The 253,131-nt window shown below is 39.7% G+C and overlaps 1 protein-coding gene across 5 annotated transcripts; it reads right to left on the reverse strand.

Annotated features, from left to right (window-relative positions):
• Positions 1–1,022: 1,022 nt before the first annotated feature.
• LOC126197430 (probable ATP-dependent RNA helicase DHX34) lies at positions 1,023–192,471 on the reverse strand. Of its 5 annotated transcripts, none has more exons than XM_049934633.1 (19): positions 191,967–192,471; positions 183,674–183,911; positions 170,047–170,165; positions 150,581–150,747; positions 124,907–125,110; positions 123,903–124,035; positions 118,483–118,631; positions 116,814–117,018; positions 99,113–99,327; positions 90,813–91,007; positions 77,973–78,161; positions 65,579–65,821; positions 59,842–59,958; positions 50,209–50,375; positions 40,837–40,947; positions 32,553–32,674; positions 32,202–32,439; positions 26,531–26,658; positions 1,024–1,318 (listed from the first exon to the last, which is right to left on the reverse strand). In XM_049934633.1, exons 1-19 carry the CDS (start codon positions 192,232–192,234, stop codon positions 1,191–1,193), a joined length of 3,336 nt encoding a protein of 1,111 aa, XP_049790590.1. In that variant the 5' UTR covers positions 192,235–192,471; the 3' UTR covers positions 1,024–1,190. The 5 variants fall into 5 exon arrangements, with proteins under 5 accessions (XP_049790591.1, XP_049790590.1, XP_049790592.1 ...); XM_049934635.1 differs by having other exon boundaries at positions 1,025–1,318; positions 191,971–192,086; XM_049934634.1 differs by lacking the exon at positions 59,842–59,958 and having other exon boundaries at positions 1,023–1,318.
• Between the last annotated feature and the right edge of the window lie 60,660 nt (positions 192,472–253,131).

Genomic DNA, 253,131 nt, shown 5'->3' on the forward strand with positions numbered 1-253,131 from the left:
AAAGGAGAAAAAGTAAAAGAAATACTGCACTCAACAATTTGGTCAAAACTGTGTAACTGTTCACTGGGCTTTTGCAATATGATATCTTCTTTTCAAATTAAGAGTGGAAATATATTGTGCAAATATGTTTTCTATGTTATGGAGTATTTTGAAATAATGATCTTTTTTCACTTTGTAATCTTTTCATAGCTGAAAATAAATGCACTTAGTAATAGCAGATTATTGTGCAGTTTGGAAACCATTTCTTACCGTTATGTTCTATACCTTAGCAAGTAATTAAACATGCTTCATGGGACACTGTTGCAGCAGATTGCCTAAAATCTTCATTCTGTTCACAGATGCACTAATCAGATATTTCGAAATGGACATGTCACCACTCAGTCTTTTTTTTAAACAAAAGTTACTTATAAGACATAGAAGAAACAACTAGGAAGTTATTGTACATGCAGATTTCATTAGTGATTCCATCTCTGATAATCCTGATTGGGAGAATTTAAACTTACTGATATCCAGTTTTGGTTTGTTCCATGCAGTAACATTTCCAGTCTTGAAATTAAACATATGAAGCACTTGCTGACACAGTTACATATGTTTTGCCTTATATTACTTCATTAGACACTGTTGTATTTGTAACTCGAAAATAATACTGAGAGGAAGATGTTCCTGTGAAGTTCTACAGACTGTTACTGATCTGGTACCTACAGTGCTGTCACTGTGGTGGTAAGTACAGCCATCAGATAGTACTTTTAGCTTAAAAACATTTCCTCTAGGCTACAGTATTTCCCCACGGAAGATAATAAGAATGGCTAATTGTTCTAATGTAGATTACATGAAATAAGAGTTGTTAAAAACTGCAGGAAAAGAGGGAACAGGAAGATTATTTGTCATTCTGTGCAATTAGAATCACAAAAATTGTTCTAGAAAAAAGTGACCACTTTATCCACCACTGGTAATGGTTTTATTTCCAAATGAAATAAACCCTCTTCATAAATGTTAGTATAATGAAACACGGTACTGCTCTGTACACTTTATTTCTAACAGTATCAGTTTCACACGTTAATTGCAAAAATTGTACATGAATACAGTGACTGAAAAAACATTCAATCTGTCATTTATGACATTATTTGCAGTGGGATTATTGTTACCTTTATTAGAATATTTCAAGATTACTGCTTATGACATATAAACTATCAGTCTTTCTTCTGGTGATGCTTTTTGTGTCGCAGAATTTCAGTTGGTGTCAAATTTAAAGTTTTTTGACATATATTACAGTAATACCCTTCAGATCCACTTGGCTGATTAGTATCTTCACTAGTTTCTGCAAAATAGAATTGTATATGTCAATACAAATGCAATTTATGATGTGCTAGTATGTGAATATATCTAAGTTACATGGTTACTGTTGTAAAATAATCAAGTACACAATAAACTCAATGTTTGCATAGCATAGAGGTTTAGTTTGCTGGCTGACTAAGTTGAAAGGAATCAGCACCTGATGGTGTACCAAAAAGCCGGAAAGATGTGTAGATTTGAAACTAATGGGAGCTGACTACTGACGGCAAAAATTTTGTAGCTTCGCAAAGCATGATATTGTGTTTCAATGGAGAAGTCTACTATGATTTGATTGTCTTTCAGAAATATTTATTCAACTGACAAAGTCAGTTATTGCAGTTTATTACAGGTTTCTGGTGTCTCAGCAACTGCCTTTGGATCATAATAATAAAAATGCCATGGTGGTATATTACGAATTTATTGCATGTTCAGATAAATGTAGTGTTCAGTTTTGTAATCACATGTATTTAAACACATAATAATTTGTTAATATACAGCCATGGCAGTAATAATATCCCAAGACGTTTGCCGTGAAAACCATAATCAGTAACACGAGTGTGATAACTAATTTTGTCGGCTGAATAAACCTTTTTAGTATGATCTTACAGCTATTTATTCATTCACTGTGTATATGCCATTCATATATTATATCTTTTTCTCTTCATGGTAACAGTATTACATAAATCTATCATCTCTAAATTCAAAGAGTAGGTTCACTCTATAATCAACTGTCCCTCTATAACATTGTTTTGCAGCTTCATAGTACAAAATTTATACTTTATATTCAGTTCTAACAAATAAACTGCAGGATTTGAATATTCAACTGATATATGATTTCCTTCTTAATGTCTTAAACCTATCTAATGACCAATGGAAATGTTGTCACAACATTACAAAAGAAAAAGTATATCATTCACAAACAGTACCAATCCCAGAATATAATTAATTGAGAACTGAAAATCACTTGGATATCCCTGTTGTTTATCCTGTCTCTGGTGCCCTACAACTGCTGTATTGGTATAAAGGAATGAATCTGCACATGTTGTTTCTATATATAGATGATGTGCAAGAAAATCTTTTGAATATATTACCTTAACAAATACGAAGAAAAGATCTTAATTGTTTTAAACAGAATAGCTTTCATGAGTACTACTCTGATGGTGAAAACTCCCAGCAGTAATATATTTGGATAACTGACCATGTCATGGAAAATTACAAGGATACAGAATGGCTGGCCAGTGTTTACCCTCAGGTAGTGAAATTACAATTCTGCCACAGGCAAATTTAAGAACAGAGGAAACTGTTTCTGGCTTTTGGCACTATTAGTTCCTTTCTCAATGTTGGATGGGAAGAGCCAAATGGTCCATGCAGTGTAGCAGGTACTCAGGTCCTTGTGTCACACTGTAGATCATGCTCACCAGCTGAGCAGCAGGCGCCCCCAAGACAGCTTTGTCCTTCAGTCATTTCTGGACTGATGTTGGTGCAGTGCTTACCAAAGTAGCATCTTTGACCTCCTACTGCTTCTGATACCTCCCCCTTACTCTTCGTCTCCACTTGTCCTCATGACAGGTGGATCGCTCTCAATGGAGGGGGTGGGGGGGGGGGTCTCAATGAGATGCCCCTCCTTCCTAAAATACCCCTCCTTCATAACTGAGAAAGGGACCAACAATTCCAAAACCTAATTTTAAAACTGTCTATTGACAGCACTGGAATTTCAGCATCTGAAGCGAGCCACTGTAATTTAACAGCTGTCTCAAGTAAGTTCTCCTTTTTATACAGTTTTTGTGGAAGACATAGATTCGGTCTTTGAATGTTTTGCTAGAAAAAGTTCTTAAGTTATCAGTAACTTCTGACGTTGCCAGCAAATTTTTCATTTATCTTTTTATATGAAATAATTTCTTCTTCAAAAGTGTAAGCACAACAAAATACAAGCAATGGATGATTACTGATGGATACTACTTCTTGCAGAATTATTAGTTTATCATGAATATAAAAGGTTATGGCAAACAAATAGAAACTGAATTGTCAAACTTAATTCATAGAAATGCATTTTCAGAGCGAAGGAATTAAATGATAATAAGTCGCATCAAAAATATATATATAAATTAAATGATAATGTGATTACAAAACTGGTAGTATTAAAGTTCATTATTTTAATATCAGTTAAAAAAATAAACATATTTAATAACAAATGTTAAAAGAAGATATTTAAACCTAAAACAAGACAAGTTTTTTCCCTTTTGATAACCCTTAAAAATCCTCTTTTTTTTATTAGTCAGCAAATGTTGACAGTTGTAAACTGCTGGTCCACTTTGTTGGAATGTGTAACTTATTGTAATATTCTTGGCCACTATTATTATACTTAAAATCTGAATCACTACACATCGTGAGTGCATGCCACAAATGTTTCACAATTTGATTTCACAGATAACAAGAGACCCCTATAGCAAGACTCTTTGTCCTGAGCACCAGTCCATGTTTTCATTCCATGAGAACTGCGTCCAACATTCCAAAGAAGTGTGGCCACTTAGCATTTCACAGCTGTAACATATACGCGCGATAACCTACGTGCCACAGAGGTAAGACAGATAATGAACCCTACTGTGATCACATGGATATGGTTATAATGAAATTTTAAATAGCTACAGCGTTTTATACTTTCGAGATTCACATCAATTTAGTAATTATATAAAGATTTCATATTACATACACACATGATTTGATATACACATATGCAGTATGTAATTATCCATATATTTCTATTGTAAATAAAATAGAAAGAAACATTCCACACGGGAAAAATATATTAAAAACAAAGATTCCATGACTTACCAAACGGGAAAGCGCTGGTAGATAGACACAATAAAAAACACATAAACACACACACAAAATTTCAAGCTTTTGCAACCAATGGTTGCTTCGTCAGGAAAGAGCGAAGGAGGGGGAAAGACTAAAGGCTGTGGGTTTTAACGGAGAGGGTAAGGAGTCATTCCAATCCAGGGAGCGGAAAGACTTACCTTAGGGGGAAAAAGCACAGGTATACACACGTGCGAACGCACACACATATCCATCCACACATATACAGACACAAGCAGACATATTTAAAGGCAAAGAGTTTGGGCAGAGATGTCAGTCGAGGCGGAAGTGCAGAGGCAAAGATGTTGTTGAATGACAGGTGAGGTATGAGTGGTGGCAACTTGAAATTAGCGGAGATTGAGGCCTGGTGGATAACGGGAAGAGAGGATATATTGAAGGGCAAGTTCCCATCTCCGGAGTTCGGATAGGTTGGTGTTAGTGGAAAGTATCCACATAACCCGGACGGTGTAACACTGTGCCAAGATGTGCTGGCCGTGTACCAAGGCATGTTTAGCCACAGGGTGATCCTCATTACCAACAAACACTGTCTGCCTGTGTCCATTCATGCGAATGGACAGTTTGTTGTAGGCAGGATAAAATGTATGGTAGATTACGGAAAAAAGGGAAGATGAATACAAAGTGAAACTACTTGTACAAACAAAAAGCGAAAGTAAAATGACAGAAAAGATTTCGAAATGCAACAGTGACAATAACAAACGTAATTGTTGGGTTCAAATTAATTATACAAATAAAATAGAAAGAAACATTCCATATGAGAAAAATATATTAAAAACAAAGATTCCATGACTTAAGTCCCTCAAGGCCTCAATCTCTGCTAATTTCAAGCTGCCGCCACTCATACCTCACCTGTCATTCAACAACATCTTTGTTCTGCACTTCCGCCTCGACTGACATCTCTGCCCAAACTCTTTGCCTTTAAATATGTCTGCTTGTGTCTGTATATGTGTGGATGGATATGAGTGTGTGCGCGCGAGTGTATACCTGTCCTTTTTTCCCCCTAAGGTAAGTCTTTCCGCTCCCGGGATTGGAATGACTCCTTACCCTCTCCCTTAAAACCCACATCCTTTAGTCTTTCCCTCTCCTTCGCTCTTTCCTGACGAAGCAACCGTTGGTTGCGAAAGCTTGAAATTTTGTGTGTGTGTTTGTGTGTTTTTTTATTGTGTCTATCTACCAGCGCTGTCCCATTTGGTAAGTCATGGAATCTTTGTTTTTAATATATTTCTATTGTAATATATACAAAAACTGTTATGTTACATACATCAATATGTATACACTTATTTCTTTGTCCTCTGTATCAGATGCCACTGATGATGGGCTACATGCCTGAATACTGATCTGGCAATTAAATACTTATAAAAGTGTGGCTCTTGGTATACAGCACAATGACTTTTATCAAATATAAACAATCTGTAGGGCACCTCACATACAAGATTTTATGTGACACTGTTTCTCGTGTTCCCTATGAGTATATTTTGCCTAGAAATTAAATATTACAACTGATTTCAGACAAAGCATTTTATAGTTCAGATCATAACACTACTGTGAAAAGGCTATAATAAAAGAAAATGAAATGTAATTTACTTTTATTCTCTCAAGCAAGAGAGCAGAATGAAATGAAAGAAAAGAGGGAAGTAACATCTCTGGAAAGTATCCCAGCCAAATTCTACCATCTATTCTCTGCCTTACATTAGCAGCCAGTTAGCTTTGGACTCAAGTCACTATAATTTACTAACCAGGTCCTTTCATGTGGTAAATATGTGACAGTTGTCAAATAGTTGCTGACGATGAGAGATTTACTAAGTACTGAGGGGATCAAATGGGGATACTGTCAATGATAGTGAAAGTGTTGTATTAAAGGGAGGCACGCCAAACAGGTGTCATATTAAACAATGGCACATCAAAATAAGTTGGATTGCTAGCAATAGTTAGGATACAGCATATTAAATTAATTAAACAACAATCTCTCACAACTTCAGGCATCCATCCTCTGCTAGATCCCATTCAATGCCGAATTTACATTGGTGGCAGCGTGCTGTGTATGAGGGTGGTTTGATAATGGAACATCTCTGGTGTGCCTTCATGTTTCGTAAGCTTGACCATTCCAAGGATCGCTTAAAGAATTTCAACAATGTATATCATACAGTTTATTGTTGACAGCCACCTGAATATGTCAATGTGTCGACTGTACTTGAAAGTAGAGAAAAACAAATGTCATGTTCTTACTAAACATTTTTATTTGATGGGTTAGATTGCTGCACAAATTAAAACAGAATTGGATGAAGTTCATCAAGACTCTGCACCATCACTGAAGACCATTTACTTTTGGATTAACAAATTTAAATGTGGTTGGAGAAGCGCTGTAGATGAAGCACTCACACTGGCCATCCAATTAAGATCACCATAAAGGAAGCCATTGATAAAATCCATGACGCGGTAATGCAAGACTGCCAAAGACTTGATGAGGTTGCTGAGACTGTAGGTATCTGAACTGTACAGAGAATTGTCTATGAAGGACCTCTGTGCGAGGTGGGTGATGCAATTGTCCACAGCTGACCAAAAGTGCATCTAGCACAACATTTCAGCACAATGTCTGGCAATGTTTAGTTGCAATCTGCTATGCTTTTGTCCCAATTTGTGACTGTTGTGAAACTCGGATACATCGTTATACACCAGAGTCAAAATGGCACTTGAAACAACGGACAAAGCCTGGTGAAAGTGTGCCAAAGAATGCAAAGACCATTTTGTTTGCTGATAAGGTGATGACAACTGTTTTTTTGGATTCCCAAGGAATAATCCATAAAGATTACTTAGAAAAAGTCGGAAGCATAACTGGAACCTATTCTACTTCATTGTTGGAGCGTTGGAAACTTGCGGTGGCAGAAAAATGGCCAAGGCTGGCGTCAAAAAGTGCTCTTTCACTAGCATAATGCACAACCTTATACATCAGCAATAACAGTGGCAAAAATGCATGCATGGGGCTTTGAACTGTTTCTCATCTATTCTACTCATGAGACTTAACCTTAAGTGACTTACTTGTGTTCCCTAACTTGAAACTTTGCCTTGCTGGGAGGAAATTTTCATCGAATGAGTATTTTCCCCAATGGAATGGAAAAGGTGGAGGATTGCTGGACCAAGTGTTTATCCATCAAAGAAGGCTATGTTGAGAAGTAAAGTGAGTTGTTTATGCAACAAACATTTTTTCTTGCTATTTACCAGACTTATCAAACCACCCTGTTAACTTGAATGAAATGTGATGAATATGATGCGCAGTGCTCCACAGGTCGCTAGGTTCATAATTAACTTTTTTGTTATACTATCTGTCAAAGTTTTTACTTATTTCTAACATAGCAACAAAAATGTGTGCATTTTAATCAGGGTCAGGAAACTTACAGGTTTGACAGCAAGAAGACTACTGATACAAAATACATTACCTCAGTATTGCAGCAATAATGATGTAAATGGTGAGAGAAGTTTCTTTTGTGTGGTAATGACTGAGCTTCTCAGGTGAACTTATTTGGACTCAATTGTTGTAACAGCCTTCTTAGTAACAGTGAAAAATTACGAAAATGTAATTTTGCTATGCAAGTACTTAAACTGTGCAATCCAAACACTCAGCTGAATTGGTATGTACATCTTTCTTGTGGCGGTGAAAGAAAAATTTCCTCTGAAAATTTCCTAAAATAGCATCATACAATTGATTTTTTTTTTCCAAAATGTATTGTATACAATTGAGAGCTATTTTCCAATCTTCAGAGGTGACTTTCCGAACACCTTTGTTGGATAGTGCTTTGACTGCAGACAGAATAATTTTTTGATATTATTTCTAGGAATGTGAACTTAAATTGGGCCCAGATCAATTCTAATGGCTTGCAACAGCAGTGAAAAGGTGGCAGCCTAATAGCAGTATGCTCATTTGTTTTGCCAGTTCATCAGTTTCATATCTTGAGAACAACGGTTTATGGAGAGACATTAGTCCCATAAGCTCCACTTTTTTAAGATTCTCATTTATTTCAATGCTGTGATAGTGCAGTCAATCAATTATTTCATCCTTTTGCTTTGTCATGGTAGGCATCTTGTCAACTAAAGCAGAATCACTATGGGAATTATCAAGAGCAAAACTAATGGTGTTTACATATTTGGTATTGCCAAGATTAAGAACCACTTAATACATCTATCATGATCCATGTCTTCGTGATAATCTTTTGTCTTTATTCAATTAAAAAGCTGAAGACAGTTCAGAAGTAAACCTTGTGAGGTACCTGCATCCAAGAGGATACATCAGCCATCCTTATTGGGAGGCACTGCCATAATTTCTTTAACTGTGTCATCTGTTCAGGCCTGCTTGAAAAAACAGCCACAATTTATCCACATTTCTTCAAGCCAAGCATCTTAACTAATGTCATGCTATGAATTTGTCTTAAAAATTAGCATGTCACCCAGCTATATCTTTTCTGTTCATCCACAGATTAAGGTCACACAAATTTCCATAATAAAGTCTTGGTTGAGCATATTTGTAAACAGCAATGTGGTAATGCCTTAACAAAACCTCCTTTCTTAATGATGGCCTGTAATTTGATGATTTTCTGTGTGCCAGATGTTCCTTTCTGCAATTATAATCATAAACATACAAATGTATCACATGCTTGAGAAATCTATCTTGGTAATCTGCTCACCCATACAATGTTTTCCCCTGATTTTCCATCTTCCTGTCTTTTTTTCCCCCTACACATTTTGTTGATGGTTTTCACAACATTGCTTTTGTTTGCATTCAATGCTGTAGCAGTTATTTTGATCAACTTGGTAATGGAGAGAAGTCGGTCACCGTTAAATTTTCTTTATTGAAGTAGGCATATTGCCACTCGACAGCCTTGTACAGCAATCTTTCACCCAATAGAGTGACATTCAAATTTTGCACTAACAAGCATTTCATGAACTTGCTTCTGACACTGTCTAATATTACACAACAAACAACAGAAGTAAAAGAATTTAAACATCACAACTGTAAGACCTAAAAACAAACAAAATCTGAGAGCACAATGAATGATCACAAAGGCTAGCAAGCTGTCTGAAACTGAAGCATAATGTAAGCGGCAAGGGTTGTAGTGGTGTGGATGAAGGTTTGACAACCATAAGCCGTTGCTGCAGATTCAGGCCTCCTGAGATTGTACAAATGTGTGCAGTACCTCCCACGCGAGTCTTATCCCCACCACTTCCTTTGGAGTTGTCAATCCAAAAATAATTTTGAACAGGGTGCAATAACAGATATTGTCTATCATAGCCAGCAAAGATTGATGTTTCCCTGGACATGAGCTTGAATAGTATATGTAAGAGGAGTCAGGGGAAAGATGGAGTGTACCTTGATTAAAAAAATTATTTTTATAAATATATAAAGCAAGATAAGTGGTTATTTACTTTACAGGATATTCTTGCTGCTGAATATATACTTCTCTCACTAAAAGGTGTACTGCTACCCAAGACAATTCATTAAGAAAACAATATTGTATTGTATTCTCTTGTATGTTAACCGCGGGCCTAGAAACGAGAAACGACGGAGAGGCTCTGTCGCCGCCGCAGTGGTCCACAATCCCACGATGACTACTGCAGTTCACTTCACCCTCTGCTGCCCCACACTGAATCACATCACTCTTTCAGGGTTATTGTGTGGTTCGGCCCCCGGTGGACCCCCCCCCCCCCCCCTCCTCCTCCAGGGAACATTTCACACCAGACAAGTGTAACCCCTACGTCTGCGTTGTAGAATAATGGTGGTGTACGTGTACATGATGGAGAACTTGTTTGTGCAGCAATCGCCGACATAGTGTAGCTGAGGTGGAATAAAGGGAACCAGCCCGCACTAGCCGAGGCAGATGGAAAACCGCCTAAAAACCATCCACAGACTGGCCGGCACACTGGTCCTCAACACAAGTCTGCTGGGTGGATATGTGCTGGGGACCAGGCGCTCCTTCCCAATTCCAGAAAGCCATGCGTTAGACCACACGGCTAACCGGGTGGGCAAGACAACAGTAAGTGAAATATGCAAAATAAACCAACAACCTAGTTTTAGGTCAACACAATGATAAACACTTTAAAAAGCAAAACCTGTTGAACTGAGCTTATTGATTATGAGAGCTAACATCCCAAAGATGTTCAGGCTCAAACTCGTTTAGGGGTTGAACTGCAAGTGTTGCATTACACACCCTAAATTAGACAGTTTTGACCTTTTGGTTAAATTGTCTGGCTGACGGCAAGTTTGCAAAGTTGTATAAACATACGTAGTTAATGTAACATATAACAACAGTAATAAGAATATCGGGAGCTATATTAACGACTTATAAATGACGTAGGCCACACACTTGTGATTTGGTTAGAATAATGTTTATTCAGAAAGCAAACTAATAGCAGAAGTGCTCTTATTTAGAATTACTATTACACTCGAGCTCATATCCATTTGACACAGTTCAATCACCCACACGAATTACAAGTCCAATACTCCACCTCGTTAACTACGCGAAAAGTTAGGGTTCACACCAGGCGTGCGCCTGCTCACTGCTCAGAGAGTAAGTCCCGCGATACCACACAACTTGAAATTTTCGAAGTCATTTCACTTCCTAGCTACCTAAACACTGACTGTCCACTTTCGCGGCTCCACCAGCACTGTCCCTCTGCCCGTCTCCGGCCGCATTTTCCCATGCACCGAACCTCCTCACTCAACTGATTAAGGCAGTTCCTTTTCCTGAAGCCATCCACCTGATTGGCTACAGCTTATTCTACATTATTTTACATTTTAACATATTGACCACTTTCACATTCTAAATAAAGTAACAATAATATCCATTACATAATACATGTTAAACTCTTTTACATAAAAACTAATACAATTTCCTTCTTAACTTTGAATGTCACGGCCAGTAGCCTTGCACCAATGTGCTTTCTGATAAATAAACAAAGAACAAAAGGAACTATTATGCACTAAACTTCACAACAAACATTCTATTACCTAATGATTCAATAAGGTGTCATGCTGTCATTGTTCAATGTGTTTCGTGTGGAGGAAATGATGATCTGATGCTTAACTGAAAATACTGATCATTTAAATTTACTATATCTTTTAAACAAATAAAGTTTCAGAGTTGGTATTTACAACATTTGTCATTTTAATGATGCGCTTCTATATGAAATTTCGATTGTTAAGATCGACCAAAGCATTCAGGTTTTTGTTACAAAAACTTGTTAATTTCACTTTAACAGTAAATCCTAAACTATTACAAATATGATCAATATTCAAGTTTTATTGGGATCACCACGAAAATTTATGAAGAATGGTAAATTAAAATTACTGTGGCTTCATTCCCTGAATCACTACACAGTTAAATAGTTTTCATAAATGTTTCCCTTTATGGCCGATCTTGGGTCCACCATATTTAACACTGCTACTTCTCTCTGGCCACAAACGGCTTCTATGGGGTTTCCCTACGATGTAGGTTCTAGTCCTTCTCACTCTGACACTACAGCACAATAGACGCCTCAGAATTTCCCCATCTCAGGGCGAATCTGCGCTCTTTGTGGCACACGGTCCTGGACGACAGGCTTCATTTCACAATTCCTGAAGGCTGACTCTTTCGGCCAAATACTTAAATGACGTGATGTTTAAAGCTTTCCCGGCGTACTGATTGTTCCATAAAAACACGGGAGAACTGCCGGATATCGGTAACGTTCTGCCACGATATTTCGGCGCAGAGAGGAAGAGGCCTTCAGGTCGACTGTTTATCTACCATTTATTGGGAATATTTCTTCACAGATAGGCAGAATATTGAGAAAGTATGAAGTGAGAGTCATCTTTCGCCCTCCTTCCAAAATTTCATCACTGGTGGGATCCGTTAAAGACGACCTTGGCCTGCGTAAACCAGGTGTTTACAAAATTCTGTGTGAATGCGGCAAATCATATATAGGGCAAACAACACAAACTGTGCAGGAACGCACTGTGGAACACCAACGGCATACTCACCTTCTCCAACCCACCAAGTCCGCAATCGCCGAACATTGTATTTCCACAGACCATTCCATGGATTACAACGACACAAAAATTTTGGCCCATACATCAAACTTTTGGAGCTTGATTATCAATGAATCTGTGGAAATAAGATTGTCTGACAATGAGACTCTCATCAATCGAGATAACGGTTATCAGCTAAACTCTGCTTGGAATCCTGTTATAGAGAAACTTCGTAGTCGACGTAGTTATCTGCATAAAGATGGAAATCGACCTGATACTGATACGCCAGGCTTCCACAGTGGAGGGCGCGAGGTGCAGCGCACGGAGCCATTATGAACACGCATGCTGAGCAGCGCATGTGCAATGTCACCTCAATACGGCTTTAAATAGCGGAGCTCAGCGCGTACTCGCCAGTACTACTACAGTGGCACTCACCTGAAGATGGCCAGAAGACTCTGCGCCAAAATATCGTGGCAGGACGTTACTGATATCCGGCAGTTCTCCCGTGTTTTTACTTAAATGATGCTCACTCACAATTAGTTTAGCTATGTATTAACTCCATTTTAACTTGTTTTCTGTTAGACCACAATTCCTTAACTATGGACACTATAATAATAAGTGTGTGTAAGAGAAACATCCACATTTCGCTACACCTACACGGTGATTAGGATTTGCATTACACAAGGTGTAAGCCTGCAGGCTCTCGTGGCTGCTGTAATTGATTATGAAAGCATCTGTGTTGTTAGCCCATCTCACGTCCTTCCTCAGTCTACTTCACTGCTTGGTGATTCAATTCCTCCACTGGGATCTTGTTCAGCATTCAACAGTGTTTCTGGATATCTGAACACTGTCAAGAGACAGTTTCATGTTCAGTAGAAAAAAATGCAGAATTTGTTGTAGGACCTCCGGTCATTGTGGCCGAGCGGTTCTAGGTGCTTCAGTCTGGAACCGCGCGACCGCTACGGTCGCAGGTTCAAATCCTGCCTTGGGCATGGATGTGTGTGATATTCCTTAGGTTAGTTAGGTTTAAGGAGTTCTGAGTTCTAGGGGACTGATGACCTCAGATGTTAAGGACATCATGGCATATTTCTGCTTCAGCCTCTCTAGTTTCATGAAGCTCCAACAGTTGTCGGTGCTATATATGGCCATCAAAATGGCATCTGTAACAGAGCTGTATTCATAGATGCTTACAGAATATCTACATAGACCTAGCAGTGGACAAAAGCAGGGTGAGTTGTTGGGCAATGCATATGTCATTATCACAACAACATCACACATACCTGTTCGATATCCTGCATGCCAGCAAGCCACCCACAACTGTGTCCTGCAATGCTGAAATGTGTAGACACTCTCATTTGAGATAATTGATGAGTCACAGTCAAACGTCTTGATGCTTAAATGTACATCTCTGTTGGTAGTGCTGACACATTCATCCCCCAGTCATATACTCAAAGGTGTGTGCCTGCTGGTTTCCTCATTGCCTCACGGAAGTCCATAAAGAGCAATGAACCATCTGTGCAGAATTGCTTGAATATTATGAGGCTGATTGTGACACTTTTTTGTCAAACATCATCACAGGCAATGAAACATGAGTTCATCACTTTGAACCAGAAACAAAATGTCAATCCATGCAGTAGCGTCACACCACCTCTCCTCCGAAGAAATATTTAAAAAAAATGGTTCAAATGGCTCTGAGCACTATGGGACTTAACTTCTGAGTTCATCAGTCCCCTAGAACTTAGAACTACTTAAACCTAATTAACCTAAGGACATCACACACATCTATGCCCGAGGCAGGATTTGAACCTGCGACCGTAGCGGTCACGCGGTTCCAGACTGTAACGCTTAGAACAGCTTGGCCACCCCGGCCGGCGAAGAAATATTTCAAAGCTGCATCTTCAGTTGGTAAAGTCATAGTGATACTCTTCTTGGACTCTTAAAAGTGTTATTATGTTTGATGTCCTCCCTCATGATGCAACAATCACCTCTGAAGTGTATTGTGCTATGCTCACGAAACTGAAGAAACGTCTGCAGCGTGTTCGTTGCCACAAAAATGCAAATGAAATATCCTTCTCCATGACAGTGCAAGGATTCACACAAGTGAACGACACAAGAGGAACTCATGAAACTTCTTTGGAATTATGTTCCTGATGCACTCTACAGCCCGATCTTGTACCTTCCAACTTCTATCTGCTTGGCCCAATGAAGGATGAACTCTATGGGAGTAGCACATGGATGATAGGGAGGTTATTGATGCAGCACAACATTGGTGCTAATGTCGTCCAGTAAAGTGGTATCATGCTTAGGCATACAGGCCCTCCCAGTAAGGTGGCAATGAACTAAGATTACATTGAAAACTTGAGTTTTGTGGCTAAAGTAGTGGGGAATAATACGATGTATTGAAATGTCTAAATAAAACCAATCTGCATTCAGAAAAAGTGTTCATTACTTATTGAACATCCCTTGTATAAATGGCTGTTTTTGAGCACTCTTTTGGAGAGTGGAGTTACTGGGTAAAAATTGTTCAGTTGCTATTGAGTAAATGCTGGAGCCAGATACTGACATAGGGAGGAATTCAGAATATTATCATTGTTGTTGTTGTTATACCACCTTGGTTGTTTCCTGATAAGGTTCCTTGTTTGCCATGACCGGGTATTTGATTCTGTGATAACAGGTAGGTAAGAAGACAGAAGCCTGTAGTTTTCATCTCCATTGAAATTATACACGATTCGACATTTCAACTGCTTTACAGACTTTCCTTTTATAAATATTACTTTCTCTGAGAAGCATGTGTATATTCTTAAAATCCATAATCTGGTCACATTCTGCTTGGTGCTATTCTATCACTGATTTTACCTTTTGTCTTAATGCTCTTTAACCCTTTCTTTTGGCCAATATGTACGAGGGCTATCCACAAAGTACATTATGTTTTGGAATTAAAAATAAATAAAGTATTGGAAATTTTTTTTATTATATACAGATGAAAGCCACACTTAAATACTACTTTTCTACATAGTTGCCATTTAAATTAAGGCACTTATCGTAGCGATGGACAAGCTTGGAAATTCCTTCGTCGTAAAATTCGGCCGCCTGCGCCTTCAACCGCGTAATGACTGTCTTTTGGGACAGAAAAGGTGTGATTTTTGTGGATTTGCTGGAAAGAGGCACTACAATAAACTCTCTAAGGTATTGCCAAACTCTGCACAAGCTCAGAAGAGCAATACAAAACAAGCGCAGGGGAAAGTTGGGCTCAAAGATCTTGCTGATTCACGACAACGCCCGAGCCCACACGGCAAATGCCACTCGTGAAGTTCTTGAATCTTTTAAGTGAGAGTTGTTTCCTCATCCGCCGTACAGTCCCGACCTGGCACCGAGTGACTTCCACTTATTCCCAGCAATGAAGAAGTGGTTGGCTATGCAGCGTTTTGATGACGACGCACAGCTTCAAGAAGAGGTAACCAAGTGGTTGAAGGCGCAGGTGGCTGAATTTTACGACGAAGGAATTTCCAAGCTCGTCCATCGCTACAATAAGTGCCTTAATTTAAATGGCAACTATGTAGAAAAGTAGCATTTAAGTGTGGCTTTCATCTGTATATAATAAAAAAATTCCAATACTTTATTTATTTTTAATTCCAAAACGTAATGTACTTTGTGGATAGCCCTCATACTTTGGCACAACAACATGTCACCTCATATACTCCCGCAGTTTGGTTGTGGTAAGATACATCAATTGTAGTATAATCATTTTGTGGTCAAAACTCTTTCCTTGTCTACATTGCTTCATAACATGTAATAAGGAAATGTGGTTCTGTCTTCAGCAAATACAGTTTTTGTTGTTTTACTACTGATACATGTTTCAGAGAAGTTTCTCCAGCTGCAAAACAACATGCTAAGCACAAACCAGAAGTAAGTTGGCTGAAACAGGAAATTAAATAAATGGACTCCAGGAAGTACATGCTCACCCTTGAACTACATACCATCATAATGCGATGAAAGGAAAAATTCAGTAGTATCATATTAGGCCTAAGACTTGAGAAATTATAGGAAAACACTGATATATGCTTTTCAACTGCAGAGGACATACTGGAAGGCAAAATTATACCTGTGCTGCAAATACCAATCAGACTTGTGAACACCAAAATGTAATAATAAGGTATATACTTATTCTTCATGCTGATATTTCTAGCTATACTTATGGTAATGTAAACAATATAATCTCAAAAATTGGTAAATATCATAATGCATAAATTCTTTGTAGATTGTTCAACAGATAATAAATAAAATCCACTGAACATGAAGAAACTTCTCTGAAACATGTATGTGTACTAAAACAAGAAAAAATATGTTTGCTCAAGGCAAAACCAAATTTTCTTATTATGTGTTGTGTTGATTGAAAAATTTTTTCCTTAAGTCATTCTTCTGAAGGACTCTGTCTCTGTGTTCGATTGCTGTAGACACAAACAGTAACCTTGCAGAATGTGCAGGAGGTTCCTCATTCTTCTTGTTTACATTACTACTACTACTACTACTATTATTATTATTATTATTATTATTACCACCACTTCAATGCATTTCCCTCTTTATGGAGAGGTCATCATAGCCATCAGTTGTCAATGTTTCCCTAAGGAAATCTAGCTCTGATCACAAACTCTTACAGTCACTGGTCAGGAATGCACACGAAGATGGTGTGTTCAGAGCAGCTAGCTTCTGGGTTGGGTAGTGGCGTGAAGCAATGTCTAGATACTAGTCTGTGTTCGTAGATTTCCTATAGAAACTGTGCCTTAGAGTATTATTATGTCTTCTGTAGATTAACATATCTAAAAAAGGAGACCTATCTCATTCTCTGTCTGCACAGTGAAGCTGATTTTCAGATTAGCATTGTTCAAGAAATTGTAGAATTTATGTAGCTCTTCTTTGTTTGGTGGCTATATGAGAAACGTGACACCCACATATTGGAGCCAACAAGATGGTTTCAGTTCTGCATTATGTAATGCTTTTCATTTGAAATTCATACTATTATAAAAGTATACGATAGGGAGTCGAAAAGTTTCTAGCCTAACAAATAAAGAATGGCAGATATTTCATAATAACAATTTATTGTTCAATATAATAACCGTGTACACTAATACACTTGCATGCATGCTCAGATAACTTCTGCAAACCATTCAAATAAAAGGTCTTTGATTTCAAGTCCAACTAACCATTCACAGCATCAATCATTGCATCATCATTGTCAAATCGTCATCATTTGACATCTTTTTTTAAGCTCGGAACAAGAAAGAAGCCTGATGGAGCCAAATCTGGAGAATATGGTGGATGACGTAACAATCTGAAACCGCAGTCATGCATGGTTTCCAGTGTTACAAGGGCTTTGTGTGCTGGTGCGTTGTCCTGATGCAAAAGAACTCTGTGCGCCAATTCCACGCCTTTTTTTCTTTATCTCTTCTCTCAAACGGCGCAGGAAGATGCAATAGTATAATGCATTGATAGTTACACCCTTTTGCAAGTAATCCACCATAATTACCCCTTATGCATCCCAGAAGACTGATGCCATCACCTTACCGTTGATTTTTACACCCGGAATTTTTTTGGGGTAGGGGATGAAGGATGTTTCCATTGTTGTGACTGTTGTTTTGTCTCAGGATCCAGTGGTGAACCCACATTTCATGCATGGTCATGTACCTTGCAAGAACACCACCTTCAGCCACTTCAAATTGGCAGACGATTTCTTCACAACACTGCGCATGGTCCCGTCTCTGATCTGCATTCAAATCTTTTGGGAGCCACCGAGATGAAACTTTCCATATGCCCAAAATATTCACAACAATATCATGAGCATGCCCATGGGAAATTCCAAATGTGGTTTCAATTTGCTGCAATGTTTTTTGATGATACTGCAAAATCATACCGTGAATTGGAGTCACTGTTTCATCAGTGGCAACAGTGACAGACCTTCTGCTCCTTGGCACACTTTCCACACTCACTCTTCTGCGTTAGAAGTTGGACACCCAGTTTTTCACTGTTAGATAAGGTGGAGCACTGTCCTTAAGTGTATTTCGCATGTTCTCCACAATTTCCTTGGGCGTCATTCCCTTCAAATGAAGATATTCAATCACATCACTGTTCTTGATTCTCTCGTTATTCGTCATTTTCCTTACACTATGGTATATGATGCATCCTAGCAGCAAAATCAACAAAGCTGGAGCCGCAAAATTTGACTTGCATACCCACAAAGGGTCACTATAAAAGTAGGTGATGTTGTTTGTGCGAGATATTATGGTAACTATCTCAGACTAGAAGCTTAGAAACTTTTAGACTGCCTCTCATATGCCATCTCCTCCTAAACCACTGGATCAATTTCAACCAAACTTGGTACATACATACATACATACTGTTTGGAAAGAATCACTGTAGGTGTAAGAACCATCTACCTCTCAGAGGGGTGGGGTGAAAAAGTAGTGTAGCTCACAGTGCACAAATACGTGGGCTATATTCATCCAGTATTTGAGAGTGAGAGCACTTAGTGACTGGCAACCAACTTTACACATAATTTCAAATCTTTATGAGATTTTTCCTTGCTGACACCTGCCTCAAAACGATGATGAAATTAAAAGAGTTTATCACTTACAATACTTTCACTGTCATGCAGTAAAACTGCCACATCAGGCTAGACCTTTTAATTTATTCCTTCTTTATTTCTAACTCTATTTGCACACATTTCACAGACAGTAGCCACATATACCACTGAATGTACTCACAAAATTATATCATTGTACAACACATAATTCAGAAGATATGATGTCATTAACACTGAGCCGCATGAAGACAAAACAGCAGTGCAAATTTCGGTAAAGATACAATTGAAATACGTGTACAAATATGTGTGAAATATGATAAAACATATGTGACATGTGCATATACAGGCATAACTGCAACCGAAAAGCTTCTCTTAAACTCCTGGATTAATTTAAAACTAAATTGGTACACATATTACTTACCATTTGGAAAGAAATACTGTGTGATAAGAATCAGCAACCTACTGAGACACACACACACACACACACACACACACACACACACACACACACACACAGAGAGAGAGAGAGAGAGAGAGAGAGAGAGAGAGAGAGAGAGAGAGGGGGGGGGGGGAGGGGATGGGCAATGGACAGAGAGAGGGGGGAGGAAGCAGTAGACATAAAGACAGGGGGAAAGAGCAGATGGACAGAGAAAGGAAAAAGGAGGAGATGGACAGGCAAAGGAGGACAGGGGAGTGGGAGAGCTAGTGCTTCATAACAAATTCAGCTGCTACAGGTGAGAAAAGTGAGCTCATTGTAACCCATCACACTGTTAATAAAATTGACCCTTATATTTAAAATAACTCAATCCCAAGCATAATTTGACCATGTTACATGTATTCCAACCTATGATGCATGTGTCTGACTGTCTCCAAACTGTGGGAGTGTATGAAGTGACATGTGGTTGTGGCAAACTATATATTGGCAAAACTAGAAGAAAAGTAAAATGGTGCATTGGGAACTTAAGCACCACACACATTTAGGACAAAAATTAATCAGCAGTAATGGAGCACTAAAAACATGACCAGGTTTTTGATTTTTTGAAATAACTCAATGCCATCCAGAGAAAGTTATACTTATAGAAAGAAATCCTGTGAAACAGCTGAAATATCAAAGAATGCGTGCAATTTCAGTAGAGATGGCAGCTACAGGTTACTTGTTGTCATGGAAAGAAACATCCACACACAGAGTCTGAAGCCAGGTTGTCTACCAAAGTTTCATAAAGAATGATGTTTACTGAGACCTATACTGAATGGGATTAATTCTTCAACTTATTTTTTTTTAGGTTTTTTTTAGAAAATAAAACATGTTCATGAAAAAATGAACTCCTTTCTGAAGGATTCAAAACCTTTTTGGAAATTTACTTAGAGTATAAGTACCCACAACTGGCATAATGGTGAGCTCCAAGGTCAAATCTCTATTTACTAACACCCTAGTAACAGGTACCACGGACATCATTGGGGATAAATCTGCTCCAGAAATTTTTTACCTGATTGAGTTATGCTTGCAGTTGAGTTATTTTAAATATAAGGGGGAGTTTTAGCTATGGGCTCAGCTCTGTCGGCTGTAAAGCTGACTTTTTTTTGGAGGATTTTGAAGAAATGTGGAACTAAAACCATCTTGCCCGGTCTGCTATGTGGATGACATGTTTCTTGTATAGCCATGTGGCAGAAAAGAGCTAGAAAAATGCTACAATTTTTTGAACAACAATCATCCAACTATCAGATTCACGATGGAGATGAAGAGCGAGATAGCCCCCTGTTTTGAGATGTGGTGGCCAACAGAAGGCCTGACAATACTCTAGCCCACAGATTTTATAGAAAACTTACCAACGCAAACAAATATCTAGATGCTGTATCACACCACTACCCAGCCCAGACGCAAGCTGCTCTGAACACTGATATTCCAGGAATTCTGAACCAGTGACAGAGCTTGCGATCAAAGCTAGATATCCTTAGGGAAAGAGTGATGGCCAGTGGCCATGATAACCTCTCCATAAATAGGGCCTTCAATGAAGTGGTAATGATAATAATAATAATAATAATAATAATAATAATAATAATGCAAATAAGAAGAACAAGTAACCTCCTGCACATTCTGTAAAATTACTGTTTTTGTCTAGAGTAACTGAATTCATATACAGATCCTCCAGAAGAATGGTTTAATGACTTCATTTTTTAGTCAACACAAGATAAAAGACTTCTTCTGACCCACAACAGATGTGCCTCACCACTACCACAATGCGGGAATATTTGAAGATATATGTGGTTATGGCACAGTACATTTTGATGGAACTGGAAGGACAGTAAAAGAAAGTGTTAAAGAGCAAGAACACTATATGTTTAGGACAGAAGTTAAGATCAGCAATGACAGAGCAGTAAGAACAATCCAATCAGGTTATGGATTTTAAGAATATACGCATGCTAGACAGGTAAAGCACAAGAAAAGTCCTTGAAACAGTCGAAATACCAAAGAATGAGGGAGGGAAGAAGGGGGGAGTGATGAATTTAGTACAGTTTGGACTGTATTATATGTAAGATAATAATACACAATCAGTTTCTTCTGAAGTAACATCTCAAAATCGTATAAATATCACTCATAAGAAGTTTCAATCTGCTAAGCTTATTAGAACAAAAATTCTCAGACCACAGAGTTCTTATATATCAGGTATGCAAAAAAGTTTTGACAAACAGCAGCACATGATGTCTATTCAAAAAATTACAGTATATCTGTAATTTCGCCCCAATGGTATGTTGGAGTGGAATGTGGTTGGCATCCCTGCACACACCTATGTTAATGTATAACTTGCGGAAGTTTCATTGTCGTATGTCTGTTAGTTATTGTTCAGTGCTGTAGTGAGTAGAATGTTGTGTCGCACAGTTTGCAAATTTTGAGATGGCAGAGTTAGGGAAGTGACATGTCTGCATCAAATTTTGCATGAACCTCATGGAAACCTTTACAGCCGCACACCAAATGATGCAGAAAGCCTATGGTGATGAGTGCTTAGACCGTGCCAGGTGTTACGAATGGTTCACATGGTTTTAAAATGGCCGGATGGAAGTTAAAGATGACCCTTGTTCAGGAAATTGAAGACAGACTGTCCAAGAGATAGCAGAAGAATGTAACATTTCAGTTGAATCATGTCATGAAATCCTGACACAGCATCTTGGAATCCATCATGTTGCCACAAAGTTTGTCTCATGGCTCATGCTTCAAGGCCAGAAAGACATTCACTTCACAATCTGTGAAGGGTTTTTGGATCTTGCAAATTAGAATGAATGTTCCTTAAGAGAATCATAAATGGTCATGAGATGTGGGTCCACAGTTATGACATTGAGACCAGTGTTCAACCTTCACAATGGGTTGGGAAAGGTTCTCCAAGACCAAAAACAGCTCATCAGGTTAGGTCAAATGTCAATGCCATGCTGATAGTTTTCTTTGGCTCTTTGAAGGATAAGTTCATCATGAATTCATGTCACTGGGACAAACTATTAATCAATGGTACTATCAGGATGTGTTGCAACACCTGCGAGAAAATGTGAGAAGGAAACAGGCCTGAAATGTGGCGAGACAATACCTGACTTCTGCAGCACAATAACGCACCTGCACATTCATCCCTGTTGCATGACTATTGCACAAAAAATGAAATCACTGTTGAGCCGTGGCGGCTTGGTTTGCTGGCCTAACTACCTCTGGCACCGGTATCGACAGTCACCTGCCTTGTGCCTGGCAGGGGGGTTTTGGTTGGGCCGATTTGGGTTTGACAATACATGTACCCCAGCCTGATCGCTGAGCGACTTGTCAAATGTTGGACAGCCACTAAAGAAGGTGATGAAGGTCGTGCTCTGGAGCTCTGCTGACAGGGGCTTCCTTCTGTTATTTGAAAAGGAGTTAAAAGGATAATTGACAGTGGGGAGAGTGCACCATAACATACTGACTATTGATATTCTAGCCCTGTGGTTTTATTGTTTAAAGGAAAATTGGCACAATATTATTGTGTCTTGTTCAGTAAATAATACATATTTGTTTGTTCTGCAGTGTGCCTTTGCCTGAGAGTGGCCAATGGTTGCTAGTGCGTCTTCTTTGAAGCCACATGATTCTGTTAATTGCTTGTGAGCACCCGCTTGGAGTGCAATGTAATGAATTGAAGTGGTAACACCGGTGTCATGGTACTGTATCAGGTATTTGGTATTACTTTGAAATCTAATTGTGATTTAGTAAAGTGCATTTATTCTAACTTAAGTTGATGTGTTTTAGTCCTAATTGAATTATGTAGGGCCACTACTGATTGAAATTTTCTGCTTTGCTTAAGCTCACCTTAACTAGTGTTTCTTAAGGCAATTTAGCAGTACTCACTCATGCCTCAGGGGTGGTTTAACTGCAACTGCTCTGTTTGTACCTGCATTTTGTCAGTTACATGTACTCGCTTTTTCATCTTACCTAGACGGAGACGTATGTACTTATTGTATATGACAAAATCCATTCTAATTGTCTCTGTCAATCTTAATGAGTTTCCCCTGATCTGATTAAAATCCTTGTGAAGGTGTATATATCTTTAACTACTTGTTTTATCTAAGGTTACGAGTTGTATTTATCTCGTTAAAGTGAGTCTCATCATTTGTGAGTGTATATTCTGTTATTGTTTATGGGCACTGCCTCGCGTGTGATTTATACTCACAATTGATTGCAAAGCATGCGAGTCTGACTTGGTGCTTGCAGCCGTGACTTCTGGGCCGCTACCTTGGCGCCATCCTGCCCAACACCTGAGGTCTAAGTTATTGCCATGGGAGTGCTCTGCTGTGTCTTCTGTCATACTTAGCAAAAGTTGAGTAGTTGTCTTGTTCCTTGGAGCTATACCTGGGTTGGGTGACTGCTGCCAGGGCTGTAGACTGTGGAGAATTAACTCACAAACTTTTGTAAATTACTGAACGATTCAAATTTCATTGTTACTGTTCATAAACTCAGATGCCTTATGTTTATTGACTACTGTTTCCTTTTGCTTATATTGGTAAATTTCAGTAGTTTGTCATTGTAAATGTTGCTATAATTCTGACGGTTTTCATGTTGTTATTAATCTAGAATTTAATTGATAAGTATGTTCTTAAAGAGAAGTTAATTTGGTGAAAACAATGAACTATCTGATGGGTCTCCCTTCCACGTGTTGATGTTTGATCCGTTCCTATCCTGAACCTGTTACCTGGGTTTCAATTGGTAGCAGAACAATCTGCTAGCTTAAAAGGGGGGGGGGGGGGGGGATGGTTCATATTTTCCCTCCTGGCTTGTTTGTAGTTTCAACTAATGTAGTTCACCTTATGTAGTTGTTAGAATATGGTATTCGTACCAGTGCACTAATTTTTCTTTGGTTTCAGAAGGTTTGCCTGCACAATGAGCTTGTCCCCGGATTTCCCACCCTGAACATGAACATCTTCTCTACGAAATGCGAATTCATGGGATTCCCGTGGATGGAAGTGTACCCAAGTTAGCGACCCGGCTGCGTGCAGTGGTTGGTTGCTCCCTTTCACCCTCAGCAGACACCTTTGGTGGGGTAGGTGACTTTCTCTCCAGTATTTCCACTGTGTTGGAGGAATTGTGTCATAACATTTCATTTCTTGAGGCGAGTCAGCCCACTCAAAACAAGTGTGTCATCTGCAGGCACATTTAGCTCACCTAGGTAACTAACTGATCTTGGATTTATAGATCTTAAAGATTCCAATAGACAGCTTTGGTAGCAGTTTGCTGATAGAGTCAGTGAGTTCCAGTTCAGGGTAGTGCCACTGAGCTTAGAGCGCGGTGGTTCGGGTTCTGAGCAGTAGTTTCTTGGGTCATTTTGGTAAAATACCAAACCCCATCAGGGGTCTTCTTAGTGGGATTTTGGAACTGGCAGTTGAGAGTTTACTTCAGGTCCAGCAAATTTTTTTTTTAAGTACTGTAGTCTGTGAAGCCTCGTGGGTTGGGTTGTTTGGGGAGGAGACCAGACAGCAAGGTCATCGGTCTCATCGGATTAGGGAAGGATGGGGAAAGAAGTCGGCCATGCCCTTTCAATGGAACCATCCTGGCATTTGCCTGGAGCAATTTAGGGAAATCACAGATAACCTAAATCAAGATCGGCAGATGCGGGATTGAAGTGTCGAGCTAGAGTGTGAGTTTTACTGGAGGGTGCAAGAGACTTCAGAAACAGTAAGTCAGTACTTTGAACATGTGTATACGGCAGTGTCAGCTCCCAATTTGTGTGTGACTGGTTCGGAGAGCATTTCTAATGTGTTAGATGGGATGTGACCTCAGGATCACTCTCGCTTGAACTTTTCCCCTCAGCCTAGTACTTTTAATCAGTTTTGAGAGCTGATTAACTCTATACAGGCACTTTTGCTTTTAGATGAACAACGCGAGAGGGAGGGTAGAATGTGGATGTTGCCCTTGAGTAATCAACCTCCAGTAGCGCGAGTGGTAAATCGGGTTTCTGATTACAGACGGTGTTATCGATGTAAAGAGCCAGATCATTTAGTGCACGGGTGTCCTGTGTGTGCGCTCCTTGGTTCGTGCAGTTCGGTGTCATTGTTAGACTACCAGAGGTATCTGGAATTCCGCCATTTGTGTAAATTCTCTTCCCTGCATCCTATCACTCAGAGATGTCATGTAGACGATGGGTGGGAGTTACCCTTAGTGGGCAAGGCGTGGGGCAGCTTGTCTGACGGGAATTTTTCTCGGCTGGTTGATCTGGTTTTGGTAAAGGATCTTAAATTACCTTTACTAATGGGTTGTGATTTCAAACAGTGCTTCTGGTCTGGTCCTTGATTATGAGAGTGGTGCTGTTTTCTTTAAATTTTCCCCAGTTCAAAAGATTTCCCTTTGTTCTCGCCATCACCCTACGTGGGTTAATTTAGTTAGTAGCGACGGTACTGGGTTTGAGTTGAGTCATTTACCACTTGATCAGGCAAGGCAGGTATTTGAGCAGTTAGGACAACATTCTGATGTGTTGTGCGATAAGTTGGGTGTTACCAATCTGGCTGAATAACCATCCGCGTAGTCAACGATGTACCGGTCCGTCAGTCTCCTTACAGACTGTGCTGTCCCATCCTCTGTCCTCTCCAGACCTGGACCCTGTGGACTTTTCTTTTTATTTTCAAAGTTCAAAATTCTGTTGAAAGGACGAAGATTTGCAATGATAGATGAGATAAAAGAAAATTCGCAGACGGAGCTTCACAAGATCCAGCAAGAGGCATAGCAAGATTGCTTCCGGAAGTGAAAATGACATTGGGAGCGATGTATCAACTGTGGAGGAAAATATTTTGAAGCAGATCATGCACAATAAGTAAAAGGTAAGAAAAGAAAAATTTTGTGGACTAAGTTCTGGAATTTTTTTAACAGACCTCGTAAAACTTTTTAAAACTTAAATTTTAAAAGCTATTAATATTAGCTCCATTTCTATCTGGAGAATGAAGTTCAGATTTCTCTGCAACCTGCAACTTTCCAATATATTACCAAAATGTTGTCACTCAAGTATAATTAGAGTACATAATAATATTTAAAACTAATTCACAGCTCAAAGTCTTGTTTTTAATAAAATCATTCCCTGCGAAAAGTGGTTGAAATTCTGGTGGTGATTTTTCTCTTGAGGGATCTCTCCCTCAAATAGTTCTATATGCATATTATGACTATGAGGAGCAAGGCAGAAAGTGCTCTTCCTTGTGTATGATTTATCTTCACAGTATGAAGTAATATAATGAAAATATCTTAACTATAGCGTTTCTTCTCTTACCTTTTGTCTGACATGTCTCTATATGTTCCAACCTTTCAATAGGTGATAACATTCCCGTGAGCCCACAATTTGGACAGTCAAAATCTTCCTCATCCTCCTCTTTCAGAACCTCATCTCCTTCATAAAGACTGAAATATAAAAGGAAATGTGTTTGTATAGACTTAATACCCCAACACAAAAGTAAGTTAATTTTCATAAATTTTTTTGCAGGTAGGGTAAACAAGAGACACTAGTGGGAATTCTGTAAATAAATTTCAGATCAAGTACATGTCAAAATAGAATTTTGCTTCTTTAACTGAATCACTGTTGCAACACCGTCATCCAACCTGCCTTCTGTCCTCACAATTACTTCATCAAAGTGAAATAATTGATACTTGAGACTACAGAAATTTGTACTGGCTACAACACTGAGAGCTTTACAATAATTAGTCCCACAAATCTTAATGGCACAACAATGACAGCATATGAATATATTTTGTTTTGATCTTATAATTTGAAATATAAAATCCCTGAATTTCATTCTGAAATTTTTGATAATATTAATGACCACATGACAAGAGAGAAAATATTATTCACACTGGTATATGAGTGTAGTTTTTCTTTGGAAATGGCTGTACCACAAAGCAAGATCAGTTTAAGATCGCAGCTCTCTACTTTGACAACTGAGTGTTTAGGCTTTTCTACAAGCTGTTTCATATAGACAAATCAAAAACTCATAGACAACAGTATCAAAAACTTGTTATTTTATTAATGATGTTTTTCAATTTCACACAGGGTTTTCAGTATGGCTCAGTTAATACTAGTGCATCCTTCATGTCCAGTGATCAAACCATTTCTACCAATGAGGTTTCTATTCTTGTCGTATGAAACCAACAAAATGTTCTCCAGGAAGCACCTGACTTTTACCTTATCTATCACATGTGACAAAACTGTGTGCTTAACTGAGATTACTTTGCTCTTCACATGAGAGAACAGAATGTATCATGTGGAATGATACTGGGTTTATGGACAGGAAACTCTATAAACCTTAGTATGTGTTATTAACTGTAGTCTGTGCCCACAAGTAACAAATGTTGTTGTTGTTGTGGTTTTCAGTACTGAGACTGGTTTGATGCAGCTCTCCATGCTACTCTATCCTGTGCAAGCTTCTTCATCTCCCCTACCTACATCCTTCTGAATCTGTTTAGTGCATTCATCTCTGGGTCTCCCTCTACAGTTTTTTCCCTCCGTGCTGCCCTCCAATACTAAATTGGTGATCCCTTGATGCCTCAGAATATGTCCTACCAACCGATCCCTTCTTCTAGTCAAGGTGTGCCACAGATTTCTCTTCTCCCCAATTCTATTCAATACCTCCTCATTTGTTATGTGATCTACCCATCTAATCTTCAGCATTCTTCTGTAGCACCACATTTTGAAAGCTTCTATTCTCTTTTTGTCTAAACTATTTATCGTCCACATTTCGCTTCCATACATGTCTACACTCCATACAAATACTTTCAGAAAAGACTTCCTGACACTTAAATCTATACTCGATGTTAACAAATTTCTCTTCTTCAAAAACGCTTTCCTTCCCATTACCAGGCTACATTTTATAACCTCTCTACTTCGACCATCATTAGTTATTTTGCTCCCCAAATAGCAAAACTCATTTACTACTTTAAGCACCTCATTTCCTAATCTAATATCCTCAGCATCACCCGATATAACTTCTTTTATCTCATCACACATTTCATCAATCTCTTTGTCATCTGTGGAGCTAGTTGGCATACAAAATTGTACTACTGTGTTGGGTGTGGGCTTCGTGTCAACCTTGGCCACAATAATGCGTCCACTATGCTGTTTGTGATAGCTTACTCACACTCCTATTTTTTTTTTTTCATTATTAAACCTGCTCCTGCATTACCCTTATTTGATTTTGTATTTACAGCCCTGTATTCACCTGCCACCGAAGTCTTGTTCCTCCTGCCACCGAACTTCACTAATTCCCAATATATCTAACTTTAACCTATCCATTTCCTTTTTAAATTTTCTAACCTACCTGCCCAATTAAGGGATCTGACATTCCACGCTCCGACCCATAGAACGCCAGTTTTCTTTCTCCTGATAACAATGTCCTCCTGAGTAGTGCCTGCCCGGAGGTCCGAATGGGGGACTATTTTACCTCCAGACTATTTTACCCAAGAGGACACCATCATCATTTAACCACACAATAAAGCTGCATGCCCTCGGGAAAAATTATGGCTGTAGTTTCCCCTTGCTTTCAACCGTTCGCAGTACCAGCACCCCAAGGCCGTTTTGGTTAGTGTTACAAGGCCAGATCAGTCAGTCATCCAGGCTGCTGCCCCTATTCAGCAACCACACATTTGTCTGGCCCCTCAACAGATACCCCTCCGTTGTGGTTGCACCTACGGTACGGCTATCTGTATCGCTGAGGCATGCAAGCCTCCCCACCAACAGCAAGGTGCATGGTTCATGGGGGGGGGGGGGGGTAAGTCACAGATATGAGCACAAATTTAGCGAAGGAAAGTTGCTACTCACCATATAGCGGAGATGCTGAGTCGCAGATACGAACAACAAAAAGATTCTCACAATTATAGCTTTCAGCCATTAAGGCCTTTTTCAACAATTCACACACACACACACACACACACACACACACACACACACACACACACACACACACAGATATGACTCTATTGTTGAAAAAGGCCTTAACGGCCAAAAGCTGTAATTGTGAGAATCTTTTTGTTGTGCCTATCTGCGACTCAGCATCTCTGCTGTATGATGAGTAGCAACTTTCCTTCTCTAATACAGTTACATTACATTCTGGATTTTCCACTGTTTGAAATGTGAGCACAAAATAAGCTGTCATGACATAAACGATAATTTTCGGCTCAAAAATGTAAACCTGTTGGATGTTAGTGCACAAATTATCAATAGAAACAGTCACAAAACTGTGCCAATGTTTTGGAATTTAAATCATTTAAGGGATGGGACCGCTTGTGTGACTGTCATCTGCATTTTCATTAGCATGTATTCCACAACTACACTAACGGTGAATGAAAGCCTCATTTTGTTCACCCTTACAGATTTGTATGAACAGTCACTGGACAAATATTTAAACAGCCTTTTATATGGTAAAACTGTTATTGGCTTTATCAAACAATGGAAAATCCTGGATGGAATATAACAATACCAGAAAAAGAAAGTTGCTACTCATCATATAGCAGAGATGCTGAGTCGTGAAAGGCACAACAAAAAGATTCACACAATTATGGCTTTCGGCTATTAAGGCCTTTGTCAGCAGTAGACACGCACGCACACACACACTCACTCACGCAAACGCAACTTGTACACACGTCTGCAATCTCAGAGAACTGTAGTTTCAGTTCTCTGAGGCTGCAGACGTGTGTGCAAGTTGTGTGTGTGTGTGTGTGTGTGTGTGTGTCTACTGCTGACAAAGGCCTTAATGGCCGAAAGCCATAATTGTGTGAATCTTTTTGTTGTGCCTATCGCGACTCAGCATCTCCGCTATATGGTGAGTAGCAACTTTCCTTCTCTGATATTGTTATTGGCTTTATGAAAGATAAGACTGTATCTCGTGACATTCAAATGTCTTCTGGCCCAAAACACATTCTCTGGGACTTGTGCTATAACTATATGTGGAGTACAGCAAAGACACTGAGCTTCCTGCACAGGAGGTGTTTCTGGTAAACTTTTGAATGAAATCTAACACCATATGGCAAAGTTAATTGCCTTCCAATTTTAAGCTGGGCAATATTGTGACAACTACCCACTGCACAGGGTGAATGTGAATAATCTATATATCTTATCCTGCAACCTACAGTGCTGGTAGGTCCTATCTCAATATGGCTGAACTTTTCACCGACTACTTCCATTCTGCAAATAAGCTGTGGGCCATCACCGGCTGAAGTATTACATCAGCAGATATAACTTATTAGACTATCAATGTTCATTTTATAAAAGATAAGAAAGCATATATCTTTGCAGATTTGAAACAGTTCTCCTCCAGCTCTAATTAAGTTTGTTACCTCTATAAATTCCTGGAATACATTCAAGCTGTTTCGTCCATGTTTGGAGTGTGGATTGGGAGGACAAAGGATACTTCTGTCTTCTCAAATAATAGTATGGTTTTGAAGAAACCAAAGCATATTACAAAAGCTGCCTTTCCAGTCAACTATGTGTCAAACTAGGCACTATTTTTATCAGTAATACATGCTATAATAATGTCAAAGGTATAAAGGAGGTCACTTCTATGTATTGTGTTCTATTGTTCAGCATGTCTAAGTGAATTTGTGCCACTTAGTACATCTGAAATAGCTGGGATGGTGTATCTTTCAATGCATGAACATTGGCAGTTCACTGGGAGGTCAAACAATAAATTGTGAGCCTGCTACAAAAGAAATCACAGATCATGACTGGTTATCATGATATACCTGAATGGCTAGGTACTTTGGTGGAGTCCGAGCAAGTTTACACAAATATCCCTTAATGTGACATAACTGTTACTTATTAACTTGAATAACATGTCTGATGTGTAACAGTACTACATATTGTTGCAATCACCCACCCCCAATCCCTTTCTCTGCCTCCCACTTCTCTCTCCCTCTACCCATCCCATTCAACGCAATCCCCACCACAACATAATCCACCTGTCGAAATGCAGCATCGTGCATCCACACGGTGCCATGTGGGGGAATAGGAGTGTGCAAGCATGCGTGTGTATATGTGTGTGAGTGTGTTTTCTGTGTGAATTTGTATTCTACCTCGGAAAAGGATTACTCTGAAAGATAGCAAGTTTCTTTTATTTCTGTGTCTGCCAATAGAGAACTCAATGTGTCTGCTTTTCAGTGAGTGGTCCCCATTAATCCAAAAGTATTTACATTCATTTTAATGGTATTCATGTTGATCCGAGATTTATTATAAACAGCAAACATATGCAACTGCAAGAGATGTTAAAGTCGGCTGTGCAATATACTGTTACTGTGAGCAGCCTCATTCTATTTTTAAGCTTGCTATTATACGATGCTTCCAGCTGGACAGTAGTAGTTTAAAACTGTGCCACAGCTAAAAGATATAACTGTTTATGATCAGTGCAAAAAATACACCGAGAAATTACCATATGGTCACTGCTCAGTGTAACGAAGAACCGAAGTCCACCACACTGCCAGCTCCCTGGTGGCATCAGGGTGCGCTAGTCAATGGCAGTGTATTAGCTGAGAGTGGCCTGCCTGTTAAATTTCTACCTCCCTTGGCCTTTTGCATAACTCCAGCAATGTAGACCAGTTCTTAGGACCATTGCCAGTAAAAGGCAAGGTTCTGTGTTTGAATCTTGGTCCGACACACAGTTTTAATCTACCAGGAATTTTTTACCGTGTTTCTGGCAGCACATTTCTGGATACTGAACTCAATCTTGTTCTACTGATAAGAAATCTGTATTTTAATAAATTATTTTTCTCGTATTTGCTTTCCATCTGTAGTCTGTATGCCTAAGTGACATTTTGGTTTATAATTTGAATGAAATATTGCTGTTCATTTCAAAAATATGTCTTTAGTTTTATCAGATTAAAACACTGGTATTTGTCATTTGTAATGGGTATTCCATGAATTAAAATTTATGTGTTAGACCAGAGAGGTTTACACAAATTACCAGTTATAGGTGATGTTGGTTGTCATACGGATACCACCCTTCTCCTCGTGAGGACAAGGTTGCCATTCATGGTCAAATGGGTTTCTGCCCATAAGTAATTCAGAGTTACAGTCTGGCCCGATGTACAGGACCTTCTGGTCAGCTGCCAGTAACCTCTTTACAGAGTATGCTAGCTCTGCACGCATGAATGCAGGTAAAGCATGTGACAGCTCTGTCTCCAAGTCTGCGGATCCTGTACCTGTCAATGAGAACCATAAACTGTGATCTACTGAAAATGCTTAGATCCTCAAATAAACTTACCACATAATATGGATTAAAAAAAAAAAACAGTCAAGATGAAAGACAACATACCTTGGAGCCTCAATTCCAAAAGTTGGTCCCACTTTTTGCGTAACTGAGCTGCCCGTACCAGCAACCGCCCAGCACCTCCAGCATCAGTAAACTCCAACTGTAGCCAACCATCAAATACTAACCTGTTCAAAGAACAAAATTTGACGAAATCAGTGTCCCAGTTAAAACATAAAAAAAGAATTCTTTAATTTGTTGCTAATACTGGAAAATAAATTGTTTCTCTTCACAAATTTAACATCTACAAGTGTGTAATAAATGCTTTTTTTTATGTGACTGTTTAGGCACAAGGCACATCCTTTTGTTTCTTACTGAAGGGTGCAATACTGCACAAATGGTAGTTTTGCCAATGTGTGTTAAGAAAAAGATCTACAAAATGGTTCTCCAAATTTAATGCAGTAGATGACAACAATAGTGACTAGTGATTTAGGACACTGAACAGCATGGTTATACTAAAATACTGTACAACAATTGCTGAAATTGCTAGTAATCAAACACTGATAAAATGGAATACTGGTTAAAATCGGAGTCACTTTTACCTGGCACACTCTACTCTCTATGTACATTCATACTCAAATGACCATAATTTGAGTCTTTAACTTTTAAAGTTTCATAAACGGAATTACACATATTGTACAAAGGCTACAAAAGCCATAAAATGTAGCTGACTCTGACAATAAATAATGGGTTAGCCAGCTACCTTGGAAATGTATTAAAATATACTTCCTGTTAGTTTAGGAAAACCAGATATTATCAAAAAATTTGAAACAATTATGACATTCATCTCACTTTATGCTACAATACAGAGCAGATTGGGAAGTAAACTGATCACTGCCCTATTGTCAGAATATGAAGTACAGTCAGTTAAAATATAATTCATGGAATAATAAGGTAAATGAATTTTCTGTATTAGTTTGCCATCATTGTATTTTGTGAATAAAACCATCTAGATAACTATTACATTCTTCCATTATTTATTATGCCATTTCAGCTACTGCCATCCCACAGAGATCTGCAATTAAGATTAGAGGAACTTAAAGAGCAACAGGACTTTGTTATAAGAAAAAATATCAAGAAATATTTTTAAAAGTACACTCACCAAGAAGTTTGGAACCTGCAGTACAAGGTTCAGTGTCAGTATTAAAATCTACTCCTAATCAGGGTGTCACCTAACAATTAGCTCAAAAATTTGTACAAACATATAAGTACTAGCCATCAGGTGGCACTAGTGTAGGGGATGTTGCCTTCAAATGTTAATTTCTTATTTATATTTGTGTTTATGCTTATCAAAAGACAGTCTTTCAAATATAAACATTCAAATTCAAATTATAAAATAAAATTTTATAGTTGCATAGTAATCAAATTAGCTTTTCAGATGGCACCAATTAGACATGTAGAGATCATTAAACTCACAAGTATTCATTAAATCTTTGTACAAATTTCTAGCCAACTGCTGACTGACACATCAATTAGACATTAGATCTTAATACTGACACTAAACCTTGTTCTACAGGTTCTAAGCCTTTTGGTGAGTGTATTTTTTAAAACATTTTTTAACCTTTTAATTTTTTATCTTCTGTACCTTGTTGTTGTATAACAAATGCCTGTCACTCCTTATGTTCCTCTAATCTTAACTGCAGATATCATATGATGGCAGTAGCTGACGTAGCATGATACATAATGAAAATTTTAATAGTGATCTAGATGGTTTTATTCATAAAATATAATGTACAGACAGATGCAGATAATGCACTGCAAGCTGCTGGATCTTCCTCCAAGAATAGGAAATCATGTACCACAGAGCAACATCCTACTCAAAGGTGAGCAAGAACCATTCCATTCTATTTTAGCAGCTAGTATACTATGGCAGAGAAGTATAGTCCACTGATTACAGCAAACAGGAAGCTGTCACAGTGAGGATTGGACACAAATTCTTAATAGTTTTGTTCACACCCTCATTTTCATGAATTCACATATTCTCTTGTAGCCAATACAATTGTACTCGCTTCCCCTGCTTATGTAGGTAGGCGAGAAAGTTCTTTATGGTCTGAACTTGCTTATCTGCTGCAAATATGTGCTAGACTGCTTGAATAGCACTCAGGGAGCTACAGCAAAATGTGGGATTTCATGGCAAAGTTGCATCTACTTTGACTATATCACGACTTCTGGAGAAACACTGAAAATTAAGTGCACAGATGACATGCATTCAATAGTAATTTTTACATGAAGTGTTACACTCTTTTTTATGAATAACTTCCTATTACGCATATGGAATGTGTAAACATGGTTGACACAAGGACAGTGTTCTTTTAAGTGGAATGATCATGCATCAATGTCCTTCAAAGTGAACTGTCACTTTAGAATGTCAGAATAGCCCAAAATCATACTTGTGAATACATATATTTTAAGTGGAAAATGATTTCATTTCTTAAGTATAAATCATTGTATGTAGGTAAAACTGCCAAAACTTAAGAAATTGTGTAGAAGTCAGTGTGTTTCCATAGTTTTTTGCTGAGAAAATGTCTTCTTCCAGTGCATCTGTCTCAGATAGGTATCAACTAGATGTCTTCTGAATCTTTCTGGCCAGAGCAACCTCCTTTATTTGCTTGTAAATTCTTCCTCTCTTCATATCTATCAACATTCCAAACCTTCTTCCATTACTCTTTTTCCTTCTCCTTTTCCCTCCATGATTCTCTATATCAGACAATTCCTACATGTGTCCCACCCAAGATGTTTACTTTTTTTTTGTATCAACCTCATGAAGTTCCTCTCCTCTCATACCCTACTCAGCACCTCCTCATTTCTCATTCTGTTGATCCATTTCTCTTTTAAAATGGCTCTGAGTACTATGGGACTTAACATCTCAGGTCATCAGTCCCCTAGAACTTAGAACTACTTAAACCTAACTAACCTAAGGACATCACACACATCCATGCCCGAGGCAGGATTCGAACCTGTGACCGTAGCGGTTGTGCGCTTCCAGACTGTAGCGCCTAGAACCGCACGGCCACCTCGGCTGGCATTTCTCTTTCTCCATTCTTCTCCATAACCAAGTCTCAAGACTTTTGTGTTCTTTCTGTCTGCCTGCTCACATTTCATAATGATAAGACACTACACACCACACAAAATGTTTTGGCAAACCTCTTCTTAAGTGTAATGGAGATGCTTACGGTAGTCAGAAAACCTTTCACTCTCCTGAAACCTCTCTTTTCCATGAAGATTCTGCCTCTTACTTCCTCTGTACAGCTTTGCTGGTAGTTATCAAGCTTCCCAAATACTGGAATGATGGAACCTGTTCTGATACCATTCCATCTAGTGATATATTAACAATGTTGTCTCATCTTCTGGTTCTCATCAGTTTGGTCTTGCCAATGTTCAGTTTCATTCTAAACTATTTACCCACACTTACAATATTCTGCACCATTACCTGGAGCTCTTCCTTTGTTTCTGCTAGATTAGTCATACCATTAGCGTACTTAATGGTTATTATTCTTTGTCCTCCCACTACAAGTTCTTTTGATATTACTGATTAGCTTTCCTGCTGAAAGTGCTGGAGACTACAGCAAGCCGACCGCTGTGGCCGAGCGGTTCTAGGTGCTTCAGCCTGGATCCGCGCGACCGCTACGGTCACAGGTTCGAATCCTGCCTCGGGCATGGATGTGTGTGATGTCCTTAGGTTAGTTAGATATAAGTAGTTTTAGTTATAGGGGACTGATGACCTCAGATGTTAAGTCCCATAGTGCTTAGAGCCATTTGAACCAATTTGACTACAGCAACCCTGTCTCACACCTCTTCCAATACCCACCTCTTCAGTTTCACCTTCTTCTACTCGAACTACCCTTTCTGTCACATTTAGAGTTGCTTTATCAATCTTCTGTCCTTCCAATCTGTACCAGTATCTTTCAGAATCTTCAACAATGTACACCAGTCAATTCTGTCAATGCTTTTTCCCAGTCAACAAAACAAACATACATCTCTCTATTCACTTCTAAAAATTGGATCTCTGGTCGCTCTTCCTTTTCTAGATCAGAACTGATCTTCTCCTATATCCTCCACTATTTTCCTTTCTGTTATTCTCAGAATTATTCTGATCACAGTCTTGGTAACACAGCAAATAAAACTAATTGTCCTATAATCTTTACATTAACTGGCATTTCTTTGGTAAGGGAACCATTATGAACTTAAGGCGGCTAGATACCTGCATCTTATATTTGTATTATTGATCAGATTTGTAATTCTAGCTATAGCTTCATTCCCTAAAGCCTTCGTTGCCTCAGATGGTATTTGATCTCGGCCCATCACTTTCCTTCCCCAAAGATCCTTTCCCCACCTGTCACTTTTCTGTTATTGGTTCCCAGTGATTTTCGTCACATTCTTGTTCATCTTCTAAGACTACTTCTACATCATCAGCCACTGTTCAGTTTTCTATTTTATTTTCTTGCATCTTTTGAAGAGTCACATTTCCATTTTATCAGCTCATTCATTTTACCTAATACATTCTGGGTCATCAATTCCTTTTTATTCCTCCTTTTCTTTGCTTTTACTACTTCTTTCTCTAAATTTTCCAGCATTGCATCTCTGATGTTAGCCCATTCTTCTGCTAACCCAAGCTCAGTCTCACAGTTCCCAAGTTTTCTTCCATACTACTGGTAAAGGGCAACTAGACTATATGTACTATAATTGCAAAAGTGGTGTGTTCCACATCACAGTGAGGGGCCACAATTATTATCCATGGAACATGCAACTAATTAACTAACTATGTTAATTGAAGTTACTTGGCACTGCTGGTTAAAATGTGCTGTTTTCATCTACTTCAGATAAACTTCAACAACTAACAAGAGATCTCAATAAAGTTTGAAAGTAGGCCTAAAGATAAGCTATAGTGAGACAAAAATAATATGTAATGAACACACTGAAAAGAAAATTGTACAAATTAACAATGCAATTATAGAAAGAGCGAATGGATAGCAAAATGACATAACAGAAAAGTAAAAATGGGTGGAGTGTTGGTGAACAAATAGTTTTCAAAATCAAGATTCTGGTGTGTCTGAAATGGAAAGTTTACAATCAGTGCGTATTACCAGCTTTGATTTATGGCAGTGAAACACGGGCTTCTATTGTGAAAATTATTCAAAACTGATGGTTTCTCAGTGAGAAATGGAGAGATGCATTCTGGGTGCAGGGTACAACATGTAGCCAGATGGACATATGAAAGACTGGCCAAGAAAATTCCTTGCTCGGTTTCATGAAACAGGAAAAGACTAAAATGACGACCTAATGCGATTTGGATAGATGACATCAGAAAAAAATCAGAAGCACAGTGAATGTGTACCGCTGAAGACTAATACACTGGATATCATAGAGGATGCCTTTACACTGAATTGGATTCCAAATACATCTATTTCTATGCTCCAGAAGCCACCAGATGATGATGTACTATATACTATAAGGTAATAAATAACATACATTTGACGTGTTGAGCAACTGAGAAGCACACAGATAAGACTGAAATAGTTGCTAAGCTTTTCAGCAATGTTCATCTTCAGATCTAACTGAGTAATAAAACAAACCACACAAATAAATGGCTGCATTTGCCTACCAGCTATATCACTGAGCACTGGATCATGACTAGATTGAGGGCTGTGTCAGGTGAAGTGAGGGAGAAGAAAAAGGAGCGTTAGGGAATAGAGGGTTCAAGAACTGCGAGATTGATGGCTGTAAGGGAGAGGCAGCAAGAGAATGGGATAAAAATATGTGCTATCAGTAACTTGAAGGTCCTACCCCCTCCCCTCTTGCTCAGGCAACAGCTGTGTGTGGCACATGCTGAAGATAACAACTGGATTGGGGGGATGGGGGAAATAGAACGGATGGTGAGAGATGGTACAAGGCGAGAATAGTTTTGGTGAAATGGGAGGCATGGGGACATAGGTGAATATGGGACAGGGATTGGGGCTAGGATGTATGTTGGATGAAGGATTTGTTGTAGGGACAGTTTTCACCTACATAGTTCAGAGAAGCTGGTAACTGAGGGGGTGTACAGTCTCCCTCTTTCTCGGTTCTCTGTCTACATACAACGCCACCACCCACCCTAAATTCCTCCAACTTATGCTTCCAATTCATTGTGTGCCACATGCAAATTCTCCTGCTCGTGCCACTGTGGACAAACCAACTCACATTTGTATGCCATTCTCCTACTGAATCTTTTCCCAGCCATCAGCCTCTCTTGCTGCCATCTCTCTTCAATCCTCTCATCCAGTCCACCAGACAACCCCTTATTCCAGTTTATATACATCCATCTTCTGACAGGTGTTGGGACATTGGTTGCTATGTTTATGTGCAATAATGATGATGCCTTCAGCTGTGTATTTGTTTTTATTTATTTACCACCACTTTTGGTGGTACAATTCACTACCTTCAGGTCACAGGTACAGCAAACATGCTGTTCAACTCTGATGTGGTTGTGTGCAGGTAGACGTGCATTGAGAACACTGCCCACATAAAAAGTCAAGGGTAGTTTTACTACAAGGACTATTCAGAAAGTAGGGAACGTTTCTGTCTGATGCTGCTAGGCGCATGCCGATCGCGTATGTTTTCGTATGTGCTTGCTCGGCAGTTCAGTCGGCATCCATCCATGGCAGCAGGAACATCTCTGCACATCTGGTTTTTTCGATATTTGAATTTGAAATGTGCGCTGCAATCGAAAATCCTGCCAATTGTGAGGTGCGGTCTGTGATACGGTTTTTGTTGGCAAAAAACCTAAAACTTATAGAAATTTATCGTGAACTGTGCGAAGTGTACAGAAACAACGTAATGAGTGAATGTTTCATCTGGAAATGGTGCATTCGGTTTAAAAATGGCTGAATCAGCGTTCATGATGAAGAGAAGAGTGGACACCCGAGCATTGTGACTGATGATCTTATCGCTAAAGTTGCTGAAACGATTCATTAAAACCATCGCTTCACAATAACGGAGCTTTCGCTTTCTTTTCCAACAAATTCTGAGGAAAGCTGATTTCCAAAATTTTGTTTTTGCACGACAATGCCTGACCTCACACGGCAAACTGCACTAAAGAACTCCTTAATTCATTCAAATGGGAAATTTTCCTTCATCCACCTCACAGCCCCGATCTTGCACCAAGCGACTTCCACTTGTTTCCCAATATGAAGAACTGACTTGCAACGCAGCGCTTTGATGACGACACGGAACTCCAGGCGGGTGTGACTCACTGGCTGAATTCTCTGGCGGCAGAATTTTACAACGAAGGTCTTTCAAAGCTTGTCCACTGCTATGATAAGAGCCTCAATGTGTTTGGTGACTGTGTGGAAAAGTAGTATGTCAGTAGCTTTTTCAGATGTATATAATAAAATGTACTTCTTGTACTTAGTTTTTTTTCCCCCCCAAAATGTTCCGTACTTTCTGAGCAGCCCTCGTAGAATATTAAAGAACACGAAATAAAGTTCCTTCATGGTGTATATAATTTACAAGGAAAGCAAATAATGATTCAGTGGCTGAAGGAAAAAGAAAAAAAAGTTACACACTGACTGTAGTTGATGTCTTCACTGTTTTAGTACTGTATTTTTGTATAATAAGTTGAACAACATGTTTGTTGTACCTATGGACATGAAGGTGCTTAACTGTAACACTGAAGTCATTTGTAAATAAATAAAAACTACTACACACAGCTGAAGGCATCATCATTATTGCACCTCATTCCAGTTGTTTCCAATTCAGCTCGCCAGAATAACTCAGCCATGAGCATATTTTTGTTAGCCAATTAACTATGAGGTAGAACAGTGTCAAATGCTTAGCAATGATTCAAATCTTGTTTATCTAACTGCCAATCACTCAATGTCTCAACTATACAGTTTTTTAATTCCAAGCAGGATTTCCCAGTATCATTTCAAGAAGAAGAAATTTTAAGTAGCATGAAAGTTATCAAAGATAGAGCAGAAAACAGGTGTAATGCAACCAGGTAGAAGGCAATGCATTGTCTCATTGCTGACTCTTTTTTAAATTATCAGTCTCTTGATTGGTTTGACCCCTAATTTTTTCATCCCTTGCCTCTGTAATGTTTTGCTGTATATCCATTGTTGTTTGCCATGGTTAGGAAGAGAGTGGGAGCTGCAATAGTATTTTTTACTATCATAAATAGTAAGTTCATCTGAAAATTTAGTTTCTGGAACTCACACTCATATATTTTAGGAGGCAGATGCTGCATGCACAATTTGTTACAATACACAAATTTAAAGAATAATATACAGCACAATAAAATACTCATTTAACATACCTGGAAAATTTGCCAGTTGTGTCAATGGTTTGGGCAAATAAAAGCAATGTTGGGAGTGTAGGCATCCTCATACATGTCACCAAGTAAGGTTTTGTTGTCTCCAACAAAGACCTGCAAATCAGCTTTGAAATTAGTAACTGCTCAATTATTTTTTCTCTCTACATTTAGCTTCTTAGATGCAAGATATATTGAATAACCTTAATTCAATACTGAATACAACATGACAATTGAAAGAAGAAATGCAGTTATCAGTTCTTTGTTCCTTCAAGGTTACTGTTTACTACTTCCTCAGAAGAGATGTGCATGTTGATGGATCTTCAAACAATTATTTGAAATAAACTAAGCACCTCCCACTTACCTACATATTATACAGACACATAAATGTATTATTTGTAATTAGCGATGATCGTGATTTTATTCATGTGACCCTTACATGATTTAACAGGTGAAAGAAAAATTAATGTATTTAGCTCAAGATAGAATCAAAATGTAAGCACACTAAGCTATGAAAATTAGTACAATACTATTTTATAAATTATATCAGAGGTAGTGTTCTCTGGAATGTGGACTAATAGACAGTTCACAGCACTGATGTGAGAGACAGTCACACAGGCTCACTAAGGTCCACATCTGTAGCAGCAAGTTTCCCTGTACCCTTTTTCAAACACTGGCAGAACAGCTGTTCACTGGCAACTATACACTTTCAAAGTAGAATGCTAAGTTGACATGTGTGGTACAACTTTGTGGCATAAAAACTTAAGTCACTAACTTCACATCCACTTGATACTTGCATACTTCTTACGTTCAATCATGAAACTGTAGCTTTAAGCCAGGTGTAGGTGCAGCTCAGCACTAACGATGGGCTCAGGTTTTCCGACACAATAAGAGGCTTACTTTTTGGGACAAAAGACAGCTTCATTAAGCAATTTAAATATTCAGCAGAATAACAGAATTGTTGATTGCAACCTCATCACTAAGATCCACAGAAAACTGCAATGGGTGCAGAAGCAATATAAGTCAGCGGCTCATGTGGCTTCTGGTCCAGCAAGTGAAAGGCATCACAATGCTATGGCACAATATTCAATATTGTAATAGTGTGTTTGGTATTAACATAGGATGTGCTCACTGTCAACTTTCAAAGACTCTGTAGTTTAGTTCAGAATCTGTATTGTGTGGGAATATTTCATAATCAGTTCCAGTGAAATTAGTGTTGAAAATTCACCTCAGAAGAAGTGAAAAATATAAACAAAATATATTTTTGATTAATAGTAAAAAAGTAATGTATGAAAAGTAGCAACAATATGGAAAGTGTAGACTGCTATTCATCACACAAAGGAGGTCCTGAGTCACAGACAGACACATTGCAAAAGAACACTCCTCCTTCAAAGTAGAAAACCCACACACATTCACACCATTACAACTCACAAACACATGGCCACTGTCTTCAGGCACCAAGATCCGACTGCAACTGCCTCCAGGAGACAAAGGCTATGTGCACACAGTTGTGCTTGTGTGAATGTGTATGTGTTTTCTACTTCTACAGGAGGACCTTCTCTGAAAACTAACATATTTCTAGCATTCTTCTTCAATGTACCTGTCTGCAACTCAACACATTTTCTGTATGGTGAGTAGCAATCTGTCCTTTCCATATTGTTGTTATTCAATGGATTTTCCATTGTTTCATTTTGTATGCAAAGTAGCATTTACATCACTGCTGGTGTAACAGAAAACAGGATGTGTCAGTTGACAGACCTGCTGCTGCTGCCACTGCTGGAAGGAGTAGTTCACAGGATAAGTGAGGGAAACAGCCTAAGAAAAATGAAATAAGCCAGAAACCCGCTGTCAGATTCACAGCCAGATTGAAACACTTCCAGATAATCTCAACTGCCACTGTTTCCAGACAAGAAATACATATATTTGAAGAAAAGGCATTCAATTTTTCTTCTCTTGTATTTGGACTCAAATGTGAAAAATGAGTTTTACTTCCATTATTTTAACAAAAATCTTAATTTGAAATTTGGTCAAATCCAAGATGATACCTGCATGAAACATTAGGAACAACTTACAGAATGTGTAGATCTTTCATTGCAACTCTCTCGAAAAAGAGGTAGTTGAACAAGAACTATGTTGTTGTTGTTGTTGTTGTTGTTGTCTTCAGTCCGGAGACTGGTTTGATGCAGCTCTCCATGCTACTCTATCCTGTGCAAGCTTCTTCATCTTCCAGTACTTACTGCAACCTACATCCTTCTGAATCTGCTTAGTGTATTCATCTCACGTACACAAAAAGAGCAGGACACCAAACCAGACACTGAGGCACATAACTGAATTGTGCTGAGATTGTAATGACAGTGTCTGTCTCATGTTTAACTTCTTGCAGAATCTTCCATCACCAAAGATTTCCATATAAGACACTGAAGTATGTCCATTACGGGTCAGTTACTTCTGTGTCAGCAACTTAAAGACAAAAAAATCTGGGTTATTTTTGTATTATGAAGGTGAAGCAAACAAAAGATGCAATAAAGTTTGTAGAACGGTCTTCAAATACAGACATGAATTTTTATCTCTAACCTTTTTTCTGTTGGCTATCCTGTACAACACAACAACAGTACAATGGTTCAAATTTGTTTTGTTCTAACCAGCTGTGGGCACTTCTACAAAATAATGCATTACTTTCTCACTAGAAATTATTCCTTTCTTAGCAATGTCTGAGATTTTGGTACAATAAAGAAAAGAACCCAAGAAATATGACTGCTTGTAAGAAGAGCATGAAGACATATGCAATCATGTTTTAAGTTTCATGTGATAAAATTTGAATTCCCATACATTCTGGATTTTTGTTATTGATGGAAAACCTACAACAAAAACATTCCTTTAGTTGTGGAATCAGTGCGAATGAACATTCCTGACCATCATGATAACGTAAGGAAGTCAAAGCCCACACAGAAAGATTCAGGTACAAATTTTTCCCACTCGTTAATCCAGAGTGGAATGGTAGAAAAAAGTCTGAAAATGGCTTGCAAACCCTCTGCCAAACACTTAAGTGTGAACTGCAGCGTAAACATATAGATATAGTTGGTGCTTGATTCATAGAGTTTCCAGTACTGTGACCTTCTGAAAATGTTATTTTAATACTTTTCTGCACATTTTAAAAGTGTAAATACAACATTTGTACTGGTAAAAAAGTCTCCCCCCCCCCCCCCCTTTCAGAGGAACACGTACGAAGTACTAGTGAATACCATTACAAGTCAAGCACTAGACATAGTTATATGCATAGCAAATACATGGATACGTTTCAGAACACAAGTGCCTAGTAACTGTCAACAAATAGTTCTCTCTGTTATTTTTTTGGGGTTATTCAAGTGAATTTCAAAAAACTGGAAGATATTGAGAACATGGTTGAAGCAACATCGTAGGATTCGAGCAGATCTCTTCTAGTGGCCAAGTATTGACAGAATGACACTGCAAAAATGGTTTTTCTGAATTTCATACTCTCATATAATCATTTTGCAGTATTTTCTTACTGTATAACTCTTCAGTACATTGGTTTGTATGACAGTTATATTACATCTGCAGAATGTCCGGTGTTTTGTAAGATTTCTTTGTTTGTTTCATAAGGAAAATAGAAAATGAATGATATTTTGACTTCCATCCACTTTGATGATGAAATTTTGTCTAACAATAATGACTTTTTTCCCACCCAAATGATAATTATTAGTGCAGAAACTTCATAACTTTTTTCCCAAAGTTTTATCTAGTTTATGGATGTAGCAACTGATCAACACCTGGATTATAAGTAGAGCTGTTATCTTAACTCCTCTGACTATATAACAATTTCATTGATCTCATTAGAAACAGAGGAGAAGTCCCAACTGTGGATTGCCCTCTCATTTGCAAACTAGGTGAACTGTACTGTGTATGGTGTACTGATATTCACACACTACATACACCATGTGCCAATTAGTTCTCTTTTCACAGGAGGAACCAAGTGTCAAAAAGCAGGGGCCAGTTTGGAGGTGGTTTACTAGGACTGCATTCTGCATCAATTGGGTCATATAACTTATCAACTGCTGCTTATTGTCTCTGCCTTCCAGTCACATCTTCATGCCAATGACACATTGATCTGTGTCTCACCAGAAAGGACTATGGATATATGGGGATATTATAATTTGGCATTGGAGAGTCTGCATATACCAACTTGGACTCACATTTTCCAGTTTGATGCTCCAGATTTTCACATTTCCTGATGACCTCAGAACATCAATTTCACTTCATTTTGCAGGTGTAAGAGGGCTTTCTGGATGGCCTGGACAAGTTTCTATTCAGGGCACAAATATTGCATGGGAAATCAGAGCACATAAAGAATTTAGTACTTTGATGCATCTCATCTGCTCCAGCACCCACAAAACTGCATGGTAAAATTGTTTGGTATCAGGATTTTTGGAACACTAATGGGGCAAATGACAGAGTAGCCAAGACAATCCCCATACTTAGAACCCTCAGTGCAAAGTATCAAATAATTGTGGCATTGATCTAAAATATTAGAGATCTTCATTTTAAACATGAATTATGGTTAACTGTTCTTGTTACACTCCAGGAAATATAAAATTACCTAAGTCCTTTTGAGAGTCCATGTGGTATTTAGCTCTACCTCTGGGAAATAACTGGTATCTGATCCACCCCAAGTGCTACTAGATCTGCTTCTGTGCTGTTTGCAAATGGATTTAGTACTTGTGAACTGCAGAAGGTTATAAATAGTTTTCAGTACATGCACATACCATTGTACAAGCCGCCAGCAAGTATTATGCTGTAGTGAAGGTGGCCTCTTTTCATCTCTCGCAGGTGGCCCAACTACACTATAATGGAACCTTTACTGCAAACATTATTTGCCCAATAGCATCAGCTCTCTAGGGTTGGCAGGGTGCTGACACTGACTTAACAAACACAGCAGCAGGTGGCCATTCCCTAGGTTCTGCAACATTATGTCCTCAGTTTGTTATGTAGAAGCCACTCAGAAACGAGGCAAATGAAACAGCTAGCACACTAACATGTTTACAGGCTGACAATTATGGCTGCCATAGAAATGATTATCTGCAGTTGTCACAAAAGAGCAGAGCATCAGACAATACATTTAATGTAACAAGGTAGATATTACTACACCATTCATGCATGCCACATTTGCTGGTGGTAGATGCACTCTCCAGCTTTTTGTATACAGCCACAGTAGAGGGTGTCCCAAAATAATGTGTACACTCTTTGAAACTAATTATCATTTTAATTACAGCAGACAGAAGTGAAAAGTTTTTGAGCCATATATATTAATGTGTAACTTACACAGTATATGCTCAAAATGAATACCTTCCACTGCAACACATTGTCGACAAAGACTTGGACCAGAGTGATGCGCCCCACCTTGCTGAAAATAATAACTGTCATTGTCAAAAATGTTGGCAAGACATGGAGTTGTAATGTCAATCTTTTCTATATAAAAATCACCTGTCAGTTTCAAACAAGTATGGGCAATCAATCTTGTACAAGACAGACCACTCCTGGAAGACTGACATGCCTTTCTTCAGTTACATATGGATTTTCATTAGACCAGGACATGTAATTATGGTGGTTAATTGTTCCATTAAGTTTAAAGGTCACTTCATCTAAACGAAGAATGAGATCTTGGAAATTTTCTTCTTCCTAACACACATTGATGAACCACTCACAAAATTCAATTTGCCTGTCCGGATCACCTTCATTCAGAGCATGGGGAAGTATCGGAACATGCAGCTATCCTGTGTAACTCTGCAAAATTCTATGAAAACTGGTTTTGCTGATCTCAGTCTCATGAGAACATACCCACACACACTTTTTCAGGGTCATGTGAAAGCCTGAATCACTGTGTCAACACTTTCATTTTCTGTTGAATATCTAATTCTTCTGCTTTGTCTTTACTCTCGAATGCTGAACCTAACTCACATTCTCTGTTTTCCAGTAACATTCGAGCACCCACTTCCCTTTTTCAAATAATAATGCCAAATTTATATCCAATCTGCAACAAATAGTAAAATGGCTTGGTTTTTCGCTGAATTCTGACTTATTCTCCACAAAACATTATTTTTATTTAATCTGATTACAGAGGAATTAAGTTTCAAAGGGTGATACATTATTTTGAGACACACTGTACATTCTAAACCACCAAAGTGACCACTGGGTTTCTTATCAAAATTTTAGCCACCGAAGGGTTAGTAAATGCAGGTGAGCAATGGGGAGGCAGAGTAAATGGAATGAAAATAATTGAAGCAGCCATTGATCAAATACAGCTGTGGAAGTTTCAATGGAGGCAGTACTAAATCCCTTAGCAATGGCTGTCCCAACACTGTCTCACACGGCAACAACACTCCAGCACTCCCACACTCCCTCCCACCCCTCATCATGCTTGTGAGCATGTGAGGTAGTACAGGCTACCGGCCAGACAGCCCTCTTGCAAGCATTCTACGCATGTGTGAGCTGCTTGGCCACCCTTTCCTGTGTGGGCTCAGTCAGTGGAGTATAATTGTGTATGCCATGGCACAGCTGAAAGATTTCCCATGCAATAGCCATTTGCCCCATGTCCATGTCTGCTAAGCTGCCCAAGGGTGGGTATGGCAGCCGGAGCAGCCTCATCAATGAATGGAGCATTCTGCTGAGATAAACCATGCAAGACAATGACAAACATTTGTGCACCTCCTACATACACAGCCAGTGCAATCCCAGGGCCACAGAGCTCTCTGGTTCTGATCTGACACTCTGGAGTGGGCATGTATATCTGGGAGATCACCAGGATGAGTCATCAGCAAAGATGGAAGCCACATAGGTATTCAAAGAAGGTGTCTTCAAGTGCCATCAAAATTAGCTACAGTCTTGTTGGTCCCTCCCGCAACTTCTGCCACCAGCCAAGCAGGACCAATATCAGTATCAGCAGACCATCTAATGGATGTCTCAAGAGGGGCAAGGGTTGTTGCCGTCACACATGACACAAACAGGGGGCAAACCATTTCATGACAATTGGGGACAGGACCACTGCAGTAAACACAAAGAGTTCATGTACTATTTTATTTACAATGTAAGGAAAAGATAGATTGCTACTAACTCTAAAAACGACACATTAAGTTGCAGACAAGCACAATTAAAAGACACTTACACATTAGCTTTTGGTCACAGGCCCTATCAGAAAAAGAAAAACAAACACATTCATTCACACAAGCAAGCACACCCGGAAAGGGCAAGGGACAGAGATAGCCATGTATGGGTGGGAAGTGAGAGGAACACTGTCTGGCAGAGTGCCACCACCAGGCACAGCGTCAGGAAGCTGTGGTGCAGGGAGATGGCGAGGGGGGAGGGTGGGGGGGCGGGGGCGAATGGAGCGAAAAAGAAGAGGAGTGGGGAAAGATGGGTGGGTGCATTGGCAGAGGTGGCACACACAAGAGAGTGGGAGATGAGAATAAGGAGAAGGTGGTAGGACAGAGGGGGTGGAAACTGTTGGGTGGAGGTTGTGGGGACAATATGTTACCGTATTGAGGCCAGAATAATTTTAGGAGTGAGGAATGTGTTGTAAGGATATCCTTCAGATTGCTGCTTCCACTCTACATAAAAGCTGCAGTCTGGTCTGGGCTGCTGGAGATGGCAGTCAAGTGTGCATGAGGTGCACTTGCTTGTGTAAATGAATGTGTGTGTTTCTCCTTCTTTTTCTGACCAAGACTGTGGCTGAAAGCTAATGTGTAAGTGTCTTTTAATTGTGCCTGTCTGCAACTTAACATGTTATCTTTACGGTAAGTAGTGATCTATCTTTTCCTTACATTGTTGATATCACAACCTAGAGTTTCCATTGTTCATTTATTTATCTATTAATCCAGAGAGCATCTCAAAGTGATACAGTATTTGTCACTATAATACAATGAAAACAGATAGCTCACATGGACTATATATTTTTATGAGGATAGGACAGATGAGAGAAGTCTTTGAGCAATCCTTACATGATTGTCATGGATGCAATGGTTGTAGCCTTTCACAACCAATATGCTTATCATTTGACTTGTCCATGGATGAATCATACCCTACTTCAGAGACTCCATTTGTGATTTCCTCTCTTCTACTTTCCAACTTCTGAGGCTCACCTGTGTACCTCGGAGAAAGTGTTACTCAAAAAATTGCTAATCCACAGCCTACTGTTTGCTTCCAGTATCTCAAGAGATTAATACCTTATGATGGAATGGGACTCAAACACAGATCCTTGTTTTTCATAGGTAAATACTCTTACTAGCTGAGCTACCCAGCCCAACTCATGCTTTGCCGATTCCTCTACACTAATTCCCCAAACTCCTCCTCGCAGACAGATATTGTGGAGAATAACTTAGCCACAGCCTTGAGTTTGCTTCTTGAGTTAATCTTTATTTTCGCAGTGAAACGTGGGTGTTGACATTGCTCTTAGTTTCTTAACAATGTTTGATCTTGATGACACCTGGTCTTGGACTACCCTCTAAGTCTTAGAGTCTAAGGCACTGAAACACTTTTTCTTAGAAGTCAAGTGATGCACAAAACTAGCAAGTCTGGGAATCTCAATCTCTTGTCTTAAGCATGACATTCATTTGGATGGTCAATATAGTGTAGCAGTATAAACAATTTCATTTTCTGTCCATTGTTCTTGGAAGAGGTTGATGTTTAAGGTCCTAAGAACTGCATTATTTGTCAACTTTGCTGTGATATGCTCTACCATCAAATGATACCCAAGAGAAAAGAGCAATTTTTCATCCAAGATGAGAGTCCAGCAAATACTGTCTGGTATAAAAGCTTCTCTGTAACATGTATGATGAGAACTGAATTTTTACCCATTAACTTTTAACTGTGTGGTCACCCTAATCATTTGAACTGTGTGTTTTCTGGTTGTGGCCTACCTGAAATATTTATTTGGGGGACATTCACAAAGGTATTGTTTTGAAGAGAGATATATAAAAAAAGCATACCCATGACAATGGTTGATGCAATACTTTGCCCTACATTTCCTGCCAGTTCTGGACATTCATTACCATTTTGACTGTATTTTGTATTATTCATATTTATTCTCCTCATGCCATTGGAAATGCTTGGATTGAAGTTAAAAAGCCACTGCAGAAAGAAAATAATGTTGTAGAGGCCATTTCTTTCAAACTATGAGTCACATTATTTTTTGGTTCAACCTACAGCAATAAACAGTAGGGTTTTACCTGAATTAAATAATTCTCGTAACTATTTTCACATCTGAAGTTTTCATGGTTTTTACTTTATACTTGAGATTCTAACAAAAGTCTTGTTTGTTTAAATAAAAATAAATAAATAAAAGATTTTGAAAATGTGATAATAACATACAAGTAACACAGCATCTGATGCTTTGTAGAGAGGGGAGTCCTTGAATCACCACCCATAACATCAGAGTCTTGTAGTTGTAACACATCAGGATGATGACTGAAAAAGCTCAGGGGATGCAGCGCTACAAATGGCTTGCCATATGTGTGAAACAGTTGCTCAGCTGATGACTGCAAAATAATAACAACAATAATGATAATAATTTTTATTATAACAATGGCAATAATCAAATCCAAACTTCAATACACTACAAAGAAATATAATATGTGCTTTAAACCAAAACACCTCATCAATCAGCAACTGAACACTTTCACTATGTACGCATACTCAATTAACTGCACCTTATGTCAGTGCTAATAACTTGAAATGTAGAGCATTTAATCCAAAGAAAATAACTATCCTCCCAAATAAATCACTTTCAAATTCAGTGCAAAAGGAAATAAAGCAATTACTACTGAGCTGCTATGAAAAAACAGCAGAATAAACTGAACAGCATCTACAATCTACAAAAACTGATAAACACAATCCCTGAAAATGCTTTTGTTAGATGTGAGAAAAATAGCAGCAGAGTAGTTGAAGAGGTGGAACAGTGACCTTTTTTTTTCCTTCAAAGTAGCTGCTCTGTTATATAGAGGATGACAATTATTGAAATATATGGAAAACAAAAAATGTAAATTAGTTACAAACTACAGTGTGCACACAGTTTATTATGTAAAGGACACTACAGATATTAGGATTTAGGTTATGACGTGTTTGATATGCCTGCTGTCATTGGTGATGACATGGCGCAGATGAACAGTGAAATTCTGCATGGCCTGCTGAAGTGTCTGAACGTTGATGCTATCAATGGCCTCCTGAGCAGCTGTTTTCTGATCAGCAATGGTTTTGGGGTTATTGATGTACACCTTGTCTTTAATATAGCCCCACATAAAGCAGTTGCATGTGTTCAGATCCGGAGAATATGGAGGCCAATTGATGCCCATGCTAGTGGCCTTTGGGTAGCCCAGGCCCCAGAGCCCAAAGTGCTCCTCCAGGACAACAGACACTCTCCTACTTTGATGTGGTTGAGCTCCATCTTGTGTGAACCACATCTTGTCAAAACCAGGGTCACTTTGGATAACGGGAATGAAATCAACTTCCAAAACCTTCACATAATATTCAGTAGTCACTGTGCCATCAAGGAATATTGCACCAATTATTCTGTGACTGGACATTGCACACCACACAGTCACCCATTGAGGGTGAAGAGACTTCTTGATTGTGAAATGTGGATTCTCAGTTCCCCAAATGTGCCAATTTTGCTTATTGATGAACCCATCCAAATAAAAGCGAGCTTCATCGCTAAACCGAACCATATTCAAATCAAAGTCCTGTTCATCAATTCTACGGACAATAGTGTTGGTGAAATGCAACCACTGTTCCATGGCCCTGGAGCTTAATGGGTGATGGGTTTGAACGTTGTATGGGAAGAGATGCAGTTCTTCAACAACAATTTGTCACAGTGTCTTGTGGTTGATTCCCACCTGTTGTATAGCTCACCTGATCTATTTACTGGGGCTGGTTTGAAACACAGTGCTTATCTTTTCAATGTTTTCAGGCATTTTCACGCTTTTTGGACAACCAACATTGCTAACACTGTATTCATGAACACTATCTGTTCTCTCAGACTTGCAAAACAAATCCTTGATTTTGAGTACACTTGGACCAGTTGTCTTCAGCTTGAATTCAGTCACAGACTTCCTTTGAGCTGCAGTTAGCCTGTTATTGCTCGCATGGTAGGCCTTCACAAGCACTTCTAATGTTCTGACGACTTAAAGTGTGAGTGTGGAACTGGGTTATATCGGCTTGTTCCCCCAAACAACCTTTCACTTCTTTACGAGGTGACTTACTTGAAATTTGCAGCCACTCTTCTTTACTGAATAGCTGGCTGCTGGAAACCCTCTTGACTTCTTCTCCATCAAATAATGCTAGGTATGTCTGCCCTTTATACTTAGTGAATGCCGGGTACACTCCCCTTATCCTTTCTAAGTAGGCCTCGCGGTTCATTACCCTAGTATATATTTCTATGTATACCATAATTAAGTAAATTAAGTATCTTCTGGTATAGATATAAATCTATTTTAAACTTCGCATTCATTCCTTAATATATCATTTACTCCCTAGAGTCCTCCTCTACTTATCAACATCTATATTTTCAATAGATACTATGTCTACATATACTATTTACGTCCCACTATCCTTCAGTTCATCAGAGTACTTGTTATTCTGATGTTTCTTAATGATCAGCATGACTAATTCTACTCCTACTTACGTTTTTTTTCTTTGCTGACACCTCTCTCTTATTTATCCATTCCTCATTACTGCTTTATAGTTGTTATTTATGTATGTGCACCTCTTCTTATGTATATTTGATGTAGTACTGTCATAGCTTCCTATATATGTGCGCATATTTCCATATGTACACACATTTTCCCTACAACACCTGGCGGTTCTCTCATCGTGACTGGCTTCCTCTTCTGTGATTTAATTTTTGTGTAGAAGTGTATATTTGGGTATATGTGGATGTGTGTTTGTGTAGTCTGATTCTTCGGCCTCTTTATCTAAAGATAAGGTTTAGGTTTTTAGTAACCATGGAAATAAGGAAAGTCTTCAGTGATAGAAGTTTGTGAATTTGGAAAGAAGGAAAAAATTGACAGGTCTTCAAATGAGAAGTAAGAAAGGAAAAAAATAGATCTAGATGCTAGGATCGAAGAAGAGAAAGAAGATAGCCCCCCTTCCCTAGGATCCCTACCCCTCAGTTACTTGAGTGAGACACCGGAGGAGGTGTGGTGTTAAATCGTCTCCTACAAAACGGACTTGTCCCACCTTTACCCTTTGAGGTCCCCAAAGGAAATTCTAGGAACCCTATGGAAACAGCAAATGATGAAACATCAGGCACGCTTGTTTGTGAGGGTTGTTTGAAAGGTGTGATGTGTGTTTTGTGTTAATCATGATTTATCTGTTCTTGTAAATCATGCTTTTAGCTATAATACCCACCCCTTTCAAAATGTATAGAAAACCTCCCATCTATATCACATCTCATAAAAGGTATAAAATACTCTACACAAAATAGAAAATCTATACACTACTATATAACAGTTGTTCAGCTAGTTACATCTTATTATATTTTCCACAAATATAATGCTCTATTTAGTTTATTTCGTCTAGATATCGCTTTTTTTCTGTGATTCTCTTAAGTTGTTCCCTATTTCATAGTCACATCCTGTTTTCTAAGCAATAAGATTACAGAATAGTTCTAGATTTTCAAGGTATTCGATGCAGGAAAAAACACCAAAAACAACTCGGAATCCAACGGTTGTTAGTCTGCCCGTTAACTTAGAATTTTAATGTCCCTGGGGGATATACAATTTTACATCCTTTACACTGTATTTCGCATCCCCCCCCCCCCCCCCCCCTTGTTAAATGCCAATCGAAATATTTCCTTATAGTACCCCCAGTATTAATATAATATTTTGGTCCCATAGATCTGATATTAACTTTTCTTGAGCACTGGCAGACCAGTACTTCTCTTTAAATTTCTTTTGAAAGTCTCCCCAAGATAAAAAATTCTCAATATTTACTGTTCCCTATTTTGAAACTTCCCCTAGAAGGTATCCCACAGCAAATTTGATCTTTTTGGAATCTTTCCAATTTTCTGGCAAAGCTTGGTTAAATCTTTTTAAGGAATGGGTCGGATGTACATCTCCGTCCAGCTTAAATTTAGGGAATTGTCTAGATAACCCTGAATTAGCTCACCATTGCAAATCAGACACTGTTTCACTAGTTAACACAACCTTAGGTGAAGTTACCCTTTTTTCTACATTGTCTTGGCTAAGCTTAATTTCTCTCCGCAGGAAAAAGACTATGTATGGGATCCTCTAAATGAAGAAGATGTAGAAGAAGTAATGAAAACACTGAAGAACAAAAAAGCAGCAGGACCTGATAATATATATAATTAACATATATAAGATGTGATAGACACTCTCCAACACGTATGGATCAAACTAGTGAACAAATGCCTGGTACTTGGAAGAACTGCGACCCAATGGAGACACTCAATAATAAAAGTTCTCTACATAGGTAGAGGATAACCAAAGCACACAAACAAGTACAGGGGCATAGCCCTAGAAAATACTCAGTTCAAGATGTTTTCAAAGATAATTACACAAAAAATCAAAGCCTGTATGGACAGTCACCTCCCAAAACCACAAATGGGCTTCAGATCTGGAAGATCAACACTTGCGGCAGTCAGGCTTCTTCTAAACAACATTGATGAAGCACTACAAAAGAAACAAATGTTCTACACAGTGTTCATAGACCAAAGCCTTTGGCTCACTGGAAAGAGATCTTATAGTCTGAAAACTAAAACACAATGGGTGAAGATAGCGTATAGGCAAGTATAATCAAGTCAATCCTCGAATAAAACTTAATCACAATATCAGACAACCTCTCTTTTGTGAACCTCATTTTGCAATCTAACGGAGTCTTACAGGGTGACCCAATGAGCCCTTTGCTGTACATTCTTGCCACTGAAGAAGTACTGCAAATTGGAGAAAACGAAGAAGATGTATACATATATGCATACACAGATGACATAGCTGGAGGATCAACAGAAATACAGAAGCTGCAGAAAATCACTGGGAGGAGGCGAAACACCCAAGAAATCAACATCAGAGGATAAAAAATAAAAATCTCATCAGACTTTAAATACCTAGGGGTGACATTGCAACCAACAGCCAAATGCTTCACAAAACATACAATAGAACATGCAGGCCAAGCAATAAGAGCAATACAGAACATCAAAAACATCTGCCTACTCAGTCTTGAAACGGCCATGAAATTATTCAATGCAAAAATCTTGCCAATCCTGGCCTACGGGATGGAGGTTATACGGGACCACCTGACAGAAAAAAAATCTAGAAACACTAGAAAAGGTAAAATCGACTTATCTAAAAAGAGCACTAAGTCTATCAAAGGCAACAAGATCTAGAATAGTGTATCTGCTAGCAAGAGAGACATTTCTAATCGAAGACATCAAACTTCGATATATGATGCCACACACCAAGGCTTCCAGAAATCAACTGAAGGTCATGGAGGATAAATGAGATAAGTATGGCAGGAGTTCTATGGCACCGAACAATGACGAACTGCTCATGGACAGCACCAAACTTCGAACTGTGACATGCCATAACTAGATTACCTATTCACGGCTTTCAGCATCTAATTTGCAAAAACAAAAATTATCATGACCCAACCACAACATGTGAGTGTGAACTGTGTAACGAAGCCTGTGAACAATATCACATAGAACAGTGCAGTAAAAGAGTGAAATCTATAAATGAATATGCAAAACTGTAAAATGTAAATGTAAAATGTTAACCAAAGTAACTGTATATGGCTATTTGGCTGCAATTTATTAAATAAATAAATAATTTCTTTCCACAGGTGTTCCATACCCTTCCTGGTATCATTAAGTTTGGAAGATGGAATAAGTGAAACGTTCCCAGATGTTATTCTCTTGGTAACCTTCCGATTCATAATTTCTCCAAATTGTTCCTCCAAACTAATTACATTTACATCAGAGTTAGCTATTTTCTCTTTGAAATTCCTTTCTACATTATCTACCCATGTTTTGACACCAGTAATTAGTGATTGAATAATTGGCATTAATTCATTACACTTATCTACACTCTCTTTCAAAGTATTCATTCCCTGTCTTACATCATTATATTTAATACTGTGCACATTTTCAAAAGACCCTAACTATTTGGTAAGTTCTGATTCTACATTACTATATTTGTTCTCAATGTCAAGTTTCAATATTTTCAATAAATCTTGAAAATTGTCATTCTGTTTCTGGCTAAGGTCAGAAAAACATATGATTTATATGAGTGGTCAAAGAATTTGTTAACTCGTTCTTTAAATCTACTTTTAAATTCTCTACTTTATTACTTATGGCGTTGAATTCAGTCTTCAAGGCACCCTTTCCTTCACATGGATTACAAAATTCCTTGCTTTGAGAGTTGACTTTGGCATTTAACAAACCTAAATTTGTCATTTGAGTATTTAATTGAGAATTTAACGAGTTTAACTTAAGACTTTTAGCTTTGATTAAATTCATCACTCAGCCCAGTGAAGCACTTCTTTGCTAATCTTCATGGCCATAGCTGGGTCTTGAGTTTCCCCAACCTGTTGTATATTTTCCATACTTTTATATGCCTTAGCTCTTGTAAGCATTTAAAACTAACTTCAGTTATGATAATTATACAATAACAGTTCACTCAACAGTATCTTGTACCACTTCATACTAAAGTAATCAAGTTTTGTTTCACGCTCACCCAGTGTAGAATTCTCGTTGCATAGGTGAGCGGATGTGGAGGCAGGTCAGTAACGGTGAACAGCAGCTGGTGCCAGAGGCGTCAGATGTATTTTGGTTTCCGTGTCTGTGTCCCCGCGATGTATGTGCGAGCTGTATACTCCCCACACTGGCTCTTCTTAGCTGAAGCATTCTATGCGTAATTCTTCTTAGACAAAAATGTTGAAATCTTCTTTACTATTTTTATTGTTGTGAATTTTTCATTTCTTCAATGCTTTCCATTTAAATTTTGCTCCACTGAATACTTGGACATATTCCAATGTCTCGGAGTAATTCCCTTGTCTTATTATGTTTGGTTGCTATGGCAACATATAACAGCTTCTTCTCTCATTTTTGACTTAAAATTCCTGTTTTCTCGATCCTTTCACACAGGTTGCCACATTCTAATGTTCTGACGACTTAAAGTGTGAGTGCGGATCTGGGTTATATTGGCTTATTCCCTCAAATCACCTTCCACTTCTTTACGAGGTGACTTACTTGGAATTTGCAGCCACTCTTCTTTACTGAATAGCCGGCTGCTGGAAACCCTCTTGACTTCTTCTCCATCAAATAATGCTAGGTACAGGAATTTTTAGACTCTTTCTACTTATGAAATAAGCAGACATACAAACTTTACTTTTCGTCAACTAATGATGTATTTGACCTCCATACACAATAAAAATGTCACTTTCCACATGAATATGTAGCTTCCTGCAAGTCTCTCATACAGTTGGATGTTAGAAACAAATGGAATTACAGTTAAAAGAAAGTTGGCTTGGATACCATGACCTTTCTTGACATGAATCATAAAATGAGCCTTGCCTCTAACAAGGTTGCATTAAGAGTACACAAGAGTACTTTTTCAACTGTTCTTGTTTTAATAACAATAGTCAATGACACAATAAGCATAGAGCTGCATATAAACTCTGTGGTTCTTCCTTACACACTCACTAAAACATATATGGATTGCCCGACAGGTTCTTGTCGCTGGCGTCCGACCGCTGCGTCTACTTTCTTCCCATGACTGATTTTAAACCTGCACACACAAACATGTGACACGCAGTAGGTATGATTCTACCATCCCACACTCATATTCAGAATATCATGTGTTCGAGATGGTAGAAGGATGAGTGGTTCTAGAATTTACACAGAAATTCTCAAATCACAACACACTATACACTCAGGCATGCTGAACCGTGACATTTTCATTTTCATGTGCAAATGGCCAACAACAAGAAGGCACATGTGCATGTGCATACTAATTCTGATGCCCTCCAGCCAACCATGCAGTTTGAATGTGCTAATGCAAAAGTTCACTAGTTATGATGATTTTATTTCATACAGTTCTATAATTGTCACCCTGTACATATAAAAAATTTCACATCCCTCAGGAGAGATCACATTGTCACTGTGAAACACTACCTCTAACCTTGACTATGGCCTCAATTGGATGAGGAAGAGAGAACACAGGTTTCTTCAGGTATGCCATATCCATGTGAATCCACTCATTGGTGATTGAGCCTGTAGGTCCATCAAACTGCAGGGATGTTGACTGCTATGCTTCAGGTATCATTTCAAACAGTCCCAGATATTTTGTATGTGATTAAGATTGAGCATTTAGTGAGCCAGACAGAATGTGAAAGTATACATGGGAATACTTAACACCAGGAACACATGCATGCTGCCCTATTGACACACCTGTTATCATTTTTGGCGACACGAGTGTCTACAGCATGCTCATTATGAAGGTGTAGAAGAAAGGACAATGCTTGGTGATGGAGAGTGTCAAAGTAAACATCCTGATTCACAATTCACTTCACATCTGTGAAGGCTCTCCTTCATGATTATATTTACAGAACACAATGAATGAACGTAAATGACAGGACAGCTCGTCTGAATAGCCCATGTTCAATTTTCTTTTTTTATCCTTATCAAACTGAGATTGAGTTTCACGTCTAACGATCATAATGCTGACAGAATGTTAAGCTCCAGCTTACCTTCCTGCTACACTGTTGGAGGATCCTATATTGCACAATCTTGTTGATAGCTGTGGAATATATGGTCACCACATTTCCCTTGGCCTAAAGTGTCTATAAAAATAATTAACTGGGTTCACAAGTGCTCTCATTTGTCTCAATTACTCCAATAATCTGGAGGAACCATGGTACTAGCTACTTGGTCCTATGCTTATGAACACCATCTGTTTTCAATACCAATATTGTCCAAGTATAAGTAGTTGTTTTCTGTCAAAATGTGGGTAGCAAATTAGATATTCCCCAAGTGGCCACAGAAGAATAAGAAAACACATATAAAAGTTACAGAAATATGCAGCCTTTCAAAGCCAGTGGTTCCTTTTCCTGGCAGAATGGCGGTGTGAAAAGGAAGAGGGATGAAGGAAAAAGACTGGTGATGTTTCAAAAATGAGAAAAGTTACAGAGAAGTCGCCCAGAACAACTGGCTCCGAAAGCTTGCACATTTTCATAAATTTTATATGTGTTTTCTCCTGTCTGTGCTTGGTGAGTTGATTTTTTATCGATTCAATTATATTACATTTTCAAAAACTGACTTAGATATTCCTGATTTTCACTGAATGTATGACTCGATTTTATGAGGTTGAACAAACACTACATACACATCAGTGTAAAAAAGAGCACACTACTTTATATAAAATTCTCATTCTTGTAATCCCACCAGACACCATGAGAGATCAATTGACAAAATTATGCATATGTGAGAGAAGGTCGCAAGGCACAGTATGAAATGTTACATTTATTGGCAACGTGGTTTTCTCTTGAACTGATTTAGACTTTGTTGTTACCTACTGCCAATATTTGACTAGCACATGGTCTTGCCTGTCTCCAAGTGTGGTTACTGTCTTCACTCCAACTAACAGCTGTGTTTACAATGAATGAATCAATGGCATATCGCTGCACCAACATCATGGTTCATATTCAGGTGATTACCACTTGAAGCTATAAACAGTGTTCTCCTGAACAAAATGAGTAAGTTATTCAGGCTTTCAAGAGACTGTACTGGCCAAGAAGTATCCACCTCCAGAAGTCTTCGTAGTATATTTTTGGAAGAACCAGGAACTATTACTTTCTGTAATTTATTTGTAAATAATTTGTGCTTGGTAAAATTTTTGTTGTTGACAAAGCAGGATGCATAAAAATGAGAAAGACTGTTTGGTTAAAAATCAGTGAACCAACTAACTAGAATTGAAAACCTATCTTCATAAATACCTTACAACTGTTAAATTCATCTGGGATGGCCAACTGTGGGTAGAAGCCACCACACAATATGATTTTGAGCATGGTGAGATCCTTGTAACTACAGGCTGTTGCACCAGATAAGAGTTCCTGTTGGAGAGAAAAATGAAAAAAATGGTAACTGTATGTGTGTATAGGTGTACACTATGCACATTTTTGGACAAATCTAAATCGAGGCAAACTGTATAAGCAGTTTATCACTCACAGTCCATACATCAAAAAGAAGGGAAAGCAAAGTAATGAGTGTGTTGTTTCAACATTGGATTTAAAAGCAAAGTAATGAGTGTGTTGTTTCAACATTGGATTTAATGTCTAATAGCGGTTTAGTGAGTGAAGTGGATATTTCTTTAAAAAAAAAAAACTAACTGAAAGTACAATGTACAGTGTGCAGGAATAAGGATGAGAATTATCAGGAATAATATCTCACTTTTTGCACCTTATGAAGTAAGGACTGACAGAAGAAACAGAAAGGCATTGAGCAGTACAAATAAAATAAAATTTACCAGAGTGCTGTAATTCTCCTCAATACATGCGTAAGAAGTTTCCAAGCAACGTGAAGCAACTGGGACTGCCTTTTAAAGCATGAAATGAGATTATGTCAATTCAATCTAAATAACAAAGTCTGAAGGAATAAAAAGCAATACGGATATCTCGCTGAGACACAAATGTGTGTGTTACATGTTCTCCAAATGAGTGCAAATGTAACTGATCTCTGCTTGAGAATGAAGTCTACGATTTTTTAAATGATTGCTGTGGGCCTATGAAGAAAAGAAACAGAAATTTCTATAGATTCAACAAGAATATGTTACCATTTATGGACAGCTGGCTACATTGGCAATATAAACATATACTCTGATATGTCTCTAAACGCTGTGGCCGCCCACTTCACACACGTTGTGCCTACTGCATGGACATCCTGCTTCACAACCAACCAACACAGGATGCTTGCATCACAGGGCATATATTCACCAGGAAAACCTACGTTGTCTGTGTTGTCAATTCACATATTTACCGGCGGGCACAACACAACACCAGGTCTCCACCAATGGCCTCCAGGGACCGCTACCCGTTTGTGGAGCCTGCAGAACAGTTTCCCCAGAGGTCGCAGCTAGCCCAGGGACTACTTTGATAAGCCAGGTATGTGATCACAAATAGTTCTGGCAGATATATCTGCCAACGGGCTTTATAGGGTGGCACGCTGCCGGCAAAAGGCAGTTTGATGCACCACTGGGAAGTATACAGAGCTGCCATCCTGGCAGCCACAGCCAGATGCCTCTTCTAGCAGGCCAATCTGTTGCAGATGGACTTGGTATAGTTGCTGAATTTCTTGACATTGTAGAATTGTTTATTGTGATCGCTCCCTGTGAAGAGTTGGGTCTTTTCCTTTATTATTTGTTATTTTACATTTGCGTTGATCTGCAGTTGGGTTCGAGTCTGCTGTTCTTTTGGAGATTGTATTATTGTTTCATTTAGGTGAGTCCAATAAATTGTTTTCAGACTTGTGTTTTCTGCATTTCTATTCTGCTAGTGCACATACTTCGCTAAATACAGCTTTTTATGGGCAAACAGCCTACTCAAATGTGAATGTAGAAAATAAGAAAAAATAATTTTAAAATGTAAACCAAAATCTACTATTTCTTATCTTTTCTCTCTAAAGTCTTTAACTAAAATAAATTTTCTTGCCTTACATGACTTCAGGGCAAATATGAATACTACAGTAATTTTCCAATTAGAAAATCCTATGCCTATGTCAAGGATGTGGTAGTGAAGGACCTGCAAAGTGAGTACACAGGAGTGATATAATCTATTCATCGGATTCAAACAATTTTCCAGCCAAAACTTACTTAGATGTGGGAATACATGATAGTCAGAGAGCACAAAATATGGTGAATCAGATAGATATTCCAAAGAATCATAGCCTACTTCAAATACCTTAGATTTTACCACTGACAAAGCACCTTTATGAGTAGATGAAATATTTTTTCTGTCTTACAATTCGCACCTCTTTTACAACGAACAATCCAGGCCTCTTTTATGATGAGATTTCGCCCAGCCAACACCCAAGGTTTATAAAGTATTCATCTGGAATTGATTCTCATTGACAAAGCTATTACTAACAAGGACCATTTTGCATTCCAGGAAAACCATAAGTTATAACTTTTCCAGTAGACAAAATTGACTTTTTCTCTTTTGATGCAGGACTATCAGTTATTTTAAGGCTGTGGCAGAATAAGTCTTTCATATTAGTATCCACTTCTCTGTGGTGTACATTACTACAATCTGTAAATGTCTGTAAAACTTTAATACATAAAATAAGGGAAAGGCAGCTACTTACCTATAGAGGTTGTTGTCTGCCAAATGGAAACATGTAACAGAAACAGTTAACACCAGCTTTTGAATCCTTGCTGTTTTGATAGTAAGAGGGCACACATTCACATACACAACCACACAGACACCCAAACATAGATGCTCGCAGTTACAGTGACAGTTGCTCCACAGCATTAGTTTTGTAATCTCTGGATAATGGCCAGTGATCTTCACAACAGAATACAGTGCGTTCTCAGTGTACCATAGAGCACTGACGTGAGTAGAGTCAAAACAACATTAAATAAATGTGTTTTCTGGGACAGTGGGCTGTGAATTTGGGACATAAACTTAAAATTTATATTGCAATAGATTTGAAAACCATTAGAGACTACATACAGTATTTGTTTGTCATTTCCATAAGATGAAAACTAAAGCAAAAATTGTTTCTGAAGAGAGTGAAACAGTTGTGGACATGGTAATTAAAGTTGGATTAAGCAATGAATCTGTAATGCAACATGTTCCAGCATAATGTCAAGCGCCAGCACGCCAGGTGGGAATGGTAGAGCAGAGAGAGCTGTGAAGAAGATGTCAGTCAATAGTAAGCTGACTGACCCCTCTCTAGGATGACAACGAGACAGCAGTGGCCTCTAGGTGAAGAGGACATAAGCGCCGCGCCGCCTGGCCGTCGCCCAGTTGAAGACTAGCCATTCTACGAACTCTACAGCAGCGACTTAGGAACTGTATAATTTCACTTGTATTAGGCAATCTCTATGCTGATGAGATTTCTTATTTTGTCTGTAGCCTATTGCTTGCGACACATCACTGTAAATCCTCAAAGTTAAGTATTGTCACTTATCTTACTGTATTAAAAATTTATTAATGTGATTTTCTTGAATTGTTGTCTAGTGATCCGAGAATGCAGGTTTCCTAGACATGCCATATTTGAGGAGTAGGCAGAACACAACACAACATAACATGATGTTTTGGAAACTTAAAAGAACTGGGAAATCCTATAATGAATTTGACAGTGGAGGTTTCAACTCTGCTGTATAAGCAGCACCCCACAGCAAGTAAGAGGACACTTTATTTCATATTTTGAGAGAAACAAATAAAAAAATGTCTAGAGTAGACTCCATCATATAATCTGTTCAAGTTCTGAAAAATGATCATCCAGAAGATGAAAAGAAACATGGAAAAGTAGATGCAATTGAGAAATTCACTTTTGAGAGTAATCAGAAATTTGAACAAAGTTATCAGGCATTGCAAAAGATGATTATGAGTATGATAACAGAATTAATTAACTTTCGTGACATGAACAGTTTTTTCTAAAGCAGTGATTAAATAATAATAATAATAATAATAATAATAATAACAATGATATGGTGTATTTGAATAAAGAGGCTAAACCAGAGGCATTTCACAACTGCCACAAACAGCAAGAAAACAGTTACATACAATTACGAAAGTACCATGCACCCAATTACAGATTTGTGCGTGTGTGTGTGTGTGTGTGTGTGTGTGTGTGTGTGTGTGTGTGTGTGTGTGTGTGTGTAGACATTTGGGTGTGAGCGCGCACGCCCACCCAGCCACACCCCCCCCCCCCCCCCACACACACACACACACTCTCTCTCTCTCTCTCTCTCTCTCTCTCTCTCTCTATCTCACACACACACACACACACACACACACACACACACACACAAACGCAACTCACCCACAAATGACCACAGCCTCTGGCTGCTGAGGCCACACTGCAACCAGCATTGCATGATGTTAGATGAAACCATGTGGTAGGGGTGAGGAGGGGGCTGGGGCAGGGACGATGAGGGATAACAGGGTAGGGTGCGGAATGATAAAGTGCTGCTTGTGGGAGCATACAGGGATGAGATGGAGAGCGGATAGGGAAGCTAGGTGCAGACAGTAGGTTAGACAGAGGCTGAGGAATATCCCATCAAAGGCAGGGCTACCTGTGAAACCAGTCGTGGTATCTACAAGTGAAAATGCAACCACTGTGTTTCATTCTACATGGGATGACAACCAACAAGCTGTCTGTCCAGTGAATGGCCACCCACAAATAGTGGCCAAGAAATAGCTGGTCCACCACATCACTGAGCAAGCCACCCAAGACAACATTCTTCATTTCAACAAACTGCTTCACAGTCTGTGCTATCTGGATCCTTCCCACCACCACCTTTTCTGAATTGTGTATTTGGGAACTTTCTCTCCAATATATTGTATGTTCCCGAAGCCTCCAGACCTCAACCTTCCTTAGTCTTTGTCCTTACCCTCTAGCCCATTTCATGTTCCCATTCCAGCACCACAGTCCTCTATTCCACCAACGCACCCACAGTGTTTTTACCTCTTTCCCTTTCCACTAACCCTCCCCCACCCTCTGTCCAACCTCCCTACTCCACCTAGCTGCCCTAACCTTTCTCCACCTCGTACCTGTTTGCTCCCACAAGCAGCGCTTCACCGTCCCCCACCCCTACCCTGCGATCCTTCCCCTCCCTGCCCCAGCCCCCTCCTTACTCCGACTGCTTGGTTGCATCTCCCATCATGCACTGCTGCTCGCAGTGTGACCTCAGCAGCCAGAGATTGCGGTCATGTGTGTGTGAGTTGCGTTTATGTGTGTGTGTTTGTATATGTTTTATCAACAAAGGCCTTGTTGGCCGAAACCTCATTTTCTGACAGTCTTTTTGTTGTGCCTCCAGTATGTTCTGCCAGTCGTAAAAGGCGACGAAAGGAACAAACCACTAATAGGGCTAACCCCCCTTTTAGTGTGATTAGTTGGTTCAGGACAGAACTAATGAAGCCTCGGAGAAGCGCTGTCATGGTCGGGGATGATGGCAACAGATCACTAAAAAAAAGCACGGAAAAAGGAGTGATTTTGAGAAGAAGAGTCATGGATGATGCATAATGATGAAATGAAGTTGAATAACACAAAGAGAGAAACATGAAACCAAGAGCTGAAAGCAAGAATTACCAAAGACAAAACTACGGGGATTGTGAGGTTCAAGTTAGTGATGTGAAATCAGTTTTGAATTTTGAAATCTGCTAGCAAGAAAAGGAACCATTTCAAATTACTTGGGTAACAAGCCTAATACTTAGATTTTTGTTGTTAAGTTGCAGGAAGTAGTTAGCAATAGATTACAGCACACTGTAAGTATAAAGTGACATTATGTCACTTCTTTTTGTTACTGAGAGCCTTTATAGTTACATCATGACCTGAATGTTGACTGGAACTTCTTGCTGTATTGACATACACCTCTAGGACCAAAGATAGATCTAACTTTTCTTTGTTGAGGAAGAGGGGTGATTGTAGTTGGGTGGCAGACAGGAGAAAATGGGAAATATAACAAGGAGATGTGAAGAATTACAATGAAATAATGAACCATTTAGTTACCTGTAGCCTTGAGCTGTCATTGCTCAACCTAAAATCAATATCCCTTATGTCAACATCATCTTCCTTCACATCTTCTTCATTTCCCAGTCTCCACACATCAAGTTTTAATTTGCGGGGTTTGTGAATGCTTTTCTCTTTGTAGTTACGTTGCATCTCTTTCAGCAAGCGACGCTCACCATGATGTAAACTGCGTTCTGCACTGCTCAATGATGGCATGTCAGCTTCTTGAAGAAGGCCACATTCCTGTGTACACAATCAAATATGCATAAAACTTTTCTTCTACTATGTATTACAAATCTGTAAATTGATAGCTAAGCATAAGAACATCTATTTTTTTAATATTTTTCAGAAACAAAAAGTATCTAATTAAGATAGCACTGCTGTTCAGAAATATAGAAAATTATGTATCAATGGGTACTCTGTTGAACTGTGGCATAGGCATCTGCTTCAGCTTTCTACTCTTTCATATTTATATACTTATTTTTCCTTTATGTCTCTCTTTACTTTGCAATTTTGATCCTATTCTTTTTCTTACATTGGCTTCTTCTTCTATATTATTTGTTGCTTATTTTTGTGGCTTTTTATCTTTATTTCTGCTATATTACTGGTTTCAATCTTCCCTACTCTTATCTCTGACTTATAGAATACTTTTTTTTATTCTGAAACTCTGAACATCTCAGATTTTCAGATCTTGTCAGTTGCTAACAGTCACGAAGTGAATGTGTATTGCAAGCAAGACAGTACTTTTTCATAATTTTCACTGCCACACGGCAAATAATACTGCAGGTGTATACAATGAACACTCTCAGTACATTATGTTGTTCATGTGGTAAATTTTGATAAACATAATTTTTATCAGTTAAACACCCTAGTTAAGAGGGAGACTTTGAATTTATAGGAATCACTTATGCAACATGTCTCCAAATGAAAGAAAGTAAGTTTATTGAAATGATTTAATCCTGATGCTCTGTTAACTTTTACTTTACAAATGTACTGTTCAGGTCAATATGACCCAACACAATAAAATGCTGTAAAAAACTTCTACTCACATGTATTTTTTGGACAGTTGCAAGCCACTTACTCTGTTTTTATATTACCGTGATCATAGTGATTTAATAATAATAATAATAATAATAATAATAAACCCCGTGGACGCCCGGGAAAAGAATAGGCCTCCGGTATGTTCTGCCAGTCGTAAAAGGCGACGAAAGGAACAAACCACTAATAGGGCTAACCCCCCTTTTAGTGTGATTAGTTGGTTCAGGACAGAACTAATGAAGCCTCGGAGAAGCGCTGTCATGGTCGGGGATGACGCTTGAACCCTATGCCCGTCCACAATGGTAATGACACTGCTAGCCACACAGAAAATGATTTAAATCCAAATAGAGGTGTTTTGCAGGATATGCTTCTTGCAACCACTCTAGAAGGAAAACAAATACAGAGGATGAGATGGTCAGATGAAGTTAACCGACACCTCATGTTCTGTTATTACCAAGCAACAAACTTAGGAACCAACACAACTGGATACAGATCACAAGTATACACAAAATTTATTACCAGACACCCATAATTAAAATTTTTAACAGAACAACGACTAGCTGATCAGATCCATGTAATAATCAAAAATAACAGGACACCCCAGTCAGAATTAGAAAACATCAAACAACAAGTACAACAAATACTGGAAAAAAATAATGTGCAATCAGAAGAAGAAGAAAATACAGTAATGGACTCAAACATCCCAGAGCAAACAAACAAAGAACACCACACATCAATTAAACAATCAGAGGAAAACGAAATCTTAAGATGGCCACCAGAACAAGCACAAATAGAACATGAAGTGACACACACGTTAGTTATAGAAGAAAAATTTCAGCTAACATATATAGAATACAAAGACACAAATACAGACATTAGACCATTCTTGCATAGACAACCAAATAACCCACAAGTCAAAACAACAATAACAACTACCAACACAATCATACACAACAAAACAAATGAAAATAAAGAAACCCACAAAACCAGCATGGCAACACAGGCTACAGATCAGAATAGAAAAACTGAGAAAAGACATCGGACAGCTAACACAATTTATAAGAAATGAAATATCAGACAAAAAACGAAAAAGGTTAGGTAAAATCTCACAACAAGAAGCGATAGAGCAATTAGATGAAAAGAAGCAGAAATTACACGCATTGGCCAAACGACGTAGAAGATACAAAAAAAGTGAAAATAGAAGGAAACAAAACCAAACATTCAACACAAACCAAAAGAAATTTTATCAGACAATAGATAACACACACATTAAAATAGACAACCTATCAAACATAACAGACATGGAACACTTCTGGAGCAACATATGGTCAAACCCGGTACAGCATAACAGGCATGCACGGTGGATACAAGCAGAAACAGACACATACAAGATGATACCACAAATGCCTGAAGTGATAATTTTGCAACATGAAGTCACCCAAGCAATTAATTCTACTCACAATTGGAAAGCCCCTGGAAAAGATAAAATAGCAAATTTCTGGCTAAAGAAGTTCACCTCAACACATTCACATCTAACTAAATTATTTAACAGTTACATTGCAGACCCATACACATTCCCTGATACACTTACACATGGAATAACTTATCTGAAACCTAAAGATCAAGCAGACACAGCAAACCCAGCTAAATATCGCCCCATAACATGCCTACCAACAATATACAAAATATTAACTTCAGTCATTACACAGAAATTAATGATACATACAACACAGAACAAAATTATAAATGAAGAAAAACTAAACAAAGGTCGCTACACAACGCATACATTGATTACCAAAAAGCTTTTGATAGTGTACTCCACTCATGGTTACTACAAATATTGGAAATGTACAAAGTAGATCCTAAATTGATACAGTTCCTAAACATAGTAATGAAAAATTGGAAAATCACACTTAATATCCAAACAGATTCAAATAATATCACATCACAGCCAATACAGATTAAGCGTGGAATATACCAAGGAGACTCATTAAGTCCTTTCTGGTTCTGCCTGGCTCTGAACCCACTATCCAACATCCTAAATAATACAAATTATGGATACAATATTACTGGAACATACCCACACAAAATCACACATGTGCTTTACATGGATGATCTAAAACTACTGGCAGCAACAAATCAACAACTCAACCAGAAGTATTCAGCAATGATATAAATATGGCTTTTGGAACAGACAAATGTAAGAAAAATAGCATTGTCAAGGGAAAACACACTAAACAAGAAGATTACACATTGGATAACCACAGCGACTGCATAGAAGGAATGGAAAAAACAGATGCCAATAAATATCTAGGATACAGACAAAAAATAGGAATAGATAATACAAATATTAAAGAAGAACTAAAAGAAAAATATAGACAAAGACTAACAAAAATACTCAAAGCAGAATTGACAGCAAGAAACAAGACAAAAGCTATAAATACCTATGCTATACCAATATTGACCTACGCATTTGGAGTAGTGAAATGGAGTAACACAGACCTAGAAGCACTCAATACACTTACACGATCACAATGCCACAAATATAGAACACATCACATACATTCAGCAACAAAAAGATTCAAATGAAGCAGAAAGGAAGGAGGATGGGGATTTATCGACATAAAAAATCTACATTATGGACAGGTAGACAATTTAAGAAAATTCTTTATAGAACGAGCAGAAACTAGCAAAATACACAAAGGAATCACTCATATAAATACATCGGCTACACCATTGCAATTTCATAACCACTTCTACAACCCTTTAGATCACATAACTTCAACAGATACAAAGAAAGTTAATTGGAAAAAGAAAACACTACATGGCAAGCACCCGTATCAAAGAAAACACTACATGGCAAGCACCCGTATCATCTAACACAGCCACACATCGATCAAGACGCATCCAACACATGGCTAAGAAAAGGCAATATATACAGTGAGATGGAAGGATTCATGATTGCAATACAGGATCAAACAATAAACACCATATATTACAGCAAGTATATTATTAAAGATCCCAATACCACAACAGATAAATGCAGACTTTGCAAACAACAAATAGAAACAGTAGATCACATCACAAGCGGATGTACAATACTAGCAAATACGGAATACACCAGAAGACATGACAATGTAGCAAAAATAATACATCAACAACTTGCCATACAACACAAACTAATAAAACAACACATTCCCACATACAAGTATGCACCACAAAATGTACTGGAGAACGATGAATACAAATTATACTGGAACAGAACCATTATAACAGATAAAACAACACCACATAACAAACCTGACATCATACTCACCAATAAAAAGAAGAAATTAACACAACTAATCGAAATATCCATACCCAATACAACAAATATACAGAAGAAAATAGGAGAAAAGATTGAAAAATACATCCAACTGGCTGAGGAAGTCAAGGACATGTGGAATCAGGATAAAGTTGACATTGTACCAATTATATTATCAACTACGGGAGTCATACCACACAATATCCACCAGTACATCAACGCAATACAGCTACATCCAAATGTATATATACAACTACAGAAATCTGTAATTATTGATACATGTTCAATTACCCGAAAGTTCCTAAATGCAATGTAACATATACCGTACAGTTAAAAGGAAGTCACACTTGATCAAGGTCCACGTCACTTTCCATTTTTAACCAGACATAACATCTGAGAAAGGAGAGAAATAATAATAATAGTACACAGAACTTCACAAAAGAAAATTTATTATTTTAATGCTCATGCACAGTATATTAGGAAAAACAGACATTTCCACCAAAAACATCATTCTCAACAACCATCTGTCCATCTGCCCATATCACTTTATTTCCTTCTTGCTCGCTGCAGTTTGGACACAAGCAGAAAACATGTGTTTTGCATACATGTTTATTACACTTTCCACACAACATGTTTTTTTTTTAATTGTCACTGCTTGAAGGACAGAACTTATAGTGTGCATGTTTAGTAGAGTTTCTTGTTGTTACTGATTGGCCACACCTGCCACTCCTTCAGGGTCTTGGATACTCCTGCCCATTCTCAAAGAAAGTTCTGTTCTTGGAAAATGCTTTCTTAATGCAGTGTGCTCTGCAACAAGTGACTTTCCAAGTTCCTCCAAAAACATTCTCCTTCTAGTCAATTTTCTTGCATTCCAGTTAGGGTCAATCAATGTCCACAAAGCATAGGCATTGTAAGCAGAAACATTAAGAGTATTGTAGAAAACTATCATGTGCCATCTACTGTTTTTTGTTTGTTTGCGGTATATGTACCAGTTAGCTGATCGAGTGTGTCTAAAGCTCCTTTGGTTGAATTATAAAATAAAATAGTGAACCATGGACCTTGCTGTTGGTGGGGAGGCTTGCGTGCCTAAGCAATACAGATAGCCGTACCGTAGGTGCAACCACAATGGAGTGATATCTATTGAGAGGCCAGACAAACGTGTGGTTTCTAAAGAGGGGGAGCAGCCCTTTCAGTAGTTGCAGGGGCAACAGTCTGGATGGTTGACTGATCTAGCCTTGTAACACTAACCAAAATGGCCTTGCTGTGCTGGTACTGCAAACGGCTCAAAGCAAGGGGAAACTACAGCTGTAATTCTTCCCGGGGGTGTGCAGCTTTATTGTATGGTTAAATGATGATGGCATCCTCTTGGGTAAAATATACCCGAGGTAAAATAGTCCCCCATTTGGATCTCCGGGCGGGGACTACTCAGGAGGCTGTCGTTATCAGGAGAAAGAAAGCTGGCATTCTATGGATCAGAGCATGGAATGTCAGATCCCTTAATCGGGCAGGTAGGTTAGAAAATTTAAAAAGGGAGATGGATAGGTTAAAGTTAGATATAGTGGAAATTAGTGAAGTTTGGTGGCAGGAGGAACAAGACTTCTGGTCAGGTGAATACAGGGTTATAAATACAAAATCAAATAAGGGTAATGCAGGAGTAGGTTTAATAATGAATAAAAAAAAAATAGGAGTGCAGGTAAGCTACTACAAACAGCATAGTGAACGCATTATTGTGGCCAAGGTAGACATGGAGCCCATGCCCACCACTATAGTACAAGTTTATATGCCAACTAGCCCCACAGATGGCGAAGAGATTGATGAAATGTATGATGATATAAAAGAAGTTATTCAGATAGTGAAGGGATATGAAAATTTAATAGTAATGGGTGACTGGAATTCGATAGTAGGAAAAGGAAGAGAAGGAAACATAGTAGGTGAATATGGAATGGGGGTAAGGAATGAAAGAGGAAGCCGCCTGGTAGAATTTTGCACAGAGCATAACTTAATCATAGCAAACACTTGGTTCAAGAATCATGAAAGAAGGTTGTATACATGGAAGAGGCCTGGAGACACTGGAAGGTTTCAGATAGATTATATAATGGTAAGAGAGGGATTTAGGAACCAGGTTTTAAATTGTAAGACATTTCCAGGGGAAATGTGGACTCTGGCCACAATCTATTGGTTATGAACTGTTGATTAAAACTGAAGAAACTGCAAAAAGGTGGGAATTTAAAGAGATGGGACCTGGATAAACTGACAGAACCAGGTTATACAGAGCTTCAGGGAGAACATTAGGAAATGATTGACAAGAATGGGGAAAAAAATACAGCAGATGAAGAATGGTTAGCTTTGAGAGATGAAATAGTGAAGGCAGCAGAGGATCAAGTAGGTAAAAAGACAAGGGCTATTAGAAATCCTTGGGTAACAAAAGAAATATTGAAGTTAATTGATGAAAGGAGAAAATACAAAAATGCAGTAAATGAAGGAGGCAAAAAGCAATACAAACGTCTCAAAAATGAGATCGACAGGAAGTGCAAAATGGCTAAGCAGGGATGGCTAGAGGACAAATGTAAGGACTTAGAGGCATTTATCACTAGGGGTAAGATAGATACTGCCTACAGGAAAATTAAAGAGACCCTTGGAGAAAAGAGAACCTCTTGTATGAATATCAAGAGCTCAGATGGAAAACCAGTTCTAAGCAAAGAAGGGAAAGCAGAAAGATGGAAGGAGCATATAGAGTGTCTATACGAGGGCAATGTACTTGAAGACTATATTATGGAAATGGGAGAGCATGAAGATGAAGATGAAATACGAGATATGATACTGCGTGAAAAGTTTGACAGAGTACTGAAAGTTCTAAGTCGAAACAAGGCCCTGGAAGTAGACAACATTCCATTAGAACTACTGATACCCCTGGGAGAGCCAGCCCTGACAAAACTCTACCATCTGGTGAGCAAGATGTATGAGACAGGTGAAATACCCTCAGACTTCAAGAAGAATATAATAATTCCAATTCCAAAGAAAGCAGATGTTGACAGATGTGAAAATTACCGAACTATCAGTTTAATAAGTCATGGCTGCAAAATACTAACGCAAATTCTTTACAGATGAATGGAAAAACTGGTAGAAGCCGACCTCGGGGAAGATCAGGTTGGATTCCATAGAAATGTTGAAACATATGAGGCAATACTGACCCTAAGACTTATCTTAGAAAAAAGATTAAGGAAAGGCAAACCTACATTTCTAGCATTTGTAGACTTAAAGAAAGCTTTTGACAATGTTGACTGGAATACTCTCTTTCAAATTCTGAAGGTGGCAGGGGTGAAATACAGGGAGTGAAAGGCTATTTACAATTTGTACAGAAACCAGATGGCAGTTATAAGAGTTGAGGGGCATGAAAGGGAAGCAGTGGTTGGGAAGAGAGACAGGCTTGTAGCCTATCCCTGATGTTATTCAATCTGTATATTGAGCAAGCAGTAAAAGAAACAAAAGAAAAATTCAGGGTAGGAATTAAAATCCATGGAGAAGAAATACAAACTTTTGAGGTTCGCTGATGACATCTGTCAGAGACAGCAAAGGACCTGGAAGAGCAGTTGAACGGAACAGACAGTGTCTTGAAAGGTGGATATAAGATGAAAATCAACAAAAGCAAAACGAGGATAACGGAATGTAATTGAATTAAATTGGGTGATGCTGAGGGAATTAGATTACGAAATGAGACACTTAAAGCAGGAAATGAATTTTGCTATTTGGGGAGCAAAATAACTGATGATGGTCAAAGTAGAGAGGATATAAAATTTATTCTGGCAATGGCAAGGAATGCATTTCTGAAGAAGATAAATTTGTTAACATCGAGTATAGATTTAAGTGTCAGGAAGTCGTTTCTGAAAGAATTTGTATGGAGTGTAGCCATGTGTGGAACTGAAACATGGACGATAAATAGTTTAGACAAGAAGAGACTAGAAGCTTTCAAAATATGGTGCTACAGGAGAATGCTGAAGAATAGATGGGTAGACCACATAACTAATGAGGAGGTATTGAATAGAATTGGGGAGAAGAGAAATTTGTGGCACACCTTGACTAGAAGAAGGGATCAGTTGGTAGGACATGTTCTGAGGCATCAAGGGATCACAAATTTAGTATTGGAGGGCAGCGTGGAGGGTAAAAATCATAGAGAGAGACCAAGAGATGAATATATTAAGCAGATCCAGAAGGATGTAGGTTGCAGTAGGTACTGGGAGATGAAGAAGCTTGCACAGGATAGAGTAGCATGGAGAGCTGCATCAAACCAGTCTCTGGACTGAAGACCACAACAACAACATTGAAAGCACTGACGAATCCAGGATATAATGGCACCAGTGCCATCAGATCAAATAGAGTTGATAACACTTCACTGCCTGGTGACTGGTACCAACCAAGGAGTTACTTTGGTAAGATACAATAATCAACAAAGGGAGGAAACACTGAGTACAGCCACAAGTCAGGGCATACAGCTAAAGAGAAATATCTTTTTAAAGGGGCTTGTTTTTTCCACATACCTACTAATGCTATTATAGAAGCGGGAGCAATGATACTCCTATGCGGCACATCCTCACTGGCTTGCCCGGCAGACTTTAGCAGAATAAAATAGTTCTTGTGGACTAAATACACAATCTGCAGTTAAAAACCATAGCCTACTTCAACTAAGGTTAAATATCTTTGAAAGTCCGATATGGAAAGATCTTTTAGCAAAAATATACCACCACCCTGCCCAAAAAGGGAAGTAAAGGCTGTGTCAGATTCAGTGAGTAGTGAACTAGAAGACAGCAATGAACTGGAGTGTTTGCAATCACTCGGATGCACACTAACATACAATAAGAAGATTCAACATAAGCAAATAACCTACGCAACAACACGCGTCAGAAACTCACTACTCAACACTGGAAAAGTCAAGAACTCCACAGATGATTCAGCAATGAAAAATTTTAATTGTGGAGCTTCAAGAAATAAGAAACATGACAGAAGACCTGTTCGAATCATAAGGATACAGAATTTACAATGGGTTACCACAGCAGAGGGTCATGAAGCAATGTTCTAAATTTGCAACAGAATATATAGTAAATATAAAAATAATAAATACAATGATTGATTTTCAAGCAATAATGCCAAAAATTGGAACTCTTAACTTTTAAAACAATGTATAACACTTACACAATAATAAGTGCTCACACTCCTACAAACAAAAAAACAAAAACAAAAAATCTAGAAAAATCAAAAGTTGAGGTAGCTGAATTTTGGTCTCAAACAAATTGTAAGGCTACAATGCCCGGTAAGGAAAAGAAAGGAAATATAAAAATAACTGGGAAATGCAGTCAGTAACTTTACAAACAAGAATGAGCAAAGACTTGTAGAACTTGGCAGAGAATGCAATGTTATATCTAAATCAAGATGTTTCAAGAGGAAACCAAATAACCTTAAAACTTGGAAATGTGCACTGGAGAAAGGGAGAATGGCAGCTAGATCATATCCATACAGCCAAAAATTTTTGTAAGGAAATTTACAGCATTAAAGTATTGAGAGGAGCAGACACCGGCTAAGACCACTACACAATTAAAATTGAACTCCACTACACTCAAAAAAAAAAAAAAAAAAAAAAAAAAGGAAAACCCAATAAAACACACAGGAGCTATGATCAACATCAGCTAATTAAAAATGACAAAAAACAACAAATTAAGACCTAGAGGAAGTGGTGCCAAGTCTCAAAAAACTAGCTGAGAATTTATCTTCCTCAAATCCACAAAGAAAACACTTCGTGGACTCCAGAAGAAAGACACCAAGCACAGTTAAAGTTTCAAACACACAAAACAGAAGATAATGCCACCAACCTCAAAAATGAAAGCAACTAATTCACGCAAAACACTAAAGGGAATCGAGAGAAGGTTTCATAATGACATAATTAACTCTGTACAAGATTAACAATATTATAAAAAGGAAAGTTACTACGCACCATATTGTGGAATGCTGTGACTCAGCTCACAGCAACTCCACTATATGGTATAGAAGGTTATTACCACAAAACCTATCCCAGGAACTACTACAAAATGTTTGGGAAACAATTACAACCAAATGAATCCCCTACGCTAATACTGAAAGATGGAGATGGAAGAATGGCACATAGTAATGAAGAAAATGCTGAAATCATGGCAAAAGCATTCAATAAACTTCTGAACGGAGAAGAACGAAAAAGTCTGACAAATCAATGTACATACCTCAATAAAAATTAAACACAACAAATTAGACCCTCCAATTTCACAAATAGAAAAAGCACTGAAAAGATGAAAAATATAAAGTATATTGAGATAATAAGCTTTGTTGATGGGGAGATATTCCAGTGACACAGTCAAGACCTCTTTACACATGTCTCTAACAAAAATTTCGATAACTGAACAATTCCCTGAACACTGGACCATGGCAATCATTCACCAATAAGACTGCACACACAAGATTTTATCTAAGATCATATGTGGAAGAATCAATGGACAATTAGAATAAGGAGTTAGGGGAATACCAGGCAGATTTCAGATGATGGAGAAGCTGTGCAGAGATCATTAGTTTAAAATTATGGCATACTACAGGAAATGCAACAACCATCTGTCAGTAACACTTGTAGACTTTAAGAAGGCATGTGGTTGTCTCTGTAGAACTTCTTAAATATTCTAAGGAATCTAAGACTTCAGCCAAGACAAATTAAACCAATATAATTTACTCTGACCGCACCAAATCAAAAGTCCAGTTTAGAGGACAAATTTCTGAACCATTCCTCATAGAAACAAGCTAAGAAATGGTGGCTACCTATCACCTTTACTATTCAACTGTGCTCTGGAATATAAATGAGAGGATGGTACAGGGATAAACCAAAGAACATAAGAATTGGAAGAGTGAAAAATGATATGTTTGAACTGCTTGCGATGTACTGATGATCGGGCTCTCCTAACCAACAATGTTCACGAAACCCACAACAATTTAAATCGATATAAGAAATAGCACAGAAAATTGGTCTCAGAATATAGTTTAAAAAACAAAGATTATGTTAACTGATCCATCACTTGCAAACAAAATTACAATAGAAGAACTGGAAATCAAAACTGTTCATAAATATAAATATTTATGTCATATCATAAACGAAATAGGAAAGTGACAAGGCAAAAAAGAATAAAAAAACCTGAACAAAGTAAATTACATAACCAGAAGCACATACAACAAAAGAAAAAGACTATCGACAACTGGAAAATTAAAACATTATAACAGCACAACCAGAGATAACATATGCAACTGAAACTGTCTTCAAAACATCCAATACAGCAGAAACTGATGGCAAGAATAATACTTATGACATGTATAAACAAACAATATCAAGCAAATGGACATTGTGGAATAGCTTCAAATGAAACAGTATACAACAAAATAGAGCCAGTAATGAGCACGATGAGCAAGAGACGGAGGTAATTCTTTAGATAGTTGATGAGAACACCAGAAAATGGAATTAGTAAGAGAATAATATTAAAAAATGTGGAATAGTAAGCACAACATTAAATAGATTACAGATATTAAAAAAGTATAAGAGAACTCCAAGTTACATTAGATAGCCTAAAAATAAACTGACAAAACCAAAATACTGCAAGACACACAAACCAGACTGCAAGCAAAGATCAATGAAATGACTACAGGAAGGGTGATCTCAAATGCGGAAAGAAAAATTATTTCTGAAAGAATGAACAAATAATGAACAGACAGAAGAGGAGAACACCCTTTATACAATTATAAATTATACTAATCATTTTTATAACCACTATATTACTGAACTGTATCACTGAATTATTATTGAACTGAATTGTATAGCTAAATTTGGATATTGAATTATTTTACTGTAGTCTAAAAGAATTATAGTAGAATGTTCTCACCTGAAGCAGCTCTTTAAACTGACAATTGTAATGAGAAAACTGTTTTTACATTAACATACATATCTAAAAAGTGGTGTTACTTTAATATAAGAGAATTATAGCACAATGTTCTCACCTGAAGCAGCTCTTTAAACTGCCTGCGCAGCTTTATCATTTCATAAAAGCGCTGCTCTTCCAATCCTCTACGACGACACCAAGTGCGAGAATTGCTCCCTCTCTCTGCTTTTACCTCCAGCCATCCACGTAATGCATTCAGCAATGTCACAGGGTCTCCATGATCTGACTCTAGTTCTTTTCGCGATGTCTGAAAAAGATTTGATACGAATTAAATAGTTATGTACATCTTAATTTTAATGATACTGAATAAATAATAGCAATACAAAAGAAAATTAAATGACAATTACTGTTAATGTTAGCTATGCCAGGATTTCTTTTATCTGAATACTTAAAGATGTTGTCATACATTTGGCACAGATGGAACTCTCACACAACATGCTAATGAAAATTAAATAAGAATTTAGTGAAAGCAACATATGAACTAATTAACGATGTCAAGAGTGCATCATGTGATCAAATAGTAGATGATGAGAATAGAACCCATTGGATTAATTGGTCACTAAGGACCCATGGTCTTGGGGCAGCATCTTTGATTCATAATCAAAACGTCTTTGGTCCTGGATTCGAATCCTGCTGCTGCTTAAATTTTCATTAATAATCGGCATTGGTAGCCGAAGACTTCCGGCATAAGACGTAACCCTAATTCTGCCAAGGGCCTTGTAAAAAAGGACGGAGGATTGGACCGAGGTTCAGGGCACTCTCTTGTCCTAGGGGTGGGAAACTGCTCCTGAAGCCTGAAGAATCAATTAAGATCAATGGCATGAGGATGCAGAAGACAATAGAAACTACTGCATTAATGACACGTAATGTAATGGCTATAATATTATACAAGTGATTAACATTTTATGAATAATATTGCCACAGAGAGAGGCATGAGGATGCAGAAGGCAATGGAAACCACAGCATTAAAGACACATAAACGTCTATCCATAGGACATGGGCCTGTTACTGAAGAAGTGTCATGATGATCTCTCCTTTAGTAAAAGATTCCGGAATAGTCCCCCATTCGGATCTCTGGGAAAGGGACTGCCAAGGAGGAGGTTACCATGAGAAATAGACTGAATAATCAATGAAATAAAAACATTCTACGAGTCAGGGCATGGAATGTCAGAAGCTTGGATATGGTAGGGAAACTAGAAAATCTGAAGAGGGAAATGAAAAGGCTCAATCTAGATATAGTAGGGGTCAGTGAAGTGAAGTGGAAAGAAAACAAGGATTTCTGGTCAGATGAGTATAGGGTAATTTCAACAGCAGCAGAAAATGGTATAACGGGAGTAGGATTCATTATGAATAGGAAGGTAGGGCAGAGAGTGTGTTACTGTGAACAGTTCAATGATAGGGTTATTCTTATCAGAATCAACAGCAAATCAAAACCGATAGCGATAGTTTAGGTATACATGCAGACATCGCCAGCTGAAGATGAAGAGAGAGAGAAAGTGTATGAGGATATTGAAAGGCTAATACAGTATGTAAAGGGAGATGAAGCTCTAATAGTCATGGGGAACTGGAGTGCAGTTGTAGGGGAAGGACTAGGAAAAAAGGTTACAAGAGAATATGGGCTTGGGGCAAGGAATGAGAGAGGAGAAAGACTAATTGAGTTCTGTAATAAACTTCAGTTAGTAATAGCAAATACTCTGTTTAGGAATCACAAGAGGAGGATATATACTGGGAAAAGGTTGGGTGATAAGGGAAGATTTGAGTTAGATTACATCATGGTCAGACAGAGATTCCCAAATGAGATACTGGATTGTAAGACATACTGAGGAGCAGATATGGACTCAGATCACAACATAGTAGTGATGAAGAGTAGGCTGAAGATTAAGACATTAGTCAGGAGGAATCAATAAGCAAAGAAGTGGGGTACGGAAGTACTAAGGAATGATGAGATACGCTTGAAGTTCTCTAAGGCTATAGATACAACAATAAGGAATAGTTCAGTAGGCAGTACAGTTGAAGAGGAATGGACGTCCCTAAAAAGGTACAAAGAATGTAACTGCGAAGAAACCATGGGTAACAGAAGAAATACTTCAATTGATCGATGAAAGGAGGAATTACAAAAATGTTCCAAGAGACACAGGAATGCAGAAATATGAGTTGCTGAGGAATGAAATAAATAGGAAGTGCAGGGAAGGTAAGACAAAATGGCTGCATGAAAAATGTGAAGAAATCGAAAAAGAAACGATTGTCACTAGGACTGACTCAGCATACAGAAAAGTCAAAACAACCTTCGGTGACATTAAAAGCAAGGGTGATAACATGAAGAGTGCAACGGGACTTCCCCTGTTAAATGCAGATGAGAGAGCAGGTAGGTGGAAAGAATACACTGAAAGCCTCTATGAGGGGGAAGATTTGTGTGATGTGATAGAAGAAGAAACAGGAGTCAATTTAGAAGAGATAAAGGACCCGGTATTAGAATCAGAATTTAAAAGAGCTTTGGAGGACTTAAGATCAAATTAGGCAAAAGGGATAGATAACATTCCATCAGAATTTGTAAAATCGTTTGGAGAAGTGGCAACAAAACGACTATTCCCATTGGTATGTACAATGTATGAATGTGGCGACATATCATCTCTTTTGAAAAAAAAATCATCCACACAATACTGAAGACAGCAAGAGCTGACAAGTGTGAGAATTATCACACAATCAGCTTAACAAGCTCATGCATCCAAGTTGCTGACAAGAATAATTTACAGAAGAATAGAAAAGAAAATCTAGGATGTGCTAGATGACGATCAGTTTGGCTTTAGGAAAGGTACAGGAACGAGAGAGGCAATTCTGATGTAGCGGTTAATAATGGAAGCAAGACTAAAGAAAAATCAAGACATGTTCATAGGATTTGTCGACCTGTAAAAAGCGTTCGACAATGTAAAATGGTGCATGATGTTTGAAATTCTGAGAAAAGTAGGGGTAAGCTATAGGGAGAGACAGATCATAAATAATACATACAACAGCCAAGAGAGAATAATAAGAGTGGATGAACAAGAACAAAGTGCTCGTATTAAAAATGGTGTAAGACAAGGATGTGGTATTTCCCCCCTACTGTTCAATCTGTACATCGAGGAAGCAATGATGGAAATAAAAGAAAGGTTCAGCAATGGAATTAAAATTCAAGGTGAAAGGATATCAATGATACAATTTGCTGATGACATTGCTATCCTGAGTGAAAGTGAAGAAGAATTACATGATCTGCTGAACGGAATGAATAGTCTAATGAGCACAGAGTATGGATTGAGAGTATATCAAAGGTAATGAGAAGTAGTAGAAATGAGAACAGCGAGAAACTTAACATCAGGATTGATGGTCATGAATTAGATGAAGTTACGAAATTCTGGTACCTAGACAGTAAAATAACGAGTGATGGATGGAGCAAAGATGACATCAAAAGCACACTAGCATTGGCAAAAAGGATATTCCTGGCTAAGAGAAGTCTACTAATATCAAATATCGGCCTGAATTTGAGGAAGAAATTTCTGAGAATGTACATCTGGAGTACAGCATTGTATGGTAGTGAAACATGGACTGAGGAAAAAGCGGAACACAAGAGAATTGAAGCATTTGAGATGTGGTGCTACAGACGAATGTTGAAAATTAGGTGAACTGATAAGGTAAGGAATGAGGAGGTTCTGCGCAGAATCGGAGAGGAAAGGAATATGTGGACAACACAATAAGGAGAAGGGACAGGGTGATTGGGCATCTGTTAAGGCATGAGGGAATGACTTCCATGGTATTAGAAGGAGCTGTACGGGGCAGAAACTGTAGGGGAACACAGAGATTGAAATACATCCAGCAGATAATTGAGGATGTAGTTTGCAAGTGCTACTCTGAGATGAAGAGGTTAGCACAGGAGAGGAATTCGTGGCGGGCCGCGTCAAACCAGTCAACAAAAAGGGGAATACTATTACGAGGTTCAACAATAAATGTATGAATACATGTCGAGGAAAATCATGGATGGAAAAGATTTGCTTTAATATCCACACAGATGCTTGTATTACTAAACAGACTACATAAGAGTGATAAAATGATTTTAAAAATAGATTCTGGCTTCTAGAACATTTTTGGGCAATCTGTATTACTTAAATACAGAAAAAAATCAGTCAGAAATATACAGAGAACACATAAATGTTATTTGATGATGCCCTCAACCACAGAGAAACAGGACTCAAAAGCAAACTGGTAATTATTAAATCACAATAATAATGAAAAAGAATATAATGAAACCTCGTCAACAACACAGACACAAAAACTGAAATATATTACTAAAAAAGGAGAAAATGCATGTTTTGTGGGATCCATTTTGCCAAATGGAATTCTTGGGCACGAAACTGTATGTTAATAATGTATGTTTGATATATTCCAATCAACTGCCTTTATTTTTGTTATTTATGTGAACAATATGTTACTGATTTCAGCATTATATAAGACTGTCATTTGCTCACTGTGTCTGTAGTAACCAGGTAACACACAAAACTAATCCAAGTAACACAAATATGACTTTTCTCATAAACCTCTGAACAATAACAGAAATAAGCCTCTCGTGACTCCACACATAACAAGACAAAAGAATCATACAGAAGATGCAACATAATAGATACACAGAACAATTGATGTGAGGAGTAAAAACTAAAAGATCAAAGTGGGAATGATTCAGCACTGCTCGGCATATATATAGGCACCACTCGCTGATATATGGCATGGCAGAGACCGTGCCATGCACCACTTCTTACAGGCAGCCTCTAGTGGCTGTACGATGCTGATACAGTTGGTAGTTGATTTAAGTACACACGCACAGTGATACTACACTTGGCATTCTCACACAAACATCCGATAGTGACCGGATATAGCACACTGCTCCCTCATGCGGAGACGGTGTGCCCATGCGATGGAGGAGATGCCAGCAGCCTGGTAAGAGCCACATCCATTGGATGTGTAGTGGCGGCAGCTGGTGCCAATGGCAGGAAGTGGGACAATGTGCCGGTCGGGCACTGGACTGTAGGGCTGGAACGCACTGAGATGCCCCACCACAGCACTGCAGAGGAGGTGCCATCGCCATCTCTGTGTCACCATCAGCAGGAAGGTCCCAGTGTAGATGAGATGCAGCTGTACCCACCAGCAATGATGGCTGAGACAATGATGGTGAGAGAACTGTTGGAGGCAGCCTGACCCGAACAGCAAGCTGTGGCAATGGAGCCAAGGCCGGAGACAGATTGGCACCTGGTGCCAGGAAGCTGGAACCCCAGGGCTCTACACATAGTGGAGGCAGTCAATGCAGTCAATGCAACAATGGACTTGAGGTGGAGATCAGTAGAGGGCTGTGGCGATGGGAGCAGCACCTGCAAACTGGTAGCTTCTGATGGTGAGCAGGAGTGCAACTAATGAAAGCAATGCATGACCAGTCCTTTGGCCGTATGGACTTCACAAAGTCAGTTTCCCTGGTGGCAGACAACAGTGGCTGGCATGTATCTGGGCTGGTGACCAAAGTCTTGAGCCCACACTGGCGATCCTGATATGGAGTGGCTGGACGAACCCGCCAATGGCAGGTGTGGCACAGGTGGCTTAATGTGGAGGAGCATGCATGGCCGCCGGCCACAAAGCAACTCAGCTGGGCTCTGCTCTCCCATAGACATGAAGCAGTAGGTGCTCATACAATTGAAAGAGCATAGTCTGGCAAACAATTCACAACAAAGTTTTTTATTTGGGACTTGAATGTACGCACCAGTTGTTCTGTCTCAGCATTTGATTGGAGAGTGAAATGGCAGAACCGTAACATGATGAATGCCGTGTTGGGAGCAAAACAATTGAAAGGTGTGAGAAAAACACTGGGGCCTATTATCAGTAACCAAGGTACAAGGAAAACCCTCAACAGAAGAAACCCTCAAAAGTTTATGAACCGTGACCTCAGCCGAAGTTGACATACATCGGAGGATGTAAGGAAACCTAGAAAATGAATCCACAGCCAAGAGCCCATAGGAATTTAAGAAGACACCCACAAAGTCTACATGAATGTTTTACCATGGTTGGCGTGGAGCAGGCCAGTGGAACAGACATGCTCTGAGAGATGCCTGTTGTCAGGCAACTGTCCACAGACCATGGCAGAGTGGCCAATTTTGCCATCAATCCCTGGCCAAAATACATGTCTTCTAGTTAACAGTTTAGTTTGTGAAACTGCTCAATGGTCCTGGTGGAGAAGGAGTAGAACGTCACGCGATAATATGGCAGGAATGACTACTCTGGGAGGGATAACAGCAAAACACCACTGAAAACAAAGAGGTGACACCATAAGGAAAAATTGTTGCGCAGAGAGTCCGAAGCCTGATGTGGCAGTTTATCAGGCCAGCCATGTTGAACAACTGAACCACCTGGCAGAGAACTGGGTTAGTGGAAACGGCAGTTGCCATGCAAGAGCTCCTAACTGGGAAACCCTCAATTGCGGCCTGCATTTCAATATCAAGAAGGAAGCAAAACAATTCTTCGTAATGAAAGGTGGGATCAGGACCCACAGGAAGGCAGGAGAAGACATCAGCATTGGTATGTTTAGATGTAGGTTGAAAGTGGATTTTATAGTTGTAGTACAACAAGAATAGTGCCTATTATTGTAGGTGGTGTGCTGCCTTGTCAAGCAAGCAAATGTGAGGGTTGAACAAGGGAACCAAGGGTTTATGATCAGTAATAAGGTGAATCTTGGGGCCATACAAAAAAATATGAAATTTTTGGAGAGTATAGACTATGGCAAGAGCCTCTTTTTCTATCAGAGTAATACCGCTGGGCTGGAGTGAAGAGATTTAGAGGCAAAAAGAACCTGTTGTTCACAACTGTTGACTTTTCAGTTATTTGGACATTGCTGAGGCCATACTGTGAGGCATCAGTCACCAAAACTATGGGCTGGTCCAGAGAGAACATATCTAAACAAGGCACTGACAGTAATCTGGATTTCAACATTTGAAAGACACGTTCACAATGCAGAGTCTAGCAAAAAGGTACATTCTTGTGTAACAAGAGATGCAACATGTGGGCCGATGTGGCCAACCCCAGCTGGAATTTATGATAGTAGGCTATCTTCCTTAGGAAGGCCTGAAGCTTCTTCATGGATGAGGGGTGAGGCATAAACATAACAGCAGAGATGTGGTCTAGCAGAGCTCGAATCCGATCCCGTGAGACCTCAAACCCAAAATAAACAATAGAAGGCTGAAAAAAACTGAGATTTCATGAGGTTACACTTTGAGCATGTGGACTGTAAGACAGAAAACATAGTGTGTTAATTTTCCAAGTTATTGGCCATGGAGGAGCCTGTGACAACAATATCATTCAGATAATTAATGCAACCTGGGACAGGCATAGTCACTTGCTCTAAAAATTGTTGGAAAATAGCTGCTGCACTAGCCACACCAAAAGGAAGGTGAAAATAGGTGATAGAGACCAAAACGAGCATTCAAAACATGAATGCACCAAACTATTCATCCACAGGAACCTGCAGATACACTTCAGGCAATTCAATTTTAGAAAAGCACTGACCACCCAATATTTTTGTCAACAGTTCCTCCTGGCATGGGAGAGGATTCTCATCCATGATCAACTACACATTGACAGTAGTACTGAAGTACCACAGAGGCGAAGTTTCCCTGGCGGCTTCTGAACTACAACCATCAGAGACAACCATTCACTAGCCATAACAGGTTGCACCACCCCTAGACAGTAAAGTCTGTCCAGTTCTGCTTTCACCTGATCTTTCACAGTGACAAGAATAGGACACGCCCAACAAGAATGAGCCACGGTCTCCAAAGAAATGACAGCAGAAAAATTCATAGCACACCCTATACCTTTCGAAAACAAATCCGAAAACTCCTCACACAGTGTTTCCAATTGAGAATTGAGTACCTAATTGGACATAAGGTGAACTACGTCAGTGATGGAAAATCTAAATGCCTGAAATGCGTTGACCCTGAACAAGTTCTCAACACTGGCATCAGCGACTACCAAAAATGTAATGGAACATACCACTGATTTGTAAGAGGCAGATTCTGTAAATTGTCCCAACAGCACAGTGTTCTGTTTCTTATAAATGACCAGCTTAAGCAGGACTGGTGGCAATGGCTGCTAGCCTAAACCCACATAGGTTTGAGAATTCAATAACGTAAATGCAGCACCTGTGTCAACCTGTATCTGGAAAAAAAAAAAAAAAAAAAAAAAAAAAAAAAAAAAAAAAAAAAAAAACCTCTTAACTCGATAAACAACTTGGGAGAAGTCACAAGCATTACAGTCAAATGTCCATATCCTGAGTAACCTTTGGCGAACGATACAAGGAGGCAATGTGGCCTTTTTCTGCCAAGTGCTTAGGGCACTTTGAATGTTCATGCTGGACAAAATAGAAAGTACAAGATGGAAAGAGAGAATGCTGATGCTGGTGTTGTGGCGGTCGCAGCTGCTCGGGCTGACCTTGGTCTTCTAGGCACTAGGCCCGCATGTTTACTGCCACCACTGCGGCTTACTTTTGCAAGCTACCTGTCATCCTAGTGGGCACATCTTGTGACACTACTGTCAGTTTTGTCACTTGCTGCTTGAGAAACTTCAAAAGATTGTGCTATTTGTAAAACTCCTCCCAACAGTGGGTTTTCAAAGAGTAAAGCCATTTGGCATACTTCCTTCTCTGGAGCTATGCAGATAATTGTGTTGTGCACCACAGAGTCATTATGGACATCAGTAACAAATTGACACATATGGCTCAGGCCGTGAAGTTTGGCTGCCCAGATGCTGTGTGACTGGTTTGGTTTCTTGTGGCATCAGAAGAATTTAACTTGCACTGCTATGACATGCGTTCATTTGCAATGGTAGTTGGACATAAACTGCACATGTGATCAAAAGTAATAGAAGCCAGTTCTTGTAAAGGAGCAAGCTGACACAGGAACTGATACACCCTACGTGGAATCCACAAGAGGAATAAGACTTTGCACAAATTTGAGTCTGTCACTACCAAAGCCAAAAAATGCTGTCTCAGTCTATTTTTGTAAGCTTCCCAATTCTCAGCTGAAACATCATATGGATGAAAAGTGGAATGATACCCTAACTGTTAATGGAGGATGACAAAGTGGCCAATGGTGATGTAAACTGTTCAATCATGGCAGGTAGCACAGCATCCTTGATGGTTAAACATAATTAAACGGCACTTAAAAACTGCACACATGTAAACCATCCTATCTTTGTTGCCAATCGTGTAGTAACCAAGTAATACATGAATCCAAGCCAAATAACAAAAATATGGCTTTATGAATAAACCTCTGACCAATAAAGGAAATAAGCCTTGTGTGACTCCACACGTAAAAAGACAAAAGAATCATACAGAATGTGCAACATAAGCGATATTAAGAACAACTGATGTGAGAGGTACAAACTAAAAGAACATAGTGAGAGTGAGTCAGCACTGCTCTGTGCGTATATACACTATGTGATCAAAAGGATCCGGACACCTGGCTGAAGATGACTTACAAGTTCGATACGACGTCCATCGGTAATGCTGGAATTCAATATCGTGTTAGCCCACCCTTAGCCTTGATGATAGCTTCCAGTCCTGCAGGCATATATTCAATCAGGTGCTAGAAGTTTTCTTGGGGAATGGTAGCTATTTCTTCACAGAGTGCTGCACTGAGGAGAGGTATTGATGTCGGTCAGCAAGACCTGGCATGAAGCCAGCGTTCCAAAACATCCCAAAGGTGTTCTATCGGATTCAGGGGAAGACTCTGTGCAGGCCGGTCCATTATAGGGATGTTAATGTTGTGTAACCCCTCTGCCTCAGGCCGCACATTATCAACAGGTGCTCAATCGTGTTTAAAGATGTAATCGCCATCCCTGTATTGCTCTTCAACAGCGGGAAGCAAGAAGGTGCTTAAAACATCAATGTATGCCTGTGCTGTGATAGTGCCATGCAAAACAAGGGGCGCAAGCCCCCACCATGAAAAACATGGCCACACCATAACACCCATGTCTCCGAATTTTACAGTTGGTACTACACATGCTGGAAGATAACCTTCATTGGGCATAGCCATACCCACACCCTGCCATCAGATCTCCATTCAGTGCACCATGATTCATTACACCACACAACATTTTTCCATTGTTCAATCATACAATGTTTATGCTCCTTACACCAAGCAAGGCGTCATTTGGCATTTACTGGCATCATGTGTGGCTTACGAGCAGCCGCTTGACCATGATATCCAAGTTTTCGCACTTCCCGCCTAACTATATAGTACTTGCAGTGGATCATGATGCAGTTTGGAATTCCTGTGTGATGGTCTGGATAGATGTCTGCCTATTACACATTATAACCCTCTTCAACTGTCGGCAGTCTCTGTCAGTCAACAGATGAGGTCGGCCTGTACGCTTTTGTGCTGTACATGTCTCTTTATGTTTCTACTTCACTATCACATTGGAAACAGTGGACCTAGGGATGTTTAGGAGTGTGGAATTCTCACTTACAGACATATGACACAAGTGTCACCCATCACCTGACCTCGTTCGAAGTCCGTTCTGCTCTCTCACAGTGTCTAATGACTAGTGAGGTTGCTGATATGGAGACCTGGCAGTAGGTGACATCACAATGCACCTAATATGAAAAACGTATGTTTTTGGGGGAGTCCGGATACTTTTAATCACGTAGTGTAGGTGCGAGTCCCTGATAGACGGCCAGGCAGAGAACGTGCCATCTGTATGCTTCCTACGGATGACCTTTAGTGGCCAGCCAGTGCTGATACAGTTGGCAACTGATTTAAGTACACATGCGTGGCGACACTACAATTGGTGTACTCAGAGTCAAATGCTCTATCAGCAGAATACAACAGTCTCCATAATTGACTAATTGGACAGTCATATAGATGTCTGAAGATAAGTGCTACATATTAATTAATTATGACATTTTGCACAAATAAATAACAAAAATAATGACAGCTAATTGTGACATGTCAAGTATATATTACTTTTACTAAAGAGAAAAAGATATGCTATCAGTACAAGCTTAGAAGAGGTGAAACATTGTAAACAGCTACAAACAGGAAAATAAAGAAGTGGAAAAATAAAGAAGTGGAAAAATAGAATAAATATGTTGAACCAGTTTGTTGCTAACACAGTCTGATCAGAGGTTAGACTTCTCATAAATTATTTCCTTTCTAGTAACATTGTTAAATTGTGAAAGAAAAGATCACAGTGGCCCAAGTAAACATAACCACTAAATCTATTTCACTTGTATGCTGGGAAAAAGCCACAATCATGAAGAATGAGAAGGGAGAGTGTGAAACAAGAAGAAGTAGCAAAAGGTTTCAGTTTGAAAAGGTAGAAGTAAGCAAGAAACTTTCAGATTTACATGTCCTTCAGCATCAAGTTCATTAGAAATGAAGCACTAGCTCAGTTGGGGAAGTGGAGAGTCTGTGGTCTTGTCGAAGGAATTTTCCCACAGAATTTTCTCAAATTGAATTACGCAAACTACAGAAAATGTGATAACTAAATCTATTTCACTTGTATCCTGGGAAAAAGAATGAGAAGGGAGAGTGTGAAACAAGAAGAAGTAGCAAAAGGTTTCAGTTTGAAAAGGTAGAAGTAAGCAAGAAACTTTCAGATTTACATGTCCTTCAGAATCAAGTTCATTAGAAATAAAGCGCTAGCTCGGTTGGGGAAGTGGAGAGTCTGTGGACTTGTCGAAGGAATTTTCCCACAGAATTTTCTCAAATTGAATTACAAAAACTACAGAAAATGTGATGAGTGTGACATATGGGAATTAGAATTGTGCTACTTTATATGTAAGTCCAGTGTCAACAGCAGCATCATATTCTCTCTGAAACTATAGAAACGAGGAAACATGTGGTGTAGTTGTATAAGAAACAGAAATTATGAACATAAAGAAATATGAATATAGTTTATAAAATGGTCAAAAGGACAATCATAGGACAAGATTGTGGCCTGACTTCTGACATGGATGAAATATTTTCAGAAAAAACTGATTAACTAAATATTTAATATAAAATTTATGTACCAGTACAAATACTGAACACTCTTGACATAGAGTGTGAGATGAAAGAAGCTTTACATTTCAGAGCAAATTTAACTTACTTCTGTTGAGAAGCCTGTATTGTACTCATGAACCTGCTGCACACTGATGGCTTGTTAGCTTAAACAGTTATGTGAAGTTATATGATGGAGATGCTATTTCAAACAGATGTAAAATAACTGTAAAATTCAACTGCTGTGATAATATACTGTATCTTCAAATTCATTTTTCTAATTGGATGCAATACTGAAAACACATGATGACAATGGAAATGATTTGAGGCGATCAGAAAAATCTGGGTCATAATACTGAAAGCATGTGATAACACCTAGTAACAGATTCAACAAACAGAGGGACAATTGAAGTGCAGGGTTAAAGTTCTAGGAGAAAGTTCACATTTCATTATGTGACTATATAAAATAGTAAGTACTAGTAAGCCTGATGATAAATGATGTGAGACATCAATTGATACGAAGAATCATCTATGATTCTGTGGTATGATATGAAGCATCTCTGTACATTCCTTAAAAAACAGGGTTCAAGAAAATTCAAGATAAACAATCAACATACTTTGACTGTTAAACTAGAAACATAGTGCATTACAACAGAGAATGAGGAAAAAAGTTTGTTAATTTTCATGTTAAAAAGTACTAATCAAATTTCAACAAAATGTAACAATATTTTTATTCTCCATTCTCCTTTATCTATCTCCACTGGAATGTGGGTGGAATTCATCAATGGAACCAAACATCTGGAACATATCAAACATCAACATATAAAGCAAAGAGTTAGTAACATTGTTTTACATACCTCACAATCTGGATCTCGATAGGCCCTGTTTGTAAATGGACTCTGAACACTAAGTGCTGCAGCAAGCGACAGTACTGGTTCAATTTGGTGGAAGAGTGAACCTGCTACTAACATCTTGCCAAGACTGATGTCAACAGGTAGATTGGAGAGCACACGGCCAATGGTTGTCAGTTTTTCTTTATCATCCATCGCACCCTGGATTGGGAAAAAATACACTCCTGACTATCAAAGAATTTCTGAGACAAGCAAAATACAGAACAAGAGAAATTTAGAATGGTAATAAATAGATATGTAGACACACATGTGAATGGTAAAATATGGCATTTTGAGCTACTCTTTCTCGTGGCATTACAACTCTGTGTCGGTATTACCCTCTGCAATAAGTTTCCTCTATTCTGTCCTCTCTAGGGTAGTTCTTCATCATCCTCTACAAGTTTTACGTGCTTTCCCACAATGCCTATCCACTGCTTTTGTGGTCTCCCTGTCTATCATGTTCCTGGTGACCGTTATTCAGGAATTTTCCTTCCAGCATCCATGCTAAGATCATGTCCAAGTCAGCCTATCATCCCACTTTTTAACAATCTTACAATATCAGCTCCTTGTATAAGGTGGTCCAACTCAGCATTTCTGCTAGATCTCCATTTATCATTATTATACTGTACTGGATCACAGGTTTTTAGATATTCTCAGCTGCTGCTCATCAGTCTTTGTTAATGTCAATGTTTCACGTCAGTAGTTTATGACTGGCCTGATCATGAATTTTCATATTTGCAATTTAATCTGTCTGTCTAATATACTACTCTTCATTTGTATAAGATTACTAGCTGTACCCAGCCATGTGTTGTGGTGGCTCGGTCTGGTAAAATGGAAAAGAAAGAAAAGAGAAAGCACAGTTTCTAATATGTATGAGAACTGGATATCCATCCTAATCTTCTTTTATCCCCTCTCTTTGTCCATCTCCTCCTCCTTCCTCCTCGATCTGTCCACCTTCTCCTTCCTCTTTTCTCTCCAACTTCTCTTGGCTCCCATTCCCTCCCCCTGTCCACCGCCTCCTTTCCACACTCTATGTCCATTTCCTTATTCCATTTTGTTATTTCATCTCTCCCCCTCTCACTTTTAGCCTTATTTACTGTTACTGCAAATTTAGATTCTGCAGTAGTATTCTGACCATGAGCTGATAAGCCAGAAATACAACAGTACTATTTAAAATTTGAAGTAAATTGGTCAAGAACTTTTTGAGTATTTTGTGAATAACATTTCATATCACGTATGTTACACACATTTATATATTATGTACATTAAAAATATACATCCTATATTCATTCAAATGTTTGTTAGAGTAACATGTAAAATTATGAAGTAAATTGATCAAGTTCTTTTTGAGATTTTTGGTAACAATGTTTCCCCTTTATATATTGCATATACATTTACATACCATACACAGTACATTAAAATAATGTATAGCCTACTGTCCATCGGAATGTTTGTTAGAATATCATGTACAATTTAAAGTAAATCTGTCGAGAACATTTGAGATTTTTTGATAACAATGTTTCCACTCTCTACATTACATATACCGTGTGTGTGTCTATAAATAGCCAATGTTTGTCCGAATGTTCACTAAGGTATCGTGTGAAAATCTGAAGTAAATCTATCAAGAACTTGTGATGAAGCAAGTTGGGATTTTTTTACTTCCCCTCTTGTTTTGCCATCTGCCTCCTTAAAATTCATTTTTTCATTTTTGACTAATTACTGTTAACATATATGAGTATAATCTGCATTTCAATAAGAGAGACACGTTGGCCCTCAGTCTTAAAGGATATAGTACCAGATCTAGCTTTGTGCTTAATTCTGTGTACGTAATTGATTTTCTACTTTATTTTGGCTATTACTAGTTAATATCTTTTATTATAGGGTGAAATCAGTAATTGTTTCATAACTTAAATTCTATTGTTGACTTATAAACAAATATCAATTCTAATTTGGAGGAACAGCGAACAGCATTCTATAAGTATTTATTTGGCTCTATTCGAAAACATTTTAGCACAGCCAGTCCTTAATTAATTCCAAAATAATTACCAGTTCTGTCCAAAGTATTGTTTGTGTAACTAAATCTGTTAATTTCATCATTTGAACAAATAATTAGGCCTAACTCTTGTAGTAGAAGAAACTGTTAAAAAGATAGAATTTTTCAATGTATTCAGTTAATTTAATGAGTTAAGTCTTAATTTTAATTTCTGTAAATTAATCATCAAAAAATGTGTAGTTTCAGTGCCTATTATTGTGATGATATATAAGGGCCTGATTTTTGGTCCTGAGACAGTCAGTCCATGGACAATTTTCAGACGAGAAACCCATGCCCATTAGGTCAACAACAATGCATCAACTTAATCGTGAAACAGGTGGTACACCGATAGGCCATGTGTTAATACAATGACAGTTTCTGTTCAATTTATCTGAAAGACTGTGAAATGTGTGGTTAGGTTTTTACTGCTCATACATGTTCAACAGTAAACTATTGTAGCAGTATGTTGATGATTGCCTGCAAACTATTAATGAGGCTTATTGAAAGTTAACTGATAGGGAACTGGCCATATTAACTGTGTATATTTGGGGGGAGTGAGGGGAGATTGGGAACAGTGAAAATAAAGAACTATGAAACACAACTGTGCAAACTGTGTGCTACATCATTTATAGTAGTCAGTGTTGAACTTCCACCCCCCCCCCCCCCCCCCAATTTTTCAGACAATATTACAACAAAGTACGTCAACACGAGGACCCCAACGAAGAAATAAAGCAGGCAAATGTCACAAAGTTTTTGAGATGTTTGATAATAAATTTCTGACATCAAAAAGTGTATGATCACTGGCTTTTAGGGCAAAGGTGAAAGCATTTCCAAAATGACTAAATTTGTGGACTGTTCGCATGCTGCCGTGTTAAAGTATACAAAGCATAGCAAAAGGCACCACCTAAAACCAGTGACAAGCAACTGTTGTATACCACGGGCCATAGATGACAGGGCTGAACAACAGCTGTGGAGATGTGTATGGGCAAATAGATAACTGAAGGCCCAGATGAACCAAGGTGCTAGCAACAGAGCCTTCTCAATGTATATTCAGCGAACGTTGCTGCGTATGGGCTTCCGCAGCAATCGCCTGGTTAATGCACCCATGCTGACTGCTGTTTATCAGTGATGAAGGCTGAAATTTGCATGCCAATACCACAACTGGATGTCTATTGAATGGCAACAGGTGGTCTTTCTGAATGAATGATGTTTAATGCTCCATCAAACAGATGGTCACTGGATTATCAGAAGGGTCCAGGTAGTAGGAGGGAGCATTACAATCCAAGGAATTTTTTGTGCCATTCCCTGGGTGACCTTATTTTTCTGGAAGGCACAATGGATTAACAAGTATGCATCTATTCTTGGGGACCTTGTCCATCCCTAAATGCAATTTGTTTTTCCTCGGCACATAGCACTTAACAGCAGTACAATGTAATGTGTCACAGCTCGCGTAGTATACATGCTGGTTTGAAGAGCACCAGGATCAAAACTGGCACTAATATGGCCACCAGACTCCCTGGACTTGAAACCCAAGCACGAATTTGTGGGACCACCTCAATTGAGTGGTTTGCACTATGGATTCTCAACCAAGAAACCCAGCACAGCTGGCCAAGCCACTGGAGATGGCATGGCTCCACATCCCTGACAGTATGTCCAAACATCACTGACTTTCTTCCTTTATGTCTCGCATGGTCCAGACTGCAGAAGGCAGTTATTCAGGCTTTTGAAAGGTTGTTATATTAATGTGACTGGACAGTGTACGTATTCCTAAATACTGGCATAAAAGTACTATTGAAGATGCTGTCATAGACAACAGTTCTTCAGCAGTAAGTAGCTAGGAAGTTCAGAAATCAGATCAAAAGCAAATGAACGGCCTACCCAACTCCTTGTGTTTCATGGTTGTGAAGACAAGTCTGCATTAATTACAATAAAATACAGTACATTTTTCTATGGATTAAATAAACATGCAGTTACGTACGTAGTGTCTGATGTACACTTAGTAGTGACTAGTTTGTATATGTAATGAGAAGCATACACAGTGGAATTTCGATTTTATGTTCTTCGATTTTACATTTTTCGCGATTCTGCACCATAACTTTGTAGTCCACGTGAAGAACGCATAAGATCAATGCTAAAAATTCCCTGATTTTACATTTCTTCCTCACAAGGTTTACCTCAATCTAAGTTCTTACTCAATGTCTCGCTTGACTTCGTCCCATTTTCTTCCTACTGACATATGATGTGACCGAACAACTAAGTGACTCAAAAGACAGATGATTCACACCATGGGTGGTGGTGGAATTAAGGAAATATTTTAGGCTGTTGTGGAGAGGAGAGATGTGAGAGAGGAAATGTGGATGTAATCCACAATTAGTATTGTCAACACAACTTGCAAAATTTAGCTACACCTCCAAATTATGATACAAATACTGCTAGGTTCAAGCAGTAATGAAAAAACAAGACAGTCGACGCGAAGTGTTCCAGACTGAGCCAATATGCGATGAAGGGGCCCAACCACCACCTTTCCTTGTGCCACTTATAACTCAGTCTCATCTTCCTGCATGTATTTCCAGCATACTGTATTCAGTAACAATATCAATAATTCACTTTTTAAATTCAAACGCTGAGTCTTGAAGAATATGCTCAGTCATTATCGAGGAAGTGTTGCCCATTTCCGGCTCGGGAACTCTTATTGGCTGGTGATTTGTTAAGTCACCCAATAGCCACTGCAGCCACCACACCACACTAACACACGTAAAATGAGCTCACCTACTGGATGTGTGGAGAGGGGGAGTGGCCCTTCTCCAATGCGACTGCAGATAGGCATGAAAGCATTTTGTGAACTGCTGAAAATGTACTTTTTGTGCAGAAAATGTGTTATGACAGCGATGTTACACATAAATAGAACAAGGATTTTCTGATAGCACATTTCATGTTCAAATCTGACATGATACAGCTGCAACAACTACATACACTACTCGTGTATATACTTTGCACTACACACACCACTCACTGTAGATCATAAAGATTGGCAGCACTGATAGTGAGTATGAAGCGAAACTGTAGCACCTGAGCTTCCTTTCTACTTTACATTTTTACACAGTGAACAAAATTCACTGAGCTGACTTCTAATAAGCTTGCAACTTCAGTTGGGGAATAAACTTATCTCATTTCTTCACTTCTTTGTTTCTCTCATCCAGCCTAAAATAGCACTTTAACGGTGGTGAGCATATGAAGTGCAGCTAATAAGAAAAGCTTTAAACAATAACATTAATGAAACAAAGTGTGTCATTAAGCAGATGACCGCATTTATTTTTATGGTTTAATCACTATGGTTTAATTCACCCTGTTCATCAATTTTTGCTTTTTTCTGAGTGGGCACAAAGGACAACTTCACAAAATACATCTTTTGAAGGCATAATTTGTAGTCACAGCATGTCAAACAACATGTCAATACCTTCTACCCAGATACCAATTTCAAATTTATTATGAGTTTTTACCTGCTGTTACACATAGGTGATTTTTTAAGGACTGGTGAAATTAATTAGCACAAATTATTGCATAAACATTGTATTGTACATTTAATTTCTTTCACTTAGACAGATTTTATACAAATTATTGGAGAGGATTGTGATTTTTAATCATATATGCAAATTACTTGTGTTTTTGCTCATATTTTGGCGGATTTTTAGCATTTTCCTCAGTTTTGCATTTTTTAAGTCTGGACCGCACAGAAACATAAAACAGAGATTTCACTGTAGTTCTATATCATCTCTCAAATTAAATATTCTACATTCATCATACTAATTCGAGGGGCATTGTAAAAGTCCATGCAAAAATAAAAAATACTTACGTGTTTGGGGTAAACCTTTTTTATTTTTCAACATAGTCTCCTTATAGACTTACACACTTCGTCCAACGCTGTTCTAATTTGATGATCCCTTTCGAATAATAGGAATTATCCAAGTCTGCAAAATAGCTATTAGTTGCTGCAATCACCTCCTTGTTTGAATAAAATCTTTGTCCCGCCAGCCATTTCTTCACATTGTGGAACAAATAGTAGACCGAGGGAGCCAAGTCTGGAGAATAGGGGGGATCTTAAATGAGTTGGAATCCTATTTCCATTAATTTTGCGACCACAACTGCTGAGGTGTGTGCTGGTGCACTGTCATGATGGAAAAAGACTTTTTTGCGGTCCAATTGCCAGCGTTTCTCTTGCAGCTCGGTTTTCAAACTGTCCAATAACGATGAATAATATGCACCTGTAATAGTTTTACCCTTTTCCAGATAGTCAATGAGTATTATCCCTTGTGAATCCCAAAAGACAGTCGCCATAACCTTTCCAGCCGAAGGAATGGCCTTCGCCTTTTTTGGTGCAGATTCTCCCTCAGTAACCCATTGTTTAGATTGTTGTTTGGTCTCAGGAGTATAGTAATGTATCCATATTTCGTCCACAGTGATGAAATGATGCTTAAAGTCCTGCAGATTCTTCCTGAACAGCTGCAAACCATCCTTGCAACACTTCACATGATTCCATTTTTGGTCAAGTGTGAGCAATCGCGGAACCCATCTTGCGGATAGCTTTATCATGTCCAAATGTTTATGCAAAATATTATGTACCCATTCATTTAAGATGCCCACAGCACTAGTAATCTGCACCTTAACTCTTCTGTCATCCATCACCGTATCATGGATTTTATCAGTGATTTCTGGAGTTGTAACCTCCACAGGGCGTCCAGAATGTTCAGCATCACTTGTGCCCATATGGCCACTCCGAAAATTTTCAAACCACTTATAAACTGTTCTAATTTAAGGTGTAGAGTCACTGTAATGTTTATCAAGCTTCTCTTTAGTCTCCTGAGGCGCTTTACCTTTCATAAAGTAATGTTTAATTACCACACGAAATTCTTTTTCGTTCATTTTTTGACAATCACTTGGCTTCTTTGATTCACACGAATGCCAAACACAAATAAATATACCAATAAGGCTGAAACTTGGTGTGCATTCTTTCCAAAGATGCTACTAACTAAACATGACCTTGATACACGCCAGTCGTGCCATCTCTCGGACTTTGCACGGACTTTTGAAATGCCCCTCATACATACAGTCTCACAAGCTGTAAATGCTAGTGTACAAAACAATAATTAAACACCAGCATATATATCTAGCCATTGTCATTTCCACATATTAAAAAGTTCATTACTACATATACTGTCTCTTATTATTTTGTATCTCTTTTTCATTCTATTCTACCTGTCAGATCTCTCTTTCCAACCCTTTCCTCCTTACCTACTCACTAAAACTTTTCCTTCTCTTGGCTTGTATATTTATTTCTTGCCCATTTCTAGATTGGAAGGGAGAAAATAGTACCACATGATTTTTATTCACTGTATTCTACACATATTTTAAACATGGATGTTTTAAATTGGGCTTTACTGTAACCACTACTGATATCAATTGAAACAACAAGTGAGAAATTTGTAGCTTTATCAATTGAAACAACAAGTGAGAAATTTGAGACTTGTAAGAGTAAATTTGTTGTTTCAATCAAGCCTACATATTGCTGAAGTGAATATGCCATGTGTTGTGCAGACCTCTTGAGCCAACATCTTACAGAATACAGAACAATCTTCGTAAGCTCTATACTGTATCCTGCTACTAGTGCGTGTGACTGTGCTGGTGCGATGAGTGTAGCATTGCTGCATGTGTGAACTTAAATTGACCACCAACTGTATCAGTGCAGGCCGGCCACTAGAGACTGCTTGTAGGAAGCATGCACACAGCACGGTCTCCGCTGCACCACCTACCAGTAACCTGTGCCTATATAAGTGCAGAACAGTGCTGACTAACACTCACTATGTTCTTTTAGTTTGCACCGTTCACGTAAGTTGTTTTATGTATTGCTTATGTTGCACCTTAGTATGATTTTTTTGTTTCATTACACATGGGGTCATGAGAGGCTTATCTCTGTCATTGTTCAGAGGTTTATAAATAAAGCCATAATTGTGTTATTTGGATCAGTTTCATGTATTATTTGGTTACTACACTCTATACTACCAGGGCCATAATCTGAAAACTCTGTTTTCTTTTGTTTCAGAGTTTTGGAACGTATAAACACATATCGATCAAGAATCACTAAATTAAGAACTTATTAATCAGTACTAAACATGGATTTGTGGAATATACAAGTTGTACCATCTACAACTTTTAAGAATCAAAAAAGAAATAATCATACATGATGTTTCAGAGAAAGGATGGCATTCTCAAGGCTGTCAGCAGGTGGTGGTTCAATGAATGGAAATTTTCGTGCATCTGGAAGACCCATAGCTACCATCTGCAGCAACAGCGAGTCAAGAGGAACACGTCTTATCTCAGGAGTTGAATATTCCTCCATTTGAGAATACTCTTCTTCAGAATATAGACGATAACAGATGCCTGGTCCTGTGCGACCTAAAAGAAAAATTGGCAATGGTAAGTGATTTTTTTTTTAAATGGATAATTTACAGAAAAAGTTTAAGATATATGGATGTATATATGTTACTGTAGTCATGAATCTCATGAAATATATTTGTAATGTTGTAAATATAAATGAGAAAAAGATTGAATAATCAACAAAAGGATAACGTTCTACGAGTCGGGGCATGGAATGTCAGAAGCTTGAACATGGTAGGGAAACTAGAAAATCTGAAAAGGGAAATGCAAAGGCTCAATCTAGATATAGTAGGGGTCAGTGAAGTGAAGTGGAAGGAAGACAAGGATTTCTGGTCATATGAGTATCGGGTAATATCAACAGCAGCAGAAAATGGTATAACAGGTGTAGTATTCATTATGAATAGGAAGGTAGGGCAGAGGGTGTGTTACTGTGAACAGTTCAGTGACCGGGTTGTTCTAATCAGAACCGACAGCAGACCAACACCGACAACGACAGTTCAGGTATACATGCCGACGTCGCAAGCTGAAGATGAACAGATAGAGAAAGTGTATGAGGATATTGAAAGGGTAATGCAGTATGTAAAGGGGGACGAAAATCTAATAGTCGTGGGCGACTGGAATGCAGTTGTAGGGGAAGGAGTAGAAGAAAAGGTTACAGTAGAATATGGGCTTGGGACAAGGAATGAAAGAGGAGAAAGACTAATTGAGTTCTGTAACAAGTTTCAGCTAGTAATAGCGAATACCCTGTTGAAGAATCATAAGAGGAGGAGGTATACTTGGAAAAGGCCGGGAGATACGGGAAGATTTCAATTAGATTACATCATGGTCAGACAGAGATTCCGAAATCAGATATTGGATTGTAAGGCATACCCAGGAGCAGATATACACTCAGATCACAATATAGTAGTGATGAAGAGTAGGCTGAAGTTCAAGACATTAGTCAGGAAGAATCAATACGCAAAGAAGTGCGATACGGAAGTACTAAGGAATGACGAGATACATTTGAAGTTCTCTAACGTTATAGATACAGCAATAAGGAATAGCACAGTAGGCAGTACAGTTGAAGAGGAATGGACATCTCTAAAAAGGGCCATCACAGAAGTTGGGAAGGAAAACATATGTACAAAGAAGGTAGCTGCGAAGAAACCATGGGTAACAGAAGAAATACTTCAGTTGATTGATGAAAGGAGGAAGTACAAACATGTTCCGGGAAAATCAGGAATACAGAAATACAAGTCGTTGAGGAATGAAATAAATAGGAAGTGCAGGGAAGCTAAGACGAAATGGCTGCAGGAAAAATGTGAAGACATTGAAAAAGATATGATTGTCGGAAGGACAGACTCAGCATATAGGAAAGTCAAAACAACCTTTGGTGACATTAAAAGCAACGGTGGTAACATTAAGAGTGCAACGGGAATTCCAGTGTTAAATGCAGAGGAGAGAGCAGATAGGTGGAAAGAATACATTGAAAGCCTCTATGAGGGTGAAGATTTGTCTGATGTGATAGAAGAAGAAACAGGAGATGATTTAGAAGATATAGGGGATCCAGTATTAGAATCGGAATTTAAAAGAGCTTTGGAGGACTTACGGTCAAATAAGGCAGAAGGGATAGATAACATTCCATCAGAATTTCTAAAATCATTGGGGAAAGTGGCAACAAAACGACTATTCACGTTGGTGTGTAGAATATATGAGTCTGGCGATATACCATCTGACTTTCGGAAAAGCATCATCCACACAAATCCGAAGACGGCAAGAGCTGACAAGTGCGAGAATTATCGCACAATCAGCTTAACAGCTCATGCATCGAAGCTGCTTACAAGAATATATACAGAAGAATGGAAAAGAAAATTGAGAATGCGCTAGGTGACGATCAGTTTGGCTTTAGGAAAAGTAAAGGGATGAGAGAGGCAATTCTGACGTTACGGCTAATAATGGAAGCAAGGCTAAAGAAAAATCAAGACACTTTAATAGGATTTGTCAACCTGGAAAAAGCGTTCGACAATATAAAATGGTGCAAGCTATTCGAGATTCTGAAAAAAATAGGGGTAAGCTATAGGGAGAGACGGATCATATACAATATGTACAACAACCAAGAGGGAAAAATAAGAGTGGATGATCAAGAACGAAGTGCTCGTATTAAGAAGGGTGTAAGACAAGGCTGTAGCCTTTCGCCCCTACTCTTCAATCTGTACATAGAGGAAGCAATGATGAAAATAAAAGAAAGGTTCAGGAGTGGAATTAAAATACAAGGTGAAAGGATATGAATGATACGATTCGCTGATGACATTGCTATCCTGAGTGAAAGTGAAGAAGAATTAAATGATCTGCTGAACGGAATGAACAGTCTAATGAGTACACAGTATGGTTTGAGAGTAAATCGGAGAAAGATGAAGGCAATGAGAAGTAGTAGAAATGAGAACAGCGAGAAACTTAACATCAGGATTGATGGTCACGAAGTCGATGAAGTTAAGGAATTCTGCTACCTAGGCAGTAAAATAACCAATGACGGACGGAGCAAGGAGGATATCAAAAGCAGACTCGCTATGGCAAAAAAGGCATTTCTGGCCAAAAGAAGTCTACTAATATCAAATACCGGCCTTAATGTGAGGAATAAATTTCTGAGGATGTATATCTGGAGTACAGCATTGTATGGTAGTGAAACATGGACTGTGGGAAAACTGGAACAGAAGAGAATCGAAGCATTTGAGATGTGGTGCTATAGACGAATGTTGAAAATTAGGTGGACTGATAAGGTAAGGAATTAAGAGGTTCTACGCAGAATCGGAGAGGAAAGGAATATGTGGAAAACACTGATAAGGAGAAGGGACAGGATGATAGGACATCTGCTAAGACATGAGGGAATGACTTCCATGGTACTAGAGGGAGCTGTAGAGGGCAAAAACTGTAGAGGAAGACAGAGATTGGAATACGTCAAGCAAATAATTGAGGACGTAGGTTGCAGGTGCTACTCTGAGATGAAGAGGTTAGCACAGGAAAGGAATTCGTGGCGGGCCGCATCAAACCAGTCAGTAGACTGACGATTTAAAAAAAAAAAAAAAAAAAAAATATATATATATATATATATATATATATATATATATATATATATATATATATATATATATATATATATATATATATAGAGGGAAGCATTCCACGCAGGAGAAATATATCTAAACACAAAGATGACGTGATTTACCATACAAAAGCACTGGCAGGTCGATAGAGACACAAACAAACACAATCATACTCACAAAATTCAAGCTTTCGCAACAAACGGTTGCTTCATCAGGAAAGAGGGAAGGAGAGGGAAAGACGAATGGATGTGGGTTTTAAGGGAGAGGGTAAGGAGTCATTCCAATCCCGGGAGCGGAAAGACTTACCTTAGGGGGAAAAAGGACAGGTATACACTCGCACACACACCCATATCCAACCACACATACAAAGACACAAGCAGACATTTGTAAAGGCAAAGAGATTCGGCAGAGATGTCGGTCGAGGCAGAAGTACAGAGGCAAAGATGTAGTTGAAAGACAGGTGAGGTATGAGCGGCGGCAACTTGAAATTAGCGGAGGTTGAGGTCTGGCGGATAACGAGAAGAGAGGATATACTGAAGGGCAGGTTCCCATCTCCGGAGTTCTGACAGGTTGGTGATAGTGGGAAGTATCCAGATAACGCGGACGGTGTAACACTGTGCCAAGATGTGCTGGCCGTGCACCAAGGCATGTTTAGCCACAGGGTGATCCTCATTACCAACAAACACTGTCTGCCTGTGTCCATTCATGCGAATGGGCAGTTTGTTGCTGGTCATTCCCACATAAAAAGCTTCAGTGTAGGCAGGTCAGTTTGTAAATCACATGAGTGCTTTCACACGTGGCTCTGCCTTTGATCGTGTACACCTTACGGGTTACAGGACTGGAGTAGGTGGTGATGGGAGGGTGCATGGGACAGGTTTTACACCGGGGGCGGTTACAAGGATAGGAGCCAGAGGGTAGGGAAGGTGGTTTGGGGATTTCATAGGGATGAACTACGAGGTTATGAAGGTTAGGTGGACAGCGGAAAGACACTCTTGGTGGAGTGGGGAGGATTTCATGAAGGATGGATCTCATTTCAGGGCAGGATTTGAGGAAGTCGTATCCCTGCTGGATAGCCACATTCAGAGTCTGATCCAGTCCCGGAAAGTATCCTGTCACAAGTGGGGCACTTTTGTGGTTCTTCTGTGGGAGGTTCTGGGTTTGAGGGGATGAGGAAGTGGCTCTGGTTATTTGCTTCTGTACCAGGTCGGGAGGGTAGTTATGGGATGCGAAAGCTGTTGTCAGGTTGTTGGTGTAATGGTTCAGGGATTCCGGACTGGAGCATATTCGTTTGCCACGAATACCTAGGCTGTAGGGGAGGGACCGTTTGATGTGGAATGGGTGGCAGCTGTCATAATGCAGGTACTGTTGCTTGTTGGTGGGTTTGATGTGGACGGACGTGTGAAGCTGGCCATTGGAAAGATGGAGGTCAACGTCAAGGAAAGTGGCATGGGATTTGGAGTAGGACCAGGTGAATCTGATGGAACCAAAGGAGTTGAGGTTGGAGAGGAAATTCTGGAGTTCTTCTTCACTGTGAGTCCAGATCATGAAGATGTCATCAATAAATCTTTGGGTTGGCAGGCCTGGGTAACCAAGAAGGCTTCCTCTAAGCGACCCATGAATAGGTTGGCGTACGAGGGGGCCATCCTGGTACCCATGGCTGTTCCCTTTAATTGTTGGTATGTCTTTCCTTCAAAGGTGAAGAAGTTGTGGGTCAGGATGAAGCTGGCTAAGGTAATGAGGAAAGAGGTTTTAGGTAGGGTGGCAGGTGATCGGCGTGAAAGGAAGTGCTCCATCGCAGCGAGGCCCTGGACGTGCGGAATATTTGTGTATAAGGAAGTGGCATCAATGGTTACAAGGATGGTTTCTGGGGGTAACAGATTGGGTAAGGATCCAGGCGTTCGAGAAAGTGGTTGGTGTCTTTGATGAAGGATGGGAGACTACATGTAATGGGTTGAAGGTGTTGATCTACGTATGCAGAGATACGTTCTGTGGGGACTTGGGTAAGTAGCTACAATGGGGCGGCCGGGATGATTGGGTTTGTGAATTTTAGGAAGAAGGTAGAAGGTAGGGGTGCGGGGTGTCGGTGGGGTCAGGAGGTTGATGGAGTCAGGTGAAAGGTTTTGTAGGGGGCCTAAGGTTCTGAGGATTCCCTGAAGCTCTGCCTGGACATCAGGAATGGGATTACATTGGCAAACTTTGTATGTGGTGTTGTCTGTAAGCTGACGCAGTCCCTCAGCCACATACTCCCGACGATCAAGTACCACGGTCGTGGAACCCTTGTCCGCCGGAAGAATGACGATGGATCGGTCAGCCTTCAGGTCACGGATAGCTTGTGCTTCAGCAGTGGTGATGTTGGGAGTAGGATTAAGGTTTTTTAAGAAGGATTGAGAAGCAAGGCTGGAAGTCAGAAATTCCTGGAAGGTTTGGAGAGGGTGATTTTGAGGAAGAGGAGGTGGGTCCCGCTGTGACGGAGGACAGAACTGTTCCAGGCAGGGTTCAATTTGGATAGTGTCTTGGGGAGTTGGATCATTAGGAGTAGGATTAGGATCATTTTTCTTCGTGGCAAAGTGATATTTCCAGCAGAGAGTACGAGTAGAACAGTAAATCTTTCCTCTCCCACATCCACACCGGCTGTGCACAGCATCCTCCTACAGGCCAACCGCAAATTAGAACAGCATGCCACCCTCCAACCTCAAAAAACTATCCAATCTCCTGGTTTCCCACCTCCGGAAAGGCAACTCACTCACCCTTCACAACCTTTCCAGCAAACCTCAACCTCCTCTCATTGCACACAAACCCAGTCTCTCCCATCTACTCAATCTCCCACTTCCAGCTCCACTCCCTCCAAAACCTCAAAATTCCAATCAACACAATCTGGAACCACAACACCCCAATTCAGTAGTTAACCTTTCCTCCAAACCTCTCTCCCAATCTGAAAGCTCTGTCCTATCCAAAGGCCTCACCTTCAGCCCCACTCCCAGATACAACCAAACAGCCCTCGTCAAAGATTTACTGTCCTACACTCGTACTCTCTGCTGGAAATATCACTTTGCCACGAAGAAAAATGATCCTAATCCTACTCCTAATGATCCAACTCCCCAAGACACTATCCAAATTGAACCCTGCCTGGAACAGTTCCGTCCTCCGTCACAGCGGGACCCACCTCCTCTTTCTCAAAATCACCCTATCTATGGATTGAGGTGCAAGCCCTCGTAAGGGGCTTGAGGTTTTTAGGAGGGACTACAGGTCAGTTTGAATCACAGGGATAGGATCTTGGTGGTAGATGCTGCATGTAGAGGAGTCAGAAAGCAGGCGTAGACCTTCACTAACATATTCCTGTCAGTCAAGTACCACAGTGGTAGATCCTTTGTCTGCTGGAAGGATAATGATGGAGTCAAAGCTTTTAGGGAACATAGAGCCTGGAGTTCTGCAGAGGACAGGTTAGGATCATGTTGCAGGGACCTCAGGAAGGGTTGTGAAGCAATGCTAGATGTGAAGAATTCTTGGAAGGCTTGTAAGGGATGATTCTGAGGTTGTGGTGATGGATCAAGTTGGGATTGTGGTCGTTTCCTTCTCATGCCATCTGGTAAGTCTTCTCTGACCCGGGGTTCTGGGTGACTTTCCTCAACTGTACCTCTTTCCCTAAACCTCTCCAATCTTTTTTGTTCATCCTTCTTCCTTCCCCTTCACCTCTTCTGCCATAAGAGTTAAACCTTTTTGTGCATGTGTTCTCCTGCCACCACTTAGTGAGTAGATCTTATATCTATCCATTTACATTTACATTCAATTGTCAGTACCTGATTATTTTTGTTGTTATTTTATATGTAATTTTTGTTAAATGTACTGGCTAAAGACTTCTTTGATTTAGTTGAGACATGCACAGAGGTGATACACATTAACATTCTTGAAATGTGGGTTACAAAATTAAAGCAAACAATTATCACAGAGAGTCAGCTCTTCCATAAAGGGCTACAGCAAGATCTGCCTAAACTAATTAAAGTGTACAGTGTGCTGAATATGTAATTCAGTAAAAATAAGTTCAGTTCAACCCTGCCTCTCAAGAAGAAATTATTCATGTTTAATACTGTGTCTGGATGACATGAATCTGCTTCTATGAATGTGAATTTTCTTTGCCCTTCTGAGCCTTGCCACAAGTATTCTGATTCCACAGTAAATGAATTTTGAGGATGTTATGCAACACCAATTTCTGTTAGTTTAAAGGCATTTTCAACTCTGAAAATTTTCACCACAACTGGAAATACTCGAATTTACATCAGCTATAACACATTTACTAATCTTGCATCTGGAATCTATTCAAAATAAATTCAAATGTGGAAAGAGATGATGAGTCCCCAGAATTCCAAACTTTTTTAAGCAGTGGCCTTAACAGAAGCATCATAAGCTGAATTAAAAATTAATTTCAAAATATGGATGAGAAGAATTACAAAGCTGCAAGAAAGGAGTGGGAAGTAGCACTGCAGTTGCAAATTTCAATACCTTTGTATGTGTCTTCTTTTGCCACTGCTTGGAGAGTAGATTTTTTATCTATCTAATTACATTATATTGGATGGAGTAAGTTTTAATGGCATGATTTATGGAAGTTTTTGTATTCTCTGTAAAAGTTCATCATTTATACAATGACAAACAGGAGAAAACATTGCTGCTCCTTGATAATGCACCAACTCATCCAACATGTTATATCTTAAAGAAAAAGGACATGTTCATAAAAGTTGTTCGTGCACCTAATGTAACCTCCTTATTACAGCCTGTGGATCAAGGGGTCAAGGTGTTATTAAGAGTTTCAAACAGTATTGCAGAAAAGAATTGTTGTGTAAGTTAGTGTTAGAAAGAGAGGAGGATGGAGAAGAAAGTCTGTTTTGAAATCATAAGAATATTGATTTGAAAGATCCATCATACACAGTTTAGAGCAGCTGGGGATAATGTATAGGAACATCATTTGAAAAAACCCTGGAATAAAATTTTGAATATGGTGGAAAGTTCTCAAAGTATAATTGTAAATAAAGATCAGAATGATATGCCTGAAGTGCTTGATATGTTAAAAGAACTCAATAGCCATGAATATGATCGGGAAGATGTAAGACATTCAAGGATGGATAAGAGTTTATGATGCAGAGCCAGGGCATCAACACATGGAGGATAGTAAAATTGTAAACCACATCACTGATAAAGTTGACACAGCCAACATCTCATCAACTTGCGGTCCAGAAAGTGAAGATGAAAATATATCAGCTGTTTCTGGAACATTTACATGTTTCAATACTGCCTTGTGACAGTTTGAAGCTCAAGCAAAAGCGATCAACATTAGATATCTGTCCTGAAAAATGTGCGTGACTTAGTTGCTCATAAACAGGTAGGCTTGCTTAGACAAAACAAAATTAAGGACATTTTGTAGCATAGTTCTACACACATGTACTGTACATGTAAATGCATATGTATTACATATTTCCTGTCTACCTGGCTGTACTGCAACATTCCTACTGTATTTGGCTTTGTAATAATAAAACAGATTCATGTTATTATAAATTTATGTAGTCTTTATTAGTTAATACAACTATAGAGCTTGATTATCTGAATAAACTGGTTTTCCGAACACTCATGTCTCCCAATTATTTCAGATAACTGACACTCTCATTTCTATCAATATAATCATTTCACTTCAATGCATTTAATTTATTTCACATCTACATATTACTTTTAACCAATAATGTGGGACAGGTATGAGCAAAAATGTGGGCTTTCTCACAGCATAAACTGAATATAAATTTTTAGTTAACTAGTTTGAACTGAAGTATTTTTTCCTTCTGTATCTACCAAAATGAAGTTGCAGAACTATTTGAAATGTGGATGATGTGTGAAGTCACCAATATGTTATAAGGAACAGGTGGAGTTAGAGAAAGTGTAACAGTAAGAACTTCATGGACAGATTTGATCTGAACCAGTAAAAATGACCCATTGAGTTGCAGACAGGCACAACGAAAAGACTGCTACACATTACAGCTTTCAGCCAAAGGCTTTTTCAGCAAAGAAGGCACACACACACTCACACAAGTGAGCAAACCTCATGCACACATAACTGGTACCACTGGTAGCTCTGACCGGAAACCCAGCTATCCCTCCTCTTCCCCGTCACACTCCAAATTGCTACTCATATGACAGTCACATTCTGGTCAGAGCTGCCGGTGGTAGTGATCATGTGTGTGTGACATGTTACTTGCTTGTGTGTGCTTTCTTTGCTGATGTAGGCTTTGGCCAAAAGTTATAATGTGCAACAGCTATTTCACTGTGCCAGTGTCAAACTCAGTGGCAGTTTATCATTTTCCTAATACTGTTGATGTTCCAAGCTGGTGCTTCCATTGTTTGATCTGAACAAGTTAAGGACATGGATTCTAATCAATAAATTAATGATAAGCAGGAAGATTTCAGTCTTGATAATGGAGTTAACCTCCCCTACAGCTGAAGCTCTACTCTTTTCTTTTTTGGTGTGCAGACAGAGTTTATACAATGGCGAACATACACGTGCCAATCAATCAGACAAATAAGGATGCATTCTGAGAAGAGCTACAAGATATCTTTTCAAAGCTACCTAACAGGATTTCGGTTCCTTGGATGGTATGGAAATAAAACATCACAAGATTATTGGGTACTACCCAGCTCACAGGAGAACCAACTGCAATGGAGAGAGACTAGTGGAGTTATGCAGAGCATTCAATCTGGTCCTCAACTCAACTTCTTTCAAACACCTCCCCAGGAAACAGAAGACCTGGACATCTCCAAACTCCAACCTAAGCGAATTCCAAACTGACCATGTCACCATACCATGGAAAGAAAAATGGGAGATCCAGAACATAAAAGTCACTACCTTCTGAAGATCAGAGTTAGAGTAACTCCAAGAAATACCAAGATGGTTACTCCCACAAAAAATCATAAGTTTAACAGAGAAAGCTAAGAAGCAGCCAAGAATTCATCCACAATTTGCAAACTTTAAATCTGGAGAATTGGGAACATGTACAAGAAGTTACACACAAAGCAGCTAATGATACTGTCCCACTCCCAAAATCAAGAAAGATGGGATGAAGAATGTGATGTAGCAGTACAGCTAAGACAGGCTACAAATGGCAGAAATGGAACTGTCACAAAAATGAACAGGCTCAACTCATTGAACATGAGAAAATCTGCATAAAAAACCACACGCAGGGTGAAGCGTGTGTTTCATAAGAATCAGTTGGTACAAATTGAACAAAACTTCTAAAAAATAACACTAACTTCTTCTACAAAACCTGCATGCACAATCTGAAGATCACATGCGTGGACGCGTGCGTGCACACACACACACACACAGTTCCAAAGAAAAACTAGCAAGTTATTTTGGATGTGTCCTCATCTGTAAGGTTCTACAGACTGCATTTGTTTAAGAAAACAATCCAAACACTCACTCAGATTCGTCTCCACCTATGAAGGAAGAAATCAGGAAGAACATCCAAGCACTGAGTGATGAGAAGGTACCGAGTGAAAACCAGATAATTGCTGAACTGTGGAAGCATGCCGGGGACAAGACAATTGATAAATTTGTTGCAGTTATCCAAAAAATTTGGGGGAGCAAAAAGGTTCCAAGTGAATGGACCGCTGCTGTACGTAATTTATTTACTACATGCAGACACAACAGATGTGAACAACTAATGTGCCACTTATGCCAACAACTTATGAGATCCTCTCAAAAGCTCTACAGAGTAGGGTGGAACAAGAAATCGATCCACAGCTGAGGAAATACCAAGAGGGTTTCAGGAAGGGATGATTATGTATTGAGCAGACTATGAATCTGAAGTCCATGCTTGAAGCATGGAAGCTGAAATTCAGGTTTTAAGTCTTGGATTTTTTGAGATTGCAAGGACAGCACATAATAAAGTTGGTTCACTGATTAAAATGAAAGAACACTTTCACTGGTAACACACAAACAAACAGTTCAAGTTATGACATGAAATAAAAAAATAAGAGCCACTTCTGGTTGAATGACTCAATTCTCACTATAGTCCAAATTGGTGTACTAGTTCGGTGCTGGTCAATGTCCAGATGATGTCATAGACAGTGATCCTGCCAGTGTCTGGTGTGCTCAGGCGGTTGCAGGTTGGTGTGTTGGTTGGAGTCCTGAGCCGTGCTAGATCCACATCCCATCAGAGACTGGGATGGTACTGAAGACTGCTGTTGAAGATCACTACTAATGGATGAGCTGCAAGGAGCAACCAGTGTTGAGCCTGGGGAAGAGCGAGTGCCACTGGCTTATGGTCATGCAAGACGTTAAGTAATCTGACAGAAGGATTTTCTTGAGGGACACTTGAGATGTGGATATGTGTCATGTAGACAAAATGAGCTGGTGGATTTGTAGCGCTGTGGTTCACTGTGCGTACTGCTGGCAAGTGATGCTGGTGCCTCTTGTGGAGTCTGCTGGAGTTTGGTGAGTACAGAGAGAGATGCTTATGTTGCTGTTGCTCTCTGGCTTGCACACAGTGGGATGTGTTGCTGTTGTCATCTGGTGTGTACACGGAGTGGTGTGTATGACCAAAGCTGGGTCTGCCACATATGTCTCACTTTGATGGAGGACACCTAGGGGAATGGCAATCTGCCACCTGCGGATGTGTTCTGTGTCTGATGTTTGGCCAGTATTTGGCCAGGCAAGTGGCCAAATACTACATCAGGAACAGAAAAGTTGTGGTGATCTTCGTTGGTTTCAGGAAGGTGTGTGATTCAATTACTTGAACCACCCTGTTTAAAATACTTGAAGAGTTGACTTGGATAATAAGTCAAAAGTGATTATCTGGAAGACCATAATCAATACCAACTCCAAAGTGAAGTTAAGGGGAAAGATGTCTGATACCTTTGAAATCAGGACAGGAGTGGTATAATGAGATAGACTATAGCGTCTGCCCTTCAACTGTGGTTTAGGAAGGCTAACATGAGAATGACGGAATGGAATGAACAGTTCAGGGGTAGAAAACATGGTAAGGTAGGCTACAAGTACATACATGAGTCTTAAAACCAACTGCCCAACCCTTGCAGACAATCTTGTGATCTTTTAAGACTGCACATATGTCAGCAAAACAACTTAACTGACCAAAGACACAGTCAGCAAAGGCTGCATTTTCAAATCTCCTCTGAGAAGTTGTGCTTTATGACAAACATAAAATCAGGATCAAAATACCTTGAGGACAGACAAAGAAAATTAAGCAGGCAGAAAAGTATAAAATCTAGTTAAATGGATAGAGCCTAACCTATCAGACAAAATAGCCTTTGTACTACACATTAATAAAATGGAAATGGCCTTTTGTGGTGGAATATGCTGTTAATCTAGAAATACATATTTCACCTCTTCCTCACAAGGAATGAAAGATGACCATGTATAAAAAAAGTTATTTACTTACTTATTATGGAGCACTTCGTACTGTGCACACGTTGGGTTGATGGTTGTACAGAGTTGGAGCTTATGCTTTGACATCACGGATTGGCGGTGTTTTGGAGGGCAGAAAACAATAAGCGATGCCTACAATGACAATGTCCAAAAACAGTTGAAAGAAACTGAAGATATATGTCATTACAGTCTCTTCTGTTCTGTTCTGATACTTACTATGGAGATGATGTTCTGATTAATAAGAGATATGTTGTAATTGTTATATACGATCAACAAAATATGAAAGAGTTCTTTAAAAAGCAGTTATGTCACTTCACAGTGTGTTGGCATAGATATGAGCTCTCTTACAATGTTTTACCATTTTTAGATAGAAAAGAAACCATGTGGCACTGCATAGCAAGTCCACAGCCTCTAGAAACTAAGAGAAGGCACTGTAAGAAAATAAAGGTAAAAAGTTATCACAAAAAGCATTAGGGTGACAGATCATTAGTGAAGTTGTTAACTGAATTACAATACATAACTTGAGACTCAATTACAATACATAACTTGAATCATGATACTTCACCTCTCCACTAACTAAAGGTATCTACAATGTGAGACTGGTATCCTTAAATGCCAAAATTAGACAGTACTGCACTGTTGTTACACCAAAGACTCTAAATGTGTCAGAGAAACTTACAATGAACAAGAAATATGTAGTGAAAAGACTTGAGACCAAAGAAAGAAAGACTCTGAGAGAAATCCTAGGTTCCATCAAAGAAAACAGTGCACATACAGATGGCATCTCAACCAAGAACCAAATAAACACATGTAGAAGATATGGGACATGATTTGGAAAAAAAAGCATTGCCTTTTATGGTCTTGTTGTGTGAATGAGCCCAGAAAGGATATCTAAAATGATATTAACCTACTTTGAAGATAAGACAACCAAAGGGGCAAGGTTCACAAAAGTTGAAAAAGATACAAGAAATGGAAATTTCTTCTAAAGATATCTAGGAGTGTGATCCGCTTAAGGAAAAATTAGGAATGCACAAAGGTTTCCTGGAAGAGCCAAAGCTGAAAAGAGGGAAGATGTGGATGTGGACATGTGGACATTCCACAGCGATCCAGGAAATATCTGTCTTGCTATAAATCCAGTCATGACACACAGAAGTTTATTAACCAGGTAATTAATTTCAGTCAATGATGACCATCTTCAGATCTGAACACTCCAGTACATTACATAATTTGTCTCATTGTGTATATAGATGGTGCAGCCACATTAATCAGCCATACAGGCTTTTTCAAGAATTTAAAAAATTTTCTCAGTATCTTGGGCACTATTATGCCAGACATAGCATACTTTCTTAGTCTCAATCTCTTTCTCACACATTGTTGGTTCTGACTGCATTGACCACTCAGTTTCTTGATATGACTACCCATTCCTTCAGAACACTATTCATACATCTTGTAATTCTTTTGCTAGAGTTTCCTTGCCTGACAGCATTCAAGCACCATGCACCTGAGTCTTAAGCACAGAATTTCTTCATGATGGATGGTGATAGCATGGTATGCAGTGATAGAGGGCAGTGTGTGTATTCACTGTTTCCCAGGGATCTGCATATTCTCCTTTTAACCAACGTGTCTAGGAAAGGTAGCTGGCCATGTTTTAAAGTTTCATCATAAACTTCATACTGTGGTGGATCAATTTAAATGTCCTAGGGACTTCAAGCTATTTCATTCCATGTGGCCATGCCATAAAGCATCATCCGTGTATTGATAGAAACACACACAGGTGTAACTAGATGCTACTCCATTTGCTACAAAGTGCTTCTTACATGAGTTTGCCACAACAGGAGATAACGGACCACTCACTGCCATGCCTTTGAGAATGTTCATCATACTTTCCACCAAACAGAAAATTTGTTGACATGAAAACATGCATAGAGTGTTCAGTGAAATAAACGTCAAATTTTTCTGTGTTTAGTTCCAACGATTCAGAAAGTAGACTTCATAAAAAATGCTATTTGTCCACCACAGCTGTAAAATGCTAAGAGAATGCAAATTTCATGGAATAAAAATGTGGACTCTGAAAAACAAAAGAGCATCAAGGGGTGTTGTGAACAACAGAAATCAAACTTGGTAAAAATACAGTAAAAACAACCTTTTTACACTTTTTAGTGTGCTGACCCAAAAAAGTATAAAATGCAGGAAAGTGTAAAATACAGAAAGGCATAGGAAACACAACAAGCCATTGGTTTTGTGCCTATTGTCCTCTGTTTACGAATACTGCCAACTTTAGTGTTTTAACAAGAATTGTATTAAAAGTTTTATTTATCATAATTTTATAACAGTTATCAATAATAAGTCTCACATTAGAACATTAATATCTTCTTAATGTGGTTTCACAAAAGACTTTTGCTTCTGTGTCTTATTTACACAGTTGGATACAATTGAAATGAAGAAGGAAATGCGTGTTTGTGTATGTTAGCACTCAGCAACTGCCTTCTTGATAATCACAGAGCCAGTGGCTGAGTGCTGGTACACACAAATGTATGTGAGTGAGGGTTTCCCTCTTCATTCCAATCATGTCCAATGGTGTAAATAAAATATGGAAGCAAAAGTATTTCATGAAACCCCATGAAAATGATATTCATGTTCTAATGTGAGTCTCATTATTGATAATAACTATAAAATGACATTAAATAAAACTTGTAACACAACACTGGTTAAAACATTAAAGTCTGCTGTCTTTGTAAACTGTGACAAGAGGCACTAAATTTGCAGCTTGTTGTCGATAAGACCACTCGGTTCAGGGATGTTCTGGGTGAGAAAGGGAGTCGAAATTGCCATCATGTTGTGGAGTATTTTGAGAAGGAATGTTTACATCTGACATCAGGTTGTGGCATCTTGAGACAGCGCACCTAGTACTGATTAGTGTATTCCACATGGAAGTAACAACAACTCGTGAAAACCGACTATAGAGACAACCGTCTTCAAAAGCAGTGCTTATTTGTATAAATGACTGTGAAATTAAATTAAAGTTGCTGTAATACAATGCAATGAGTAGAAGGAAGATTGCCAGTTGCATGACTAATGTCAGATTGTGATTATCATTAAAGCAGTGACTCAAGATACTTTCCCATGCTTCCAAACACAGTGAATCTATAATACAGGCGGTAATGACCCAACAAGCCAAGAATGAAAATCTTGCTTACCATACATGGAATTGTTAATGAAGGGAAACCAGTGAATTGAGAGAATATGTCTTCCATTAGGACCAACAAAAAATGAATGTAAAAAGTGCGAAAATATAAAAATGGGGTTTTCCTGTAGTGCTGTGACACTAACAATACTTCACAGTCTGGTTGGAGTCCCGGTAGTTAGTACAAGAAACAACACAGCTTGTTTCACCATAAAAATATGACTGGGTCAGCTGTCAAAATATTGTACAAGGTGTGTAACTTTGCTTCCACCGTCTGCCGATAGGTGGCGACAACGGTAAGCAGCGGTCGAAAGAAACAGATCGCAGACATTAGGCAGTTAGCTTCGACCTCGGTCAACATAACCTCATTCAAACATTAGTCGATGTATGTCTGCATCATAAAGTTGTTCTTGATTGAAAATGTCAGTTTATGAGCCTAATTCTTCTCATTTGCGGGAGGTGTTACTGTTTTGTTTCAATATGAAGAAAACAGCGGCTGAGTCTCATTGAATGCTCTTAAGTACGAGTGGTAAGATGCTATTAGTGGAAGAATGTGTTGTGAGTGGTTTCAATGCTTCAAGAACAGTGATTTTAACATTGTAGACTAGCATAGTGGTGGAAGAGAGAATGTTTTCGAGGATGCAGAATTGGAGACATTGCTGAGTGAAGACTCGGGTCAAACTCAAGAAGAATTGGCACAATTAGTGGGAGTGACACAGCAAGCTATTTCAAAAGAGTCTCAAGGCTAGCTATGGGCATGATTCAGAAAGAAGGAACTTGGGTCCCATGTGAGCTGAAACCAAGAGATGTTGACACTGTTTGTGAACAGTTGCTTCAGAGGCAAAACAGAAGGAATTTCTGCATGGCATTGTGACCGGGGATGAAAAATGGGTTCATTATGATAACCATAAATGCAAAAAATCATGGGGATATCCCGGCCATGCTTCCACGTCGACGACCAAACCGAATATTCACGGCTCCAAGATCATGCTCTGCATTTGGTGGGACCAGCTCGGCACAGTGTACTATGATGTGTTAAAACCAAGTGAAACAATCACAGGTGCTCGTTATCGAACAAAATTAAGGCATTTGAGCAGAGCATTAAAAGATAAACGGCCGCAATACAGCGAGAGGCGCAATAAAGTGAATTTGCAGCATGACAACGCTCGACCCCACATTGCAAAAGAAGTCAAAACGTAATTGGAAATGTTAAAATGGGAAGTCCTACCCCACCTGCTGTATTCTCCAGACATTGCTCCTTCTGACTATCACCTGTTTAGATCAATTGCGCATGGCCTGGATGACCAACACTTCCGATCTCATGAAGAAGTCACAAATTGGATTGATTCGTGAATCGTTTCAAAAGATGAACAATTTTTTCGACACAGGATTCGTACACTGCCCGAAAGATGGGAGAAAGTAGTGGCCAGTGATGGAAAATACTTTGAATGATACATGTGTAACCAATTTGTTTCATTAAAGCTTCAAATGTTGGGGAAAAAACGGTGGAAGCAAAGATGTACATCTTGTACATAAATGGAAAACTCAGCTTTGTACCCAAAAGCACCTTGTTAATTAACAATACTATCAAAATGGACACAAAAATGTTTTCAATGATATTCACAATGATAATAATTTCAATAATAAAAATATGAACAAGAATGAAACCAAATATTAAAGCAATAAAAATAAAACTGACATTAGTGTTTTGATCGCTGGTGTATGGGTGAGCTCTCAATCATGACATTTATGATTTTTAGGAAAACATGTTCATTTTTGAATCTGATCAGGACTAACCAGAAAACTATAATAAACTTACCTGCACGCCCTTTTCTTTGTTCAGCACTTGCACGACTAACCCAAAATTCCTTCAGACGTTGCATTTTGCATATGGGATCATAACTCATCTCCTTCATTTTGCCTGAGTCCACAACAAAACGAATACCATCAATTGTTACAGAAGTCTCAGCAATATTGGTTGAAATGATGCACTTACGTACACCCTCTGGTGCATAATCAAACACCTGGATTCAACACACATATTTATCATAAATTGAGTTGTATAAATCTGGATCCTCTTAGTTTAGACACACAAGAAAGACAAATTAAAAAATGCCATAAGAAAACAAACATGTAGAGAAAACTGTGCAGTTTGATATTATAAACTGGAAATCACAGAAATGTAATCCCAAGTAAACTAGTTGGTGGGTTGTTTAGGGGGAAGAGACCAAACTGTGAGGTCATCGGTCTCAGTAAACTAGTCATAGGATGATCTTGTGATACAGTATTGTTCACAGTTCTGTTCTTCTGATTTGCTTGCTCTGTCTTCTGATTTGGAAGTTTTGAAAATGATATGATCATTATAGTTTTATAAAGTTATCTAGCTACTTATTACCTGTAGCAAAACATCACACCTGTTGATAACTAACTAATGTCACCCGATGGCCATTAATGAATATAACTATGGGGCCTTACACCAACTCTTTTTGACACCATCTCCTCCATCTTTCTCCCTCTGTCCTCACAAATACGTCCCTCTCAACATATGGTTTGAGTATCCTCTTGTCCCCCTGCTCCCCCTCCAACCTATCACAAACAATATACATAAACAATACAAGTTTTGTAAGCTAGGATTAGTATTTTCTACTGTAAACAAACAATGGAAAGTCCAGGATGGAATAACAACAATATGACAAGGACAGATTTCTACTCACCACATAGAGGAGGTGTTAAGTTACAGATGGGCACAATGAAAAAGAGTTCTAAACATTTACGTTTCTTTCTCTGAAAGTTTAAATTTTTAGCAGTCTTTTTCATTGTTCCTGTCTCCAACTTAATGCCTCCTCTATGTGGTGAGTAGCAATCTATCCTTTTTATATTTTTGTTATTTTCTACTTTACGTGTTTCTATTGGAAGAACTACGAAATCTGTCTCTTGAAGATAAGTACTGAGTAGATATTCTGTCTCCTCATTTCAGCTTCATCTACATAAACTATCACGAGGAACGTACATTTTTGCACATACTTTGCTCCGTATTACTCCATAATTCCAACAATCAAAACTCCACGTAGTAATATCAACAATGTAGAAAAAGACAGATTGCTACTTACTGTAAAGATAACCCATTAAGTTGCAGACAGGCACAATTAAAAGACACTTACACATAAGCTTTCAGCCATGGCTTTCATCAAAAAAAGAGAAATACACACCATTCATTCACACAAGCAAGCACACATGACTGGCAGACTCTGGCAGTTTGTCTTTTAATTGTGCCTGTCTACAACTTAGTGCATTATCTTTATGGTAAGTAGCTACCTATCTTTTCCTACATTGTCATTACTCCATAATGCTTTTCATATTCCACATGAAAGCACAAAAGTAGGTACAACAAATAATTATTTATTTTGCATTCAAGACTTCTTTTTATATCATTTCCACAGAATCTATGCATGACAGAAACATTTCTGTCAATTTCGTGAGAGACTTACTTTATCCTGATCTGCAAGTGACAAGGAACTGTGAAGAGTTAACACTATCCATGCCTGTGTTTTATCTGCATATTGCTGGGCTGCTTCAGCAATGGTAGAGATTTCACTCATACCACTCAGGAACATGAGGACATCACCTCTTTCATCTTCTGGGAACAGAATGACACAAAATGTAAAAGATGAACTTTGTTAGATAAGAAACAAAAAAAACTTGCTGTATACAACAATAAGAAATACTTTCTTGGTGAACATGTCTCACATTACTGTAAATACTGTCAGGAAAGAAATTGTGCCTGTAATATATTATGTGAGATTGTGAGTGTAACAACTGAATTTAAATGAGCAAACTGTTTTTTTTTTCCTTTCCATAATATCTTTGACACATAAGTTCTTCAAACTGATTTTTAGCACGCTTATGTTCTCTAATTTGCCTATGAATTTCACCTTTATTTTCATTTGTTCATTTGAAAAATAAAATCCAAGGCTTTATGATCTACTCAAGAGCACACAAGAAAGTTTAAAAGCACAGAAAAGCTGCAACATGACATTTAGTTCATTTACTTATTTGCTGTCATGCAATGCTCCATAACTGAAATGGCATTTAAAAGGAGTCTGTGTTAGTGACAGGGTAACACAGATAAAGTAAAGACTGAATTAATTATTAGGCTCTGTCTACCTTGTTATCAAATAAATAAACTGGCCTGATATCTGTTTGAGGGGCAATGGTATTAAAAAAATTAACCTTTACACTGTCCAATGACCAGGAGCACAATGTCAGCCTGTGGTCCAGTGCAAGAATCACCAATATCTCGAGAGCCTGTTTGTTTGGCATGTGTCTGCTTGTCCCTGTGGTGTAATTATTTTAGGAGTATGCCATGTTCAGTACTCCCTCTACTTCAGAGTTTATGCCACACTTACAGCAGTTTCTTTCTCAATATTTTTTATGTTCTTAGTTTTAACTTGTTTAGTATGGTATATGTAATAAGGGATTTATTTTATGGAAATATAGAGGAGGTAAAATAACCACAGTGAAATGAGTGAAACTCATAGGAAGAAAACCTAAAACTGCTTCATTGAAAGAATAGAATAACACAGTGAGACGAATGATCATTATATGAAAATAAGGTTAAGTAATGTTTCTTTGTGTGTTGATTTGTAAAACAAGGTCAAGGTACCACACAACATGGCATTTTCACACATTGGCTTAATTCTCATATATTGCCTTCGCATACAAGGAAAGAATGAATGGGATGAGCCAGCCCTACCCCCTCTCCTCCTTTCACTTCCCACTTTACCAGCTGATGTAAACTTCAGGTAGTGTCAATCTGAATGCTCAAATATTGTTGGGATATCTTTATGTGTTGGTTTTCTTGTACTCTAACGTGGGCATCTTTGTGAAATCTGTCAAACAGTTATCTGATGACCTCTAAGTGGAATTTCTGGGCAGGAATTTTATTTATGGTGGATTCAATGTACTTACTGTTGGAATTCAATACACACAGATCAACAGTATGAAAAAAATTCTCCTTATGACACCTCACAACAACCACCATAAAACTCGCCCACAGACTAATTGCAATAACTTCACACAAGAAGTACATTCATCATTCCATTCTCTAGTCAGCAACTGCAGGAGAACATATGACATACTGAAACCATCTAAAACACAGGAACCAAGCACATACTGAATGCTAAGTCCACACCTATAAAGTTAATGGTGCTAGAAGCAAGAAGCCATATTGCACGTAGAGCACAGAAACTACAAAAGTCATGTATATTGCACTGCACATTTTGCTCAAGGATAGTTGTATATCTGCTGATAAGTATCATGAATTGTCTTACATGTGACAGAACAAACATGTGACAGAACAATTAAGGATATCTTCATTTTGACAGGCATCAGCTTTTCCCAGTGACATTCTCTCTTCTAAATGAACATTGCTAATTATGGGACTGGAGATGGCATTTCACCTTTGAGGTGCAACTGATCAATGGTACGAACACAGGGCCAGGATGGCTCAATATCTTGAGCTTTTCAGGGGATGCTGAGAGACAGTACCCCTAAGGTTCAGGTTTTGCAAAACCTGTCATCTTACTCTGACACATTAATGATATTTTCACCACATGGATTCATGGTTGACTTGAGAGGTTCAATTTCACAGAACCTCAATTCGCATTTTCCAAGAATAAATTCAGATGGTTTGTTTCTGAACCCACACCACTTTGTTTGCTCTTGCTTGTGAATATTGTGCACTGCACTACAAGTTATTTGACAGAACAATTGAGGATATCTTCATTTTGACAGGCATCAGCTTTTTCCAGTGACATTCTCTCTTCCCAGCTGTTCACCATTCATAGCAAATCTATCTATTCTGAATCAGGTTTTATATACAAGTACACAGCAACTATAGCACTGCTTTTACTTCTCACCATTAGTTAGCACTTCAGCTTGCAAGCAAATTTCCCCAAGTTGAATAATCACCTCATAACCAACAGATAAACAATAACAATGTTACATGTTATCATCTAAATTAAATTACTCCATTCCTTGCCCCCACCCCTCTCCCAAACATCCAGCTGAAACCTTACACTCCTCTTCACCCCAGTTTCATACCATTTAATTCATACTTCTGGATCAACACCAGCTATCATATTCACTCTTGTCACATCCAATGAGCAATCTAGACAATGCTTGATGGAAGATGGAAGACCAGTGAACAATGGTATTAGCAAACTGAATACTTTCTGAATTAGTAACTCAGCCAAGGAAACTTGGACAAGGGAATACAAACAATAACACAAAACTCCAAACAACTACTTCTGAAGTTCACCAATGGAATGTATGGAATAACAAGACCTCATCTTGTACAAAGACAAGACAAAATCCCCCCCCCCCTTTCTTAAAAAAGAGGACAGAGAGAGAGAGAAGAAAGAGAAAAAGAAGCAGTAACTCCTTGCATCAAGACATTTTCTGAAGCAACTGCTTGTCTTTCTGGGAAGAACAAATCCATTTACATGTTTTGGAAGATAAGTAATACTGAAAGAATTTGCTGAAGGTAACTTCCGACAAACCTCTCTCCGTTCTTGACACGCATCATATAAATGGGTCATGTACGATTTCCCCCAACTGTGCCATGACAGGCTCACTGGTGCCATGTTCCTATCCAGTTCTCTTGCTGCCTCTCCCTCGCAACTGCCAGCCACTTTTCCCTCCAGCTCACCTTAGGTAATTATTTACATGTTCCATAGGTCACTTGAGCAACTTTTTTATTGAAATGATGTGGAATGAGGCTCCTCTCACACAACGTTTTGCTCCATTTGGGCTACAGAGCCAGGATCATGTAATTGGCTGAGACAATGTAAATACATGTGTGTATGTCTTTTTGTTACCTAGTTTAGGAAGAACACTGTCAAAAAGATCAGCAACGATTTCAATTTTTTTAAAAATTTCTTTATGAGGCTGTCGACTGCTCAGTGCCTCAACCATATGGTGAATGTTTACACTTTACTTTTTCCTGTATTTACTGATAGATTATGCATTCATACACATGGAGGTTTTTTCCTATTCTATCTCCCTCTTACTTTTAAACTACTCGCTCTTTAATTCCCCGATTTTCGAGTCCTTCTGCTGCTAGAATTTCACTGTTAATTAGTACCATGCTTTGATCAGCTTTGTCTGCCCTATGTCTTGCACTGGGTAAATTTCCTCTCTAATGAGAAGAGGTACCCAGCAGTGCAATTGACCTTTTTGAAACCATCTGCACTGTGATGTAAATTGAAGCCTGAAGTATAATACCCTGCAGCCATTCACCCTATATGGACTCTTGTTAGCAAGTAAATGACAAAAAATTCAAAAAAGATCAGAACTTAGCATGATGCGCTACCATTTTATAAAAGGAGGTTTATACAGACTGGTTGCACAACGAACAGTTAAGGTACAGACCTGACATGTGAGAGCTTGTGGATTTGACTGTAATCAAGTGTTTTGAAATTTTTCACTTTTAAATCTTTATTAAAATGACTTTTGTTGTTATTTGTATACAGTTAATTGGTTTAACTGCAATTTTTTATTTCTCTTCCTTTGTCATGTCATTTTAATTATCATATTAAATTTTCATTTGCTCTCATTTTTCTCCCTATCATTCTTTTTCGACTTGGATTCTTGTTCATGGGATTTTCATTATTTTTATGTATTAATTCCAATTTAATTCCTCTAATGTTCTTTTCTTTCATGTTATTCCTTCCTTATTTCTCTTTTACATTCTGCTTGAATTTTGTTTTATTTGTAATCCCTTCATTCATTTAAATCTTCATCTGCATTACTTTGTCCACAGTGCAATAAGAATTCATTATTTTAAATCTTTGTATGATGATCACTATCCAAAAAATGAAAAATACCTTTCTGACACCATTTCTCTGTCATTATTAATAGATTATCCCATCTTTTGTTTTTAACTGATAAACAGCAGTTACAACTGTCTAAATATTAAGATAGATAACTAAAAATAATTAAATTCACATGTGCAAAGATTCCAAGTGGAAAAGGAATGGTTGATAGAAAAAATGAGAGCAACTGAAAAAGATTATACAGTGATGAAATTGTGTGACTAAGAAATGGAAATAAAAAATTACATTTAATCCAATTAACTGAATAAAAATAACAACCAAAGATATTTTGAAGAACATTTAAAAATAAAAGATTTCAAAGCCCCTGATGAGTTTCAAACCCACAACCTTTAGAGTGTGAGGCCTGTACCTTAAACATTACATGGCACAAAGAGTCAGATATTATACCATTTTTAAACCTATAGGTACAGCATCACATAAAATTCTGATTTTTTTCATCAATTACTTACAAATGAGAGCCTACCTGGGGATTGGCTGTTGGATGTTATACCTGGAAACTTAACCTACATCACCATATAGATGATTTCAAAAAGTCCACCCACCACTAGGGACCTCTCCTTGTAAGCCTGGCACAATGTGACTTCATACAAACCTTCCTTTCTTCTTACTATATTAAAGATGTCACATGCCCTTCAAGGTAATGAATCCTTACAGATTTTGTTCAGGTGAGCCCACTATTTACTGGTAAGCAGGAAACAAAGTACTATCTTCATTTGGTTTAATTACAGCATATGTAATGACAGAGACAGAACAATGAACCTGATACAAAAGCAAAAAACATTTTTATGCACCATAAACTGTTGTACAAATATTAATTACACCAGTCTAAGATCTCTTATGAAGAAAAATGATTACCAAGGTATTAAAATCAATGTAAAAATAATTCCCCTTTGGCAGGCGATGTGAGTGAAAGGGGGAGGGGGGAGGGGGGAGGGGGGAGGGGGGAGGGGGGGAGGGGGGGTTAGGCCACACAAAGTGATTGAAGTATAATTGCAATACAATTCTGGTCTTACTTGGAAACTTTTCATCAATAAGCTGAAGAATCCGGACATAAGGTGCTGGATTAATACGTCCAGATTTTGAAGATTTTTCCTCAACAGAAATAGGTCTGTAATAAAGCTTTATGGGATACAGTCTTCCAGGAACCTGTTGAAATGCAAATGCACTGGTTATACAGATGCTGTCTAATTATTAGGTAAAAATAAATATATGGTAAAATAATATGCAGTGTTCTAGGACAAATAACAGAGGATAGCAGCTTTATTTTAAAAAAAATAAATAAAATAAAATAAATGAAAAATAAAAAAAAAAATAAAAAAATAAAAAAAATCATTAACTCCATCAAAAATTCTTATCAGTTTCAAGTTTTTTTTTTCCTCTCAGAACAAACATTAATCCATAACATTACATAATTTATATCTAAAAGAAAGATGATGAGACTTACCAAACAAAAGCGCTGGCAGGTCGATAGACACATAAACAAACACAAACATACACACAAAATTCTAGCTTTCGCAACAAACGGTTGCTTCGTCAGGAAAGAGGGAAGGAGAGGGAAAGATGAAAGGAAGTGGGTTTTAAGGGAGAGGGTAAGGAGTCATTCCAATCCCGGGAGCGGAAAGACTTACCTTAGGGGGAAAAAAGGACGGGTATGTTTGTGTTTGTTTGTGTGTCTATCGACCTGCCAGCGCTTTTGTTTGGTAAGTCTCATCATCTTTCTTTTAGATATATTTTTTCCACGTGGAATGTTTTCCTCTGTTATATACATTACATAATTTGTTACATAAACCCCTTCTGTTTTACTTCTTGCTGCAAGTGTCTACAATAATTTTATTTTTTAAATTGATGCATCGGCTTTGACCTACTTACATGGTTTCATGTAATTAAACAGGAAGAAGCCAAGCTGATTTGTTTTAAAACACTTTTTCAGTTGGATGGACGTAATTAATCAATAAGTGGAAATTATATTAGGCTGAAACAAAAAGATGCTTGCTTCTAAAATGGACAAATTACTCACCTGAATTACTACTGCATCACCAGCAAAATACTGCACAAATAACTTTATATTGATTGTAGCAGACATCAAAACAACTTTTAAATCTGGTCGTTGGTACAACAGGCAGCGCACGACTCCAAGCAAAAAATCTCCATAGAGATGACGCTCGTGCACTTCATCCAGGACGACTACATCATAGGTTGACAGTGATGGGTCAGTTGACACCTGCAAGGTGATAAAAGGTTCAAAATGAAGCACTGGCATCTAATTAAATATATAATTGTAAACAAGTAAGATCTACACAATGTTTTCATGAATAAAGCTATGAAGATGATGATAACTGTTGGACAGATCACCGAAGTACTGGATCTGTCATGCATTTGTCATATCTGCCCAGAGAAGGAAAAAAAAACGAAGAACTGTAGGCCCAAATTTGTTCCTGAGAAGTTTGGCAAATCAGAATATACCTCACAGTACAGGAAACAACTTCATCAGGCACTGTCTAAGGGATGTTGTCATGATGTAACACAACACTGGGAGAATTTAAAGACTAATATTATGGATGCCTGCAAAGAAACATTAGGATATAAAAGTAGGAAACATAAAAAATGGTAGAAGATTTGAAGCATTGATCTCAGGGAAGAGGAAAGCCTTGCAAGCACAACAAAAGGACTTGAACTTAATCGCTAAAAGAAAAGTCTTTTGTCTTGCTAAAACAAAAGTACAAAGTACTACCCATGCGCCAAGGAATGTGTGCCAGATCCAGAGAGTTAAAATATCTCACACATAAAGATATGTGACAGTTCTTCCACGTCACAACAGTAATTTATAGTCCAAGCACTTGGTCCAGTGAGACAGTGAGAAATGTACTCTTCTAAAACATCAATGCTCCATCATGAATAGGTGGAAAGAACATTTTGAAGACCTTCTGAAATCAGTTACTAATGAACAAGTGCACAACATCAACAATGTATAAAAGACAGATAGCTACTTGCCATAAAGAAGACACGTTAAGTTGCAGACAGGCACAATTAAAAGACACTCACATACAGCTTCTAGCCACATCCTTCATCCGTAAAAAACACACACACACACACACACACACACACACACACACACACACACACAAAAAAGAAGCAAGCATACCTCATGCACACACAACTGCCAACTCTAGCATCTTGGACCAGAGTGCTGGAATGGCATTCTGCCTCAAGATGCTGGAATTGGCAATCGTGCGTGTGTGAGGTGTGCTGGCCTGTGTGTGTGTGTGTATGTGTGTGCATCTTTTACTGGTGAAGGCTGCAGCCGAAATATATATGTGAGTGTCTTTTAATTGTACCTGTCTGCAACTTGACATGTCTTCTTTACAGTTAATAGAAATCTGTTTCCTACATTGTTGATATTCCTGCCTGGAGTTTCCATTGTTTGATTTTTGCCAAATGACTTTCTTCCATCCAACAACACTGTGAAGTTTTCCCATGTTACTCTTCTGTTTAAAAGGCATTCCAGAATGACATGCTCAAGTTGGCAGTCATGTGTTGTTTGTGAGGTGTGCTTGTTTGTGAGTGAGTGAGTGAGTGTGTGTGTGTGTCTGTGTGTGTGTGTGTGTTTAATTGTGCCTGTCTACAACTTGACAGGTCTTCTTTACAGTAAGTAGCAATCTGTCTTTTCCACATTGCTGATATTCCTATCTGGAGTTTCCATTGTTTGACAAGTGCACAACATAATAGAACAAGAACCTACTAAAGAAGAACTTGGCTCCCCACCAACATTTGTTGTTGTTGTGGTTTTCAGTCCTGAGACTGGTTTGATGCAGCTCTCCATGCTACTCTATCCTGTACAAGCTTCTTCATCTCCCAGTACTTACTGCAACCTACATCCTTCTGAATCTGCTTAGTGTATTCATCTCTTGGTCTCCCTCTACGATTTTTACCCTCCACGCTGCCCTCCAATGCTAAATTTGTGATCCCTTGATGCCTCAAAACATGTCCTACCAACCGGTCCCTTCTTCTTGTCAAGTTGTGCCACAAACTCCTCCCCAATTCTATTCAATACCTCCTCATTAGTTATGTGATCTACCCATCTAATCTTCAGCATTCTTCTGTAGCACCACATTTCGAAAGCTTCTATTCTCTCCTTGTCTAAACTATTTATCGCCCATGTTTCAATTCCATACATGGCTACACTCCATACAAATACTCTCAGAAACGACTTCCTGATCTTAAATCTATACTCGATGTTAACAAATTTCTCTTCTTCAGAAACGCTTTCCTTCCCATTACCAGTCTACATTTTATATCCTCTCTACTTCGACCATCATCAGTTATTTTACTCCCTAAATAGCAAAACTCCTTTACTACTTTAAGTGTCTCATTTCCTAATCTAATTCCCTCAGCATCACCCGATTTAATTTGACTACATTCCGTTATCCTCATTTTGCTTTTGTTGATGTTCATCTTATATCCTCCTTTCAAGACACAGTCCATTCCGTTCAACTGCTCTTCCAAGTCCTTTGCTGTCTCTGACAGAATTACAATGTCATCGGCGAACCTTAAAGTTTTTATTTCTTCTCCATGAATTTTAATACCTACTTCGAATTTTTCTTTTGTTTCCTTTACTGCTTGCTCAATATACAGATTGAATAACATCGCAGAGAGGCTACAACCCTGTCTCACTCCCTTCCCAACCACTGCTTCCCTTTCATGCCCCTCGACTCTTATAACCGCCATCTGGTTTCTGTACAAATTGTAAATAGTCTTCCGCTCCCTGTATTTTACCCCTGCCACCTTCAGAATTTGAAAGAGAGTATTCCAGTTAACATTGTCAAAAGCTTTCTCTAAGTCTACAAATGCTAGAAACGTAGGTTTGCCTTTTCTTAATCTTTCTTCTAAGATAAGTCGTAAGGTTAGCATTGCCTCACGTGTTCCAACATTTCTACGGAATCCAAACTGATCTTCCCCGAGGTCAGCTTCTATCAGTTTTTCCATTCGTCTGTAAAGAATTCGCGTTAGTATTTTGCAGCTGTGACTTATTAAACTGATAGTTCGGTAATTTTCACATCTGTCAACATCTGCTTTCCTTGGAATTGGAATTATTATATTCTTCTTGAAGTCTGAGGGTATTTCACCTGTCTCGTACATCTTGCTCACCAGATAGTAGAGTTTTGTCAGGGCTGGCTCTCCCAGGGGTATCAGTAGTTCTAATGGAATGTTGTCTACTTCCAGGGCCTTGTTTCGACTTAGAACTTTCAGTGCTCTGTCAAACTTTTCACGCAGTATCATATCTAGTATTTCATCTTCATCTTCATGCTCTCCCATTTCCATAATATAGTCTTCAAGTACATTGCCCTCGTATAGACACTCTATATGCTCCTTCCATCTTTCTGCTTTCCCTTCTTTGCTTAGAACTGGTTTTCCATCTGAGCTCTTGATATTCATACAAGAGGTTCTCTTTTCTCCAAGGGTCTCTTTAATTTTCCTGTAGGCAGTATCTATCTTACCCCTCATGAGATAAGCCTCTAAATCCTTACATTTCTCTTCTAACCATCCCTGCTTAGCCATTTTGCACTTCCTGTCGATCTCATTTTTGAGACGTTTGTATTCCTTCTTGCCTGCTTCATTTACTGCATTTTTATATTTCCTCCTTTCATCAATTAAATTCAATATTTCTTCTGTTACCCAAGGATTTCTATTAGCCCTCGTCTTTTTACCTACTTGATCGTCTGCTGCCTTCACTACTTCATCCCTCAGAGCTACCCATTCTTCTTCTACTGTATTTATTTCCCCCATTCCTGTCAATTGTTCCCTTATGCTCTCCCTGAAACTCTCTACAACCTCTGGTTTAGTCAGTTTATCCAGGTCCCATCTCCTTAAATTAGCACCTTGTTTTTGTAGTTTCTTCAGTTTTAATGTACAGTTCATAACCAATAGATTGTGGTCAGAGTCCACATCTGCCCCTGGAAATGTCTTACAATTTAAGACCTGGTTCCTAAATCTCTGTCTTACCATTATATAATCTATCTGATACCTTTTAGTATCTCCAGGATTCTTCCACGTATACCACCAACATTAGGTGAAGTAAAGTTTGCTGTCAATCAAGCAATACAATACATGGCCACTGGTCCTGATGGAATACCAGTAGAAGCTTTCAAGAAAGGTGGTGAGGAACTCACAAGACACATATATTAATTTATCATTAAAATCTGGAACACTGAATAAAATGCCTCCTGATTTTATAAATGTTCTTGTGGTTACCATATTTTAGAAAGATCATGATGTACTTTCACTCATGACACACGTGATTTCACAGATCGCGCATCTGTACAGTTCACAGGCCCACTTATGGAGGCCACTTGGGTCGGCTCCCTGGCATGCTCTAGTAGGCTGCCAAGAAAACAGTTTTATTTAAGCAACGGTAAACCTGGGGGAGCCTAAATGAGATGTGAAGATTGCTGTACAATTTGTCATTCTGCACATGTCACCATCATAGGATCCTGTGGCAGTGTGCAGCTCCATTGTGTATTGAGATGAGTAAGAGAGTTGTGTTGTTTGCTCTTGTTTGGGCTGCTTTGCGATGTTTGATGAAAGTTTTGTTTTAAAATGCTTGCCTGTACTGTAACGGGATGCAGGTCATACAGCAGGAAGACAAAAGACTTGGATGGAGTCTATCATTCAATTGCAGAAAGTTTGGATTACGAAGTGCCAACAGTGTGTTCTTTACATTTCATGCCTGATGATTACTTCCATGATTTGTGAGCAGAATTTCTTGATCAACCACTTACAAAAGTGTTTAACCAGATGCAGTATGGAGTGTAAATGTACCAGGAAGTGTTCCTAGTTTAAGTGGTAATGAAAGTGCAGATGATGCAGTTTCTCCAAATAGAGCAGACAGGTTGCAGACAAGGAAAACAATGCAAAGTACTCTTGAGCACCTGGCTAATTTGTCTCCCAAAAAAAGAAAACTGGACCAGACAACAGCTACAGATGAGTGAGAGATTGACAGTAAACAAATCAGTGATCTTTGTAAATGCACAGAAGAATTAGAATATAGGAACAACAAACTGACAGCCCTACATGCAAAACTGAAGTACAGTGAGAAGTGCCTGAAACTAAAAGTGAAAGCCTGTGTTGAGAAAATAAAACATAAGCAGAAGTATCAAAAGCAGCAAGTGCAGGAGAAGGTGACTGAAATATTAGCCAAACTATTCTAAGAACACAGATAAACTGGTTACTGAGTGGAAAGAAACAAGCAAAGTGGCAAAGAGAAGACATTCGAAAAGCAGTTACTCTTTTTGTTGCATCTAGGAAGCGTTATTTGTTTTTAAGGAATCAGGCTGGTTTCCCACTTCCTGGACTACCAAGACAGAAAGATGAAAATCATGCCCTCTCTCATGCTTTCCTAGTGTGTTTACAGATGTTTTACAGCTAATGAAAGCCCAGTCATCTGTATTGTCAAAAGTTGAATGTGTATGTGCGCTGTCATTCAATGAAATGAATGTAGACAGCAGTGCTTTATATGAGTCTGTTGAAGATTGTATTGTAGGGCTGCACTCTAACATGTTGTTTGTTGTGGTATGGTTTTGTTTGCAAGATGGAAGCAATCAATCTACTACAACTTTGGCACACAGATAACAGCCGATCAATTAAACACTATCATCTGCTCCATACAAGATGTTGGCTACAATGTTGTTGCAGTAATGTGTGACCTTGGCACAAAAAATCAATTTGTGTGGACAGGTCTTAATATAGCAGCTGCTTTCCAAATCCCAAATATGAAAATAAATGAATCTGGGTATTTTCAGATGTTCCACGCATATTTAAATTGATGAGGAACCACTTTCTAGGAGGACCACTTGAACACGTCAACAGAGCACATGCGAGGTTCAAGCAACTCTACCCAATGCTCAGCAGGGAAAGTATACTGAATAGGAGGGTGTGAAGGTCCATATACATGACACTGATTAGATCTCTGATGATGTATGCCCTCCCGTATGGGGATACGCACCTCCTACGTGGCTCCACTGCCTGCAGATCATACAGAACAAAGTGATATGCATCATTAGCAACACTCCACACTACACATGCACCATGGATCTTCACAATGAATACTGCCTCGAAACTCTCAAGGAAGTAATCAAAAAACATGCCACACGACTATACAAGAACTCGAGACACTTGAACAATCCTTTCATCTTTAATCTGGAAAATTATGATCACAACCATAGGTGGGAGCATAAGTGGCCAAAACTCTACTAGCTAGGTCATAACCACCTATGACAAGCTAACATACATCCACAAGTGACAACATCGGCAAGCCCCTGGATATCAGCAACGTTGACTGGATATTCCAGCTGCTATTAAAGCTGACACACAGGCTACAACAGTGAAACCGACAAGCTCGCATAATGATGCACAAACAAACCGCCAATATTACCCTACACTATGAATCTGATATATGACTTATCTGACACAAAACAATGATGAACCTAACTGTTACAGGTATGCTGATGCTGACGGAGAAATCAACACCAGCACCCAGTGCCATCCGTTGACTAACACCACCACACAATGACAAAGGTATCGAATTGCATGATACCCACTACTAACGAAGCCCACCCTTGAACGACCTTTCACAAGCAGCAAGAAAACCACTACTGCTCTTACAACCCGACCCAACTAGCACAGAGGTTTTTTCCTTTGGTGCTTGCCTTGGCACTTTTTTCCCTCTGCCCTTCAAAGCACTACCTTTTGTTCACCTTTCGACCCAATCTAGCTCCAGATGAGCGCAAACATCACAGTACCAACATCACATGAGACCTCACTTTAGTGAAAACTAACCCTTATGCAGAGATGGCAGTAGACCTTTTGAGTTGGCCATTATGCCGGTGTGGGCATGGAGGAGCCACATCTATAAAACTTTCTGGATGAGGGAATAAGTCTTCCAAGAAGGAAAACTGTTAATAAATCTTCTGTAGAAAGACTGCTCACATTAGACAGGAGTGAAATGAAGTTGTGTCCTAAACTGTCACAAATTCACTTCATTACCAAGGGCAGAGAATATCAATGGCTCTATTTGGCAAGGCAACTTTTTTCGAGTACAACAACTAAAGCCATACGATATCTGATGTCCGGAGAACCGGAAGCAGCAAATTTTTTTCAGCTTGCGAACTATGCGTTAGTCATCCTGAATACATGAAGATTCAGTGACAAGAATATGTTATCCTGTGGTTTGGGGTTGCACATGGATGTTCAGGAAAGAATATTAAGGGAACTGTACATGTGTGCAGAAAAATGCACATAGGCGGTACAAATCTGTTGATAACTTTTATTATGTCTTGACCACATTTTTATTTTTCCAACAACCTTACATGTTTCGACTTTATGTCAGTTTCAAAGGCTACAAAATACAACACAAAATTGGTATCAGAAGAAAATATGATACATTTCACCATTGATAAGAGACATATTACAATGACAAGAATATGGATTCCTAGGTTACCATTGCTTTGTCATTCATATAAAATTGTTCATTAGATACATTTTACACATCAACATTCTTGATCATGAGACAAGTGCGAACTGCTACCAAGGGAAAATTTTTGGAAGCCAAGTGGCTAACCGCTAAGTGGTGCTGGGTAAGTGGTACACATTGCAATTTGTTTCTGTTTACAACCACAGTTTTCACCATTACATTGTATAAAACAATTTTATCAGTAAACATGGAAACCACATTATAATGTTTTACACAAAAAGATTACTTTATAAAATAATGTGTAACAGATAACTTTTTTAACTAATACATTGGAAGAATGCACTGATTGGTGCTGGGTCCTACTGTCTGCTAACTAACAAGTCTTCTAGCTTACAGCACATAAATTACTATCATGAGTAACAGTCCATAAATATTTAATAAAAGTCAAAATTACAGATATTACTAGAGGGTTGGATGGGTATTGGTTAAGGCTGGCACACTTCGGATAATATACATGATATCTTCTGTGGTTTTATGACCATAAAACTGTTTTCTGAGAGTAACAAACATTACACCATTTATCACCACTACACAGTATTCTTTTTGTGATGAATGACATACCATTCTGTATTTTACCCTCAAGACTGTGCACCTTTGTGTGGCTTCATCCTGTGTTTTGTTTTGTGCACAAGACGAGTAAAAGTTTAATTATTTACTACATATTTAGTGTCATATTCGCAGATTGATCATAGGCCAAGAGTATTCACAAGCGTTCGCTCAGCGCTTGATGCTGCAAGACACAAATTGAAAACTTTGGACAACAGTGCTATTACAGCTCTTTCACAATGCTATCACATTATTTTATTTAAGTTGTCATTTTATAAATATTTGTAGTCACAGTATTACAAACAGCTTTGCAGGATTTTTAATATGTCAAGATTAATGCTGTGTACCCATATCCTACCCCCTTCTTTAACTGCGTCATGGTGATCCACAATGTTTGTTATTCACAGAAAACAGTTTCATGGTCATACAACTGCAAGAAGATCTCATGTATGTTATTTTAAGTGTGTCAACTTCAACCAATTCCCTTCCAATCCTCTAGTAATCCCTATAATTTTAACTTTTATTAAATATTTATGAACTTTTACTGATGACAGTAATTTCTGTACCATAAGTTGTAAAATAAATAAATAAACAAACAAAAGACTTGTTAGTTAACAGACATTTGGCCCCAGCACCAATCAGCACATGCTTCCAATTTATGAATTTAAAAAAATCAGTTACACATTATTTTGTAAAGTAATACCTTTTTGTAAAACATTGTAAAATGGTTTCCACGTTTACTGATGAAATTGTTTTATATGATGTAATGATGGAAATTATGGTTGTAAACAAAAACAAATTACTGCCTGTACCACTTACCCAGTGCCCCTATTGTTTAGTCCACCTGGCTTCCAAAAATTTTCCCTTGGTAGTAGTTTGCACTTGTCTCATGATCGAGAATGTTGATGTGATACAATGTATCTGATGAACAATTTTACATGACTGACAGATCACTGCTATGCTTGGAAGTCATATTGTTGTCATTGTAATATGTCTCTTATTAACAGTGAAATGTATCATATTTTCATATCTTCTGATACCAGTTTCATGTTGTATTTTGTAGCCTTTGAAAATGACGTAAAGTCGAAACGCATTAACGTTGTTGGAAAAATAAAAATGTGGTCAAGATATAAGAAAAGTTATCAGAAGTGCATCCAAATGGCTGCATTGTTTCACAGCATTTTCATACAAACTGCAACAGTACAAATCATTTGCTCACATTCCGGAAAGTCATCATGACAACAGTCCGGTCATTATTTGAACTGTATTCAGACCTTCATCCAGTGCACATGAGATGTATTCTAATTGCATGTTTGAACCACGACACAGTGGAAAATTGTTTCTTGCAGATAAGAGGATTTGGTCATTTACACTTGAACCCTTCTCCAACAGAAGTGAAACATTGATTATTTTGCTCAGCATGAATGAACCACTGGAAACAGGAGATGGTGAAATAAAACTGCAAGATATTAACTTTCTTCTTCTAGCTGCACGGGAAGATTCAGCTGTCAGCAAGGGACCTGACTCCTTTTTTTCTTTTTCCCTCATCAGAATGATTTTGATACCTGGCTGCACACATAGCATATGATGAAAAGAAGTATGACGACACACTGGGAACATTGTCTGGAGATATTTTAAGTTCTCCTGCAACAGATGCGGAATATTTTGGCTGGACTGAAGTCCTATCTCACAGTGGGCTTACAGATCCGACATGCGACCAGCTATATAAAGTGCCACAATTTAAACCTCTTTTTAATTAATTTAATGGTTTAGAAAGTATTTTGAAGGAAAGAAATATAGTAAAAACAACCTGTGCTACAGTGCAAACTAAATATGCTGATTTTTCACCAGAAATCATCAACTATATGTTACAATAAGACTTTTCATTCACATGTGCTTCCTTAATATGTAGCTGAAAGTGCAAAAGGCGGCAGCAGCACAAAAGCGAAAATCCCAGCAGTGGCACTCTTCATCCTCTACTAACATATAAACATAATTTTATGAGGACTTAATGCAGTTATAAATAGTTATTTGTGCTGCTTGCTGCGTCAGCCGGTGCTTTGCTTTGTTCCTATTGTGATGTCAATGTGCCAAATAATCGCAGTCCATTTTGCTTCAGGCCCAAACTTCTTTTTAATAACTTTGTCGCAAATGAGTGCTTGGCTACTTTGTAACCTGTATTACTGTTGTCCATTCAATGTGTTCACCATTGTGCACAATCTGTACTTCATCATATCTTACATTGGCTCTATAAAGTACTATTTTCCATAAATTGTATTTGTTCTAGCTGTAACAAACTGGTGACGAGTAAGGGTTATGTTTTCTCCGCATGTTAGTGACCGTACTAAGTCACCTGACAAACATCTTGATGGAAGAAATACTCGTCACCGGTGGTCTAGGGGTAGCAGCTTTAATTAGTAATTGAATCATTCTCAGTCCCGGGTTTGAAACCTGCAAACCACTTAAATTTTGATTAATAACCAGCATTGGTGACTGAAGACTTCCGGCAGAAGAAGTCACCCTCATTCTTCCAATGGCCTTGTCAAAGAAGGTGGAGGAGTGGACACAAGCTCAGTACACTCTCTTGTACTTGGGGTGGGAAACTGCCCCTAAGGGCAGAAGAATCAGCAGTGATCAATGACATGAGGATGCAGAAGCCAACAGAAATCACTGCATTAAAGAGACATAACAGGTATCGACCAGACATGTGGCCTGTAAGTAAAAAAGTGTCATGGCGATCTCTCCATTGGCAAAAGATTCCGGAATATTCCCCCATTCGGATACCCAGGAAAGGACTGCCAAAGGGGAGGTGACCATGAGAACAAGACTGAATAACCTATGAAAGGATAACATTCTATGAGTCAGGGTGAAGCTTGAACATGGCAGGGAAGCTAGAAAATCTGAAAAGGGAAATGCAATGGCTCAGTCTTGATATAGACACATCAAAAAAAGTTCTGCATCACCTCGGTTCCCAGAACTCCTGAAGATAGACATTGACCATGGATATTGTATCACAGACACAGTCCCTCTGACTCTTCAGAGATATCATTATACCCGCCAAAGATGTAAGCAACCATGCATGGGCAGTGCCTATTAGTTGGAGGGAGTCCGATAGCCAATCAGTTCCAGCCATTCCACCAGGAAGGAGGTACACGGCTCATGTTGTCTGTAGAATGGACTGCTCAGGATTAGCATCATGTTCTCTTCACCAATGAGTGTTGCATATGCCTTCAACCAGACAGTCGTCAGAGACGTGTTTGGAGGTAACCCGGTCAGGCTGAATGCCTCAGACACGCTGTCCAGCGAGTGCAGCAAAGTGGGGGTTCCATGCTGTTTGGAGGTGGCATTATGTGGAGCCGAGGTATGCTGTTGGTGGTCATGGAAGGCACTGTAATGGCTGTACGATGAGTGAATGACATCCTCCGACCGATAGTGCAACCATATAGCCAGCATATTGGCAAAGCATTCATCTTCATGGATGACAATTTGTGCCCCCATCATACACATCTCGTGAATGACTTCCTTCAGGATAATGACATCACTTGACTAGAGTGACCAGCATGTTTTCCAGACATGAACCCTATCGGACATGCCTGGAAAGGATTGAAAATGGCTGTTTATGGAAGACGTGACCTGCCAACCACTCTGAGGGATCTATACTGAATCACTGTTGAGGAGTGGGACAATCTGGACCAACAGTGCCTTGATGAACTTGTGGATAGTATGCCACGACGAATACAGGCATACATCAATGCAAGAGGATGTGCTTCTGGGTATCAGAGATACCAGTGTGTACAGCAATCTGGACCACCCCCTCTTAAGGTGGGATAACATGCAATGTGTGGTTTTCATGAGCAGTAAAAAGGGCGGAAATGATGTTTAAGTTGGTCTCTATTCCAATTTTTTGTACAGGTTCCGGAACTCTCAAAACAGGGGTGATGCAAAACTTTTTTTTATGTGTGTAGTAGGGGGTCAGTGAAGTGAAATGGAAAGAAGACAAGGATTTCTGGTCAGATGAGTATAGGGTAATATCAACAGCAGCAGAAAAAGGTATAATGGGCGTACGATTCGATATGAATAGGAAGGTGGGGCACAGAGTGTATTACTGTGAACAGTTCAGTGATAGGGTTGCTCTTATCAGAATTGACAAGAAACCAACACCAGCAATGATAGTTCAGGTATACATGCCGACGCCGCATGCCAAAGATGAAGAGATAGAGAAAGTATATGAGGATAAACAGGTAAGTCAGTAAGTAAAGGAAGATGAAAATCTAATAGTCATGAGGGACTGGAATGCAGTTGTAGGGGAAGGAGTAGAAGAAAATATTACAGGAGAACATGGGATTGTGACAAGGAATGAGAGAGGAGAAATACTAATTGAGTTCTGTAATAAATTTCAGCTAGTAATAGCAGGTATTCTGGTCCCCAATCGCAAGAGGAGGAGGTTACTTGGAAAAGGCCATGTGATACAAGAAGACTTCAATTACATTACGTCACAGTCGGATAGAGATCTGAAATCAGATACTGGATTTTAATGTGTACCCAGGAGCAGATATAGACTCAGATTACAGTGTAGTAGTGATAAAAAGTAGGTTGAAGTTTAAGAGATTAGTCACAAGTGTGATATGGAAGTACTAAGGAAAGACGAGATCTGTTTGAAGTTCTCTAAGGCTATAGATACAGCAATAAGGAATAGTTCAGTAGGCAGTACTGCTGAAGAGAAATGGACATCTCTAAAAAAAGGCAGTCACAGAAGTTGGAAAGGAAAGCATAGGCACAAAGAAGCTAACTGCGAAGATACCATGGGTAATGAAAGAAATACTTCAGTTGATCAATGAAGGAAGGAAGTACAAAAATGTTCAGGGAAATTCAGGAATAGAGAAATACAAGTCCCTGAGGAATGAAATAAATAGGAAATGTAGGGAAATTAAGATGAAATGGTTGCATGAAAAATGTGAAGAAATTGGAAAAAAAAGCTTGTTGGAAGGACTGACTCTGCATATAGGACAGTCAAAACAACCACCGGAGAAATTAAAAGCAAGGGTGGAAGCATTAAGAGTGTAACAGGAATTCCACTGTTAAATGCAGAGTAGAGAGTAGATAGGTGGAAACAGTACACTGAAGGCTTCTATGAGGAAGAAGATTTGTCTGATGTGGTAGAAGAAAAAACAGGAGTTGATTTGGAAGAGGTAGAATCAGAATTTAAGGGAGCTTTGGAGGACATGAGATCAAATAATGCAAAAGGGATAGATAACATTCCACAGAGTTTCTAAAATAATTGGGGGAAGTGGCAAAACAACTATTCATGGTGGTGTGTAGAATGTATGAGTCTGGCGACATACCATCTGACTTACGGAAAAATATCATCCACACTATACCAAAGACTGCAAGAGCTGACTAGTGCAAGTATTATCACACAATCAGTTTAACAGCTCATGTATCCAAGTTCCTAACAAGAATAACATACAGAAGAAAATCGAGAACAGCAAAATAACCAGTGATGGATGGAGTAAGCAGGACATCAAAAGCAGACCAGCATTGGCAAAAAGGGCACCACACTAGCACACTAGAGATAGCTCTTGAACCTCCAATGTATGTTAGTGTCCTGTTCATAAACCCTGCCCAATCACACAGATCCAAATCTGATGATCATTGAGGCTATGCACTTTGGAACTATCGGTCAATGATTTGGTTTTCTGCAAGTGTGTTATGTAGTAACCAAGTGACCTCACGAGCAATATGAGGTGGAGCTCCATTGTCATCAACATAGTGAATTTTTATGAATCTCTCTCCCACAGAGCAGGGATCGCATGTTGGTGAAGCAGTTCACAGTAATATGTGCCATTGAAGCTGCATATCCTTATCCCTGGGGTCTGAGTTCCTCGAAGAAAAATGGACCAATCATGAATTGTGTCGTGGAGCTGCATCACACAGTGATGCAGCAGTCACTATGCATGGGAACTTCAAGTACATTTGTTGACAGTGACAATCCCCAAATATGACAATTGTGTGTGTTCACTGCCCAGTGAGCATAAAGTGTCATCACTCCACAAATTGTTCCAAGGCCGCATTATCAACATCAACAGCTGCAAAAAATGTACGAGCAAAGTCTACTCTAATGTCTGTGTCACATGGCAAAAGTTGGTGAGTAATGTTAAGTTTGTACAAGTAACATTTCACCATTGTTCACAGCAATTTTTGAATGAATGTTCAGCTGTCATAATACAGCTCGCGCACTGCTTGAAGATCACACATTCCATCCAGCATTCTCAGTCATGGTAACGGCAACTTCTTCAACAATTTGTGGCACATCTAGTATCAAACACAGGCCTTAATTTGAGGAAGAAATTTCTGAGCACAGATTGTATGGTACTGAAACATGGATTGTGGGAAAACTGGAACAGAAGAGAATTGAAGCATTTGATATGTGGTTCTACAGACGAATGTTGAAAATTAGGAGGACTTGTTGGAAGTGTACTCCAGCTCCTCTTTGAAGAACCCATTAGGTGTCTTCTTGTTGTCAATACACCTTTCAGCTTGTACCAATATCACCAGCATGTCTGCAGTTTTACAGCATTTTTTTAGAACAGCTGACAGCCTCTGTGCCTGGATGCATGAATTACCTTGATGATATCACTGTTTTGGGTTTTTCCACCAGAAACCACCTTAACAATCTCCAACCATTGTTCTCTGTTCTGCATTCTGTGAGTCTCAACTACAATCTTTCCAAATCCAAATTTTCTTCAGCCATCAATTGAATAGCTAGGTTTCTTGCACAGGAGGCTGTTGCGTCACCATGTTGACACATTTGCGGTTTTGCCACGGCCGACCTCTGGTAAGGAACTGCAGGCACTTATACATAAAGTTGCATACTACGATAAGTTTTTACTGGACACATCCACAGTTGCTCTGCCCCTGCATCACTGTCAAGGAAATCACTATAATTCTCTTTGTCAGATGATTACAGAAGAACATCAAATCAAAAACACCTTCAGTCATCTATATTTCAGATTTTATTTTATGTATGCGATCATATATATATATATATATATATATATATATATATATATATATATATATATATATATATATATATATATATATAAAAAGAAAGATGATGAGACTTACCAAACAAAAGCGCTGGCAGGTCGATAGACACACAAACAAACACAAATATACACACAAAATTCAAGCTTTCGCAACAAACTGTTGCCTCATCAGGAAAGAGGGAAGGAGAGGGAAAGACGAAAGGATGTGGGTTTTAAGGGGGAGGGTAAGGAGTCATTCCAATCCCGGGAGCGGAAAGACTTACCTTAGGGGGAAAAAAGGACAGGTATACACTCGCACACACACACATATCCATCCACACATACAGACACAAGCAGACATATTTAAAGACAAAGAGTTCGGGCAGAGATGTCAGTCGAGGTGGAAGAGTAGAGGCAAAGAAGTTGTTGAGAGACAGGTGAGGTATGAGTGGCGGCAACTGGAAATTAGCGGAGATTGAGGCCTGGCGGATAACGAGAAGAGAGGATATACTGAAGGGCAAGTTCCCATCTCCGGAGTTCGGATAGGTTGGTGTTGGTGGGAAGTATCCAGATAACCCGGACGGTGTAACACTGTGCCAAGATGTGCTGGCTGTGCACCAAGGCATGTTTAGCCACAGGGTGATCCTCGTTACCAACAAACACTGTCTGCCTGTGTCCATTCATGCGAATGGACAGTTTGTTGCTGGTCATTCCCACATAGAATGCATCACAGTGTAGGCAGGTCAGTTGGTAAATCACGTGGGTGCTTTCACACGTGGCTCTGCCTTTGATCGTGTACACCTTCCGGGTTACAGGACTGGAGTAGGTGGTGGTGGGAGGGTGCATGGGACAGGTTTTGCACCGGGGGCGGTTACAAGGATAGGAGCCAGAGGGTAGGGAAGGTGGTTTGGGGATTTCATAGGGATGAACTAACAGGTTACGAAGGTTAGGTGGACGGCGGAAAGACACTCTTGGCGGAGTGGGGAGGATTTCAACACCAACCTATCCGAACTCCGGAGATGGGAACTTGCCCTTCAGTATATCCTCTCTTCTCGTTATCCGCCAGGCCTCAATCTCCGCTAATTTCCAGTTGCCGCCACTCATACCTCACCTGTCTCTCAACAACTTCTTTGCCTCTACTCTTCCACCTCGACTGACATCTCTGCCCGAACTCTTTGTCTTTAAATATGTCTGCTTGTGTCTGTATGTGTGGATGGATATGTGTGTGTGTGCGAGTGTATACCTGTCCTTTTTTCCCCCTAAGGTAAGTCTTTCCGCTCCCGGGATTGGAATGACTCCTTACCCTCCCCCTTAAAACCCACATCCTTTCGTCTTTCCCTCTCCTTCCCTCTTTCCTGATGAGGCAACAGTTTGTTGCGAAAGCTTGAATTTTGTGTGTATATTTGTGTTTGTTTGTGTGTCTATCGACCTGCCAGCGCTTTTGTTTGGTAAGTCTCATCATCTTTCTTTTTAGATATATTTTTTCCACGTGGAATGTTTCCCTCTGTAATATATATATATATATATATATATATATATATATATATATATATATATATATAGGGAAAAATATATCTAAAAACAAAGATGATGTGACTTACCGAACGAAAGCGCTGGCAGGTCGATAGACACACAAACAAACACAAACACGCACACAAAATTCAAGCTTTCGCAACAAACTGTTGCCTCATGAGGAAAGAGGGGAAGGAGAGGGAAAGACGAAAGGATGTGGGTTTTAAGGGAGAGGGTAAGGAGTCATTCCAATCCCGGGAGCGGAAAGACTTACCTTAGGGGGAAAAAAGGACAGGTATACACTCGTGTGTGTGTGTGTGTGTGTGTGTGTGTCTATATATAGACACACACACACACACACACACACACACACACACACACACACACACACACACACACACACACAAATTGGGAATTGGCACCAGAAGAAACTTGAGCGCATTCTTCTGTAATATCTGTAAGTCCATCTTTAGACTGGATGGTTGAGGGACCTTGGCGGTTCAATATAAAATGTCAAATCAAAAACATTTTCAGTTGTCTGTATTTTAAATTTTATTTTACTTGTGCTACCAGTTTTGGAATTTCACTACAATCTCTTCCTTCATCAATAACAGACTGCTGATGAAGTAAGGGATCACGTTGTTAAAAAAATTGTCTAAGTATACCAGATACTGAATGCTGGTCCTTATTTCAACTGCACATGAAGTTGGATTCTTAGTACACATTGGTTAGGGGGCCCGAGGACGGCACAGTGAAACACTGAAACTGATCGCATACATAAAATAAAATCTGAAATATAGATGACTGAAGGTGTTTTTGATTTGATGTTCTTCTGTAATCATCTGACAAAGAGAATTATAGTGATTTCCTTGACAGTGATGCTGAAGGAGAAACAACTGAGGCTGCAGATCATTCCAGTGAATCTAAACAATTATGCAATGATGGGAACGAAGTACACAAAATACCAACTGATGACTGTAGTTTTTATGCTGGTAAGGACAAGGAAACTTTATGGATAAATAATCCGTTAGTGGTCCCACAGAAAACAAAATATAAGAATATAATTAAGATCTTACCTGGCCCAAAACACAATGCTAGGCAAATTAAAACTGAAAGTTTTCTCAATTGTTTTGATCCTGAGATAACTAATTCCGTCGTTGCAAACACCCAAAAGGTAAATAAATAACAAGATATCATCTGTCAAACAATGGAAAATCCAGGGTGGAATGTAATAATATTATGGAAATGTTGGTTGCTACTCACCACGTAGTGGAGATGCTGATTCACAGATAGGAATAACGAAAAGGCAATTGGGTAGTGGTGGTAAGGAGAAGGCTGGGGTGGGGAGGGGAAGGGATAGCAGGTTAGGGGTTAGGGTTGGTAAAGTGCTGCTTGTGGGTGTATGGGGATGAGGTGGAGAGAGGTGAGGGCAGCTAGAGCAGTCAGGAGCTTATATAGAGGGCTGGGGGGGAGGGAACAGCGGAAAATGAAGGAAGTAAAAAGACTGTGGGTGTACCGTATTTACTCGAATCTAAGCCGCACTCGAATCTAAGCCGCACCTGAAAAATGAGACTTGAAATCGAGGAAAAAAAATTTTCCCAATTTAAGCCGCACCTGAAATTTGAGACTCGAAATTCAAGGGGAGAGAAAAGTTTTAGGCCGCACCTCCAAATCGAAACAAAGTTGGTCCATTGTAATATGAGGCACATTTAGGTCGAATGAATGACAATACAGCTACAGTAGTTTTTTGAGTCGTAAGCTTAACAGTTAAGCTTTACCAGGTAGCCATTGCTATGCATCAGGCGCTCCGTCCGTATTTATACGAGTACCCTTCCTTTTTCACGTGCTTCGTCTGGTTTGAATCGATTGCTTATTTTTCCTTGATTTGATAAGTGCCGTTCTCTGTGTTATAGGTGTTTACATCACTCTATGCTGAAAATGCATTACTGTACTGTGTCATGCATTGTTTGTATCATTCTGATAATGAGTGTTTACGACCTGTCACCGCTCACGGCATGGCTTGCTTTTGTGCGTGCTACGCCAGTTACAATTAAAAAAAAAAAAAAAAAAAAAAAAAGAGAGAGGAATTGTCTCATTAGCGAAACAATGGCAAGAGACTGCTATTTGTTGTTACTTACACTCCTGCTTTCTTTGATAATGAACAACAAGAACCAAATAAGAGACTGCGTATGATAGAAAATGTTCTGAACGAGAATTTAGCGAAAAATTTTCTCTGTCTAAAAATCTTTGCAGCCGCCTCTTTAGTACATTACATTCTGCACAGAAATTAGAGTCATCTTAGATTTAAAAATCTAGTCAATTGCCGTGCTTCATTTCTGACTGTATCACTATTAGGCATAAGAATAATACGAATATAAACATGACATACTCCGCCACACACCGTTGGGTGGCTTGTGGAGTATAAATGTAGATGTAGATGTAGATATGTATATTCTTCCGTGTTTGCTGTAGTCTCACTCTAGTTTCGTAGTTTATTAGGCAGACAGGATTTAAATGAGATAGCAGCAAACACGAAAGAATACATGGCAAAATGTTGATATTCGTATTATTCTTATGGTGAAGAGAATACTGCATGTGATTCACAATTCATAAAATTCCTATTAGCAACGATCTCTTCTCACAGGTGGGAAATAATTCAGAACGTAGAGTTGGCCATATTGATAAACATCCTAAACAGTCTTGCCAGTCGGATTTTCGTAGTACATTGAAATGCTGCTACATTCGAAGATGAACAATACGGAATTTGTATTTACTTCCTTGGATAATGTATGAAAAATGCAGTGGTCGAAACTCGGGGCGGAGAAAAAGCTCTTCTTCCACTTTCTTTTTTTTTTTTTTTTTTTAATTTATTTACTGACGCAGAGGTTTTGGCGCCAGTATTTATCTTTGTGCCTGGAAATCATGCCCATATAGCGCTACATATATTCGACGGCAGAAGTTTGTTGTAGCAGCACCTACCAACATTTTTCAGAACTTCCACTTACTTTGCACTCGATTCTAAGCCGCAGGCGGTTTTTTTTATTACAAAAACCGGAAAAAAAGTGTGGCTTAGATTTGAGTAAATACGGTATTGGTGGAATAGAGGGCTTTGTAGTGCTGGAATGGGAACAGGGAAGGGGATCAAGGCTAAGGGTAGTCACTAACGAAGGTTGAGGATAGGAGGTAATGGGAAGATAGGATATATAGCAGGCAGAGTTCCTACGTGCACAATTCGAAAAACAGGTGTTGGTGGGAAGGATCCACATGACACAGGTTGCGAAGCAGCCATTGAAATGGGGAGCGCCGTGTTTCGGGTGGTCTAGCTGTCTCTTGGACACTATTTGTTGGTGGCCATTCATGTGGACAGACAACTTGTTGGTTGTCATACCCACACAGAATGCAGCACAGTGGTTGCAGCTTAGCTTGTAGATCACATGACTAGTTTCACAGGCAGCCCTGCCTTTGAAGGGATAGGTGATGCTTGTGACAGGACTGGAGTAGGTGGTGGTGGGAGGATGTATGGGACAGGTCTTGCACCAAGGTCTACTATGGAGATGTGAGCCATGGGGGCAACTAACCTAATATCGCAGAAAGAACCACAATCCACCACAATCCCGAACTTATAATCCTACCTGCTGACAAAGTCTCCACCATAGTTGTTTTGAACTGCAAAGATTACCTTGCAGGAGGACTTTGCCAGCTGTCCAATACATCCAACTACAAACCCTGCCACAGTGACTCCATTCCAGAAATCCGGCAGGATCTCCAGTCTATCCTCAAATCCTTAGGCCCATCACAGAACCTCTCCCCAGACTCCATCTCTCTCTCCTCCCTCTACCACCCCCCACACTCCAATCTCCTACTTGCTTCCGTAAGTCCATAAACGAAATCACCCCAGATGCCCTATTGTGGCAGGTTACTGTGTCGTCACTGAGAGATTCTCTGCTCTTGTAGACCAACACCTTCAGCCGATTACGCACGAATCAACCTCCTATATAAAAGATACCAGTTCCTCCACAGTTCCTGTTCCTTTACCACATGGTGCCCTCCTCGTCATACTGGTGCCACCTCCATTTACACTAACATCCCTAATGCCCATCGTCTTACCAATATTGAGCACTACCTTTCCCAATGTCAGTGGATTCCAAACCTACAACTTCCATCCTGGTCCCCCATGAGCAACTATATCCTCACCAACAATTACTTCTCCTTTGAAGGCATTGCCTGCAAACAAACCCAGGGTATAGCTATGGGCATCTGCAGAGCACCATCCTACACCAAATTATTCCTGGGCAATCTAGAGTAATGTTTCCTAAACATCCAGAATCCCAAACCCCTCAAACCTATCAACCACCAGTAATACCTCCACTTGGACAGCTGTGACGCATTCTGCAACAAGAGGTTCATTAGATACAGTGTAACCGCACCTGGCCATTGCATCTGCAGTGACGAGTGGTCCCTCCCGAAATATACTGAAGGTCTTACTGAGGCCTTCACAGATCATAGTTACCCTGCCAACCTTGTACAAAAACAGGTCTCCAATCCCTTATCTTTTCAGTCACCCACCACCTCCCGAAGTCCCACTGTCCGGCCACAGAGGAGCATTCCCTTCGTTCCTCAGTACCACCTAGGACTGGAGCAACTGAATCACACTCTCTGCCAGGGTTTCAACTACTTCTCATTGTGTCCTAAATGAAGCGTGTCCTACCCATTATCCTTCCTAACCCTCCCACAGTGGTATTCCGCCACCCACCAAACCTACACAATATCCTTGTCCATCCCTACACAACATCTACTCCCAACCCCTTGCCTCATGGCTCATATACCTATAATAGTACTAGATGCAAAATCTTTTCCATATATCCTCCCACTACCACCTACTCCAGTCCGGTCACAAGCATCACCTACTCATCAAAGGCAGAACTACCTGTGAAACCAACCACGTGATCTACAAGATAAGCTGCAACCACTGTGCTGCATTCTACGTGGGCACAACAACCAACAAGCTATCTGTCAACATGAATGGTCACTGACAAATTGTGGCCAAGAAACAGCTGGACCGACCTGTTGCTGAGCATACCACCAAACATGATGCACAATTTCAATGACTGCTTCACAGCCTGTGCCATCTGGATCCTTCCCATCAACCCCCAGCCTCCTGCACTTCACCTAAGCTCCCAACTGCACCTAGCTGCCCTCACCTCTCTCCACCTTGTCCCAGTATGCTCCCACAAGCAGCACCTCCCCACCCCAGCCTCCTCCTTACCCACACCACCCGGTTGCATCGTCTGCTGTTGTTCACAGTGTGGCCTCAGCAGCCAGAGATCGTGGTCATGTGTATGTGATTTCTGTGTGTGTGTGTGTGTGTGTGTGTGTGTGTGTGTGTGTGTGTGTTTTGTCTATTTCTGACGAAGGCCTTGTTGGTTGCTCACTTTCTGACAGTCTTTTTGTTATGCCTATCTGTGACTCAGCTTCTCTGCTATATGGTGAGTAGCAATTATCCTTTTCATAATACAAGAGACCACCTGTGAGTTACATGAGGGATAGAGATTGTAGAAATACTTATGCTTCTGAAATAATGGCTCTTTTAGAAGCAGTGTTTCTCACTGCTGTACAAGAAGGAGAACATACAAACATAGTGTAAATGTGGGCATCAAATGGAACAGGAATGATTTTATAAGGGCAGTATTTAGCTACAAGCACTTTCTGTTCTTGCTTTGGTCAATGAGGTTCGATGATATTTCAACTAGAAATGAACAATTTGAAACTGACAAACTTTCAGCCATCTGTGGCCTCCTGTCTGCAGCTTTGAACAACTGCAAAAATAACTACAGCCTTGGGGAATTCACGACAACAGACGAAATGCTTGTCCCATTACACGGGTGTTGTGCTTTTGTGCAGTACATGCCCAGTAAGTTTGCTAAGTGGGACTTGAAGTTGTATGCATTGTGTGACAGCATGACATTTTACACTTGTAATTTTGCAGTATACTATGACAGACAGAATCCTGGACCATATCTTGCTTCTAACCAGCCTATGGATGTTGTGAAGAGATTAGCTCAACCAACCAAGGGCACTCACAGGAGTAACTATAGACAACTATTATAGTAGTTATCCTTTAGCACAGCATGTTCTAGGAAATTTGCTAATCTTCACTGGGACACTGAAAATGTACAGGAAGGAAATTCCTCCAGAACTTATGCCAAACACGTTGTGAGAAATTAGAAATAGTCTTTTTGGATTCAATGCACAAAATCGATGAAACAGACATTACTACACACAAGTCTGCTGTAAATTTGGACTACAACACAACCAAAGATGGAGTAGGTATTATTGATTAGAGGTGTACATCCTACTCCACACAAAGGACGACAAGAAGACAGCTCCTGCCCTTTTTTTTCCTGTTTCCTGGATGATGCTGGTATGAATTCCCAAAGTGTTATTCTTCACAAACAATCAAGAAAAAAAGGTTCATAAAAAAGAATGTACCTAATAAACCTGGTCTTGGTTCTAATGGAGAGCTATTTGAAAGAACTCTCTACTCTACCAAGGAATACCCAAAGATTTCTGTCAGCTTATCGTTCAATCCTCAAAAGTAAGGAAGAGGTCGTTAGGTGAGGGAGGTGACATCATTGTGGTGGTAAGAGAAATAATGGAAGTACTGTGACTGGAAATAGTTACAAAAGATTTGTTTGCAAGTACTGCCACAACACTTACATGCGACGATTGCAGACCTTCTCCAGAGGAAGAAAGTGTGTGATTCTTGAAATGTGTTCATGACTTTTCTTCTTTTTAGAATTGGCTGTCTTGTTCTTCATTATGTATACAGTATTTCCATTTCTGTTGATTATTTTTGTGATAGTTGCTTTAGTAATGGCCTATAAAATTCAAATAGCTCTGAGCACTATGGGACTTAACTTCTGAGGCCATCAGTCCCCTAGAACTTAGAACTACTTAAACCTAACTAACCTAAGGACATCACACACATCCATGCCCGAGGCAGGATTCGAACCTGCGACCGCAGTGGTCGCGCGGTCCCAGACTGTAGCGCCTAGAACCGCTCGGCCACCCTGGCCGGCAGTAGTGGCCTATAATAGCACTGTAATCTATGGTTACATTTATAGTACACTGAGGTGACAAAAGTAATGGAATAGCGACAAGCACATATACCAATGGTAGTAGTGGCGCATATGCAAGGTATGAAAGGGCAGTGTGCTGGTGGAGACGTCATTTGTACTCAGGTGATTCATGTGAAGAGGTTTCCAATGTGATTACTGGCACACAATATGAATTAACAGACTTTAAATGCAGAACAGTACTTGGAGCTAGATGATGGGAAATTCCATTTCAGAATCATTAGGGAATTCGATATTCTGAGATTCCCAGTGTCAAGAGTCCTCGCTTTTAGAATGCTCAGATTAATCCTGTAGCAGGCATGCTGAAGGTAGTTATGTCAGCAACATGTTCAGTGCTACCTAACTTTAAATATCATTAAACAGACAGTTTCTATTTTTTTTCTGGCAGAAGTAATGAATGGGATCGTAAACAATAAATAAGATCATTCTTATTTCCAATACTTAAGAGGGTCTGTATACAATTAAATATGATTCAATAAATCAAAATCTGGATGTACTAATTAAAATTATTACAGAATGTGACCAACAAGTTTCCAGCAAATTTCATCAGCATTACTTTAATAACATACACTGAGGTGAAAAAAGCCATTGGATACCTCCTAATATTGTGTTGGACCCCCTTTTGCCTGGCGTAGTGCAGGAACTCGATGTAGCATGGACTCAACAAGTTGTTGGAAGCCCCCTGCAGAAATATGATGCCATGCTGAATACTTCACTCCTTTTGTGCCATGCAATGGCTTTGTGATGGCGAGTGTAAGACACTTCACTTTTGAGCGTTATATTTATGGGTGTTACTGTAGTTTTCAAACTTTGATTGACTGTTGGCAACAAACTTCATAAGAGGATTAAAAGTATTGTGAGGCTGTTGTCAGTACGAGATGGAACCACAAAGTTTTAACTAACACCTTTTTTTTTTTTTTTTTTAAGATATGTAATTAATTGTTTGTTCAAATTACAGTGGTTTACAAGAAAATGCCTTTTTTCATGATGCATATGATTTTTTTATTTTATTTTACGGTGCAATCCAATGATAAAGTGGAATATTATGCAGCAATTTGTTTTCGGCAGCCATGGAAATGTTGCAGCTGTATCAGGCCAGTTCAGTCAAGTGTTTTAGCCATCTGGAATAGCCTAACACAGGTACTATACTATTTTTCCACTCCTGCCAAAAACATATTACTGCGCAATACTCCATTTTATTTTGGGTTCTCCACCAGTGTGCTACACAACTGTGGCACAGGGATTTCAAGCCCTCTTTGTTGAGAGCCGAGAGTGTGTGAGTGTATCCATTCCACTGCCAATGATAGAAGTTTGTGAGTTGTGAAAAAATGCATTCCCAAGAGTGGATGAATGCCAATTCAGGCAAAGCCTCAGAATATGCCAAGCATCAGCTGGATATGTTCACATGTTCAATACGTAACATTTCAAGGTGTTTAAAATCTGATATATACTAACCCTTCTAGTCTACAAGTTTTAACCTACGAAATGACCTTATGATTCAGAATTATTATGTATTGGGAAGGTGATGATGCATGTAACGGACAGTGATTACTATTATGAAATCAGTTGGTCCAAATATTCCCCAATTTTGAAAATCTCTGTTGTGAAGTGAAAGTAACCAAAACGTTGAACAAAGAAACCAGATTTTGGACAGAAGTGTTGGTAAACAATAAATATTATACAACAAATTTGTTATATTGTGAGTTTCTCAAGTGATTTATGGCTTATGTTTTAATTTTCAAATAAGAATTCACTTAAGGCACCATGGAAAGTTACTACTGAAATACCTCAAAAAACCTACAGAACTGAAAATACTGGGATATAAAAGTGAGTATCATACATAGACAGAAAACAATGTCTCTGTGATAAAATGATATCTATTGCACTGATGATGAAAAAACAATGTCTTTGTGAAAACTGAGTATCTACACTGATGATCATACCTGCCTTAGAAGTAATCCTTCAGTAATAAAAAGTATTTTTGTTGCTTGGTTTTTACTTTTTTCAAAACGGATTTGGTAACCAACATCAGAATTGTTTTCACTCAGAGTTTCAAATGCAACTCGTTTACACAATGATATACAAGCTATTCTTCTTGGTTGTGTACAAGCTGAAATGATAAACAAGTGAATATATGTTTAGAACTCTGAACAATAATTATTTAGTTTCAACAAAAAGCACTATATATCTTTGTGAAAGAATAGGAAAGGTGATACTTTGCAAATGTGTTGAGAAAGAAAAATCTCTGGTACCAATTCAAACAAGATGGTCAGAAACTGATTGTACAACAGAATAAAAAATAAATGTATGTAATATTTTGACGAAAGTTCAGTCTTGATCACACCATTTATATTTCAATGATATAGGTAACCGGTTTCAGTTATTTTTACATAACCATCATCAGACCCATGGCTCCCTTAGGATGGTAGGCGGAGCTCTCCTCAGCTGCTACGAAGTCAACTCTTGACTTCGTAGCAGCTGAGGAGAGCTCCGCCTATCATCCTAAGGAAGCCATGGGTCTGATGATGGTTATGTAAAAATAACTGAAACCGGTTACCAATATCATTGAAATATAAATGGTGTGATCAAGACTGAAGTTTAGTCAAAATATAATAATCTATTGATCACTGTATTCCAAAAATGTTTACCAAAAATGTATGTAGACTGTAGTTACATTAATCCATAAAACCACTCGGTAAAAACTACAATCAAAACAAGTCAAAACAGATACAGATTTATAAGCCAATTCTCTAAACTGTAATTATTTTCCAAATCATATAGTTAATCACAGTACCGCACATACACACACACACACACACACAAAAATAAATAAATAAATAAATAAATAAATAAAAATAAAAAAAAATAAAAAAAAAAAGAGAGAGAGAAGAAACCTTATAATGTTTTCTCCCATTGAATGCCTACCGAACCTGGAGATCTAAAAAGTAGGCATACTTAAAGAGTGTGGCTGAATCTTCAACCTACAGAATTTCTGAAATGCCTTTGGCAAGATGAACAGAAGAAGGAAAGGGCAGATGTACAAGTGCTGAAGGGTGCAAAACCCTCTACAAACGATGTATTAGGAGAGACACAACACATAGGATATGATTTTGAGTGAGATGCAGTTTTAATCTCAGCTGATTGTTCAACGTTATCCCCAAGTCTATCACCTGGGGCAACTCTTTCTTTTATTCAGTTTTTTTTTCGTCATCAGTCTACTGACTGGTTTGATGCGGCCCACCACGAATTCCTTTCCTGTGCTAACCTCTTCATCTCAGAGTAGCACTTGCAACCTACGTCCTCAATTATTTGCTTGACGTATTCCAATCTCTGTCTTCCTCTACAGTTTTTGCCCTCTACAGCTCCCTCTAGTACCATGGAAGTCATTCCCTCATGTCTTAGCAGATGTCCTATCATCCTGTCCCTTCTCCTTATCAGTGTTTTCCACATATTCCTTTCCTCTCCGATTCTGCGTAGAACCTCCTCATTCCTTATCTTATCAGTCCACCTAATTTTCAACATTTGTCTATAGCACCACATCTCAAATGCTTTGATTCTCTTCTGTTCCGGTTTTCCCACAGTCCATGTTTCACTACCATACAATGCTGTACTCCAGACGTACATCCTCAGAAATTTATTCCTCAAATTAAGGCCGGTATTTGATATTAGTAGACTTCTCTTGGCCAGAAATGCCTTTTTTGCCATAGCGAGTCTGCTTTTGATATTCTCCTTGCTCCGTCCGTCATTGGTTATTTTACTGTCTAGGTAGCAGAATTCCTTAACTTCACTGAATTCGTGACCATCAATCCTGATGTTAAAGTTTCTCGCTGTTCTCATTTCTACTACTTCTCATTACCTTCGTCTTTCTCCGATTTACTCTCAAACCATACTTTGTACTCATTAGACTGTTCATTCTGTTCAGCAGATCATTTAATTCTTCTTCACTTTCACTCAGGATACCAATGTCATCAGCGAATCGTGTCATTCATATCCTTTTACCTTGTATTTTAATTCCACTCCTGAACCTTTCTTTTATTTCCATCATTGCTTCCTCGATTTACAGATTGAAGAGTAGGGGCGAAAGGCTACAGCCTTGTCTTACACCCTTCTTAATACGAGCACTTCGTTCTTGATCGTCCACTCTTATTATTCCCTCTTGGTTGTTGTACATATTGTATATGACCCGTCTCTCCCTATAGCTTACCCCTACTTTTTTCAGAATCTCGAACAGCTTGCACCATTTTATATTGTCGAACGCTTTTTCCAGGTCGACAAATCCTATTAAAGTGTCTTGATTTTTCTTTAGCCTTGCTTCCATTATTAGCCGTAACGTCATAATTGCCTCTCTCATCCCTTTACTTTTCCTAAAGCCAAACTGATCGTCACCTAGCGCATTCTCAATTTTCTTTTCCATTCTTCTGTAAATTATTCTTGTAAGCAGCTTCGATGCATGAGCTGTTAAGCTGATTGTGCGATAATTCTCGCACTTGTCAGCTCATGCCGTCTACAGAATTGTGTGGATGATGCTTTTCCGAAAGTCAGATGGTATGTCGCAAGACTCATATATTCTACACACCAACATGAATAGTCGTTTTGTTGCCACTTCCCCCAATGATTTTAGAAATTCTGATGGAATGTTATCTATCCCTTCTGCCTTATTTGACCGTAAGTCCTCCAAAGCTCTTTTAAATTCCGATTCTAATACTGGATCCCCTATATCTTCTAAATCAACTCCTGTTTCTTCTTCTATCACATCAGACAAATCTTCACCCTCATAGAGGCTTTCAATGTATTCTTTCCACCTATCTGCTCTCTCCTCTGCATTTAACACTGGAATTCCCGTTGCACTCTTAATGTTACCACCATTACTTTTAATGTCACCAAAGGTTGTTTTGACTTTCCTGTATGCTGAGTCTGTCCTTCCGACAATCATATCTTTTTCAATGTCTTCACATTTTTCCTGCAGCCATTTCGTCTTAGCTTCCCTGCACTTCCTATTTATTTCATTCCTCAGCGACTTGTATTTCTGTATTCCTGGATTTCCCGGAACATGTTTGTACTTCCTCCTTTCATCAATCAACTGAAGTATTTCTTCTGTTACCCATGGTTTCTTCGCAGCTATCTTCTTTGTACCTATGTTTTCCTTCCCAACTTCTGTGATGGCCCTTTTTAGAGATGTCCATTCCTCTTCAACTGTACTGCCTACTGCGCTATTCCTTATTGCTGTATCTATAGCGTTAGATAACTTCAAACATATCTCGTCACTCCTTAGTACTTCCGTATCCCATTTCTTTGCGTATTGATTCTTCCTGACTAATGTCTTGAACTTCAGCCTACTCTTCATCACTACTATATTGTGATCTGAGTGTATATCTGCTCCTGGGTATGCCTTACAATCCAATATCTGATTTCGGAATCTCTGTCTGACCATGATGTAATCTAATTGAAATCTTCCCGTATCTCCTGGCCTTTTCCAAGTATACCTCCTCCTCTTGTGATTCTTGAACAGGGTATTCGCTATTACTAGCTGAAACTTGTTACAGAACTCAATTAGTCTTTCTCCTCTTTCATTTCTTGTCCAAAGCCCATATTCTCCTGTAACCTTTTCTTCTACTCCTTCCCCTACAACTGCATTCCAGTCGCCCATGACTATTAGATTTTCGTCCCCCTTTACATACTGCATTACCCTTTCAATATCCTCATACACTTTCTCTATCTGTTCATCTTCAGCTTGTGACGTCGGCATGTATACCTGAACTATCGTTGCCGGTGTTGGTCTGCTGTCGATTCTGATTAGAACAACCCGGTCACTGAACTGTTCACAGTAACACACCCTGTGCTCTACCTTCCTATTCATAACGAATCCTGCACCTGTTATACCATTTTCTGCTGCTGTTGATATTATCCGATACTCATCTGACCAGAAATCCTTGTCTTCCTTCCACTTCACTTCACTGACCCCTACTATATCTAGATTGAGCCTTTGCATTTCCCTTTTCAGATTTTCTAGTTTCCCTACCACGTTCAAGCTTCTGACATTCCACGCCCCGACTTGTAGAACATTATCCTTTCGTTGATTATTCAATCTCTTTCTCATGGTAACCTCCCCCTTGGCAGTCCCCTCCCGGAGATCCGAATGGGGGACTATTCCGGAATCTTTTGCCAATGGAGAGATCATCATGACACTTCTTCAATTACAGGCCACATGTCCTGTGGATACACGTTACGTGTCTTTAATGCAGTGGTTTCCATTGCCTTCTGCATCCTCATGTCGTTGATCATTGCTGATTCTTCCGCCTTTAGGGGCAATTTCCCACCCCTAGGACAAGAGAGTGCCCTGAACCTCTATCCGCTCCTCCGCCCTCTTTGACAAGGCCGTTGGCAGAATGAGGCTGACTTCTTATGATGGAAGTTTTCGGCCGCCTATGCTGATTATTTATCAAAATTTAGGCAGTGGCGGGGATCGAACCCGGGACCGAAGACGTTTTTGATTATGAATCAAAGACGCTACCCCTAGACCACGGGTACGCCCTTTTTTATTTTCATTTTTTCTTCTTCTTTTATTTTTTATTCAGTATCCACCAGAAATAAAAGAAGAAAAAAAACTGTAAAGAGAAGGAGCTAATCTTTTTAAGTAGAAGGGAAGGGAAGAAGGAAGATGTGGGTCTACAGAATCATCTTGACAAACTTTGTTAACTGTGTTGATGATTTTCTCATTAAAGATATAGTACAAGCTCGGATTATGGAAGGATTTGGCATTTGCCTCAGGTGATTTAAGGAAATTATTTAAAACCTAAATATGGATGAGTACAAAGAGATTTGAACTTCCATCCTCCCAAATACGAAAATCACTATGCCCTATGCCACTTTGCTTGGTAAGGGGAGGGAGAGAGAGAGAGACTATGTATGTGGAAGAAACACGTAACCCTATTGCTATGGTGGGAATGACAAGAGTTTCTCAGCTAGAATTTAGATATCTAATTTCATCTAAATGACAATGTTTTAATTAATTAATATTACTTAATTAAATCACTGATACAAATGTATGTCGACAGCACTGAAGATATCCTGGCTTGAAAAAGTCTGACTTCCGATTTGTACTCTCCTAATCAAATTCAATCATTTAATGCTTTTGTTTTTGCAAATTTTTAGTCCTTCTATCCTTATGTAGATCTCATTCAGTCAACATATTATAAAGGTCCAAGGTTCAAATTTAGGTCTGGCACACAGTTTTAATCTGCCAGGAAGTTAAAATCAGTGCATCCTCTGCAGCTAAGTGAAAATTCATTCTGGAAACATGCCCCAGGCTAAGGCTAAGCAATATCCTTTCTTTCAGGGATCCTAATCTTGCAAGTTTTGCAAGAGAACGTCTGTGAAATTTGGAAGGTATGAGAAGAGGTACAGGCAGAAGTTATGCTACAAGGGCAGGTTGTGAGTCGTGCTTGGATAGCTCAGTCAGTGGAGTACTTGCTTGCAAAAGGCAAAGGTCTGAGGTTCGAGTCCCAGTGTGGTACACGGCTATAATCTGCCACAAAGTTTCATATTATAAACATGATCAACACGCAGACAGAATTGGCAATCTGTGAGAAACTCCAATTTTTATTTTTATGTACTGAATCTTACCAAAATTGGCTTTCAGCGTAATCTGAATTTTGTTGTTGTGGTTGCTGAAACTACACTTAGCTGATCTGTAGCTCGCACACACACATGCAAGTATTGTTTCAAGAAATCTTCAGAGACAAATCCATGCACAAAACAGAAGCTAACTGGGTTGACAAAATTCAAAAATGTTCAAACGTGTGTGAATTCCTAAGAGACCAAACTGCTGGGGTCATTGGTCCATAGACTTACACACTACTTAAACTAACTTACACTAAGGAAAACATACACACCTATGCCCGAGGGAGGACTCAAACCTCAGGCGGGATGAGTCGTGCAGTTCATGGCATGGCACCTCTAACCTCGCAGCCACTCCATGTGGTCAGGATGCCAAAAGCAGGGAATAAAGGTGATTCACTATCAGAATCAACAGGGAGAATACCAGGCAAGAAATCTGATGTCATCTGGTAGAATAACACTTTTTAAATCCAAGTCTTTAGGGAGGTGTAAGTTGATGTTATGTGGATAGCAGACAATAATTGACATGCAAACAAGCTCTCGAAAACAAGTGATCTGGTGTTAGCAAAGGCACCTGATTGTTGTTATTGGTGAATACTTGGATGTGTGGACTGCTAATTGTGCTGTTTCCTCCATATTCTGGTGTCTGTCAGTGCCATCGCACTGAATTGTTCTCATCAATTATGTAGCTAGGCCACTCATCACTGGGTCCCTCTGATACAGCATTCCTTCCCACCAAATTGGGCATGTTTGGACAAAAGCAGTCCAATTTATGTCTGCTGCTTAGCAGAGGAACTAGTAACAATGGCAGCTTTAGCACTATCTCCAGTGGGTTGACATCATCAAGGGAGTGCTGTATGTGGGTCAGGATTTGGTGGAGATAATGGTGGAGTTAAGTCGCTGTGCCAGACACCACCATCAGAACTGACAGTGAACATGTGATAGCTGAACTAAGTGATGACAGCTTCTGTCCTGGCTGTGCAGTGACCAGATGACTGGGCCGACACTGGAGTCCCTCTCTTGTACTTCCTGTTGTGCTGGGAGGTCCGAGTGTTGGCATCAGTCACATAAGGTGTAACAGGATCCTTAGCTGACATCCGTGGAGTACCTGTGTGGGGTTCTTGGCACCCTGAAGCATGGCCCTGTAAGTACTAAAAAAAATTGGTTAGTACTTCCCTCTGTGGTGGCATACTTGACAGGTTGCTTCATATTCTCCTGATAGACAGTAAATCATTGAGTAAAACAGAAGTGATATCTGGCATTCCGCAGTGTAGTGTCATAGGCCCTCTGCTGTTCCTGATTTACATAAATGATCTAGGTGATAATCTGAGCAGCCCCCTTAGATTGTTTGGAGATGATGCTGTAATTTACCGTCTAGTAAAATCACCAGACGATCAATTCCAATTACAAAATGAACTAGAGAGAATTTCTGTATGGTGCAAAAAGTGGCAATTGGCACTAAACAAAGAAAAGTTTGAGGTCATCCACATGGATACTAAAAGAAATCTGATAAATTTTGGGTACACAATAAATCGCACAAATCTAAGGGCTGTCAATTTGAAGGAATTACATTTATGAGCAACTTAAACTCGAAAGACCACATAGATAACATTATGGGGAAGGCAAAACACAGATTGCGCTTTGTTGGCAGGACACTTAGAAGATGCGACAAACCCACTAAAGAGACAGCCTACATTACGCTTGTCCATCCTCTGCTGGATTATTGCTGCGCGGTGTGGGATCCTTACCGGGCAGGATTGATGGAGGACATCAAAAAAGTGCAAAGAAGGGCAGCTCGTTTCGTGTTATCATGCAATAGGGGTGAGAGATTCACTGATATGATACGTGAGTTGGGGTGGCAGCCACCGAAACTAAGGTGGTTTTCTTTGTGGTGAGATCTGTTTATGAAATTTCAATCACCAACTTTCTCTTCCGAATGCGAAAATATTTTGTTGACACCCACCTACGTAGGGAGAAATGATCGTCATAATAAAATAAGAGAAATCAGAGCTCGAACGGAAAGATTTAGGTGTTCCTTTTTCCCACACACCATTCAAGAGTGGAATGGTAGAGAAGTAATATGAAAATGGTTCGATGAATCCTCTGCCAGGTACTTAAGTGTGAATTGCAGAGTAACCATGTAGATGTAGATGTAAAGATAGGCACCATGCACTTGGCTTCTTCATTTTATTGCAGATGGATTGAAGAAGTTAGAAGGTGCTTAATAACAATTTGCGTATAGAAATACTGCAAGGCTTGTGCTGTAGACTGTGTGACATTGTAAGAACCCATAGCCTGTAGAAGCTCCTCATTAAAAAAATCTTCGATAATCCCACTATCGTGGCTTCAGCTGTGGTCTTATGCATAAGTATCACAATGAGATTTTGAAGACTGTGGTTATCCAGCTTAGCCACATGCAGTTTAAGACATGGCCTGAGAAATGGTGATGCAGTCATTGTCAAGGCTCCATCACTGATGGCCTGATAAAGGGGTGAGAACACTTAATGCAAACTCAATACCTAGCCACAAGGCACGTCAATAGCTTCATGACTCTCCGATGGCCATGGTGGAGTATCTTCAAGACTGATTGATGTAATGGGGGTAGTACCACCACTTGATGGTCATTGCCTTCTGAGCTCAACAATAAAATGCCCTGTGCTATCATGAGGTGATGGTGCACTGAAAAAATGTCCAAAGAACTGGGCCAGCATGTTAGGCATTTCTGTTGCCAACCGTATACAACCCACATTTTCCAAGAATGGGTATCACATTGTCAGTAATGTTATCTGTAAAGCTGTAACAGGGAAATTTTGCACAGTCAGAGCTAATCACCATTTAGTTGGCAACATGAGATCTCTCGGGTGCTGAACTCCAGTTCCAGCCCCACTGGAAGCCAGGATAGTGTGTCAGCATTTGCATCTTTGCTGGAGAGTCAATACAAAATTTAATAGTTACATTTAATTAAAAATGAGGTCCACAGTTGAAGTCTCTGGGATTTTATTTTAGGAAGCTGGACTTACAGCTCCGAAGACTTGTGATTCGTAATAAACTTAACCTATGTAACGGTACAAATAGATGTGGAAATTCTGAAGTGCAAATATAACAGCAAAAGCTTCTTTCTATAACAGCAAGAGGTTCTTTCTCAATCTACAAATAGTTTTTCTGGGCTGTTAAAAGAATCATAGAAGTAAAGGTGATAGGGTGCTCAATTCCTTTATTATCCTTCTGTGAAAACATCACCTCCATGCCAAAGCAAGAGGTGTTCGTTGCAACAATAAGCATTTTTCAAGGAACGTATGTGGCTATCCAAGGGATAGATTTTAAGGCTGACTTCAGCTGCAGAAATACATTGTTTATTAGGGTAACCATAGAAATTTAGCTCCTTTCTTAAAATTTGATTTGAAGGGATTGATATGCCAGCAATTTTTTTGGAATAAATCTCATGTAATGTTTGTCTTTGACTTGACTGTAGATCCTTCAATGGAGACATAGTGGCAACTTATGGATAGCTTTGACATGTTTTTGTGTATAAGCAATGCCTTCTTTACTGAGAACAAAACCTAGTTACTGGAGGCCAGGTTAGAAAAAAATGACATTTGCACAAATCGCACTTCAAGCTTGCCTGCTGCAGAATAATAAATAATGCATGTAGATTCTGCTGGTGCTCTTGGTGTGTAGTTCTATTCATTATGATACCATCAAGATAAGCAGCACAAAAGGGTACTGGCTGAAGCAGTTTTCCTAGAAGCACTGGAATATTACTGGTTCAGAAGTTATGTCAAATGCTAAATGTTTGTATTTATATGGTCCAAACAGTATTTTGACTATTAACATTTTCAGTGATTCTTCTTCAACTGGTACTCTGAGATACGCATATGAAAAATCAATAGTTAAAGGCATTATCCACCTTTTACTTTTGAGAATAGGCCTTTAGGCCACATTAGGAATCCATGAACTGTGGCAGTAGCTTTAAAACTGTTACAAAGTTGAAGCATCGCATCCCACTGTTTTTTTTTTTTTTTTTTTTAAAAATTGCTACCACACACTGGTTGGTACACACTCAATGCTCAATGACCTCCAACTCTCATGACCTATCCAGTTCTTCACAAAGAGGAGGGGGAGGGGGGGGGGACGGGGAGGGAAGGAGAGAGAGAGAGGGGGGGGGGTAATGTCAACAGAAGAAAGGATATGTGCGCTTGGAATGTGCGGGCATTGCCTACCCCTTAGAATGCATCTTCAAGATTCCTGTGTACATGATTTAAGTTCTAAAATGGGATGGCTTCTGATGTCAGACTAATATTATCTAGCAGTGTAAAACTAAAATCTGCAAAGGGATCCAAGCTGAAAATATTCTAAGTGCCTGACACAGGAGCTACAAGAAATATTAAACAATGGGTTATGTTTGCATAAAAGGCCTCTATTGAAAAACTGCCTTTTATGGGCATTTGCTGGCTGCTATATTTTATCAACATGCACAGTGCAGGTGAACACAGTCTAATACATGTGTCCCAATTTACCACAGTTACTGAGTATCCAATATCTACTTGAAAAGTAATGGCTTTGGAATCTATTTGTAAGGCAATTATTAACTTCTGAGGGGAGCGCTCTGTCAGATTTTCAGCCACCTGAATTGAGTGCACTTGAGCCATATTCCTACTCCTTGCAGCTCGCTCGTACAGAGAGCACATATGTTACCTTTTCTGTCAATAATGGCATTCTAGTCTCTTGCAGGGGCAATTCTGCAATGAGTGCCACCTTGAGTGGGAGTGGAAGCATTTGGGCAAGACAGCAACTTGGAGCAAGACAGAATGTAATGCTCAGGTTCTGAAGATGAGATGGACATTGGTGAACAATCACAAATGTGCTGCTGATCCTTGTATTTGGTGATGCAAGAACCTGCTTCACTAAGGGCTCCCACTGTTGTTGCAAGGTAAATGGTTTGTGTTAACTTGCACCAGCTGCGGTGGGTCACAGCCCTGTCTCTTGCAGCTGCTCCAGTGCAGCAACTTGTAAACTATCCAGTAGGTTTTACTCTGCAGCTAGAATTTTGTGTGACTGTGCCAAAGCAAATACACTGTCTAGTAATGAATTATGGATGGGTCTGCCTTTTTTTTTCCAAGTACACAAATTATTGTTTTACTTTAACACCCAAACATATTTCACTATTGTTTTGGTATCCTCTGTGGGTTTTTCCTTTAATTTTCTTTTTTTCTACATTGTTTATTTCCTGTGGTTGCCAAAGAAAAACAGCCACAGATTTAAATTGGTACACCACGTCCTCACTGCAATATTTGGCTACTCTTGGGTTGTGGCTGTTTTGTATTTTTGCGCCAAATGTGCCCCCTTTTTCTTTTTCTTTTTCTTTTTTTTGTCAAACTGGGCTGATGTTTTCTTCTGCTCATTTGTGAGGAAAACATCAGTCCAATTACACAATAACAATAAAAAATTATATGGCACACAAATACAAACCAGTCACAGCTATCAGGACTAGTCAAATACTGCAATGATGACACAGTGTACTAATTTTGATTTGTGACAGTTACCCATTGGCAACTGTTGGATACAAACAACTGCCGTCTGCTTCACGTCTGCTGTGCAGCGAGATACCTTAATTTAAGTATTAACTGTATTTTTCTTACTTGTCACTTCTTCTTCCGTGTGTTTTTGCTTTTAGGAAGCTTTAATTGTCGAGTGCTAGTAATAGTGTTCCATAGATTTCATGTTTGTTTTGAATACAGTCAGAGAGAGTCCCTTTAGTCAACCATAGTGCCAGTAGTGTCAGTGTCGTCGTAACTGCCATCTGCTTCACGTCTGCTGTGCAGCGAGCTACGTTAATTTAAGTATTAACTGTATTTTTCTTACTTGTCATTTCTTCTTCCGTGTGTTTTTGCTTTTAGGAAGCTTTAATTATCGAGTGCTAGTAATAGTGTTCCATAGATTTCGTGTTTGTTTTGAATACAGTCAGAGAGAGTCCCTTTGTCAACCATAGTGCCAGTAGTGCTAGTGTCTGTTTTCAATACAGCCCAGAGACAGGTAGTGCTATTTTTCATTGTTTTCTACTAGAAGTGTCTAGCAACCACAGTTTAGTCAACAATCAGCCGCCTTTAGTGAATTACCAGTCTAGTTAAAAGTTGATTAACTCTCTACAGTAAATTGATTTCTTAGGATGGATAGGATGTGTGACTACTGTGTACAGACGCAGGGGGAGCTGGCCACTGTTCGCGAACAGCTGAACGTGTTGATGGCCACGGTCAGCGTCTTCAGGCTGCTGCCTCGGAGTGTAGCGGCAGTGGGGAGTCTGGTGCGTCGCATGGTACACCCCACGTGTTACATGCTTCACCCACCGTCACTGCTGTCGTGACATCTTCACGGGTACCGGGCGGGGTTGGGCCACCCTCTCCGCAAGGGGAGTGGCGGGTTCAGCGGCATTCGCGGCAGAGGGTAAATGTGGAGGCTGGCCGTGTGGCATCGCCCGCTCTGCCTGTGAGTGGACATGTGATCGCTCCTTCAGCAAGGTCCGAGCAGGCACACGGGGGGAGGGGTTTATTAGTTATTGGGAGCTCCAACATTAGGCGGGTGATGGAGCCCCTTAGGGAAATAGCGGAAAGGTCGGGGAAGAAGGCCAGTGTTCACTCTGTCTTCTTGCTGGGGGGTCTCATCCGAGATGTGGAGGAGGCCCTGCCGGCGGCGATAGAGAGCACTGGGTGCACCTGACTGCAAATTGTTGCTCATGTCAGCACCAATGACTCCTGCCGTCTGGGTTCAGAGGTCATCCTCAGTTCGGACAGGCGGTTGGCGGAATTGGTGAATGCGGAAAGCCTCGCTCGCGGGGTGGAATCAGAGCTAACTATTTGTAGTATCATTCCCAGAACCGATTACGGTCCTCTGGTTTGGAGCCGAGTGGAAGGCTTAAACCAGAGGCTCAGATGATTCTGCGGAGATCTGGGGTGGAAATTTCTCGACCTCCGCTATCGGGTGGAGAAATGTAGGGTCCCCCTGAATAGGTCAGGCGTGCATTACGCGCCGGAAACGGCTACAAGGGTAGTGGAGTACGTGTGGAGTGCACATGGGGGTTTTTAGGTTAGAGAATTCCCTCCCTAGGCCTTACAGGACGCCTCCTGAGACGCGGCAAGGTAGGAGTAGGCAAAATGCAACAGGGAATAACAATATTAATGTGCTAATAGTAAACTGCAGGAGTGTCTATAGAAAGGTCCCAGAACTGCTCTCATTAATAAACGGTCATAATGCCCATATAGTACTAGGGACAGAAAGTTGGCTGAAACCAGATGTAAACAGTAATGAAATCCTAAACTCAGATTGGAATGTATACCGCAGAGACAGGCTGGACAGTGAAGGTGGAGGCGTGTTTATAGCGATAAGAAGTGCAACAGTATTGAAGGAAATCGACTGAGATCCGATATGTGAAATAATTTGGGTGAAGGTCACGGTTAAAGCAGGCACAGACATGGTAATTGGATGTCTCTATAGGCCCCCTAGCTCAGCAGCTGTTGTGGCTGAGCACCTGAAGGATAATTTGGAAAATATTTCGAGTAGATTTCCCCACCATGTTATAGTTATGGGTGGAGATTTTAATTTGCCGGATATAGACTGGGAGACTCAAACGTTCATAACCGGTGGCAGGGACAAAGAATCCAGTGAAATTTTTTTAAGTGCTTTATCTGAAAACTACCTTGAGCAGTTAAACGGAGAACCGACTCGTGGCAATAATATATTAGACCTTCTGGTGACAAACAGACCCGAACTATTTGAAACAGTTAACGCAGAACAGAATCAGCGATCATAAAGCAGTTACTGCATCGATGATTTCAGCCGTAAATAGAAATATTAAAAAGGGTAGGAAGATTTTTCTGTTTAGCAAAAGTTACAATAAGCAGATTACAGAGTACCTGATGGCTCAACACAAAAGTTTTGTATCAAGTACAGATAGTGTTGAGGATCAGTGGACAAAGATCAAAACCATCGTACAATATGCGTTAGATGAGTATGTGCCAAGCAAGATCGTAAGAGATGGAAAAGTGCCACCTTGGTACAACAACCGATTTAGAAAACTGCTGCGGAAGCAAGGGGAACTTCACAGCAAACATAAACATAGCCAAAGCCTTGCAGACAAACAAAAATTATGCGAAGCGAAATGTAGTGTGAGGAGGGCTATGCGAGAGGCGTTCAATGAATTCGAAAGTAAAGTTCTATGTACTGACTTGGCAGAAAATCTTAAGAAATTTTGGTCTTATGTCAAAGTGGTAGGTGGATCAAAACAAAATGTCCAGACACTCTGTGACCAAAATGGTACTGAAACAGAGGATGACAGACTAAAGGCCGAAATACTAAATGTCTTTTTCCAAAGCTGTTTCACAGAGGAAGACTGCACTGTAGTTCCTTCTCTAGATTGTCACGCTATTCGTCCACGAGACTCAGAGGGCCATAGACACGGGTTCACAGGTAGATGCCATGTTTCTTGACTTCCGCAAGGCGTTCGATACAGTTCCCCACAGTTGTTTAATGAACAAAGTAAGAGCATATGGACTATCAGACCAATTGTGTGATTGGATTGAAGAGTTCCTAGATAGGGTTGATAGAAGAGATAGAGAAGATCCAACGGAGAGCAGCACGCTTTGTTACAGGATCATTCAGTAATCGCGAAAGCGTTATGGAGATGATAGATAAACTCCAGTGGAAGACTCTGCAGGAGAGACGTTCAGTAGCTCGGTATGGGCTTTTGTTAAAATGGTAGATATCGAAATAGACGACAGAGGGATAGAGAAACAATTAAAATCTCTCAAAAGAGGAAAGGCCGCTGGACCTGATGGGATACCAGTTCAATTTTACACAGAGCACGCGAAGGAACTTGCCCCCCTTCTTGCAGCAGTGTACCGTAGGTCTCTAGAAGAGCGTAGCGTTCCAAAGGATTGGAAAAGGGCACAGGTCATCCCCGTTTTCAAGAACGGACATCGAACAGATATGCAGAACTATACACCTATATCTCTAACGTCGATCAGTTGTAGAATTTTGGAACACGTATTATGTTCGAGTATAATGACTTTTCTGGAGACTAGAAATCTACTCTGTAGGAATCAGCATGGGTTTTGAAAAAGACGGTCGTGTGAAACCCAGCTCGCGCTATTCGTCCACAAGACTCAGAGGGCCATAGACACGGGTTCACAGGTAGATGCCGTGTTTCTTGACTTCCGCAAGGCATTCGATACAGTTCCCCACAGTTGTTTAATGAACAAAGTAAGAGCATATGGACTATCAGACCAATTGTGTGATTGGATTGAAGAGTTCCTAGATAACAGAACGCAGCATGTCATTCTCAATGGAGAGAAGTCTTCTGAAGTAAGAGTGATTTCAGGTGTGCCGCAGGGGAGGGTCATAGTACCGTTGCTATTCACAATATACATAAATGACCTTGTGGATGACATTGGAAGTTCACTGAGGCTTTTTGCAGATGATGCTGTGGTGTATCGAGAGGTTGTAACAATGGAAAATTGTACTGAAATGCAGGAGGATCTGCAGCGAATTGACGCATGGTGCAGGGAATGGCAATTCAATCTCAATGTAGACAAGTGTAATGTGCTGCGAATACATAGGAAGATGGATCCCTTATCATTTAGCTACAAAATAGCAGGTCAGCAACTGGAAGCAGTTAATTCCATAAATTATCTGGGAGTACGCATTAGGAGTGATTTAAAATGGAATGATCATATAAAGTTGATCGTCGGTAAAGCAGATGCCAGACTGAGATTCATTGGAAGAATCCTAAGGAAATGCAATCCGAAAACAAAGGAAGTAGGTTACAGTATGCTTGTTCGCCCACTGCTTGAATACTGCTCAGCAGTGTGGGATCCGTACCATATAGGGTTGATAGAAGAGATAGAGAAGATCCAACGGAGAGCAGCGCGCTTTGTTACAGGATCATTCAGTAATCGCGAAAGCGTTATGGAGATGATAGATACACTCCAGTGGAAGACTCTGCAGGAGAGACGTTCAGTAGCTCGGTATGGGCTTTTGTTAAAGTTTCGAGAACATACCTTCACTGAAGAGTCAAGCAGTATATTGCTCCCTCCTACATATATCTCGTGAAGAGACCATGAGGATAAAATCAGAGAGATTAGAGCCCACACAGAAGCATACCGACAATCCTTCTTTCCACGAACAATACGAGACTGGAATAGGAGGGAGAACCGATACAGGTACTCAGGGTACCCTCCGCCACACACCGTCAGGTGGCTTGCGGAGTATGGATGTAGATGTAGATGTAGAAAATAAAAGAAAAAAATCCCACTGAGGATGCCACAACTGTGGTGAAAAATGTTTGGGTGTTAAAGCAAACCACTAATGTGTGCACTTGCGAAAAGATGGATCCATGTTTAATCCATTATTATTTACAGCAAGTATGGGAACTAAGCTCAAATTTCCAATATGATGCATTGTGTAATGTTGGATACCTCAATGTCTGGGGCCCACCTAATGACAATGTCACGAATCAGTTAATCAGCATAAGACTGTTTGCACTGCAGATTTGCACATTCAAACTGACATTGGTGACTTCAGTCTTTTAAGTCAGTGACCAAACACTGTATTATTGTGTGGTTTATACTGTTGCAGCAATTCTAGGTGAGCAACAACTATATGCATTTTCTTAACAAAATAAGCTGAAGTTCACAGAGTTCCTAAAATCTAGTTATTCTCCCACAGATGCATCACAACATATCGCAGTCCTGATTTGCATCAGCTGGGAAGATATGGGGAAAAACCCATCTTATCATAGGTTGTGAGCAACATTAACTATTTAATAAGGCAGTGAAGAGCCTCCAGATTTGGACTAGTTATTCTCACACAGATGCATCATATGACACACCATGATTGTGTCAGCTGGGAAACAAAGAGAACCTCACGAGCAATTTTATAAGAGTGAAAGATGTACATTCTCATGTCATGTGAAGACTGAGTTGTAAACAGAAAGAGTGGCTGATGATTCATCTGGTATTGTGTTACTTAGACAAACAAGGAATATGCCAGTACACACTTCTTCTATGAACTTGCATGTAGGAGGAGCAGAATTTGTAAGACAATCATTAAAAAAAAAAAAAAATTCCCAAGTCATTTCCCATTAACAAAAACATTTTTACTCACTGAAAGACTCTTGACAGAATGTGGTTCATTTGTGGCTCTTCTAAGATTTAGTGGCCAGGGCAGAGGACATACTGTGTAGAGGATGGAGAGAATTTAGTGCAAAGTGATGCATAAAACCAAAAAAATAAGCACCAAGTCTCTAAAGACACTAGACTCCACTGGTTGAGTACTGAACAGAAACCATTTCCATTCCTTTCACATGCAGATAGTGCAAGCATTGTTGTTAGGTGACTACCAGAGAGGCTGGACTTAGCAACTTCATTGCAAGCCATCACATGCAAGATCAGCATTATTCAAGAATATTTCATATTTAATGTACCTTTGATGATGAGAACCTTAGAGACTGAACACAAAATAAGGTGGAATAGGAAAGGGTAATGAAACTGGCAGCACCATTTCATAGGGAGCACCCCAGCATACACCATAAGTGATTTTGGAGAATCACAAAAACCTAAATCAGGATGTCTGGATGGGCATTTGAACCACCATTCTCCTGAGTAAGGGTCCAACATCTTACCACTATGTCATATCGCTCAGTATGTTTCAACAGGGCAGTAGAACACGAAAACACACACACACACACACACACACACACACACACACACACACACACACACACACACACAATTACAAGTGTAAAACCAAAAATTTAATGTCATCATCTGGTTTGGTATTATGTCATAGGGCTACATGCGCTCTCACTAAAGCTGATAAGAAAGTAATGTTGTGTGTGATTCATCAGGCTTTCCCAGCAATCTGTTGACATCTTCAGGTATTGAGGAATCAGGTATTCTGCTGGATATCAACATGACTTGTTATCTTCACAGATACTACCTGAGATTGCTCACTGAGTGGAACAGTATTTATATAACAGCCTTCCCCCTCCATGGGTGGCTCTAAGCATTCAGGGCCGAAAACGAAATTGGAATGCCAGTGCTTGGCTTGGTACACCAGACGGAAGATGGAACGCCTACGGGTACTTCACTGGACTGCAGATAGAATGCCTGAAGGAAGAAGGCCGTAGGTATAAATACTGGACTGGCTCCACTTGACGAGCAGTCTCACATAGTATGTGATGAAGATAATGAGTCATGTTTTCAAAATATCGTTGCAAGAATGATGCTGATATCCAGCACAATGCCTGACACCTCGAGATGACATCTTGTGTTTCCTGGATGATTCTTTGTTGGAATTATTAGAAGTTAATTTGGCCAATCATATGAAAAAGTAGTTCCTGCATAATGGAGCTCTGTTTGGGACTCACAACCATATATTGTTGCAGTTGGGAATAATGTATTCACTACAGTTCATTGTGCTTCTAATCACTGAAGAAATTTAGTCTTCACAAAACATCTGAGTTGGAGAGTAATTATAGTATTCACAAATACAGTGCTAGTAGGAATGTTGATCTGCACTGCTCTCTAATGAATCTAACTTTGGCACAGAAAGGGATGAAATACAAAGATGTAAAACTGTTTGACAATCTAATAATAGAAATAAAATGTTTGACAGAGAATAGTAACATTTTTTAATGCAGATTAACTCTCCATTTTTGATTACCTATTCTGCCAGTATACATAGGGGAATTCTCGAATACAAATAATTGCTTGGGTAGATGATAGTATGTTTTAGAATTTTTAGCTAAGATGACAGTTCCATTCTGCTCACACCTGTTTGATGTCTGATCTAGCCCTCTTGTTCAGTTGCCCTGACCAATGATCTCATGCGAGACTGCTGGTTGTGTCTAACAGGAAGCATGTATAAAATATCTGTTCAAAGCACCTGAAGAAACTAAGTAGGACAGCTGCCAAAATATTGGGCCCTCAAGAGAATTTCTGACTTGACTAGAAAATGAAAAACATACAGTTACCTAATCATGCAGAGAAAACCTCACAAATGATAGATGCAGCCATATAAATATATTTTTGGACAGTGGAAAATTTTGGATGAATGACAACAATACGAAAAATATGGATTGCTTATCAATGCACGTAGGAGGTGACGAGTGTCCAACAAACACTTTGCTAGATAACATTAGCTATTGGACTAACTCTTTCATCACATGTAGGCACAACAAAATACATACCAATTCACACATGCATAACTCAAACACAATTGGCAAAAATAAGTAATTTGAACCAATTTAGTTAGAAGATATAAGGAGAGAATTAGAAATTTAAAGAGAAAAATAGTGTGACAGCATAGGGAATGGAGATTGTAGAACCTGCAGGAGAGCTTCTGTGAAGTTTAGAAGGTAGGAGACGAGGTACTGGCAGAACTGAAGCCGTGAGGATGGGTTGTGAGTCGTGCTTGGGTAGCTCAGTTAGCAGAGGTCCTGAGTTCGAGTCTCATCCAGCACACAGTTTTAATCTGCCAGGAAGTTTCATATCTGATAAATGGTCATTTGATCCACATAAATCAACATCTTTAAAAAGCATGGCTGCATTATAATATGTGTGCAGTAGGCTATATTAAGATTTTACAGCTGCAGAAGAGGTGGAACTGTCTTTTATTAGAACACTGTTATCAACTCAGCATTCCAATTTTCTATGAAACATAACTATAAAGTTGTCACATAAACATAATGAAAATGGTGAACTGTTAATATAAGTTACAGAGATTCAAACTCTGGTCTCACCTATTTTTGTGTAGCCAGCTTTCAACAGAAACTGTGGAACCTGTGTTGATTTTCCACATCCTGTGTCACCAGCAACAATAACAACTCTCTCATTCTGCACAGCAGAAACAATTTCTGATCTGTAAGGATTAGAAAATTACTAACAAAAGTATGGATATAGAATTACAAACAAGTGAAGATGACATAGATAATAAAATAGAGTAGGGCACGAGGATAATGCGATTTGTGAACACTGTACTTTGGAGTAACGAAATGGACCAAGTAGGTGATGGATTGTTCAGTTGTTGAAAACATCACTACATATGGAGCAGAAACATGGGTAGCGAACAAGGGTCAAAGAAACAAGTTGCTTGCACTAGAGACGGACTCTTGGCGGTGAAGTTTAAGCATCTCCAATCTGGACTGTGTACCAAATACTGATATATGAGACGCTAAGGGTGTCAATAAATCAATAACAGATACCATAGAGACAAAATGTCTAAAATGGTGTGGACATTTAGAAAGGATGGATGATTGCTGATGGAAAAAGAGACTGTAAACCACAGTAGAAAGAAGAAACTGCAGGCAACCTGGGAGGAGCTGGGGTCAAGATGCCCAGGATGCAATGGATGCCAAAGGACTACAAGAAGGTGACTGAGACAATCAGAGGAAATGGAATATGGGAAGTGGGAGCCACTGCCAGCCACAGAGTACTTGCAATATTGGGATAATGACATGTGAAACACATCAATACATGTTATTATAGGTTAGTCCCATGTATACTCAGGGACAGGGGCCACCATTGCTGTTCATGTGGAAACAAAATAACTATGGATGTTGTTCCACTGTAACGACAAGCACCGGCATTATGATGATGAACAGAAGATTAATTTATTTGCTTGCATTGAAACTGTATATACCGAAGGACATTGATTATTTGCATGTCGCCATTTGCTTGTGACTCACCTTTGCGAAAATGCAGGTTACGCATAGTCAATTTAACTTAATGCAATAAACTCCTTTAATATGATTTGGTTTAATTGTTGTCTAGCAATCCGAGAAACAGCTTCCTAGGCACCCTATAATAGACGAGTGGGCAGGATACTACAGACATTACTATAAAAGAAAGTTCAAAGTGGTTCACAAAATCAGTATGATTGCAGACAATGTCACTGAAGCTGTAATCAAATGAACCCAATAACATATATAACAACTTAACTGCACACCATATTTGTATATAGTTTCACAAAATTCCAAATATATTTTATTTTTTAATATGCCCAACATTTAATTTCTGATGACTAACATCAGTCTCAGGCCATAACAGCATTCAGTTATTTAATATCACACAGTACCTTACCAGTTAAAAAAATAGAGGTGACAACCATGCAAAAACAATCTTAGAAACATTTTTTTTTTTTAATGTACAAGATGACGTAGTCAATATTTTTCCAGGTGGGTTGTAAAGAGGGTTCTGGTATCTCAGTTTCTTAAACTACTTTTATGCAGCAAGTAAATAAAACACCCATTTATATATGCCATTACAAATATTTTATCAATTTACAGCCACAAAAAAGGGACTATAAAAAAATACGAAATGTTTTACTTACCAGGTGGCAGCAGATGTAGGCTACATGTAAATAAAATGAGTCACAAATGAAAGTTTTGTTACGAAGAAGAAAGGCAGAACAGATTAGGAGGAAACAAGGCTATTCTGGGAATACGTGGGGATCAACAATTATACATCTTTAACATATGATACACTGAAGCACCAAAGGAACTGTTATAGGCATGCATATTCAAATACAGAGATATGTAAACAGGCACAATATGGCGGGGCAGTCGGCAACGTCTATATAATATAACAAGTGTTTGGCACAGTTGTTAGATTGGTTACTGCTGCTACAGTGGCAGGTTATCAAGATTTAAGTGAGTTTGAACATGGTGTTATAGTCGGCGCACAAGCGATGGGACACAGCATCTCCGAGGTAGCAATGAAGTGGGGATTTTCCTGTACGACCATTTCACGAGTGTATTGTGAATATCAGGAGTCTGGTACTTCAACATTGCTGCGGCTGGAAAAAGATCCTGCAAGAATGGGACCAATGATGACTGAAGAGAATCATTCAACATGACAGAAGTGCAACCCTTGCACAAATTGCTGCAGATTTAAATGCTGGGCCATCAACAAGTGTCAGTGTGCAAACCATTCAATGAAACATCATCGATATAGGCTTTCAGAGCAGAAGGCCCACTCATGTACCCTTGATGACTGCACAACACAAAGCTGTACACCTCACCTGGGCTTGTCAACACTGACATTGGACAGTTAACGACTGGAAACATGTTGCCTGGTTTGACAAGTCTCGTTTCAAATTGTATTGAGCAGATGGATGTGTATGGGTATGGAGACAACCTCATGAATCCATAGACCCTGAATGTCAGTAGGGGACTATTCAAGCTGGTGGAGGCTCTGTAATGATGTGGGACATGTGTAGATGGTCTGACATGGGACCCCTGATATGCCTAGATACAACTCTGACAGGTGACAAGTATGTAAAATCCTGTCTGATTACCTGCATCCATTAATCTACATTGTGCATTCTGACAGACTTGGGCAATTCCAGCAGGACAATGCAACACCCCACACATCCAGAATTGCTACAGAGTGGCTCCAGGAACACTCTTCTGAGTTTAAACACTTCTGCTGGTCACCAAACTCCCCAGACATAAACATTATTGAGCATATCTGGGATGCCTTGCAATGTGCTGTTCAGAAGAGATCTCCACTCCCTCGTACTCTTACAGATTTATGGATAGTCCTCCACGATTCATGGTGTCAATTCCCTCCAGCACTACTTCAGACATTAGTTGAGCCCATGCCACGTCATGCACTTCTCCATGCTTGCGGGGGACCTACACAATATTAAGCAGGTGTATGTTTCTTGCTCTTCAGTGTATTTGAAATCTTCGCAAGTCAATGAATACAGACAAAAAGTCAGATACAGGGGAACAACACACACAGATGAGACAAAACTGTGCATGTACATGGAAGGGAGGCGGGGGAAGGAGACGATAAGATTAGAGGTGAAGAAGCAGCCAAAGACAGAAAGTACAACATGAGAAGCAACATTGCATGAAAGTAACATGTGGATGAGGATGGGAGGGGAGGGGAAGGGAGGAGAGGGAAACATTTAAATGCAACAACGTGAGTGAAGCACTTGAGCTTTGATACTCAGGGTTTCACAAGGCACACTGCTCACAGTTAGTTCACACTTGCAAAATTGTGAATGAGTGGCTGCATGTGACCTGGAGTTCAAGCGTCTGTTGATATTTTGTTCATTTGAGATAGCACAAAATAATGAGGTACTGGGGCTGAAAGGAATGTCTACATGGTAAAATAGGCACTAAGTTCATGACTACCGTGCTGCTGTGTGTTCATGTTACAAATATAAACTACGTCCATTCATACTCACTAACAATTTAGTGGTCACCAAGTCATCATAATTAACAGTGGTTGCATGTATACTTGTAAACTGGTAACCACAAAAATTACTGTCCAGTTAATCGAATAAGTGTTACCAGTGGTGAGAAAGGAGTAAATAGTGACATCAGAGAGCAAAGGACTAGTTTTGGGCAGGCTCAAGAAAAGGGTGATGAGGGGCATAAGATGTAACAAGAGCAATGTGCAGGTTGGGAGGGTAACAAAAACTACTTTGGAAGAGAATAGCAGGATGGGTAAGAATCATCTTGCGGGGAGACTTCAGAAAATCATAGCCAAAGTGGAGATGCTTTGAAACAATGCAGTGCTGAAAAAGTAAAATTCCAGAAATAGAATCATGAAATAAGTATTTAAGAAACTGAAGTAAATGTAGGACTACATGTCCTCCTTCAAGAATTACAGAGAAGCATGAGAACTGGGAGACTTATGACCACAGATGTTGAGTCCCATAGTGCTCAGAGCCATGAGAACTGGACAATGAATCAGAGGGAAGCAACCAGCACTATTTTTCTGTAACCAAATAAATCATAACATTGAGGCATAAGGACTAATAAATCAAGTGACACCGAAGCTCTTGAGAGTTGATGCCTCTACCTCAGAGATTCCAAAACTTTTTCTCTGACAAAAAGACTTTGATTCTCTCTTGGAAAACCTTGTTTATTTTGAAGGTTAATATATTTTAAAAATGAGAAAAGCTTGTTTTATTCAGTGACTACTTCAATTTTAAATCATAACTAATAACACAGAAATCACATTTTCGCGGAGCACATATTCACTTCCTGCAGAATAACAGTGTTCCATGGAATATAGTTTGGGAAACCTCACTCTACCTAGATTGGAAGTTCTTATCAGACCAGAAAGGATTAGTTAATATATATTGTCAATCAGATTGCTGGTAAATAAAGTTATTCTAATAATGAAACTGACAACAGAAGCAAGATTGTGTGTAGAAAGTCTTTGTAGTTGATTTACCAACTTAAATAACTTCATGTACAAGCACAATAATTGACAACATATTCACAGAACAGGCCAAAATAAGAGATAAATATACACTCCTGGAAATTGAAATAAGAACACCGTGAATTCATTGTCCCAGGAAGGGGAAACTTTATTGACACATTCCTGGGGTCAGATACATCACATGATCACACTGACAGAACCACAGGCACATAGACACAGGCAACAGAGCATGCACAATGTCGGCACTAGTACAGTGTATATCCACCTTTCGCAGCAATGCAGGCTGCTATTCTCCCATGGAGACGATCGTAGAGATGCTGGATGTAGTCCTGTGGAACGGCTTGCCATGCCATTTCCACCTGGCGCCTCAGTTGGACCAGCGTTCGTGCTGGACGTGCAGACTGCGTGAGACGACGCTTCATCCAGTCCCAAACATGCTCAATGGGGGACAGATCCGGAGATCTTGCTGGCCAGGGTAGTTGACTTACACCTTCTAGAGCACGTTGGGTGGCAGGGGATACATGCGGACGTGCATTGTCCTGTTGGAACAGCAAGTTCCCTTGCCGGTCTAGGAATGGTAGAACGATGGGTTCCATGACGGTTTGGATGTACCGTGCACTATTCAGTGTCCCCTCGACGATCACCAGTGGTGTACGGCCAGTGTAGGAGATCGCTCCCCACACCATGATGCCGGGCGTTGGCCCTGTGTGCCTCGGTCGTATGCAGTCCTGATTGTGGCGCTCACCTGCACGGCGCCAAACACGCATACGACCATCATTGGCACCAAGGCAGAAGCGACTCTCATCGCTGAAGACGACACGTCTCCATTCGTCCCTCCATTCACGCCTGTCGCGACACCACTGGAGGCGGGCTGCACGATGTTGGGGCGTGAGCGGAAGACAGCCTAACGGTGTGCGGGACCGTAGCCCAGCTTCATGGAGACGGTTGCGAATGGTCCTCGCCGATACCCCAGGAGCAACAGTGTCCCTAATTTGCTGGGAAGTGGCGGTGCGGTCCCCTACGGCACTGCGTAGGATCCTACGGTCTTGGCGTGCATCCGTGCGTCGCTGCGGTCCGGTCCCAGGTCGACGGGGACTTGCACCTTCCGCTGACCACTGGCGACAACATCGATGTACTGTGGAGACCTCACGCCCCACGTGTTGAGCAATTCGGCAGTACGTCCACCCGGCCTCCCGCATGCCCACTATACGCCCTCGCTCAAAGTCCGTCAACTGCACATACGGTTCACGTCCACGCTGTCGCGGCATGCTATTAGTGTTAAAGACTGCGATGGAGCTCCGTATGCCACGGCAAACTGGCTGACACTGACGGCGGCGGTGCACAAATGCTGCGCAGCTAGCGCCATTCGACGGCCAACACCGCGGTTCCTGGTGTGTCCGCTGTGCCGTGTGTGTGATCATTGCTTGTACAGCCCTCTCGCAGTGTCCGGAGCAAGTATGGTGGGTCTGACACACCGGTGTCAATGTGTTCTTTTTTCCTATTCCAGGAGTGTAGTAGGCAAGTCCTGAATGATCTCTATGAGCATGATGGATAAAGAATGGAAAAAATTGGGCCCCACTACAAAGTACCTAAGACAATTAATGATGAAACTATCCGGACTTTTAAATCATGTGTCCAAGATGTAAATTGGAGGCCTTTGTATAACATACAGAATAGTAAATCCAAGTACAGTTCTTTCAGGAATGAAGTAGCATTAATATTTTAAAGTACCTTCCTAAAATGGATAGGTAAGGCTCAAACTGGAAAATCCAACAAAAAGCAATGGATTACCACTGGTATGAAACATTCCTGGAAAGAAAAAACCGGGATGGAATGTAACAATATAAGGAAAAGGATAGTTGCTACTCACCATATAGCGAAGACGCTGACTTGCAGAAAGGCACAACAAACAATCGGGAAAGATATCTTTTGGCCAACAAGGCGTTTGTCAAAAGTAGACAACATACACACAAGCATACGCTCATGCAAACACAGCTCACACACACGTGACAACTGTCTCTGGCACCTAGAGCATGACGTGCAGTTTGTAAGGCATTGTTGTCCAAGAGATATCTTTCTGACGGTGTTTCTGTTGTGCCTTTCTGCAACTCACCATCTCCACCATATGGTGAGTAGCAACTATCCTTTTCATTATATTGTTACAATACCATCTTGGATTTTCCATTGTTTGATTTTGCCTGACGGATTTTCTTCCATCCCAAGTCAGTGCTGTTTTCCTTTGTTACTGTTTCCTAATGCATTACTATGCCTGGCATCCACCCTTATTTCTCCTCTTTCCTGTGTTTCTCTTGTCACCTTGCAAACTGCATGGAACACTCTAACTCCCAGAAACTGTGGACATGTGTGTGTGAGTTGTGTTTGCGTGAGTGTGTGTATGTTGTCTCCTTTTGACAAGTGTCTTGTTGGCCAAAAGCTAACCTTCCAGCAGCATTTTTGTTGTGCCTTTCTGTAACTCAGCATGTCCGCTACTTGTTGAGTAGCTACCATCCTCTTCATTACATTGTTACATTTTATCCTGGATTACCCATATTTTGATTTTGCCTGGTGGCTTTTCTTCCATCCTAAACCAGTGTTGTTTTTCTCTGTTACTATTTTCTAATGCATCACTGTACTCACTGTCCTTCTTTCTCTTCTTTCCTGTGTTTCCCTTGTCGTCCTACAAAATGCATGGCATGCTCTAGCTGCCAGAGACTGTGATTGTGTGTGTGTGAGTTGTGTGTATTACACTCCATCCTGGATTTTCCATTGTTTGATTTTGCCTGATGGCTTTTCTTCCATCCTAACTCAGTGCTATTTTCCTTTGTTACTAGTTCCTAATGCTTCACTATACTCAGTGTCCATACTTCTTTCTCCTCTTTCCTGTGTTTATCTTGTCACCTTGCAAAATGCTCGGCAAGCTCTAACTGCCAGAGACTGTGGTAACATGTGTGTGAGTTACGTTTGTGTGTGTGTGTGTGTGTGTGTGTGTGTGTGTGCTTTTGACAAAGATCTTGTTGGTTGGAAGCTAACTTTCTAACAGTCTTTTTGTTGTGCCTTTTTGCAACTCAGTATCCCTGCTATATGGTGTGTAGCAGCTACCCCTGACAGTCTTTTTGTTGTGCCTTTCTGCAATTCAGCATGTCTGCTATATGGTGAGTAGCTACTCTTCTTCTCATTACAATGTTACATTCAATCTTAGATTTCCCATAGTTTGATTTTCTTGACGGCTTTTCTTCCATTCTAACTCAAGTGCTGCTTTCGTTTGTTACCATTTTCTAATGCATTACTATACCAAAGTGTTCATCCTTCTCTCTCTTCTTTCCTGCATTTCTCTTGTCACCTTACAAACTGCATGGCATGCTCTAGCTGCCAGAGACTGTGGCCATGTGTGTGTGAGCTGCATTTACGTGAGTTTGTGTGTGTATGTGTGTACATTCTCTACTTTTGACAAAGGCGTTGTTGGCCGCAAGCTAGATTTCCGACAGTCTTTCTGTTGTGTTTTTCTGTGACTCAGCATCTCATCTATATGGTGAGTAGCTACTACCCTTTTCATTATATTGTGTCACGCAAAAGAAAATGAGAGCTGTACACTGCTTCAAAAACCCCACCCAATTAAGTCACTACAAAACATAATGTAAAATTCTAAGTAACTTAAAATGTAAAGTAAAATAATAATTAAAATTTTTCAGGATCTAAAATTTTCTGTTTAAGCTCCAAAATTAATAAACCTAATAACAAAATCAAAACAAGATAGGAGGAGATAAAGAGTGAGACTGGTGCAGAATGTATCAATAGGACCCAAAAAACTGTTCAGCCTATCACTTGACAACTTTGACATAATTAGCAAAAAACCTATTTTGATTCAGAAGAGGTATGTTTACAAACAAACCCATATTTTAATTCACAAATAACGTTTTGGAATTCCTGGACAAGAAGATATTGTCCGATGGCAAGATTGTGACCTGTCTAGAACTTTCAACTGTGTTGATCACAGGATATTTATAAAGAAAGCATGCCTCTAGATGGAATCTGAAGACAAATGGATAACTGGCTAAAATCCTATCTACAGAACAAACAACAGTAAGCAGGGTTATATGGGAACAACATATAGGTAGGAGGGGTAGAGTCCAATTGTGAAATGGTATACTATGTCATATACCATTCAAAATTCTTAGGTGTCCATATAGACAAGAGGCTTGAAAAGGCTTAGTTCAGCAACATTTAGCTTCAGGATAATCTCCAAAATCAGAGATATCAAAGTTCAAAATCTGCCTATTTTGGCTACTTCCATTCACTGATGTGTTATGGAATAATTTTCTTGGACAACATATCACTATCAGAAAAAAGCCTTTACCTTTAAGAAAAACGATGTCTTAGCAATGTGTGGAATGCTTCCAAGGCCCTCACACCATAACCTACTAAGATAATAACCATTACTTCACAATATATCTTTCAGTCATGAAATACATGCTTCACAATCCATCCCAATATTAAATTAATGAGTCATACCACGATAAGGAAATCTGACATTTACAGTGATCTGAAGAATTTATCTTTAGTGCAAAAAGATGCAGCATACTTAAATGTAAACATCACTCATGAATTAGACATTATGCTTCTTCCAAATGGCTGACTGCTACCTGCAAACAAGGCCACATGATAACCAATCTATGATTATGGCAGATGTGATCAGCATGTCATCAATCCCTCCAGCTATTGTTACCAATTGATGAATCTGGATGATACCACTGCTTCTTTATTCAAGCAGCTGCTCGTTTGAGCCCATGAGGATGAATGGAAACTGAGGAGGTACCAGGAATCGAACCCATGTCCTACTGCACTGAATGCAGCAAAGCTAATCATTCAGCTATGGATGTGGTCAAATGCAAAATACACTAGCACAAAAATATGATATTTACACAAATGGAAGCCAACCTTTTTCTGATTTTCCTGGTCCACAAATGTGTGTGGCTTAAATTCAGGGTCAAAGTCCTAGAAAGTTCCAAAAAATGCTGCTAGAAGCCACGGAAGGTGATGTGTTAGTGGTTCAAGTATTGCATGTTAATTATTCTTTATCATGGGGGACATTCTAATTTTAGTATTGCCCATCTTGGTATTTAGCAGTTTTTGAGTTCACAGCAACACCATCATAATAGGTGTTTTTAAGAAACTTGCAGAAGTTAGCAGGCACAGTAAGTACACTTTCACATTTCAACAACTCCAACTCTGTTCGGAAGCTGTTGGCAGACAAGATACATCAAGCCATTTCTCACTGCTGCTGGCTGTTGGTTATCATTGAGTCCATATCAGTCAGTGCATGGACTAAGCTGCTGGTAGTGATTCAAATAAGCAATGGGAGGCTTCATCTTTGTGGCAATTTTAAAGCTACTGTCATGGTTCACGGATTACTACTCCGGCCCAAAGACCTATTCTTGGTATTCAAGTCATATCCAAGTGATATTACTCCAAAGTAATAATCAATTATTTACAAGCAAGTCTAAAGAGTTTTTGCTTGAAAAATGTTTCTTCTCTCTAAATGAATTCCTTAATAAAGACGTACAAGATTATTTCACATATCTTTCTGTATTTTATAACTTGCTGCTATAATTACACACTATAAATCACACTGCTTATAAGAATGACATTTTCACTCTGCAGCAGAATGAGAGCTGATATGAAACTTCCTGGCAAATTAAAACTTTGTGCCAAACTGAGAGTTCAAGTCTCAGTCCAGCATACAGGAAGTTTCATACTGCTTGTGTTCAGTACCCGTTTTTAAACAGCTGTTTACATGGTAGATCAGAGACTTTAATGTGTCAGTAATGACATAATTCTCAGTGCATTGTTCAACATTAGGATATGTCACCTCATCGTGAGAATTGGGACAGCAATTTCAGCGTGCACACTATGTATCACACTGATCCAGTATGCACCAGTTGCCAGCCTAATTACCTCACGGTATCAAGCATCTTTAAATATATCTGCCCTGCAGTTCCATTTGAGGGTAATCCCAAAAGTAAGGTCTCCTATTTTTTTATAAGTACATAAACCTGTTTATTTCTACAATGGCTTACATCAGTTTACAGCTTGAACATTTAGCTATTTTTCGAACATAACCACCATTTCTGTCAATGCATTTTTGTAGACGCTGTGGCAGTTTTTGTATGCCCATGTCACACCATCTCGCCGCCATGCTGTTCAGAATGTTATGAACCTGGGTGGTTCTGTGATGTATGGGGTGTATTTTTGTATAATGAATTGGGCCCAATTTGCGTTACCTTGAACACCAATCAGAATGTTTAAATAAACATTCTTTGTGATCAAATGTTTCCCTTTCATCTACATTTTCATGATAAGATGCTGCAGACATCAAGGCTGTGATCATGGTTTCCTTGTTTGACAAACACTCAGGCACACTGTCCACCTTGACTGGCCTGCTAAATCACCCAGCCTTAATCCTGTAGAAAATGCTTCAGACTATTCAGAGTAGTTGGTGAATTGCAGCAATCAACATCCAAATGATCTCGCAGCTCTATGGGATCTAACGAACTTCAACCTCAAGAAACTTATGGACTTTTTTCTTCACTGAATTGAGGCCATCATCAAGGCTGAAGCCAGTGTTAACCCTAGCATTACCAACGTATTTTTTGTTACATGTAATACCAACGGGGGGGCCTCAAAGGCCCATAAAGAATACCACAATTTATTTTATCATAAATCAAGTTTATTTACTTCTGATACCTCTAATAACAATTCAAAATGCTTAGACATTGTTTTTGTATACTGGATAATAAAAGATGTTATTATAATAGGAATAAAATGAACAAATCACGAGATTCAGTTTATATATTTTTTGGAATAATGTTTCAAAATAGTGTTTTCTTATAAAAACGACTTTTTTAATTCGATACACTACATGAAGCAAACAAAATTTACTGTCTCATTCTGCAACGCATTTTTCACACAACACTGTCTTCCTGCAGTGTTTCCCACAGACGTGTTTGTGGCACTGAGAGCAGGTAACAGTTGACTTTCCCAGCTTGTTGTACTTGATCTTTTTAGATGCAGCTTCTTGGCAGCATAGGTGGCACCGTCCACGTGTTCCTGGTTCTGCTGTTGAGGATGATGGTTCTACAGAGCAGCTGAGCTTCCGTTGTGTGATGCTTTCCATTGCCATTATTACTGGCTTCTGAAGTCCATACAAATTTTTTGCCCGTTTATCTACTTGAGATCTTATTAGTTCGAGACCTAAGTTAGTGATAAAAACTCTTCTGCGGTTTAGCAAATTCTTTTTCCAATTCGGAAAGTTGAGGAGGAAGAGTGAATATGCATTTATTGCAGCTATGTCAATGAGTGTGTAGAAGAGGGACAAAGGCCATCTTCTTGTTCCTCTCTTTGTGCTGTAGTGTCTTGCCATCTGGTCTATGGTGTCCACGCCTCCCTTTGTAGAATTATAAAAAAGATTTATGTTAGTCTTTTTTGAGTCTTCATTCAACACCCCTTCTGAGTGATAAGTTGAAAGCATCAACAGCAGTCGTTTTGGCTTCTCGCGGACTAGCGTTGATGCAAGAGTAACTGGTGGCCTCTGTGTCTGAGGGTCAGTATAAGCAAAGATGGAAGAGTGTAAACTGCGGCCAGTTGTAGTCTTCAGCTCTTCAGGTATGTGTCGTCTGTTAGACTGTAGGGTGCCAACAAGTGTGAGGTGAAAATCATTCCATAGAGTCTCAACAAGCTCCACTGAAGTATAGTACCGATCTGTGGTAACATTACGGCCTGATTTTTCAATAGGTTTTATTAGTCTCTTTACAATTTCCATCGGTCCATTTGAATGCTGTGTATTTCCTGACTTGCCTGTATAGATGTCCATGCTGATCACATATCTAGTCTCAGAATCAGACAGCATTCGAATTAGAATGCCGTATTTTCCAGGTTTTTCTTTTAGAAACACCTTGAATGGACAGCGACCACGGAACAAAGACAACATCTCATCCACTGTTGTATGTAGACCAGGAATGAAATACAATGGAAGTGAAGAATTGAAGCTTTCAAAAATTTCCCTCATTGGAGCAAACTTGTCAGTCTGGCGACGAATTTCTCTTGTGTTCTTATCATCAAACCTCAATATTTTAGTCAATTCGAAAAATCGGGTCCGACTCATTGATCAATAGTACACTTGTCGGCCCTGAAGCAAAGACCATAAATCTTGGACAGGTATCTTATTGTCATGATTTGAACCCATGATTAGCAAGAGTCCTATATAACAAAATAACTCATCTTCATCTGTGTGCTGAATACCTAGTCGAGAAGCCTCTTCATTTGAGTGTAGTTTTATTAGATTCATAATTTGAGGTGTAAAAAAGAGCTCTATAGCCTCTTTCGGAGACGCAATTCTTCCTTGTTGTCCTAGCCCCATTCTTTCTCGCACTATATTTTGTACAGAACGCCGATATTGTCGAGATGGCTTCGTAATATACTCTCGTCCACTTTTTGCAATGAATTTATCACATTCCGTATCATTATCATCTGGTGGATTGGCTTCAACCTCATCTTCATTCTCAGACGATGAATCAGTTCTAATTTCTTCCACATCATCATCCACTTCACTTTCCTCTAAATCTGATTCGTTCAAAACTTCTTCTAGCACTCTTTCAATGGAACTATCACGTAAACGATGTCTACTCATGTTGCTGGTTCAACAGCAGCAGAAACACTGAAAATAACAATGGTCCGCTTCATAATAATATGTCTGAAGGCAACAATGCCAAAATTCGTTTCATGGTAAGAATTTGAAACGAGAGACTCAACCTCATAAATCTTTCCTTGCTATTACCAACGGGTGGGCTTCTAAGGCCCACAGAGAATTAAATCAAGTAAATGAATTTTAATTACATTTTTATTCCGAAATTCTGTAATGACTCAATAGTACATTCAATAACGAACAATTACCTTTGCTTTCAAGTTCATATATCAAAGGGTGTGGATACAACATAGAAAAACTGAGTCAGTGGGCCTACGAGGCCCCCCCGTTGGTAATGCTAGGGTTAATGCAGTATCAAGGTGATGTCTCTAGGTATGATTAATTCTTGGTCCAGTACGCTTATGACTTACACAGATGTGATTTATACCAGAACATGGTAGCCTTTTAAATAAAGAAAGAATAGTGTTTTAAAGGTAACTGTCTACTACCTGTATTGTGCCACAGGCAAATTTTTCTGTGATTGTCGCAACTTGTAAAGTTTTGCAAACGTCTCCTTCTGTTTGAAGTCCAGATACAGCAACAGAATATTCTGAAACTGTACCATATTTTCTTGTGTAAGCTGTTTATCATGTACCATTTCCATCTCCAGAACTTGCTTCCTCAGTTTCGGAGACAGTGAAAGACACACACAGTGGAACTTGTTGAAATCATTCCGATTGCCAGAACCTGTACATACACACAATAAATAAGTTCTCAGTGGGTGAAATAACTTTCCACCAAACACAACTAAAATTGAAAACACATTAGCATGTCAACAGAATAGTAACATACTGACAAGTGACATGAACAAGGTATACTGAACACTGAAATACTGGCACACCTGAAGACCATGATACCAGCCATCGGCTTTGACCTACGACATCATCAAGATGGTGGACTCCCCTATTTCAAGTGTACACAATATGGTGACCATGACATCACTAATTACAAGCTCAAACACACACAGATGATGTGAGAAATATTTAACTACAGAAATAAAACAAAACTAATAAGGCAATTGTAGAAACTAGGGGTTCTTGGGTGGGCACAAACTAAATATATGACAATTATAATAACAAAGATATACAAGAACAAATGCTAACACACAGATCAAGCAAACAAAATACTCATAAATCAACAAAACCACAATTAAGAAGCCTGAGAGAAAAAGAACTGGCATGAGAAACAGTCCTTGGCTTATATAGCTCAAAGGAATTTCATGACATACAAACCCACACATAGTACCAGAACCTGGTACCAGAAATTTTATTTGACCTATTAAGCTCAAGCAAAATCCATGATATCATAAAACCACATAGAATTTGACAAATCCAGTATATAACACTTCACTTGAACCACAGAGCTAAAGTAGAGTCCGCGGTACGGTACCACAAAACTAAAGCTAGCTCAAATAACTAAAATCGAAAACCTAACTTCAACAGTGGACATAAAACAAACTTCACAATGCCTATCAATCACTGTCCAACATAATTACCCACAACTAACAACACAACGCATTATAAAAAATATATAAATAAATAAATAAATAAAAATAATAATAATAAAAAAAAACCAAACGAATTAACAGTAATTTATATATACAGGAAACACACAATTATGCATGTAAACGTGTATACCACACTTAATACAGTTCAAAACAAATCATAAAACCATAATTACCAACCAAAGTGAGTATACACATAAATCTAACAATCTAGCAGTTAGCAATAATAATGTCATCAATACAGTCTCAATACACTGTGCCACCATGAGATTACACAACATAACACAGACGCAGTACAGGTCAAAGCAGATGGATGGTGTTGCTAAATATGGTTGACCCAAAAATGTTATCATTCCTGAGGAATAATCTTTAACTCAACCGAACCTACCAATGCCAGATACAGGCTTCAGCCTACAATATAGAGATGGCATGTGGCATTACATGTGAACAAACAGAAAGAGAACAGAACATTGACAATATTTGTTTTGTGTCAGTATTAATTGGCTGGATGTAGGCTGTGATGGTAGAATGATCTGCAGAACAGCCCAAAGTCGGAAATACGGAATACTGTTTGAAGTCCAGATACAGCAACAGAATATTCTGAAACTGTACCAAATTTTCTTGTGTAAGCTGTTTATCATGTACCATTTCCATCTCCAGAACTTGCTTCCTCAGTTTCGGAGACAGTGAAAGACACACACAGTGGAACTTGTTGAAATCATTCCGATTGCCAGAACCTGTACATACACACAATAAATAAGTTCTCAGTGGGTGAAATAACTTTCCACCAAACACAACTAAAATTGAAAACACATTAGCATGTCAACAGAATAGTAACATACTGACAAGTGACATGAACAAGGTATACTGAACACTGAAATACTGGCACACCTGAAGACCATGATACCAGCCATCGGCTTTGACCCACGACATCATCAAGATGGTGGACTCCCCTATTTCAAGTGTACACAATATGGTGACCATGACATCACTAATTACAAGCTCAAACACACACAGATGATGTGAGAAATATTTAACTACAGAAATAAAACAAAACTAATAAGGCAATTGTAGAAACTAGGGGTTCTTGGGTGGGCACAAACTAAATATATGACAATTATAATAACAAAGATATACAAGAACAAATGCTAACACACAGATCAAGCAAACAAAATACTCATAAATCAACAAAACCACAATTAAGAAGCCTGAGAGAAAAAGAACTGGCATGAGAAACAGTCCTTGGCTTATATAGCTCAAAGGAATTTCATGACATACAAACCCACACATAGTACCAGAACCTGGTACCAGAAATTTTATTTGACCTATTAAGCTCAAGCAAAATCCATGATATCATAAAACCACATAGAATTTGACAAATCCAGTATATAACACTTCACTTGAACCACAGAGCTAAAGTAGAGTCCGCGGTACGGTACCACAAAACTAAAGCTAGCTCAAATAACTAAAATCGAAAACCTAACTTCAACAGTGGACATAAAACAAACTTCACAATGCCTATCAATCACTGTCCAACATAATTACCCACAACTAACAACACAACGCATTATAAAAAATATATAAATAAATAAATAAATAAAAATAATAATAATAAAAAAAACCAAACGAATTAACAGTAATTTATATATACAGGAAACACACAATTATGCATGTAAACGTGTATACCACACTTAATACAGTTCAAAACAAATCATAAAACCATAATTACCAACCAAAGTGAGTATACACATAAATCTAACAATCTAGCAGTTAGCAATAATAATGTCATCAATACAGTCTCAATACACTGTGCCACCATGAGATTACACAACATAACACAGACGCAGTACAGGTCAAAGCAGATGGATGGTGTTGCTAAATATGGTTGACCCAAAAATGTTATCATTCCTGAGGAATAATCTTTAACTCAACCTAACCTACCAATGCCAGATACAGGCTTCAGCCTACAATATAGAGATGGCATGTGGCATTACATGTGAACAAACAGAAAGAGAACAGAACATTGACAATATTTGTTTTGTGTCAGTATTAATTGGCTGGATGTAGGCTGTGATGGTAGAATGATCTGCAGAACAGCCCAAAGTCGGAATTACGGAAGCGTCCGATCCCGCCCGTCTGCTTTGACCCATGACGTCACAAATATGGCGGAAACAAAAACAAACACACACTTTCCACAGGAAGCCTAATGACACTAACGGGACAAGTGCGGGAAATGGGGTGTTTTGGGTAGGGGGCAAACTAAATATAAACAAATTTAGACGCCTTGCGTAGCTACAACGTGTAAGTGAAGACAGCCATGCATGAATACCCACCCACCTCCCCAGGGGTCGTAACCCCTGCAACCCATAGAAGATAAAGATGCTTCAGTAGCTGATTAGTGTTTTTTGTCTTTTTTTTTTAAAAAAAATCTCACTGGATAGAACGAACAGATCAGAAAGATAAATATAATAAACTAAGACAGAAATTGGAGGAAACAGATAATTAAAATAAGTAATAAGTGTTTTTAAATTTAAAAAAAAAAAAATCTCACAAGATAGAACGAACAGATCAGGAAAGTAAATAAAATAAGATAAAACAGAACTGGAGACAGCCACACTCAAACCAAACTCCACGTCGTCATGACGTCACACACGACAACACCCTTACGTCACGGGTCAAAGCCGACGCGTGGGATCGGACGCTTCTGTCCACCCCCAAAGTCTACATTAGGTCTGAAGGTGCCAGTTTGGCTGTGAGTTGATGAAACTTTAGATGTGGTAACACACCGATCTGTAACATAGTTCCATATATAGCTTATGCTAAAAGTTGAGAGTTTGGATGTGAGTTGTTGAAGTAGTATCAAATGCTTCAGATGGTCCCAGTCTTCTTAAGGCATTGTATTTCATCAAATAAAAAGAAAACACAGGTAACACACAAAATCTCCTGACAATGAAAGGCAACTTAAATCTCAGAAATAATTGTTAGTGATCAATATGCAATAAACTACTACTGAAAATACATACAAGAAAAAACATAAGTTGCAGCTTGAAGAGAAAAATTAAGATTTCATCTTAAACACAGACAGTGATACCAATACACTGAGTAATAAACAAAAAATCTTTTAAGGATGGATATTAAGTAGGCCTACCACTTGAAGTGGAATGAGTACAGAAAGATGATGATAATAATAAACAGAATGTCATCAGCACCTTATGCTATCAGAGTCCTGTTATCAGTGTGTAGCTACATGTCCCTTGTTCTTACATACACCGAAGTGAAAGAAATCAAGGGAAACCTCTCAATATTGCGTCAGACATCCTTTTGACCAGCATGGTGCAGCAACTCTATGCAGCATGGACTCAACAAGTTGTTGAAAGCCCATTGCAGAAATACTGAGTCGTGCTGCCTCTGCAGCCAAGTGTTGCCGGTGCAGAATTTTGTGCATGAACAGACTTCTTGGTGCAGGATTTTGTGTGTGAACAGACTTCTTGATTATGTTCCATAAATGTTCTGTGAGATTCATGTTGGGAAATCTGTGTGGCCACATCATTCGCTTGAACAGTAAAGAATGTTCTTCAGCCCTCCACAAATAACTGTGGCCCAGTGACGTGACACATTTTTTTCTAAATAAAGGTTATTGTTACAGCTAATGTCTGCGTTGGAATTCTTTCATCAAAACTGGGAACACATAAGGACCTATCCAGACGACCTACGGTTGGCATTCCTTGTACCTACCAGTCAACAGAGAATCGACGAACTTGCTATTACATTTTATGGCAATAAGATAAACTATTCTGCTGCAGTGATTGTTTTAGAAGAACTGTGGTTTTACATGCCAAACCTTAATCAATTAATTGAACAGTTTAGGGACGCTTATAGGGAGTATGTATTTATGCCAAACGGTATAAGGTGTGCAAACAGATATTACGATTTTCGACATATTTCATCATATTTCTCGGTTGTACCCATCTTCCCGTATTCGAACCGAACTCCGTCTGACTGTGTATACTCTGGTCTTCAAGTAGCTGAACATGACCATTTCTGGTTAATGATAGGTTCAGCTGGACGAGAGAACCCAGTCCACTCCATGTACACAGCCCACACCATTATGGAGCCACCACCAGCTTGCATAGTGCCTTGTTGACAACTTGGATCCATGGCTACATGGATCTGCACCACACACAAACTCAGTGGAAATCAGGACTCAATTGGCCACACCGTGATTTTTCTGTCATCTAGACTCCAACTGACATCGTTGCGAGCCCAGGAGAGATGCTGCAGGTTATGTTGTGCTGTTAGCAAAGGCACTCACATCAGTCTGCTGCTGTAGCCCATTAATGCCCAATTTTTTCACGCTGTCCAAACAGGTATGTTCAAATGCTACATATCCCACATAGATTTCTGTGGTTATTTCATGCATTGTTGGTTGTCTGTTAGCACTGACACGTTTACGCAAACACCACCGTATTGTCCATGGTGAGAAGTAACTCCTGACATTTGGTTTTCTCTTGACACTGTGGATCTTGGAATAATGAATTCCCTAACAATTTCCAAAACGAAATTTCCCATGCGTCTAGCTCCAGCTAGCACTCCACATTCAAAGTCTGTTAATTCTTGTTTTGTGCCCATAATCATGTTGGAAACCTTTTCACATGAATCATATGAGTGCAAATGACAGCTCTGCCATTTTAACCTTGTGTATGGGATACTATCGCCATTGGTATATGTCAAAATCGATATCCCATGACTTTTGTACCTCAGTGTACTATTTCTACGTACACCCAGTTCTTAGTTACAGATTTGTTTTTTGGCTTCAAATGTCAAATGGACACAATTTTCAAACAATAAAAAAGAGTACGCCTACTAGCTAAAAACAACACACAGACTCATAGTAAAAATATTTGGCAATGCTAATTCCACGATCTGAGTGTATTTACCAATTTTTTTATGCAGATTTAAGAAAAATATTAATTCACTGATAGAACTATTCACTGTCATGGAACAAGAGTGAAATTATTAAGAATGACTAAATCAAAACTCTATATAGTATTTTCTTCCAGAAACTGAAACAGTATAATTAATTCCTCAGTGAGATCAAAGAGGCATTTGAAACCAACAAACTTCCCAATACAGTTACAGTATATCTCATAACTACTATGGGGTCAACTGAAAATTGCGGCTCCACCCATTTGCTTTGAGCAGTTATGTAACTTTGTTGTACAGTGTGAAGTCATGGTGGTGTTGTGTTTCTGATTCTAGTCATGTTCGAAGATGGTGTATTGTAGGATTTGGTGGTGCTCTCTTGTATTGGATGTTTATATTTTGAAGTTGTTTGTCAGTGAGTCATTAGCTGTTGTGAGTTGGGTGTGTCAGGCTGTTATTGGAAGAGTTTATATGGATTTGCTAGTGAGTTATTTTGATTTTGCGTATTGTGGCTGATGGAGTCATGTTTGTGTTTAGAACTGTTGGTGCTATATGGTTCATGTTGTCACAGATTTAACATTATTTTCCTTTTTCTGTCAGTCATTGATATGACACAGAAATTTACAAGTAGGTCATTGCTTGTTCCAATGGGCACAGATATGCTGTACCCTATGCATTATATATAATAATAGCACAGTAATATATAATAATAACATAAAATAACATATATTAAGTTCCTACAGTAATCTGGACCAACTGCAGATGATTTTTTTTTCTTTTTGGTTTGTGTGTGCGTTAGTGTGTGTGCGTGTGTGTGTGTTAGACCAAATTATGCTACAGTGGCTTCGTATGGTAGGTATTTTTTGTGGGTTTCTTTGTTTTTTTATCATAATAAGTATCCTATGTGTGTATATGTTACAGTTCTTTGTGTATACTGATAGTCATGACGAAGCAAGTTTTCATTTCAGAGTTTTAATGTTTAGTAATTGTGCTGGGCTGTGGTTGGTAGGTATTGAGGATATTGGTTCACCATTGTTGGTTAGGATAGGTTTTTAATATTATGTGACGAGTTTTTGTTTACTGAACCTGGATTTCATTTTAGATAGATAGGGTAAATGAAGATTTTGATAACAGATTTGATGATCTGTATGTGTTACTTTTGGCTGTGTGAGGTTCATTTTAGCTGCCATACATGACAAGGAAAACTTACAGTATGGGGTTTTCAAGTCATTTGTATGTTCACGGTACTGAGGGCTTTCTATGAGCTGTATAGGTCAAGCGCAATTTGCAGTACCAGGTTCTTGGGTTGAGTGTTGGCTTCTGGGTACTGAGGGCTTTGTCTATTGGTTAATGGTCTCGTCGTCTTCGTTTTAGATTTATAGTTCAAGCAAATTTTATTATACAAATGGTTTTCGTTTTTGCATTTTCTGGTTGTGTTGAATGTTGACAATTTCATATGCTTGACTTTTGAGTTAAGATTTGCCTTTGAAAATGTAACAAGTGACATCATGTTAGCTACATTGTATAAGCTCGAAATAGGGGCGAGAGTCATCTTGCTGATTTTATGGATCAAAGGTGACGGGTGAAATACCAACTTCTGGTTTATGTAGCTACAACAGAGCAGGCATACATGGAAATGTTTTATATATCCATTCCATCATTCCTTGATGTACTCCTACATTATATTGCATGCTACTCGATTTCAGATTGCAGTGGATAATACAATCTTCCAACATCTGTAGTATAAAGCAATATTGATTGGTATTTACTAAGACAGACATGTGTGCAATATAAGCAATAACCAGTGATTAAATGAGATATGAATGAACAGTATAACACAGTCTGTTTGACATCATCAGCTACTTTGTTTGCAAGTATGTATATTTTGCAGTGCACTTCTGACAATGCATAACTCCTAGGAAAACTAAGACTGTACGTAATTATGTGTGTTGACTTGTAGCTATGTTTCATTGCTGTAATTTTAACTGACATGTCGAATATCATTGTAACATGACATATGGGTGATTAAACAACTACCTCAACAACTGGAATGTCGTACTATTTACAGCTCAGCAGCAAATTATTTTTCTTGGGGGATCAAATGCACAAAATGGATAGTTATCAGACAACACAGCATTTGTTATTTTGTATTACGGTTGTGATTATTACATTGAACTGTTTAATATTTTGTAGTGAACCCATACGTCAGTCAGTAAGAGTGACGAGGCGACAGTCACAGTCAACGTACACATCTAAGCAATCAACCTAATATACAGATCAACAAACGGAAAAACATATTTTCGTCCAAAACGTACCTACTTGCTCTGTGTTCCCACTCATTTTCAGTTTGCTTCTGCGTTCAACATTTTCATACTTCTTTAGGAAATTCCAGAAGTCTTCTTTATACGAGTACTCCGAGTCGCTAAAGAAAATTCTGTCCAACAAGGAACGATGGGAAACAAAACTGAAAATGTCTGAAACATTGTTCGTGTTATCATTTTTCCTTTCATGATAATCACTATGTCTTCGATCATAACTACAGGACGGGCGTTCCTCTGAAGGACTGCGTCGCCTTCGTTTCATTTATTTTCGCTGTTAGTTTCAGGAATTAATGCAAACATTAGTTTCAAACACTGCTTTAAAGAGGATACATCATCCTCAGTAAGCTATTTAGCTACAAACAACATGCCACTGTGACGCATTAACAATTACTATTGTCCTTTTCTTGTTTTATTTTCACATTACTGGCCTTTCCTTTTGTTGTCTACTACTAATACAGCTTGTTAGTAAACAAAAGTAACAGCTGTAGCGTATACAAAAACAAAGCCCTTAGTTCCAAGAATACGTCTTTTCCCGAGGAATAACCTCCAAGACTCTCCTACACTTAGTTACTAGAAGAACTTTGCTATCAGCAACTGGGGCTGTATAGTTTCCAGTCATACTTAGCAGATATCATACAAAGAGTAGACATAACAATCACATCAAATAAGAATAAACTTTTATCGAAAGGCCTATCAGAACTAAAGTCAGGTTCACACATGCAACTAATGTGGCGCCCCGGCTTGTGGCTTTCGATAGTGGCACCGTGAGCTACAGTTCACACTGGACGTCACAAATTCTACGTAACTGCGCAGCTTTCGACATGGCGTCAACTGACATGATATGGGCGGTTATTAATATTATTGTGCAGCTTATGGCATTAGAGCTGTGATCAGAGTTAAAGGCTCCCCATGAACCATAAACCTTATCGTTGATAGGGAGGCTTGCGTGCCTCAGTGATACAGGTAGCTATACTGTAGGTGCAACCACAAAGGAGAGGAATCTATTGAGAGGTAAGACAAACGTGTGGTTCCTGAAGAGGGACAACAGTCTAGATGATTGACTGATTTGGCCTTGTAACATTAATCAAAATGGCCTTGCTGTGCTGCTACTGCAAATGGCTGAAAGCAAGGGGAAACTACAGCCATAAGTTTTCCCAAGGGCATGTGGCTTTACTGTATGGTAAAATGACGATGGTGTCCTCTTGGGTAAAATATTCCGGAGGTAAAATAGTCCCCCATTTAGATCTCTGGGTGGGGACTATTCAGGAGGATGTCGTTATCAGGAGAAAGAAAACTGGCGTTCCATGGATCGGAGTCTGGAATGTCAGCTACCTTAATCACACAGGTAGGTTAGAAAATTTAAAAAAGGGAAATGGATAGGTTAAGGTTAGATATAGTGTAAGTTAGTGAAGTCCGATGGCAGGAGGAACAGGACTTCTGATCAGGTGAATACGGGATTATAAATACAAAATCAAATAGGGGTAATGCAGGAGTAGGTTTAATAATGAATAAAAAATAGGAGCATGGGTCAGCTACTACGAATAGCATAGCGAACCCATTATTGTAGCCAAGACAAACATAAAGCCCACACCCACCATGGTACGGTAGTTCAAGTTTATATGCCTACTAACTTCGCAGATGACGAAGAGATCGAAGAAATGAGATAAAAGAAATTATTCAGATAGTGAAGGGAGACGAAAATTTAATAACCAGGGGGGACTGGAACTCTATAGTAGGATAAAGAAGAGAAGGTAAAGGAGTAGGTGAATATGGAGTGGGGATAAGGAATGAGAGAGGAAGCTGCCTGATAGAATTTTGTGCAGTGCATAACTTGATCATAGGTAGCACTTATTTTAAGAATCATGAAAGGAGGTTGTATACGCGACAGTGGCCTGGAGACACTAGATGGTTTCAGATAGATTATATAATGGTAATACAGAGATTTAGAAACCAGGTTTAAAATTGTAAGAAATTTTCAGGGGCAGATGTGGACTCTGAACACAATCTACTGGTTTTGAACTGCAGTTAAAATTGAAAAAACAGCAAATAGGTTGGAATTTAATTAGATGGGACCTGGATGAACTGAAAGAACCAGAGGTTGTAGAGAGTTTCAGTGAGAGCACTAGGGAACGATTGAAAGGGACAGGGGAAAAAAAGTGTAGAAGGAGAATGGGTAGCTTTGAGAGATGATATAGTGAAGACAGCAGAGGAGCAAGTAGGTAAAAAGCTGAGGGCTAGTAGAAATCCTTGGATAACAGAAGAGATACAGAATTCAGTTGATGAAAGGAGAAAATATAAAAATGCAGTAAATGAATCAGGCAAAAAGGAATACAAACGTCTCAAAAATGAGACCAACAGGAAGTGCAAAATGGCTAAGCAGGGTTGATTAGAGGACAAATGTAAGGATGTAGGTGCATATATCACTAGGGGTAAGATAGATACTGCCTACAGGAAAATTAAAGAGACCTGTGGAGAAAAGAGAACCATTTGTATGAGTATCGAGAGCTCAGATGGAAAACCAGTTCTTAGCAAAGAAGGGAAAGCAGAAAGATGGAAGGAGTATACAGAAGGTCTATGCAAGGGCGACATACTTGATGGCAGTGTTATGAAAATGGAAGAGGATGTAGGTGAAGATGAAATAGGATGGTTTAATGGTTTATTGGTTTAATGGTTTATTGGTTTAATGGTTTATATATTCCATGTGATCTGATGGTACACAGTGTGTTGCAGATGTCGGAAAATATCATTTAACATCGTTAACACATATTAACGTAAGCCGATAGTATCCTAATCTATTATATTGCTCAATGTTTTCAGTTTAACACAAACAGCAAGATTACTGTTCTAAGTATTCATTTACAGAGTAAAAACAGTGACACAACAAATATGACTTCATGGCTTTGCTAAATTTTATGTTGTCTTCGATGGACTTCATGGCTTTGCTAAATTTTATGTTGTCTTCGATGGACTTAATACTAGTTTGAAGATTGTTGAACAGTTGGAGGCCCATGTGGAAAACTCCCTTTTGACACAGTTGAGTGTTTGTACATATAACATGCAGGTTTGCGTTTTTCCTGGTGTTGTGTTCATGTATTTCATTATTTTTTACGACTCTGGGGTCAGTTGGTACTATGCGTTTTCTGAAAAATTTTAGAGTCTCAAGAATGTAGACGCAAGGCAGTGTAACGATTTCCAACTTTCTGAAGATGGGTTTGCAGCAGTCTCTGGGTTTGCTCCCAGTAATAATTCTCATTGCTCTCTTCTGGATTCTGAATGTGCTCAGAGCAGTTGAATTTCCCCAGAATATTACACCATATTGTAGGTGGGCTTGTATGTAAGCGTAGTATGCATTAGTTAATGTTTTCAGGCTAGCACATGTTTTCAGTACACTCAATGCATAACAGCCTGTACAAATCCTGGCATTTACCTCTCCTGTATGTGTATTCCATTTCATGTTATCTTGAACCCACAGACCTAGGAATTTGAAAACAGTGTTGGTATCTATTGACTGGTTATTTATAGTGACAAATGGCTGAGAGGAATTCGCATTTTGTGTTGTGTGGAAGTCCATGGAAGCTGTCTTTTTGGTGTTGATAGTTAATCTGTTGATTTTGGCCCAGTTGCTGAGTTGATCAGTAGCCAAGTTCACAGCTTTTTGCACAGCCTTTGTATTCTCCCCTTTGAGGAGTACAGTTGTGTCATCAGCAAATATTATTGTTTTGTGTGCATCAACATTCAGGCTCAAGTCATTAATACACAGGAGGAAAAGTAGGGGTTCCAATACTGAGCCCTGTGGAACACCTTGCTTTACAGTTTTATTACTTGATAGTATTTCAGTTATTGAGTTGCTTTGTCTATTAGTATATTTCATGCTGACTCTCTGCATCCGATTGGTTAGGAATGTAGCAATCCAGTTGTTTGCAATTCCTCTGATACCGTAGTGTTCTAACTTTTCCAGTAATATTTTGTGGTCAACAGTGTCAAAAGCCTTTGACAGATCCAGAAATATGCCTGTTATGGGTTGTTTTCTATCTAACAGTTCTAAAAGCGTATTTATGCAATCATATACTGCAGTTTCAGTAGATTTGTTGCTTCTGAACCCATGTTGAGCTAACCTTAGTAAATCTTTTTTTTTTTAATGAAGACCATCAGTTTTTTCGACATTATTTTTTCAAAAACTTTAGAAAAGCAGGATGAGATTGAGATATGCCTGTAGTTATTCATATCTTTATTATCACCTTTTTTGAAGACAGGAATTACTTTAGAAAGTTTCAGAGCTTCAGGGAAGATACCTGCCTGGAAAGAACAGTCGCAAATGTGAGTTAATGGTTCAGCAATTGTGTGTTCACAATTTTTGATTACAGCTGCTGGGATACCATCAATTCCAGCTGAATATGAATTTTTTAACTCTCTGAGAGCTTTTGCAACATCATTTTCAGTGACTTTGGTAATGAAAATTGACTCTGCACATGTGTGATATTTTTGGTTTGCTGGTTGGTAATTTGTGTTAGGATTATTTTGGACCAGTTTTTCAGCTATGCTTGTAAAGAAATTGTTGAAAGAGTTCACCACAACTTCGGGATTAGATATAGATTCATTGTTGAGTTTGATTTCTATGTTCATGTGTGAAGCTTTCATTTCCCCTCTTTCCCTTTTTATGATATTCCACATTGCTTTTACTTTATTGCTGGGTTTGTCAATGTACTCATCATTCTGCACTCTTTTTGCTTTTCTTATCACTCTTCTTAGGATACATGTGTAGGTTTTATAGTATTTTGTTAGTTGGGGGGAGTCACTAATTTGTTTACATAAAATGCGGAGTATTCTTTTATGTTTGCAAGAAATTTTTATAGCTGGTGTAATCCATCTCTTGTTTCTATTATTATTATTATTATTATTATTTATTCTTACTGGTTTTTGCGGAAAGGCCTCTTCAAAGTGGTGGATCATTTTGTCAAGAAATATGTTGAATTTCATGCTGACATTATTGTCTGTGTACATCTCTGTTCTATTTTCTTTATTAAGGAGGGCATTTAGCTTGTTCAAGTTCTCTTGGGTGAAAAACCTTCGTAAAGTTTTAGGTGGGACTGGGTTTGAGGTATCTTTGCTAACATCGACCTTTAGAATGACAGCTTGGTGGTCGCTGAATCCTGCATTGTATACTTCTAGAGTTGGGTTAAATTTATTTCTATTTGCAAAAATTTGATCTCGAGCTGTCTTGTATGTGGGTGTTATTCTAGTGGGCTCGTTTACAAGGCCATGCAGATTATAAGTTTTTGCAATGTTTATCAACATTTCCCTGTTTCTGTTGTGGGTGAGAAAGTCTATATTAAAGTCATCTCATATAATCAAATCCTGTTTCCACTGACTTACTTTGGATAGAAACAAGTCCATTTGTAACAGAAAACCATTAATACTACTGGAGGGGGGACGATAAATTGTAGCTACAATTACATTTAGATCAGTAAGCTTTATGGCTGCACATTTAAAGATCTTATCTGTTCCTATTTCGTTTAGGGTAGGAAGTGGGATATATTCAATGTGTTGTTTGATGAAGATGGCAACCCCACCATGTCCATCATTTGATCTGGAGTAGTGTTCACACAATTTGAAGTTGGGTAGTGAGATTGGCTTAACCATATCAGTGCAGAGCCAGTGCTCTTGTAGCGACGCTGCCGCGCGCTAATTCAAGCTCGCCAGTGTGTGTGTGTGTGCTGTGCGCGTGTGTCAGTACAGTGATGTAGCGACGCTGTGTAGTTCCGCGCCCAGCCTCTAGAGGCGCTGTGTTTTATAACTTTTATATACGTTCTGTTTCTTATGATTATTATTCCTTGTTTTTTAGAGTTAGAGAGTAGTTCCTTGTCTCCTGACTTGTGTGGACGGATACTATTTTCTCTCCTAACTACAGAAGTTCCCGAGGATTGAGGATCCTCTGTATAGATCGGAAGCAAAATTTTATAGCCCCGAACTGTCCACACATGCCGGGCGTCGTCAGATACGCGCCGCAATAAAGTTATTATTACTCAACTGAAGGTCTTCATTCTTCCGGATCACGTCAAGCAAAAGTCGGACAGCCACCAGTTTAGCTGTACCCGACAAGTGGTGACCCCGACGTGTCCGAGAAGGTGGACGCTATCTTGCAGCTACCCCGACCAACTACGATCAAAGAATTACGTCGTTTTTTGGGGATGCTCAATTTTTATCGACGACACCTTCCTCACGCTGCGGAGCTGCAGGAACCTTTGACGGCGGCATTATCAGGCCCTAAAGTAAATAGCAAGTCTCTGATACAGTGGACAGAGGACATGTGTTCTGCGTTCGAGGCAACAAAGAGGAGTATGGCCGACGCGGCGCTTCTCGCACACCCACGGCTCGACGCGCCATTAGCAATTGTCGTAGATGCGAGCCAGACGGCGATCGGTGCCGCGTTACAACAATGGTCCGACAACGCATGGCAGCCACTGGCGTATTATTCCCACAAGCTTTCGCCTGCACAGAGAAAATGGAGCACATACGACCGTGAACTCCTGGCAGTATACCAAGCAGTGAAATATTTTCGCCCTCAAGTGGAAGCGCGAACTTTCACGATATATACAGACCACAAGCGACTCACGTTCGCCTTCCGTCGGAATAGTGTCAACTGCTCTCCCCGTCAATTTCATCACCTTGAGTTCGTGGCCCAGTTTACTACCGACATTAGACATATTTCTGGGATCGACAACATTGTTGCGGATTGCCTTTCACGGATCAGCAGTGTTTCCAGTAACATAGACTTTCCTGCACTGGCACAGGCACAGAGAGACGACGAAGAACTCCTTGCCTATGTTAAAGACACGGCTTCAGCATTGCAACTGAAACTTGTTGATGTTCCGGGGGAGGACACACAGCTATACTGCGACGTTTCTCACGGCCGACCTCGTCCCTTTCTGACGCCGGCTTTTAGAAGACAAGCTTTTGATATAGTGCATGGATTGTGCCATCCCGGGGTACGCCCGACATCCCGCCTAGTATCGCAACGTTTCGTGTGGCCAGGCATGCAAAAAGACTGCCGCGAGTGGGTCCAATCTTGTCTTCAGTGCCAACGCTGCAAGATTAACCGCCATGTACACGCACCGATCGGCGATTTTCCGGATACCACCGCCCGCTTTGCCCACGTTCATTTAGATGTAGTCGGACCACTTCCACCTTCGAACGGGCAAAGATATCTGTTTACAATGATCGACCGTTTTACGCGTTGGCCGGAGGCAGTGCCGGTGGATAATATCACAGCAGACACATTAGCTTCCGCTTTTGCAATGACTTGGTTGGCAAGATTTGGATGCCCACTACATATTACCACTGACCGCGGACGGCAATTTGAATCAGACCTGTTCTCACAGCTGGCCAAGTTTTGTGGTTACACCCACCATAAGACCACAAGTTATCACCCAGCAAGCAATGGAATGATCGAACGCTGGCACCGTTGTTTGAAGGCCGCGCTGATGTGCCACGAAGAAACCTGGACAACCGCACTACCAGTGGTCTTGTTAGGCTTACGGACGACTTTCAAACCAGACCTGGGGTCGTCAGCGGCAGAACTGGTTTACGGAGAAACACTGCGCCTTCCTGGTGACTTTGTAGACGCTGATGCCACGGAGACAGTTGCTACTGGCCAGCCGGATTTCTTGCGACGATTGAGGGACCATGTATCAAAGATTCGCCCTCCGAAAGCCACACGTCATGGCAAGCCGCCCACTTTCGTGCACCAGGACCTGGAACAATGTCGTCACGTCATGCTCCGCACTGAGGGCGTTAAACCGCCTCTACAAGCTCCTTATTCTGGTCCATATGAAGTGCTACGGCGCAGTGCCCACACCATGGATATCCTAGTGAACGGCAAAACGACGACTGTCGCGTTGAATCGGGTTAAACCTGCATATGTTTTTCCTGACACCCCACTAGCGGCACCTCGTCGTAGGCGTCCACCTACCGCTGTTCCAGACACTGACGCCACATCTCCGGCGCCGGCTCTTCAACATTCGCCGCCCAACGCAGCACAACATCCGCCTCCTGACGTTGTTCCTCCTCCTCCGACGAGGACGACCCGTTCTGGACGTCGGGTGCACTTTCCGGCGCGGTATCTCGACGCCGACGCTCCGCTTCCGCCCGGGGGGCAGATGTAGCGACGCTGCCGCGCGCTAATTCAAGCTCGCCAGTGTGTGTGTGTGTGCTGTGCGCGTGTGTCAGTACAGTGATGTAGCGACGCTGTGTAGTTCCGCGCCCAGCCTCTAGAGGCGCTGTGTTTTATAACTTTTATATACGTTCTGTTTCTTATGATTATTATTCCTTGTTTTTTAGAGTTAGAGAGTAGTTCCTTGTCTCCTGACTTGTGTGGACGGATACTATTTTCTCTCCTAACTACAGAAGTTCCCGAGGATTGAGGATCCTCTGTATAGATCGGAAGCAAAATTTTATAGCCCCGAACTGTCCACACATGCCGGGCGTCGTCAGATACGCGCCGCAATAAAGTTATTATTACTCAACTGAAGGTCTTCATTCTTCCGAATCACGTCAAGCAAAAGTCGGACAGCCACCAGTTTAGCTGTACCCGACACTCTGCTAGGCATACTACTGAGATATCACTGAGTTCACTGGTCAGCAAAATGCTTAAGTCATCAGTTTTGTTGCTCAAGGATTGGACATTGTGATAATAGATTTTCAGGTCTGAGTGGGGTTTACTCAAGGGGCTCGAAGTCATATTTACTGTGTCACTGACCTTTAGTTTAAATTGTGCTGTATTCCAGGTATGTTGACTTGTGAGCAGTTGTGCTGGTTCTGTTGGTCGTCCTTGGCAGCCATCTCATCTTCCATGTGGGCCTGAAAAGTATCCACATGCACTTCACACTGTTGAGGCATCACATTGATGTTTTGGAGGGATGTCTCGATAATGTTCACCATCACATTATTGATCCTTTCAGGTTCCTGACCTTTTTGAGGGGTCAGGGGGTTTGTGTTTCGTCTCTGTGACTTCGTGACCCATTTGTCTAGTGTAGTTTGCACAGTATGGCCACTATTACTCTTTTTATTTCCCATCTTGTTTGTCTTTATCCAATTGCTTATTAGCGTCTGTTTATGGTTTCTTATTATCCCCCATGGTTGTCAGGAAGGCCAGTCTATTGCAGATAATCTCCTTGCCACATTTGTTTAGGTGTAAGCCATGTGTTGTGAAGTGGTTTCTGGCTAGTCTTTCTATTTCCAAGCTCACAGCAATTCTTTTTTTGTATGCATGTTTAGCTAAATTCAGAGCCTGTATCAGGTGGAGGTTTGCAGTATTAATTTTACTATTTAAATTTTGAACATCATGTCTCCTGGGTATAGGATGGATAATGATATTCATTTTGTGACTTAGAGCGAGTATTGGTTCCAATGGTTCTACCACATGCTTCAACATTAGATCGAGAGGTTTGTTTTGCAGTATTTGAGCACAGTCTCTTCCATGACTGCCACTTAATATTAGTACTTTCATTTTTTCCGAGATTTTCTTGCTATGTAACGTTCTGGAATTTCTTCCGTTTTTTTCCTGCACATATATTGGTGCTTGAGAGATTATGTTCGTCGGCGGATTATTCATACACTTTGTGGCGGATTGTTCAGTTTGGGTTAATTTTTGCGTAAGATATTCTGCAAAGTTAGACTGTAAATTGATCTTGCTAGCATCTTGATCCCAGCGGTTATCAGTAGTTACACTTTTAAAATCACTTTCTGGATCACGTAGGCGTACCCCCACATTAGCTTTGTTTTCCGTTGCAGTTTGTTTACATGCAGATTTCACAGGGCTACGGTCCCACGTGGCGCTAGACAGCACACGACTTCTGAGCATTTCATTCTGAGCACGATTTACGGCTTCACTACTTCTCGTAGTACGTTATCCCGTCAAACGCCAGTTTTGTTACCGGTATTTACATTTGGTGTGCGGATAACGAGTTCATTGTTCGTGGTTTTATTGGTTGCTGCCACTTCAAGTTCAGGTATGATAATGCATGAAGAATTTGACAGAGCACTGAAAGACCTAAGTCGAAACGAGAGCCACCTATGACAAAACTCTACCATCTGGTGAGTAAGATGTATGAGACAGGCGAAATGCCCTCAAATTTCAAGAAGAACATAATAATTCCAATTCCAAAGGAAGCATGTGTTGACAGGTGTGAAAATTACCAAACTATCAGCTTATAAGTCATGGCTCCAAAAAGTACTTAACGAATTCCCTACATACGCCGTTGGTCATGGAAGGCGTCGTAACGACTGTACGATACGTGAATGCCATCCTCCGACCAATACTGCAACCATATTGGCAGCATATTGGCGAGGCATTCGTCTTCATGGACGACAGTTCGCGCCCCCATCGAGCATATCTTGTGAATGACTTCCTTCATGATAACGACTTCGCTCGACTAGTGTGGCCAGCTTGTTCTCCAGATATGAACCCTATTGAACATGACTGGTACAGATTGAAAAGGGCTATTTATAGACGACGTGACCCCCCAACCAGTCTGAGGATCTACGCCGAATCGCTGTTGAGGAGTGGGACAATTTCGACCAATAGCGCCTTGATGAACGTGTGGATAGTATGCCACGACGAATACAGGCATGCATCAATGCAGGAGGACGTGTTACTGGGTATTAGAAGTACCGGTGTGTACAGAAATCTGGACCACCACGTCTGCAGGTATCGCTGTATGTTTGTACTACAAGCAATGTGTGGTTTTCATGAGCAATAAAAAGGCTACAAATGATGTTTATGTTGATCTCTATTTCAATTTTCTGTACAGGTTCTGAAACTCTCGGAACCGAGATTGCTTACTAAATTGAGTACTTTGCTGGTAAATAAGCGTATAAGTACCGCAATTGTGATGTACAGAATCTTGATTAACTCCAAAAATAAAAACAAAGGTGAGGTGTTGAGACAAAAACCTTACTTATTGTATTGGAGGTACCCAGATGACTGCTAAGAGATGCCCATTTACTTACCCTTCACTTGTGGGTCCGTTTTTTCTTCGTCAATATCACTATAATCCCTTTGGCTAAAAGCTGGACAACTCCTATATGAAAATTTCAGTCAATGCCGTCTTGTAAGTCGTGTAAGTAGCGTTTCCAAATTTGGTGTATGGAAACGCTAACCTGCATGTAAGGGTGGTAGGGGGGCATGCACATGTAAGTAATTCATGCCTGTGGACACGCGCCTTTAGTCCCTTGGAATTTTTTTCTCTTCTGTTCACAACAAGAGAAAAATGCAAGAGAATGCAAGAGAGCTCCTTGCAGAGAAAGCAAATGAAATCCTGTAGGAAGTTAACGACTGGTCAAAATACAATAAAGTTACACTGGATGCCAAGAAAACAACCACCATGAATTTCATCATCTTGAAGTTGAAGCTCTTCTGTCCATATTTGCTTACAAATAAATTTGTTTTTGGAAGAAGTCTACCTTGAGCGAAACAGTTTTTTTCTTTTCTTATATCCTCAGACATGTTTCACTGTAGTGTCAGTAATATCAGTGGACTTTAATTTTCTTTCTTGTTACCATGTGCTGTGGTTTTTCTGTGTTTTTATGTTTTGCATTACAATTGTTTTCTTTTCACAATCAGTCATTTTTTCAGAATTCCCCTTTATTTTTACTATAAAAAACTGAACTATTTAACTTCCACCGCCGCTGTTTTTCCCGTTATTTTTACTGTGAAAAACTGAACTCTTTAACTTCAACTGTCGCTGTTTTTCACAGTGAAGATAAAGGGGAAACCAGGACAAAATGGCAGCCTGTGATAGGAACACAACTGTAATGCAGAATAGAAAAAAACAGCCTGTGGTAACAAGAAAGAAAATAGAAGCGCACTGATGACACTGAATTTGTCTGGGGAATGGAAGAAAGGAAAAAATTGTTTTGCTCAAGGCAGACCCCTTCCAAGAACAAACCACGAATTTCAGTTTGAAAAGTAAAAATGACACAGTTCAATAGCATATAGATGGTATCTGCATAAACAGCATAAAAAAGCAATTTAACTAGCAGTGAATATCGATTCATAGTTGAAGTCGTGTGAATACCTGAAGATACAAACTGAGTGTTGTTAGCATGTTGTACCTAAGCTTACCATATGCTTTTGCGTTCATTCCAGGACAAGTGACCTTATTTTTTGTGTCCAAGCAAGAACAAATTTTTGATATTACTGAAAAGTCTTAACAGTGCACTGGAATACTAAACTTCATTTAATCAGCTGTGTGTTCCATTACACATAACCTTATTCATAAATAGTTTGTTTGTCTTAATTGCATAATAAAATTCGAAACAAGAAAGATCTCAAATAGTTTGAACATTTAGCAGATGTTAAATAGTAGAAACTAAAAGCCTGTCCCTTTCTGCAGACTAAATGTTCCTAATAATTGAAAACATTTTCTCAACTGTCCCAGTCAAAAAAAAAAATAGCAAACCCAACCATTTTAGCAATGCTGTAATACGGTATATCAGTTTTTTGACAACTTAAATATTCCTTTTTTGGCAGCACACTCGAGATCACTGTTACTCTTTTCTTTCGATTTAAAAAATTCTCTTATGTTTTGTGAAGCAGTAGCATCAATAACACTGCTATGTTTAGCTATTTTATGTGGTCTTCGGTATCACCTTTTGCTTTATGTGCAACAATAAATTCTCCCTAGATGATGTGCAATAAATATGTTTATTATTATTGTGATTAAACAATTTCAGAAATTTATATTCTTGTTGCAGGTTTGGATTAAACAAGCACTTTCTTTTGCTCATTGCTAAACTATGAGACCAGAAAACGAATGGAAATGAAATTATCATAAACATGAGTTACTTGACACATGAAACAACATAAAAACATTGCTCCTATTGTGTTGGCTAATGAGTAACAGTGGTTGGAAAGTTGTGGTGGAACCAGTAGTCATGCCTCCCATCGAAGTCAGCACTTGCTTCAAGGTTTGCTGAGAGGCAGGAGCATAAATGAATGTTAAAAACGTGCAATCAAACATAAAATTCTAAAATTAAAAAGAAATTCCTAGCCAGTCATAAAATTGTCAAAACCCAGATATTTTTGCAGTCCCAGACATTACCTGGACAGCACTAAAAAAGCCAGGAATGTCTAGGCTAATCCTGGGCGTATGGTAAGCCCAGTTATGTCATTAGAGTCATGTTATCAGTGTGTAATAGCCAGTGTCTTTTAGTTAGATATTATTCATATGTACACTCAGTTCTTAGCTAAGGATTGTTTTCTATAGAACAAATACACAAAATATTAAAACCGTTTTCAAACTACAGAAAAGGGCTATAAGAATAACATATTTCATCCCTCTTTTGAACATATCATTAAACAAAGTTGTCAGGGAATGACAAAACAACTAGGAAGAAAAATCAAATGACTAGAGATTGGCTGTCTTGTATGACGATGATTGTGCAATACTCAAAGATAATTCTGAAGCAAACTGAGTTCCTGAAGGAGAAGGCTGAAAAGGTTAGACTACAGGCCTCCTTCGAGAAAGCAGAAACCAAAAAGATAGATTAAAAAATATTATGACAGAACATTTTGAGATCAAGTTCATCAAGTATCATGGGGAGATGCAATAGGTAAATAGGGCAGAGAAAGAAGCTTGTGAGTGGAGAAATTAAAAGGTGTCTAGAGAATTCTCGAAAACTGGAAACATCTACAATAAACCATGCTTACCACACAATGTAGCAGTGAGATATTAGAACACTGTCATCAATTCAGAAATCTCATACACATCAGAAAAATTGGTTGTGTATCAGAAAGGTGCGCTAGAAAATGTCAAGAAACTAGAGAGAAGAATCACCTGAAAAACCTTAGGGCTCTCTAAGGCAGGAGAAGGCTGCAGATTGTGGAGTAGACAAGAGAGTTAACAGATATTTTACGTAGTACATGACATGAAGAAACGTCAACTAAAATTGTCATGGGAATATCAAGAGTGTTCTGGATATATGAGAAACAAACAAATTTTGGAATACAAGGAGAGCATGAGGTGGATCACTAAAGTTAGAAAAGACTTGTAGATGTAACAGACTCAAGTGCACAAGACAGAAAGACATTCAGACACAAAGTACCTACGTGGAAAATGAGCCAAGAGATCAAGAAATTCAAGACAGTAACAGCTCGCTCAGAAGAAGGAAGAAAATATTCAGTGATAAGCTGAAATAAACGTGGTGCCTGAGTAAGTCCTACATCAAGTAAATGTTTTGTGTGGTCCTCTTGTGGCATAAATGTGCATAATCATAAATGGAAAGGTACTGTACACATAATGGAAAGGTACTGTACACAAAATGTATAACATTATGAATTAATATATGTATAAAGTTTCTACTGATCGGTATTTAGAAATGAATGAAGACTGTAGTACCAGTTTTTTTTATTTATTAAATAAACGTTTTTCAACATGACACCAACAAGGCAGTGTGGTAGCACTTCAGTACTAACTAAAAAGCAGTTTTATTACTACTCTTCGTGTAAAGAAAGCAAAAGTAAGAGTGGTAAAGGCATCTTATGTGTGAAGTGCAACTTAGGCCATGAAAGATGTAAAAATATGAACCTGTAGTTCGTAAATAACGATTTTAGTTGCTCATGTTGTGATAGTGATTGTGACGAATGTGGAGATCTTCTGACTGCAGTGAATTCAAAAGATGAAATTATCAGATTACTAAATAGTGACATCAAAGCTCTCAGAAAAGAAGTAGCAATCTTGAAACCAGAAAACACGAAATCTTAAATGAAAAAAGTTTATGGATTTGCGTAAACAGTGAAACAGTGACGGAAAGTAGCCACAAAATGTTAGAAGCGAAATGCAAAGTGGAAAAACTGAAACTGACAAAGAAACTCAAACAGATACACATGGATTTACAGTAAAGTTCAAAAACGAGGAAAGAATCAAGAAAATGATCAACAAAGCACCAAAAAGGGCTTCTTAATAATAGTCGATTTGCTAATTAAAAACGTTGCAGTACCATATACTAAAAGAGATGTCTGTGTAGGTATAAGTGTGCATCTGTTAAGCAATTACTTCATCATCGTCATTTGTATGCCACACACATGCAGTACATTTATAATATGCAATGAATGTCATTTGAATAAAATAAAAATAAATCGACTAAATATTAATATCTGGGTTCCTAATCCATTCCACCACTGTGGCATAGGCATTCATAAAATCATTCCACATGCCATTGCAACACCATAGGACACACTCGTCTCTTTTACACCTGGAGATACATTGTTTCAGTTCACCACAGTAACAACTGGGAGACTCTATGACAGCCCTTTTAAAGTGTGAGTCAGAGCACTGACCACACCCAGTGCAGCTTCTGTTTAATTTGGCCCACACTTTCCTATCAAATTCAACACCCACAAAACCACAGCTGTATTTCTCGAACGATTCCTATTCTTGATAAACTGCGATGTGTTGACAGTTCTTGTTCCAGAGATCTCTTACTTTTGCTTTACTTGTAGCTAGATATTCAGTATACAGTGGTAGTGGGTGTCTCAAATTAAGCCTATTTCTATGTAAGACAGATACGTTGACTAATTACTCAAAAATCATGCAGGTAATGAAATGGTAATGAAAACTATAAAGTTGTATTTGTCCATGTTAGGACAAACTCGCTTCAAAACAACAGCGATGAAGAGATTGTAAATGAAGCACAAAGACTGATATGGATGTCGAAAAAGTGTACCCAGCATCAAAGTTAACTGTATGTGGCATCTTGCACAGAAGGTTAGCAAGTGACAAATAAGTAGACAAAATAGACAGCCAATACAGAGAGCAGTGCACTTGAATAAATTTATTAGTAATAAATTTTTAGGACAAGATGGGCTACAACTAAACAGGTTATGCTCAACTACATTCATTAGTCTGTGCAGTAATGTCTGACTTCACACTTAATAAGGGACACTAGCATTAAAAGATAAGAATATAAAAATTAGTAACAAAGCTGAAACGAAAAAAGCACAAACAACCTTTCAAAATAAATGCCCTTAAGAATATTCAAAGAAGTAAAAACATGTTTCTAATGCACTTCAACGTAAGTCGGTTTTCACTATCGAAATGGCAGAGAAACAAAATTAAATGACTTGAAAATTATCCTGCCAGAAGAGCAATTGGCAGTAGCTTTTGTAGGACTAATATAATCCCAGGACGAACTGGCACACTTGCGGTAAGGTGTATGGAATATAAAACAAGGTATGATCTCAACAAGTCTAATGAATAATATGTATTTGAAAGCTACTGCATAGCGTTAGGGCAAAATATTATAATTATATTAATGATGTTATCTCTTTAATTATAAAATATTATTATTTTACATTTTATACTATGTATTGTAAATATATAATATATTATTAATTATGTAATAATTATATTATCAGTGCAGAGAATTCCAGTGCCTGTTACAGAAATTAAAAAAAGAACCAAGGAAACAGTAATAATAGCTGATGATTGTGATATCGATTTAGCTAGTGAAACCAACAGCTGGAGAAAATCATTGGTATGATTCAAAAATCAGGTTTCAATGCTAATTTCACTGATTTTACTCTTGTAAATAAATGGCCTGCAACAAATATAGATAATCAGTTATACTTATAATGAGGCAAAAAAGTTTTGTTCAGATTTAGGACTTTCTAAGCATTGATCCCTGCTTATGGAGTAACCAAAAATAATAGAAATTTGCTACAAAAAGACTTCTGCCAAAAACCATTACGCACAGAAGAAATGAGCTTATTTATTTATAGATTAGATGAGATGGAATGGACTACAGAACATAGTATTTCAAGTTCTCGGAAAAATTCCCAAACGTTTTTAACAATAGTTTTCATCTTACATTATACAATAGAAAAGTAGCAAATAAAGTAAACTGAATATTTGAAGGACTGAAAACTTGTAGTGTTAGAAAAAGGACCTGCAAAAAGAATGAAAAGACAAGAAAAGTCCTTATTTTGTTACCTGTGTAAAAAATTACAATATATTTTAAGAAAGTTTTAAAGGCAGTAAAAGAATTGGCAAATAATAGACATATTATGCATAGTGAAAACAAATCAAAGGCGCAGTGGTCAGTGATCAGAGCTGGAACAGGTGGCCCAGCTAGAGGCCTTGATATTTCAAAGACAATACAAAAGACAAAACTATTGTAAATCCTCTTCAGATTTCGGAACTGTGTAACGAATTCTTTATAAATGTAAACAAATCATACTTTAATGTTGAAAATTGCTCAGATAACGTCGATTTACTTGGCAATGAGCACTGAGGAGGTGAAAATTTTATTAAATTCAACAAAATTACAGCGAAAGATATAAAAAATGGAATATTATCACTTACAAGTAAAACATCAGCATTCCGAGATGGAATACCAACGAAAATGTTAAAATCAGTGTCTAAAATAATTGTGTAATCACTGACCACAATCGTTAATTTGTTATTTTTATAACATTGTTGGAGATAAGCGCTCTTTATCAGTATAAATTTATTTAAAAAGTGCCGTCGCCATCATCCAGCTGATGTAAACTCTGATGATGGCCCATTATTAAAAGGCCAAATCTGGTCAGAACTAATCAAGACTGTTTTTTAAATAATTTTAAGCTAATTGAAGAAGGTTGTTTTCTGGATACTCTACAATATCAATAATTAAATGAATGTTGACAAAAAGACAGAAAAGAACATATGAGAAACTATAGCATAAAATATTTCTTTCATCACTCTCAGAAATATTTGTCACAATACAATTCAACATTTTGTAAGTAAATGTAATTTCAAGAAATCATTTTGTGTTTGAAATAGCAAATACATAGTGTCTGCTGTCATCTTATTTGTAAACAAAATTACCTCCTCTCTGGATAGTTCCATTCATACCTAGGAACGTTTTGTGCTGTATCAAATATCTCTGATAGTGAGAACCACTGCCTGCTGCTCTATAAATTGGAATAATATAGAATCAGGGGGTCTTAATTAGAATGGTTTAAGTCTGTCTAGATAGTTGGAGACAAAGGGTGATATAACATCACAGAGAGATAATTATGCTTCAGATTGGAAAATAATTTACCAAGGTGTGTTCCAAGGTTCAGTATTAGGTCCGATGCTGTTTCTGCTTTACATAAATGATCTACCACTGAATATTCAGTTCCACTCAGTTTTATTTGATTGTAACACATCTATAATCATGGAAACTAACAGTATTGATCAAATTCCTCAAACTGACATACATACATTACAGAAATTAAGAGCATCATTCAGAAAGTAAAGAATGTTTTTTTTGACATAACTGTATCCCTCTACCATCACTACCAACCAACCACTGACTTTGATATACATCTGCTTCAGTTTAGTGACAGCTTGGGTATCAAATTGTTTGTAAATTACAGTTTCATTTAATTATACCAAATAAAAATTTCTGCGGAAATATCGCTCTTTACTTTCTTAATGTCTCTCGAAGATACTGGGTTTAATTGAAATGGCTTAAAATTAAATATGGAGAAACTCAGATAACACAGTTTAAAACAAAACAAGCAAGATGCAATTACATTATTCTGGAAACATATGAGTCTCAACTTTACCTTTGATAAAGATGGAAGCAATGAATTAAAATTCGTGCCACTGTCAGGCTTCTATTCTTACGGAAAACAAGCTAGGTTAAATGATGTTCATATCCAAAACAGAAAACAGGATTTTCAGGAACATAGCTACATGGAATTCCTCTTAATGCAGGGTCATTTACGGTATCTTATAAATAAATCTATTAGTCTGGCATTTGAAATAATGATATACAATGCTAGCAGCATGAACATAAGGAATGTAGTATATCACAGCTACTTTGAATCAGTTATAATGTACAGAATTGTATTTTAGGACAGATCAAACCATATGGCTTATATATTAAAACTTTAAAAAACCGTTATTTGAAATATGCCCATTGCAAAGCGAAGAAAATCTTTTAACCGGTTAAAAGATTGTTAGTATAGTAAGTGGTCATCTTTTTGTAAGTTAATTTATCACCTATATTAGTACATAGTATCTATGATTTAACTGTAGCAAAACAATTGCAACATGATTACAACATCAGGAATAAATAATTTTATGCTGCCTACCCATCCTTTAAAATTTATGCTTTAACTCCACAATTTACGGGTATGGATTTTTATAACAAAGTAAAAGGAAATGTTATTCTCACTGTTAATTTAGAATGACTGAAAAAATGTGTATTACAAATTGATGCAAAAAGTGTTATTGTTCAGTGTTGGAGAGTTGATGAAGGATGGTCTGAATATTTGAGTAGGAGAGAATACATACTTAGTATTAAAGTATGTTATTTAAAATTCATCAATTGTATCTTCAGTACAGTATATTACAGTGTATTTATGATACTTTAAGAAAAACTAAAAAGTAGATTTTGTGTTTTGATGAGTCTCCTAAACATTGAGACAATGACTGGAAACTGTATATTATGAAACAATAAACTTCTGTTTTATTCTAACAACTTATTTGCAAAATACACTCCTGGAAATGGAAAAAAGAACACATTGACACCGGTGTGTCAGACCCACCATACTTGCTCCGGACACTGCGAGAGGGCTGTACAAGCAATGATCACACACACGGCACAGCGGACACACCAGGAACCGCGGAGTTGGCCGTCGAATGGCGCTAGCTGCGCAGCATTTGTGCACCGCCGCCGTCAGTGTCAGCCAGTTTGCCGTGGCATACGGAGCTCCATCGCAGTCTTTAACACTGGTAGCATGCCGCGACAGCATGGCCGTGAACCGTATGTGCAGTTGACGGACTTTGAGCGAGGGCGTATAGTGGGCATGCGGGAGGCCGGGTGGACGTACCGCCGAATTGCTCAACACGTGGGGCGTGAGGTCTCCACAGTACATCGATGTTGTCGCCAGTGGTCGGCGGAAGGTGCACGTGCCCGTCGACCTGGGACCGGACCGCAGCGACGCACGGATGCCCGCCAAGACCGTAGGATCCTATGCAGTGCCGTAGGGGACCGCACCGCCACTTCCCAGCAAATTAGGGACACTGTTGCTCCTGGGGTATCGGCGAGGACCATTCGCAACCATCTCCATGAAGCTGGGCTATGGTCCCGCACACCGTTAGGCCGTCTTCCGCTCACGCTCCAACATCATGCAGCCCGCCTCCAGTGGTGTCGCGACAGGCGTGAATGGAGGGACGAATGGAGACGTGTCGTCTTCAGCGATGAGAGTCGCTTCTGCCTTGGTGCCAATGATGGTCGTATGCGTGTTTGGCGCCGTGCAGGTGAGCGCCACAATCAGGACTGCATACGACTGAGGCACACAGGGCCAACACCCGGCATCATGGTGTGGGGAGTGATCTCCTACACTGGCCGTTCACCACTGGTGATCGTCGAGGGGACACTGAATAGTGCACGGTACATCCAAACCGTCATGGAACCCATCGTTCTACCATTCCTAGACCGGCAAGGGAACTTGCTGTTCCAACAGGACAATGCACGTCCGCATGTATCCCGTGCCACCCAACGTGCTCTAGAAGGTGTAAGTCAACTACCCTGGCCAGCAAGATCTCCGGATCTGTCCCCCATTGAGCATGTTTGGGACTGGATGAAGCGTCGTCTCACGCGGTCTGCACGTCCAGCACGAACGCTGGTCCAACTGAGGCGCCAGGTGGAAATGGCATGGCAAGCCGTTCCACAGGACTACATCCAGCATCTCTACGATCGTCTCCATGGGAGAATAGCAGCCTGCATTGCTGCGAAAGGTGGATATACACTGTACTAGTGCCGACATTGTGCATGCTCTGTTGCCTGTGTCTATGTGCCTGTGGTTCTGTCAGTGTGATCATGTGATGTATCTGACCCCAGGAATGTGTCAATAAAGTTTCCCCTTCCTGGGACAATGAATTCACGGTGTTCTTATTTCAATTTCCAGGAGTGTAGTATTGTACAACACAGATAAAACATTTGATATTGCATTGTCTTAAACTGACTAGCCATTTATTGGTAAGTATGGAGACTCAAATCTCGAGCTGGCCATTCAGAGAAAGGTTTCCTGCAGTCTCCAGAAATTTCTTACAGACAAATGTCCAGATGGTTTATTTTTGACCATTTTAAATGTATTTATTAACCAGTAGAATTTATGTGCACCTGAATGAGGCTCCATTAACAGTCACATAAATATAAGATATTTTTTCCTATTGAAATACAAGCTGTTATGGTCCATGTGCATAGTTGAGCATCTGTACACATGAAGACTCTTTCCAATTAAGCATATGGTACATAGCCTAAATTTAGTTACACTATTCATAATTGCTATACACATCCTCTTAAAAATAACATGACAGAAACGATTTGTTTATGTTAAATTAATAGATCACATACATTAATATTTATAAATGAATGGTGTAGGAAGCTGTTTCTCTCTATTAACTTCCTGAAGTTCTTATTTCTCAACATCTCATCTCACTTGGTAATTTGTTCATAAAGGAATTTCTTACACAGGAAAGTTTTTTGCCTGTTTGTTAGTCTAACCGATGGAATATTTAAAGAGTTCCTTTTCCTAATCCTATAAGATAACATGTAAGATTTTGTACCATGTTCATCTCAACTAATCTTGAGATGTATAAGAGTGTGAAATATGCATAGACTTGGGACAGTCAATATTTTATTTTAAATTAAGTGTATTTCACAGGAAGTGTTGAATAGTTTGTTATGTAAGTTACCTGCATGAGTATACCAGTTAGGTTTCTTGTCAAGTTGCAAACCTAATAATCTGACAAAGTGTGTTTCATGACAGTCATTATCAGCACTTCTTAGGAAGAATAGCACACTTTCAGTTTTGCTGTTGTTTAATGTTAATTCGTTTTACTGAAACCAAGAATACACATTCTCTGTCATAATTTAATTAATTTGTTCCATAACATTTATGCCACCATAGGATGTGATAAATGGTGTATTGTCAGCACATATTACGTCTTTGAGAGGATGCAAACTGGGTGACTCATGACCATAAATAGTGAACAAAAATGATCCAAGCACTGATCACTAAGCTCCTCCTCCTCTTACAACATTTAGAAGGCTTAATTTTTGTTTTGAGTCAGTTAGGACCATTTGTTTCCTATTGGAAAAGTAACCCTCTTGCCTGTTATTCAACAGTGTTTAAATTTGTTTATAAGAATATGACTTGATATTGTACTGGAGATCTTTGTCAGATCAACTTACACAGCACATGTATGTTACTTTTGTTCAAATCCCTATAAGAAAGAATACACAATTTCCTGCACAACTTTTATTGGGTACTGACTATTACGAAATGCATATGAGGCCTTATTTAATAGGTGACTGTTCGCAGAAAATTCTTTTAGTTGTTTCTCATTATCATCTCAAGGATTTTAGTTAGTATTGGTACTATACATTTAGGCCTATAATTCTAATGTGATTCTGTATCACTCTCTTATGTATTGGTATAACAATGGTCAGCTTTAAACATCAAGGAAAGGCACTTTCCTGAAACAACCAGTTCATACAGTAGCTTAGGGGGTGGCTCATTACATCTGTAATTTGTTTTACAAGTAAATTGGAAAGGCCTTTATAGTGTTTAGGTCTTGAATTGATGAGTTTTGGTACTATATGTACTATATCCTTAGGGGAATCAGATTACTGTTTGAATTTACTATGAGGGTGCTGGTTGACTTCAAACTTATCTTCCTGTGAGTTGACTAAGGTTCCTTCTCTGTCATGACTGGCCACTGTCACAATGGATAAGATGATATCTTCGGCTCATGGATCCACATTGAGGAGATCGTCATGGATGTGGGACATGCAAACGTTTGCAAAAAAATATGCAGTATTAACAAAAATACAATCATAATAATTATAATAATAACAGAATCATAAACTACATCCATTGGTCCTGTTTGGAATATCGCCAGTGGAGAAGAAGGAGCTAGCCGCAAGTAAGTCTCTTACCTTCTTGTTTAACTGATACAATGCTATAGTTTGTGAATGAAAGTATCTAGATCACTAATTAAAATTTTTTATTTATTATGACGTTTTGGCTAATATCATCGTCAGATACTAAACAGCTTAGAATTTAGAAAGCAAGATTCTTTGGCAGTACTTAAACTTATGCCTAATTGGGGCATCAAATAGTCAAATGAGTATGTTTCCTAACAACAAGTGTCATCCCCCTCTCCCTCTCTCTCACAAAGTGTACACATACATAAATGTACACATTTACAACAGTCAGCAGCTTGATTTTGTTAAAAACAGAACAACAGCTTATCCTAGGGGAGCCTTACACATAATGTGTGGTTTCTGGATGTTAGTAATGTGAAGTGTGCCCCAAAATCAGAAAGCCATCTGAAAACTGTGACCTTAAGAGCCCAAAATACATTAAGATAGTCCTTACTAGTTGTTGGAATGGCATGTGAGGTGACCATTACATACAATCAAATATTTTCAAAAAGGTAACAGAACAATAAGTTTATTTACACTAGGTACAACTAATAATTGAGGAATAAATAACTTTGAATGCTGTAGGCGTTGAGTGGCGTTGAGTTACATATAATTCGAATAATGTTCTTGATATAACCAAATAATCTCGAATGCTGATATACTTAGTCTCTTCATATTAATAACGTTCAGTAGCATCGACGACGTATTGTTCTCACTGCAGACTCCTTGAGAAGTTTATAATTGTACTGGATGTCTGGGGCAGCTCTAAATTGTGGCTACTTAAAATGGTGCTGGCCAATCTGAGTTACAACTAGTATGGTGAAATGGTGATGTTTACATGTGGCGCTACTCCCTGGGGAACAGCGAGTGAAGAAAAAATGAGCTTACCCGTGGCGCACTGGTGGGAGGTTCAGAAGTGTTGTCTGTTGCATAGCTGTTAAGTAGCGCATCGCCCGCTGGGTGTTGTCGATGAAGATGCAGTTGATACCGCATTAATTCCCCCCATTGTCGTAAATTGTAGGTGCGAGTGACGATAAGGAGGCGGTCTGTCCTGTGGTGCTGCTAATACCGTTGACAGTGGCTCATAGACTGATGCCGCCAACAAATCCGAGTCCCGACACACGTCTGGCAAACCGCCGGAAACTCCTGTAGAGAAATTGGAGGTGAGACACCAATCCAATGGCAGAGTTGAGCGCAGTACTGGCGCTGCTGAGCACGCAGGTAGCTGTACAGCAGATAGAGGATCGATTTCCCCAACTGTCATCGCTGAGATGATATATCATCTGGAATGTCGAAGCGTGATGAAGGCAGAAAAAGCTTCGCAATGCTACCACTGCTCCTGCCTCAGGAGCCAGATAAACTGGTCCAACTAAAACATTCATATTTCTTTACGTACTACACGAATATGTAATAAAAATGGGGGTTCCTATTTTAAAAAAACGCAGTTGATATCTTTTTGACCTATGGCAGCGCCATCTAGTGGGCCAACCATAGCGCCATCTGGTTTCCCCCTTCAAGCTATGAAAGTTTAGTTCTTTGTAGTTTTTTCGTTTGACACTTATTTCGTGAGATATTTGGCCTGGTCGCGATCAATGGACCACTTGTAATCTCCCCACGGAAAATTACCCTTTACCACGCAATAATTAATCGTGGTCAATTAAATCATCCACATTTATTTACTTTTGAAAAAGTATCTGATCGGATTTTCTAGTAATATATGCGACGACAGCTCGTTGACGCCAAGGTATTTTTCTAGTACGTTTATTCTTTGGAATAAGAGAGATATGTATTCTCCATGATTGCTATGGAGGGATAACTAGGTCAGCTTCGGAAGTATCTGTTGGAAGATTGTCGGGTTTCTAAAAGAGACATATTTGCTCTTCTTCTCGCTAAAGCGAGCTATTAACGTTTGTGCCACTAGCGGGTTATTTGAAGAGAGAGAAAGACTGTAAACGCAAATTAAGTAAGACTTGGAATCAACAGAAAACGGAACATGTAATGGAGATGGATTGAATATACAATTTTCCTCAGAAATAAGGTTTGTGACCCTTTTATTCTAGAGTGAATGAACGAATGAGTTCTTTGTCTGAATCATGGATGATTGTCTTGGCCCTGTAATTAGTGGGGAAGTTTCAGCTGTGACGAAGAGAAACTGCAATCGACAAGTCTTTATAAAATCGTCCAAAAAGGCTTCGGAAACATCTGAAATTCGAAATCTGTCGTAAAAGGAACGAATTGTTCAAACGATCGATTTTCCCAACTGAATGCAGCGCTTAACAATAATAATATATATAAAGACCTTTTACAGCAAGCCAGCCGCTGAATGTTAAGACAAAGGGCTCCACCAGAGATTCTATTGGGCTGATTTCACGTAATGAAATATTATATTTAAAATTGTACATAGATAAAGGAGAGAGAGAGAGAGAGTGAATGAAATTAGAGAAAATACTCAGAATCCTCCATTAGTATAAATTTTTGCCTGTCTTATCACGGATCAGCCTAAAGACAAAACAGGAGGCCCTTACTTTCCTGTACAGATTTATGTGTGAGAGTGAAAGGATCATAAAGGCTACAGATACACGTCTGTACAGACAAAACATTACACCAAGTTAGCGGCAAGCTGCATTCATACATTCATTCAAAGTATATATAAATATATTCTCCCACTAACATTATATAATTCATTATACACTCTGTGTATGTTGAATTCCATTTTGTTGGAATTGTTGAAATTTCGACGAAGGAAATACTGGACCACTACGTAAAACAATTGTTTATGTCAAACCTTCTAAGCAAAATAGAGAAATGAGCGCTTTGATAGTGTTAGCGCTAGTAGCCAATGCAATGGAATATGAAATGATATTTGCTGTATGCGTCGATGGTAACGAGCCATCTTGTGTTCCAGATTGGATCACTCAAATCAATATAAATGCGTTGCGAAAGACCGTCAGGAAGAGACCAATTGAAATTTTTTTGGCGCAGTGCTGTATAGTTATCCGCATATGTGTGACGACGGGCGCGCTAATACTTATTAGTTCCAGCGATTTCCGAATGCCCTCTATGTAACAGTTTCAACACGTGTTGTTGTGAAAGGAAAACGCAAGAGAAAGCCTGTTGTGCTGTGTATGGTATTTGCGAGCTACTGCATCTGAGATTTATTTTGGATTATGAGGTAAAACCATCTGAATGTAGTACATGGTTAGTCATTGGGACTGATCTTGTTTAATAACGTTTGTAATATGGTGAGAGTCAATGGGACAAGCTTGCATTGCCTGTGTTTTGAATCACGTTTACACTTTTACTTATAAAATACTTTATTAAAATATACATAGGTTCACTTCATAAAAGACACACGAAGACTATCTATTGCGCCTCATCACTCACGCATATATACACAAACATAGCTGTCACCACAATCGATACTTCTCGAACATACTCCATGTTTTGAACATACCATGTTTTGAATCACGTTTGAAGTGACCTGCTTTGCCGCATCGATAACATACTTGCTCCTGATTTCTTGAATTCAATTTTCTTTCTGTGTGAAATGCATTTGATTTTACCTCTTCATTTCCAGTTTTTGCATTCAATAATTGAATCTTACTTTTAACATATTCAACTGTCTGGTCCTCTTCCTTCAAGACGTCCACTAAGTCCCCAATATAGCTCATTGACTCTGGTAACGTTCGCAGCATATAATTTAACTTCTCCTTTTCCGTTACTTTAGCGCCTGCAGATTTCAGCTCATTTACAGTTTTTTCAAATGCACTGAAAAATGTCCCCGTATCACTGTAATCACTTAACCTCAATTTGTCCAACTTGTTTCTGCATAATATTTGAAGGGCTGTAGACTCTTTCGAATATAATTCATCAAATTTCTTCATGATCTCGAAAGCACTTTCTCTGTCACTCACGAATTCTAGTTGCTTATTTGTGATTGCACCATAAATATAGTTGATAGCCTTCAAGTCCTCTTCATCCCACGTTTCGTTGTCTGAGCTCACTTTTGCCCTCGTAATCACTGTATGACATTTCTTCATTTTTAGGTACATGATTATCCGCTGCTTCCAGTTCCCATAGTCTTCGCCATCAAATACAGGAATAGTTATATCAGCCATGTCGAACTTTCTGAATAACACGCGACGGCCACAATATAATATTTAACTTCTACTTTTCTTTTCAACAACCACGCTCTGCTACCATGTTTTGAATCACGTTTACACTTTTACTTATAAAATACTTTATTAAAATATACATAGGTTCACTTCATAAAAGACACACGAATACTATCTATTGCGCCTCATCACTCACGCATATATACACAAACATAGCTGTCACCACAATCGATACTTCTCGAACATACTCGATATAACTTGTTCTAGAACGATGTTCTGGAACTTTCTCATACCCGATATAAATGTATTACATAATTCCAACAGCCTGAATGATTAATTTGAAGACAAAAAGCTTGTGATGCGTCGAGTTCTGGATCATTTCCCATAGATAAGAGAGACACAGTGTCTGTAGTTGCATGCTGTGCTGTGGGACGGTAAGGAATTTAATATTGGTAACTGGAAAGAAGCAGCTTCTGTGCCGTACAATCAGGTACATCTTTCGCCGGATGAAAAACAGCATTCAGCGATTTATTATCAGTCACAAGCAAAAATTTTTTTATCATACAAACATTGATGATATTTTGTGATAGCCTAAATCGTCGGTAAAGCGTCCTTTTCTAGCTGACTGCAATTGATTTGGGCTTTGTTCACCGTGGTAGCCGTGAAATCTAATGGGGCGTTCTGTGTTGCCAACTTTATGAGCTTAAACTGCCCCTTTTCCGTGTGATGATGCGTCAGCTGTAAGCGCTACTGGTTTTTACGGATCTAAATTATAAGACTTGGGCGACTAAGCAACGCATGTCCCTATTTCTGAAAAGATTGTTTGCAGCCTCCTGTCTATTGAAACAGAAAGTTTTAACGCTGGGGGCGATGCATGTGCTGCGTTCGGAATTAATTTGATGTAGTATGCCAGTTTGCCAAGAACGGCTTGGATTTTTTATACATTTGAAGGAGAAGGTAATCTCCGTATGGCCTCTAAATCCTTAGTTGTGGGACGACCACCGGGGGGCGTCGTAACGTGTCTCAAACATTCAATTTCTATATTGAAAAATAAACATTTCTGTAAATTACACACGAGACCCGAGTCAGTTAAAACTTGAAAAAGATACACCAAATTATTGAGATGTCGTTCTGATGTCACTGCGGAGACAAAGATTGGAACACGACGGAACTTTCGATGTCACTTATCCAAGAAAACATTGAAATAACGCAGGTGGAGAGGGCTTTTTGGAGGGAAGGTGCTGGTATTGATACAACTCGACATGCATGTTAATCACCATAAATTTTATGTTGCCTCATCCAGGGGAAGTTAAAGATCAGCATTGGCCGAATCAATTTTTGAACTGAATCGTCAACCTGCTAGGCGAATCATGAGCACGTCGATATGTGGAAGTGGGAAGAATCAATCACTGTTTGATCATTAACTGTAGCTTTAAAATCGGCACAAATTCGTTCCGGTTCGTTTTTTGTACGCTCGCAAGAGGAGATGCTCATTGACTTGCAGAAATGGGTTTAAAAACTCCGATTTCTTCTAATCTGTTGAGTTGAGAAGCAACTTCATTGTGAATAGTGTGGGGCACCGGAAAGGTCAATCTTGGGTGCCGCATTGTCCTTGAGGGTGAAATGCGCCTGAAAAATTCTTTGTTCGTCCCGGTGTGCAGTAGAGATAATGTTCATTTTTGGCGCACTACTGATGGATACTGGCTAGGAAAAATTTTGTATCAATAGCGTGCACGTTGTCCTGAATGTCTACAACAAATAAATCAAAAACACTAATGCCAAAAATGTTGGAACTAGAAAGTGACAGCACTACTGTGACTTGAATTACTGTAGTCGTATTTCTACATGTTACGTACAATGCACACGCTCCAAGAACAGAGATACTTCCGACGCTGTAGGCCACGAGGTGCAGATGTGATTTTTGTAATTGAGAGGTTTCCAGTTGGATTAAGCAGTGTAATTCAAGCGCCAGTATCTAACTGAAAAGGTACAGATTCATCGTAGATATGCAGAGAAATGAACAGATTGTTGTTTGTCCTCTGAATGTGACTTTCTGTTCTGACTTGTGTAAGATTGTCTTTGTCTGAACTGTGACTGACGACGCGTTTAGCTGTACATCTACACTCCTGGAAATTGAAATAATAACACCGTGAATTCATTGTCCCAGGAAGGGGAAACTTTATTGACACATTCCTGGGGTCAGATACATCACATGATCACACTGACAGAACCACAGGCACATAGACACAGGCAACAGAGCATGCACAATGTCGGCACTAGTACAGTGTATATCCACCTTTCGCAGCAATGCAGGCTGCTATTCTCCCATGGAGACAATCGCAGAGATGCTGGATGTAGTCCTGTGGAACGGCTTGCCATGCCATTTCCACCTGGCACCTCAGTTGGACCAGCGTTCGTGCTGGACGTGCAGACCGCGTGAGACGACGCTTCATCCAGTCCCAAACATGCTCAATGGGGGACAGATCCGGAGATCTTGCTGGCCAGGGTAGTTGACTTACACCTTCTAGAGCACGTTGGGTGGCACGGGATACATGCGGACGTGCATTGTCCTGTTGGAACAGCAAGTTCCCTTGCCGGTCTAGGAATGGTAGAACGATGGGTTCGATGACGGTTTGGATGTACCGTGCACTATTCAGTGTCCCCTCGACGATCACCAGTGGTGTACGGCCAGTGTAGGAGATCGCTCCCCACACCATGATGCCGGGTGTTGGCCCTGTGTGCCTCGGTCGTATGCAGTCCTGATTGTGGCGCTCACCTGCACGGCGCCAAACACGCATACGACCATCATTGGCACCAAGGCAGAAGCGACTCTCATCGCTGAAGACGACACGTCTCCATTCGTCCCTCCATTCACGCCTGTCGCGACACCACTGGAGGCGGGCTGCACGATGTTGGGGCGTGAGCGGAAGACGGCCTAACGGTGTGCGGGACCGTAGCCCAGCTTCATGGAGACGGTTGCGAATGGTCCTCGCCGATACCCCAGGAGCAACAGTGTCCCTAATTTGCTGGGAAGTGGCGGTGCGGTCCCCTACGGCACTGCGTAGGATCCTACGGTCTTGGCGTGCATCCGTGCGTCGCTGCGGTCCGGTCCCAGGTCGACGGGCACGTGCACCTTCCGCCGACCACTGGCGACAACATCGATGTACTGTGGAGACCTCACGCCCCACGTGTTGAGCAATTCGGCGGTACGTCCACCCGGCCTCCCGCATGCCCACTATACGCCCTCGCTCAAAGTCCGTCAACTGCACATACGGTTCACGTCCACGCTGTCGCGGCATGCTACCAGTGTTAAAGACTGCGATGGAGCTCCGTATGCCACGGCAAACTGGCTGACACTGACGGCGGCGGTGCACAAATGCTGCGCAGCTAGCGCCATTCGACGGCCAACACCGCGGTTCCTGGTGTGTCCGCTGTGCCGTGCGTGTGATCATTGCTTGTACAGCCCTCTCGCAGTGTCCGGAGCAAGTATGGTGGGTCTGACACACCGGTGTCAATGTGTTCTTTTTTCCATTTCCAGGAGTGTATTACAGAAGAGCTGGTTAAAAGTTTCTAGTTTTGCAGTAGGCCTTTTGCTGCGCAGTTGCGTTGCTTTAGTCCATGATTCCTGCGTAGATTGCAGGAGGATACAGACTCAGAATGAGAGATAATATTTATTTCCATTTTCTCAGGACTAGGTTTATGTGGAACAGAATTAACTTTGTGTTGCTTTTGCATGAGCGCCTGTTGTGTGTATCCTTATTTATGGCAATCTAGTCACTCCACGTGACGGCGAAGACAGTTTTTGTTGTCATGTGTTACACATTTTGCGCGAGATTTCGCAAGGCTTGTTTTATCCTTGGAAGCGGCTAAGGGCGTCACGCCAATGTCGGCTGTCGTCGTGCTACCCGCGGTCAGCGTTGCAGCAACACGAATATTGTAGTCAAGTTCTTTAGAGTCTTGCATTTCCTGTGCTTTGAATACTTTAATCACGTTATTGAAACCAGGGATATAGTGCTTTAATATCTCAGCCTATATTCTGTTATCAGAAAAGTTCTAAATACTGGCATTGCGAAGTATTTCGTCTTTTTTTGTTTCAGTTTGCTGGCTTTCGGACCGTGCCTATTCAGCCACGTCAACAGTAATATCAATTACAACTACACGGAAGTAAGGACAACACAACACACAGTTCCTGAGAGGAGAAAATCTCCAATTCAGCCGGGAATCGAAGGCGAGCCCCTTCGCTTACTTATCCGCAGCGCTGACCGCGCAGCTACCGAGCCGGGCGTATTTCGTCTTGAAATGAAACATCCTAGTCATCCCCTTGAATTCAGCGATCCCTTCTGTGTAAGCCTGATTGTTATGACGACGTGTACGAAAAAGTTTGAAACGAGAGCTACACGAATCAGTGCTACGAACAACTAGTCTAATTTTCGAATATAGTCATCACAGGATAGGGTAGTGAGCTCTAATTGATGGGAAACTTGCGGCAGAATGTGAAGATATGCGCACCTAACAACATAAAGAGGAAATATTGTCGTTCTAGCTGCAGGCTGTACTCCGTCTATTGGTGTGGGTCAAAACAGTGGAAGGGTGGAAGAGGCAGCACCTAGCCCGTAGTGTTCTGTGCTTCAGTCGGTGTAGCTTGCTGGGCTTTTTGTGCATCCATCAATTTGCCTCTCGCGGTGAGTGAGGAGGTAATTTACTGACTCTGAAACTGAGTAAGTGCAGTGAAGGATTGCTCTCCAGAAGTTGCCACTGCATACACAAATTGAAGACACTTGAAATAGTGATAAGTTTTATGCAAGGTGTCAGTTGAGCATTTATCATACACCCGAGATGCTATGAGATCATGTGAAGTAGCGCAACGGATAATTGATTATCTGAATTAAATAGTAGTGTCCCAATTCAACATGAAATAAGGGTACCACAACTCACATGGATACAGGGTGTCCCACAAATGGCGTTGCGCTGTTTGAAATTTAATAACGCGATCAAAAAGAACCGAAACTGTTAATTTTTAAGTCGTGTAAATGGTCACGACATTATCGACGATGTTTTACGGTTGAAGATTTTCAAAATGTAATCCATCGGCAGCAATGCAGCAGTTGCAGCGCTGGGGAACAAATAAACGTACATGGGCTATGGTTGCCATTGGAATGGATTCACAAGTCACAGTAGCCTCTGTCATGTGATCCAGCGTATGTGGCTTTGTGGTATAGACGGTGTCCTTCAGAGTTCGCCGCAGAAAGAAGTCTAATGTCGTTAGATCGGGAGATTTGGTTGGAAACACAACGCTTCCTTATCGACCTATCCACCTCTCAAGAAATGTTTCATCCAGAAACGACCCCATAGTAACTTGACGCTGCACCATCTTGTTCAAACGAAAAACAATATTCATCCCGGTGCAGTTAGTGAACAGTTGGTACAGTTTGCTCCTGCAGCATGATAAGATTCTTCACAGCTGTCACTGTCCCTTCAAGAAAGAGTGGCACCACAAGTCCTCTGACAGACATATCCGAATCGTCCTCATTCGCCATTGAACCAGTCTTGGAACGCAGCGTTTTCGTTTCGCTTGCTTTAAAACGCAGTGAACACTTGATTTACTAACATCTGATTCACGCGCAGCTTGTCGGGACGACTTTGGAGGTCTTTTTAAGCTTGAACCTCTGAGTCCAGGCCTCTTTCGTCCGCTACTGATTACTTCCTGCCACACCGTCCCTTCTTACGAGCACACACACTTACGTCTCTCTCAAATTCGTCGCATAATTTCGTTACGGTAACATGTGGCGGTGACACAGTATCAAACTCTGTCTGCGATCGTCTGTGAACTTCCTTCATATTTTCACATTTCCAGTAACTCTCTGTAATCCACTTTCTTTGCTCCAAGCAGAAGTTTCCAGCCACCTTCTTATTTACGTGTCGTTACTGGCCACTGGAAATAAATAAAAGAAAAACAAATAAATGTCTACATACAGTAGTCGTGAGAGCACCATATAATTACAAATGGATCAAGTTACAATTAACATCTCTTAGTAACTAAAGTTCAGGCTATGCAACCTCCTTTGAGGGGCACCATGTATACTGATAAGGGTTTCAGTCAAGCTTCTGAATGAATTTATTGCAAGGTGCATTAAGCGATAGATGAATACATGTGCTGATCCACTGTGTTTTCCAGAACCCGCCTGGGTAGCAGAGAGCGCTAACGCGCTGCTTCCTGGACTCGGGAAGGCGCGCCGGCCCCGGATCGAATCCGCCCGGCGGATTAACGACGAGGGCCGGTGTGCCGGCCAGCCTGGATGCGGTATTTAGGCGATTTTCCACATCTCGCTAGGTGAATACCAGGCTGGTCCCCACGTTCCGCATCAGTTACACGCGTCGTAGACATTTGAAACACGTTCGCACTATTTCACGATTTACACTAGATGCAGACAGCTGGGGTACACTGATTCCATCCCTGGGGGTACGGGGTGGCGGCACGAAGGGCATCCGGCCACCCCTAAAACTAACCTTGCCAAATCCGTTCTAACCACGCCGACCCTGCGATTGCTGCGGGACTATGGAGTAAGCGAAAGAAGAAAGAATCCACTGTGCCTTCCAGAATGACGAGATCACCCAGGGAATGCCACGCAAACATTCCCCAAACCATAACTCTCCCTCCTCCGGCCTGGACCATTCTGGGGATTGCTGCAGGTGTCTACTTCTAGACGTTACACACAGTACACGCCAACGGTCGTCCGTTCAATGCAGCATAAAACGTGTTTCACTCAGTGGACGTCCAGTTACGGTATTGGCTTGCAAATTCCAGCTTTCGTCGGCGATGAACTGCAGTGAGCGTGGGTGCACGAATCAGTCGCCAGCTGCAGAGACCGATACGCAGCAACGTTTGCTGAGCAGAGAAAGGCGGCCGCTGTGGCCGAGCGGTTCTAGGCGCTTCAGCCTGGAACCGCGCTGCTGCTACCATCACAGGTTCGAGCCCTGCCTCGAGCATGGATGTGTGTGATGTCCGTAGGTTGGTTAGGTTTAAGTAGTTCTAAGTCTAGGGGACTGATGACCTCAGATGTTAAGTCCCATAGTGCTTAGAGCCATTTGATCCATTTTTCAATGGAGACACTGTTGATAGCCCCTTGGATCATCTGGACGGTCAGTTGCTTAACAGTTTCACGCCTATTCGCCCATACACATCTCCGAATGTTTCATTCATCCCTTTCATCGACGGCCTGTAGCGCAGCACAGTAGCCTCAGCTCCAGCTTTGCGTAGCGCCATTTTTCCATGCACGATTTGCTTTAACCACGGCGGTACGCAAACAGTTTACAGACATAGCCGTTTCGGAAATGCTTCCACTCTTGACCCGAAAGCCAATGATCATGCTGTTTTGGACATAAAGTAAATCTCTCCACTTCCGCATTACGACAACTTCACCACTGTTTACCGTTTCCCGTGCCCCCCGCCCCCCATCTCCCGAAGCGCTTTGTATCCTACCCCCTCGCCTCATCACTACTAGTGCTGCCACCTGTCTTCTGTGAGTTGTTATTGCACGTTGCCGTCGAACATAGGCGGTGGTCATTTTGATGTGACTGGACCTTGTATAACTAAATGGTCTCGGATGATGATACAATTATATAAGTCACTGAATATTAACAACGTTCAGTAGCGTCGTGCTAAGACGATGTATTATTCCTCACTGCAGTCTTCCACACTAATGAAGATAAGTCTACGGATGCACTACACTTCCGGGAGAACCTTGCATCTGCTTGCTTAAAAGAACGCGCTGACCAACCAGAGTCGTAGCACTGAGGTCACAGGATTTTAACGTCTTCTGGCGGTGTGCAGGGTGGTCGAGAAGTGTCCTTACCCCTGCAATTACACTACTGGCCATTAAAATTGCTACACTAAGAAGAAATGAAGATGATAAACGGGTATTCATTGGACAAATATATTATACTAGAACTGACATGTGATTACATTTTCAGGCAATTTGGGTGCATATATCCTGAGAAATCAGTACCCAGAACAACCACCTCTGACCGCAATAACGGCATGGGTATTGAGTCAAACTGAGCTTGGATAGCGTGTACAGGTACAGTTGCCCATGCAGCTTCAACACGATACCACAGTTCATCAAGAGTAGTTAGTGACTGGCGTATTGTGACGAGCCAGTTGCTCGGCCACCATTGACCAGACGTTTTCAGTTGGTGAGAGATTTGGAGAATGTGCTCGCCAGGGCAGCAGTCGAACATTTTCTGTACCCAGAAAGGCCCGTACAGGACGTGCAACGTACGGTCGTGCATTATCCTGCTGAAATGTAGAGTTTCACAGGGATCGAATGAAGGGTAGAGCTACGAGTCGTAACACATCTGAAATGTAACGTCCGCTGTTCAAAGTACCGTCAACGCGAACAAGAGGTGACCAAGACGTGTAACCAATGGCACTCCATACCATCACGCCGGGTGAAACGCCAGTATGGCGATGACGAATAAACGCTTCCAATGTGCGTTCACCGCGGTGTCGCCAAACGCGGATGCGACCATGATGATGCTGTAAACAGAACCTGGAGTCATCCGAAAAAATGACGTTTTGCCATTCGTGCACCCAGGTTCGTCGTTGAGTACACCATCGCAGGTGCTCCTGTCTGTGATGCAGCGTCAAGGGTAACCGCAGCCATGGTCTCCGAGCTGATAGTCCATGCTGCTGCAAACGTCGTCGAACTGTTCGTGCCGATGGTTGTTGTCTTGCAAACGTCCCCATCTGTTGACTCAGGGATCGAGACGTGGCTGCACGATCCGTTACAGCCATGCGGATAAGATGCCTGTCATCTCGACTGCTAGTGAAACGAGGCCGTTGGGATCCAGCACGGCGTTCCATATTACCCTCCTGAACCCACCGATTCCATATTCTGCTAACAGTCATTGGATCTCGACCAACGCGAGCAGCAACGTCGCGATACGATAAACTGCAATCGCGATAGGCTATAATCCGACCTTTATCAAAGTCGGAAACGTGATGGAACGCATTTCTCCTCCTTACACGAAGCATCACAACAACGTTTCACCAGGCAACGCCGGTCAACTGCTGTTTGTGTATGAGAAATCGGTTGGAAACTTTCATGTCAGCACGTTGTAGGTGTCGCCACCGGCGCCAACCTTGAGTGAATGCTCTGAAAAGCTAATCATTTGCATATCACAGCATCTTCTTTCTGTCGGTTAAATTTCGCTTCTGTAGCACGTCATCTTCGTTGTGTAGCAATTTTAATGGCCAATACCGTTTAGAATCAAATGTTATTATGCAGGTTGGTAGCTACGTTTCTTTTTATCAATTGTAGGAATCAATTGTTGGCATTCACGTTTACATGTTTTCGCAATCGCAACCGCATTTTAATTTGTAGCCATGGAAGACGTGAGCGGGCATATTTACACCACTGAGGAACGTTTAATGTCAAGTGTGTGGGTGCACGAAGGGGGCAGACAATGAGACAGATTAAGGAAGAATTCCAGGTAAGATTTAATACGGCTCCACTACGAAAGGCAACACTTCTGGACTGGGAAAGACATGCTTTTGCTTTTGGCAGCGTTAAAGACAGGCTGGAGAGTGGACGGAAGAAGACATGAGAAGAAATGTAGAAATGTGTACCGGGGTCGTTGTTTCCATTGATCAATCACCTTTGTATTCGACACCTAAACGTGCTTCGGATCTCAGTATATCGAGGACAACAACGTGAGATCACATGTAAAAAGACCTTAAGGTCAGCCTTTCCGACAGATGTTTGTAAACAAATTATCGCATACAGACCGGAATGAGCATGTTTTAGCACGCCGTGTTCTGTTAAATCAATTTCTAAATCCTGTGAAGCGTGCCAGGGTTATGTTATCTGATGAACGTGAACTTTACAGCAGCTCACGTGCTGAAAATATTGTCGTTTGGGCCAAAGAGAATCGTCGTTACACAGTCGAGTTAGAAAGGAAAACCGTCTCACTTGATCATCTGGGCAGCGATAACATCACAACATCCGCTTGGATCGTACTTTCTTGAAGGGACAGTAAATGATGCAAATTATTTACATGTGTTACGAACTTGATTAACACCTCGGCTTGAGAAAAGGGGCCTCACAGAACGCATATGGTTGCAGCAAGACGGGGCACGAGTCCCTAAATGAACACTTTTCAGGACGGTGGATCGGTCGTGGTTCATAAGGAACACCAGCACCCTTGAAATGGCCACCACCAAGTCCTGACCTCACCGCACCTGACAGCTCATTATGAGGAGTATTTAGGCGGATGTATCTGGGCGTCGTTACCCCACAAATGGAGAATTGAGCAATGCTGTTGAGGACGCATTTCACACTTTAACACCGGACACGCTCAAAAACATGTCAAAAAGAACATGTGTTTACAGTATGATGGGGAACATACCTATATATTGGACACTTAATACATAGGTAAGCACCTGTGCTAAAACAGAGCAAATCAAGTAGCATTCGATACTAGGAGGTTCGGGGACTTCTCGACCATGTTGCAAGTGTAGCGCCACCCTTCGGAGAACCGGAAGCGAGAGAAGACCGAACTCGTCCGCGGCCCGCTGCCAGGAGATTCAAAATTGGCATGTCTTGCATAACTTTGAGCAGCGCGCGGCGCGCAGGATGTGGTCGATGAAGACGACTTTTATATCGTACTAATCTCGTCTGTAAGTTTCCGTAAGAGGTAGTAGAGTCTTGAAATCTTTTTGCAAACATATCAGACTTCTTTTTGCTAATTAAGTTTGGTATCAAAATGTATCCCTAAGAACTTGACAGATTATTTATGCTCTTGAGTATTCCTAAAAGAAACAGTTTTGTTTCCTTAGGATTAAATAGTAGTCTACTTGATGCGAACTACTGGAGCGCAGATTATAGCGATTCCTGTGTGATATTACCCAGAGCCGAGGTGAGAGATGTGAGGCTGAAACGTCCCCTTAGAAAAATTATAAATGACTGTGCTTAAACTAACACACAATATTTTTAGCGCAACGCAATCTGACTTTCAATAATCCCTACAAAAGAATGGCCCTGACTAACATTAACCTATACCTTTCACAAAACACTTACCTTACAAAAATCTTCGTTACTCGAACTACTGCAATAAAGCGAGCGCCAATACTGCCAGCTAAATAAAAGATTCAAACTACTGAAGGCACTAACTACTGATAGACATAGTTAGCAAATGAAAGATTTTGATAGAGAACAAACAATGTATTTACCTAAGTAGTGTTCAAAAGTCACAATATATATATATATATATATATCAGTTCATGATATCCAGTACTACAAATTTACTCTTTCTGGCTGACACACGTCCAGATCGTCCGCTCTTAAAATTCTGCCATCTCTCTCCCAACATCCAACACTGCTGGCGGCTCACCTCCAACTGCGCAACGCTACGCGCTGTTAACAGCCAACTGCCCAACACTACAATGGCAAATTCCAACAATGCAAACCAGCCACAGACTGCACACAGCACAGTCAGTGATTTTCATATAGAGCTCTACATGGCGTTACCAACATAAAAACCTAAAGATCCTACTTACAAGGCAAGCAGAACTTTTTTTTTAGAATAGTACGAGTATATGATAATACATGTAATAAAGCATGCAGTTAACAGTAATGATGAAAAAGAAGTTCACATAGGTAAAAAGAAGAAATCAGTGTCGTCTGATTGCACTTCAAAACTGTAATTTAAATTTCAGTGAGGCTTCACAGATAAAATTAAAATTACGATAGACGTAGATTTTGTGAGATTCAGTTCTTCTGAGTTGTGGCATTCTGTGGAGGGAGCATAAAGGTGGGTAGCTGCTTCGTTCTTTTTTCTGCCCGAGGCTTGCTTGTTTGTCATGTAAGAGACGTGTTTTAACAGAGACAGTAAATAACTAAATATTCGATAATCTCTGTGAAACACTTAACGTTATTTAAAAAACATCTCTTCATGTCTTTCACATTTTGCAGGTGGCAAAAGGTGGGATCAAGTTCAGTTAAGATGCAACTACAAACACTGTATTTAGCATGCACAGTGTGTGGCACCACAAGAATTTGCAATATTGTGTGAAGTATCATAAATACAAACCTATCAGAGGGCTCAGTTTATGAACGCTGTGTGTTCGTTTTAGAAACAATAATTCCAGTTTATCAACCATATGTTCATTTTCATTCAAAAAGCGTCTGATATCGACAAAGGCCGGCCGCGGTGGTCTAGCGGTTCTAGGCGCTCAGTCCGGCACCGCGCGACTGCTACTGTCGCAGGTTCGAATCCTGCCTCGGGCATGGATGTGTGTGATGTCCTTAGGTTAGTTAGGTTTAAGTAGTTCTAAGTTCTAGGGGACTGATGACCACAGATGTTAAGTCCCATAGTGCTCAGAGCCATTTTTGATATCGACAAAGTCTTTTGTGAGCTGTTACTTGGACATATTTCAAGTCTAATGGAAGAAGAGTATACAGAATAGATGTTGCCCAGATGTGATCAGTTAGGTGCTTCTCTGCTGTTGGAAAGGGTATCACTCCATGGACGTCACTGACTTTGATCCATGATAGAGCGATAAGGAAGCAACAAATATGTACACCATACTGCCACGTGATTCCATCCATGGCGTGACAACGTTAGCATCCCTGCATTTCAGGTTTCCTCGTGAAACTTCATAGCTCCACTTTTCCTTATTTGGTGCTGGAGATAGTTATACATCAATTAAGCAGTCCATGTTTAAGTACTGCAACAGTTGAGTATTATTCGTGGTCGAAAGCAACTACATTCAGGCACGGTCAGAGTAGTAAAAGGCTAACTCATTAGTTCCTTTATAGTTTCAGAGCAGTGTTTCCCTAAGCCAAATGGCTTCATTGCAACTAGTTTTCCATTCTCTAATTAGAACAGGAAACAGAGGAAAATTAGTTGGAAGACAGATACGGGTACATTAGTCAATGCTGCTTCAACTCCATGCCAGAGTTTGTCCACTTTACTGGATGGGGAGAGGTGGTGCGACATAGGTCTGGATCAAGATTCTGCTGTTAGGGGTCGGGGGTTGGAGAGCTAGGTCACAGTTTGATACAGTTCCCCCCTCCCCAACCACAAAATTTAACTTTCCATCAGCCCAACTATTGGTGCGCCATGTGTGCTTACGCTTATTATAAGCATAATAAAATCTATAAAATGTTGTAATATATTAGCATAATAATGAAATTAATTTGTTTTATTCATTACTTAGAACATCTCTTTAATGTAACCGTCAAGAAATTACAATTCAGAACAATACGGCTTTTGGGAACATGTGTCTGAACATTTTAAAAGTACACAAGTCACGCAATTGTTTTGAGAAATACAATAACAGAAAACTCTGAAGTTACTAATATATATTGCTGAAATAACGCAGAACTTCTTGAGATTGTTACTTGGCTTTTATTGTAGGCCTGGGTGGCCGAGCGGTTCTAGGCGCTTCAGTCTGGAACCGCGCGACCGCTACGGTCGCAGGTTCGAATCCTGCCTCGGGCATGGCTGTGTGTGATGTCCTTAGGTTAGTTAGGTTTAAGTAGTTCTAAGTTCTAGGGCCCCCCCATGAACCATGGACCTTGCCGTTGGTGGGGAGGCTTGCGTGCCTCAGTGATACAGATGGCCGTACCGTAGGTGCAACCACAACGGAGGGGTATCTGTTGAGAGACCAGACAAACATGTGGTTCCTGAAGAGGGGCAGCAGCCTTTTCAGTAGTTGAAAGGGCAACAGTCTGGATGATTGACTGATCTGGCCTTGTAACATTAACCAAAACGGCCTTGCTGTGCTGGTACTGCGAACGGCTGAAAGCAAGGGGAAACTACAGCCGTAATTTTTCCCGAGGACATGCAGCTTTACTGTATGATTAAATGATGATGGCGTCCTCTTGGGTAAAATATTCCGGAGGTAAAATAGTCCCCCATTCGGATCTCCGGGCGGGGACTACTCAAGAGGACGCCGTTATCAGGAGAAAGAAAACTGGCATTCTACGGATCGGAGCGTGGAATGTCAGATCCCTTAATCGGACAGGTAGGTTAGAAAATTTAAAAAGGGAAATGGATAGGTTAAAGTTAGATATAGTGGGAATTAGTGAAGTTCGGTGGCAGGAGGAACAAGACTTTTGGTCAGGTGATTACAGGGTTATAAATACAAAATCAAATAGGGGTAATGCAGGAGTAGGTTTAATAATGAATAAACAAATAGGAGTGCGGGTTAGCTACTACAAACAGCATAGTGAACGCATTATAGTGGCCAAGATAGACACAAAGCCCATGCCTACTACAGTAGTACAAGTTTATATGCCACTAGCTCTGCAGATGATGAAGAAATTGATGAAATGTATGACGAGATAAAAGAAATTATTCAGGTAGTGAAGGGAGACGAAAATTTGATAGTCATGGGTGACTGGAATTCGTCAGTAGGAAAAGGGAGAGAAGGAAACATAGTAGGTGAATATGGATTGGGGGGAAGAAATAAAAGAGGAAGCCGCCTTGTAGAATTTTGCACAGAGCATAACTTAATCATAGCTAACACTTGGTTCAAGAATCATAAAAGAAGGTTGTATACCTGGAAGAATCCTGGAGATACTAAAAGGTATCAGATATATTATATAATGGTAAGACAGAGATTTAGGAACCAGGTTTTAAATTGTAAGACATTTCCAGGGGCAGATGTGGATTCTGACCACAATCTATTGGTTATGAACTGCAGATTGAAACTGAAGAAACTGCAAAAAGGTGGGAATTTAAGGAGATGGGACCTGGATAAACTGAAAGAACCAGAGGTTGTAGAGAGTTTCAGGGAGAGCATAAGGGAACAATTGACAGGAATGGGGGAAAGAAATACAGTAGAAGAAGAATGGGTAGCTCTGAGGGATGAAGTAGTGAAGGCAGCTGAGGATCAAGTAGGTAAAAAGACGAGGGCTAATAGAAATCCTTGGGTAACAGAAGAAATATTGAATTTAATTGATGAAAGGAGAAAATATAAAAATGCAGTAAATGAAGCAGGCAAAAAGGAATACAAACGTCTCAAAAATGAGATCGACAGGAAGTGCAAAATGGCTAAGCAGGCATGGCTAGAGGACAAATGTAAGGATGTAGAGGCTTGTCTCACTAGGTTGGTTGGTTGTTTGGGGAAGGAGACCAGACAGCGTGGTCATCGGTCTCATCGGAGTAGGGAAGGATGGGGAAGGAAGTCGGCCGTGCCCTTTCAGAGGAACCATCCCGGCATTTGCCTGGAACGATTTAGGGAAATCACGGAAAACCTAAATCAGGATGGCCGGACGCGGGATTGAACCGTCGTCCTCCCGAATGCGAGTCCAGTGTTGTCTCACTAGGGGTAAGATAGATACTGCCTACAGGAAAATTAAAGAGACCTTTGGAGAGAAGAGAACCGCTTGTATGAATATCAAGAGCTCAGATGGCAACCCAGTTCTAAGCAAAGAAGGGAAGGCAGAAAGGTGGAAGGAGTATATAGAGGGTTTATACAAGGGCGATGTACTTGAGGACAATATTATGGAAATGGAAGAGGATGTAAATGAAGATGAAATGGGAGATAAGATACTGCGTGAAGAGTTTGACAGAGCACTGAAAGACCTCAATCGAAACAAGGCCCCGGGAGTAGACAACATTCCATTAGAACTACTGATGGCCTTGGGAGAGCCAGTCATGACAAAACTCCACCATCTGGTGAGCAAGATGTATGAGACAGGCGAAATACCCACAGACTTCAAGAAGAATATAATAATTCCAATCCCAAAGAAAGCAGGTGTTGACAGATGTGAAAATTACCGAACTATCAGTTTAATAAGTCACAGCTGCAAAATACTAACGCGAATTCTTTACAGACGAATGGAAAAACTGGTAGAAGCGGACCTCGGGGAAGATCAGTTTGGATTCCGTAGAAATGTTGGAACACGTGAGGCAATACTAACCTTACGACTTATCTTAGAAGAAAGATTAAGAAAAGGCAAACCTACGTTTCTAGCATTTGTAGACTTAGAGAAAGCTTTTGACAACGTTAACTGGAATACTCTCTTTCAAATTCTGAAGGTGGCAGGGGTAAAATACAGGGAGCGAAAGGCTATTTACAATTTGTACAGAAACCAGATGGCAGTTATAAGAGTTGAGGGGCATGAAAGGGAAGCAGTGGTTGGGAAAGGAGTGAGACAGGGTTGTAGCCTCTCCCCGATGTTATTCAATCTGTATATTGAGCAAGCAGTAAAGGAAACAAAAGAAAAATTCGGAGTAGGTATTAAAATTCATGGAGAAGAAGTAAAAACTTTGAGGTTCGCCGATGACATTGTAATTCTGTCAGAGACAGCAAAAGACTTGGAAGAGCAGTTGAACGGAATGGACAGTGTGTTGAAAGGAGGATATAAGATGAACATCAACAAAAGCAAAACGAGGATAATGGAATGTAGTCAAATTAAATCGGGTGATGCTGAGGGGATTAGATTAGGAAATGAGACACTTAAAGTAGTAAAGGAGTTTTGCTATTTAGGGAGCAAAATAACTGATGATGGTCGAAGTAGAGAGGATATAAAATGTAGACTGGCAATGGCAAGGAAATCATTTCTGAAGTAGAGAAATTTGTTAACATCGAGTATAGATGTAAGTGTCAGGAAGTCGTTTCTGAAAGTATTTGTATGGAGTGTAGCTATGTATGGATGTGAAACATGGACGATAACCAGTTTGGACAAGAAGAGAATAGAAGCTTTCGAAATGTGGTGCTACAGAAGAATGCTGAAGATAAGGTGGGTAGATCACGTAACTAATGAGGAGGTATTGAATAGGATTGGGGAGAAGAGAAGTTTGTGGCACAACTTGACTAGAAGAAGGGATCGGTTGGTAGGACATGTTTTGCGGCATCAAGGGATCACAAATTTAGCATTGGAGGGCAGCGTGGAGGGTAAAAATCGTAGAGGGAGACCAAGAGATCAATACACTAAGCAGATTCAGAAGGATGTAGGTAGCAGTAGGTACTGGGAGATGATGAAGCTTGCACAGGATATAGTAGCATGGAGAGCTGCATCAAACCAGTCTCAGGACTGAAGACCACAACAACAACAACAACAAGTTCTAGGGGACTGATGACCACAGACAGAAGTTAAGTTCCATAGTGCTCAGTGCCATTTTGGCTTTTACTGTTTGACTGCATACACAAAAGACAATCAAATTAGCAATCACACAGAAACTCACAAAATAATTCCAGAAAACAACACGAAGTAGTGAAATACAAAACCTAAGAATAATCAAGGAACCAAAGGGGTTCCGTGCGCAGTCATACTCACAAAATAATTCCAGAAAACAACACGAAGTAGTCAAATACAAAAACTAAGAATAATCAAGGAACCAAAGGGGTTTCGTGCGCAGTCGTACTTGGCTGCGTTGGAACGTCTCTGCTTTTAGCACGACCACTCGAAATCACTGTCGATCGCCACACAACCTCCCTGCTGAAAGTGCGGAGCACCCGGGACGTATTGGTACTTGAAGCGCACCCGCCGACCTGCTCGTGTGTGTCTATGCGGTACTTGCACGGGCGATGTCTGCTGACTGGACGGTGTGGGCACGAGAGAAACTGTTTCCTCCGATATCATCGGTGCTGGCTTGTTTGCTGGGTGAGGTTCTTCGTTGCCGTCAGCAGGCATGTAAGCTGGCTTGACTCTTTCTATTGACACTACCGTTAAGTTCCTATTGTAGGAGATTTGCATCGTATGCGTGTTTCGCCGCAAAACTTCGTAAGGCTCCGAATACGGTTGTTGCAATGGTGGTTTGACGATGTCTGATCTCAACATAATGTGGGTACTACTGCTCAAGTCTTTGTGCATGAAAGTTGGTTGACTTCCATGCCTAGTGCCTGGTATTGTGCCCAGACGCGACACTTGTCGTAACTGCGCTATGAACGTAGGTGACGTATCAAATTCTCCCGTCGTAGGACTCCTGTTCCAATGAAGTCCGCTGGGACGTGGATATTCTGGCCATACACCATTTCTGCAGTAGACGTGCCTAAGTCAGGCTTGTAAGAAGTGCGCAAACCAAGTAATACCAAAGGCAGAGCCTGTGTCCATTTATCCTCATGACACACAAGAGCTGTTTTTAAAGTCCGATGCCATCTTTCAACCATACCGTTACTCTTGGGATGATAGCTGGTAGTTTTGCGGTGGTTCATTCCGCACAGCTTGGCTAACTGTTGAAATGAAGTTGACTCAAACTGTCCTCCTCTATCCGTGGTTACATGTACAGGACATCCAAAACGCGCTATCCACACGCCCATCAAGGTCTTTGCTGTCGCTTGTGCTGAAATGTCCGCTATCGGAAGGGCTTCCACCCAACAATTATCGTAAGAAGGTAGCGGAAACTATCTGAGGGTGGTAATGGTCCCACCAAGTCAAGATGGAGATGAGAGAATCTTTCGCAACAGTCAGGAAAAGTCCCTAACGGAGGATGGGCGTGACGACCCACTTTGATTCTTTGGCAAGCCAAACATTCTTGCTTCCATCTCCTGAATTCTTTGCTTACTCCGAGCCATACAAACGTCCTGTGACCAGGCGGACCGTGCTCCTGATGCCAGGATGGGCTGGATCGTGAACACTATGAAATGCTCGTCTGCGGTAGTCTGTTGGCACAAATGGGCGCTTTCTACCTGTAGAGACGTCGCACCAAACTTTGAGAGTTCGGTAATCTTATTTGCACTAGATGGAGATCCGTATTCTCGTTCAAGAGGAAATGCTGCAACTCTGCATCCTTCTCTTGTGCCACTGCGAACTCATGAAAGTTAATAGTTTGGGATATGCCATTTATCTGGGAAAGATAATCTGCTGCAAAATTGTCTGCCCCTGCTGTATGCCGTATGTCGGTTGTGAATTGAACTATAAATTCTAGACCGCGCGGGGTAGCCGCGCGGTCTGTGACGTCCTGCACGGCTCGCGTTGCTCCTTCTGTCGGAGGTTCGAGACCTCCCTCGGTCATGAGTGTGTGTGTGTTGTCCTTAGCGTAAGTTACTTTAAGTTGGGTTAAGTAGCGTGTAAGCTTGTGGACTGATGACCTCGGCAGTTTGGCCCCATAAGATCTTACCACAAATTTCCAAAATATAAATTCAACCTATCTGTGTTGCCTCGGAGGACTGTGTTTGCCTCGCTGTTTGAAAACGAACGTTAAGGGTTTATAGTCCGTGAAAACGGTGGTCTTCGGCCTCTACTGACGTTCTGAAATATCTGATTGCCTCAAAAATCGGCAGCAACTCACGATCATACGCACTCCAATTTCTTTGCTGCGCATTTAATTATTTGGATAAAAATTCCAAAGGCTGCCACGCTGAAGTAACATATTGTTCCAGGACTGCGCCTACGGTTGTCTGACTTGCATAGACAACAATTGCCAAAAGTGCGGTCGGATCAGGGTGTGTTAGAAGTGTTGCGTCAACTACACTTTGTTTCACTGCCTCGAACGAGCGTTGCATTCCATAGACCACTGAATTCTGCACTTACCTTTAGCGTTGGTACCTGCGAGTGCTGCTGTTTCTCCGCCGTCCCTGGTAAGTGCCGCCTGTAGAAATTTACCATTCCTCGAAATCTTCGTAATTCTCGGTGTGTGGTCGGGGTGATACTTGCTGTAACGCTTGCACCTTCTCCGGCGTTGGAGTAATTTCCCTAAAAAAGTCACTAGGTTTTGTCCTAGGACACACTTCTTGCGATTAATGATCACACCATAATCACTGAGAGTTTGAAAAAGCTCTGTCAGATGATCCTTATGCTCGGCTGTAGTTTTAGAAAATACTAGAATGTCGTCAATGTAAGCGAAACAAAAATGCAGGCCACGCAAAACCTCGTTGATAAACCTTTGCCATGTCTCGGCTGCATTTTTAAGTCCAAAAGACATATATATTTGTTCTAAAAGGCCAAACGGGGTAGTTACAGCTGTCTTTGGGACGTCTTCTACCGCCATTGGAATTTGCATATAAGCTCTCGCACAATCCACTACACTGAACACATGTGATCCCGCTAACAAATTGTTAAACTCCTTTCAACTCGGAACCGGGTACTTATCTGGTATTGTCCTTGCGTTTAGTGCCCGGAAATCGACACAAGGTCTCCGCATTTTATCTTTCTTGGGAACTAAATGCAACGGCGAAGCCCACGAGCTGTCAGACGGACGGAACATGTTTTCCTTCTTGTATTGCTATTACTAGGCAGTCAGGTGCCAATTTCCGTGGGCGTGCAGACACTGGTGGACGTGGTGTGGTTTTGATGAAATGGTGCGTATTATGTTTCACGTCTTTCTTCTCGTATTGTGATGTAACAATCTCGGAAAACAGCTGCGAATGCTTCTCGCACCTGTCCCATGGGATAAGGTGCCTGGGTGCCTCTTGTATTGCAACCGAAGGTATTGTCGATTAGACAGCCACTCCTGACATCAGGCAGAAGCTGAAATTCACGAGGAAGCCTGCTCCTATTGTTGGTTCTGCTACATCAGCTACAATAAACTGCCACTGATATCTCTTCCCCAGTCCGAAATCTAACGGTAGAGTTATTTCACCAAATATCTTAATCACCGAGTTGTTTGCTGCAGAAAACTAAGGGCATAGGCTTCACAAGAACACGTAACATCTTGTGCGGGTATGAGGAAGCATCCGACCCTGTGTCTATGAGGAACTTGCACCGCGAAAGTTTGTCTGCCACAAAGAACTTTGCGAGAATGAATTGTTTTGTTGGCGCTGTAAATACACTACTGGACAATAAAATTGCTACACCACGAAGATGACGTGCTATAGACTTGAAATTTAACCGACAGGAAGAGGATGCTGTGATATGCAAATCATTAGCTTTTCAGAGCATTCACTCAAGGTTGGCGCCGGTGGCGACACCTACAACGTGCTGACATGAGGAAAGTTTCCAACCGATTTCTCATACACAAACAGCAGTTGTCCGGTGTTGCCTGGTGAAGCGTTGTTGTCATGCCTCGTGTAAGGAGGAGAAATGCGTACCATCACATTTCCGACTTTGATAAAGGTCGGATTGTAGCCTATCGCGATTGTTGTTTATGGTATCACGACATTGCTGCTCGCGTTGGTCGAGGTCCAATGACTGTTAGCAGAATAGGGAATCGGTGGGTTCAGGAGGGTAATACGGAACGCCGTGCTGGATCCCAACGGCCTCGTATCACTAGCAATCGAGACGACAGGCATCTTATCCGCATGGCTGTAACGGATCGTGCAGCCACGTCTGGATCCCTGAGTCAACAGATGGGGACGTTTGCAAGACAACGACCATCGGCACGAACAGTTCGACGACGTTTGCAGCAGCATGGACTATCAGCTCGGAGACCATGGCTGCGGTTACCCTTGACGCTGCATCACAGACAGGAGCGCCTGCGATGGTGTATTCAACGACGAACCTGGGTGCACGAATGGCAAAACATCATTTTTTCGGATGAATCCAGGTTCTGTTTACAGCATCATGATGGTCGCATCCGTGTTTGGAGACATCGCTGTGAACGCAAATTGGAAGCGTTTATTCGTCATCGCCATACTGGCGTATCACCCAGCGTGATGGTATGGGGTGCCATTGGTTACACGTCTCGGTCACCTCTTGTTCACATTGACGGCACTTTGAATAGTTGACGTTACATTTCAGATGTGTTACGACCCGTGCCTCTACCCTTCATTCGATCCCTGCGAAACCCTACATTTCAGCAGGATAATGCATGACTGTACGGGCCTGTCTGGATACAGAAAATGTTCGACTGCTGCCCTGGCGAGCACATTCTCCAGATCTCTCACCAATTGAAAACGTCTGGTCAATGGTGGCCGAGCAACTGGCTCATCACAATACGCCAGTCACTACTCTTGATGAACTGTGGTATCGTGTTGAAGCTGCATGGCATGTACACGCCATCCAAGCTCTGTTTGACTCAATGGCCAGGCGTATCAAGGCCGTTATTACGGCCAGAGGTGGTTGTTCTGGGTACTGATTTCTTAGGATCTATGCACCCAAATGTGGCTGAGCGATTCGAGGCGCTTGACTCTGGAACCGCGCTGCTGCTACGGTCGCAGGTTCGAGTCCTGCCTCGGGCATGGATGTGTATGATGTCCTTAGGTTAGTTAGGTTTAAGTAGTTCTAAGTTCTAGGGGACTGAGGACCTCAGATGTTAAGTCTCATAGTGCTCAGAGCCATTTGAACCATTTTTTTGTTTGACTGCATCCACAAAACACAATCAAAATAGCAATCACACAAAAACTCAAAAAAAACTCCAGAAAACAACACGAAGTAGTCAAATACAAAAACTAAGAATAATCAAGGCTCCAAAGGGGTTCCGCGCGCAGTCATACTCCGCTGCGTTGGAACGTCTCTGCTTTTAGCGCGACCACTCGAAATCACTGTCGTTCGCCCCGACTCTCATAACTTTGGCAACATAAAAGTACGTACAATACAAAATAAAATTGTTTATACACGATTATCAGTATTTCACATAACACTGTAATACGAACACAGTCTGCAGACTTTGTTTAAGAGAGTGTGTAAATAAGAGGAAGCTTTCTCATTCTTATCTTTGTTAAAAGAAGTGAGTCTTTCTCCTAATCTTTTTCCTAGTGTATCTATGTGGGAACGAGGAGATTCTTTCACTTTTTGTCTCAGCTTACTCAACTTCCTGCGGTTTAATCGTCCCATAGTGGCCTGTTGACCTGTATCAGATTTACATTAAGGTGACAAAAGTCATAGGATACCTTGTAATCGTGGCAGACTCCCTTTTGCCAGGCGTAGTCCAGCAACTCGACGTAGCATGGACTCAATAAGTCGTTGGAAGACCCCTACAGAAATATGGCGCCATGCTTGTTCTATAGCTGCCCACAATCTCTATAGTGTTGCCAGTGCAGGATCTCTTGATTGTACCCCGTAAACGATCGATGGGATTCATATCGGGTGATCTGGGTACCCAGATCATTCACTCGAATGTCCAGAATGTTCTTCAAATCAATCGCGAACAGTTGTGGTCCGTCAATATTTTGAACATGGCTGCACCATAGCAACGGTTACAGAACACCACAGCCAACCAACTAGTTGCAAAAAATGGTGGTCTTCATATAATCTTGAACAGGTTCGACGGGTCTAAACCCGCCTTCTTCAGAAGGACAGACTGACTTCACATTAGCAATTCACTCGGTAAAAGTTGTCTCCACGTGACATTTACCGGCAATGGTCTGTAAGTTCATATGTAAAAATTAACGCCGCTAGACCGCGCGACCGCTATGGTCGCAGGTTCGAATCCTGCTTCGGGCATGGATGTGTGTGATGTCCTTAGGTTAGTTAGGTATAAGTAGTTCTAAATTCTAGGGGACTGATGACCTCAGAAGTTAAGTCCCATAATGCTCAGAGCCATTTGAACCATTTAACGCCGCTAGAATCAAGGACTTGTCACATCAGTAAAAATAATCAGAATAACAGTCTGCATGTAGCTACTAACATTGCCGATGAGTGTCATGAGGAGAGAGCTTTCACTGAGTGAATTGCTAGTGTGGAGTTTGTCTGTCCTTCTGAAGAAGATGGCTTTAGTTCCTCGAAACAGTGGTCAAGGTTATTTGAAAACCACCATTTTTTGCAACTAGGTGGCTGTCCCTTATTCCTGAAAGTTGTGGTCCTGTGACATGGCGTATTGTCGTCCATAAAATTTCCATCGTTGTTTGTGAACATGAAGTCCATGAATGGGCAAATGGCCTTCAAGAAGCTGAACATAACCCTTTCTACTCAATGATTGGTTCAGTTGGATCAGGGAACCCACTCCATTCCATGTAAACACTGCACATCCATTATTGAGCCAATACCAGCTTGTTGACAACTTGGTCGGCCGGCCAGGGTGGCCGAGCGTTTCTAGGCGCTTCAGTCTGGAACCACACGATCACTACGGTCGCAGGTTCGAATCCTGCCTCGGGCATGGATGTGTGTGATGTCCTTAGGTTAGTTAGGTTTAAGTAGTTCTAAGTTCTAGGGGACTGATGACCTCAGAAGTTAAGTCCCGTAGTGTTCAGAGCCATTTGAACCATTTTTTGAACAACTTGGTCCATGGGTTCATGTGGTTTACACCACACACGATCCCTACCGTCAGCTCTTACCAGTTGAAATTGGGACTCATCTGATCAGACTACGATATTCCATTGTTTAGGGTACAACCGATATGGTCACGAGGCCAGGAGAGGCGGTGCAGGCGATGTCGTGTTGTTACCAATGGCACTCGCATTGGTCGCCATAGCCGTAGCCCATTAACGCGAAATTTCACTGCACTGTCCTAACTGTTACGTTCGTCGTACTCCCCACATTGAATTCTGTGGTTATTTCCCTATGTGCTGCTTGTCTGTTAGCACCGACAACTCTGCTCAAACACCGCTGCTCTCGGTCGTTAATTGTTGTCCGTGGTGACAGATAATGTTTGAAATTGGTTATAATCGGCACACTCTCGACACTGTGGATCTCGTAATATCGGTTTCCCTAACGATTTCCGAAATGGACTGTCCCATGAATCTATCCAACTACCATATTCGGTTGAAAGTCTTTTAATTCCCGTCGCACTTTCATTATTACGTCGGGAACCTTTTCACATGAATCAGCTGGGAGTAAATGACAGCTATGCCATTGCACTGCCTTTTTATACCTCGTGTACGTGGTACTACCGCCATCCGTACATCTACATATCGCTGTCCCATGACTTTTGTTAGCTCAGTGTATGTAAGTCGGCAGGTTTCCTTGTTTTAGCCACGTGTGGCATTCGTGTTCCTTAATACAAAACGATCTATAGGAAGGTGCTGATTGCTGCAAAAAAGTCATTTAATGGCAAAATAATAAATAATGCAGAGAATAAAAGCAAAACAGTCTGGGATGTTATAAAAAAGGAAACGGGAAGAGGCAAACAAACGCAGAGTAACATACTGCTACGGGAGGTGGATAAAGTAATAAATGATCCACAGCACTTAGCAAACTATGTAAACGAGCATTTTTCAAGTATTGCAGAGAAGTTACAGCAAAAATTCTCCAAAAGAAATATAACACCTGTAAATAATGTTGCACTAAATACAATGTTGTTACTTCCAACCACAGAGAATGAAGTTAGTAAAACAATTCAAAAACCAAAAAAATAAAGTCAGTAGGCTTAGATGAAGAACCAATGTGTGTACTGAAACAATGCATAGGGATTATAAAAGGCCTCTTAACAAATATAATAAATGTGTCCTTCACATCAGCAACATTTCTGGAGCAGTTAAAACAGACAACAGTTGTACCTTTGCTTAAGAAAGGTAATGCAGAAGACATAGAAAATTACCAGCCCATTTCCCTGCTGTCAGCATTCTCAAAAATAATACATAGAAGCAATTATGAAAGACAGATTAATGAATTACCTGAATAAATACAATCTTGTAAGGATAAAAATCTCTCGGTGTACATGCCGCGTCAATTCTGGATAAAACTCCAAACTTTCGACCACTACCTCCATGGTCGTCATCAGGGCTAAAACTGACTGTCGTGAACTAGCGAGGTTCCCACTTTTATATGCCAAGGACGGCTTCTGATTGGCTGGAATACGTCATAGCAACAGCGATATGGCGCGTAGTGAAGTGGTGCCCTCTACTTCCATAGATGTAGTTTCTATCCTGCGTTGCTTGCAGCGCCATCCCTTGAATCGGGAGGTAAAGTGCGGGAACAGTGCTCACCTCCGCCCATCATGCTTCTACAGATACGTCAACGATACTTTTTTAATCTGGCCACACGGCAGCGACACGCTGCAGCAGTTCGTCGAACATTTAAATGGTGTACATCCAAACATAAAATTTACATTGGAGGTAGAGAAGGAAGGGAAGTTACCTTTTTTAGATGTGTTGGTAGAGCGAAAGCCGGATGGACGACTGGGCCAATCTGTGTACAGGAAGCCAACCCATACAGACTTATATCTGCATAGCCATAGCTTCCATCTTCCGTCTCAGAAGAGAGCTATGCTGAATACTTTAGTACACAGAGCCAGGACTATTTCCGACAAGGACAACCTCGTTCCCGAGATTAGCCATTTGACGACTGTTTTCAAGAGGAATGGTTATTCTGCCGGTGAAATTAAATCAGTATTGTCCAAGAAAGTTAGACACGATGCCAGCCATATACAAGAAGAGGACCAACACATAGCGCGGCATCCTTTTTGCGGTGCTACAACGAGCAAGATAGCCAGAGTCCTGAAGAGGCAAGGAATAAAACCAGTTTTCCGACCACCTAGGAAAATTAAGGAAATGTTGAGATCAGTCAAAGTCTCGGCTTAAGAGTGCCGGGAATTTATACTATTCCTTGCGAATGCGGCAAGAATTACGTGGGCCAGTCTGTAAGAACCGTTGCCGACCGCTGCATCGAGCACCAGCGCCACCTAAAATACATTTGGAAAAATCAGCGGTGGCTGAACATAGCCTGCTTAACAAGCATAAAATTTTATTTGAAGAAACCAGAGTAATAGCCCACGCATCGAATTACTGGGACTCTGTGATCCGGGAAGCAGTCGAAATTAGACTCGGCGATAATAACTTTAACAGAGACAACGGCTATGCACTTAGCAACACTTGGAAGAGTGCACTGGATAAAGAAAAATCGCAGAGAAAAACTTCCCGCACTTTACCTCCTGATTCAAGGGATGGCGCTGCAAGCAACGCAGGATAGAAACTACATCTATGGAAGTACAGGGCACCACTTCACTACACGCCATATCGCTGTTGCTATGACGTATTCCAGCCAATCAGAAGCCGTCCTTGGCATATAAAAGTGGGAACCTCGCTAGTTCACGACAGTCAGTTTTAGCCCTGATGACGACCATGGAGGTAGTGGTCGAAAGTTTGGAGTTTTATCCAGAATTGACGCGGCATGTACACCGAGAGATTTTTATTCAAGAAATACTTCGCGAAAGACTTCGTAGCCAATCTTGTAAGGAAATCACAGTTTGGTTTCCGAAGTGGCAAAAATACAGAGTCAGCCTGTAACCTCCCCACAAAAATTTTCGAAAGACAATACTTAATAGAAATGGAGCCACAGCTAAGTGTAACCTTCCCGCAAAAACATTAATGACAAAGACAATTAAATAAAAATTAGCTATCTGACCCAAGTATAAGTTTCTCACAAAATGAAGGTCAATTCAGTGATAATTAAAATCTCAGTGACAATGAAACTACAGTGATAATCAAAACTCAATTTAACCGAAATGTCGGTCTCTGGCCCTGTGCGAAATCAGAATTAATTTCTTACCTTAGTAAAACTGCATGTCAAAATTCTGCTCTTATTGTTGGCCGCGGCTTGGAGGAAATGCATTGCATTGCAATAATTATTATTATTTTTTTTTTAAAGTTATCTGAAAATTTTCTTTAAGGAAATGCAAGGGAATCAAATGATTTTTTTTTTGTTAAAAAATTGTTTTGAAATCAAAATTATTATTGGGGCGATTCTTTAAAGTCAATTACAATGAATATACACTAGATTATCTGATGAGCGCAAAGCTGCATGAATACTTATTTAATAAAAATATACCTCATCCTGAATCCCGACCATTGCGGTGCCGACGCCCGCCGACTGCTCTGGGCTACCACTACTGAACTCTCTCGCAACTACATCGCAACTCGACTCGGCTACAACTGCCGACAGACAACTGTACTGCACTGCGCCTCGAGCGCAACTGCTCTCTGGTCAGAGATTCTACAATGCCTCATCATCGCTGCCACACAACATACGTGTTTCATAACCCTCCACTGGGGGGGCAAAAATTTGGCAGCGATGGTGAGTCATTTGGACTTGCCATCGTAACAAATTTTTTTAACTAATTAACTTTTACAATTTACAAAATATTCACTTATAGTACAAAATGTGAGTACAAAACATATCAGAAAAATATACAAATTATTTGACAGATAACAAAGTGCATACGCACTGTAAGATTCTGTAGCTTTTTCAGAACAAAATCATGTTGACAAAGGACATGAGTGCACATGCACTGCAGTGGAGAATATATCAGCAAAAGACGAAATGTATATACAATGAATAACAAATGACATAAATCATAAAAGTATGCAGAATGAACAGAAATCATATCGAAAATTGAGAAGAGTGCACAGGCACTGAAGTTCAGTTGAAAACATATTCACATAAGTGCACATGCACTAAAAATTTTTGAACATTTTTATAACAAATAAACGCAAGGGTAGAAAAATCATCAAATCACAAAAAGTATATACAATATAGATGACAAGAGTGCACACATACTGCACTTCAGAACAAATCGAAAAATGTCTTTAGTATAATGGCAAAAAAAATCATGTCGACAGGTGACATAAGTGTACTCGCACTGGAGTTCCACAAATCGAAAAAAAATGTATAGGCCATGAACATAAATGGTGTTAGTTAAAAATGATTTTCACTATTAGGATAGGAAAGGAAAGGATTGCATCATGGTTGTAGCACTTTAGTTTGCACACAGCTGCACTGAAAGTCCATATCTTTCCACAGGGTCACAACACTAAGTGATACAATCTGCAGTTCCGTTCCCAGAAGTATTTATCAGCGTATCAAGACACTGAAACGTCGTAGTAATATTCCATGCTATCATTTGGCAGTATGCCAGGTACACCAAACAGTGGGACCATAATAACGTCTTCGTCGCTTACGGTGGTGGACAGCATGTCGTGTCAACACCACGCTCGTAAGAGGCACACCAACGTAGAATTAGTGCAAAAACCAAATATAGTGCTCCATGATAATGAGGATGGACAAGACAAATGGATGTTACAATAATTTCAGGTAGTTAGGTCAGAAGGTGAAGGACATTATATCACAGACTAGTTTTGATTACATTAGTAGTTTGCGGTATCCATAGCCTAGTTATTGAACATTTCTGTACCAAGTATTTTAGTATTACAGAATAATGTTCATAAATTGTTTTACAGACAACATTGTCATTGCTCATTTCAATACCGTAATCAGTAGCATTCATTTCCTAATTACAAAGCATTATTAATTAATCATTGGTCATTTCAATACAGTAATCGGTAGCATTCTTTTCCAAATTACAAAGCATAATCAATAGCATTCAATTCCTTGTTACAAAGCGTAATTAGTAGCATTAATTTCCTAGTTACAAAGCATTAGTAATTAATCATTGGTCATTTAAATACAGTAATCATCTCAATACAGTAATCACTAGCATTCTTTTCCAGTTATAAAGCATAATCAATAGCATTCAATTCCTTGTTACAAAGCGTAATTAGTAGCATTACAAAACATAATCAGTAGCATTCATTTCCTATTTACAAAACAATGAATAGCATTCATTTTCTAAATACAAAGCATTATTAATCATTGGTCATTTAAATACAGTAATCGGTAGCATTCTTTTCCCAATTACAAAGCATAATCAGTAGCATTCAATTCCTTGTTACAAAGCGTAATTAGTAGCATTACAAAACATAATCAGTAGCATTCATTTCCTATTTACAAAACAATGAATAGCATTCATTTTCTAAATACAAAGCATTATTAATCATTGGTCATTTAAATACAGTAATCAGTAGCATTCTTTTCCCAGTTACAAAGCATAATTAGTAGCATTCGTTTCCTTATTACAAAGCATAATCAGTAGCATTAATTTCCTAGTTACAAAGCATTAGTAATTAATCATTGGTCATTTAAATACAGTAATCATCTCAATACAGTAATCACTAGCATTCTTTTCCAAATTACAAAGCATAATCAATAGCATTCAATTCCTTGTTACAAAGCATAATTAATTAATGTTCATTTCAATACAGTAATCAGTAGCAATCATTTTTCAGGTGACATTATTCATAGCTGATCAGCATTACACAGAATTCTCTTAAACTGCTATCATTATTTGGGACTGGTAATACATTTTGTTAGCAATGCATTGCGTTGGGATCGATAATTAATTGCTCAGGCATAACAATATTTGCTTTTGACCTATTGCTGCAAATGAGGATAGGTAACGTCATTCGTCATGAGTCAGCTGTAGCAAGGTTATGAAACAAGGCAGTATATGTGATCACATTTATAAATTATAGACACAAATGGGTAAAAAATAAAAATGAAAGTATTAGAACGGCATAATAAGTAACAGGTTTAGTAAGTATCATGAAAAGCTTCTGCTGGAAAATACAAAATGGATTATTAAGCTGAAAGAAGAAACGTAGACTATGCTGAAAAGTAGTGAACTTCGAATTAACAAGTAGTGAAATGTGTATAAAAAATGTTTTCCATAGCTGTCCTTTCCAAAATCTTCAGTCATCCTACTATGCAATATAACACCTGCTGTCAAAGCAAACTGCAACAAATACTTAAACAACTACATAGCATAAATACATAACTTCAACATTATCCTCATCTGTAAAGAAAAACTTCATTATTCATATCATCATAACTCCATCATTATCATCATCACCTGTAAAGAAAAAACTTCATTATTCATAGTAGCATATTCTTCATCATTATTCTTCATCAGCATTCATTATCATCTGCAAAAAGTCACTTCATTACTCATTACATAACTATTCTTTATCTAGCATATTATACCACTTAAAACTAAGATGTGTAGTTCTGTCTGACAGCTTGCATCAATCGCCTTGTATTCTGAAAGAAAAAATTAGTTAAGACTGCTATTCTTCGATGTGTATATTATATTCTTGTTAATGCTTGTTAATTCTGATCCATTTACTCGTCCTCATAAGGTTTTGTATCTTCTTTCATCTATTCCGTAGTTGAAATTCCCATTTCTGTTTAATTTATTTCCTTTACGCATCATTCTTTATGAAACTGATGAACAAAGATTAATGTCTTGTATTTAAATCATATACCCATTAGATAATGACTGGTTAATGGTGACACAATTAAGCATACAGCATAACATGACAGAAAAACGTAATATGTCAAAAGCATAGACAGTGTTCAAAGGCAAAAAAAAATGTACAGAGAATATCACAATGCAGCAGCAAAAGAAGAAAATGTAAAAACAGTCACGATGTTGAGATATCATAGGGCAAAATGTCAAAGTCAAATGGTGTGTGTTATACCTTAACTAGTTCACAGTGCATACAAACAAAACTTGAAAACAATCGTACATACATAAGAAAGACAAAATGTGACATTCGTTGTGTTCAGCTTGTATGTAGTGTAGTTAATAGAGGCGATAATTAAAGACTTCAATGGAGAGAGAATTTGATAAAATTAATGCGTCACTACAGAGAATTGCATAATTATTCATAAAATGCGTAAGTTCATCTGGAAAAATATGCACGGTCTAGTGTGTAACGACAAGAAGAGCGACCTGCTAACCTTACCTTGCCGGGCACTTGCCAAGAAAAAATACGATAATCATCAATAAGTAGTCACATAAATATAAGTGCATAAGTGGTCATAAAAATGTGTAAGTTCATCTGGAAAATATGCACGGTCTGATGTGTAACGACAAGAAGAGCGACCTGCTAACCTTACCTTGCCGGGCACTTGCCAAGAAAAAATACGATAATCATCAATAATTAGTGATGTGAATATAATTGCATAAGTGGTCATAAAATGTGTAAGTTCATCTGAAAAATATGTGCACGGTCTGATGTGTAACGACAAGAAAAGCGACCTGCTAACCTTACCTTGCTGGGTACTTGCCAAGAAAAAATACAATCATCAGTAAGTAATCACGTGAATATAGTTACAGAAATGTTCATAAAAATTAGCAATTAGCATTACAGCGTGATAAATTGTAAAGTATGTTCACTCAATAAACGGTTTTATGTTTGACCAATGGTGGTTGCCTTTCGATTTTCTGGTCCTCAAAGTTTCGACGTGTACAACATTGGGGTGAGGAATGCTGCGAATCCGATATGGACCCGCGTACAGAAGTTCAAATTTACTGCACTTACCTTTTAATTTGCTGGATAAATAGTGTGTACGTACTAATATCTTCTGTTCAACGTGAAAGTCTCGGCGTCTACAAACCTGTTTTTGCTGTCTTCTCCGGCGCTCTGCGGCACGTTTGATGTTGTTCAGCGCAATGTCAATTATTTCGTGGTGTCTTAGTCGACGTGATCTAGGAAAATTTACTAACTCTTTGATTTTGTTTGGTGGTTCAACGTTTTTCAGTATAACAGACGGAGATAGCATAGTAGATTCATTTGGAATGGAATTAATTACATCTTGGAATGAGTGTATGTGTGTGTCCCAATTAACATGTCTTTTGTGGCAGTATATTCTACACAGTTTACCAATTTCTTTCATTAATCGTTCACAAGGGTTCGAAGAAGCGTGGTACTTGGATATATAAATCGGAGAAATGTTTCTAGCTCGTAACATGCGTGTCCATATAGCAGAACGAAATTGTGATCCATTGTCAGAAATTACTCTCTTCACATGCCCTACATGAAATAGAAAATGCTTTACAAATGCTTTCGAAACAGTTTTAGCAGTAGCTTTGCGTAACGGAGTGAAAGTAACAAATTTTGAAGTGAGTTCAACAGCGACAAAGATGTAGCAAAAACCTATTAGTTCTCGGAATTGGACCAAAAATGTCTACTGCGGCCATATGTCTTAATTTAACAGGTACAATGGGATATAATGGAGGAATATGTGAAGTGGTGTCAGACTTAGCTTTCTGGCAAATTTTACATGACGCTAAAACTCGTCGTATACGTTTTTCCATGTTTGAAAAATAACAGTTCTGTCTCAATATAAGAAAACATTTTCTTGCTCCGTAATGTGCGTAGCTTAAATGCGTGTACCATATTAATTTGTTAACCAGTTCGTCAGGAATGCATAATAACCAGTTGTTGCTGTCTGGATGAGAGCGGCGAAACAGAATGTCATTGCGTACAGTGTAGTGGTTTCTAACCGTAACATTATTCTTATCTTGCCAAAGGTGTTTAATTTCTTTCCACACATTGTCTTTGCTTTGCTCTCGTGCTATGTCCTGTAATGACGAGGAAATAAAATTTTCAAATGCTACTTGCTGAATGTACATGACACTGAAATTTGCTTTGCAGAAGTTGGTTGCTACGTCTTGCTGATTGTTGCTGAGAGAACGAGAAAGTGCGTCTGCTATAACATTTTGTGTGCCGGGAATGTGAACAATCGTAAAATTAAATTCCTGTAAATAAAGTTTCCATCTGCTTAATCTATCGTGTGTGAATTTAGCTGAAAGTAAAAGTTGTATAGCTCTGTGGTCTGTGTAAACGGTGGTGTGTCTGCCATAAAGAAAATGCCGAAATCTCGTAAAAGCCCATACAACACATAATGTTTCTAGTTCAGTAACGGAATAATTTCGTTCAGCAGGTGACAAAATGCGGCTTGCAAATGCGATGTTTTTAATTACTGTAGAACCATCTTCTTCAATTTCCTGAAAAATATGTACGCCTAAAGCTGTGTTGGAACTGTCGGTGGCAATGGAAAAATTTCTGGTAAGATCTGGGTGCGATAAAAGTGGAGCATTCAACAAAGCATGTTTCAGGTTCACGAATTCAGAGTGTGCTTGCTTATCCCATGACCAAATAGTGTTTTTACCTGTTAATTGGCATAATCTAGGTGTGTCTAGTGCAGAGTGATGAATAAATTTGCGAAAAAAGTTAACTAACCCCAAAAAACTGCGTAATTGTTTCTTTGTCGTAGGAACAGTAATGTCACGTAGAGCTTGAAGTTTTTCCGGATCAGGCGCAATGCCTTCTGCTGAAATTACGTGTCCAAGAAATTTTATAGAAGTTTTACCAAAATGCGATTTACTGAGGTTAACTGTGAGTCCTTGTGCATGGAAAGTTTGCAATAGTCGTTCTAAAATCAGATTATGTTCAGACCAGTTAGCTTCTGCAATAAGAATGTCGTCTACGTACGTCGTAATTCTGTCTTTAAGTTCTGTCGGAAGTATTGTGTTCAAACCGCGAATAAAAGCAGCAGAAGAAATAGTTAAGCCGAACGGTAATTTACAAAATTGATAACAGTCGCCGAAACAGAGAAAAGCTGTATATTTTCTGCAATTTGGATGAAGTTGAATTTGCCAAAATCCCGATTTTAAATCTAGTGTAG

This window comes from Schistocerca nitens, chromosome 1 (genome assembly GCF_023898315.1).
Source record: "Schistocerca nitens isolate TAMUIC-IGC-003100 chromosome 1, iqSchNite1.1, whole genome shotgun sequence".
Taxonomy (NCBI): domain Eukaryota; kingdom Metazoa; phylum Arthropoda; class Insecta; order Orthoptera; family Acrididae; genus Schistocerca; species Schistocerca nitens.

Bases quoted from the DNA above. Each gene is read 5' to 3' on its own strand.
- LOC126197430 (XM_049934633.1), bottom strand. From the start codon at position 192,234: ATGAAACGAAGGCGACGCAGTCCTTCAGAGGAACGCCCGTCCTGTAGT. The intron at 124,036-124,906 runs GTGAGTAATTTG...GCATTTCAACAG, and splicing joins GTGATGCAGTAGTAATTCAG to GTTCCTGGAAGACTGTATCC. The intron at 59,959-65,578 runs GTAACTAAATGG...TCTCTCCAACAG, and splicing joins ATGACAGCTCAAGGCTACAG to GAACTCTTATCTGGTGCAAC.